This window comes from Lissotriton vulgaris, chromosome 2_1, assembly GCF_964263255.1.
Source record: "Lissotriton vulgaris chromosome 2_1, aLisVul1.2, whole genome shotgun sequence".
Classification (NCBI taxonomy): Eukaryota; Metazoa; Chordata; class Amphibia; order Caudata; family Salamandridae; genus Lissotriton; species Lissotriton vulgaris.
The window spans coordinates 595,012,007-595,300,364 of record NC_141687.1 but is presented as its reverse complement, the minus strand read 5'-3'; the positions used below and the strand labels follow the sequence as shown (position 1 = coordinate 595,300,364).

Below are 288,358 nucleotides of genomic sequence, written 5' to 3'. Positions count from 1 at the left end.
TTTGCAGCGTCCAGCCTAACTGTACAATAGAACGCAATTGTGACTGGCCATGCTGTAACATTAGCAAGTCTTTGTCTATTATATCTATGGCAGATGATACAATACTGTCCAGTGAATATATTCTGGAGGACAGAGTCATTAACCCATTGTCCACAACAGAAAGTGATTTTTCCAAATTAATACGATCAATTTCTCGTATTTTTTTCGGCTGTTTCAATTTGTGTTACTTTCCAAGCCTCGTTGTAAGCCGCATATATACTGGTCGCTATGAAACGTTTTTGACGCTGTTTGCGAGGTCCCAGAATGAAATCGCGCAAATCAGCACCATCTTTAAGTAAAGATAAGTGTTGCTTAATTTTTGCCAGTTTGGATGATTCTAGTCATTCAAGGCACAGCTTCCCTACACTGTATGTTGTTACTATCCCTGGATGTTGTCTCTGGGAGTATCTAGGGTCTGGTCTGGACATTGTTAACCCCTGTGTTTTGTTCAGGAATCTATCTTGACAGTTATTCGTGTCAATAGGCCAGATTAACCATTTTTTCCAATCAGGATGTGTTCTGTTTAGATGTAAAATTTGAGATACGCCTATTTCAGCTTCTGTTGTTGTATTATCAGGAAATGGCTTTGGAATAGACGGTTTGTTGAGGTCTTTAATCTTAGCTAGGCCAAGACAGGTTGTTTGGTGAATTGTGTCATTTTAGAACATTATTTGTTCTGGGATCATGCAAACTCGAAATAATGCTTCTATGCCTTGTACCTGCCATTCTTTTGTACCCCAGATGTTTTTTGTTTCAATGTTATTTTTCCAAAAATCAAAACCAAATGTCATAATTTTTTCATAAAATGCTTCAGAATATATCAATTTAGTATTTGTCAGCATAGTTTTCAACCCTGTTTTATCTAACAGTTTATAATAAAACGTTTCTGCATTACTTGTGTTAAACCCTGAGAAGTACTGGAATTTCTCATAGAATGTTTTAGAACTGCTTTTAGGTGTAGTAGCACAATGTTCCCATTGGTTAAATTTAAAAAAATGTCTAGGTTGTGCAGATTTATGTAAGTAATGGGCTCCCTAATGTGAGAAGCAATACATCTGTTCATAACTAGACGAACCTTGTAAATATTCATATTCTGTAAATCTTGCTGACCACACTAAGGGGTCGATTAGGATCGCGGACGGACTTGCGTCCGTCCGCGACCCCAGAGCAGGAGGGAACCACCGCATGGCATGCGGAGAACATTGCAGCGGGTGCAGCTTCAAGCTGCACCCGCGGCAATGTTAAAAATGCACGCATTGCATTTGCATGCAGAAAGAGGCAGGCACCACACGGTGCCTGCCGCTTTCTGCATGCAAATGCAAGGGGGTACCATAGGTACCCCCCATGTGCACCCCCCCACCCCCCCTTCACCTAGGGGGCCCGCAACGGCCCCCGCAGTGAAGATCCGTATGCTTTTCCACGGCAGAAAACCCACCGCGGAAAAGCACTTTTCAAAGCCCATCCTGATATGGCGGACGGTGTCTGAGAGACACCGTCACCATATCAGAGCTTTTCCGCCGCGGTTGTAAGCCGACCGCGGCGGAAAAGCTGCGGACGGAAACCAGGACCCACCAGCCATCCTAATGTGGTGGTGGGTCCTTGGTCAGTCCGCTGAGGTTTTTCCGCATCCTCGGGGCCGGCGGTGGCTTCCGCCGGCCCCGAGGATGCAGAAAAACCGCAATCATAATTGGCCCCTTAGTCAGACATCATATTATTATTACTTTCAAAATCCCAATCATCAGAAAATGTACTTGGTTTTACAAAGTCACTTAAGGAAACCTTGAATTGGTGAGGATATTTAAGGATTTCAACCGGACCATATACTTCATAGTCAGTTTTGTCCCATACTATCCCGCCGGGTATTGGAATGGCTGTGACATTTACTGTTGATAGTTCTCTTTTCATCACGTGGGATGATCTGTGTGGTTTTAGGACTAAGTTGATGTTCTGACTTGCTGTGTCCATTGAACTGTAATAAACTTTCCTAAAATTAAAACCAATATTAGGCCTAATAGGAGTATAAATACCCCTGATATAATCCAATGCTCAATCAATGGTGCATCTAGATATACTTGTTTGATTTGATGAAAGAGTTCTGTTGCTTTTTCTTTAAAAGTTTTTGTTTCTGGCGTTACTTCAGGGTCGTTTTGATCTTCAGAAAAGTTATCGAAATTGATGAAGTAGCCAGAGGCAGTTCTGTCAATTTTTGGAATTGTTTTCTCCATTTGTCTTTCGGTAGCACATTCTGATGCCACATCATTGTAGACTGGTGTTTCATGACAAACTGTTTCAATCTGTGTTTCAAGAGGCACGAGTTCCATGTCATTATTGCATAGTCCCTCTCTGTGCACTGCAGGTTTATCAAATGTGATTAGTCTTTCAGTTTGAACCTCTTGAATTGTTGCAAATTTGGGTATTCTGTTGTTTCTCGGGAGTCCACTGGGCCTACTGTTGATTATAGGCCACATTCTTGTGATTTTACCAGGTGGATTGATACAACTCGGTTCTCCTTTTTACCAGCAAGGGGCGGTAGTACTACTGATCTTGTTCCGTTGATTGCCAAGACAGGTACTGCTTTTCTGTAAGAAGGCCCAAATTCCTTCTTCACCGCTATTTTTTCTCTGACTAGATCCCCAATCTTTGGAATCCAGATAGGCCTTGCTGGGGCTGGTGGTGCCTCTTTAGTGGTAGTTTGCTGTTGCTTTAACTGTATGTTTCTTATGGATTTTCTTGTTTCATTCAAGTCCTGTAAAACAGCCAAACGATCTTTGATGTCAAAGTCTTTATTCTTATCTTCTACCACTGATACCTGAATATCTAAGTCCTGAATGTACATTCTAGTTCCGAACAATAGTTCGTATGGGCTGAAACCTTTTAGAGAATTTCTTGGCAAATTGTTTAGACTAAGCTGGAGACTTATTAAATGTTTGACCCACCCATCACCCAAACCTAATAACTTCGCTGTTATAGATGGCTTTATGTCCCGGTTTTTTCTTTCCACTACACTGTTCCCTTCGGGGTGTGATGGACAAGAGTATCGCAACCCAACGCCCATACTGGCCATGGCCTCCTTATAAGCTCGAGAGCTGAAAGCAGGACCCTAGTCAGAATGGAACATGGCAATTGCGTATGTGCCGATAAAGACTTGCAGATCTTTTATAACAGTTTTGGTGTCAGCCGAGCTCTGGGGCCACATCCATATGAATCTCGTACAGGAATCCACTGCGACCATGATATATTTATAGTTGCCGTCCCTTTGTATGGGACCACAGTGGTCCAGGTAAACACATGCTAATGGTTTATCTGAGATGAGAAGGGGTGTCTGCGCTGGTCGTTTTACTGTTGATACTTTCATTCTTTGGCATATTTCGCATTCCAATACATACTTCTTAGTTTGTATTCTCATGCGAGGCCACCAATAGCTCTGTTTTAATAGTGATATTCTTGCGGAAACGCCAGCGTGTGCAGAAGCAAGCCCTTCGTGTGCCGCTTTAATTAGTCCTAACCTGTGTTCCATGTTTGGAATCACTCTATCCCCCACTCCAGGGATTCGAGCAAAAGGAACATTATTCGTATCTGTTAAATATAAGTACTTTTCTAGAAAGCCTTTTGGGAGTGTTTTTTTATCATCTTTTTCTGACGCAGTGACAGCTAGAATGTTGCTGTCTATTTTTGTTTGTGACCGAGTAATCGCAGCTACGGAAGCCGTTTGCACAGCTGCCTTCGCGGCTTCATCAGCCAATGAATTCCCTACAATGTGAACGCCATCACGTTGATGACTCAGGATGTGTATCGCGTGAGTCTTTTGTAGTTCGTTCTGTAAAAGAACTACTTGTTCCCAAAGCATTTTATGCTTAATTGTGCCACCTTTTGCATATTTGAAACCATTTTCCACCCAATTCTGCAAGTATTCATTATAAGATTGCACGCAATATTAAGAATTGCACTCTATAAGTGTGGGGAATTCGCGATCGGTATTTTCTAGCGCCATCTTAAATGCTACCAGTTCAGCTCGCTGAGCTGAACAATCTCCTAGAGATTGTGTTTTAGTGACCAGTGGTCTAAATTTACCTTTGTGCCAACGACCTTTAACAATCGCGCACGTAGCACTGTAAGCTTGTTTACCCCAAACTGCAGGTTGTGCTGATCCGTCCGTATATATGATACTTCGTATTCTTCCAGAGGCAGGATTTCAATTGGCAGAGGACATTCATATTCATATTGTAGAAATTCCTGTGTCTTTAGGTTAGGATCAAATTCGTATACTACGTCTGTTGCAGCAAGAGAATTAACCCTTTGTATCCATCTCGGATGCAAAGCATTAGCATTAGGAACGCTTGCTTTAGTTACAGCTTCTAAAGCCGGTATGGGTGTAACGATTATTATTCGTTTACCTTGTGCTAGGGCCCTTTCTTTTGCTACAGCAGTCTGAACCGCAGTTAGAATTTTCTCTGTTGAACTGAATTTTATTTCAGCTTTCGTGTACAAATGTGATTTGTAAGCTATTGGTACCGTTTCTCCCTCATTAGATGTCAGGTACGTGAATCCGCATCTTCCTGGGATGACTCGGATTACAAGGTTGCGTGTGTTATCGTGTGTGTCTAATTTTGTTTTTGCTAACATGTCTGTTTGCAATGATCTCAAAATTTCTGTGTGTTTTTGAGTCCAGTTGATTGGTTTAAAATCAGGTTTAATTAGTTCATAGAGAGGTTTAACCCTCTCCGCATAATTTAGGATGTAAGTTCTTCCGAAATTCAGGAAACCTAGAATCGATTGTAAGTTCTTCAGCGTTTTTGGTGCTTGGAGTACAGCGCACTTCTCTAAGAAGTTGTCCGCTAGGCTTTTTCCTTCACTTGATAATTCGTATCCTAAAAATAATACTGTCAGATGGGCAATTCGAGACTTTTTAAAGTTGAATTTGTAACACTCTGCTGCGAACCCAAATATTATGGTGTTCACTCTTTTCAAGTGAGTCTCCAAGTCGTCATCTGTTAGATAGATGTCATCAATCAATCAATCAATCAATCAGTGAAACTTGTAAAGCGCGCTACATACCCGTAGGGTCTCAAGGCGCTTGGGGGGGGGGGGGGGGGGGGTGCCGCTACTGCTCGAACAGCCAGGTCTTCAGCTTCTTCCTGAAGGAGAGGTGGTCTTGGGTCAGGCGCAGGTCGGACGGGAGGGAGTTCCAGGTTTTGGCGGCCAGGTAGGAGAAGGACCTTCCTCCTGTGGTCGCTCTTCGGATGCGGGGGACGGCGGCGAGGGCGTGGTTGGCTGATCGGAGGTGGCGTTTGGGAGCGTAGAAGTTGACTCGGCTGTTGAGGTAGCTCGGGCCTTGGTCGTGTAGGGCTTTGTGTGCGTGGGTGAGGAGGCGGAAGGTGATTCTCTTGTTGATGGGGAGCCAGTGAAGGTCTCTCAGGTGTCCGGAGATGTGGCTGGATCGTGGGATGTCGAGGATGAGTCTGGCTGAGGCGTTTTGGATCCGCTGGAGTCTCTTCTGGAGCTTGGCGGTGGTCCCGGCGTAGAGGGCGTTGCCGTAGTCCAGTCGGCTGGTGACGAGGGCCTGGGTGACGGTCTTCCTGGTCTCTGTGGGGATCCACCAGAAGATCTTTCGTAGCATGCGTAGGATGTTGAAGCACGCCGAGGAGACGCTGTTGACTTGCCTGGTCATGGAGAGGGAGGAGTCCAGGATGAAGCCCAGGTTTCGTGCATGGTCTGTCGGTTTGCGTGCGGTGCCCCGGGCGGGAGGCCACCAGGAGTCGTCCCAGGCGGAATGGTGATGTCTCATCGACATAAGATAATGCCTCATCATCATACATTTGTAGTAACTCTGTTACTCTGGCTGAGAATAGTCCTGGGCTGTTCTTGAATCCCTGTGGGAGCCTACAGAAATTTTTCTGAGACCCCATTACTGAGAAAGCGGTCAAGTATCTGCTTTCCGGTGCAATATTTTGACAAAAGAAACCATTTGATATGTCTAATGTCGTTTTATATTTTTTACGAACTATGTTATTCATTAGTGTAGCACTATGCGAATTCTGTACTGCAAATGTTTTGCAACATGAGTTAAGGTGTCTGTAGTCCAAGACTAGATGATATGAATCGTCTGGTTTGGAGACAGGAAACAAAGGATTGTTCATTTGAGAGGTGCATGTTTCAATCACCCCCTGGTATTCAAGTTGATCTAAAATCTCCCTGACCTGTTTTTTAGCTTCTTGCTTAATAGGGTACTGCCTTTGTGCAGTCGGCTGACTTTTTAACTGGATTTTGTGAGGAGAGTCCTCATCCCATCCTACATGATTTTTATATAATGATGGTGCCTGGGCTACTGCCCATTTCCTTGCATATATATATTAAGTGTGAATCGGAATGTGATTCGAGAAGGCAGGCATAATCATGTCTTCGCCACGTGGGCACTCCCTGACAAACTCTGGGGGCCAATCTTTTTCAGCTAACAGAATGTCATAGCCTTTTGAGAGTTTATCCCAAAATAGACCCCTTATTTTTCTAGTCTTATCACCCTCTATACGCAGTGTTATTTCGTATATCTTATGAGGTTCGCTAAGTCTGGTGTCGGCAGTTTCTACTTGAATGTATTCATTCGTGTCCTCTGTCTCCAGATGACTCATCAGGGTCTTGCAAGCTATGGTGATTTCTGCTGCACTGTCTAGCATTGTCTGTGCCCACTCCCCGTTTTTCAGCTGTGTCCTCAGTATTCTCGGCATGTTCGATTACTCTAATACTGGCTACCTTCTTTCTTGGAAATTGAGATTTTTTACTTTGAGCAGGTTCCTTGTCTTTGGACTTGGTGTGCTCTCCTGGGTATGACCGTCCTCTTCTTTCCGATTTCTGCAAAAAAGATCGAGAGGGACGTGTATCATTACTTTGATATCTATCAGGTTTCTTCAAATTATCCCTATTTCTAAGGTTATATCTTTTCTCAGAGGGCTCCCTCTGGGGAGACTGGTGTTCTCGAGTCGGAGTTCTTTCTCTCCGTCGAGGAGACCTTTCCCTGGGCTGGAAAACTTTTTCCTTGGGAGGGGATTGTTTATTCTCCATTGCCAATTGAACTAACTCTCTATATGCCTCTGTTAATTCTCTTATTTTAACTAAGAGTTCTTCACTTGACATTTTATCAATGTCTGGAAGTGGTGTGTAGCTGGCTAGAACCGGCCACGTTGCTCCTGGTCTACCTAGTGGACCGAGCCTGGTAATATGATCATTGTGTTTTAGGGCGCCTTTAAACCAGAGCAGGTGCTCTTGGTATTTTAATGGTATTTCAATCTCCTCGAAAGGAGCGTACTCATCCGGTGGTTCCCCTATTTTGTAATAGTGGAACTCGTGTGTTGCGGTGTTTGCCGCTGGAAATTTTATCCATGAATAGAATACCTCTGTCTGCCGATATTTGTGTGCCTCTATCACGAAGACGACTGTGCCACCTTGTGTGGTCAGTCCATTTTCTATAAGTTTTGACGTTATAGTTTTTCTTATGTTGACCGGGATGATTATTGCACCCGGTTCAGTAGTCCCTGTACCATCGGGACCCTGCTGAGTCGCATTTACTGCGGCATCAACGGTTCCGTTTTCAGTGTCTGACATTGTATTGTCAGAAAGGTTTTGCAGAGCAGGTCTCCAAGGAGACAAAGATTAGGTGCACAATATTTTGGAACACTGTATCCTTCAACGTTGAATAAACCAGAGCTTTACATAGGAATCTCTTCCTACTAAGTTTGGGCGGATTTTAACCTTTCACCCACTCCAGACGTCTATTGGAGTATTTACGGTAGAAAGGGTCTGTGTGAAAAATGCACGACTGAGTTACTCTAACGTCTTGTGTTAGTTTTATCGCCTTACCAAACGTTGGGCGCCATGTAGTGTAGTTCCTATTTTCCCTATAGGCCCTGCGCATTGGAATAACATAAACAGAAGTTTGGACGTAGAAGTGCGGTCTTCCAGGTCTCTACTGACTATGCTAAACTTAATTGGGTTTGTACCAACTAGCTCAGAGGTCACTGGAAACTTTCTTGACTGAATAGGAAGTGATCAGCTTCCCTGGTACAGACAAGAAGGGATTCAGTTTTCCAACAACCGCATAAACATGACAACTTTGCTCCTTAGAATAAGAGTCAATCTCTAGAGTCGTGTGAAACAATAGACAGTTATTTTACTCAGTCAGTTGTGCAGATTACTTTCACCAAGATGCAGAGAATAGAGGGACGGGCGTTTTCAATAAAAGGTATTATTTATTCAACAGTCTTTCTTCTCATGCAAGAGAAATGAATTGCCACAATTGCAAGACTAGTTATTATAAAAAGTGCGTACAGTAAAATGAGGATTGCGAAATAGTACTGTAAAAGCATTGATATGGTTTCTTAGCCATACAGTGGTTAAAATGAATAAAATATATACATTCATATATACATTTGACTAACGTACTCAACTGGTGCTTCTAACTACGCCTACCCCAGTGTACCTGACCTAAGCCTAATACTTGGGAGGGAGTAAGTAAGTAGCAGTTTTAGTTAAGTTGGTTTTGCCAAGGTTTGCTTCAAGAATTCTCTCTACGGGTTTAGTCAACACCATACCTCTGAAATAGAATGTTGGAGGTCTTGTATCTATTTCCAGGACTCGATATCCCAGTCACTCGCAAGAGTAGGCTGGAAACGCCGGAGCTGGATTTTCTCAGCAAGAGAAAAGACAGCGTCTCTCTTAGCGTGTCAAGGAGGAGGAGGGGCAGCGTCCGTGGGCTGCTTGCATCTGCTGGGCTCTGCAAGGGACAGCTGTTCTGCTCCTGTATTCACCACATCATCGCTATCATCGATGTCGCGCTTGCTTAAGGCAACGTTGGTAATATTTATACCTGAAAGGTGCCTTGTTTGACGTAAGTTTTTGGACATAAGACGTCAATAAGGATGTCACTAGGAAGTGATCATCCGTTCAGTGCTCATTAGAGTTCTATTACTAATCAAAACATAGCAAGCGGGGCTTTACCAGGTTGCTGGGTTTTATCTTGTTGAAGAACTCGGAGTGTAATCTAGGAATCTAAGATTGTGGCTTCTGCTGTGTCATCTACTGTAATGAGCTGCAGAGGAAGAGATTCTGAAATGTGGCTCTGATCGTTTTAGGCCAGAGACGAGTTTCTGAAATATGGCTCTTGATCGTTTATGCCATTATAGGGGTATGAATGGATTATAGCCGTATAGGGGCATAAGGTCACAGTATTGATCGAGGTCTTAGATTAGAACACGACAAAGCTGCTACAGAGAATCAAGGTGATATTACCTTTATGGTATTTAATTCCTCTATAGTCTATGTCTCTGGTTAGCTATCAGTGCCACTCAGTAGCATACATATCAACCATTTGGCTCTCAAGTGACGGTGAGGCCAGCTGTTCAAGAGAGTGATCCCATTCAAGTGAATTGACAAAAACATTTTTGAATGGTGTTGCAGGTTTGCAAAGGGGGTGACCTACTAGAAGTGTGTGTTTGCATGCTGCTTTTTAAGATGGCTTATTTTATCGAAAAGAGCGTGACACCAGCCAAATGAAGAAGGGTTGATAAGTATGTTTAAGCAGGACTGGGACCACTTCTGAGTCTGTTGGAATAAGTTTGTGTCAGTGCTTGAATGGCAGGGAGAGCTACAGGTCAGAACTGATGCTCATACGCAGAGGAGTGTGCACCTTATTGTTAATGTACATTAGCAGAGCTTTTTGTAGCTCTCTGTTCTGTGAGGTAGGGTTCGTATATGAAAGGGGAGTTGGCTATGCTTCTCCAGGAAATTATAGTCTTCTTTTCAGACAGTGCTGTGAGTGGAACCAGTTTTGGCACCCTCTCTAAGGCAACAGGGGGTCTTTTTTGCTCACCGGTCAGTTAATGGCTGATTGTATCAAAAAATTGACTAGCCTCTAAACACAAACACCTCTCCAACCATCACCACCCACCTTAACCCGAATCACTCACAGGTTAGCTCTTTCACACCGACGTCAAGTTGTTGGTGAGTGGTGGGAGAGAAGAGAAATGCTGCCAGGAGTGAGAGGGAGATGAGAGGGGAAGGAAGAAGGCATTAAACACAAATTTGCATATGTCTGATTCCAGACTGGGATGGCAGGGTAAGTAAACGAATGATGGGTTGGAAGGCAGCCCCAAGTGATTGCCAGTGGTTAGACAAATTGCAGGCATTCCTACTCCCATCACCTTTTGTGTGTTAATGTAATGCCCTGAGTGACAAGGATATGCCCATACTTGAGTCTTGTGCTCGCTGCACGACTGAACCCAAGCTACACCTGACTGATGCCTTCTAATCAAGGCAAAACTGGTCTTGGGCTACTTGTTTTCCAGTTCAGGGAAGACCCGACTGGCACTTTGAGCTGGACTGTTCCTATTGGAGCAGGGTCAAGACTGATTTGCATTTTGGCAAGGCCAAAACTAAGGTAGCATGGTAAGCAACACATTGATGAGTTGTAATGGTAACCTGAGCAAGTGCCAGTGGTTAGATAAATTGCACGCATGCATCCCATCACCACTTGCGTGTTTGGTTAAAAACAGATGCCAGCGGCCGATCCTAAAATGTAATTAAAAGCAGTTTAAGATTAATTAAGCTTGGAGTGACTCAGTGCTTAATGTGTAGAAGTATACCATGGCCAGAAATAATTCTCAAGAGGCCATCGTGGTTGGCACTATCCATTGCCCTTGCCAGTACTGTCAACTACTAAGCATCACACAATGCAGGTGTAATATGTTGGACTTATCCAGGTCACCTTTTTTTACGTACGTTAAACAGTTTAGTAATCAGCACTACTCAAACTTAAGCAGACAGCGCCATCGTGTGGTAGACTGTCTTAAATAAGTGCTTGTGTTTATGAGTAAGTGCTGGTGGTGCCAGGCACCTTAAGCAGTTGTGACTACTGATTTACTTGTAATATTGACAACTCCTGCTCGCCTCTGAGTGTTGGCATCCTGGGAGTGGGCCTAGCACACCCATGTCAAGGGATGGTTGTGTTTATAGCTAGAACTGCAGGAGGTGCTGCGACTCTCGGTTTATGCAGAGCTGGCGTGCCTTACCGCTTGAACAGCAGGGAGTGCACAGGTGCTTTCCTAAAATACTGGCTGTTTGTTTGTTTTGCTTTTTTGGAATAGAAGATCTGGTAGGTGAAAAATAATTATTTTAAAAAGGTCAGGATTATTTTGTAGCATTGCGATTATCCCTTTGTTTGCTGTGATAATCACCATGAAACATTTTGAACATGCCTAACATACTTTCTATGTTTGCTGTTTCACTTCTATGTTTCAGAGGAGAAAAATGCCGTCTTTCACGGATTTTCCCAATATTTTTACCGGCTTGGACTTAAAAAGTAAGACCAGGCTGGTAAAAAAACATTCAGGTGGCAACTCTGACAGTTAATGCAGAGCTACTTGTCTCTCGGTGCGGTGCAAGGAGCTGGCGATGCAGCTCACTGTTGAAGGGCACTCGAAGGCGGGCTTGGGGGGGCAGCCGACCCCTGGGAGGTCCCCCCCCGGGCTGTATGGGAGGGGTTGGTGGGTCCATTTTGTAGCAGCCTGGCGTTTTGGGCTGTTTTGGGCTTTTTTTGGTTGTATATGGAGCCCAACCTATAAGTGGGTTGGGCTCCTCCTCCCAGCCACCATTATAGGCTTAGGTGACCTGGTGGCCGGGTGGTATTTGCAGTTAGTTTTTGTCAGTTAGTTTTTGTCGTCAATTTGTGGTAGGTTTCCTTGGTTTCTTAGCTTTTTGACATGGCTGAGGAAGATTATCGCGTTCTTGAAGCGATACGCCTGCTTAGTGAAGCGGGCCGTTTGGATTTGGTTATTGGTGACCGGGAGCAGGCCGGGCCTCATCGTCCCCAACGTTTGGCGTCTGCGGGAGTGTCGGCGGTCGTGGCGGCGTGTGTCTCTCCAAAACGCCGTCGTCAGGAGGCGGTAAGTGAACGAGGCCGCTCTAGAACTAGGAGAGCGGCCCCGGGTGTGAAGGCTCGGCGGGGGAGTGGTTCGGGGCTCTCCGAGCCGGTGTGTGTGAGGGATTTTGCTGCGGGCGGGTTGGCGAGTGTTGGGGGAATACAGGCTGCGCCGGTTGAAGTACCGGTGGCAGCTTTACACGAAAGAGCCGCTTCGGCTCCCCTTCATAGAGGTCGTCGTGCCTCCAAACAGCGTGGGAGTAATCGGCGCTCTGCCTCGGCCTCCGCGGTGACGGTTAGTGACGTCACTGGCGGGGGAGGGGTGGAGGCCTTGCTGGAGCGCGAGGCATTTGTTTTCATGCCGGTTCAAGGCGGGCAAGTTGAACCTGTGTCTGACGTGTTGTTTTCTCCTCAGGGCAGGCATACGCAGGCTGCTTTTCCAGCGCCTAGGGAGGCACAGGGAGAGTTGTTATTTACTCCTTCTCGCCCACATAGAGTTTCTTTTCCTGTAGGTCAGGAGGATGCTTTTTTGTCAAAGGGGGTTGAGGAAATTGGTGCAGCCATGGTTCCTGTTAGCCCTTGTTGTTTTCTCCTCCGGTATCTTTTAGGGGTGAGGTGGTTACTGTGTGCAGTGGTTCTGTGGAGGAGGGCGAGTGGGCACAGATGGGGGGTCATGAGGGATCTTCTCTTTTAAATTCAGGTCTCAGGGAGGAGGCTTTGGTATTTTCTCAGGTTCCTTCTTTTTCTGGGCCAGTGGACAAGGGTGTGGAGGGGTCTTCTCCTGTGGTGGGGCATTTGAGTGGGTCTCACTCGGGGGTTAGGGTTCGGTCTTGGGGGGGCTTAGATATCTTTCCATCTTGGGCGGAAGGGCTGAGTGAGGCCACCAAGTTACAAAAGAGTGAGGGTCATGTGGGTACGGTTTCAATGTCTGGTGCGGTGACTTTTCCAGGTTTACAGGTTGGTGGGCGGAATAGGGTTTCAGGTGCTTTGGAGGAGGCCGTGGGTCAGGGTTCCCAGGTGCAGGGTCTGGCGTCTGCGGTGTTTCAAGCTATGTTGGACTGGAGTAGTGATGAGGAGGTGTGTGGGCCTTCCCACCCCCCCGCCCCCCCTCAGTTGAGTGCTTTTGTTAAGGGGAGGGATCCTGTTTGTTCGGTTGATTTTCAGGAGGGTGGTCAGAGTGTTGGTAGGGCAGCAGTAGAAGTGTCTTCAGTTTCTGGTTATTTATGTAGTAAGGGACCCTGCACATCAGTCCGGCCTTTTTCTTTTCAGGATAGGGAGCGGTCTGGAGCAACGGACTTGGTAGGGCGGAATGCAGCCCATTCGCGCCAAGGTGAAGGGAGAGTGGAGTCTTGCGCGGCACGTCCCGTACCATCGAGGGATCCCATCGTGTCCAGCAAAAGCAGGTTCAGTGCGACCTCGGTGGCCCCAATGAGGGAAGTCAGCACAGTCAGCGTAAGTGGGTCAAGCGCGACCTTGCTGGCCCCATCGAGGGATTACAGCGCAGTTCTCAAGAGCAGGTCAGGCGCGACCTCTCTTGTTCCGCAGGCTCTTCAATTTCAACAGGTGGTTTTGCCAGTGGAGAAAGGTTTTGTGAGTAGTAAAAGTGAAGGTGTGTACCGGCGAGTTCAGTCGGCTTCCCCGCCACGCTCACAGTTAAGGGTTGGTAAGGCCTGTGATCGTTCTCATACCTTTGAAAAGGTCCAAAAGGATGTGGTGTTGCCTGCCCCTCCCCAGTTGGATGAGTCGGTAATTCTTGATTATGATGAGGATAGCCCAGAGGAGGGTGAAGTGCGTGATATGGTGTCTGGGGGGGGGGGCATTTTCATGTCTCTCATAGTTCTTTACAGGCACCGGTGGTGCACACTTGAGCGGCGTTGTCAAGACCACAAGAGCTCGACCCCTCAGTGAGGGCTCCTCGGCGGGCAGATGATGTTCCACATGTGGCATGGAGAGCGGAGCCAAGTCAGCCTCCTTTGTTGCGTCCAGGTGAGAATGTTGGTCCTCGGGTGAAGCCTAAAATGGTATCTGTTGGGATTGGGGAGGATTTAGTACATTGGGGGACTGATGGTAAGTTATATAAGGGTCGCGTTGTGAAGGACCAGAGTGTAGGTACTACCGAGGATGATAAAGGTGTAGGTGACAAGGTAGACAGTGGGACTTCCACAGTTGGGATGGATACGGCGAAAGATGCCTTACATAGTAAAGAGTTAAAAATTAAAAAGTTGCCCTATATGGGTGTCACTAAGCCTTTGGGGGCTCATTTAATGTTGAGCACTAAGGAGAGGATATGGAAAGGTGAGTATGTTGAGCTTTTAAAGTTACTACATAGGGAGGTCCGTCCTAAAGAGGGTTCCAAAGAAGAGGAATACAAACTAGCCAAGCGCCCCAAGGTCCCATTGAACATTGAAAATTGGACTGCAGCCTTTATGATTTATTCCAGCGTTTATTGTGAGAAGTTCCCTGAGCACTGTGTCTCACTGTTTAAGTACATGGATGTGATTAGAAAGGTGCAAATAACAAGGAATGACTTTGCGTGGGCGCAATATAATGAGGAGTTTAGGGCGCGCATGGCTTGGGACCCGGAGGCAAAATGGGGGGAATTGGACACGGACCTTTGGCAACACACTATGGGTGCTTCAACTAGTGGTAAAACAATATTTACGGCTAGTGGTTTACCTTTAGTTTATCGTCCCTTTCAGGCGCGACCCACCCGGGGAGGGGTGGGGGCCATTCCATCAGCGCAGTCTAGTTTCGGGACCTGCTGGGATTTCAATAAAGGGGCATGCAATAGAGAGTTTTGTAAGTTCCGACATGAATGTTCCCAATGTGGGAGAAAAAATCACCCCTTGTCAAGATGCTGGGGGCCTAGGCCTTCAGGTGGGCAACAGTGGTCACAACAGGGTTCGGGACCTCACGCCACGCGGCAGCCACCTCAAGCTCCCAGGGGAGGGAAATCTGCGACAGGGGTTGGGCCCAAAGGCTCATCCGCCGGTTAATGTCATTCATTTGGCTGATGCTTTGCATGGCTATGGGTCTGCTGAGTTGCGGAATTTTTTGTTGTCAGGTTTTCAAGAAGGTTTTCATCTGGGTTATGATGGGCCTCGTTTAAGGCGTTGGTTTAAGAATCTAAAATCGGCAAGTGAGCATAAGGCTGTAGTCCAGGAGAAATTAAATAAAGAGGTGTGTGAGGGCAGAATGGCAGGTCCTTTTGATGATTGGCCTTTGGAGAATTTAATAATTTCACCCATTGGTGTGGTCCCCAAAAAAGAACTGGGGCAGTTCAGGCTCATCCAACATTTGTCATGGCCAGAGGGTGGGTCGGTAAATGATTTTATTGACGATGAAGCTGCTTCTGTGTCATATTCTTCTGTTGATGGGGCCATGGCATTGGTTGTGGCAGCGGGCCCTTCTGCTCTAATGGCAAAATGCGATATCAAATCTGCATTTCGACTGCTTCCAGTCCATCCTGAAGATTGGAATCTTCTGGGTATCCATTTCCTTGGGTAGTGGTACGTGGACAAGGCATTGCCAATGGGCTGCTGCATGTCGTGTGCATTGTTTGAAACTTTCAGTACGTTTTTACAATGGTTTTTCACACAACAATCAGGACATACGTTGGTCACACATTACTTGGATGATTTCTTTTTTGTGGGTGCTGCAGATTCTTCAGACTGCCAGAATGCTCTGTTTACATTTCAAAAACTTATGGATCATTTGGGTGTGCCATTGGCTCCTGAGAAGACCATGGGTCCTTGCGCAACCATGTCTTTTTTGGGAATAGAAATTGACTCACAGTCCATGCAGGCTCGTTTACCACTTGACAAGAAACTGAAAATGTTGGAATTAGTGGAAATGATGTTACCTAAGGAAAAAGTTATGGTGAGGGAGGTTCAAGTTTTGCTGGGTCAACTTATTTTTGCATGTAGGGTGGTTAGGGCGGGCAGAACCTTCTGTAGGCATCTGGGCAGGGCTCTGTCTGGCCATTACTTGCCACATCACCGAGTTCGATTGACAGCCGGAGTAAAGGAGGATTTGCGTATGTGGGTCACTTTTTTGCATTCCTTCAATGGTGTTCCTTTATGCAGAGAGGTTGATTGGTTGCGGGATGTTCAGATTTTTTCTGATGCGGCTGGGAGCGATGGTTTTGGCTTGTACTGGCAAGGAAAGTGGTGTGCGCAACAGTGGCCGGAGAGTTGGAAGAATGGAGGCAGGAGCATTGCCTTTTTGGAATTGTTCCCAGTTGTTGTGGCAGTTACTTTGTGGGGCCAGGATTTGGCTCACAAGAAGGTTCTTTTCAGAATTGATAATATGGCTGTGGTGCAGGTAATCAGCAGACAATCTGCTAGGGATGTGCAAGTCCTGAAATTGCTCAGGGTCTTTGTGTTGGGTTGCCTCAAGTTTGACATTTGCTTTAGGGCCCTGCACGTTCCTGGTGTGGACAATGACATTGCGGATGCTTTGTCTCGGTCACAGTGGGAGAGATTCCGTGGGCTAGCTTTGGAGGCAGACGAGACGCCGACTCCCATGCCGGAGCATCTGTGGACGGTAGGCAACACAGGGTTTTTCAGCTGGTGGTAGGTTCTTTGGCTCCTTCTACTAGAATAGCCTATGAGTTAGCATGGAAAGAGTTTTTGTCTTCTGGAGCTAGTAAGAGAGAACTGCATTGGCAGAGGCCAGAGGATGCGGTTCAGTTTATTTTGTGGTTAATGGATAAAGGTTTATCTAGAGTTACTATTGCTGGGAAGTTAGCGGGCGTTTCCTTTATGGGGAAGTTGTTCTGGGGTTACTCGCCGTCTGCTGGGGAGTTGGGTAGGAGAATGTTGGAAGGGTGGGCTCGGGAGCGGGGAGGTGTTCGGGCGGTGAGGTCTCCTTTGTCGTGGCAGAAGTTGGCAAGTATCGTGGCAGTTTTGCCTGTGGTTTGCAAGGATAGGTCGGAAGCTTGTCTTTTTGCCACTTTGATGGTTTGGATGTTTTTTGGAGCGTTTAGGGTGTCAGAGTTGTTGGGCAACAAGTTTAAAAAAGGTGTTTTGTGGGGGGATGTTCATTTGTCAGTTAGAGGAGTGCATATTTGGCTTTCTCATTCAAAGACGGATCAGAGGAATAAAGGCAAAGGTATTTGGTTGGAAGCTGTTTCCTCCCTGGAGACTTGCCCTTTGCGTTGGGCGCGATGCTGGTGGGAGTTTTCGGGTGGGGTTTTGGAGCATAATGTTTTTTAACACCTGGATGGTTCTGTGGTTACTAATTATCAATTGCGCATGGTGTTGCGGAAAGCGCTGCGTCAGCTTGGCCTTGATGAGTCCTTATATGGCACGCATTCTTTTAGAATTGGAGCTGCAACAGAGGCTTTTAATAGGGGTTGGTCGAGGGAGGACATTATGCGTCTGGGGCGCTGGACTTCAAATTGCTTTCAGCGCTATGTCAGACGGGAGGTTGGGGAAGCGCCTGCGTCTTCTTCTGTTTTGCCTATCTGATACTTCTTTTTCTTTCAGGTTCCGTGGCTGGTCCTCTTTCTGAATTCTTGACTATTTGGATCGTGGGGCACTCCTTCATAAAAAGAGCTCAACTTCAAGCTCGTTTGAGTTATTTTGGCACTATGCTTGGTTTCAATGACCGTTTATTCAATGTTGTTTGGAAGGGTAGGGTGGGTATGTTATGGAAGGATCTAATCCCAGCTCTTGATTCTTGGTTGGTAGGTGGGGTTTGTCCGGATGTTTTGGTTATACATCTTGGGGAGAATGATTTGTGTGCGGTAAAAGGTGTTGTGCTTCTTAGAGCCATGAAGAAAGACCTTTCTTTGTTGCATCAGCAATGGGCTGGGTGTCACGTCCTCTGGACAGAACTGATTCCTAGGAGGCTTTGGAGGAATGCGGTTAAACCTAAGGCTATTGACAAGTCTCGCAGGAAGGTTAATCTTGAAGTTTCTAGGTTCTGTAGAGATTTGGGTTTTGGTCGTGTTGTTCATAGTGACATTCGTTATGATGCTGTAGAATTTTTTAAAAGTGACGGGGTCCATTTGTCACAAATGGGGATGGATTTATATCTCTTGGAGCTGCGGGAGGTGCTGTCCCGCTGTTTGAAAGTTCAAAGTTTCTTAGGTTAGTGGTTTTCTACCTTCAGCCTTGTTTCTGCTTTGTGTGCAACCCCCCCCCCCCCCCCCCCCACCCCCATTGCCTATTTTCTTTGTCAGGGCAGAAAGGTGGGGTTCTGTGTTCCTTCCCCCACTGCTTTCTGGGTGGCGGATTATTTTGGTTTGCCAGTTTTGGGCATGATGGGAGTTGATAGTTTTGAATTGGGATTTTGTCGGGGGAAGTTGTGCAGGTTGAATTTGGGTTTGGAGACATAGGTTGGGGGATCTGGACTGGCTTGGGTTGTAATTGGGGTTTTGAGATATGGTTTTGGGGCCTGTTGAAGTTATAATGTTTTAATGGGTCTGTTGTATGGTTTTAATATGTGATGGGGTATGTACGGGTGGGGTCGGGTTTGATGAGGGGTGAGGGGCGGGGGCGGGTGTTTTGGGGGTTGGAAAACAATACAATCAGGTCTCTTGGTCTGCTCACCTTCCCCCACCCCTCCCTCCCAAGGGCTGTTCCATTTTGGAGCAGCCTGGCGTTTTGGGCTGTTTTGGGCTACTTTTGGTTGTATATGGAGCCCGACCTATAAGTGGGTTGGGCTCCTCCTCCCGGCCACCATTTTAGGCTTCGGTCCCTTTATGGATTTTTATGCCTTTTTTATTATCCTCTTTCTTTTTGTCATTTATTATTTATTTAGGCGTAGCTGGTTGCAACAGGTGGACATGGGGTTTTTATATTGTTATCCTTTGTCGCTTGGAATAGGTGCGGTGCGGATTATTTTGGTTTGCCAGTATTGGGCATGATGGGAGTTGATAGTTTTTAATTGGGATTTTGTCGGGGGAAGTTGTGCAGGTTGAATTTGGGTTTGGAGACATAGGTTGGGGGATCTGGACTGGCTTGGGCTGTAATTGGGGTTTTGAGATATGGTTTTGGGGCCTGTTGAAGTTATAATGTTTTAATGGGGCTGTTGTATGGTTTTAATATATGATGGGGTATGTACGGGTGGGGCGGGTTTGATGAGGGGTGAGGGGCGGGGGCGGGTGTTTTGGGGGTTGGAAAACAATACAATCATTTGGTAAAGGTTTAGATTGTTAGGCATTTGCCGAGATTATTGTTGTGTAAATGTGCACCTGTTTCAATAAAGCGGCCTTTTTCACACTCTATCTGGTCTCTTGGTCTGCTCACCTTCCCCCACCCCTCCCTCCCAAGACAGCCCAAGTGCTGAAGGGCCGGGCTGACCTGTATTAATTAGTACAGGGGTGCATGCATCAGGGTACGGCTGAAGCACTGGCAGGGATTGTATGATAGTCTCAGTATTGGATCAGTGGTAGCGGCAAGTCGCACTTCGGGTGTACTGACCAAGCTCTGCTGCAGTGCCAGACAGTACTAGAACTTTATGAATGACAGGGGGAACCCATTAACCCAAAAGGTACCTGGGTAAAGAAGACTCAATTTATAAGGAACTGGTACCCTGGTTCTATGGTTTATATTCTTAGTTGTAGCAATAGGAAATAAGGACAAAGTATCCCCTATTTAGTATTCATATTACTATGACCACAATTTATATATTTTTCATACAATCTCATGTCTCGTCATGAACCGCACCACGCCTTTAGAATTTCACTAAATGATTTTTTATTTTATCAAATGAAAAGATTTTTTACTTTATATATTTCATTTTCAATTTCAAACACATTTGTATATACATATATTCTTTATATATACACAAGAAAAGCCCTTCGTTTCAAAATTAGGATGTCTCACTAAAAAAATAAACAAGACATTCCTATAGAGATCTAACAGACTTATGTGAGGGAACAACAGGTATATATTATTCAAACCCAGTATCTTTTTAAATCCCCCAACAAATTATTTAAATTAATCAAGTTTTTTTCAATCTGGTGTCTCTTTAAAGTCGACGCGTTTCAGCCAATCGATTCTGGCCTCTTCAGGACTAGGGCTATTCGTAATCCATCTCTACAAGTAAGAATTAAAAAGGGGGACAGACATCACTTATAGATCCCACAAATTAATAAAACAGGTACCTATCTACATATCTACATATCAACATTTTGTATGTACACACACGCTAAGGCGCGTCCTGCCCTAGTCCAAATAAGAGACCGCAAATTGTGGTCTCGTGTAAAAGTAGGTTTTCCGCTTGATGAACAGAAGTTGCAAGAGACGGACCCTTGCCATCTTGGAAACGCTGGTGCCCTTGAAGCGGTAGTGCCGCATCCAAGCGTTTTTTCCCGATTAAGGAAAAACGCACCCTTTTACACGAGACCACAATTTGCGGTCTCTTATTTGGACTAGGGCAGGAAGCGCCTTAGTGTGTGCGGACCACCCAGTTCAAAATCTCATGGTCCTGACGAAAACCTTTGAATGTATATAATGGTTGAAACATGTAGACCTTTTTAATCATTAGTATTTTGTATATTTCACTTGTCACATAGCACACTTCGCTATTTTTAAAACACTTCTTATGACACCAAAGCCTTCCTAATTAGGCACAGGTGCCACATCTTTTTAACAAGGTTCAAGCACTCAAGAATAAACACTTGGAGTGAGTAGTTTTGAACCTTTTTTAATACATGTCTTGATAGTTATGCACACATAAAAGAAAAATACTTACCAGCTCCACTGTAGTCAGGTGTCGCAGCACACCCTATAGGCACTCGGCCTATGGGGTGGGACCCCGATGATGAAGCATGTCACCAACCAGGTTGGTGAGTGAGGGGTCTTCTATAAGGATATGCATTATCCGATAACAGGTTGGGGCATACTGTGCTGACTAGAGCACACAAGCCTAGATCCAGAGAAACATTTCTCTTCCTCTGAGGGGTTACTCCTCTTTTGTTTTTTCAACTATCTGTCACTTCCTTGTAAACCCTCCTGAAATTAGTATTTCGGTGGTATACCCAGACCCTGAAACTAGATTCCACGCACACAAGAAGACGAACGAAGAAACGCTGTTGGACCGAGAACTGCAGACCTCGTGGTGGACTTGAGGCGCAAGCTCCCGCCTGCCACCACTGAACTCGATAGTTGCCATCCTCCAGCTCGTCTCATCACTGTGTGGCCTCCACAAACCCCAGTGAGTCACCAGCTCTACGCAAATTGCCAAAGAACTCCCTTGAGATAGAGGTACTATCTCCCTGCAGCCGCAGGCACCAAAAACAGCAAAGTCTGGTCCAGCGTTGTCCAACTCCCCAGCCTAACTGACGAGTACCAGCGAAAGGTACACCAGCTCTAGAGTGTCATCTTGGCCTCTGCACCAAGTCTTGAGGCCTCTTGGTCCACCGGAGCTGAAAGGCACAAAGTTCCTGGCTACCGGACCCCCTGCTTCAAAAACCTACAAAGCTAAGTTCAGGCAGACTCCGACTTCACAGCAAGCCAATACCTGATGAGAGACAGCAGGACTCCAGAGACCCACCTCAGCAGTAGCCTTGCACTTCCAGAATTGTCGATCCAAGGTGCCACAGCTGCTGACTACGAGTCTCATCCTTGCACTCCTTTGCCCGGCTGCACATCTTCAATGAACCCAGCCTACCCAGCCGGGGCATTTCAGACCAGCTGTTTAACTGAGGCCCCAGAGTCCTTACAACCTACATTCTCCATTGATAGCCTTCAAACTTGCCTGGAAGTCCCCCTTTGCTTTTTTCAGTGGCCCCCTTCCTTCATAGCGCTCTATCTACAAAGTCTCTTTGTTCCTTTTTGCCTGAGTAATCCAGGAAGCTTCAGAGAACTAAGCCTTGACACTTTGGACCTTGGCCTTGAACCTTCCGATTTCCAAAAAGTTAACCACAACAATACCTGTACCGCATTGCATTTTACAGCTGCTTTTTTCCTTTCATACGAAATGTGTTGTGCATAATTGCCCACAGCTGTAGATATTGCTTTTACTGCGATTTTCTCATATTGCAAAAACTGTTTATCTTGTACCCGAAGCTCTTACTCTAAATATTTATATAAAATGAGGTGTTATTTTTCTTATCCGTCTCTGCTTCATTCCTTGAGTGTGTGTATCATTTATTGCCTGGGTGTTTACAACAAATGCTTAGCCTAACTGCTCACCAACACTACCACAACATAGATCATTAGTATTATATACTTCTGTGTCTGTAAACCAATAAGGACCTCTTCGACCTCTCTGCACAATATACTCCATTGAGGTGCCCTATAGGGAGTGGACGTTCGAAAGATGATGAATATCGGGGCCATATTAAGAAGTGGATAGCACAGTTCCTAGAGATAAATATTGGGTCGGCATCTGATCAAATAGTATGGGACACACTAAAGGCTGGACTACGGGGGGAGACTAAAAGCTTCACCTCATATAGATGGAAGTCTGAGCAAGAGCAGATGCGTAGGCGTGTCGAGGAGTTAAGAGAGGCAGAGATTCAATTAACTCTGAACATCAAGAATGGATATGAGACCCAGCTGAGTCAACAAAAAGTAGCAATTTTGAAAGCCCAAGTATTAGAGTCATTTGGAAAAGATCTAGCTTTGAAGTACTTACAATATCGTACAGAGATGTTTGAGTTTGGGGAGAATTCTGGTAGGGTCTTAGCCAAGAGACTCCGACAGCGTACTATACAGAGTCAGGTAGTAAAAATCCAGGATCAACATGGAATAATATATGATACCCAAGAGGAAGTTAATAGAGTCTTCCTGGATTTTTATTCCTCCCTGTATACGGATGATAGGGAGGATATCCCTGGTTTGGTTGCTGAGAGGGCTATGGAGGAATTCTTTAATGGTGTTGAGACAGTTAAAATTTCTCAAGAACAGGCTGAAGTTTTTGGTTCCCCTATCCAAATGGAAGAATTGGAGTTAGCAGTTAAATCTTTAGCTAATGGTAAGGCCTGTGGCCCAGATGCGGTCCCATTGGAATTTTACAAAACTTATTTTGATGATATTAAACTGTTTTTTCTTGAGGTCCTTAGAGCAGCGCAGACGGGCATAGTGCCGGAATCATGGCGAAATACAACTATAGTTCTGTTCAAGAAAAAAGGGAAACCAGAGCTGCTCCCGGCATCATTTAGGCCGATATCATTAATCAATGGCGATTCAAAAGTTTATTCTAAAATCCTGGCTTGTCGACTGGCGCAAGTGATCACTCCATTGGTTTCCATGTATCAGCATGGATTCATTCCAGGCAGAGATACAGCGGACCATGTTAGGCGTTCTATTGCATTGTTAGACTGGGCTCATGTTACAAAATCGCCCCTCGGGTTGATCCTGTTGGACGCCGAGAAGGCGTTCGACAGGGTCTCCTGGAGGTTTTTATGGGCAGTACTTAGATGGAAGGGGTTTCCAGATGGATTTATACATGCAGTTTCTGCTATGTATCTTTCCCCAAGGGCCCAACTTCGCATCTCAGGGCAACAGACTAGCTTCTTTTCCATCGCTAGGGGCACACGGCAGGGGTGTCCTTGTTCACCCCTGTTGTTTGCCCTATATATAGATCCGTTTCTCTCTAAGATCCTGGTTAATCAGGCTATAGTCCCAATTAGGGCTGGGGACATCTCTTATAACCTGTTAGCTTATGCTGACGACATAGTTGTGATAACATCTGACGTCCAATCTGCATTTCTGGCATTGAAGGAATTAGCCAAACAGTTTGGAGCAGTGTCGGGTTACAAGCTCAATGTTTCAAAAACGCAGGTGGTTCAGACTCCCGATATGCCTATATCCGATGCCCCAGTGGTTTCTGAAGCTATGTACTTAGGGGTGTGGATAAGTGCCACAGTTGATAGTATTCCGGAACTAAATATCCTCCCAATGATAGAAGCAGTTAACACCAAATTGGAGAGACTTGACAACCTACATCTATCGTTATATGGCCGCTGTAGTGTCCTGAAAATGATAGTCCTCCCGAAATTTTTATATTTTATTTATTTATTTATTTATTAGAAAGTTTTGTATAGCGCGAACAAGACCCGTAGGTATCAGAGCGCTTCACATAAAGAGCATATTAAAGGATTAATACATACAGTCAACAATGATCACAAAGCAAAAATATGAGGTAGATGCTTATAGATAGATAACCCCCCGACATACCATTCTGCATTAAGAGGTCGGTTAGGCACACTTATATAACATAATTTATCTACGCAGACCTGTACGAGGTAGCGAATTATACCTATGGAAGATAAATGTATAAAGGCTGATTTAAATCATAATCTAACTACTTAAACATGTCTGAGGTAGAAAATTATATGGCTTTAAGGAGTGATGTAAATATGAAAGATAAATGTATCGAGGCTAACTTATATCATATCCTATCTACGTGAACATGTATGAGGTAGAAAATTAGATGGCTATAGGATGGGAGGTAGTATATGGGTTCACATTGATATGAGGTAGCATTTAGTGTATAGCTTAGTTCCAGTAGTGACGCCAGCCTCAATAGTACCACCCGTCTCATATCATTGAATATCTTACAGCTTCTACCTGTTGAAGCTTCCCTTCTGGAGGCGTGAGTGTTCTGAAGTAGAGCTGCACTTGGTCGTAACCATGTTCATTAAACCTGTGTAAGGTATTTACTCATCAAGAAGCTCTTCACTTCCCGCTTAAATGTTACAGTATTCAGAATCTTCCTAATGCTTGGTGGGAGAGAGTTCCATATTCTGGGGGCGGCTCCTGAGAACGCTCTGTCATAAGTTTTTTTCTTTCTAAAAATGGCTGGTCTCAGTAGCAACTCCTTGGCGCTCCTAGCTGGTCTGTTACCTCCTGATAGCTCAATTTTCTTGGCTAGGTATCTTGGCGTGTTGTAGTGAAGCGCTTTATGGGTAATACATGCTATTTTTAGTTGAATTCTGGCTTCAAAGGGTAGCCAGTTTAGTGCTTTTAAGTGAGGGGATATATGATCAAATTTCCTCGATCCCGTGATGAGTCTTGTCGCTGCATTAAGGCAAGCTTTTAGTGGCCCTGTGGACGTTTTTGGTAAGCCAGCTAATGTGGTGCAGCCATATTCAATCCTAGATATAACAAGGGATTGTATTGCAAGTTTAAGATCCGCCTCTGAGATGAAGGGTTTCAATTTTCTCAGGTAGTTCAGGTGGAATCGTGCACTTTTAGCCATTGAGTTAATGTGTGCTTTCATGTCAAGGTTTTCGTCTAAAGTGATTCCTAGCGATTTAGCTGAGTTGATTAGGGTTGGGGTGCAGTTGAGCGCCGTCACCAGCTTAGTCCATTCCTTTATTTCTGCCTGGCTCCTTGTTGGTGAGATTAGTAGAAACTCTGTTTTTTGGGCGTTTAGCTTTAGATGATTGGAAGTTAGCCATTGCACCGCTTTTTTTAGCGTCTCATTCATTCGCTCAATGTCTTCAAGGGAGGCGATCTTTATATATATCTGTGTGTCATATTTGTTTAGAACCGTTCCTTTGTTATTTTCTCAAAACAGCTTGGTTTAGGCAGAGAGGTTTTGCAGTAGGTTTTTGTGGGGATATAGACGACCACGACGAGCAGCTAAGTGGATGTATCTTCCTCGAGATCGGGGGGGCTGGGCGGTTCCCAGCCTAGTTATCTATTATTGGGCAGCTATGTTACAAACTATGGGAGTGTTGATATGTGGCGATAGGGCGCATGTGCCTATGTCCAATCAACCTACTATATATGAGATAGGGCTAGGTGAAGCGGCTAAGGGTATACTGTTGGAAATTTTGGAACCTAGCTACTACAAAAGGACACGTTTCAAAGTACTGATTGCTGCGTGCTCTATCTGGCGGAAGATTAGGAGGAAATTAGATATTCCGAACTTGAATTTCTATACGCCATTTAAAAGTAGTAGAGTGTTTCCTAGTATATTTCAAGACCATGAATGCTTGGTTGGCGAAGGAAGGGTGTCTATATGTTGGGCGACTTGGTGGAAGATGGGCTAATCTTAGTATATAGTGATATTAGGAATAAGTATAAACTACCCACGTGCAATTTTTTAAAAATATTTACAAATAAAAAGCTTTGTGCATAAACAACTGAAGACCTCATCAATTATTCTTGATAAGATACCAATTATTGAGATGATTCTGAAAAGAAGTAGAATAGGGGCACTTTATCAATGTATAGTGTCAACTTTTCCGGACGACTTATTAGCACAAAGTGCCAAGTGGGAAGCCAAATTAGGTCGGACAGGTATTGACTTAGCCCTGGTATTGGAACTTGCTAGTAAGGTCATCGCATCAGGTTCATTAAAGTCACAAAGCTATATGGCCATGTTAGACCTGTATTATACACCAATGAAGATCGCAAAATGGGGGGCTATTAAGGGCATCACTTGTGCTCGTTGCCATTCATCGACCGCAGACATAATACATATGTTTTATGCCTGCCCAGTACTTGTAGGGTTTTTTGATGATATTGAGCATTTTATCAATTCCATACTTAAGATAAGCTGCTCAGTGACTCCTGCATTAGTAATATTCGGAGTTGATGTGGGCAATAGCTTAGCTGGTACCCATTCATTCTATAAATTAGCTCTGCTATTCATTGCTATGTCCCAGGCACGTCTATGTATCACCTCTCAGTGGTTATCTGCTGAAGCCCCGACTTTTGCACAATGGCGAGCAAGACTGTTAGCCCTTCATCGGCTAGAATTTTCTGTGTTTTCGGGCAAAGGGGGGAGGAGCCGGTTATTGGCAACTAGAATCTGGGCACCGGTGGCTGAATGGGTTGGCTAAAGATTTATTGCGTCACTGGGTATTGGTTGATGTATGTTTTTTTCCTTTAGGAATATTGTCTTTTATCCCCTTGTCGATACCGATTTTTTATGTTTTAAAACTGCCACTTTAGTATTTATCATCTGATCATTTATATGGATGTGCTAAGCTATTTTTTTTAATAATGCTTTTTTTTTTATTTTATGTTTAAAACCTACTCTACAATGTGTATTGTAACGTGTTTCTTTTTTCGTTCAATAAAAAAAAAAAATGAGGTGCCCTATATAGAGAGGTGAGTTGCCTACATTGGTCTGCTTTAGTCTGATTTGAGTTTGACAAGTTCAGCGGTGGTACAAGTTTTGTAGCTATTGTTTGAAAAATTATTTGTATTTTACCTTGCTCATTTTCTCCTATTTAGGTTAAGCAGACAAGACGTATTTTGTTTATTTGTGCTTGTTAATTTTGAAAGGCTGTTCAATTGTTTTCCCATCACAAAAAGCCATGCAGAGATTGGGTAGTCAACTGAGGGCTCCTGGGATTGGTGAGATGTCACCAGCAGAGTCGCGTTTTCATTGGTTGGTTATTGTCAAGGCCGCATTGTAATAAGTTAACCTTTAGCATAGCAACACTGGGATTGGTTGTTTTCTGTTAGCTTGTTTTGGTCGATTTTTTGATTATTTTGATTGAGAATAATGAATGCAGATTTGACAAAGCATATAGGGCCTAGCATACCTGCTATTGAGAGACGGCAAATACCTGTTCACTTGCAAATTATATGTTGACAAATATTGGGATATATACATGTATCTGGATTTTAATTGGCATGAATACACCTCTGGTGACAAGGACTTGCAACTTCATTTAGAGGTTTACTTTAACATTAGAAATATAGATGTATTAGTCGAGACAGACCATGTAAGAGAGACAGCCAATAACCAGACCTGTACAGTTTGAGGCATTAAATAGTACAGGTACTGAAAAGGAGAGAACGAAAATGAAGATGCAGGTAAAGGGTTCATTTAGACAGTAGTTGCAAGGCAAGTATGATCATCAACAGAGGTGTTGGATGGAGGATATGGTAGAAGTAATGAGCATTTTCCCTGCAATAGTCATTCTAACAACAGGCAAAAAAAAGATGTGTGAGGGAGAAGCAGAGTCCAGAACAGGATTCAGATGAGACGCATAACTTTGTAAATGATGTTTTGAATTCCTGTACTCGGTGGGAATTCAGAGACAGGTGCAGAGTTCTACGTTACCTGAAATGGGTGCAGTCAGTGAGGTTATGAGTGTACAGGCACATGGATTGACTGAGAGTACAGTTACAGGTACATCATTGTGTATCCCAACTGAGAATACATTGACAATTTTTGACAAATATTAGCAGAAATTCTACAGTTATCTCTCCAGTTTCAGATGACGTCTGCTACTGTTTCAGCTGAGTCTCTGAGAGAGAGATATTAAAATTGGGCTTTTGAAGATGAATTTGGAGAAACTTTCAATAGGACGATAGATATGAACAGACTAATGTTATACAATGTGGATGAAATGAGATATTTGATCAGAGAAGCAGCGAAGTGTGCAAATGACGCACATGATAAGCTTGAGGAACTAGCTGAGGAATGCAAGGTTGACAACAACAGTACAGAGAATTTATAACATTGATTTGACCTAGGAGGAAATGAAAGAATTGGACTTGGCGACTTCTTGATCTTTCAATAAGGATTCAGTTGAAAAGACAAAGGACTGGTGGGAGTTGAAGAAGTACAGATAAAGCTAGGAGAAGAAAGTTACTATGAAGAAGAAAGCTTCAGAAGCAGGAAAGAAAATTTAAGGGCCTAAGTTTGATTCCGAGTTAGAAGTAGTTGCAGAATTTCCCTTGACATGGAGGGGCTTACTTACATGGAGGGAATTATGTGCATATGCCTTGATCTTCATGCCTTTATGAATTTTCCAAAATTGTGAGAGAAACCTGAGAAATGGTATAAAGAAGTTCATAGATTGATGACAAGTTTAGCAATGCTTTGGACTGATTTGGACACACTGTTTGAGATCGTTGTTCCTAGTGATTTATGAAGTGTACGGTTGTTGCTGCTTGGCAGACTGTGGAATCAGCTAGTTTTGTGACTAATAATAGTCCATTATAGGTAGTTGCTGACAAGTGTAGAGCAATGACAGTATTTGAAAAAGAATGTGGCAAAGAAGAAAATTATCTGAGCAAAGATCTCGAGAACTACACGTGGGCCAAAGGAGTACATGCTTATTATGATAGGCTTATGCAGATTGTTAAGAAATACAGCAGAGTTGAAGATCCAGAGATAGAAGGTGTTAGTAATTTCAGATCTGCCTTTCTTATGATTTTGCGTCCTAAGCTTAGTTTGCATATAAGCAGCAGAGTCTAATGCGTTGGCAGACTAAGCATATAGATGAGACCCTGAAGTACAGTGGTGATTGCTTTGATGAGAAGAGGAAAAGGATCAAGGAGATTCTTAGAACCGGCTGTCTCTAGTTGGCAGAGGTATGCACTTCTGACAAATAGGGACACACCTTTTCTAGTCAGGGCAAGGGGATCACACCCTTTGATAACCCCTGCTCACCCCCTTGGTAGCTTGGCAGAGCAGACAGGCTTATCTCAGATATAAGGCTTAGCACAAGGCCAAATAACGACAAAAATATACCACAATTTCAATAAATACTCTTGGAAGGAAAAATAATAGTTCAAGTGTAGTTTCTTCTTAGCACAAAGTCTTTAGTATCAAAAGCAACTCTTCTTCTCGGAAACACAGTTCTTAGCAACAATGTAACCCACACGGGAGTTTACACGACGTCGAGGCAAAGTTAATCCAAAGGTTCGGCATCGACCACGAGGAGCGCTACGTCGAGCCCGGAGTCGCACAGACCCCCACAACACAGTACCTTGGAAAAGCAAAGCACACGATGATCAGCGGCGTCGAGATGTCCGGCGTCGCGTCTTCGGTGTCGATCCGGCCTCGGAGTCGGGGCGACCTGCAGCGGCGTCGACAGATGTCAGGCAGGAGCAGCGCTCACGAGGTGAAGCAGGATACGGCGTCGTCGTCGATGATGAAGTTGCAAAGAGTGAGCAGCGCTCACGGCGTCGAGAGGGCTCGAAGTCGATGCGTTCAGCAGCGGTGCAGACACAAGGTCACTTGGAGCTGGAGCCGAACTCACTACTCACTGGCGTTGCTGCTGGCGTCGATCGGGCCCGGCGGCCGGCGTCAAGGAAGCGGGACACTGGAGCCGTTACTCACGATGTCGAGCTGGATTCAACGACGTCCGTCGGCGTCGAGGTTGCTGGTTTCTTTCAGAGGTGCTGGATTCTCAATTTCCAGCAACAAGCACTTTTAGCAGATGAAGTCCTTTAGCCCTGTGACTTCAACAGGAGACTGGCACTCTTCCAGCCCTTGGAGATTTTCTTAGCAAAGTGTGAGAGTACACACACAGTTCCTCTCTCCTGGTTCCTTGGCAAAAATAGAGAAGCAATGCAGGATTCCCCCCAGCAAACAGCACACTGGCAGAAGGGGTAGGCAAGTCCTTGGATCAGCAGGCTTCTTGTCCTTGGTTTCAGGGTTCCTTGTCAGAAGTGATCTAAATTCTTGGTTCAGGGGTCCTTCTCTTATACCCCTTTTTGGCTTTGATCCCTTTGTCCATGCAGGGGAATTTCCCAACATCCTGGGTCTGTTGTGGGTGGAGCCAGGCAGAGGCACCTGGCCTATTCACTGAGCAGGGCTGGGTCCTCAGACGCCCAGCAGGAGGTGGAGCCAGCATTGTCACTGGCTGGAGCAGAGCTATCGGCCTCCTGGTAGGAGGTGGGGCCAGGATCGTCCATGGCAGGCACAGAGCCATCAGTCGCCTGGCAGGAGGTGGAGCCAGCATTGTATCAGGCAGGGCAGGCTATCAGCAACTACTCTCCCCCTACTCTCAACGCAAATGTCCCACTCATCCCACACTGACTCATTCAGACCTCTGGAGCCACCCAGCTCCTGTCACACACACACCAAACCAGCAGAAACCAGAAATAGTTAGACAAGAAAATAGCCACTTTCTAAAAGTGCTATTTTCAAACCCAGAGTCCAAAAACCATCCACACCAATGGATGCGTGATTAAACCCCGAGTTCAGGGATACCAAACTCGACATTGCACCATGCTCCCCGACCCAGCTAGGATCATAGCATTAATAATCCTGGTAGCCCATTCTAACTATTGGAGAGCAGGTTACCTCGCAATAGTGAAAAACGAATATGGCTGTAATTCACTATTAGGACATGCCAACTTGGTCAGGCCTGTCCTACCTTATACTTACAATGCACCCTGCCCGTGGGCCTACCACAGGGGTGACTAACATGAAGTTAAGGGAAGGTTTAGGGACTGGCAAGTAGGTGTACTTGCGCAGTCAGCGTGACAGTCCCAGACTGCACGTAGGTCTAGCAATGGCAGACCTTCAGACATACTTTTACGAGGCCGCTCTTGTGGGTGGCACAACATGTGCTGCAAGCCCACGAGCAGCATTTGTATTTACAAGCCCTGGCACTCCGGGTGCACTAGACTAGGGACTGACAGTAAACCAAATAAGCCAAACATGGAATTCAATCAATACAGCAATTTTACATAGGGAGCACTTGCACTGTGTCACTGATCAGCAGTGGCACAGGGCCCAAAGCATTATACCAGCAAAAACATCGTAAACAGAGGAGGCAATCAGAAAAAATGGAGGAGAGACTCAAGCCAATGATGCCAGGTCTAACACGTGTCCCCTCCAGCTGAAATGTGGGGAGAACTACCCTTGACCTAGGGAGTCCTCATCACTAAGGCGGAAAAATCTGGACAGACCATCAGCATTGGCGTGATCTGTACCAGGGCGGTGTTCCACCGTAAAGTCCATCCCCTGTAGGGAAATGGACCACCTCAACAGCTTTGGATTCTCACCCCTCATTTGCATCAACCATCTGAGGGGCCTGTGGTCTGTCTGAACCCGGAAGTGAGTCCCAAACCGGTAGGGTCTTAGCTTCTTCAGCGCCCAGACCACAGCAAATGCTTCTCGCTCTATCGCACTCCACCTCGTTTCCCTGGAAAGTAACCTCCGGCTGATGAAGGCTACAGGCAAGTCTCGGCCCTCTTCATTCACCTGAGCTAGAACAGCCCCCACGCCATGCTCTGAAGCGTCCGTCTGGACAATAAATTCTTTAGAAAAGTCGGGTGCCTGGAGTATAGGTGCTGTGCACATTGCAGTTTTCAGGGTGTCAAAGGCCGTTTGACAAGCATCAGTCCAGATCACATTTCGCGGCTGCTTCCTGGAAGTCAGTGAAGTCAAGGGGTGCACAATGTTACCATAATCCTTGACAAACATCCTGTAGTAACCCGTGAGACCTAAGAAGGCTCTCACCTGAGTTTGGGTTTTGGGCGGCACCCAAGCCAGGATGGTATCAATCTTGGGTTGCAGGGGGGCAACCTTGCCGCTCCCTACTTGGTGCCCCAAGTACACCACAGAACCCTGCCCAATCTGGCACTTACTGGCTTTGATTGTGAGGCCTGCTCTGCGCAGGGCCAACAACACTTCCTGGAGGTGGCGCAAGTGTTCCTCCCAGCTGGCGCTGAACACTGCGATGTCGTCCAGGTAGGCGGCACTGAAATCCTTCAGTCCAGCCAAGACCTGGTTGACCAACCTTTGGAAGGTGGCAGGGGCATTCTTCATCCCAAAGGGCATCACCCGGGACTGGTAGAGCCCATCTGGTGTGGAGAATGCTGACCTCTCTTTTGCCCTATCAGTTAAGGCGATCTGCCAGTACCCAGCCGTTAGATCAAACGTACTAAGGTACCGGGCAGCCCCCAACCGATCTATGAGCTCATCAGCTCTGGGGATGGGGTGCGCGTCAGTCTTGGTGACTGAATTGAGTTCTCGGTAATCCACACAGAACCGAAGTTCCGGTGAAGCACCAGGCGCTGCAGCCTTCGGGACCAAGACCCCTGGGCTGGCCCAAGGACTGCTAGAGGACTCAACCACCCCTAAGGCAAACATTTTGGAGACCTCCTCCTTAATGTATGCTCTGACCTTGTCAGTCACCCTGTAAGCCTTGTGCTTCACAGGAGTGCTGTCTCTGGTGTCAACATCATGGACACTCCAATGAGTGACACCAGGAACCAAGGAAAACAGATCAGGGAATTGTCCCAACAATTGGCGACATCCTGCTTCTGTTCAAGGGTCAGTGTGTCAGAGAGGACAACACCATCCCCTGACCCATCTTGCTCTTTAGCACACAGGAGGTCAGGAAGAGGCTCACTCTCCTCCTCTATTCCAGCATCTGTAGCTAGGAGCATGCCCACTTCGGACCTTTCTAAGTGGGGCTTCAAACGGTTGACATGCAGGACCCTCAAGGGGTTCCTGGGAGATTTCAAGTCCACCACGTAGGTGACATCGCTCTTCTTCTCCACAACCTTAAACGGTCCAGTCCACCTGTCCTTGAGCGCACAAGGTTCCACTGGGGACATGACCCAAACTTCCTGACCAGGCTGAAGCTCTACCAGAGTGGCATTCCGGTCGTACCACCGCTTCATCTCCTCCTGGTTGGCCTCCAGATTTGCCTGAGCAAGATCTCTGAAGCGCCGAGTCTTGTTCCTAAAGGCCAGCATGTAACTGTATACATCCTGGGGAGGTTTCCTGGGAGATTGCTCCCAGCCTTCTTTGACCAGACTCAAAGGTCCTCTTACCGGGTGACCATACAAAAGCTCAAAGGGGCTGAACCCTAGAGACTTCTGCGGCACCTCACGGTAAGGAAACAACAGGCATGGCAAGAGGACGTCCCATTTCTGCCTCATTGGTTCTTCAAGACCCATGATCATGCCTTTAAGGGTCCGGTTGAATCTCTCAACCAGCCCATTACCTTGAGGGTGGTAAGGAGTGGTGAACTTGTAGGTTACCCCACAGTCCTTCCACAGAGACTTCATATAGTTGGAAATGAAGTTGGTGCCCCGGTCTGACACCACCTCTCTGGGGAACCCCATTCGGGAGAAAACACCCATCAGTGCCCGTCCCACCACGGGGGCCGTCACTGTTCGGAGAGGGATGGCTTCCGGGTACCGGGTGGCATGGTCCACCGAGACCAGGATGGACCTGTTGCCCAGGGCTGTCTTGGGGTCCAGGGGCCCAACAATGTCAATCCCCACCCGGTCAAAGGGGGTACTGACCACTGGAAAAGGTTGGAGGGGAGCCTTCTGCTTCCTTCCGCTTTTCCCACTTGTCTGGCAAGTGTGACAAGTCTTACAATGGATGTCTATATCCCTTCGCATCTGAGACCAATAAAAATGGGTGACAAGCCTGTCATAGGTCTTGTCCTGCCCCAGATGTCCAGCTAAAGGAACGAAATGAGCCAAACCCAGTAAGAAGGCTCTGAAGCGCTGGGGTACCACCAGCACACGGGCTGACCCAGGCTCAGCAGCCTTAGGCTCGCTATACAGGAGGTCTTTCTCCCAGTAGACAAAATGTGACCCTGACTGATCACCTGAGGATTGGGCTGAGGCCTGCTGCCTCATACCCACAAGAGAAGGGCACACTCTTTGTTCTGCACAAAAGTCTTTCCTGGAGGGACCACCATCCTGCTGCCAATGGGTCAGCTCGGGCAGGTCTCCAAGGTCAGCAATTTGTTCCCCTGTGGGTTCCAGGGTATCCCCCTCAGGGTCTACCTCCTCCTGGACCACGGGAACTACGGGGCCGGTTTCCCGCGCCTCCTGCCTCTTCTCTTCACAGCTGGGTCCTGGGCCATATTTTCAGGCTCCGGGACCCCATCAACACCCTTACTTGCTGTCATGGAACGAGTGGTTGCACACACCCACTCTGGCACACCCAACATTTTCAAATGTGTCTCTCTCTCCACCTTAGCCCAAGGGGAGTCTTCTAAATCATTGCCCAGGAGACAATCAACAGGCATGGCGGGCCTCACAGCAACCCGAAGAGTACCTGAAACTCCCCCCCATTCAAAGGAAACTTGAGCTACCTCACACTCTTTCTGGGAGTTGTCAGTAGCTATCACGGGGTAGAATGCGTGGGGAACCACCTGCTCTCTGGTCACCAAGTGACACTTGACAGCTGTCACACTCGCTCCGGTGTCTCTGAGGGCTTCCACTCTATGGCCATTAATGGTCACCCACTGCCTATATTTATTAATGTTACTAGGCAGAGGGGGTGGAGGGACCATTTCCATGTCTCCTAGCGAGACCAGGGACATTTCTGCGGGACCCCTCCCACCAGGGACAACCATCTCCTCCCCTCCCAGGGCTACACTCGCCAACTGCGGGGGTGCACGCGGTGGTGCATTAGAATTCTTCATGGGACACTGGGGATCATAATACCGGTGTCCCACCTGCCCACAAACGTAGCAGGTCATTGGGCCCCTATGAACAGGTTTACCTGTCGGGGCCCCTGGCTTATTCTCAGGGGGAGGCTGGGAACCCTTCCCTTGGTTCCCTTGGGGATTACTTTGGGGCCCTTTCTGGGACTCCTTCTGTTTGCCCTTGTCCCCCCCACTCTTCTGCTGGGGACCCTGCCCACCTTTGGCTGAGTCTCCCACTGGACCCTTGTGGACCCTGGTATTGACCCAGCGGTCCGCCTCCTCAGCAAGTTTTCTAGGGTTAGATATCTTGCTATCAATAAGGTGCTGGCGCAGCTCTGGAAAACAGTTATTAGACAAATGCTCCCAAGCAAACAAATCATAAAGAGCTTCATAACTTTCCACTTTTCTGCCTTTTACCCAACCATCCATGGCTCTGCAAAAAAAAGACACATATTCAACCCACGTCGTACCAGGCAACTTCTTACATTCTCTAAAGGCTTGTCTGTACTTTTCTGGGGTTAAGCCATACCTCAACATTAAAGCATCTTTCATATGAGCATAAGACATCCTATCCTCAACAGGCATGTCTAACAGGGTATCTCTTCCCTCATTCACAAAGCGACCCCACAACCCCGCTCCCCAATCCTTCTCGGGGACCGGTGGGCCAACAATGCTAACTCATATGCTTTAAACCATTGACCAATATCTTCATTCCTATGATAATCTTTGATCACATCTTTGGGAAAATAAAACCTACTTTCTGCAGGCACAGATGGGATGCTGCCACAAGAGGGATTCAACTCTAACTTCTTAGCTTGGATCTCCAACTCCCTCAACTTGGTATCACGCTCCAAAGCTAACTTTTCTCTTTCAAAATCCATCCTTTTGGTCTCCAAATCAGCTTCTCTTCTACCTCTTGCATTTTCTAACTCCAACTGCCCATTTATCTTAAGCCTTGCCATTTCCATGTTGTATGCACGCTCCTTCGCCCTTTCTTCTCTTTCTTCAGGGGAAAGACCCTTGGAGGAAACACTGCTACCGGGAGAGGACACAGGCCCATTCACTGGCGCCTCCTCGTCCCCTTCCCCTGGCGGTACCACCAACGCATCAGAGGGATCTCTGGACTCCAACCAGGCCTCCAGTGCTTTGAAATATCCATCCTTTCTTGAGAGGCCTGTGGTAGGAACTTTAAACTGCTTGCAAAAGTATTGCAGCTGCTTTTTCCCGTATTCCTTCATCTTCTCCCTATCAAATTCCTCCACAACAACAACAGGGGCAGTGACTCCGGTGTCACTCATGGTCAAAGCTGTCAGTGTTCAAAAAATCAAGCTTCAGAAAAGCAGAGAACCAAAAATAGAATCCTACCAAGTAGATTGTGGCTGTGCTATGGTCTGCTTTCACTATGTAGCGCACACTAATCACTGCACATGGGTCATAAATGCAAGGTTCAAATCCTCACCGCTGCGTCCAATGTTAGAACCGGCTGTCTCTAGTTGGCAGAGGTATGCACTTCTGACAAATAGGGACACACCTTTTCTAGTCAGGGCAAGGGGATCACACCCTTTGATAACCCCTGCTCACCCCCTTGGCAGCTTGGCAGAGCAGACAGGCTTATCTCAGAGGCTGTGTGTTAAGCATTTATGACCACATACAGTAATAAAGTGAATACACTACAAATGGACACGACACAGTAGTATTATAAAAATAAGGATTTTTATATAAGGCTTAGCACAAGACCAAATAACGACAAAAATATACCACAATTTCAATAAATACTCTTGGAAGGAAAAATAATAGTTCAAGTGTAGTTTCTTCTTAGCGCAGTCTTTAGTATCAAAAGCAACTCTTCTTCTTGGAAACACAGTTCTTAGCAACAATGTAACCCACACGGGAGTTTACACGACGTCGAGGCAAAGTTAATCCAAAGGTTCGGCGTCGACCGCGAGGAGCGCTACGTCGAGCCCGGAGTCGCACAGACCCCCACAACACAGTACCTTGGAAAAGCAAAGCACACGATGATCAGCGGCGTCGAGATGTCGATCCAGCCTCGGAGTCGGGGCGACCTGCAGCGGCGTCGACAGATGTCAGGCAGGAGCAGCGCTCACGAGGTGAAGTAGGATACGGCGTCGTCATCGATGTCGATGATGAAGTTGCAAAGAGTGAGCAGCGCTCACGGCGTCGAGAGGGCTCGAAGTCGATGCGTTCAGCAGCGGTGCAGACACGAGGTCACTTGGAGCTGGAGCCAAACTCACTACTCACTGGCGTTGCTGCTGGCGTCGATCGGGCCCGGCGGCCGGCGTCAAGGAAGCGGGACACTGGAGCTGTTACTCACGATGTCGAGCTGGATTCGGCGACGTCCGTCTGCGTCGAGGTTGCTGGTTTCTTTCAGAGGTGCTGGATTCTCAAGTTCCAGCAACAAGCACTTTTAGCAGATGAAGTCCTTTAGCCCTGTGACTTCAACAGGAGACTGGCACTCTTCCAGCCCTTGGAGATTTTCTTAGCAAAGTGTGAGAGTACACACACAGTTCCTCTCTCCTGGTTCCTTGGCAAAAATAAAGAAGCAATGCAGGATTCCCCCCAGCAAACAGCACACTGGCAGAAGGGGTAGGCAAGTCCTTGGATCAGCAGGCTTCTTGTCCTTGGTTTCAGGGTTCCTTGTCAGAAGTGATCTAAATTCTTGGTTCAGGGGTCCTTCTCTTATACCCCTTTTTGGCTTTGATCCCTTTGTCCATGCAGGGGAATTTCCCAACATCCTGGGTCTGTTGTGGGTGGAGCCAGGCAGAGGCACCTGGCCTATTCACTGAGCAGGGCTGGGTCCTCAGACCACCAGCAGGAGGTGGAGCCAGCATTGTCACTGGCAGGAGCAGAGCTATCGGCCTCCTGGTAGGAGGTGGGGCCAGGATCGTCCATGGCAGGCACAGAGCCATCAGTCGCCTGGCAGGAGGTGGAGCCAGCATTGTATCAGGCAGGGCAGGCTATCAGCAACTACTCTCCCCCTACTCTCAACGCAAATGTCCCACTCATCCCACACTGACTCATTCAGACCTCTGGAGCCACCCAGCTCCTGTCACACACACACCAAACCAGCAGAAACCAGGTATAGTTAGACAAGAAAATAGCCACTTTCTAAAAGTGCTATTTTCAAACCCAGAGTCCAAAAACCATCCACACCAATGGATGCGTGATTAAACCCCGAGTTCAGGGATACTAAACTCGACATTGCACCATGCTTCCCGAGCCAGCTAGGATCATAGCATTAATAATCCTGGTAGCCCATTCTAACTAATGGAGAGCAGGTTACCTCGCAATAGTTAAAAACGAATATGGCTGTAATTTACTATTAGGACATGCCAACTTGGTCAGGCCTGTCCTACCTTATACTTACAATGCACCCTGCCCGTGGGCCTACCATGGGGTGACTAACATGAAGTTAAGGGAAGGTTTAGGGACTGGCAAGTAGGTGTACTTGCGCAGTCAGCGTGACAGTCCCAGACTGCACGTAGGTCTAGCAATGGCAGACCTTCAGACATACTTTTACGAGGCCACTCTTGTGGGTGGCACAACATGTGCTGCAAGCCCACGAGCAGCATTTGTATTTACAAGCCCTGGCACTCCGGGTGCACTAGACTAGGGACTGACAGTAAACCAAATAAGCCAAACATGGAATTCAATCAATACAGCAATTTTACATAGGCAGCACTTGCACTGTGGCACTGATCAGCAGTGGCACAGGGCCCAAAGCATTATACCAGCAAAAACATCGTAAACAGAGGAGGCAATCAGAAAAAATGGAGGAGAGACTCAAGCCAATGATGCCAGGTCTAACAGAGATGGTGATGGTTTCTCAGATGAAACAGTTTCGGGAAATGGTAAGAATCAAATAATATGTTCGGAAATAGTTTTTTTGTCGTCTGACTGTTCCAGAATTAGTGGAACGCATTGGATGCAAGGTGTGAGAATGGGAAATGAGATGACACAGATCCAAGGTCGTGAAAGAGGAGTTGTGACTAATTCTGTAGTTAATGCAAATATTGATTTGCTGAGAAAGAGCACTGCTTGTCATTTCTGTGTAAAATAGGACACTGCAAAAGTGAGTGCAGACAGAATTCAGAATGATTTTGTACCTCAGATGCAATGAAAATTGAATCAGATGCAGACTAGTCGGTAACACCCCGGCCCAATCACCTTCAATCTTTCCGTGCAGAATGTGCAAAAGCAAGGGCAGTACCATAGGAATATGCCAGTAGCTCTGGTGATGTAGCAAAACATGAGAAATAAAACGCATTAAAGTCCAGGGTACCTGCAGAATTCATTGATTGTGAATAATGATTTCCGTCAGAGTATAATTACCAATGACAGTGCCTGCGGAGGATTGCTTGCTTGGTGAAGTCCTTGAGGTAAACTAAGTGACTCAAATGTAGATGGTGAGATGAATGGCCACTCCATGTAATTTTTCATGGACTGGAGAGCTACACATTCTACAGTTTGTTCTATGGAAGTTCCAAACCTACCCCCCTCAGGAACAGAATTCCAAATTGTAGGCATTAACAATAAACAGATCTCTAACCAGGTGATGGTGTTGCAGGGATTCCGCTCAGGAACAGAACTATGCTTGGGATCATAGAACATCGGCATGTAGGGACTGAGTTACCAAACCACTTCAGTACTTATGATCCGGGTCCGACTAGCTATAGTGCCTCACTTGCCCACCTAACCTTACCAGAGAAACAAGCGAGTTGGCACCCCAGAAAACAACATTCTCGACCCTCTCACGGATCCTGGTAACAGGATACACTCTTTCTCTTTCTCACTCATCCACATTAATATAAACAAGAGACTTAAAGGAAGTTTAGACTATTTATTTAAACTATCATGCTCTAAAATGCAGGGTACATGCCACAATTACAAAAAGATTGTATATAAAAAATACCACTGGGATGGCTAATGAACCATGTACTATAAAAAGCCCTGCCATGTTATAAGACAGATTTAGCCTAACCCTCTATCTCTACTGAAGCTAAATGGTTATATATCAAATATCTCTGGGATTAGTGGCAGACCCCTTACCTTAGCATACACATATGGATGTTCTCCCTCTCAGCTGATGTAGCAATCTCGTTTCAGCACCCTCGATCTGTGCATTTTTTTTCACACTTGTGCTCATGTATATGACAAAACGTGTGTGCTCACAAACAGCAGCTGCGTTCTCATGTTATGTCTAGGTGCTAGTGTCTGACCAGAGAGAATAACAAGGGGCATTGTTGTATTGTTGTTTGACCTTGTCTACGATGTTCAGACTAAATCCCAAGAAAAGAACAGAACGCGAAAACATATGCAGATTCTGTGTGAAAGTACTGCGTAGAATAAAGCAAGTATATTTATATAGTAATGTGTGCAAATGAAATTGAGACCTACAACATGCACAATTAGGCTAACAAAGGGAAACTACAATGGGCCGCGCCTGAATATGTGTCAATGGCAGATGTACCTGTTAAAGTAGGATCAATGGAGAATAATAATCAGTTAACATTATATGATTCAAGTCCTATTAATTTATTGGGCAGAGACTTGCTTTGCAAAATGGACTCTGAAATATACTGCACACCGGATGGAGTTAAAATTTAAATTGAAGAGGAATATTCAGAGTTTAAAATTAAATGACAAGATTTCAGAGTTCAGTTGTTCCCAGTTCCTACCAAAAATTATGTAGCTCTGGATTTAAGGCATACAGTCAAGGAAGAGGTAAGGGATTTTTCAGGAAAAGAGATAGGATTAATAAAAAGTAAAATCGGATGCGGTTTTCATAATGTGCCAGCTTGCCGGCCTTCCACCTCCTCTGCACCTCTGCACTATCCCTTACAGATATTCTCCTACGGAATCCTTAGCCTCCCTTAACTTGTTTAGTAGCTCCAGGACATTAACCAGGTTTGTAGCAGCGTTTAACATTTCCTGGATTTCCTTAATACTCGTTTCAAGATTTAGCAGTTTATCCCTAGCTAACTTTTTTTATGTGCTACTTAGCTTATTATCCTGCCACATATAAAGGCTTTATAGGCATCCCACACAATGTGTCCCTGGGCTGAGTGTTCATTGAAACTAAAAAATTCAACCCTATTGGCCCTCAAAGTGTCTATAACATCCATATCTCCCAGGAGAGTTCTATCAAGGGTCCATATAGCCTGGGCTGAGGAAATGCCAACTGAGATCTCTACCTTTATGGATGCATGGTCGGATAAGTGTATTGGCAGGTGCGTTATTTTGCTGATGCTTTTTTAAAATTTGCAATCAATCAGAAATAAATCAGTTCTAGGGGCATGTGAGTATTTTTTGTTCTTGAAAGTATATTCTTTTTTCCGTCCCTCTTTTAATTTCCGGGCGTCTACTAAATCCAAATTCTTAATAAGTTGATGTAGACTTTCCCTCATTTTTGGGGAATGCAGTATAGATTTAACAGTGGATTTATCCAGAGCTGGGTCTAGTAGAGTGTTAAAATCCCCACCCATTATTATTAGATAACTTGTTTCCAAAAGTTGCTTATATACCTCCTCAAGCGGGGTTGGGTTATCTATATTGGGGCCATAATATCCTATGAAGGAGTACCCTACACTGTGTATTTAGTATTGCAGATCAACCACCGACCCCCTGGGTCAGCAAGAATGTTTTCCACCCTTTCTTGTGGCGAGGTCTTGAAAACAATTGCTATCCCCTTAACATGCATGTTTGGTTGGTGCATGCAAATTGTGTAATCCATTTATTCCCCTCAAGTATACTGTCCCATTCCTCTTGACGCAGATGTGTCTCTTGCAATATTATAACGTAATATTCTGACTCTTTAAGTAATTCCAATATTTTTGTTCTACTATTCTTGATCCATAGCCCATTCACATTCCAGGTTTATACCCTCAAATCATGAGCCTTTCTACCGTCTTTTAGCATTGGCATATATAATTGGCTTACTACCCCTTCAAACTTTTAGTCTTCTTGTGCACATGAGGACTCTAAAAAATGTTATTGATGTTTTCCCTATTTTGCTCCCACAAATGTGTTCAATTAAGTTAAAGAGTGAAATAAAACTCTTGCCACCCACCTAACCCACCCAGGGGAACTCCTTCCCTTTCACCAAGTTGGGTAATACATTATACCCTCTGAGCTCCTTTGTTCTGATCATGTTTTATGAGCCTTTCTGAGCCTTTCTGTATCTGTGCAACCAAAACCCATGCCTCAGACACCTCTTTAATGTTATACATCTCATTATTCCACATTACTTTCAGCAATGCTAGAAATTTTAACTGCACATTTGCCCCAAAGATCTCAGTTCCTAACTGTGTCTGCCTAGTTCCCATTGGTGAGTTTGTGTATATTTTGCTATGTCAGATCTTATGGTGAAAAACCAATCATCCTTTTTGCATTGCTTTGCTACAAGCGCTGCTGTCAAGATCATTTCTTTAATTATAAAAGAGCGAAAATGTATCAGTATTTTTCTTGGTTTTTCTCTACCTGGGTTTCTCTTAAAAGGGTCCCGGTGTACTCTTTGTATACCCATTTTACGTCCTGACCTACAGTTTCAGGGATAAATTCCTTTATTAGATTGATAACAAAAGCTTTTATGTCCCCTCCTTCTATGCCCTCTGGGATATTTAGGAGTCTTCTGTTTTTTCGCCTTGAATTGTTTACCATCGCTTCTAACTTGTCTCTGATTTCCTTATCTCGGTTTTTTAAAATTTGAATCTCTTTATAGTTGGATTTTACTTCCTCTTGTAGTCTTCCCAGGGACTCTTTTCCTCTAAATTCTCACATACCTCATGTATCTTTTCTTGATTTTTCTCTGAGATCGCAAATTTTTTCTTTATTGTCTTTTGAGAGAGAAAGTAATATTTGACTTACATCTACTCAGGCCAATTCCGCATTTTGCTTTGCATTTGTGCTATCCTTTTCTGGGAGAGATTGCAAACCTATCCCTGATATATCGTCCATCTGTGATCAATCTGTTAGTATTTTGAACTGATTTAGGGATCGGCTGAGAAGTATTTTCAGGAGACTCTAAACTATCCGTGTTCAGAGTGCTCTCGGAGCTATACATTCCATTCATTGCGGTACGGGTCAAGCTGGAACTGGGCCGGGATTAATGTTTTTAGTTAGTTTTTCCATTACCTTAATCTTAAAAAAAACATCTCAATGAGTGGATAATCTTAACTTTTCCATCTAAGTTGTCCCCAAACGCCCTGGATGTTTTTGACCCTTTCCGTGAAGAAACTGTTTTTTGTGTATTTATTTGTAGTATGGGATAATGGGGGAGGAGAAGGGCATATCTCCATGAAGTAAGACTACAGGAATGGTTTTGGGAATCTGAGACCTGTACCGCATCGCCCAGGAAGTTAGCTTCAGTTGGTACGATGGGTCAGACCAACCTCCAGAGAACCTGTCATTAATTACCAGGATTTGGGTGGCCAGATAATAGTAGTAGAGGTTGGAAATTCCTAGACCGCCATCTTCGGGAACACGCTGACAGTGTGGGAGGGTCATGATGGGCCTGGATCCACCCCAAAGGAACTAAGTGACCGGCCTGTCCATGGTCAAAAAACAATGATGAGGCAGGCAAAGCAAGAGGTTCTGTAAGATATAAAGGTGGTGGGGAAAAATCATCATTTTATATAAGGCTATTCTACCCATTGGGTTTCATGGCAGCGTGTTCCATCTGCTTAGGTCTTCTTTAGCCCTGTTAGTCAACGGGGTAAGGTTCAAGGCCCAGGTAAGCGCTGGGAGGAGTTACCCAGATTCCTAAGTATTGGAAACTGATGCATCGAATTAGGATGGTGGATTGCCATGTTGAACATTCCTGGGAGTCAGTTAGGGGTACTAAAATAGATTCGGCCAAGTTAACCCATAGTCCAGAAGCTTCACCAAACACAGTCTGCCATGAAGAGCAGGACAAAATCTGCTTAGAATGCAATGTGGTCCTCCTGGGGCTCCACCCACCACCACACACTGATCTGGGTGTCACATCTGACGAGGCAAGCCAAACGTTCAATTGCCAAGATACTGAGGAGGGGAGACAGAAGGCAGCCTTGGTGTGTCCCTCTGCAGATGAGAAAGGGGACTGAAAGAACACCATTTTGCTGGATTTGTGCCGTGTGGTTGGAATAGAGCACACAAATGAGTCTGTGAAAGCACGGTTCTACACCAGTTCTTGCCAGCACTTCCTCTAAATATCTCCAATACACAGTATTGAATGACTTCTCAAAATCTATCAGGGTTGAGGCCAAGTTGGACGGCAGGAGATGTTGATGGGCTAATTAAGCATGGGCGAATTTTGCGAATCTCGCGTTCGCGAATTTTGCGGATTTGCGAACTCGCAATCTGCAAAATCCGCGAATTCTCGCGAATTTGCGGATTTTTTTTTTGTGTGTTCGCGCGGGTTTCTGCCAGTTCGCGAGGGTTTTGTACAATTTCGCAAACGCGAACTTACCTGTCGGGTCGCAAGTTTTGCGAACTTGTTGTTTCTACGTGTCCAGCCTGTTTGGGACACTCTTCTTCATCACTGCCACTCTCTGTCACCACTGCCACTCTCTGACTACTCATGCCACCCTCTGGCCCACCCATGCCACCCTCTGTTTCATCACAGCACCCTCTGGTTGTCCAGTGTACATTATTGTGGCAAAGCAAAGCACACCTTCCCTGCCTCAAGTGACCTGAATTAATTTGGGGCTGATTAATGTGTCACAGAATATTTTTTTAGCTGGCACCTGCTTCCTTAGTGCTTCCTGATTAGTGATCTTTTGCACTTGCTAAGTGCTTTCATTGTTGCAAAATTAGTTACAACACCTGCCCTGCCCCAACTGACAATAATGAATTAGGGGCTGATTAATGTGTCACTGGATTTGAACTTCCAGCCTGGCTCCTGCTTGTCTCCCTTAGCTGTAATTCAGGACCTTTGTGGCATATGTGTAACTATTCTGAGGGTCAGAGCAGGGTCACATAATAGTTGCAAGTAGGCAACTGAACTCTGGAGGGGCCCCTCAGGAAGCACTACAGGAAATGGCTACTAATGATGAGCTTGAACTTTTGAACCTGGTAAGTAGTTTCAGTTTTGCTAAGATCGTATTTCTGCAATTTAGCGCTTATTCGTGGGGCGCGAAGTTGAACTGGGAAGCCGCGAACTCACGCGAACAGTGCGAGCAAGCCATAAAATCCGCTGCTCGCGGATTTGCGGATTTTGCGGGAAATTCGCGAATCTCGCGGATTGCGAATTTACCGAAAATCCGCAAAATCCGCGAGCGGAACGGATTTTCCGCCCATGCTTAGGGCTAATGCCACGTGAAGGCGTCGGAGACAGTGCCTGGTGCTTTTATGGGGCATGAGGCTGCATTGCCGCCCACAACATTCCCAGTGACTGAACTGTGCCGTCATTTAGTTGGAAGTACGCCTTGATATCTGCTACAAGCACCCATTTGCTGACCTCGTCTAGAAGAAACCATGCGTTCAAACGCCATATGGGTCGCAGTTCCTTGGTGGGGGTACCCAGGCGAACCAGCAGTGGGGCATGGTCCGAAATACTGCAAGAGAGGATTTTAAATATGAGTGACATTTCGGCAATCTGGGGCAGGCAAAAATATGTGGTCTATGCTGGGGGGTTCCATATCCTCAGACATCACATAACCCGAGAGTGGAGGGCCAGTCTGATAGACGCCTAGCGTCTGAATGGCAACACACTAAGGAAACCCCAGTGGCTTCCTGATGAGGAGCCATCACTGCATTGAAGTCACCTCCAACCACCGTTAGGCCCTCTGGAAGTTTCGATAGTACATTGAAGAGGTCCTGAAGGAATGTGTCCAGGGCCGCTGGGGTTGCATAAGCAGAAATTAGATTAACTATCCTTCTTCATAAAGTCCCCGTTAGGGCTAGAAGGTGTCCCTGGGGCTTCCTAATTACCTTTGCAACCTTCTGGGCAAAGAAGCGGTGAAGGTGTAGTACCACTCTTTGGATGCCATGTGACAAGCCTGCGTGAAAGACTCCATTGTATCCCTGTTATGCTAAGAATGGACGATGGTTCCCCATCAAGTGAGTCTCTTGTAGCATCAGGGGCACCAAAAGAAATTGGTGGGAATATTTTAGGACTGCAGTATGCTTTATGCAATCCAAAAGCCCATTGACATTACAGGAAAGCACCTGGAAAGGTACTCGGTCAAGGTACAGTGAGGCCATGGAGGTGTGGTGCAATGAGTGTTCTGACTAAGGTGGAATGCGGGTGGTGGCACTGTGTCATGCAAGAAGAGGGGTGGTGTATCTCCAGCATGGTGTACATTGTGCAGAAACAAGGTATTGCTAAGAGACGTGGTGTGTGGTGTCAGCAGAAATTAAATAACAACAATAAAATGCATTCCCTAACTCCACCCAATGAACCCCCTCCCCATACTTCGATCCCTGAAGCATCTGTCATCCTATCAGTGAAAACGAAACTAAAACACAGTCTGAACTTGGGAACGGAGTGGTGTGCCCCTCCATTATGTAGGATCGTGCTTGGTAAATCAGGGCCCCAGGTCATTCAATAAGCATCAACAGTGCTACGCAGCCAGCGGCAGCAAGCAGGAACGTTGTTTCATAATATTGTGGGGCTCCTTGAGAGGTCAGTGTTGTCCACCTAAGCAGTCAGCAGGTTGGTGGGTCCTTCACGAGGATCATCTTGATTCATGGCACCGTCCATAGGCATGAGAGACGAAGCAGCCGGTGTTGGAGACCCAGTCCAGTTCCCTGCTGTTGATGTGGGTGACAATGACACTGCCCTATTGGTGTTGCAACCCCTGCGTTAATGAGTACGGTGTCTCTGTGGCTTGGGGGGGGGTTGCACTTACCCTGGTGAAGCCGCTTGACCGCAGGCCTTATGGTGGGGCCCTCCTGATCCTGCAGTGGTCGCTCCTCTGTAAGCCACACCCAGGCAGTAACTGTAGTGTCAAAGAAGTGGGATTTGCCGTTGAATACCAGCCTGAGGTGAGCTGGGAACAACAGTCGGTACGGAAAGTTTAGGGCTTGGAGCTTCTGCTTAACTGCTGCATAAGACCATCGCCGAGATTGTACCTCTTTTCTATAGTCTGGTAATATAAGAATCTTGCTGCCGTGGCAGGATAAACCCAAGAAGGGCGTAGGCTTCTTGAAGAACAGCAGCCCAGTCACTAAAATTAAAGATACAGGCAATTATTGAGCCTGAGGGGGGTAACCGGTGGTAGCTTTAGCACCAAGGTCCTATGTGCCCATTCAACAGCGAACCATGGAGACATGCGCTCTGGGAACATCCAGGATCTGATAAAGACGGCTATTTGTGTCGGCTCTGCCCCTTCAGCGATACCTATGAATCGCAGATTGTTATGGTGGGAGTAGTGTTCTGCATCTTCAGCTCACCGATGGAGTTTGGCTGTGTCTGAGAGCAATCAGGAGACTTCTGTTTTCAAGGTGGTGATATCATCTTCCATTGTGGATATGTGGAATTCTGCTTCGGTGATCCTTGCTATTGCATTGCACAAGTCCTGTCACATGAGTGCCATGTAAATCCTTACCTCCCCTATTTTGACTTAAACTGAAGTCTGAAATGTATGAATGGCTTGGCGGATGGTGGCGAGGTCACCCTCCAGCAGCGGGCCTTGTCCGATAAGGTACTTTTGATATTGCCATAACTGGTGGCATATTAGTCTATGCAGGTCTAGGAGTCAGCTGGGTTTGTCCTTGCCCATAGCTCTAGTAAGATAAGGTGATGTCCAAGGGTGTGGAAGGGGTCAGTACCAGAGCACGAGCTGTGTGCCCCTGACATTTTAGTGCAAACCAGACAAGGGGGCCAAGCTGTGTGCCGGAGATGGCTACTGCCGTCAGATGTCCCGTGTGTCTCAAAGTGACATGGAGCTCACAGCCCAGTGTGCTGGAAGTAGGGGCCCAGGAGCACAGAGCATAGAGAAGCAACGCCTCTGTTAAGTTCTTGGCCCGGATTGTGCACTCACCAGGATACAGATGGAAACGTGCATACTCAGGGGGTGTTTACAGACCGGTCCCAGGGGCACCCCAGAATCCTGGACTTCACGAAATTGAGGTGTGGTGCTCAGTAGCAAGTAGGTTCATGTGGGACAGGAGACAGTCGTTTGCCTGCCAAGGTAGGAGGGAGTCCCTGCCCATGTTACCCCGATTCCAGTGGGGGGTGGAGGGAATGCGGTGCTTAAGAAGTCGCAATGGATTGGGGAGATCCGTCTCCAGGCCGCTGCCCGTGCAGTACCAATGGACAGAGGTGGTAGGAAATCCAACAGTCAGTCCGTGATTACCCTCCTCAATGCTCAGGGCTTCAGTAGGTCTAAGATAAAGGATCCAGGGCCCCTACACAGGTTATGTCCACACCTTGACACTCCTTTCATCACGCAGGTCCCGCTGCAGTCTACAACCAAGTGGGCTCACCCCTCGCTGTTCTTTGTGTTGCAATTCAGTGCCCAGCTCAAACCACAGCAGACTAAATATTCTCCCAGATACTTGGCAACCCCCAAAGTCGCACTCTACCTAAGGTTCAACACTGCCACCGATTCATCAACTTGTGGGTGTTTGTTTGAAGTAAAACTTTGGGGTGTACATTTTTCAGGGACCCGTGACCACACCATTGAGTGATCTTCTGGTGGAACACTCTAAGGGTGTCAATGGATGTCTGGATCCCAACTCCTTCAAAGTCCAGCATGTGCTTTATTTTTTGACAGCAGGGATGCCGTTGGCAGCTATGATTTATTTTTTCAGTTTTTTTTCATCCTCGAAAGAATGTCAAGGTCACATATTTGTACAGCTATACATTGCATGCATACATTGATCAGAACTAACAGGTATCCCCCTTCTTGTAGCATGTCGAGGTCAGTGCTGATGTCCATCCATTGTGTCTCAAACACATATCAGTTGTCACTGGGCCAGCTGATCACCAACTTGGCACCATCAACTTTAATTCATCATTTGCTCTACCATGATGTGGTTGTTGGTCAACCAGACCTCCTATTGAATTATCTCTCCCATTTTTTTGATATCCCTGGATGGTCCTGGTGTGCTTGCTAGATTAGTCAGAATCTAAGTGAGTGAGGATTTATAATCCTGAACCCTCGAAGTGCTAGACCCTCATTCATACAAAAGGGGATGATGGACGGAGCGTTTGCGCAAATCAAACACTCACCCCCAGTCAACAGATCTGGGTTTAATCCATCACCATTCTTTAGCTCTCTCAGCCACCCCAGTTCAGACATGGCCATATGCAAATCAGTCTGACCCTGTGCCTCATGGGAACAGTCCAGCCCGAACTACCAAGCCATGTCTTCCCTGGACCGGAAACAAGCATCCTGGGACCGGTTTCGGATTCATAATCCTCATCAGCCAGGCTATCTTGAATCCAGTGGCCAAGTGAGCAAGGCACTCACATCTGAACATACCCTGCCAACTTAAGGCGAACAAAGCGATACAAAAGGGGATGATGGACGGAGCGTTTGAGCAATTCAAACACTCACCCCCAGTCAACAGATCTGGGTTTAATCCATCACCATTCTTTAGCTCACTCAGCCACCCCAGTTCAGACATGGCCATATGCAAATCAGTCTGACCCTGCGCCTCATGGGAACAGTCCAGCCTGAACTGGGGTGGCAGAGTGGGCTAAAGAACGGTGATGGATCAAACCCAGATCTGTTGACTGGGTGTGAGTGTTTGATTGGTTCAGATGCTCCGTCCATCACCACCCCCTTTTGTACTGCTTTGTTCGCCATAAGTTGGTAGGGTATGCTCAGACGTGAGTCCCTTGCTCACTTTGCCACTGGATTCAAGCAAGCCGGGCTGAAGACAGCTGTAATGCCAGAAACCGGTCCTTGGAAGCTTTTTTCCGGTCTAGGGAAGGCATGGCTTGGCAGTTCGGGCTGGACTGTTCCCATGAGGCACAGGGTCCGACTGATTTGCATATGGCCATGTCTGAACTGGGGTGGCAGAGTGGGCTAAAGAACGGTGATGGATCAAACCCAGATCTGTTGACTGGGGGTGAGTGTTTGATTGGTTCAGATGCTCCGTCCATCACCACCCCCTTTTGTACCGCAGACCCTCATTCATAGCACACAGCTTGTGGCATTCCTTCTAGAGTGCAGAGCGTTGTGTTTCAACTTTCGTGGTGTGTACTTTGCAAGCATTATAGGAAGTTTTTTCATATGTTATTTATAGCTACCTCAGGTGCTAGTTGCAGACATTCATCCTTTCCTTACTCTACAGAGACTTCCTTCATTGACAACTTTTTTGGGGCAGTTCATGAACTAGCAATAGTAGATTCTCTTGTTCTTCATATGTCTGGGATGAAGTAGTGTGAGAATTACTGGCTGGGTGCTGTGATAGGTAGTCAGTCTGATTGTTACATCCAGGGCAGCAAACCAACATGAATCCCTTGTTTTGTGATGGGAGAGTGCACTTTTCCATTCCTTTCACTTTCAGATCTGTTAATATAGGTATTTTCTTCTTTTATTTCCTTCCTTTATGTATGATATGTATTTCTTGTACATAGGAGTTCCTCATTTTCTTCTGACAAGGTTTTGAAGAGAGAAGAGTTCCTGTACTGTCACAGATGGGGTGCGATGAGCCATAATCTGCTGGGACTCAAGGTGCTGTGGGGTAATGCCTAGTGTTGAGTGTCCTTTAGCAAGGGTGGTTGTGCAGCAGGTTCATCCTTCTCACCAGTGATGTTGTCACCAGTGATGACAACTTAGGCTTTCAGCCAGAACACATGGAGGACAATCTAGCTATATGAGGTGCAGAGGTCCTTTGTAATCATTTATTCCTGGTGTTTCACTTGGCTTCCCGCGTGCATGGATGTGTGATACGCAATGTGTGGTGTTAAACACTACAGAACACCTCCCCAACACAGGATTGTACATGTATAGAACAGCACAACTAACACAGTCACACAGCCCCGCCTCATGGCTCCAGAACAGTCGTGAAGCCATCCTCCTCTATCTCCAATCTCTCCAGCGAATCAAACAACCCTACCTCTGTGCCATTTAATGCAAGAACATCACACAACCATCCCTCAATGTCCATGTTGCTGGTATACATCTTCAACCCAACCTCTCATTATGGCTCCAGTGCATTACACAACCCTCCGTCCGGGTCCCATCTCTTCAGTCCATCACATAGACTTCCATCCCATTCTATGTCTCCAGTCCATCACCGTGTCCTCCCTCCGCATCCCGTACATTTATTGTTTGATTTAGCCCTCGAGCTCCGTCCTGCGCTCCATGGCATGACACAACCTTTCCTCCCCCTTCTCTCGTGCATCAGACTGTCCTTTCTCCCCATCCCATATCTCCATGGCATCACATAGCCTGAGCTCCACTAGCCACATGTCTTTAGTGCAAGCAATAGTGGCCCCGAGTGGAGGGAACGGATGGTAATATTTCCCAGGCCCTGCACTTTTTCAGGACATATGTTTATTCTGAAAAAGGTAATTACACATTTGGAAGCAAGCCTTCCCTCGTTATCTATGATCTTATACATGTATACCACTACATGGCATTTGAAACAGGTGCTGCAAGGTTTGCTCTTTCCTTGGAGCATTGTTTTCAACTTAAAACAGTTGCTCGTGCCATTTGGGTGCCCACATAAAATGTTAACCTGTGCCCAGTAAAAACCTCTAACATTCATGGGAAAAGGCACGATGCTTACTGCTCAGGTACAATCGAGCGGTAGCCTGCAGGTGCTTAGTCTGTGGCGCGGGAGCTTAGCCATTGCATGGACCTGAAGGATTAAACAATCCTCTCATGTGACACAAAATGAAGAGGTCATGAAGCACAGGAGCTCTTTCAACGTGCACAGTAACGGAGTTGGGCTGGTTCTGATGGCCCTCCCCTGGCACAGGAGACGCCACATAGTCCAAGAAGGGTTGCATCTGTAGAAGTATTATTGAGTTCAGAGGAGAATGGACTCCAGTTGCATAGCAATCCAACAAAAGGGGATAGAAACAAGGAGGCAATGAAGGAGTGAGTTGCAGGGCATGAAGGGTTGCCGGAATTCAGCGGGTTTAGATGGAGGCTGGACTGACCATGGATGCTGGCATGAGAGAGTCATGATGGTCTACGCCCCTCACCCCTCTCTTTGCCAAATTAAAGGTTGGGTGCGGCATGAGAGGTGCGGCATGAGAGAGAGAGTGGCAGGGATGGAGTGGAATCGGATAGTAGCCAATGCATTGACCCCTAATGATATGGATCGCGGCAATGGGCTCGATGCAGGTGGTTGAAGATGTGAAGATGGAAAAAAGGGGGTAAGGGTGCCACTTTGTCAGGACAGAAAAAGAGCCCTTCCAAGTACCACACATGAGGAGTTAGACATTTTAATGCTGGTGTCCACATCACTGCATTAAAATGCATAGGTCACGAATATATAGCTCTCTGACATGCTTTCGAGGGTCATGAGGCACTCTAAAATTACCTTGTGTGCAGCACTGAATCTCTGTACTACAGCTCTGCCTGGGAAGCAGTGTTTAATTAGAGCGAGTGTTTTCCGGTGCTCGGCACCAGCACTTAATTGTCAGTCCCGGGTCTGTGACAATCTGACAAAAGCAACATGTATTCGCCCAAAGTATTTTTTAATTCCCACGTACGTTAACACACCAGCATCTTAAAAGCAGTTCCCTGGCATTCAGCTACTCCTTAACTGCTTCCTTTGGAAGGTCTACAGCCGTGGCTGCTGCAGGTAAGAGTAGTGAGGCCAAGTGGGGGGGTTCGAGAAATGACATGAAGGAAATTAATTATTTATTGAATTTTCCCTCGTGAGCGTCTCTCGAAATATCCCCGGCCCCACCCCCACAAGGCTCGTACCTGCAGCGGCAGCTAACAACATCTGTGTACATTTATAAGAACTACTAACAAGGAGTAAAATGAAGAGTATCAGACATCATATAATGTGCAGCCTAGAACAGAGACATATACTCATGTTATCTCTCTCTTGCACCACTTTTGCGTCACTTTTCCCATGTTAAAAGGGGCGCAAGGGGCTTGTAAATCTGCCCCTCTGTTCCCTCCTTGGCCTCTGCTGCCCGACTCAGCAAGGAGTAGCCTGAGGTGAGAGCCTCATGAGCCCAGTGCATCTGGGAGAATAAGAGAAATGACACATGAGTTCAGTGGCAGAACTCAGAGGGTACAACAGCGCATTGGGGCCAGTATGAAGGACAGACTAGTTAGAAGCTCCAGGTCGGGAGCTGTATTAGTCTGCTTTGACAGGTGAGGCAATAGTTTCACATATCTCATTTTTATTTTTATGACAATTAGTTTTGTTTTCAGTATGTAAAAGCTAAGCAACACTACATATAGCAATGTAAAAGAAAAACACAGGCAACCTACCTACACACAGTATGATAACTTAAGAGCTTCACCTTTAACTGAGGTATTACTACGGTGGACACTTGTATTTTATGACATAAACATTCCAGATGGATACAGGTGATCTTACGTTTCACACGTGTGGACCAGAGGTCATGTTTCAGACAAAGAGTGTGTGCGTATATGTTAGAGTTTCAGACGGCAGGTGCAGATGTGCTTCTCTGCATGTCAATGGGGCAACACACACTGTGAAGAGTGGAAGGATGAAAGGGAGCTAGTTGACCATTTCGCAAACTGTGACATGAGAGAGTGTATTTTTTTTAACAAATACCTAGAACAAAGGGAAAAGGGGCAGTGGACGTGGGGAAAGAAGGGCGCGGAAAAGGAGAAAGAAACTGAGTGCACTTAGGGCAGTACCCAAACAGTGTGTTGACAATGCTGTGACTCATCCACTGAAGGATGTTTATGATGTGAAGGCCTAGTGGTAGGAAAGAATACAAAAGGAGAGGGAATAGGGAGTATGGCAGTGGACAGAAAGAGGTAAAATGTAAGAAGTGTTCTTATAGAGCCATAGAGCCATAGAGCTCATTTGCTAGAGAGTACCAAGGAAAGGTTTTGGGTGGTATAGTTCAGGAATGTTTTAAAACTTCTGCATAAGGAGATGAATTGCATTGCGGAGTTCAAGAGGAAAGAATGGAAGTTAACTCTGATAAATAGAGACATTGTACATGAACTATAACAGCTGCCTCAACGAATGTCATTCCAGAGGCCGGGTTTAAAGGGAGGAAATAGTGTGCATTGGTGTGAGCAGACAGGAGTATACAGGGAGGGCTGTGTGAATGTGCCAGCGGGGGTGTCAGTGGAAAGTCGCACGAGAACAAAAGTGATGAGTGGTATTTACAATTTATGATTAGATGAGAAATGTGGGTAGAAGAAATTGAAGGTACCAAGAGAGGTTCAGCCGTGGTCCACGTGTGGGCAGGCTGGCTGTGAGACCGATAATCCTGGATTGTAGAAGACCAGTAGAGTGGATCGGTATTGCCTGTACTGGACCTCTTATGGCCTCTTGGAAGATATTAAATGCACTGATTAAGAAAGTTGTGGAATTGGTAGAAGGGTCAGGAGTTAGTCAAATGTGGGGTGGATTGATAAGTTTGGAGGGAGAGTTCTAGTAATTTCATGTATTTGTTTGACAGCAAGGACATATTAGTGTGTAAGGACAGTGTGGCTGGCAATGCCTATTGTTACTTCTACCCTCTCTGTATGCAACTTTAAGAGTGTGTCTGCATCTCATTTACCCTGTCCCAAAGCCTCTCTCACTGTCCCATGGGTCCATTGCATCAGTTAACCCCTCCACTCCCTGCCCCCGACTGCCCTTATGGTAATCATCTATTTATCCTTCAGATCGAATTCATACATGAATCTTTCCTCTGAGGTCTGCAGTGTTAGCCCACGAGGACCGGGTCTATTCCAAGTTTAAAGAATATCTACAAGGATAAACGTTTGCATAGTGTGTGTTCGCCCTGACAATCTGGCCCAGATTCCTCCGTGTTGGTTCAGCGGTGGTCACTAGTGTGTAATTTCATCGTCTCGTCAGATGGAAGCTTAAAGAAATGCGCAGGGAGACGAGCAGGTTTGGCCATGACCCGTGTTGGTTTAAGCTGTTTGGTGACAAGGGCTTCTGTAACGCCTCAAAGTTGCCTGATTACCATGTACAGCTTCATTTATGAACAATGTTCTGGGTGGTTCCTACATCTCTTACTCCACAGCCAGTTTACCGTGTATTGTGGGTGGCTTTCGTTTCTCTGGTGACAGCGCCTAGAGGTTACTTACTAGTAGCAGCATGAAGCATTGCCACTCAAGAGACACTTGCAGAGGAACTCTGCCTGTAGAACTTGCACGTTCTCATTGTATATGTTTAGTTAACATTTTGTTTGTTTGTGCCTGTCAGATCGAGACTGGTGGTTGTCCACTGAAGCTTGCAATGTGGTACTCTCCAAACCCTTCTTGGCATGAGGGCCTCTCGCTCCTAGCTGCGTCCCCTTCTCTTGACGTCGCTGATACTGCTGCTAGGACATCCGGTTGTGCTTGACATGACCTTCCTGATAAGGTGATCTTGGTACTTGGCAGCCCAAGGATTGAGGAGAACAGACAAGAGTCCCAAATGCCTTGCAGTGCCAAGAGTACTTTGCCTGAACGAGGGTCCTGGCTGGAGGATCTCAGCTGGCTCCGCTGCAGCCACCCAAGATGATGCATGATCTGCCATCCTTATGTCAGGCCAGTGGTGATGCTGGTTAACACCACCTGCTCAGAGGCTTTGGAGGTGCTGTGCCTCTTGCAGTGTGTAGTGAGACTCTTTTGGCTGGCGGATTGCCTACTCATGACCGCAAAGTAGCTGAAGCAGCAGGAGAAGGCAGCTTTGAACTGTTCCCGGAACTTCCCTGGCAAAGGAAGGAAAAAAAATATAAGTGAGGCTTAAAGGAGGGTTGGCATCAAAAGAAATAATTAAGTGCAAGGGGTTACGACTATTTCACACAGTAAATCACACAATCACATAACACGTGTTTTTGTAGAGCAAACCATTAAGTGCCTCATGGCACTTTCTTTCAACTGCAGATTCTTTATCCTTGAAGTGACCTTGCTACAGCAACTTTTTTAAACTCAGTGCCACATTTGTCCAAGGATATCACACTTATGCTGCATAACCTGGAACAGACCCATTGTTCATAAATGGCCCTGCAACTTCTTTGCCAGTTTCCTATCGGCCACTCAGGTGTTGGGACCACAGACATGCTAGAAGCCCTGTCCACTAGCACTAAAGGTCAGTCGATTTCAAAGCCCATTTCGCTTTTTCTTATTTATTAATTGTACTTTGGCTCCTCACCCTGAGTAAATGTTGTTCATGCTTCAAGAGTTGCTGCAAAAGATGAGGTTTAAGATTGACGCCCATTACCCATCTACCTGGTATATGGCTGCTCGGCGTGACAGTCCGAAATGCAATGTAATGCTCGTCTTCGCAACCCTAATATCCGGAGGAGAAAACAGATTATTTGTTAAATTTTGGCTTCAGATAGTAAAGGCAATGAGAATGAAGAATGGCTTGTTCATGCCTCTTTTGACACTTCCATCTGAGTCCCTTTGTAGAGGAGGAGGTGGATATTAGAGGGGATCAACTACAAAGAAACATAGAAAGAAGAAATCGAGATCCCAGAGTGAAGATTCATCTTCCAAATATAAGTATTCCAATCAAAACAGGGAAAACAAGTATTCTATCACCAGACCATGAGGATGAACCAGCAAGATATTTGGAGTCGCTTACTGATTAAGTCCTGGAGCTGGTGTTGAGCCTGGCCTCCAGCGAGGAGGAGGCAGTGTTGTCTTTAGTGAAAGCTGTTCCTAAAAAGGGAAAGATTCTTGGCATGGGAAGGGAAATATTGTAGCGATCCGTATCCACCGTAGAGCTTGATTGTCCTTCGTACCCATGAGCCTGGTCCATAGTGCAAATTCAAGGTAATGGCACCACAGATGCCAGGGAGATCATTGACCTAAAATAGGTTCACTATGGAGGGGCGTACAGAGAATTTGCCTAAGGCTGAACTCAAGACGAAGGGTGGCTACCGCTGAAGCTGCCAGTCTACAGGGACTGTGTGAATGTATTTGTTACATTGTGCCTTATGGTGGTTCCTTCAATGCCTCAGACGGCACACATAGCCCTCTCTTTAGTGCCAAGGCAGAAGTCAGGGCCAGAAATCTAGCCTGCTCCTAAAACTGATGTCATATTTTGATAAGAGCTGCAATTTGGGCAGTCTGGTGAATAGACTGTAACTACCACACTACACTTTTGAGAAGGACTAAGTCCCCTCTCGGCTTGTAATTGCTGTTTATGCTGGAAGTGGATATGCATGCCAAAGTGACTGATGTTTTGCTCAAGCCTTATGATATTTGTCCTTCCCAGTTACTTGGTTTTCTGGAGTTCCACGCAGATAAACTGGAGATGTGGTGCGGGCACCCATGCGTACTCTTTGCATAACTGTACTGCTGAAGTTTAGATCAACTGTGAGGAATCCCTTACCTTGCTAATCACCCAAAAGTAGACTTCGCTTTGGGTCATGTAGCTAATGCACGAATAAGGCCTAATGCTTTTCCAACATAGTCTAAGAATAGAGAGTCCATGAGGCTGGTCCTGTTGCAAAGAATACTCTGGACTCTGTGAGCACTCCAGGTGATACCAGAAGATACCAGTAGTCGCTGCAGCAGATAATTCTTTATGTCTTTAGACTTCGCAGGTTCCTTAGTAACTGTCTCTGGATGCTACAAAATGAGACTGGGTAACTTGACACGAGTAGCCGTAAGTTTGATTTGGCTGCCCCCTTGATGAGACCGCGCCATAGGTTTCCAGTCTCAGCAAGGGATCAAATCAAAACGCTCCATATTGGTCATCAAGGAAGGAATAAAAGGTATGGAAATAAGCAAATAGAAAGCTCCCCTTCTCATAGGAGCACTCTCCCATGGCGAGGAGAGTATTTAGCAGTTTTCACTGCCCCTTACCACCAGGGATTCCCTGGCGGTGACGGGCAGTGGAAGGTGACTGTCATTCCGCCCATCTAAATTAGGTGGGTTGGTGGGCGGAATGACAGGTCAGCCTCCACCAGCCTTTACTCCGCAGGCCGTTAGAGCGGATAAACCAGCGCGGAGATGGAGTAGTCTCTGCCGTGATTAACCCTAAGGTCCACCCGCATTTAAATTTGCCAGGCGGACCGCATTCTTGGTGGTAAGAATACTTCATCACTAGTGTGACGGAGCATCCTTATTGGTAAGAAATAGATCGCCCCTTAGATTTGATCATTTCATGGAATTTCTTTCTAAAAGTAAATGTCTGCATCTAGCCTCATTCTTCATGCACTGAATAAAATCTGTTTAAATCCATTCTAAACATTTGTGTGGGATTTTATGGCATAACAATGCTGGACGCTTAAAACCACGGAACTTCGGGGCTTATTAAGAAGCCCTGTGCACCGCCCATGCGTCACTTTTAGTATGGGGAAAAGTGACGTACATGTGACGCAAGGGGCTTGCAAATAAATCCGTTCTTTTCCAGAGATTAATGCGGCCTGGATGACGCATTATCCAGCCAGATCCAGAGCAGATGATTTAGTGTCTCCACAGAGAACTCAGCAGGTCATTCACATTTGACTCACCGAGAACATGTTTGACAGAGTGTTAGGGATTTATACTGGGTGCGCAGGTTTATCGTTTTTAGGTTTGGCTCGATCAATTGTTGCCAACTCTTTGAAATATACACATAGTGGGCTTTGAATGTTCCCAGAGGAGTACTTCTATTTCAACTAATGCTATTAGTTTTGTGGTGTATCATCCTGCTTCCGATGGAGTACACTGCGTTGCATGCACAGTCATTTTGCAATTTAAAGGCAATCGGAATTATCACACATTAAAGGGCTAGATGTAGGTAATTTGGATGTACCGATTCACAAATACCGAATTTTACCGATTCGGTATTTATGAATCGGTAAATCCAATGTAGGTAATAATTCTGTAAAAAATACCGAATCGGTAGGATTTGGCTTTTACCGAATCGGTATTTACCGATTTGGTATTTGCCATTGATTCCTATGGGCCTGGAGGCCCATAGGAATGAATGTCAATTACCGAATCGGACACCCTGTTGCACCCCTGATCAGTGCTTGTGTGCCATGTGGCACACATACATGCCCTTAGGTCATGTATGTGTGCCACATGGCGCAGGTGTAAATGCACATATTTTCATTTACATAGGAATTCGTTATTTACCACCAACTAATAGTTGGTGGTAAATAATGAATCCTTAAAGCCCTGTAGCACTGTTTACAGTGCCACCTACATTACAAAATACAGATTTGGTAATTTTACCGAATCGGTAAAATTACCGATTCGGTAAAATTACCGAATCTGTATTTTGAGATGCCCTACATCTCAGTATCCAAATACCGGTCGGTAACGGCCGAAAATCGGTATTTTCGGCCGTTACCGACCAGTATTTGGATACCTACATCTAGCCCTAAATTACTTATTTTGTAGATGCATTGTATGTAGAAAGCAATCTATTTTTAGTTTTGATTCTCACTGCAGCAGGCTTTTGAAAAGATATTTTTGGCCGGACGTAAAATGCAAGCCAACCAGTAGTTTGCCAATGCTTGTAAGTTTATTTTTTTTCAGTAGTAAAGGTTGACACAGTTGTCATTCTACGATGTAGAAGTCTCCAGAAGTTGCCAGTTAAGACAGCATGTCCACTGCCCTCCTTTAAAGCCATTAAATTAAGGCTGAGATAGTGTGTATTTTTATGAGAAAAATGCCATTGCTAACCCTGCACCCAGTGCACATGTGCGAGAAAGGTGCAGCTGCTATCTGGTAAGTGTGGAAATACTTAGAAGTACTTTGGGCCTTATTTATGAGGCCCTTACGCTGCCGTTGCGTCACTTTTTGTGACGCTGCAGAGGCATATCAAATATGCCACACTGCGCCATATTTGGTACAAAGTGGCGCATCTAGGCAGATGCGTCACTTTGCAAATCCCTGCGCTACTTTATACCTGCAACAGGTATAATGTATGCAGGGTGGTTGCTCTGGCACAGAAAAGACTTGTAGAAGTGTTGCAGTGAAATCTATGAGATTTCACTGAGACACTTCTACCGCCTCACTGCGTCAAATCCTTACGCCTGCCTGAAGCAGGCGTAACTTTTCACATGGGGCTTGCCCCATGTGAAATTACACATCTCCGGAGTTGCATCTGTTTCCAGACAAACTCCAGCAATGCGCCATTTTTCGCAGACAGATAGGTCAGGATTCCTGACATCTGTCAATCCTTGTGATATGGTGCGCTGTACAGTAAATATGGCGCATCCATGGTGTCACAAGGAGGGGGGACTGAAAAGTGTTGCAGCGCTGTTTTACCGCAGTGATGTGTATTTTTTCATAAATGAGGGCTTTGATATTTTGCCATTATTACTCACTATATCCCGAATAATGGAGATGGATTTCTGGGGTAAGCATCAGGTAATCTCTGTCGCCATGTCCCACCACACAGTTCTTTATATTCTATGAACTGCACAGCTCACTCTGCAAGTTTCATTCCAGCTTGAACAAACAAGGTTGGTGGGTGGTGCCCAAGAGCAGCCTGAGTGTTCTTTTACAACAGCAAGGCCAGTTATTATGGATAGGAAAGCGGCGCTCCGGATTGTATTTTGTTTGATTTACTGAAAGTACTTGATAGTCAATTTACCCCATTTTTGATCAACTTATTTAATTACGTCTTTTTGGTAGGGAAGAGACCAAAGGCCATATGTATTAAAAAGTCATTTTGCGATTCTCAAATAGCGATTTTTTGCGAATCGATATTTGAGAATCTCAAAATGCTATGTATGTAGGATTTCAATAAATTTTGCAAATCCTACATATTCCTTAAATGCGAATCGCAAATCGCGATTCACAATAAGGAATACCTCCCCATTCATTCCTATGGGCCTAGAGTCCCATGGGAATGAATGGGAAGACATTCTCAATTTGCGATTAGCAATTAGCGAATCGGAAACTGAGAATGCAATTTCAAGGGTGCAAGAGTGTCAAAATGACACCCGGTTGCACCCCTGAAATAAGCATGGGTACACATGTGGCGTCACATTGCACTTTGAAAAATGTAAATAAGTGCATTTTTCAAAGAAATCGCAAATTACCACCAACTTGAAGTTGGTGGTAATTTGCGATTCCCTAAGGTCAATTTGCACTTTTTTGTTTTTTCTTACATTGCATTTAAGGAATCGCAAAATTTGCGATTCCTTAAATGCTATTGCAAAATAAGGAATTGCAAATTTTGCGATTCCTTATTTTGCCTTAATATATACCATTTGGCAAAATTGCATTCGCAAACGCCGAAACTCTGCGAATTTCGGCTTTTGCGAATGCAATTTTGCTTGATACATATGGCCCATAGTGATTGACCCACAAATTATTACAAACGCAGATCCCAAAAAGAAAACATTATTTTATCTAAATTTGTTGATAACAAAACAGGTATTTAACTATTGGAATAAGAACTCCTCACCCAAACTAACCGATTGGGACTGAGCAGGGAAACATACATATACTTTAGATATAAACACAGTTAGCAGTGCAAAGGGGTCTTTTTAGTCACTTTACAAAGTCAGGCTAAGAAATTTTAAACCTCGAGGTGGTTGATTATGCCCAAATATAACACTGATCTCAGGGAGTAAAAACCTAGCGAAGTGTCTGTAACAACCAGGGCCAAGTAAATTACCTATTTATGGTCCTCCAAGTTGACTTCGCAGACATGACAGGAGCAGTCTCTGGGTTTACTGACCACCTGCAAGAGGATCTTCAACGCCTAGGGAGTGCGGCATGTTTTGATTCCATTATTAAAAACCATGGCCGTCTTTAGGGCAGTGCGACTGGTGCGGCCGCACTGGGCACTGACCTGCAGAGGGGGGCGCTGTGACCTCACAGGGGCACTGTGCTTAGCAATATCTTATGATAGGAGATATGAGGGGCACTTTTGCAGGTGGTAGTGAGAGAATCGAGGAGGCGGTCAAGGGAGAGGGCGCCAAAAGTGATTGTGGCACCTGGTGCCACCAGCGCTAAAGCCAGCCCTGTAAATAACGGCATGAGCGTGTTGTTTCCATTGTGACATCACCTCGTGAGGCTGCGAACATTGAACTGAGCTACTGCGCCTCATTTCTGAATTGTTGTTATGTGTGACTGTGTGTGTTTACGGTGTTTCAATGTGGGCTTATAGGTCTCTGGCATTTGACTTCCAATTAAATTTGTCTACTTTTGTATGTTTGGAATATAGACATAGCAAATTATTATAGGATGTTGTTTTAAAGTATCCTGATCGGAGTTTTCTTCTTTAAGGTTTAGCTTTACCAAACTCTTTTTGTGCTTGGATGCTTATTGCCTGGCTGTTGTGTTTTATCTCTTTGTTGTGTTTGTTGCATCACAAATGCATTGGAAGTGAGAGCAAGATTTCCTTCTCAGAGCCATTGTTTATTTCATGTGCCTGCCTCACTCACCCCTGTTTAGTGGGATCTGTGCCTTTCCATGTCTCGACCAACCTTATGTTATAGCAAATTGCTGGTGGTTTGGTTACATGTTATCCAGTACCTTTGGCAACACTAGCGTAACTCGTCATGCCAATACAGATCACTTTATCTAGAGTAATAATACATTCAGGTGATTCTTTACATATCTTGCCAAATGATGCACACTAAGGGGTGCAGCACACTTAAAGATCTCAGCCCGTCTCAAACCGGCTACATCCAGGACTCCAGCTGTGAAGCCTCCATAATTCCAAGAAAGGCCACCAGGTACTCAGGCTCACAGGTTTTCCCAGAAGTACTGATTACAAAAAACAGGTTCTCTTTGATATCCTGGCAGTAAGGTGAGTTACCCCATATCTTGCTGGCACCAATGACATCCACTCCCTCCTCGACACCGATGACATCCGCTCCTTCCTAAAAAGGGGCGAAACAGCAGCCCTCATCCTCCTGGACCTCAGACTCCTTCGACACCATCTCCCACCGCACCCTGAGCGTGTGATGCCAGCATCCGCGACAAAGCCCTGGACTGGATATGCTCCTTCCTCACTGGTAGAACATTGAGTCAGACCACCACCGTTCCTCTCAGAACCCACAGAGATCGACTGTGGAGACCCCCAGGGCTCCTCCCTGAACCCAACTCTCTTCAATGTCTACATGCCCCTCTCGCAGACCTCATCAGGAACCATTAAATCAAAGTGGTCTCCTACGCCGATGACACCCAGCTGATCCTCTCCCTCACCAACCAGCCCACAATTGCCAGAAAGAACTCCCACCGCGGAATGAAGGACATCGCCACCTGGATGAGAGACAGCTGCCTCAAGCTCAACTCAGACAAGACTGAAGTCCTCATCCTGGGGCCCATCACCTTTGCTTGGGATGACTTTTGGTAGCCTGCCGCTATAGGAACCCTCCCGGTCCACACCCACGGACCATGAACGAAACCTCTGCATAATACTCGACTCCTCGCTCACTATCAGCAGCCGGATAAACGCTGTCTCCTCATCATGCTTCCAAACTCTTCACCTGCTTCGAAAGACCTTCAGATGAATCCCCAACGAGTCCAGAAAGACGTTCACTCATGCAGTCATCAGCATCAGACTCGACTACAGCAACACACTCTACGTAGGCATCACCCAGAAACTTCTCAGGAAACTACAGAACTTTCAACACGCCGCAGCCAGACTGGTTCTCAAAGTCACTCACCACAGCCACATCACAGAACACCTGCAAGAACTCCACTGCCTCCCAGTCAACAACAAAAGAGGCACTTTGAAACTCTTCACAGACACCTACAAAGCCCTCCACAACACCGGACCAGCATACCTAAACCACGCCTCTCATTCCATGTACCCACCAGACACCTCCACTCCACCCATCTGGCCCTTGCCACCGTACAATATATCCACAAGACCAGGACTGGAGGAAGATCCTTCTCCCACCTCGCTGCTAAGACCTGGAACACCCTTCCTCTCCACCTCAGGCAATCCCCGTTGCTGACCCATTTCAGACAGGATCTCAAGACCTGGCTCTTTGACTAACCTCGGCGCCTAGACAGACCTGCAGTGCCCCCTTACGCCACAGCGCCTTGAGACCCTCATGAATGAGTAGCCAGGCTCTACAAATACTGATTGATTGATATCTAGGATAGATCTACTTACCGCTCAGAAAATTGTAGATGATGGGGTTGGCAGCACTGTTGGCGTAAACAAGCCAATGGGAGAAGGTGAACCAGGCGTAAATGGCTTCTCTGTCGTTGGTGTTTCTGAACATCCCAAACACCCTGGTAAACACGAGAGTAAAATGTTATCATAGGTGCTCTGTTGGAGGCGCTGAAAAGAAGGAGCTTGTAATACAATTATCATAGTCTGTGTTGAAGATTTCAGGCAGAGTTTAGAGGGAGCTGAACAGGACAACAGAACACAGAGCATACAGCTTACAAGGAGTTAATAGAAAATGTAAAAACAGGGGAGAAACACGTCAGAGTAAAATCTAGATTATAAGAGTTGAGGGTACAACATGGGTCCGACATTGTACTTACAGACGATAGTAAGTTGTTTCTGTGGAGGAAGGGCGATGGCTTAGATGGTTACAAGTCTGGGCTGTTTACACTGAGACGTCCCTTTATGGTTAATGTATGACTGTGATGGTAAGCGGTCTCGGAATGATCTTTTGAACACTGAGGACCCGATTCACAAAGGTAAACTTACACTTTTGTGTAAGATCACTCATTTTCACTATTCACAAATAAATGCTTTAGTGGTACAGGTGATTTAATAGTAGGTGTATGAGTGCGGAGACTCCACAGTCCAGGTGGAGAACTCTGCATGTAAAAAGATCTTTTTATGTGTGGAGTTCTACATCCCAGCTGCGGAGTCTCCACCCTCGTAAACTTACTACTAAATCATTTGTTGGTGACTAGTGAAAAAGAGTATACTTATATAAAAGTGCGAGTTTACGTTTGTGAATCGGCCCTGAGTCGTCATCAGCACAGAAGGAGCCATTAATCGATCAGCAGGTTTGACCACGTAGAGTTGAGCTGAGCACAGAATTTAGAAGTTGCTGCACATCCTGGCAGATCCAAATGACCAGGAAGTCACATATTTAGTAGACCACAGGGGAACTGGGTAGATTTTTCTACCTTTTTAATAGGAGCGCCTGCTGGTTAGATTTTAAGGTTATGTTGACACACTGCCCTACCAAGTCAAGACCGCAAAAATCCAGAAGTGCTTGGAGACACCAACCTTTAATTTCTCTTGCAATGAAAGTCCCTCACTGCAGCTCCTGACTGCACAAAGGGAGATGACACACCCTCCTGCCCCACCGGCACAAACTTATTCCCCTTGCAATCAAACCCCCTTACAGCAGCTCCTGACTGTATAAAGGGAGATGCTACACCCTCTTGTACCACCTAAACAAACGTATTCTCGTTGCAATCAAAACCCCTTACAGCAGGTCCTGACTGCACACAGGGAGATGCTACACTGTCTTGTCTCACTCAAACAAACTGAACATATCTGCAATAGTTCAATCTCAATGGAGTACTGCAGCACGTCATACACTGAGGATGCAAAGAAAGGCTCGGAAATACTGATGGAATTTCCAGGTCTCACTGTTAGACTTATATAGGGCTGAAGGAAAGAGATGGCGCCCATGAGCCCTGGATGCCGCCTCTAGCTACAGGAAGAAAAGAGAGTAGCATTTAGATCTTAGATCCTTTTTCTTCCTACAGACCTTTTTGAAGGCCGGGTTCTAAGCACAACCTCTTTAATCACTGTACAACGACTAGTTTCTGTGCTCCGGTAGCATAGGTCTACTCAACCACCACCTTCTCACCACCAAACCAGAGGGATACAAGACAATGAACTCTACAGGCAGAGAGATGCTTCAATTAAGAGACGCCATGATGGCGACTGGAGCAAGAGTCTGTAATCCAGAAAGAAACAGAGAAGCGTAATTTTAAAAGACCGCACAGACAAGCTAGCATTCCCAGAGCAAATGCCAATTTGGGTTGTTATTGCCACAGGTCTGAAGGGTTTTCTCTACTCTGAATGTAGTAGACCCAAATGAAAGATTTGAATTTTCACCATCACAAAGTTCATTTACCCGGACGGTGTGGGAAGGAAGGAGCCTGTTAAAATCTGTGCTGAGGTGCAAGCTAGTCTGAACTCTTGAATGTGGGAGTAGAGTGACCCATGCTAAGTAAAGGCATGGCAAGAGGTATGGGATGCAGAAGATCTATGGTCATGTTTACTTTATGAGTTTCCAGACAGTCTTTATGTGGTGCTAGTGTAAAGTCTTCCATGACACTTTCAGCAATGTCCTCTGGCTTCTCCTCAGTTATTTCAGATACCCTTTATACCTTCTCCTACTTCTTTAAAATATTTTCTCCTGATCATTGCCGTCTGTTAAATTGTCTCAATTCATGTGTCTGGCCTGGCACTGCACTCACATCTCTCTGCGTGGAAGTGGCCTTAGGGGGACATGTCGGTGTTACATAAAACACTGAAAAAGGCTCTTTTCACATATTTACTGTTTAAAAACCCTTCACACAACCAGCGACTGCAGTACTACTTGGTGCAAAAGAGGGGGCTCTGGGTGGCGTAGACAGGGCTAAAACGGTGTTAGATATGGGTCACCATCAAAAGATTGTGTGCTGAATATACTAGGACCATAGTAACTGTAAGAAGAAGGTTAGCAGAACCCTCCTACCACCGGCTGTCTTACCTTTTTAGCATGTTCAGGACGCTGATGGGCAGGTAGCACAGAGCGAAAACTGTTAGCACCACCATCAACATCTTGGCCGTCTTTCTGCGCGCCTGCATCTGCTTGATCTCTGCCAGGAAGGCACTGGCTCGCGGCACAGCTTGTTCATATACCTGCTTGACTGAGAGCTGCCCTGAGCCTGCCTTCCACTTCCTGCTGAGGGCAGAAGAAGATCCAGGAATCTGACCGGGATAGAGATAGGACATTTGTAAACAATCAAAACTCACAAATTAACGAGCACGAGAGAGAATGTAAACTGGGAAAGACCCGAGCTATTAGTCTTCCCTGGGAAAGACTCTGGCATCTGACCTTTCCTGGTGGAGATAGGAGGATTGCGGCAAATGACTCAAGCATCTTAGCATGACTGGTGGAGGCTGAACCACCTCGACATTGTTGGGCAGACAGGAGCATCTCTGTTTTGCTGGCACATGATGCTGGTATTCTGAAATTACTGTTGGGGTGGGAATCACTTTAGCATTGCTGGGATAGTTGGAGGGCTGGAGCATTGGTGGGAAAAATTTCAGTATCAGGGCATTACTTGTGGAGGCAAGAGTTTCTGGGCAGGATTGCTCTAAAAGCTGAAGCATTTGGGCATTGCTTGGAAAACAAGCTTCCGAGTCCTGTATTGAGGATAGGGGCACCCAGTCACTGCCGGTGAGAAAAAGGAGCCTAGGCGCTGGTTCCTGCAGGGGGTATTTAGCAGAAGGGATATTTTAGGCGTATTTAAAGGATCTGAGTAGAGTGATTGGAGGCAAACAGTTATTTGTTACCTTCAGTCACAGTGCAATGAATCTCCAATTCATAACTTCTGGGTAACTGGTGCTAAGAATGGAAAATGCTCGTCATTGCGGTTAAATCTGGGACCTGTTCATGGCATACAGATATATACACAACAGAGATGTAGGTAAACATAATACCGCAGAGTAGAAGGAAAACCAACGCAGTCTTTGTGGGCAAACAAGCCAAGCAATGTACAATCAATGAACCATAGGGGATAACACAAGATGAAAAATAAGTGCCGCTTAAAGGGCGGTCTGAGTGCCGTTCAAAGAAAGTGGAAAAAAACCAATCATAGGGGTATAGGGGCTATCACCCCTGCAGCATCAAGCAGCTGGACTAGGTGGGTTAAGGCACCACTGTCATGTTCGGGTCTGATATCTGAGTGCCTACGGAGGCAGACTCATATTTACTCACACTGCTGGGAAGCATACCAGCTAAGTAAGGGGGCTGATGTACCGGGGGAGATCAGGACAGGGCACTGACACATCAATCCCCTAGGAAGGGGCCATGCATCACGACCAGTACTTAAGGGTGCCAAAGGAAGGGTTCCCACACAGCCTCAAGCACTCCCACTTGGTCACTAAGCTTGTAATTCAGGTGTTCACAGCCCACCACCCTGGCCAGCTCCAAGGGGGTAGGGAGAGAAGGCTGCCTCCAGTGCCACAGAATGCACCTTTGCTGATGTGAGGGGCGTCACCAGCCTTCTCTGGGTGCGTATGTGGGAGTCCGCCAAGTCATGCAAGAGGGTCAAGTGCATTGATGGGCAGATGGGCAGTCTTTGTGATCTCAGAGTCGACCACACAGCAATCAGGTATGATTGGAACGCATTGCCACAGGATTCGCGGTAAGTAGCAGCCTCCGGCTCCACAGCTCCAACATAAAGCATGTGACAAAAGGCTGCCTCTGTGCAATTTCTTGGGAGTCCAATATCAATGTGGAATGACTCTACATTGATAATACACATCAGTCCTAACTGCAATTCCCCTGGCCCTCAGGTAATATTAATTAATAAATATTAATATTACTAATATTACTAATAAGTCTCCCAAAGACTCCATGATTTATCACTCAAATATCAACTTTAAATATATTTTGGATATGCACCCATTTTTCTTAAAACATCAGACTATCAGTCTGAAAATAAATACATTTTTGTCTCAAAACTGCTTTTCGATTTTGCTACACATATATAAATTCAGCCAAGCAAAAACCTTCTAACTAGGTATGCTTGGCTACACAAAGAAAAGCTACTTACAGGTAGCTGGGGAGCTCCAGCAGCTCACAAGCTACTTGTTGGAGAAGCCTGGTAAAACCGTCTATTAAGAGTCATGCACAGTGTTACTTTTTGTCTCTTTTCCTGGTGCATGTATGTTGTATTCTTATCTGTCTTATGCTGGCTTATGGATGATGAATTCTTCCTATCTACCTTAAACACTCATTATTCTTGGTGTCATGTGGCTATCAAATAGTCACAATTGTGAACATCAACATATACCTATTAAACACTGCATTTGAACCAGACTCTGCATTACAGTTTCACCTCTACGTCTAGGGTGTATTTGTTCATTTATTATGGATGGCTTCTATAAGAAGCATCTTTAATTTGCACCAGAATCTAAATTTGGTGACTCGCTGCTATGATGTAGCAAAAGTTGATCATACTCGTTATTCGCTGTTGCTAAAGGCCTTCTAGGCCAGGCTATCTGGGAGTCTCTCTCTGAGCCAGTCAGTGCAGCACTGCATGTCTGCTTTGCCTGAAAGCAGAGTTACAGGAGGAAGAGGAGAGGTAGGTAAGGTGGTGGGGGTTGGTTAAGGATGGCAGGTAAGGTTTTTTCACATTGGGGACAGGGAGGAAACGCTTTATTATGTATGGCACCCCCACTACTTCTTTGCCTGAGCCTAGTGGTTATTAGCAGGGGAAGATGATTTTGGGGGCTATACATAACATAACATTCTAGAGGGGTAACTGTGGGTTCTGGGGATGTTTTTCAGCTTGGGTTTATAGAGTGCAAACCGTGCTAAGGGAGAGCGACAGGTGCATTATTAATAGAATAGGAGCGAATTATTGGTAGTTATGGCTTCCCTAGGAAGAAACTTATCTTGTAATATACAGATTCCATTGGAAGCCTTTAGTGTGACTGACTGAGGTGGAATGTGGTTATTTACTGTGACGCCCCCAAAGTGGGTAACTACTGACGTGAAGTCACTCAAGGGAAGCGATGGGGCTGGAGGATGTGGGCTCTGCTGTGCCTATGCCAACTGCCTTCTCCCCTTTCAGTGCGGGTCTCTACTGCCCTCTGCAGAGAGGGGGTGGGGGGGTGAAGTCGTGTTGGCAAGAGATTCTCAAAGAGCGCTGCCAGTGCTTTGCTAGCTCTCTGTTCTCAGTGTAAGAGTGGGGAGCAATGCTGTGGACTGGGAGGTGGCCGAAATGTACATAAAATGGTGGGGAAAGGTGGTATTTTTAGTTTAGTTCGGGTGTAGTGGTGGAGAGGGTTGTGGGAAGGATGGTGGGGCTGGGTGGCAGGCCAGGAGTTCCATTTTTTATTTCGAGGCAGGAGAAGATATCTCAAGGGTGGACCGGGTGGGTTGTAGGAAGCCAGGTTTCTAATGGGTTGTTTTTAAACACATGTTGTACGTGGTGCACCCATACCCCTTTGCTCCTCCATTCATGTTGTAGGCTGGGGCAGATTTAGGGGGCGATATACAACATAACATTACGGATAGGTAAAATGTGAATAATGGGCGTGTTAGTCACCTTGGATTTGTGAGTGATATCATAGTTAACTCGAGCTTAGCTCTCATTCTGTATTTGATGCCGCTCAGAACCCCTCCATGAAAAACATTGCCATTATGAGGTTACCCAGCTATTATTCTACGTATGGTGTTTTGAATGGATTTTTTAAAGGACGTGAGCTGGCGTCGCTGAATGAGAAGCGAGTATAAATGAGAACAGAGAGTGTTCTCTGTTTCTTAAAGCCAGGAGTTTCAAGGTGTAGGAAATATTTTTGGGGTGGTTTGAGGGTAGGTGAATTCAGACCTGCTCTCTTTACCCCATCAACTCGGAAATGCTGAGTTTATTGGTTGTGTATGTGGGTAACACCATCTCACACACTGGCCTGCTCTGGGTTGTCTCTTCCCCACCCTTAAAAGACTCCACAACAGGGCCGTATGTATGTTTGCCATCTCCTCCCTTGTTTGTAATCGACATCTCTGTAAAAAGCTACCATTGATCACCAACTAGAAAAGCTCCACACTTGGAAGCAGCATACTTTCTCTAATTATTGCTCAACTGCGGGGTTGGGGGGAGTTGGTGTGTCTGTGTGGGTGTGTCTGTCAGCCCTCCTCTGATCTGCCCTCCCCGACCATTGAAAGCCTCCTTACCTGCCGGCACCAGAGCTTGCGGAAGATCTGAAAGTAGGCCACAAACATGAGGCAGAGCGGGGCCAGGTAGGTGACCAGAAAGAAGCAGGTGTGATAGATCTTCGGATAAACGTCATCTGGAAAATTCCAAAAGAGAGGGCTGCATCAGGAGGAGGCTGGGTGAGACCGGTTAGGGCATTGAAGCAAGACCAGAACGACTCTGAGAGTTTATTACACTAATGTGGGGTAGGCCTACAACCATCAGTGTAATCTAAGGCAGTGGTTCCCAAACTTTTGACTCCTGGGGACCCCCATTGAGTGACCACTGGAAGCCGGGGACCCTCAAGCAATCTGTATGATTTCAATTTCAAACATTAAAACAGTAATTCCAAATAAATAAACACAGGTGTGCACACAAAACAAAGGATTTTAGTATTTTATATTGAATGAATGTGTAAAAAAAAACTTTATTGGGAAGGTGGTGCTGCATCTCCGTGACTAACTTTTAAATGGTTGTTTTTTTTTCGCAGGATGAGGCTACTGTTCCTGCCAGAGCCAGACTGGAAACCCAAAGCAGTCCTTGCAAATGTTTTCAGACCAGTCCCCATACGCTGCACACAAGGACCTAATTTATGAAAAGTTACGAATCACTGCGTGAAAACAGCGATGCGTCACTTTTCATTACATCCTCCTTGCGACACCAATGATGCTTCATATTTACAGTATGCCGCATCATGTCGCAAGGAGTTAGATACGTCAGTATTGCTGACGTATCTGTAGGCGCAAAAATGACGCCTTTCTGGAGTGTCTCACAAAAGTGACACAACTCCATCAATGTGTCATTTAACATGGGCAAGTCCCATTTCAAATGTGTCTGTGTCAGTCTTACACCTGCTGTGAGGCATGCGTAAGATATTGACACATTTGCGTCTTAGAAGTGACGCAGTGAAATCTCATAGATTTCACTGCGTCACTTTTACGAGGCTTACATGCGTCAGAACACCCACCCTGCATATATTATACCTGGTGCAGGTATAATGTGGCGCAGGGCTTTACAAAATGACGCATCTACCTAGATGCGTTACTTTGTAAATACGATGCAATATGGCACATTTTTTACGCTACTGGTGCTATACAAAAAGTGACACATCAGCGGCATAAAAGTGACGCAAGGGCTCATAAATAAGCCCCCAAGTGCAGTGGGTGAGCCTAACCACTACAAAGGGGGCTTTGGGAGGCTCCCCCCCAAGAAAATGTAGGAAACAATAGTGCATTCTACAACACATTCATCATTATATATTGAATTGTATTAACTTTTAAAGATAGTAAATGATGACCTTACAATGCACCAGGATACGAAAATCTTTTTTGGAGTTCTTCAATGATTCCCTTATTATCACCCTCCCACAGGGCGGCTCATCTCTCCATAGTCCCTCTGTTACATGCATTTCATTTGTTTCATTTATAGCATCTCTCATACCATTATAGGATATCAGAGCACTTTACAATACACACATATAGGGGCAAATTTACAAGCCCCTTGCGCAACCAGTGCGTCACAAAAAGTGACGCTCTGGCGGCGCATTTTATTGCCCATTATTTACAAGGACAGGAAAAGCTACCCTGCGTGACTTTTCCTGTTCTTGCAAATATGGCCCCTTCGCATGCAACACTTTGCGTGAAAGTTGGGTTCCATGGGTTTTGCTGTGAGTGTTCCCAGGCAACACCCATGAAACCAGACACATTTCCAGATTTACAAGAAATCGCAAATCTGGAAATGCGTCTGAATGCTATGCCTCTCCAGGGAAGGCATAGTGAGGCGCAAGGAGGAGAAATTTATTAATTTCTCCTCGTTTTTTTCCTCTTTCTATGCGTGCTGGATTCTGTAGCACGCGTAGGAAGATGAAATCCCCTCTGGTGATTGTTTATGTGCACAAAGGGAACCTTTACTGCACATAAAAAATCTCCCCACAACGTAGGCATCCTTGCACCATGGTGCATGGTAGCAATTCTTTGCACCAGCGCAGGTGGAGCACAGAGATGCAACATATTGTTTTAAATATGTTGCATCACTGTGCTTTGAAAGTGACTAAGTGTGGTGCAGCCAAATGGCTTGCAGCACTCACTGAGTCACTTTCCTTGTAAATCTGCACCATAGAGAAAATTAATCATACATGTAAATCCGTGTAAAGAAAATGTTACATATGGCAAGGGTGACTACAAGTTGTAGGAATCCCATGTCATTCATACTGGTAGGTATTTTTAAAGAGTGCTTGGTCTGGAGTAGCACAAACTCAGGATTTAGGATATAACACAGTGGTTAGCATTGACTTTACCAATAAAAATGTATTTCCACCCAAGTAAACCTTTTTAGCAGCATCAGGATGATGAAAGACTGGGAAAAAACATAAGTTACTAACTTGTACCATGCAGTTTGCAAGCATCTTTTTGATGCCAGTTTATAGGTCACTGTGCTAGATCACGATTGCCACTTATAAACTGCAAAGTAACAAAAGAATCTCTGTGACAATAGCAGTAACCCACTGATCTATGTAGATAAAACACAGTTTTTAAAAATAAAAGAGGCATATTAACCCTCTGTGCTACATTAGATAAGTCAAAGCTGGCCAAGACTCTCATCTCTCTCCAGCAGGAACATTAATCACTGGAGTTATCTTGACACTTTTATTGTTGCTCGAAAACTGCTAAGTATACAAGGAACTTATCAGTGCTTTTAAAACTGCTGCCTGAGGACCCCCTGGGAATGTGTCAAGGACCCCTGGGGGTCCGCGGACCACAGTTTGGGAAACACTGATCTAAGGCACTGTGAATTTAAAGATTCTGTAATCGGAGAATCCTTATCAAGCTATGTTATAGTCATCAGTCTGTGCATAAAGGAATTTTTCACTTGTTAAGGTACAAATATAATCGGACTACTTGTTGCGCTTCTGGACCAATGTTTCAAATTTCATTTTTCAAGTTAAAGTATGTTTATTTGGACACATTTGCCCTTAAAACGTTATCTTACACATGTAAATACAGATAACAGATAAATTCACTTATATCAGATCTATCCCATTCATTTGTTTCATGTTATTTATAATTGCAATCTGAACGCAATTAACACATCTTAAAAGTGCCTATTGACCATTATTCAATCACCGATTTGCACACCATGATACAATATTTTTTTTAAAAGGTTTTAAAAACGTTTTGCATATATTCATAAACAAAAGACAATCTCTTAAGAGGGATGTGCATTTTCTGTTTAGTAGAAAATATAATTTGCCGTTATTCATCTGTATCAGCATTCCAGCACCAGAAGCATGGGATTAGAGCTTATTCTAAATTTTAAAACCATTAAACGTAAATTATGGTCCATTCAATTATATAGATAGGAAAATCATTCCTTGTCACCTAGCAGCTCTAGTGTTAGCTCCACTGATAACTTATCCTTGATATATTAAAAATCCTGCTTCTGCAATATTGTTTTGGCTGATTTTTTCAGGGCTTTTTTTAGAGGGGAACGATTCCTATGATTCTATATTTCCAAGTGATTCATGTTTTTTTTTCTCATCTGTCAACCATTTTGATTAGATTGATCGGCAATTATCTCCCATTATTAAGAGCTTCTGGCCAGCAAAGATAAAATACCACATGTGGATTATATACCTTAGACAATTTATCAATGAAACTTAACAGACGTGTTCGTAGGAGTCTTGTCCATGATGTAAGGGCAAGTTCTCGCCTAACTGCCTGAATCATAGCACATTTTGGTATGTTTAGTACTCTCTTTTGGAAGCACTTTCAAGGGAATTTCCCACTCAGATATGCAATTTCAGCTTCATATACCACAGGCGGAAGTTTGGGTAGGTATGCAGTCATGAGAGGGAACAATGAATCTGACATATTTCCTGTTGAATTTTAGCAGCGCCCCTGCCAATATTGTTGCTCATATTTTTTGGAGCTGATAGTGATCAGTCCAGTTTGGAGTGTTTGTGCATAACAGACTGAGCGATTTATATCTATTTACTTCCTCAATGTATTTCCTTATATAGCAACCATATATAATGTTATTGTTTTTTCCAAAAGATCATTATCCATGTTTTCCCCCAATATTTATAAATAAAAAACAGTTATGCAATAATTTGTAGGGCACCCATCTTCCTCTGCAGACTCATCACTTTATAACCCATGAGTATTAGATTGTTAGTATTCAGCAAACAAAGGAAGTGTATACTTCCCATGTTTGTTGGAAGGAGGAATTTGCATTTTTTTAGAATGGACTGGATATCTGCTACATAGAAACTAAACAATGCTGGTGCTGAAACAGATGCCTAGTGCAAGCCCTTTTGTACTGGGATTTCATAGGTTGTAAAGAAGTCGAAAAAGCATTTGCAGAGTCTTTTATTTACTTCTTTCGGCTTTCGACCTATTGTCCACTAAGCAAAGAAGTGGCCCACTGTCGAGTGCCCTTTTCTAAGGCCCACCCCTGCTCTAAATGAGTAAGAATTTTTATGAGGATCCATTCGTGTAAGTGTATCAAAATAATGTGTGTGAAGATCCTATATCCGAGGTCCGTCAATTTTATTAATCTATAATTTTGAGGTAGACTCCCATCATCCTTTTTATATAGGAGTTTTATTTTTGCTCCCTTCAAGGACACAAGCACATGGACATCATTTAGGAGTTGCCAATGTTCGGTGCTGTGGCCCATGGCATGCCCCTAGTGGCCCCTGGTACTGCCTTTGAGACTCCTTGCGTCAGAAGTGGCAAAATCAGTGGCAGGAACAGAAGCGCCTCGTCCTTATGGACCTCGGTGGGGGCTTTACTCACCTTGTCTTATGTCAATTTTTTTTTATAATTATAGCGAATAATATTACATTATTCACCATTAGTTTAATAAAAAAAATGGAGTATAAATAGCTGAAATATGACTTTCCCTGACAGCTAAGGTAAGTAAAACACTATGCTTGCAAATGTATGTATGTTGTGTGTGTGTTTGCAGTTTTGAGTATGTTTATGTAAGAGAGAGTGTGTGTATGTGTGACTGTTTGTTCATGTGAGGGCAGAGTGTGTGTGTATGTGTGAATGCATGTGTGTGTATAAGCATAAGCATGTGTGAGTGAAAGAGAAGGTCCAGGGGCATGTGAGGTCACTTCCGCTACCCCAGGCATTTTGATGAATTGACATCCATGCTGAAGCATAATTCCATTCACTGATGTCTATTGAATTTGAAGGGAATACAATGTTGCCTACCATTCTACGTTGTTGTTTAACCCCAAAGCGGTAAGACTGTTGGGTCCTTCTGCTCATATAGATAATTTCAGTGGCCAAATAATGTTTGGAATATTAACCACATTAAAAGAATCCTGTATTCCATGATCAAGGTCATGTTGTATTTGCTGGTTTTTTTTTTTTTTTTATCCTCATTTGTGCGCATAGCTCCAATCTACCAAAACAAAAGAGAAAACCACCACAGAGCAATAGGCCGACCAGTCGTGTATTGTGCCACTCAGCTTGTAGCTGGTAAGGGAAATTATGGAGAGCGAAGTAAGGCCAATTCCACTCAGCACTATATACAGTGACCAATCTTAAACCAGCTTAGAATGGTATCTCAGTTGATAGTGACCGAATTATCGAGACCCCATTGGTGCCAAGATTGTTAATCTTGTTAACCGGGATGGGCAGTGCACACGTTAATCATTGGACCTGGGGGAAAAAAAAACAAAAAAAAAAAAACCCAGGATTAGTCACGACTAAACCAGCATTGCCCAAAACGCTCTACTATTTGAACTCCCTGCCCTAGCTAGGTCAAGTTTGGAAATTTGAAATAGTGATGTTCGCCATTCATGCACTGTAGGGGGTTGAGCGTCTTTCCAATGCCTGCATATCTCCCTGCGTGCAGCAAGTATGGAGTAAAATATCAATTTGGATGCTGAGTTGCAGATTTTATTTCTCACACCAAAAATAACAAGAACCAAATCTATATTGACCTGTTCACCCAAGGATTCTGACAGCTTATTTTTGATGGCTTCCCAAAATTCTGTTAGCTCTGGGCATTCTAGAAACATGTGAGTGTCCGTAGCTTCAATTAACCCACATCTCGGACATTTAACTGGGCCTGTTAATGAAAATTTAGTTAACCTGTATGGAGAATAATATGCCCTATGTATGGTAAAAAGGTGGTTTCTACGAAGCCACGAAGGTTTAACTAACTTCCATAACAATGAGCATGAAGCGGTCCAGAGCTCTTCTACATCAAATCCTGGCATTAATTCTGCCCACAGCGTGGTTGGTAACTGGAAACTGACATCCATTTCATCTATTATTTTGTTATACCAGCTTGAGATTTCTTTTTTTGCCACCGGACTTTCTACCAAACAGTTGATCAGGTCGCTAAGGCCACCTATATGTTGCTTGTTACGTCTTGCTGGCAGATCTTTATATGACTGAGCCCAGCTGGAAATCTGAATATATTTAAATCTTGACAACCCTGGACCAACTTTGTTGCTAAGATGATCCCATGGAAGTAAAGACCCGTCCAAAAACAGGTCTTCCCAGCAATGGATATCAGCTTCTAATAGTGATTTGTTAAGAGCATCTGTTGTCCATATGGGTGGGTTGGGTAGGTTCCATATTGGAGCCTTTGCAGAATAATAGCCAATCTTTATCGCTTGCCTAATTTTATACCACGTGGATATAGACCCTTTTAGAACTTTCAGTTTTATCTTTTTAAAGAATTTGGGATCACCAAACTTAAACAAAAAACTGGCATGATCAACTCCTTCACAATCCAATAAAGTGGAAAAAAGCGGGCCCTTCCCTGTAGATGTGGGGATTTTAAACAGCATACGCATATGCGATAATTGGAACGCCCATGCGTATATTTGAAGGTCAGGGCCAACCAAGCCCCCTTTCTCCCTACGACGCCTAATTTTTTTCCAGGAGATTCTAGCACTTTTATTATTCCAAATGAAACTAGTAATCGAGCTCTGCAGTTTAAAAATTAACTTAGGATCGAAATAAAGTGGTATAGTGTTAAATAAAAAAGAAACTTTCGGTAAAATACTCATCTTCACCAAATTAAGTTTACCCAAAATGGAAAGTGGGAGATGAGACCAGCCTCTCATAAGTTTCCGGCACTCTGCAGCTACTTTATTAAAGTTTAGAGAGGCAATAGCGTTGATATCATTAACTATATTTACCCCCAGATACCGAATTAGACTTTTTGATGTCCCATTATTATTCGCTCTATTGCAATTCCAGGACATTGATTCTGTTTTGAGGGCATTAATTTCGTACCCAGACACTTTCCCAAATGTAAGGGCCTGTTCAACTACCTCAGGGTATGCCTCTTCATAGCTAGTGGAAAAAATCATGATGTCGTCAGCATAGAGTGCCACCTTCTTATCCCAACCACCAAAGCTAAAGGAGTTAATTAGACTGATTATTCCTAAGCTTTTGAGCAAAGGGTTCTATGTAAACGTCAAAAAGAAGAGGGGACAGGGGGCAACCCTGTCTGGTTCCTCTCATGACCTTGAAGGGTTCTGTCAAACCACCATTAATTAACAATGAGGCGGATGGGTTACGGTACAGGAGCTCAATGGTCCTCCGAAATCTGTCACCAACATTAAACCTCTTCAAAGCCTCCGATAGGTATAACCAGTTCACTCTATCGAAGGCCTTGGTGGCGTCAAGGGTAAGCACAACCAGTGGAATCTGCTCCTTTATAGCAATGTCTATTGTACCAATCAATTCATACGTAAGATCGCCAAGCTGTCTCCCTTTAATAAACCCCTTTTGTGTCGGATCTATAATATCTGGGGTCACCTGACCTAGCCGATTTGCTAATATAGAAGTAAAAAATTTGTAATCGGCATTTAATATGGAGATGGGTCTGTATGAGCCACATTCAGAAGCGGGTTTGCCAGGTTTCAGGATGAGAGTAATAGAGGCATTATTCCATGATTCAGGTGGTAATTCGCCTTCTCTAAGAATTTGATTGAACAAAGTGGCCAGCACTGGAGCGACCTCCGAGACAAGTTTTTTATATATCTCGCAAGGCATACCATCAGTACCTACCGCCTTTCCGCTCTTGGTTTTTTTAATGGCCTCCTCAACCTCTATTATAGTTATTTCTTTATCTAATGAGCGGGACTGCTCAGTAGTTAGGGACGGAAGAGATATACCTTCAAGCCAATTAATTATGTCACTCTGTTGGGGCTTAAGATCATCTTGGTATATAGACTCAAAAAAATCCCTAAAGACTGCTCTAATTTCATCATCCCTGGAAACAGTGCCCTGAGGAGTAGTGATAGAACAGATATTGTTACGGACCCGGTCAGATTTTGTTTTCCAGGCGAGTAATTTTCCTGCCCCCTCCCCATATTGGAAATGTGAGAGTTTGCTTGCCTCCCATCGCTGAATGACCCTCTTCTCCAGAACTGTGGACAGTAAAAGCTTCAACTCATTCAATTCCGCTTGTTTGATATTAATGGCTGAATTATCCATAGGGGTAGTATTGTCTAATTCCCTTTGTACATTCAAAATATTTCTTTCAATAGAGGTTACTTCGTCTGTATATTGTCTAGCTCGATAAACTACTTTATTTTTAATAAGACCTCTTAAAGTACTTTTGAACGCGTCCCAAATAATTCCTATCGGGGCTGTTCCCTCATTAGTACTAAAGAAGTATCTTGTCTCTGATAGTAAGAATGTAATATCTTCCGTTGATGAGAGAAAAGATCTGTCAAAAGACCATATTCTAGTAAGAGGTGTCATCGCCAGTTTTAGATCTAACACTAATGCAGAATGGTCAGAGAGATGTAATGGATTATGCTTTATTCTGGTGACGTTATCAGCTAAAGCTCTACTTGTAAGGATAAAATCAATTCTGGATCTATGTCTGTATTTCCAGTTTCTAAACGAAAATTCTTGCTTTGGACCCTCTTTGAATCGCCAAATATTTATGTAATCATATTGATTCATTAAACCTAGTAGACAGTTTCTAGATTTAGAGATGGTTTTCTGCCTACTATTTGGTGATTTATCCAAAAGTGGATTCAAAGTTATGTTGAAATCCCCTGCTATAATAACAGGGTCAGGAAAATTAAGCAGATGGCTAAAGAGGGTTTCTAATACTGAGGGGTCGTCTATGTTGGGACCGTAATATCCTACAAGAGTTAGCTTGGTGTCACCTAATTCTACTGCTACAATAGCCCATCTCCCTCCGGAGTCTACTTTTTGGTGTCTTAATTTAAATACCACTGATTTTTTGAATATAATCGAAACCCCCCTTGTGTTGGAGCCTTGTGTTGTTGAAATAGCTGATTCTATCCATCTATTTCTATGAACCAGATCAAGCATTTCAGTCTCGGTTAGATGCGTTTCCTGGAGGATAATGATCCCCGCATCACAGTCACGGAGATACTGCATAATTTTGTTAGCCCGCGGTCTGGTGCGAAGACCATTAACATTCCAGGATAATATTTTTAGATTAGCCATAGGTCACTTATTAAGGCTGACTGTAAGAAAGAGAAGCTGGAAAATTCAGAAAAATTATTGCTATATAGCTTAGGATGAGAAAAAACCATAATGTTAAGGAAAATATTTACAAAAAACGATTGGAGCTTAATTCCAGAAATATAATTGTGTCCCTTTACCTCCCCATTCACCCCCCTAAACCCACCCTGGGAAAACCCCGTACTCACCAACCGGAAAACTTCCGGAAGTAAGTGCCCCTAGCTCTTCCCCATCTCGTCGCTATGTGCCTTTAGTTTCTACAAAGTGGCTCACCGTTTACTTCATAGTTGACTTAATTGCTAATAATGTAAGTGAAGTTATGTGATTTTTTTTTTTTTTTTTTTTTTTTAACTTTCTTACCCCACCCAGATTCTTTTTTTTTAACTTTCTTACCCCACCCAGATTTTTTTTTTTTTTTTAATTATTTATTTTTTTTTTGTATGTTTTGATATGGTTTTTTTTTTTTTTTTCCTTTTTTTTTTTTTGTCAATGCTTTATTCCCCCATACGTTTAATGTTTTTATATATATATATATTTATTTTTGGGGATAAGCTTTATGAGCTTTGTTAGACTTTACATTATGAAACCACATGACAGCTACCCAACAATTGTGGGGTGTTACTCACGAAGATATTAATTAGTGTTATCTCCTCCGAACTTGGTATTACTCTCTTTGTTTCTTATTGCCGAGAGACAGTAAGAGGTCATCAGCAGCTTGCACTGATCTGATGTTGTGCATCTTGTTATCGATCATGATTTTAAGGGATGCAGGGAAGCCCATCTGTACTGTCGCGCCTAGTTTGCGGAAAGCGTCCATCCTTTGTCCAAGCCCCCATTGTTTGTCCAGGGTGAAGCGAGACAGATCAGAGCGGATCTGAAAATTATAGCCTTTGTAAGCCTGTGACTTAAGCTTAAGAGCCTGGTTCAAAATTTGTTCTTTTACGGAGTAAGTATGGAAATTAACGAGAATCTTTCTAGGCTTGGTCCTCTGAGGGTTGCGTCTGAAAGGATCTCGGTGTATGCGCTGAATTTCCGCTGCTAGCTCTTCAGTAGTTTGAGAAAGATTTAGAGTTTCTTTTAATAAGGTAATAATATAACTCTTAATATCCTCCCCTTCGCTTCCTTCCGGGATATTCAAAATGCGTATATTACACCTTCTTGCATTGTTTTCTAAAGTCTCCAATCTTTCAGAGAGTGCCTGGTCTTCTTTCCTAAGCTTTACAATATCCTCCACAGTGCCTTCTGCTCTCATTGATATTTGGCCCACTGTCTCCTCCAAAGCTTGAGTTCTTAACGTCAGGTTGCCTAATCTCTCATCGAGAGACTCGCAAAAACTTCTTATCTCCCTCTGATTAGAGGCTGACTCTGCAAATCCTTGTTTGATCTCTGCAGATAACGCCGCAAACATTGCGTGTATAGATGCAACAGACACTGTCTCTACGCCTGAACCCACCTCTTCACTTAACTCTTTTGACGTGCCCGAGGAGGTTTCAGAGAATATCTCAGCCTCGAAATTTTCTTCGATATTGATATTGTCGATAGGGTTCCTGACTGCATCGCCTCTATCAGCTACAGTATGCTTAGGTAATAGCAATTCGTCCACTGCCACTGCCACTGCTACTAAATTTTCATCATCTATTGTGGCTTGACCCGTAGTATTTTTAAATTCTGAGCTTACCAAGTCAATCTCTGCCGATGAAGTCTCCTCTGCTTGCGCAGCGTGAGGCAGACCGATGCTGGTAGCATGGTTTTCAACTAGAATAGATGGTGTCTTGGGTGGCTGCGCGGCCTCTAGATTTTCCATCATCTCGAAACCAAAATTAGAAGTGCTGCTGCTTGGCTGAAATTGCTCTCTCTCAAGGTTCAAAATCTGAGGAACCACTTTAAAATATGAACGCAAGGAGGGGGTCACTCTGGGAATAGGAGCTGCAGAGGGTTTAACCTTGGTACGTTTTCTTCCCCTTTTTGTTTTCACCTCAACTGAGAGATATGAGGAAGACTCTTGATCTGACTGCGGGCTTTTCACTGTCTCAGGTACCTTCTTATCAGTTTCCTCTGCAATGTCTTGAAGTACGCTCTTCCCTCTCTTCCTGCGAGATAGAACAGCCCCCACTAATACCTTGGTTGCTCCTTTCCCTCTTAGTTTCCTAACTGACTCCGCAGCACTCATGTGTGCCTGAGTTTGGCAAAAAGAAGCGCAGCAAGCACTGCTTTCAAATCGTACATTCACACTTATACAAGCTCCACTTACTGTGATTAACTTGGAGGATCCATCTATTGAGGCAATGCCCTTGCATCGAAAAGCAAAGTTTTCCTGCGGATCAGCAGCTGGCAAAACGAGAAATCCAATGCCAAAAAAACGGGGAGCTCCGCTTGTGTGTGCAATTCCGTAGAGACTTCGAGCGCGTTTCAATTTGTGTAACTCAGCGGCGGCTCGCCTCCATGGATGCAGCGCAGGTGGGGGCTTGCAGTGTGATGGGCGTTCACTGCCTCGTACGCCGTGATTGCTGGCGCTACCGTGTCCTGCCTCCAGACCGCTGGTCCTCGCAAGAACAACTCGACACATCGACACAGCAATGAGTTTAACGAAGTGCACTTACAGAATGACATGGAACCAAGTGAAAGCCATGAAAACCGAAGAATCGGTAAATCGGTATATAGGAGTTTTCAAAAGGCAAATTTGGGAAGTTAACGAGCCAGCAAGTCACGCTCTAATTATTAGCCAGCACGGCATCGGTATATTGATATATCGGTATATCGGAGTTTCAAAAGCCAGATTTGGGGAGTTAAAGAGCTGGCGAGTCACGCTCTAAGTATTAGTCAGCACGGCATCCAAGGACGAGAAGGAGCGGAGCACTGCTGCAGTCAGCCGACTGCCGCCATGTTTTCCCTCGGAAGACTGTTGGGTCCTTCTGCTCATATAGATAATTTCAGTGGCCAAATAATGTTTGGAATATTAACCACATTAAAAGAATCCTGTATTCCATGATCAAGGTCATGTTGTATTTGCTGGGTTTTTATATACTTTTATATTCGGCTATCCAAATTGATTCTGGAGATGGTTTTCCCACTTGTCTTATGATATTACATTTTTTTGGAAAGTAAAATTAGTCTCAAATATTCCATTTACCAATCTCAGGAACTGTTTTTGGTCTCCCGATGTCATTATCTCCTTCATTTCTTGCTATTTCATATTAAATAAGCTATTTGTGTTATCTCTTGTCAATGTCTTATAACTCATTTGTGTTGATTTTATTTTCCTAACCATAACCTTGGATTCTAGCCCTTTTCTTTTTAGGTTTTGCATTTTATGTAGTTTCTTTTTTTATTCTAAACATCTTGTGTCAAACCACTTTCCTCTTTCATGTGTCGTTTTTTTTTTTTACATCAAAATTTGTTTTGGGTTGGTAATCTGTTGGCACAAAATTATCACATATAAAATGGATCTATACCATACCATCTTATTTGGGGTTTTAGGTATGGATGATATATATATATATATATATATATATATATATATATATATATATATATATATATATATATATATATATATATATATATATATATATATATATATATATATATATATATATACACAACAAGTAGAAAGACCACACGCTGACGAGACCATGTACCAGACAAATTAAGTTTTATTTGTCAAAACCCTGGACGCGTTTCGCCTGACCAGCAGGCTTGTTCACCTAAGGTACAATGTAAACCATCGCCATTTAAAGTGCAAAAACAAGTTGTGTAAGGTCACGTGCACGGAAACAGAAAGTCAGGTAAGGAAATGGAAAAAAGACTTGTAGTTCATTCCATTACGTAAATTAAAAGTTAATAATCATGACAAAGCACAACTTAATAGACAAATTGTTAGGCAGCAAATGACATATATATACACATTACAATCTAAAATAGCGATTTAAATGCAGCATATCGGGCTACATCACAATATTATTATATTATTAATAGTCCATAAAATTACGCCCTAGTGGGCTTATGTCATTGAAGAATTTTGGCCATTTTTTGTCATAGTGCTAAGTAATCCGCAGGGAATACCGCCCAAGTGGGCAAATATGACATACCAGTTTCCAACGTGTACCCACTAGAGATTGTGCCACCCTTGAAAAAATGTTCAAAATAAGATAAAAACCTTCTTCATTGTGGGAGCGGGGATCCTGGGCCATCCTCCTTCCTCTTATGAACATAATACTAGTACAGCAGCCTATAAGCAAAATTACAAGTCTAGACTAGATCATACTGTCTAAACATCCTTATCTAAAGATGTGTTTTTAAATCTTCTTCCAGATTGAGACCCCCGGGGGCCTTGGCATTGAGTTCCAGTATATACCTGGACTCAAGCCGTCTCAACTTATGCAAACGATCCCCGCCCCGTGTGCTGTTAGGGATAGAGTCAATAACAAAGTAACAGAGCCCTGTTACATCCTGATTGTGACATGTCTCAAAATGCCGGGCTACCGGATAGGCTGGATCGGCATGCTTAATGGCTCTCATATGTTGCAGGATACGCACATGAACTGGATGGATTGTGCTGCCCACGTACCTATCAAATGCCTTAAGTGCAAAGCCTGCACTGCAGGAGTTAATACCCGCACGTATCAAACTGGAATATCTAAGAGACTCAAATCTATTAGAGGTTTCTTTAGCTGTAAAACGGACTATGCTGTCTACGTGCTCCAGTGCCCATGTGGGCTGAGGTACGTGGGCAGCACAATCCATCCAGTTCATGTGCTATCCCTAACAGCACACGGGGCGGGGATCGTTTGCATAAGTCTAGGATTCTTTTTTTGGCAGGGTGTTTGGTACTGCCAACATAAATTTTCAGGCAAGGACAAATTAGGCAGTAGACACAGAAAGGTGTGGTGCAGGTTAAGAAGAATTTTATCTTTTTAATCACTCTTGTGCCTGGCAGTTGAAATGTTTGGACCTTAGTACTATTCTTACAGGCCTTGCACTTGGAGCATGGAAAGAAGCCTGTCATAGTGTCTAATCGTGGAACAAAGGGAACAGCTTGGTAATGACTTTTAACCAAATGATCTTTCAACGATCTACTTCGCCGGAAAGTTATTTGTGGTTGCTCTGGCAAGTCTTTTTCGATCACCAGATCTGACTTAAGAATATGCCAGTTCTGGTTAAGTATCTGTCTGAATCTCCCTGATTCTCCAGAAAATGTAGTTATAAATCTACTAGATTCTGTGTCTTTTGGTGTAAGTTGTCTACGTTCTTTAAACAGGCTACTGCGTTTAATTTTTTGTACTTTTTCCAAGGTCTGATTTAGTAGACCACTTTTGTATCCCCTGGCCTTAAAGCGATCAATAGCATCTTTTGCTGATTGTTCAAAGTCTTTATCGTCAGAACAATTTCTTTTGATGCGAAGTAACTCACCATATGGGATACTTTTTGTGAGAGATGTCTGATGACAGCTACTTGCCTCAAGTGTAGAGTTACCGGCTGCTGATTTTCTAAACAGCTTAGTGCAAATTCTATTGTCTTTGATAAAGACCTGAAGGTCCAGAAAGGATACAGTGGATTGTCTCATATGCCCACTAAAGTGGAGGTTCAATGAATTGTTAATAAGTGAGTCAAGGTATGATTCTGCTAGAAGTTTGGGACCCTTCCATAGGATGAACAAATCATCGATATATCGATGCCAGGCTACAGTACAATTTACATGTTCAGTAAAGGGCTCTGCCCAGGCCACCTGCTTCTCCCACCAGCCCACGAATAAATTTGTGTAGCTGGGGGCGAAGCAGGTTCCCATCGCGGTCCCCCATATTTGTCGGTAATGTTGCTTGTCAAAAAGGAAAATGTTATTGTGAAGGACAAATTCAGCAAATTCCAACAACATTTCATTATGTTCAGAGTATTCTAAGGATCTTCCCTTTAGAAAATACTGCACAGCCTGTAAGCCCTTTCTGTGATCAATAACCGTATATAAACTGGTTATGTCTAATGTGATCATCCACATGTCAGTTCCCCAAGGTATGTCCATGATACTCTTAATGAAATCAGTAGAGTCTTGAATGTATGAAGGCAATGTTTTGACAAAGTCTGCACGAAAAAAATCAATATATATATATATTTCTTGGATTCTTCTCACCTCAATTCTCGGCAATTGAAGTCACGGCACAGCAACAGGTAGTTTGAACAAACAGTATATTTATTTACACACCATGTGCAAAATAATCGTATATATATTCACTTAAAAAACCATAGGTTTCAGGCCTTATATAGTTAGGAATTAGCATTTAAAAAACCATTGAAATTGCTCCTATATAGTTAGTTGTACTAACTATATTTCGCGGACAGCATACAATTGGATGATCTGACAAAATTGGAAGCCCTAGAGGAGATTAGAACTGAAACTTGTATGGGAAGACAAGTTCTCGAGACCTGGACACAGAGAAGTAGGAATCTGGGAATAGGAGAGGAGGCACCAAAAACCAACTTTAAACCCATTTGCCAATTCCTCCCACAGACACCATCGATACCTTCAGTGACGCTATGCTAAAAGATCTTAGTGAATTCCGATGCAAAGACACACGTAAATGGACCAGGAGCCCACTCACTAAAGGGCAATCCCTAGCCTTAAAGAAATTACAGGAAGAACCGAACATAATCTTTAAACCCTCCGACAAGGGCGGCAACGTTGTGCTGCTAACTAGGGAACAATATGTAGGAGAAGCTATGAAACAACTAAATAACAACAACCACTATGAACATACGACCTACAAAAAATATCAAGGAAGCATCAAGGAATATGACAAATTGATCCTTAAATGGCACAATAAAAAGATGTTGGACACTGACGAATATCTATTTTTTAGATCGAATCATCCCGTCATACCAACGTTCTATCAATTGCCCAAGATCCACAAGGATGCAAAGATGCCACCGGGTCGACCTATAGTATCTTTTTGTCAGTTTTCTGCCGCTAAAACAGCGATAATTTTATCTCCTGTCTTGATAATATGTCCCCAGGTTCTTTAGCACTGGAATATATCCTGACATCTGGAAGAAAGCTTCTATTCTCCCACTTGTAAAAAAGCCCTCTGTGGACCCTAGGTCAGTGGATAGCTACAGACCGATCTCCTTTCTCCCCTAGGCTAAGGTCCTAGAGAAGACCATGAATGCAGAGCTACAGACTTTTCTGGATGCCCATCAATTGTTGGACCCTGCCGAGCATGGGTCCCGTGCCCAGCACTGCACTGAGCATAATAAATTGCTAGGCTAACAAACCATTTGTGTTTAGTCACTTATTTTTTATGAAAGATTATAAACCAATGTTTTTTTTGGCATCAAGGGATACACCACTACATTTACAGAAGTTCACAAATGCATTGAATAAACCATAAACAATACATTCAATCAAATAATACACACATAGACAATTGTGATGACAATAAATATAGACAACTGTGCAATGCCTCAAAAAATTGCGTCATTGAGGCACCAATCCTGAATAAACATTGAACAAGTGGACTGGCAAGATAAAAAACTAGCCTACTTGTTTCAACCACCACAAGATACGCATTACATTTGTCACGTGGTGCGGAAAATAGGAAGACACATAAACCATACAACAGTGTAGAAATGTGTAAATTCTATTCCTATTACGCCCTGGTAGTTCAGTATCTGGGTGGAGCAGGACGCCGACGCGTTTCGAACCCGATCAATAATTTAAGGGTTCTCCTCAGGACATGGATTGGGGGGGTCGTTGTCGCTGTGAATTAAGTTAAAAAGAATGGTATCAATGACAAGCTGGGTAGCGACTCACTGCGACTCAAACATCAAAAAGAAACGTGCGGGTACCTTATACTTGGGATGTCAGGATACTCCCTGTGAATAAGATTGTATAACCCCAGTTATTATCGATTTTATACAGATCCCTATGAGCCACCATGTTAAAGAAATAAATAAATATCGACACATACCTCGGTGTGCGAGACACTGGGAAGTGGTTGGGGTGCCGGTGCACTTAGGGTGGTTTTTTATTTCGAAGTGCCTGCAAGAAGCAGACAACACTTCTTATTAAGGTCCCGACTATTGCCACAATAAAAGGGATATGAATGAGCGAGTATGAAAAAAAATATATGTATTTTTACAATCCTACCTTTGTATGTAGGCTTGTGATTCTCTACGCGAACGCAGGCGGCGGCGGCCGCAGCAGTTCGGCAACTGTAAAATCAAAGGAGGGGCGTTTTTAGAGAGGAGCCCGACTCGCGCTCACTCGACAAAAACATTTGATATTTATGTAACAGGACTTACGTTAGGGACGATCGGTTGAAGTTCTCCAACCGGCACCCAGGCGGCAATGAAATGACCAAACGAGGCTTGCGGGGGCGTGTCCCAATGTATTTAGCACGGACAGAATCCCGATGCATGTTAGGATATGTAGTTCGAAAACGCGTCATCGCGCAAACCCCAATGACAGTATTAGGAAAGGGGAGGGGGGGGGGGCTCACAAAGGGGATTTTGACAATTGGAGACCCTTGTAAAAAGGTGTGAAAGGCACATATATGTTTAGAAACCGGCAATAAAAAGTATAGCGGACACATGAGCGGCAACAAGCACAGACAAGCAATCGCCGCAGACAAGATGTCTATAGGCTACTGAATTCGTTAAGATCATTGAGTCCCGCCATGGCAGTATTGAATCGCAAGATGAGGTAGGCCTCTTTCTGAGCAAGGCGTACATCAGGATCCCCGCCTGCGCCTGGAGTGTTCTTAATGTTAGCCAAGATTGTCCATTTTAGATCATTGGATGAATGTTCTTTTTTCAGAAAATGGGATACCAACGGTGCTGTCAACACTTTGTTGTTAATCCTGGATCGATGCTGGATAATGCGTTGACGCACTTCCTGGGTTGTTTTGCCAATGTAAGCTTTTGCACAAGGGCACGTGATGGCATATACTGCATATCTGGTCTTGCAATTTGTGAAGTTGTCGTGTCGCCAATGTTTTTGACCATCTGTGAAGAGGGTTCCTTCTGTTGTCAAATTGCACTGACAAGACAATGCGCTACATTACGCAAGTTTCCACCCCAAAAGTCTAGAAGAACAATCTGCCCTATGGTCAATACCTCAGGGTAAGACGGAACTGTTCGAGAACCGAAGATTTCATCACCCACGGAGATGCACTGACCAACAAATTGAGGGCGCAAGGTTATCCAGCCAAACTCTTGAAACAATCCATGAAGCGGGCAAGATGGACACCTCGAGAACATCTATTGCAAAAACGAGAGAAACCCAAGGTTGAAAGGATGGTCTGTGTTTCTACTTTCGGACCCCACACCAACCCGGTACAAAAAATCATCCGGAGTAATTGGCATCTGGTGGAAGAAATTCTACCTGACATTGGCAAACCGCTGTTCGCACTCAAAAAAAACAGAAGTATTGGACAGCAGATCTCATCTACACGAGGCGCCACAAAAAGAGAAACACAAGGAACCCTCTTCAACATGGGCCCTGTAAAGGGTCATCATAAGTGTGGGACATGTTCTGTGTGCAATTTGACAACAGAAGGAACCCTCTTCACAGATGGTCAAAAACATTGGCGACACGACAACTTCACAAATTGCCAGACCAGATATGCAGTATATGCCATCACGTGCCCTTGTGCAAAAGTTTACATTGGCAAAACAACCCAGGAAGTGCGTCAACGCATTATCCAGCATCGATCCAGGATTAACAACAAAGTGTTGACAGCACCGTTGGTATCCCATTTTCTGAAAAAAGAACATTCATCCAATGATCTAAAATGGACAATCTTGGCTAACATTAAGAACACTCCAGGCGCAGGCGGGGATCCTGATGTATGCCTTGCTCAGAAAGAGGCCTACCTCATCTTGCGATTCAATACTGCCATGGCGGGACTCAATGATCTTAACGTATTCAGTAGCCTATAGACATCTTGTCTGCGGCGATTGCTTGTCTGTGCTTGTTGCCGCTCATGTGTCCGCTATACTTTTTATTGCCGGTTTCTAAACGTATATGTGCCTTTCACACCTTTTTACAAGGGTCTCCAATTGTCAAATCCCCTTTGTGAGCCCCCCCCCTCCCCTTTCCTAATACTGTCATTGGGGTTTGCGCAATGACGCGTTTTCGAACTACATATCCTAACATGCATCGGGATTCTGTCCGTGCTAAATACATTGGAACACGCCCCCGCAAGCCTCGTTTGGTCATTTCATTGCCGCCTGGGTGCCGGTTGCAGAGCTTCAATCGATCGTCCCTAACGTAAGTCCTGTTACATAAATATCAAATGTTTTTGTCGAGTGAGCACGAGTCGGGCTCCTCTCTAAAAACGCCCCTCCTTTGATTTTACAGTTGCCGAACTGCTGCGGCGGCCGCCGCCTGCGTTCGCGTAGAGAATCACAAGCCTACATACAAAGGTAGGATTGTAAAAATACATATATTTTTTCATACTCGCTCATTCATATCCCTTTTATTGTGGCAATAGTCGGGACCTTAATAAGAAGTGTTGTCTGCTTCTTGCAGGCACTTCGAAATAAAAAACCACCCTAGGTGCACCGGCACCCCAACCACTTCCCAGTGTCTCGCACACCGAGGTATGTGTCGATATTTATTTATTTCTTTAACATGGTGGCTCATAGGGATCTGTATAAAATCGATAATAACTGGGGTTATACAATCTTATTCACAGGGAGTATCCTGACATCCCAAGTATAAGGTACCCGCACGTTTCTTTTTGATGTTTGAGTCGCAGTGAGTCGCTACCCAGCTTGTCATTGATACCATTCTTTTTAACTTAATTCACAGCGACAACGACCCCCCCAATCCATGTTCTGAGGAGAACCCTTAAATTATTGATCGGGTTCGAAACGCGTCGGCGTCCTGCTCCACCCAGATACTGAACTACCAGGGCGTAATAGGAATAGAATTTACACATTTCTACACTGTTGTATGGTTTATGTGTCTTCCTATTTTCCGCACCACGTGACAAATGTAATGCGTATCTTGTGGTGGTTGAAACAAGTAGGCTAGTTTTTTATCTTGCCAGTCCACTTGTTCAATGTTTATTCAGGATTGGTGCCTCAATGACGCAATTTTTTGAGGCATTGCACAGTTGTCTATATTTATTGTCATCACAATTGTCTATGTGTGTATTATTTGATTGAATGTATTGTTTATGGTTTATTCAATGCATTTGTGAACTTCTGTAAATGTGGTGGTGTATCCCTTGATGCCAAAAAAAACATTGGTTTATAATCTTTCATAAAAAATAAGTGACTAAACACAAATGGTTTGTTAGCCTTGCAATTTATTATACTAGGTGTGAATTTGTCTCTAATAAGTTACACTGTCCGGCTTTTTTGTTTGTTTATTCTATAAGAGTGGTCCAGGCCGGCCAGGGATAGGACCCAGCCTTTCCCCTTTTTCCAGCACTGCACTGAGTCGGCACTGGTGGCGGCATCAGAGGAAATTAGAGGGAGAGTGGATAAGGGCGGCAGTGCGGCACTGATCCTACTCGATCTCTCTGCCTTCTTGATACGGTCCAGCATGCGCTTCTGGGTAGGCACCTGTACACAGTGGGCATTAGGAGTACTGCACTGTCGTTGCTGACCTCCTTCTTAGAAAACAGGCAACAATGGGTTGAGGCGGGGGGCTAATTCCAGCCCTTTCTCCCTCCCTTGTGGGGTCCCACAGGGATCAGCACTCAGCCCAACGCTTTTTAATGTTTATGTTACTCCCCTGGTTCAGCTTATTGTGAGTTTTGGTCTGTCCATACTTTCCTAGGCGGACAGAACTTAGATTATGGTGTCAGTAACATCTCATGCTGAGAAGGACGCTCATAATTTTCCGCAGATGCATGTCCGCCGTGGATGACTGGATGGAGGAAAAGTGCTTAAAACTGAACTCTGGCAACATGGAGGTACTGCTTTTTGGGAATGAACCCTCCTTCTGGAATGCGTCATGGTGGCCCCAGGAGTTGGGGGATTTACCGAAGCCAGTTATGAAGGCTAAAAATCTTGGAGTTATTTTCGATGCCAATCTCTGCTTCAGTGCCCAGATCAATGCAGTGACATCCGGGGGCTATTATTTACTACGGGTCCTGAAAAAAATACTCCGGTTCATCCCAGCTGATCTTCAGAAGACCATAATGTTGGCCGTAGTGTGGTCGAAGCTGGATTGTTGTAGTACACTTTATCTTGGCATACCAAAATACTCAATACAAAAATTGCAGTCGCTTCAAAATACCGTGGCAAAAACGCTCATGAACATTCTTAAGTTCAAACCTGTGGTGCAGCTTCTACATGGCCATCACTGGCTCCTCATGGAGAGGAGAATCAAGTTCACAGCCTTGTGCCTGGTACATAAGGCACTACATGGTACGGGCCCCCTCTACTTTCAGGAACTATTTACCTGGTACACTCCCAGTAGAACACTGAGGTCCAGCACAGAACAGAAGGTTCGGATCCCAAGATTTAAGTGAGTAAAATGGGGCGGGGGAACACTGAGATTTCAAGGGGGAAGGTTATGGAATGCTTTCCCTTTGGCCCGCTGCTCCCAACAAAATCTGCAGCTGTTTAGAAATCAGTTGAAGACCTGGCTGTTCCCTCCAGCTCAGCCTTAACGCTGGATGTTTCACCTCCCAGGTTACTGTTTGTGCTGTCGTCAATTTGGTCCACACAACGCTAAGACACCTTCGGGTATTGCGCGCTTTACAAAAAGCAATTCATTCATTCATTCATTCACAATCCCCAGCCTGTGCAGCGGCATAGCTCATGAAGTAGGCGGGCTGCCCCTTCAACAATGTGTTAAAAGCACGCCTCGGCTCTCCTGCAGTGCAAGATGCGCGCAAGACACGCTCGGGTGAAGACTGGGCCAAGGGCGGGTCCATCTGCAGTGGGACAAACTGGGCTGTGTTACCCCCCTTGTCTTTGCATCCCCACAGGTACTGTCATCTTAAAACTATTCTCTTTTTTATGCTTGAGGGGATTTCTGTGTAACATGAAAAAGCACAAGACCACGGTGGTCCACTCTGTAGCAACGGGGACCACCTTGGATCGATTCTTAAAAAGGCGATGGTCGAAGGAGATTGAGCTGGCGGAGCGCCACCTGTCACTCTCCTCTACATCCAGAATTACTTTAAGTCCTGCCATGATGGGTGCCCAAAACTGTTGTATTAGCAGCGAGATTATCACCCAAGTTTTCGAGTTAAGCTCTGAGGCAGCAGAGCCAGTAACAGTTAGTGCCTCTTTACCTGTACTGTCCCCAGGGGAAGCGTATTAACCTCAATCCAACGGCATAGCTACCAGGTGTCAGACAGGTAAAAGGAAGAGAGTGGCTGTAAGCTCCAAGTCAAGGTGGCCCTGTGTATCTAATCTCACACCAAAGCTCGTTAGGGGCCAGCAGAAGAGGACACTCTCTGTGGGAAAATAAATGCCCCTATAGTGCTATTAAGGACTCCTTTTTAAGTAGGCTTGAACCCATTTGTCCCTGTTTTGGAGCTATCAAAGCCAAATTAAGCAGTTTGACTCCCCTCCTGTTGCCTACCAACCAATTGGGGTGCCTTCAAGCGTAGAGGGCGAAGGGTGGCCAGTGCACAATCATATCACTACTGGAGCCATAGTCCCACATGTTGCGGTCGATCATCATACTCCTATACATGCATCTGCATCTGTACCAGTGAACTGGGCCCACAGGTTGGGGGTCATAACTCTTTGAGTTTCTTCCACTGCCACACTAAAGTGGACTCCATATATAAACATGCTTTCCATTGTGATTTCCCGCCTGCAGCATGTCCGTATGTGATCATCTTGGCTGATGTCCCAGTGATACGCCCTGAAGCAAATGGGTACTCTTATGCTGATGATTCTCAGCTGTTTTTTTCAGTCTCCTCAGAAAATAATGACAACCCCTCTATACTTAAACGTGGGCTCATGAAAATTGCAGGATGGATGCAAGAAAATGTTCTCAAATTAAATGGAGAGAAAACCGAAGTGATGGTTCTGGGAAAAAACTAGGAGTTATGGGGCCCTCAACACTGGCCACAGGAAATGGGCCTGCTCCCGGTACCAGTGATGCAAGCACGCAATCTGGGCATCATTATTGATGACTCTCTTAATATGCATCAGCAAGCAGTAAAAACATCTGCTACATGCTTTGCCATGGCTAAAGAAGATCTGCTGGATGCTGCCAGAATCGACCAAGAAAACTGTAATCAATGCTTTGATCACTTCGAGGCTTGAATATGGAAATGTACTGTATCTAGGGGCGAAAAAAGCCACGATTCGTAGGATGCAGACAGTTCAAAATGCAGCAATCAGATTGTTATGTAAAATCCCTAGCACTACTCCTACTTCCAAATACATCCGGGATCTCCATTGGCTAAAAAACTGAAAACCGAATCAAATTCAAATCGCTCTGCTTTATGCATAAAATCACTACAAAAAAAGCCCCAAAATATCTCCAAACTTTGGTACTTCCATACTGCCCTTCACGTGCTCTTCGGTCTGCCACGGCGAAGAACCTTGTGATCCCCAAAACCAAGCTGTCGCGCATGTGCGGCAAATCCATCTCTTTCTTGGAACCCACGCTGTGGAATTCCATGCCAATCACAGCAAAAAATGAGACCAACTGTATGAGCTTTAGGAAAGCCTTAAAGACCTGGCTCTTTAACATCTAAGCTGCTCTCTGACTGTAGCATTGCAGAATCATCTCAAGAATGCGCCGGGAAACCCTTTGTGGTTAGCTGTTGCGCTCAAAAAATGCAATAGATAAATAAAATAAAAATAAACTAAATACCAAGTCTGCACATTGGGTTATTGGGAACATTAGTTGCAGAGGTGAAACTTTTTCAGAGATTCTCATGGCGAGTAGAGGTGACTGAGTGGGGAAGAAGTGTAAAGAATTTGACAGAGACTGTGTTATCATAACATTCAGGAATCCCGCGGCTGCTGGGGACCTCATTTGGGCCTCAAGACAAGGGCACACTAAGACACTAACCCAGGGCTACTTCTACAGGGATTTGGCTATGAGCCCCGCTGGGAGGGAGAGCCCCCTCCTTTGCCACCTCTATTCAGAATTCCGGTCCAAAATTGATTCTCTCTTTTAGGTGATTTGTCAGAGAACGATTGACAGATTACTCACTTTGTGGCCAATCAGTGGTCTGCTGAGGTATTTAGCAGAAATGAGACCTTACCAGGGCACTGTACTAGTCATCTCCAAGAGCCATTGCACAGTGGGAGCCAGACAATGGATAACACGATGCCAGTTATACATGCTTATGTGATTATGGCTCGTTTTTGGAACAGTGCCAGGCTAGTCAGCAACATGGGGTGTGTCAATTTTATTCGCAGCTATGATATCTTATTTTTCCTGGAGACGTGGACGACCGAAATTCTCTGCCTATATGGGTATTGCCCCTGCCCTAGTCCTGCGACTCCATCACCGTTGAGCAGACCTGGGGCAGGGCTAGTGACATGAGCTAAAGTCAACCTAGACTGTAAAATCAATATGGTTCTTTTTCCCTTCTGTGATTCCAAGCACTCCTTTTTTGTGGCCTAATGATATAAAAAAAATTAGTAATTTTAAAATGAGTTCCCGCAGTATGATAACTAATTTTACCTAACTATATGATTTTATTGTTGACTTAGAAGTTAAACTTGCTTATTTGCACAAAGGTTATGACATTATTTTAGGTGGGGATTTGAAAGTTAAACTGGGGCTGACTCGGAAGGGAAAGGATCATAACATGGGTGTTGACACTGGATTAGGGCAAAACTCCCTTCACAGGGACTGGAGAGGCCTAGCACTTCTGCAACTGGTTAAGGGCCATATGTATCATCAAACTATTTTGCATTTCCTAAATAGCGAATTTTAAGGAATCGCTATTTAGGAAATGCAAAATGGTATGTATGAACAAAATCGCTTTTTATTTGCGATTCCTTAAGCTTCCTTATTTGCGAATTTGCATTTTGCGAATTCGCAATTAAGGAATAATTTCCAATGCATTCCTATGGGCCAGGAGGCCCATAGGAATGAATGCAAAATAATTCTCAAATTGCGAATTCGCAATTTGCTAATCGCAATTTGAGAATTATTGCAAGGGTGCAGGGGTGTCTCAAAGACACCCTGCTGCACCCCTGAAAAGAACATGTGTGTGCATATGGCGCACATACATGCCCTATGGGCATGTGTGTGCATCATATGCCACCTTTAAAAATGCCAATTTGTGCATTTCTGGAAGAATTCGCAAGTCACCATCAACTGAAAGTTGGTGGTAATTTGCGAATTCTTAAACAAAATTCGCAAGCTAAAATTGCTACATACATAGCATTTAAGGAATCACAAATTTGCGATTCCCTAAATGCTATGAAAAAATAAGGAATCGCACAAGTTTGCAATTCCTTATTTTGGGAATGTTTCATACATTCCAAAATGTGCAAAACGGCCGTTTGCGAGTCGCAAAGGCCGAAATTCTGCGAATTTCGGCCTTTGCGATTCAAAAACGGCTTGATACATATGGTCCTATGTAATTTAATTTGGTCAATGTGAACAAAGCCTGGACCCTAATTATTCCAACAAACACACCTTTGAGAGGGGCAAGTACTTGTCTGTCATTGATTATATTTGTGTTACTCAGGAACTGTTGGCAAGAGTAGCATTTTCTCCAGAGTCTATACTGACCATAATCCCTTAAGTATAGGCCTCTGCTTACCAGGGAGGGTGGGGGAGGAGTTAAGAGTATGGCATCAGAATCATTAAAAGTTCAATCCCAGGGCCTGCATCTGGCCTGAGGAAATATGGATATGAATAACCTTCTAATCAAATTGTGTTGAAACCATCTACCCCTGGTGACCAACTGCCTTACTGCCTCTGCTGCATATAGTGAGAGGGCCAGCTAATGTGTCCAGTTTGCTACTGAAGCCCAGCATACCGGGGCTCTTAGAAGCCAAATGGTTTGATCAGCCCTGTAGGAAGGCATCGACTTCGCTTCATGAGGTCCTGAAGGAGTTGTCCAAAGACCTACGTAAAGTACAAAGATCTAAAGTGGAATATAAGGTTGCATTACAGCACAGGAACAAGGAATTGCATAATGATTCCTCAGGTAAATTGATAATGGTATGTAGGCCGAAGGACACTTGGGGGTTTATTAGGATGATGGGCGGAACGCCACCACCCATATGGCGGTGGTGATCCGCCCGCCATTACAGTCCGTCTGCCTAACATTTCCCCCTGCCATATTACGATGGTGGTGGGGACCCAGGCGGACGAAAATACTGTCCGCGAGTTTTCCGCCAGTAGGCAATCCGCCCAATTGCCTACCAGGCGGAAAAGGCACATCAGGCACCCCCATCCATATTATGGTGACGGTCCCATACCTTTCCAAGGCGGAAACTCCGCCATGGAAAGGCATGTAGGGTTTTCTTTGGGGGCCCATTTAGGGCCCCTAGGAGGGTAAGGAGGTGGGGGGTCTGCATTTGAGGGGTGCCCATGTTACCCTCCAACATTGGCATGCACAAGGAGGCAGGCACCCCGCGGTGCCTGTCACGTTGTGCATTCCAATGCACACCATGCATATATTGCATTGTGGCGGGTGCTGCTTTCAGCACCGCCCGCAACAATATAATGTATGCGGGATGCCACCACCACTGTGGTGGTGGCATCCTGTTTGGTGGTGTGGGACTGCCGCACCACTGGCGGGCGATCCCAGCACCGCCACAGTGGCGAGCGCACTAGAGTCCACCCACCATCCTAATAAACCCCTTGGACTTTCTGAATGAAGGCATATAAGATCAGATCTGTGAGTTCCAAGCCTAATTTTCTTGTTACTACCATTATCCCGGACGTTTGGGTAGACCATTTTAAAGAGTTTTACAGCCTGAGGGCCCCCACCACTATGAAGAGGAGGAGGTGGTCTTCCCATTAGCCTTGGAATTTAAACATGATGAAATCCTGGAGGTAATTAACAAAAGAGCACCCAGTAAATCTGCGGGCCCGGATGGTGTCCCTATGGACCTATATAAATTGTCACAGGATCTTTGGCCCTCCCTCTTTTGTAACTGCTTTAATGCTGCCTGTAAAGTGGGTCTCCTGCAGACTTGGCACACTGCTGTAATAATGCCAATTCTTAAGAAAGTAAAACCACAATCTCTTGCATGCTATCAGACAGTATCCCTGCTGGATTTAGCAGTGAAGCTGGTGGGGAGAGCTGCTCTAGAGCACCTGCTTTCATGGGTCAAGGCGACAGACACGATGTTGGAGGTGCAGTATGGGTTTCTCGAGGGGCTCAGCACAACAAAGCAATGCCAAAGTCTGCATCTGATGATCAGTAAATGTACTGTCACAAGGTAGGGCACTGTCTGCCTGGCCTTCATGAATCTTTCATGCATATTCAACAGCATGGTCAGGTCGAAATGATGGGTGAGTTTATCTGATTTAGGGGTAGAGGATGATCTGGCTCTGTTCTTGAGAGCACTTCATTATGACTTGTCAGTGAGGTTGGCACGTCAGGCATACAGAGAGATAGCTTTAAGCTTGGGAGAAGGGTGCGACAGGGCTGCATCCTGGCTCCCATATTGTTCCTTTTGTATATTAATGACCTTGATGCCGCCCTTTTGAAAACAGTATCAGACTTTTTTTAATTTGGACATTTTTAATTTGGCCAAATGCATTGGTAAAAGAACCTGCAGCCCACCTTCTGGAAGTTTATAACAGGAAGTGTCTTCTAGCACTTACTCATGGCTCAGGAATTTGGGTATACTCTAACGCAAGCCCCCTCCAAGTGAAGAAAATTTACTTTTAAGGGACCCTCTGGCATTCTCTACCTTTATTCTACATCAAGAGCTTGGGCTAGAGTATGCAAAGGATACCATTAAGTTGGCTTTTGTTTTGTGGTGTTTTATCTGTGCAAACCCACATGCTTCATTGAATAGAGAGATCATTAAAGAATGCCTCGCATGTGAGAGAGGCATAAAAATTCCCTGGTTTGACTATATGAAATCTGTATTAACGAAGTTGTGTCAAATCCATATTTAAGGAAAGGTCGAGAGCCCTTAGGGAGGTGGACAACAGCACTGTTGAAGAGTATGTGAAGATTCATCCTTCTCTATCCCTGGAACGGTGCGGAGACAGAATATCGAGTAAAAAATATCCAGTTGCACAAATATCGAGTCATTAATATAGTGGTTCAGAAATATCGACAGCAAGCAGGGCCGGACTGACTACCGGGCTTTTTTGGAATTCTGCCGAGCTGGGGGCTGATTTCACTGCGGTGGGGGCTGATTTCATTCACGAGACCTCCGTGTACTTTGAAATAATTAAAGGAAAACAAATTTCGTTCAGTACACGCAGGTCCCCATCAATGAAATCAGCCCCCAGCTCAGCAGCATTCCAAAAGGCCCGGTAGCCAGTCCGGTCCTGACAGCAAAAATATCGTGATCAAGAATATCGACTTAAGCTAAGTAATATCGATTTGAAAAATACGGAAAGTGTTTAATATCGTTTGCAAATATATAGTTGTTAAAAATATAGTTTTTAATAAATGTTCAGAATTTTAGTATATAATTTATAGGTATGTGATGCATGTTTTTTGTATATGAATTGTTTGAATTCTTGATATATTTGTTACATTTTTAGTAGTTATTTATTTATTTTTATTTGAATTTTGCGTTTTTAGTTCTGTAGCTGGTTGTGGGTTTATAGGGAATAGGGTAGGAAGTAATTTAATTATATTAAATTCATTGATTATTTTGAGGAGTTTTCACATTTTTTTTTTATTTGAATTTTTATCCGTGGTGGGTTGTGGGTTTATAGGGGAATACTATGGGCAGTAATTTAATTATATTAAATGTATTGATTATTTTGTATTCATTAATATTTGTTTAATTGAGATGTTATACTGTTAAATGTATGGTAATTTCTTACTACATATTTAATAATTGGTGGATAATTGATATTAATTAATTCATTGGCTGACCTACACAGGGATCTCACTGCAAGGGTGAGGGTCAACCAAGATGGTAAATGCACCAGGTACTTCACATCTGGCAGAGGCATTCGCCAATGATGCATTTTATCACCACTGCTTTTTTCCCTTTATATTAATAATTTAGGCAAGTTTTTAGATTTGGCTAGCCTGGATGTTCCGCGGGAAGGGGACAGGTCTATTCCTGTGCTCCTACACGCGGACAATGCGGTTCTATTAGCTCCCACAGCTGTAGGGCTCCAGAGGCTTTTAGACTCCTTTGGGGCCTTTAAGAAATCTCTGGACCTAGTGGTTAACATAGCCAAATCACATATAATGACCATGGGCCGGAAACATAAAAAATCTAAAACAATCCTTTGTGAAGGTGCTGAACTGAGCTCCTTTACCTGTCTAGGTATACTTTTTGATGAGAGGGGCTTCTGGGTTCCTCAACAGAAAGTAAAAATATATGCAATGGCTAGGTCGATGGGCGCAGTGAATGGTTTAGCACAGCGAATAGCCAAACCAATAGAGGCCATGCTTTATATCTACAAGTCCAAATGTTTAGCCATTCCATTATATGACTCGGCCATCTGGGGCTATAAGCCAATGGAGAGGATTCAGATAGTAAAAAATAAATGTCTTCGTTCCCTCTTGTCTGTCCCTCAATCGACTTTGCAATCCATCAAGAATTAGGTGTTGGTTATGTGGCAGACAGGCTGTGGCTGGCCCGGCCCCTGGTGCTTTGTTAGCTTAAAACATGTCTCAACCCGCATTTAACACTGAACCATATGATTATAAGGGAATGTGTCACCCTGGACCGAGCTAGTAACATTCCATGGCTTAATTACGTTAAGAAAATGTTAACTCAGCTTGGACGTTCAGATCTATTTCATTTCCCTGATAAAATAAGAAAAGAGGATTTGGCGTGGATAAAATTACTCTTTTTAAACCTGAAGTCAACTGAGTGGGAGGATACTGAGTTAATGAGACCATCAGTTAAAACCCATTTTCTGTTAAAAACTAACCCAGAGATCGAACCTTACTTGAGGGTTGTTACAAACCCACCGCCTGCTTCTAACCAGATTTTGTTTTAACTTGATTCACTTTTTTCTGGGTAACTTGCAAGTTTGGAGTAGGACGAGTGACCTAGGTACTTGTGACAATTTCTCGACACTGGACACAATGCTTTTTACTAGGCTCTGTGATTACTATCATGATATCTGTAGGAGGTTCCTCATTCCAATACTTAATGGGAAAGGCTTTACTCCGGTCAAACCTGCTTTAATGTACTTGCAAATACTTAATGACCCATGGGAGATTTTTAACATTGCTAGCTTCTTCGTCGCAGCAGTTAGACTAAGGAACAAATGGCTCCCTATGCTATCCAATGTGCATTTGTAAAGGCTAGCTTATTATTAATTTTTAAATACTTGCCTTTTTATACTGATATATGTATAGTATGATGCCCTGTTTTAACTCTTTTATTTACAGTCAAGATCTTTAACCTTACGAATTCTGACTTATAGCCTCCAGCGCTGTATTTTGTCGCCATCATCCTTGACGATTTGGATATGATATTTTATTGTGTGTTATATGTGACTTATGTATAATTTTTTATGGTACTTTTATGGTTTTTAATAACCAAATAAAGTGGTTTGATGATGATGATGATGATGGTATTGATTATTTTTTATTGACTAATATTTGTTTAATTGAGATGTTATATTGTTAAATGTGTGGTCATTTATTAGTAATTAATTATTATTTGGTGGATAATTAATAATAATTAATTCATTGGTAATTAATTATGGTAATTGTGTAATGCATTTTAGGTGTGTGTCGTGGTGGTTATAGATGTAAAGGGTGGGAAGTAATTTATTTGTAATTTATGAATTCATAATTTGTTGGTAATTAATTTTAATTAATTGAACTAATTATGGTAGTTGTGTAATTCATTTTAGGTGTGTGTTGTGGTGTTTATAGGAGTAAAGGGTGGGAAGTAATGTTTGTTTAATTAATTAATATAAAGTTATTAATTAATGTTAATTATTTGATGTTTATTTTGTGTAATTAATTACTTTTTGTGTGTTTTACTTTTAAAGGGGAAAGGGGGGGTACCTTTTAATTATTTAATTATTAGTTGTTAATATTAATAGTTTTTAATTTAAAAATAAGCTTTAATTGTGTTTCGTTATTTTATAGTTTAATTTAGGTGTGTGTTGTGGATATTATAGTGTTAAAGTGTGTGTGGTCAATTAATGTTTATTCGTTTTTTTATTAATAATATTTTTTATTTGATTATTAATTACGTTAATTATGGAAGTACATTTAATTAAGTCTTTTGCTGTTGGTGTGGTGTTATAAGGTAGGAAATAAAATAAATACATTTATGTTTTAATACTTTTTTGTTTATAAATATTTTCTAGTTTAAAATAATTATTTTTATATATGTATTTTATTTTATATAATATTCATAGGTTTTTGTTATATGTAATTAATATTATAATATGTGTTCTTTTTATGTGTTTAATATATTTTATGCTTTAATTTTTAAATATTGTTTATTTATTTTTATGAATTTTTTTAACTTTAATATACTTTTTTCAATTGTTTGATTGTGAATAGTACTTTTTGTTTCTCCGCTATCCAACACTTTCCCTAATGTTGCACTCACTGGAGTGGGAATAGTAATTTTTACCTCCCTGCTGTCCAGCATTTTCCCTACTGTTTCACTCACTGGAGTGGGAATAGTAATTTTTACCTCTCCGCTATCCAACACTTTTCCTACTGTTGCACTCTCTGGAGTGGGAATAGTAATTTTTACACCTCCGCTATCCAGCACTTTCCCTACTGTTGCACTCACTGGAGTGAGAATAAAAAAATGTACCCCTCCGCTACCCAGCACTTATCCTAATGTTGCATTCAGTGCAGTGGGAATTGTCATTTTTTACCCCTCCGCTGTCCAAATCTTTCTCTACTATTGCATTCTTTTGAGTAGGAATAATCCTTTTTGCCCCTCCGCTATCCAACACTTTCCCTACTGTTGCATTCACTGGAGTTGGAATAGTAAATTTTACCCCTCCGCTATCCAATACTTTCCATACTATTGCACTCACTGGAGTGGGAATAGTATTTTTTACCCGTCCACTATTCAGCCCTTTCACTACTGTTGCACTCACTGGAGTAGGAATAGTAATTTTTACCCCTCCGCCATTCAGCACTTTCACTACTAATACATTCTTTGGTGTGGGAATAATAACTTTTGCCCCCCATCCAACACTTCCACTACTGTTGCATTCACTGGAGTTGGAATAATACATTTTACCCCTTCACTATCCAATACTTTCCATACTGTTGCACTTACTGGAGTGGAAATAGTAATTTTTACCCCTTTACTATTCAGCACTTTCACTACTGTTGCACTCACTGGAGTTGGAATAGTAATATTTACATCACCGCTATTCAACACTTTCCCTACTGTTGCATTTTCTGGAGTGGGAATAATAATTTGTACCCCTCGTTTTTACTCCTCTGCTATCCAACACTTTCCCTACTGTTGCACTCACCGGAGTGGGGATACACATTTTTACCCCTCTGCTATCCAACACTTATCCTACTGTTGCATTCAGTGGATTGCGAATAGTAATTTTTACCCCTCCACTATCCAACACTTTCCTTATTGTTGCACTCACTGGAGTGGAAATAGTAATTTTTGCCCCTCCGCTATCCAACACTTTCCCTACTGTTGATCTCGCTGGAGTGGGAATAGTTAATTTTACCCCTCCGCTATCCAACAATTTCCTTACTCTTGCACTCACCGGAGTCGTAATAGTAATGTTTACTCCTCTGCTATCCTGCACTTTCCCTACTGTTGCACTCACTGGAGTGGAAATAGTAATTTTTACCCCTTCCCTATCCAACACTTTCCCTACTGTTGCACTCACTGGAGTTGGAATTGTAAATGTAATTCCTCCCCTATCCAACACTTACCCTACTTTTGCACTCCCTGGAGTGGGAATAGTTAATTTTACTCCTTTGCTATTCAAGACTTTCCCTATTGTTGCACTGATTGTATTGTGAAATGTATGTTGAAATATTTTCTAATAGTTTAATGTTTTAGTTTATTATAGATAATAGTTTTTTTATATTTTAAATCGGTAATATATATTTTTATTTTTTATAATATTTCAAACTTCTAACATACATTAAATATAATACTTTATTAAATGTTTTAAAGTAATTAAATATGTATAAATTATTATGTTTGTTTGTTTATTTTTTTATTACATTTGTTATATTTTATTTAAATGTATATTAAATGTATATTATTTTATATTTATATAAAAGTCAATATTTTATTCGTCTATATTTTTTACATCTATATTTTTTTACTTAACTGTTTAAGTATAGGAGTTGATATATTTTGTATTCAATATATTTAACCTGAATATTTTTTAGATCGATGTTGTGTCAGTGAACCCCTGGAACCATACCTAGAGTGGATTGATGACTCTTGGGATAGGTTATTGCTCACTAGGTTTAGGCTAGGATTTGTGAGGGGGCACCTTGGTTTCCACTTGGCCAGTTCAATTTATTGAAACAGTTTTCGATCATGACACTATCCTTTGCACTTTTTATAGGTACATGCCTCCGATGTAAGATAGCAGCTACTGTGTAATTTATTGTTTTTGCCATGTTTACAACTATTGGTATTGCGGGGACTCTCTAGCTGATGGTTTTTATCAGAACTGTATTATTAACACCTTCCCCGCGGGGCTAATTCCCCCGCGGCACTGGGGGGAGGTGGGGTGGCGTGCGCAGTGCCACGGTGCTCGTAACTAGCTCGGCTCGTCACGCTGCAAGGTGGCTCTGTGCTCATGACGAGCTGAGCTCGTCATGACCACGCCCGTTTCTTAGAACGCTCAGCACCGCGGGGGAATTAGTCCCGCATGTGAGTGCCGCGCGTGTCCATGAGCACACGACCACCGTGCCTCATGACGAGCTGAGCTCGTCATGAGCATGAAAGAGGTTACTCTCTCATCTATTTTTTTTTAATGATGGATTGTTGCATCTTTTTATGTGTGCTTTTATGGCCACATTTTTGGCTGAAATAAAGTGAATTAAAAGGTAGGCAAGTTATAATAGCAACAGTTTTTAGACAACAGTGTACGAATTCCGATCCCTCTGTCAAAAGGACACAGGTTTCTAGTTGTGTTAAGAAATTGGCATCAAGGTTACACATTTATTATATTTCGTCTTCCAAAAGGCGTGATGAGGCCAGAGGAAAGAGGGTTTGCCACTTGAGACTGTTCAGTACAGACATGTCCACGGCTGAGCCAGTGAGGAATGGGATGACATGCTGATTGAACCTGACAGCCCTGGAACAGTCCTTCCGTTATCCTGGTCCGGAAACAACATAGAGCCAAATACCGCTGGCAAAGAGGCAGTTCCTGAAAAGCACCTCTCTTATCTTTGAGGATTAGGTTCACAGATGTATCAAACATTGGACATTAAGGGAGTTTTATTCTCGTCTGAGTTATATCAAGGGTTTTTGTTTTGCATCTTACTAGGAACTGCCTGCTAGGCTTGGGGTCGGCAGGGAGCTTAGTGTGAAAGGACCGGCATCATTCTGTCCTCTCCTATCCCATAGTTTATGCCTACCGAGCTAGGTGTCCTGATAGGGTGTGAAAAGTTTAGGCCCCATTCCCTTATCTCCACACTCAAACCACAATTTATGCCTACTGGACTTGGGTTCCTAAGAAGATGGTTTGATTGTCTCTTGCTGTGCCACTCTCACCAAACTTAAATCACAGTTAATTCCTTTTATCTTGAGGTGTTAGAGGGATCCTGCTGGGATAGTTTGTGGGTTAGATCTCAAGTATTTGTCTCATCACTCAAGCCAAAGTTAATGCCTGCCTGACTTGGTGTCCTAGCAGGATGGTTTGAGGGTTCGATTCACACCATCCACTTTTCAGCTAGATCACAGGTAATGCCAAGCAGGCACAGGGTCCTTGCAGCCTGCATAAAGTTTAAAGGTGGGGCCCTGGCTAGGTCTCTCTTTTGACGTGGTCACCTAAATGCCCAAATTAAGGTAAACAAAGCAATACCAAAGGGGATGATGGACAGAGCGTTAGAGCAAATCAAACACTCACCCCCAGTCAACTGATCTGGGTTTAATCCATCATTTTTCTTTAGCTCACTCCGCCACCCCAGTTCAGACATGGCCATATTGTTGTATTCCTATTTGATGTCATGCTCAGAATGTATTATGCCTTCTAGAATTCTGGGTGTGAGGCATTCACTTTGCTGTGACTCTCACTGGTGACTACTGCTCTTCGCTCCCTGTGGATGTTAAGTTGTCATTTCTGGAAATAAAGCTGTAACTACTTAACCAACGTACTTTGCTGTGACTCTCACTGGTGACTACTGCTCTTCGCTCCCTGTGGATGTTAAGTTGTCATTTCTGGAAATAAAGCTGTAGTGTGTGGTTGTTGTTAGTGATGACGCGCGTGTGCTCATGCGCGTCACTCACAACAACAAATATCGTGTTGTGATTTGAATGTGTATTGTCGCGTGCATGCGTGCCGGCTGGCATGTTATTTCTTGAATGTTGATGTATGCATGCGAGTCTGTGTCGCGTGTGAGAGTCGCGCGTGTGTGTTGATGTTTGAATGGAGATGCGCTGTGTATGTAGAGTCGCCGGGCAGTTGACTGGCATTCAAGAACCTACCCTGAACCTGTGAGCTTCATGAATAAACGCTCTTCCTTTTCTTTCAACTCTGCCTGCCTCCTGAGAGTCATTTCATCTTTTATTACACTGGCGACGAACGGGAACACGTATTTACGCGTGCAACAAATATATTTTTCAAGGATTTCATTTTTTTTTTCACATAAAACCGTTTTCATTGGCTGCAACTCTTGGGAGATTTTGCACCTGCATTTCTCATTGGATGGTTTTCAGCGCTTCTGATTGGATTACAAGACATGGATTACTAAGAGCTCGTTTCATTGGTTATTACCCGGATTCTTTCAAAAAAAAAAAGGAAAAACGAATACTTTATTATTCACCTCATCGTGGATCAGTAACAACTGGATTTTACAAGGAGAGAGGCATTTACAAAGTGATATTGACAGTAAGTGACATCTGTGACTCGCACACACTGTTGTGAGTTACAAATTATTATAAATAATTATTCTTTTGAACTTCTAAATTCCTTGTTTAAATAACCATGACTGGAATTCAACCTCCTCCCTTATTTTTAGCTAGCAAGGGTGATCCTCCTATTGAATGGGACATTTGGGAACCTATGTTTTTAGCGTATGTTGAAGTTTTAGAGGAAGGTGAGTGTGAAGCAGAAAGGAAACTAGCCTTATTGAAGCATTGTCTTGGTGGAATAGCTCTCAAAGAATTCAAAAGTCTTCCTCCATTAAGTGACACCTCTAATTTAGATGTATACCAAATTGCTACCAAACAATTAGCCATTAGGTATGGAAAAAAAATTAATATGGTTATGGAAAGATTTAAATTTTACTCAAGGAAACAACAAGCAGATGAATCTATAGACAATTATGTATCTGCATTGAGAGCATTGGCAGTAACTTGTGATTTTGAACACATTAACTATGACCAAGTTTTAAGAGATCAAATTCTCATGTGCACAAACAACAAGAAAATACAACAAAGGCTATGGACAACTTCAGACATGACTCTAAATGCAGCAATTGAAATTGCGAAATCATTAGAGCACTCAGAAAAATTTGTAGATGAGATACGTTCACAGAATAGTAGTAAATCTGATGTTTCAATTGTAAACAAGGAGAGTGAGAGATTTAAAGATTCAGGGAAATATGGAAAATACAATAATACAAGGAATGATAACCAGTATAAAAATGAATACAGGAATAGATGGCAAAAGCCTGATCAGAGATTGAATACATGGCAAAGATCTGATCAGAGAATGAATATGTGGCAAAAACCAGATACAAGAACTTATAACATGTACTGTTTCAGATGTGGAAGTAATCTCCATTTAGGAAATTCAAGATTGTGCCCAGCTTTAGATAAAGTGTGTTCAAGATGTGAAAAAAAGGGGCATTTTTCAAAAGTTTGCAGATCAGCACCAAGGAAAGTTAGTTTAGTGCAAGAACAGGAACAAGAGAATTCAAGTGATTGTGAATTTGATGTGAATACCATAATGTGTATAACTAAAGAACAAAAAGTAAAGAAATTTCCTTCATGTTTAATCACCATTAATGGAATCACTACCAAAGTATTTGTTGACTCCTGCTCATGGTACACAGTTTTACCTAATATCTTGTTCAAATCTAATTGGCCTGATATCAAACTATTGCCACCGGATGTCACACCAAGTGGATATACAGGACATAAATTGCAACTCATTGGTTATTTTGTTGCTGAACTGAAATTTAAAAACTACTCTGCACATGGGAAGGTGTATATAACAGAATCTGGTGATTCATTATTGAGTTGGCCACATGCTGATCAGCTCGGTATGAAACTTGATCCTAGTTCTGATCCACCTGTTTATGCAATTGACTCTGGATTAAGTGAACCTGTACATAATGAAACTGAAGAAGATTTGATCCTAAAAATTAAAAAAGCATTTCCCAATTTATTTTGTGATGTTCTAGGTAAATATAAGGGGTTTGAACATCGAGTAAAAGTACATGCAAATGCTATACCTGTCCGCCATAAAGTGAGGAATGTACCTCTTTCTTACAGAGAAAAGTTGAAAGAAATTCTCGATGACATGTGCAAAAAGAACATCATAGAACCCATTGAATCGTCTCCATGGGTTTCTCCCATTGTAATTTCGATCAAATCTGGGGGAGATCTTCGTGTATGTATAGATTTACGCAGTTTAAATAATGCAATTTGTGTAGACTCACATCCTTTGCCCAACCTACACGAAATGGTATCTACACTTAACAATGCAAAATATTTTTCGTGCTTAGATCTAGCAAGTGCGTATCATCAAGTTGTCTTACATGAAGACTCAAAGGACTTAACTGCTTTTATAACTCCTGAAGGATTATATAGATTTTGCAGGATGCCTTTTGGATTAGCAAGTGCAGCTGCAGTTTTTCAGCGGCTAATGAAAGAGACACTGGAAGGTTTAACTGGGGCGATCGCATTCCAAGATGACATTTTAGTTTTTGGGAAGGACATAATTGAACATGACAACCATCTATTTGAAGTATTAAATGCCTTGGCCAAGAAGGGGCTAACATTACGTGCATCCAAATGTAAATTTAGGAGAAATGAAGTAGAATACCTTGGACATCGTATTAGTGCTAATGGTATCAGACCTAAAAACTCACATTTGGAAAACATCAGCAAAGCCCCTATTCCTCAGAACAAGGAACAGTTAGTTGCATTTTTAGGTCTTGTTGAATTCTATTCAAAATTTATCCAGAACTATGCGAATGTAATTGAACCTTTCAGGATGCTTTTAAAGAAAAATGCAAAATTCGAGTGGACAGAAACTATGACGGGAACTTTCAATGCTGTGAAGTCAATGATCACCAAAGCACCTTGTCTTAAACCATTTGTAAATGGCAAGAAATGTATAGTGACAGTTGATGCAAGTAGTTGTGGGTTGGGTGCTGTGTTGATTCAAGAGGAATGGGGTAAAGAATGGATTGTTTCATATGCCTCAAGAACATTGAGAGAGACTGAACGTCATTATTCGGTGATTGAAAGAGAACTTCTGGCATGTGTTTGGGGTGCTGAACATTTCAGACCTTTCTTATGGGGAACAAAATTCACTATAAAAACTGATCACAAACCTTTAGTACATATATTGTCACCGGGTGGAGGGCGCACCCTTTCTTCAAGGTTGGCCAGATTGTCATCAAGGTTGCAAAATTTCCAATATTCCTTAGAATATATTCCTGGGAAATCGAATGTTCATGCAGATTGCATGTCAAGGCTTCCATTACCATGCAGTGACACTGATGTGATTGATAAAGATGAATGTGAAGTGGCATGTGTTTACAATGACATTAATTTAGTGTTTGGTGAAAGTTCAATAGTTGAAGAGGAAACATGGAATGAAGAAATGAACAAAGATTTAGAACTCACAAAAGTGAAGGAATATGTGTTGAATGGTTGGCCTGAAGGGAGAAATTTTACAGGTGGTTTAATGAGTTATCACATGATCAAGGATGAATTAGCCATAGAAAATGGTATACTGTTGAGGAACGATAAATTTATTCCACCTTTTGGTCTCAGGAAAAGGTTTTTGGATTTAGCTCATGTTGGGCACTTTGGGATATCAGTTACTAGAAGACGGTTGAAAAATAATTTCTGGTGGCCGGGTATAGATTATTTTGTTGAACAACAAGTGAAATTGTGTGATTTGTGTACTAACAGTGACAAAACGGCCAAAGCTTTGCCCAGTATACCACAACCTGTCAGTTTACCGACATCACCATGGAATAAGATTGGGATTGACATAATTGGCCCATTCAGTGTTTTACCACAACAACATTCATATGGCATAGTACTCATAGATTACTTTTCTAAATGGCCAGAGATAAAAACAGTCAAAGAAGTGACTAGTGATACTATAATACAGTTTATGGATGAAATATTCTGCAGGGAAGGCATTCCCCAAGAAGTTGTGACGGATAATGGTCCACAATTTGTTAGTAGAGAAATGGAGAGGTATTTTAGTAGATGTGGCATTTTCCACAGAAGGATAGCAGTATTTCATCCTGAGGCCAATGGTCAAATAGAAAGATTCAATAGGGTTATCAAGGAAGCCATCCAACTAGCTGTCAAAGGTGGTTTGTGCTGGAACAAGGCTTTACAGTCCATGTTACTATCTTATAGAACTACCCCCAATGCTATTACCTTGCTGTCTCCTTTTGAAATGTTAAGAGGGCGTAAACCTAGCACTAATTTAGTCCCTTGGTGGTTAAAGAATAAGGATAGTAACCGTATTGATTTTGCTGAGGTGGATTTTGAGGAGATTCGCAGGAAAGTTGATGTTTATAAGGAGAAGATGAAGGAAGAATTATCAAGGGAGAGAACACGGAGTTGTGTACCTGTACATGTTGGTGATTTAGTGAGGTTGAAGAAAGGCAGTTATGTGCATAAAGGGTTGGCAAAGTGGTCTGATCCTGTTAAAGTTGTTGAAGTGTTCAGGAACGCTGTGAGAGTAACTGATGGTAGCGTATGGCATTTCAGCAGAGTCTCAAGATATAATAGTAGAAAGGAGTTTCACGGAAATGTTTCATCAAATACAGTTTTGGATGAGGATGATTCATTCAATGAATATTTGGATATTGATGTTAATGACTCAAAGTCATCTGAGTCTTCTACCGCTACTACTGACAATGAATTACCTACTGTTACCACTGAAAGTGATTCACAAGAATTATTGAGGAGTTCAAGATGTCGGAGAATTCCTTCAAAATTCAATGATTTTGTTTTGTCTTAAAAAAAAAAAAAAAAGGGAGGGAGGTGTGTAGTGTGTGGTTGTTGTTAGTGATGACGCGCGTGTGCTCATGCGCGTCACTCACAACAACAAATATCGTGTTGTGATTTGAATGTGTATTGTCGCGTGCATGCGTGCCGGCTGGCATGTTATTTCTTGAATGTTGATGTATGCATGCGAGTCTGTGTCGCGTGTGAGAGTCGCGTGTGTGTGTTGATGTTTGAATGGAGATGCGCTGTGTATGTAGAGTCGCCGGGCAGTTGACTGGCATTCAAGAACCTACCCTGAACCTGTGAGCTTCATGAATAAACGCTCTTCCTTTTCTTTCAACTCTGCCTGCCTCCTGAGAGTCATTTCATCTTTTATTACAAAAGCTGTAACTACTTAACCAACGTTTGGACCTCGTTTCTACACATATGCAAATCAGTCTGACCCTGTGCCTCATGGGAACAGTCCAGCCCGAACTCCCAAGCCATGTCTTCCCTGCACTGGAAACAAGCATCCTGGGACTGGTTTCGGGTTCATAACCCTCATCAGCCAGGCTATCTTGAATCCAGTGGCAAAGTGAGCAATGGACCTACGTCTGGGCATACTCTACCAACTTAGGGTGAAAAAGCGATACCAAAGGGGATGATGGACAGAGCGCTAGAGCAAATCAAACACTCAACCCCAGTCAACTGATCTGGGTTTAATCCATCATCATTCTTCAGCTCACTCCACCACCCCAGTTCAGATATGGCCATATGCAAAACAGTCTGACCCTGTGCCTCATGGGAACAGTCCAGCCCGCACTGCCAAGCCATGTCTTCCCTGGACCGGAAACAAGCATCCTGGGACCGGTTTTGGGTTCATAACCCTCATCAGCCATGGCTTGGCAGTTTGGGCTGGACTGTTCCCATGAGGCACAGGTTCAGACTGATTTGCATATGGCCATGTCTGAACTGGGGTGGTGGAGTGAGCTAAAGAATGGTGATGGATTAAACCCAGATCAGTTGACTGGGGTTGAGTGTTTGATTTGCTCAAACGCTCCGTCCATCATCCTATTTGGTATCGCTTTGTTTGCCCTAAGTTGGCAGGGTATGCCCAGATGTGGGTCCCTTGCTCACTCTACCACTGGATTCAAGATAGCCTGGCTGATGAGGATTATGAATCTAAAACCGGTCCCAGGATGCTTGTTTCCAGCCCAGGGAAGACATGGCTTGGCAGTTCGGGCTGGACTGTTCCCATGAGGCACAGGGTCAGACTGATTTGCATTAGGCCTGGGCAGTAAATTCCGTTCCGCTCATGGAATTTGGGTAATTTTGCGTTCCGCGGAGAACGTGAAATTGCCCAAAATTCTGCGGTCCGCGTCTTTGCAAATTTTTTTGCTTGTTTGTGTGCTCAAAATGTGTGTTTGCGAGATGTTTGCCCCCGAGCACGCAAACAGCAATTGCGAACAGGAAAAAATGCATAGCGAACAAGCAATTCCGCGTGTTCACGGAATTTCTGCGTGTTTGCGGAGCTTTTTTACAGTTTCGCAGAGATTTGCGTAACTCAATTCCGCAAATTCCGCCCACCCCTAATTTGCATATGGCCATGTCTGAACTGGGGTAGTGGAGTGAGCTAAAGAATGGTGATGGATTAAACCCAGTGCAGTTGACCTGGGGTGAGTGTTTGATTTGCTCAAAAGCTCAGTCCATCATCCCCTTTGTTATCGCTTTGTTCGCCCTAAGTTGGCAGGGTATGCCCAGACGTGGGTCGCTTACACACTCTACCACTGGATTCAAGATAGCCTGGCTGATAAGGATTATGAATCCAAAACTGGACCCAGGATGCTTGTTTCCAGTCCAGGGAAGACATGGCTTGGCAGTTCGGGCTGGACTGTTCCCATGAGGCACATGGTCAGACTGATTTGCATATAGCCATGTCTGAACTGGGGTGTTGAAGTGAGCTAAAGAATGGTGATGGATTAAACCCAGATCAGTTGACTGGGGGTGAGTGTTTGATTTGCTCAACGCTCCGTCCATCATCCCCTTTGGTATCAAATTAAGGTAAACAACTCATAATTTTGAACAGCTAGTCGAAATATCAAAAACGATATCCAAATTACAAATTCCATTAACTTATAGTTGTACTTGCCATGAAAGAACTACAGCCTTCTTTCCTCTCCTGGCTCAAAATGTTTACAGCACGGTATATGACCACAAAAGAGAAAAGGTGCAATCATAACTTTCCTCATCTTAAAAACAACTTGATAAGCTTTCTTTCGGAAAAATCTACTTCAATACGACCTACCATATTCAAACTTACCTGCAGAACTAACTTCACACCACCTTCCTTCAACCAAACTCGGGAAACACTTACAGCAAATTCATTATCAATAGAAGACTCTTTAGGTAGAACCCCCACAAGCACTTTCACACTCCTTTTGCATAGGCCACATTCCTATCCAGAAACTGGTGCTCCATGATCCTTTCAGTGAAATCATATAGATTGTCCTTCTGTTAAGCCTCAGGAGAAAAAAAGACCTAATCTCTATCATCCTCTTTTTCAACACTGTCCCCTCACATTCACATTCACATTCAGTTGTTACTGTGTTCTCCTGTAGGTAAAATGTTCCCTGTAAGAATCCCGCTGTTTGTGTTTTACTGTAAATAGCTGTAATGTCATTGAGCCTTATCCCTTCTAGATATAACTGGTGTATCCATGAATTGGAATGCTGTGCAGATTATGCCAGGGTATAGCTGGAAGCCTTCTCTGCAATTGTAAGCTTGAAGGTTCCTCCGTGTGCGCCTTTGCACGTACGGGAAGATGTAGTTGTGCAGGGATTAATACTGAGAGGTTGTCCTGGCTGTGTGGGTGTGGGGGACCTGCAAGATATACCATTGTACTGTGTGAAGATCTGGAGGTTTTCCATTATAGATGTGGCCTAGAGAGGTCCCTGCATTCTTTGCCAGTGTAAAGCACCTTGAGATATGTACACCTCCCAGGCATGGATCTTGCATTTTTGCTAATGTAAATCATCTTCAGATAGTCTCACCTCCCCAGTGCTCATCACATACAGACAGGAGGCGGGTCTTGTTCTCCAGTTCCGGGATAATGCTGCTGCACTCCATCACCACAGCCTGAGGAACCATCATGGTGCAGGACATGGTCCAGATGATCACAATATTGGTTCTTGCCCGTCTGGCTGTGCTCTTAAACATTAGGGGGTGGCAAATGGCGTACCACCGGTCCAGCGCGATGAAGCTGAGGGTCAGCACGGAGACAGAAACAGACACAGTCTGAAGGGAGAAAACAAGGAGTTAGCGAGGCTGAATGTGGTGTGGCTTCATCAGACACGTTAGGGTAAAATTGTGTTTAAGAGATTGAATGTTTAGTTGTGAGGGTTCAAGAGGATGCCTCTGGATAAGATATTACAAATTTCCCTGCACAAGAAATAAGAGACTGAACATTTTCATGCATAGGTAGGATTCTAAGCAGAGGGAAAGGTGGATTTTTTAAATCCTTGAGTGTGAGCTCTACTGTTTGATGATGAGACGGTCCTGGGTTCCAGGAGTAGACAACACTAGGGAAGAAGACTGAAGGTATTTAATTAGACAATATGAAGAAGAATGCATAAGGGATATGGTGGCCTTTCTGTGGCAGATATCAGGAAGGAGGAGGAAAATATTAAGAGTCATTGTTGGAAGAAACCAGTGGGAGAAGTGAAGTGAAATATGTCCTTGGCGTGGGTAGCTCCATGGAGAAGAGCGAAGGAATATTTGAAATATTGGGAATATCACTTTTGTGAGAGACACCAAGTGATTTGGGAGCCGTGTGTGAGATATCACAGGAGGAAATGGGTGCAATGTCTAAAAGTGGGGATTTTAGGAAGGATGACTTACAAACAGGAAGAAATTCAATTCTTTCTGTCTATAGAATATGAAGCCTAGAAAAGGAAAAAAGGAAGGCATTTTCTGAGTTGGGTGTTGGAAATGTCAGAATTAAGGAGGAATGGCTATGGCATGGGCATGGATGAGACGGTACTGGTATGGGAGTCCTAAGGCTATGGGATATTGGAACGATGGTATTAGATGTAGCAGCAGGGAGGAGGATCGAAGGGATGTAACAGTCTTGGTTTGGGAGATGCACTGGAGGGTGAACGAAGGACGATGATGGCCTTATTGGGGAAAATACCATGGAGGAGGACAAGACTAAAGAGTACAGGGCACACCAGGTGGAGGAAGTGTAAGCAATATAGGGCCGGTGTTTCTGAAGGAGTTTGCACAGTACCTGGGAAACTTGGTGTGAGAGATAGCCAGAGGCTGGAAGGTAAGAGACATAGCAGTCTTGGTATGGGAGATACTATGGTGGTGGACTTGCAGGATTACAAAGAGGAGTAGTGGAAGAATAAAATGTTCTTGGTTTGGGGTCACTAGGGATGAAGGAAGGGATATGAGGGTCTTGGTGTATACAGTTCATGGGTTATTGAAGTATTGGTGGGCAGAAATGGTGAACACATTATTGTAGTTCCAGGTAAAATACAACTTTGCTTCCTGATGCTCTCCTCAAGAACTAAAAAAGGTTCTTTCAGACCAGTTGTGTACACTTTCCACCATCACTTGGTGGCGTGCTAAGGCTGCTTCGTGACTTTGTCTTATCAATGTACCAGAACTGTTTGATCAGGGATACTCAAAGAACTGCCCGGGGGCTGCATGTGGCCCTCCTGACCTTTAATTGCTGGCCCCTGTTGATTGCATCACTGGGCTGTTGTTCACTTGACAAAGCAGGAACATTCAGGAAGCTGTGAAATGGGAGTACTTTGTTTGCAGGTTAACTAAACTTAAGGTAAAGAATCTAAGAATGTTTTCTAGATAACTTATTTTTAGCATGCATCTGCTTTGCATCCCACTACGCCCATATTTCAACACCCGACCATCCCCTGCTGGCATTGGTGCAGCCCTCAGGAAGCCACAGACAGTACTTTGTGGCCCCTGTAGAAATGTTTGTGAGTACCCATGATCTAGGGGGAACAGGAAGGAAAGGATATGAACATTTCTTTGTCATAGATATGAGAAGGCAAACATGTGAGGTAGAGAAACTCATGGAGGAGGTAAATGGGGCTGGGAAAGATGTGCTGTTCCAGGGGTTAGGGATAGTGGGGAAGCGGGAATCCTTACCCTTGGTAATCCCCTCTTACCCAGAGTGCTTAGGAAAAGAAGGGACATTTGGGATCGTTACTGTTGACAGCTCCTGACTATGTTGGCCAGAGTTGGTCTTAGTGAGCCAAGAGCGCCTCCATGGGCAATAAGCAATGCTGCATCTGAAGCAGGTACTCTGGGCCCGATTCACAGAACTAACGTAAGACAAATTCCTAAACTGACTACCATTTTGGTATTTACAGAAGGCACTTACTCATTTCGGTTTTCCCAGAAGTTAGTTGCCTTCTATGAATACAGAAAGTCTTAAAGTTAGGATTTTTCTCAGCTTAGGAGTAGTAAAGTTAGGAGTCCTAACTTTAGGACTCCTAAATGCCTTCGGTGAATACCGAAAGTCTTAAAGTTAGTATTTTTCTCAGTTTAGGAGTCCTAAAGTTAGGACTCCTAACTTCTGTGAATACCGAAATGAGTAAGTGCCTTCTGTGAATACCAAAATGATTAAGTGCCTTCTGTGAATACCAATATGGTAGTAAGTTTAGGATTTTGTCTTAAATTAGTTCTGTGAATCGGGCCTTCTGAGTGTATACATCTAGCACCTGAAATGTTAAATATTGTTCATCATCCGTTTCGGTTTAAACAATGAAAGACTTCAGAAGACCATGTACTAATTATAAATCGAAACAATTTCAGTTTAATGTGAATCTTTATATCCCCTCCGATACAGGAGTATGAAAATATTTATAAAACGTTGTTTATGTTTGCCTATTTGTAATCAGAAGAGTAATATAGTTATTGTGTTGAAGTATGCAGTTTGGTCTTAAGAAACCTTTTGATGAAGTTGTTCTTTGAGAGAGCCCGGGAACATGTTAAAGATGTTTCTTTCTAATCTGCAGATGAACCAGATACTGTAGGGAGCTAAAACCAGGCTCGTGAAAGTCCTGATGCGGCTTCCCTTTGAAAAACTTATAAAAGTGTATTGAAACTACAATTTCTTTTCAACTGTTCCTTTACTTGCTATTGCTTGTCGCTGATTATATCTCTTGGACTTGTTCTCACCAGGGTAGAGTGGTCTTTGGAACCTTCACACTTTTTTTTCGAGATTCTGTTAGTTGTGCGAAGGCCCTTGCAGCTTCAGGTATGATACATCATGTTCTGCCTTTGGCCCAGGGAGCAAGATAGTTGGACTGCAGTGGTTTATGGGACTGCTTATTTTACTTTACTGCACTCTCCAGTGGCATCTGAGCTCAAGCTGTCAAGGTCTATCTCAGGGGAAGATGTGTGAAGTTTTGTATCCGGTGAAATAAAACACAATTGTTAATACAGCCATGAAGGTCAATGGCCAGTCAAAGTTGTTACTTTGGAAAATGCTATTTCTGCACGTCTCTGCTATTCACGTAGAAAAACAGAGCAGGTAAAAGGATTAGTAACTACGAAGACGAGTAGTTTCTAGCATAACTTGTTAAAAACTATAGGGGAAACCATTCTACAAACAAGGGGTACCGTCTGAGGCATTCATTCGTTCCTAAGTTCTTTCCTCAGTTGCTAAGTTAAATTTCACCACCAGAGGGCAGTGCTTTCAAGCGAACTTGTATGTAACGCCTAGTGTTACTTTCACAAAGCCGTTGTGTTTGTGAGACTCGAGGCTTGCTTGGACAGTTGTCAAACTGTGGCGCTTTCAGCACCATTGAGAACTCCCAAGGTGTCCTTCACTGCCGAAGCCGGTTATTGAAGTAGTTTAGTGGGAGGTGTCGTGGGTGCTGTAAATGTTTCCTGTTCTGCCTGTTACTTTCCTAAGAAAATCGCTTTTCTTGGTCCTCTGGGTCACATCACCGTTGAGCGAGGTTGTTGAACTAACACTAAGGGAGTAAATTAGATCCGGGCTGGTGGCCCAAAGAGGCCGCGGGGGCATCACGCTGCGGAGACTGCTCCCAGTAATTAAATTTGAGGTTACAGTTTCGTGTCAGACTAGGTTAACACAAGCACTTTCGTCTTAAAATAATGTCGTTTTTTTCCATTTGTGAAAAAAGTAAACAGCGCCAGTCTTCAAGCCCCGAGGGAGCAGACACATGTTTACTACAAATTGCTTTCAGGAGCAACATGTGAGCCCCCGAAATGCAAAGAGAATAGATGCCTCAGTTCTCTCGTCTCAAAACTGGAAGACAAAAACATGGCCTCTTGCCCAGTATAAAACGTGACTAAAACACTGCGCACTACTTCGGTCGCAGTTTTTTGTTTTCATAATGACAGCCTGTAAGTGCCTCATTCTGTGTTTGGGGAGCAGTAGCCAGACGTCAAATCAGCGGACCTGTCCTTCTAACATCTCATTTCCCCGCCTCCTTTAGGTGGGGGCGTTTCTGATAGGCTGCCAGTGAAGCTGGACGTCTGAGAGGTTTTCCCTATTTAGGGCTCGTCCTGTTGCATATGCTCCCTGCCTTGGTCTGCAACGCAAGACAAGATGCACACGGGCAGGGATAACCTACAAAGAACCCTACGTGGCGGGAGAAGCATATCCGCACGTCAGGTCCATTGTTTTTTATTTCTGAAAAACAAACCTGCTCTTTGGGGATTTGTTTCTGTCCATCAACTGTTGTTTTTGCATTTGTCACCCCGAGTGTGCTGGGTATGCTCAGACGTGAGTCCCATGCTCTCCACACCACTGGAGTCAAGCTATCCAGGCTGATGAAGGCTGATAGCCAGAAACCGGTCCTCGGAAGCTTGTTTCCGGTCCAGGGAAGACATGGCTTGGCAGTTTGGGCTGGACTGTTCCCATGAGGCACAGGGTCAAGGCTGATTTGCAGTTGGCGATGTCTGAACTGGGGTGGTGTGGAGTGCAAAAAAACGATGGATTTAGGCCCAGATCTCTGTACTGGGGTGAATGTATGACATTGTTCTGCATTCTGTCCATCAACTGTTGTTTTTGCTTCTGTGAGACTCCGACAGAAAAACAAACAGATTATTAATTTCTTACAAAGGTGGTGCCAGGGTAACTCGTCATGCACTTAACATTGATTTCAATGGAAATCATATGGTATGAGTAGTTTTCCCATAGCAGCGAAGTGGTTAATAAATGAGATTTCTTCTGCAGCAGAAACCTTGCCAGCTTCAGGAGTGGTCAGCTTCAGGGTGAGCATAGTAGGAGGAACCTTATTCGCAGCTGCAGCCTCAGCATGCCGGAGCCTTTCCAGATCTACATGTGCACCAGGCTTGTATAACTAGGTTGGGTTTTGACTAACTCAATTTCTTTAATTAGTTTTGAACTGTGTCTGGGACGCCCCAGGCATAATTCTGCGCGAGCGAGCAGCAAGCGAATGGAGCCTCTTTGTAGTTGAATAATCACTGATGTTGGTGCCTGATAACGTTGGGTCCAGGGTTTTGTCGCAGAGGGTCACTGGCCTCAGGACTTGGGGCATGAACTACTGGAGACCTCATTCTGCTAATAATAGAGGAACTTTCTGGAATATTAGAAGAACTGGCCAAAGAGATAACTGAAGTTTCAGAGGAACTATCGAAACTATTAACGGAAGAGGAATTATCAAAAACACTGGGAGATATCAAAGAACAGATAGAAAAACACACCAAGGATATCAATGAGAGAAAAATCAGAAAGTTCAAAAGGGACACCTTGGATTATAAGTTGGGAGAAGTGTATACATGGGCAGACATTTATGCCCAGAAAAGGCGAAATAGACCATATTCACCCAATACGGACACATCTTCCACTGGTAGTGATAATTCACAGAGAACCCAAAGGCAACAACCAAAACAACGTGAACAAGGTCAACCTGATTCTAGAGTACAAACAGAAAGGAGAACACAAGAGGATTTATTAGTAGAACAACCAACTACAAGTATGCCAATTTCTGCAAGTCCTTTTTTAGAACAGGGTCAAGCGCAAAAGGGCGACCCCGGAGAGGAAAGAAGAGAAAAGGAGAAAGAAAAAGAACACCCTCAGACGAGAAGCACCACGATTCCGAAAAAGGACAAAGACAAGAAGAAAACACAGAACTGAACCAATTAGTCATCAACATAAGTGACTATCAACCGAGTGAGCACGAACTAAAACTGTTACAAAGAGGCACGTCATTCGTTCCTACTACAAACACCAATGCATTGGAAACTGAGGTCAGTTTTTTCAAACTCATGAGAAAACTTAGACTGAGGTATTTTTTTGACCATGTGCTTCCACATGTTGACAAAGAAACTGAGGATCAACTACGTGGATTACGTACAACCAGCACTTTTCAAGCTCCCACAAGCCACAAAACATTGGATTTGTTTGAAAAAATGGTTAAACAGGAACTGGCTCAACTGAAATGGGATAAAAAGACAAAAAGAAATATGACGCAAAAAGACTTGGGTACCCTAAGAAAATTAGCAATGAACACCCACATCAGATTCACCAAAGCGGATAAAGGGGGAGCATTAGTCATTATGAATAATGACATGTATGAAAAGAAAGTCCAGGAACATATTTCGGATACCAACACTTACTTTCCACTCGAAGGGAATCCCACTAATGAATTCATCAAGATATTGACTAACATAGTCAATAAGGCGTATGAGATGGGAACTATTAACATCAAAACCAAAAACTTTCTGATCAAGACTAATCCTAAAAGTCCGGTATTCTATATGATACCAAAGGTTCACAAAGATCTAATGGACCCACCACTACGACCGATAGTATCAACCAGGGGAAGTTTACATGAGCCAATAGGTCAACTGATTGACAAATACCTTCAGCCCACAGTTAGAAAAATGAGAACGTATGTAAAAGACACGACTGACTTCCTTTTGAAATTAGAGGAAATACAAATGGAGCCAAATGAGTCTGTCGTAATGTGCACAGCAGACGTAAAATCTTTGTATACAGTGATACCACATCAGTTGGGAATGGAGGCTATTGAAAAAGCCTTGTTGAACACAGATATGAGTTTGGAGTTTCAGGTATTCCTAATGGAGCTTATGACTTTCACTCTGTACCAAAGTTACTTCAAGTATGACAACAAGTGGTATCAGCAACTCACGGGAACTGCCATGGGAAATTCGGCGGCCCCGGTATACGCGAACATTTTTATGGAAGACTTTGAAGAATCTAACATGTTGTCGAAACCTATCTGGAAGGAAAATCTCAAATTCATAGTTCGTTATATTGACGACATTTTTATCATGTGGAAATCCTCAAAAACTTTACTAGAAACTGCGCTAGAGGAATTCAACAGGCAGGACAGCCGAATACAAATAACGTGGGATATTTCAGAATCCACGGTAACCTTTCTTGATGTCAGAATTACCCACACTGAAAAAGGTTTTGAAACTAATGTATATCGTAAAGACACTGACAAGAACAATCTGCTACACTATACTAGTTTTCACCAGCCAAGTTTGAAATTACATCTACCCTATTCCCAAATGACAAGGGTCAAAAGGATAACATCAAATAACGAAATGGTAAAACACACCTTGGATGAGATGGGCTCAAGATTCACAGACAGAGGTTATCCCAAAGAGGTGATTACCAAAGCAAGAGAAAAAGTGGACAATATTGACAGGAGAAATTTGCTAAAAACAACTCAGAAACGTGAAGAAACACGCATAGTTGCGGTATCCAAATATTCGACACAAAGCAACAACTTTAAAAGAATCATCAAAAAACATTGGAGCATGCTAAAATCTGAACCTGATTTTTTAAACACGTTTACACAGTACCCAATATTCGCTCACACCAGGGCACAGAACCTAGGAGAAATCCTGAAACAACGGAAACCAATAACTGAAACATACAAAGGAACAAAACCCTGTTTAAACTGTGGTTGTTGTAACAACATAATTAAAGGCAATTCCATTAGTCACCCAATGAAAGGGAATAAAATAAAGATCAGAGTGAACGCTACGTGTAATTCCAAGAATGTAATTTACGCACTGAAATGCCCCTGTGGTAAACTATACATTGGCAAAACGGAGAGAAGCATCAAGATAAGGCTGACCGAACACAAATCCAACATCAGACTGAAGAACCTCAAATCATCAGTAGCCACGCACTTTATAGAGGCAAAACACAACATCTCTCAACTACAGTATATCATCCTAGAAGTTGTAGAGAAAGCAGAAGGAAGAGATAACACTAAACACATGCTACAACGGGAGAACTTTTGGATTCACAAACTGTCTACCCAAAATCCCAATGGATTAAATGAAAGGAGCGAACTATCATGCTATCTTTAAATAGCAACTGGTAATGTATAACAGTGAGGGAACTCATTGGGTTCTCCTTACTCTGGACTGAACAACCTGCGATATTGTATGTACAATTTTGTATTTCTGTTGATTTTTTGGTATTTTTTACTATGAGTGTAATTTTCTAATGTTCAGCCAAATATAGGTAAACATACCCACTCACAATACACCCAATGGAGGTATAGCACTATCGTTTAAGTTTTGGCCCTTGGTTGCAGCTGTAACCCAGGGTTCGATTCCTATACCATCGATTTTCATTTCTTTGAGTTTACACTTGTATAATTTTCTTGATTGAACATCAGGTTATCTTCATGACTCTGATGTATTTTTTGTCACAGTACGATTGAGATAATACAGACTAACCCGGCGGGTTCTAACCGCCGTCTTGCCTTCCGTCTCACGATCACGTGAGCGGAACGATAGCGTATAGGCAGTGTTGTTGTTAGTCACCTTGACTACCATCCTATTCGGAAGGGCAGTGAACGTCGACCGAGACGCCGAACCATCTGAAACGAGGTCAGTTTTCAGAAAGCTCCAAACTAAACTCTAGTTTAGAATAGAATTACATACACGCGAACAGATTATTTATCCCAGCGTTTGTATTTATCTTCGTTTCTACAGATTCCGAATTTCTTTTAGAAAACAGTGACACGTAAGTGAACCAATTTACTAACAAATGCACATCGACGAATGTTGAGTAATGTGTCAATTACCATGTTTTGAACAAAACGCTAATGGTTTGAACAGATGTAAACATTACACGTTTTTTATATTTTTTATATTTTAATTTGGCATTATATGTTCTTTATTTTAGAGTATGTATTCCCTGATGAAGGGCGCTTCGGTACGCCCGAAATGCATTGGATAATGAATCTACCTATGTCACTGATGTGAATATACACTACGAAATGTTGTGAATAATTCAAACAACAGAGTTAAAGTATACAAATAAATGCAAAGACTAAGTCAATAAACCTTTTTTCAAAAGGATAAAACGTGTGTGGAATCCTCTGATTCTAAGGGAGGAAGTAAAAGGTGTGCTCCAAGGGGATGTCCCTAATGGCTCATTAGTGACACTATTCCAGTATCTACTGGAGAACAAACCATGGGCCCGATTCACAGAACTAACTTAAGACAAAATCCTAAACTTACTACTTTTGGTATTCACAGAAGTTAGGATTTTGTCTTAAGTTTGTCTTAAGACAGACTTAAGACAGACTTAAGTTAGGATTTTGTCTTAAGTCTGTCTTAAGTCAGTCTTAAGACAAACTTAAGACAAAATCCTAACTTCTGTGAATACCAAAAGTAGTAAGTTTAGGATTTTGTCTTAAGTTAGTTCTGTGAATCGGGCCCTTCCATTCCTATCTCTGTTTGTACTTGATTCCTCAGAGATAGCTGCCCCTTGGCCAGTTTGCAGTTAGGGTTACCTACGTCTGCCTCACTTCCCACTTTGCTCGTGTTCCAGTTTGGACTTTTTAGTTAAAATTGTGCACGCTCGTCCCGGTGCAAAAGGGCAGGAGCACTACTCTTCAGGAGCTGTCCAGCAAAGGTGTCTACAGAACCCCCAGAACACGCTCCGTGCACACTTCTATCTGGGGTATTTGACCCCACTTGAACGCCAGGCTGATCAGAGCTGTTGTGCTGTTGAAGGGAGGCACCCTTTCAGATGACGGCCATGCAGGCCACCAGCTCCCTCCGGTGCTGAAATGCGCGCCAAGGGTCCGTTCTGCAAAAGATGTGCCCACCAGGAGAATTCACACCTTAAAAACTCATCTGAGCATTGTGCCTTTTAGATTTTGCGCAGGTTAGTTAGCCAGTCTCAACTAAGACTTGGTTGTTTACGCATCAGGTGTTCTTGGAAGCTCTGATACACTTTCCTCACCAGAAGCTACTTCACAGCTCACCAGTCACATATGGCAGACATGCCAGTTGACTTGGGAAGAGCTTCAACTTGATTCCAGCTAGGAAATGGAAAATACACCATGCAGAAGGCACATTCCGTTCAGTATCTATACTGTCCTGGGTATCTGGACACCAGTTCACCTTACAATTGAAAGTGATAATTGTTCAAGGTCTGAAATTCTCTGGCCACACTCAATTAGCATTTTTCCAGGCTTCGTCTATGGCTGTTTGGAAGGAACTTAATTGGCTTGTAGGTTTCCGTCTGCCAGCCACCTCACACGCATCTGAAAAGCGACCCAATATTTGGTCTACAGATGCGTCCATTAGTCATTCAGGTGGGAAAGGGTCACATGCACAGGGCTGGCCACTGGTGGTGCACTAATCCCACCGTGGGCCTGACTACCACTAACAGGGATCATACATATAAATACAAGTATTTTAACACCCACCACAACTGCCCGTGTGGCATAGGGGAACGCCCCACTCTTCAGGGGGCCTCAACCCTTCAGGGGGTTCCCTATTTATCTGAAGGCTAATGAATCTTCATTTGAGATATGAGAAACTCTGGGGCTCCACACTACAATCTGCTGGGGGACTTCGCATTGCACCACCGTCAACGTTGGAGAAACAAAAGCCTTGATACTGGGGAATGCTTGGAAGTTATACATAAACTTCTTCCTTGCTTATGAAGTGATTGGTTGGTAGAAGTCTTTCAGAGTTTTGGAGTAAACATTTTTTACATTTTATCTATCACTTCATAAGCAATCAGGAGGCGATTACTCTCTACAGGACAAAGCATGGGGTACTTTCTGTACCCCTCTAGCCAGCTGCAGCCACAGTCTCTACTGGTGAGCAATGTGTTGCTACTTTGAGTTCTCCAGGGGGAAGGGCCACAGAGGGACAAGACAGCCAGGAGCACAGGAGCACAGGTAGAGAAAAACAAAACAACACAAGGAGGGACAACTGGTGCCTGAAATCCCAGACTTTCAACCTTACAAGGACCAATCACAAGTTGCTTCTTAAATTAGTCACGTGCTTGCATTTAAATCAAACTGTATCAAGCCATCATCATGACTCTGCCTTGTGATCGAACCACCTGAAGCTCCTCACCACTCCCCACTTTCGCAAGGCGAGGATAGGCAGTAGAGCTTATGCGTTTAGGACCGCAAAACTGTGTAATGCCGCGCCGCTCCCACTCTGCCAACCAGAACCTGCCTTCAGGCGAGCTCTGAAATCCTGTCTCTTTAACCATCTCTAAGCTTGAGTGTGACCTGCGTCAGTCGACTGCCTTAGCGCCGGGACACCTCAGTTGGAGGTAGCTGCACGCTTTAGAAATAAAAAACAAACAAAAAAAAAACGGATGTCATTTGTGCATTTCCAGGTGGCTAATCCAGTGCATCTCTGATGTAATATTTCTAAGGTCCGCCTTTGTTATACAAAGGTTAGGGGCAGGCAGTACTCGATCCAGGGCAGCAGATAACACTCGAGTAAGAGACGGAGAAGCGGTGAAGGCCTTCAGTCCAAGACATTTTGGCATCTGGAAACACAAGCCCAGGGCCGGACTGGGAACCAGAACCGGCCCTGGCAAAGTGCTCGGCCGGCCCCCCTACTCCACCCCCGGCCCCCCCCCCCCCACCCAGGGAGGGAGGGGGGGGCGCAACGTCGCTCTGTGCCAGGGCCGGTTTTCGGCCGTTTTTGTTACAGGGCCGTCTATGCAGCAAAAACGGCCCTGTAACAAAAACGGCCCCAGGGGCCCAAAACCGGCCCCCAACCATGCGGCCCACCGGGGGATTGCCCGGTGCCCGCAACGGCCAGTCCGGGCCTGCACAAGCCCGGTTTGATCCTTCTTCCAAACCTTATGTAAAGTCTCGTCTGGGCCCTGACACAAGAGCTGATTGTAGGCACAAGAGTAGGTGACAGTCCCGTCTGTAGGGAACGCCTCTCATGTTCATCTCATCCCCCTCTGTCCTCGGCATTGCTACGGCACAGTATTTGTCAAGATTGTGATGGAAGGGATGGCCAGGCCACGGTACCTCTCCTCGCCCTCCTGTTGGCATTCAACCCACATGCCCATCTGAAGTCACACAAGTTTGCCAGTCTCACCGATTCTACCGGCTCAAGGTGAAATGCTTGGAAAAACCAGCAAATGGAAATCCGTGGCTTAGGTAAGATTCTTGAGAATAGTTATAGGGCGTAGGAAGTAGGTTATAGTAGGGGAACACTGCCTCAAACGGATCCCCATCTAAAATCATATTTATTGCTCCCTCGATCTTATGGACTTAATTCTAGCGAAATGTAAAAGAATATGTGCGCCGATTCAGGTCAAGAAGCTTTAGCAACAGCCTAGGATCAGGGCAGTGTGTGCAGGAACTATTTAAACAGGGAACTCGCCTCCAAAGTTGGAGTGGCAAACTGTGTGAAGCCAGTCCAGGACACACACACCACTTTAGCATGCACCGGATTATCACAACATAACCAGTTATTTGGGAACCAGTGTTATATACGACCTGTTGTAAACACAATTCATTTCAACACCCCTAATATACACGCATATGATGTAAGAACAATTTGAAATTATATCCCTATAACCTGCATGGTGATGTGAATTATTTAAAGAAACACTTAAGTATTTGCGTACTTGAAAAGTTGAGCTATTCTATAGTGTCTTCAGGAGTAGTGTCCTTGGAGGTGAAAGGAACTCAATATGTTTTAGACACTCTTAGTAAATGTTTTGTGTACACCGACTGAGCAGCAAAGATGTCAGTCGTACAGCCAGGACACATATTGCTTCCGTGTGTTCGTGTTCATTTAAAGTTTACTAGGAAGAAACGCTTCAGTTTCCTAGGTTTTCCGTCTTGGTGTAGAGCGGGAAACCATTTTCGACCTGAGTTGTATTCTCAGTGACCCTTGGCTGAGAGAGGACTCACAATACACATGCACAGACCCTGCCCTAATGACCCTGCCCTTCTTGACGTGCTCGGACTCCACAGGAAGTCAACACTGCCCTACACACTCATCCCATCATGGCGCCTCTCCGGCGCGCTGCTCACCTGCAGGTAGGGGATCACTTTGCAGAGGGTGTGGCCGAAGAGCCAGCTCTCGGTGATGTCCACCATCAGGCTGGCCGGCAGGCAGATGGCCGTCACCAGCACATCCGCCAGGGACAGGTTCACAATGAAGTAGTTGGTGACTGTCCTCATGTGATGGTTCCTCCAGACGGCCACGCAGACTGCAGAGAGAGTGAGAGGGCGGATGAACGAAGACCAAAGACGAGCAGGGGAGGTAGGGTGGGACAAGCGATTCAAGGAGGACATGGGGAAAGGGAGAGGGAACAGAATATGTGCGAGTAAAATCACAAAAACTTTAAGAACACAGCACAAATGAAAAATATACATGCCAGAAAGAGAGGGGATTCTCACCCTTCTAGCATGTTGATGGAGGTGTCATTTACAAAGAAGAACTTCTTCATTCTAGAATTATGGCAATTAATAGCCCTTTTAGTCGGAGCTAGGGTTTGTTGGACAGTTTCATTAGTCTGTGGTGATGTCAGTGTCGGTGAGGTGGTCTCTTGGGTCTGTGGTGGGGTCCAGTAGTACGTCTTCATCTTGTGTGCTGTGTTGGGGCGGATTCGAAAGTCAACTTTGATGTCAGAGAGGTGGTCCCTATAGTCTGTTGCGGTGTCACCAAGACGCTTCCTCCAGTCTGTACAGTACACTGAGGTACCTACAGTCTGTGCTGGTGGCAGGAAAAATGTCCTTCTTGGTCTTTGCTGGGGCCTTTGAAATAGTACGTAATAGCTTCTTAGAGCTTTGACTCCAGAGATAATGTGCTGGGTGTTGGAATGGGAATGTTCGCTGCATGATAAACGAGAATGTACCCCTGTCCCGAATGATTTGACTGCATGTGAAAGTGGGATCGTGACTTTTTGTAGGCCAAGCTGACATGCTAAGCCAGCATGAGTGCTGAGGCATAGGACTGTGCAAAGTGAATCCGAGGCCTAGAACCTGTTATGTGACTTGGACAGATGTATCAAGCATTCCCTCTTTATTGACTTGGGGCTACTATCCATGTAAGAGGTGTGCATATGAAGAGGTGGTGGCAGAATACCAATTTCTGTGGATTTATGATACTGAATAGACTAACTTGATGGTCCAGGAAGACTGCGGTCTATCTATTCGTCTCATGTAAAGTTCTACTTAGATGTGGCATCCGGACCCTTGAGCTGACATTAAGGGGTCGATTAGGATCGCGGACGGACTTGAGTCCGTCCGCGACCCCAGAGTATGAGGGAACGTCCGCATGGGCTGCGGCGTTCCCTCATGTGCGATTAGGATGTGACCGCCACCCTGGCGGTCACATCCTGGATATTTAACATTGCGGCGGGTGCTGCTTGAAGCAGCACCCGCCGCAATGTTAAAAGTGCATGTGTAACATTTACATGCACAAAGCGGCAGGCACCGCGCGGTGCCTGCCGCATTGTGCATGTAAATGCTGGGGGGTACCATAGGTACCCCCCATGTGCACCCCCCACCCACCAACACCCTGGGGGCCCGCAACGGGCCCCCAAAATCAAAAGTACACATGCTTTTCCACGGCGGAAAAACCGCCGCGGAAAAGCATGTTTTCAAATGCTTCCTAATTTGGCCGGCGGTGTCTGATAGACACTGCCAGCCAAATGAGAGCTTTTCCGCCGCGGTTGTAATCCGACCGCGGCGGAAAAGCAGCGGACAGAAACCAAGACCCACCAGCCATCGTAATGTGGCGGTGGGTCTTTGGTGAGCCCGCAATGGATTTTCCGCCTCCTCCGGGCCGGAGGTGGCTTCCGCCGGCCCGGAGGAGGCGGAAAATCCTCCATCCTAATCGGCCCCCTAGTGTGTATGGCAAGTGTGTGCATGTAAAGTATGGATGGTAGCAAGACTACTTGTTATGGTCTGAGGCTGGTTGCTGACACTAGGGGGATCAACTTTGGATAGCTCATTGTTTGACATGACACAAGATATAGGTGGAATACATCCGCCAGACAGGGGCAGTGTATTGCTTGCATTTCTGGAAGTGAAGGGGAGAGGCTGAGGCACAGAAGTGTGGGAGAATGGAAAAAGGTCTACGCTTAGAAATTCTCTGAAAACCTCCTAACAGGGGATTGCTGATTAATCCTTCTTGAGCACGGCCATTTGGTTGATAGTGGGGGAGTGGAGGTGAATCGGCAGATTCTGTTGTTAATGGTGACAACATGTTTAAGCAGGACCTGCTCCTTTGTCTTTCCTTCATTGCCATTCATTTTTGCTTGTGACAAAAAAATCTGCACGTTCAACTGTGCTCATTTTTGGGATACTCTGTCTTAGAGCCAGCATCATCCCTATCTGCTTTCAGAGCCAATAACTTGCAATATGGCTGTGATGCATTGCAGCCAGAAAATTGTATCTGCAACTGAACCACCCCAAACCGGCTCCTGGAATTTAGATATTGGATCAAATACCTTGTCTGGATAATGAGCTCAAAGATGGGACTCCAAATACCCTGCTTCGCCCCAGTTCCTCTTAACTAAGAAACGGAGTGTTCTGCAGGCTACTGGAATAACTGCTGTAATCCAGAGGTGGTGGTTGCATAACAGCCAGTCGTCCAGCGGTGCAGGAAATAATCTGAAGCCTGGACAACTTGCTAGAGAATCTGTGGATCTGCCTAGTGGCTAGAAGTGTCCTCTCTGCTCAGAGAGGAAAGTAGAGACCCAGGTCCTGCAGGAAGGGAACTGTCCGGGAGAAGAGGCTTAGTCATGTTCCTGATGTGTGGAGCACCTACAAGAACTGGCTAGCACCAGCAGCGTTATCAGTGGCAACCGCAGCTCTGAGGGGTCAGCAGCCACCCTCCCTGCGCCGATCAAATGGTACATTGCTTAGGGAATTTATTCAACAGGCAAACCACCATGTTTGGCACTACCTGTAGGCGCTAGGTTAGATATTCTGAAATTCCAGGGTGAAGAACATTGGCATAACCCAGCCGTGATAATATCAGAGCCCTAACCACTGTGACCTGTGCCACCCGTAGGATCGTTACATGGATATTGAACTGTCGTTCGATAACTGTGGGGTCAGAACGAAATTTCAGCTTCGCTTATGAAGCTGATTTGGGGGGGGGACAATGCTGACACCTGGATCACTGTTTTCCTGCAACGCAGAATGAGGTCCTTATTCTTTGAGGTTTCGCGACATCCTGAGCATGGAGGGTCAGATGGACAAACCTGAGTGGACATTGAGGGCTGTGCTCAACTTACCCAGCATGTTCCCCACAATAGCAATGAGGAAGACCACGATATACCCCACGATGAGCGCCCACTCGTACTGCTTGGGGTACAGATAGTCCTTCCAGAGATACTGCAGAAATTCGTCATCATAGTCCACGGTAAATGCTGGCCCATGTGACCCATTTAGAGGAGATCCTCCCTCAGCTCTTGTCAGCCAGGTGGGGGTGCTGTTTGCCTCGGGTAGATCCATTTGCGCATTGGCAGGCAGGGGGCTCCCTGGCACGGGAGGTCTTCGGATACTTGTGGAGATCCACCCGTGATCTGGCTCAGATCTTTTCCTGTTCACATGGTGCTTAAAGAAAGAGTAAAGATCAGTGCATTGACAGTACTGTACAGCAACAATAACAAACATTGGCTAATAAATAACGTGCCAAACTTTTGTTCATTCCAACATATCTGCAAAGTCTGAATTAAATGTGAAGTTTCTGTGAAGCACTTAGGGCCAGATGTACGAAATACCGGTTGCAAATCACTAGTCAGAAACTGCGAGTAATATTTTTGTGACCCAAGTGGAATTATGCAAACCGACCTATGTACAAATAGGTTAATTCGCAAAATTCCAAATCGTAGTGGGTTGCAAACTGACTGACATCATCACTATTCACGAGGATGCTTCCAAATTACAACTTGCTACAATTAATGGCCTTCAGAGCGATGGTGGCCTGCTGGGGTCAGCTGATCACCATGTCTGTGATCCCTTTTAAAATATTTTTAGGTCTCGCTTGCGCATTGAGCAGAACGAGACTATAGCGTCTTAAACAGACTTTACCTAACTGGGCGATTTGGTGCTGTGCCCGTGGCTTTTAGGTCAATGCACAAGCGCATGGACCTAAAATGCGCGTGCACATCATCAAATCGCCGTCTGTTCCCTCAGCCGCACTCCTCCCACAGCTTTGAAGTGAAGCTTAGCTTCACTTCAAAGGCCCCTGCTGCTTCACACTTTCTCCCCGCTCCGCCCCCTCCCCTGCCCGCCATGTCGCATTTCTCCTCCCCCCTCCCCACAGCAATGCCCTCAAGTGTCCGGGAGCCCCGCGTCTGTCATCGTCTTCTTTTAAAGCAAAGGGGCTATTGTTGGGAGATGTCTGCAGACTGTGTCCAGAAAACGGCCTTTTCCCAAATTACACCCGAATAGCGGGCTTTATTTGGACAAACGGGACGGATATTTGCGAAGAGTGTACACATATTTATTTTACACTCCAGGGGAACACTTGTTCTAGTGTGTACCGTGTGCACAGCAAGCCGTTACCTGCGATTTATAGTAAAAAACAAAGCAAGGCTGCAACATTATAACTCAGGACAATGCGCTTTTCATCTCGGCCCGGCCTTTTTTTAAAAGGTTCCAGCTGGAATATTTTTTGCGCCCGAGCCATGAATTCCTCGGCTCCGCGGTGTTTCAAAGCTTTGTGCTGAATTAGAAAGTTTTTTTTTAGTTTGATCACTGTGAATTGTCATGTGTACAATTACACAAGACGCACACATGATGCGAGGTCCGGTTTTTGTGTTTGCTCTGGCAGGTATCGGGGATTTATAAATCGAGGGTGGTAAAATTACATAACACGCTGCCTTTTCGCAAAGTGAACTGGCCTTCGAATGCTTTGCTACAGTGTGCTTTGAATGTGAACGCCTCGGGGTTCACTGAAGCCAGTCGAATCTCGGCCATTTTTAAATAAATTGAGACTGGAAACCGTTTTTTAGCTCAACACACACACGCCCACGGACACGCACACAATGGTGCAAACGCGCGCGCACAGACACATACAGAGAAACACACTCTCACGCATATAGACACACACACTACACACAATAGCACGCACATTCACATTAACACAGGCACGTGCGAGCACACATACACACGAACATACATGTCGTTTTGCAAAGAGACTCCAACAGATGATGATAAACACCCGCAGGCACGCATTCACACGGAAACAGTCGCAAACACACAAACACTTCTACAACAGATGTCCCTTCAACCATTTTCTAACAAAGACTGACAGAGACACACAGACCTTCCCAGAATAAATGCACGTGAAAACGGACAGACACGCACCAGGACACACCACACAGACGCACACTGTAGGGGTGTAACAATGTCCTACCACTCACGCCTCCAGGGTCACCAGGTCATGTGCATGTTACCCACCTGTGTGCCACTGCTGTTATGTCAATAATGCCCAGCTCTGCTGATACAAGGCTTCTAGACAATATACACAACCACCCCATCCACCACCACCACCGCATCCACCACCACCACCGCATCCACCATCAGTACATCCACCGCATCTGACACCACAGCATCCACCACCACATCCACCATCACCACCACATCCACCATCACATCCACCACCACCACATCCACCATCACCTCCACATCCACCATGACATCCACCACCACCACATCCACCGCATCCACCACCACCGCATCCACCACCACCACCACCACACCCACCACCACTACATCCACCACCACATCCACTACAACCACCACCCCATCCACCACCGCATCCACCACATCCACCGCATCCACCACCACATCCACCATCACATCCACCACCACCACCACATCCACCACCACATCCACCACCACATCCACCATGACATCCACCGCCAAATCCACCACCACATCCACCACCGCCACATCCACCACCACCACCACATCCACCACCACTTCCACTGCATCCACCACCACCACATCCACCACCACTTCCACCACCACTGCATCCACCACCACCACCACTACATCCACCACCACATCCACCACAACCACCACCCCATCCACCACCACCACCACCGCATCCACCATCACCACATCCACCGCATCCACCACCACCGCATCCACCACCACATCCACCATCACCACCACATCCACCACCACTTTCACCACCACCGCATCCACCACCACCAGCGCATCCACCACCACCACCATCCCCACCACCACTACATCCACCACCACATCCACCACAACCACCACCCCATCCACCACCACCACCGCATCCACCACCACATCCACCGCATCCACCACCACCGCATCCACCATCACATCCACCACTACCACCACATCCAACAACACCTCCAACAACACCACCACCACCACATCCACCATCACATCCACATCCACCATGACATCCACCAAGACCACATCCACCACCACCGCATCTACCACCACCACCACACCCACCACCACTACATCCACCACCACATCCACCACAACCACCACCCCATCCACCACCACCACCGCATCCACCACCACCACCGCATCCATTATCAGCACATCCACCGCATCTGACACCACGGCATCCACCACCACATCCACCATCACCACCACATCCACCATCACATCCACCACCACCATATCCACCATCACCTCCACATCCACCATGACATCCACCACCACCACATCCACCACATCCACCACCACCGCATCCACCACCACCACCACCACACCCACCACCACTACATCCACCACCACATCCACTACAACCACCACCCCATCCACCACCGCATCCACCACATCCACCGCATCCACCACCAAATCCACCATCACATCCACCATCACCACCACATCCACCACCACATCCACCATTACCTCCACATCCACCATGACATCCACCGCCAAATCCACCACCACATCCACCACCGCCACATCCACCACCACCACCACATCCACCACCACTTCCACCGCATCCACCACCACCACATCCACCACCACTTCCACCACCACTGCATCCACCACCACCACCACTACATCCACCACCACATCCACCACAACCACCACCCCATCCACCACCACCGCATCCACCACCACCGCATCCACCATCACCACATCCACTGCATCCACCACCACCGCATCCACCACCACATCCACCATCACCACCACATCCACCACCACCACATCCACCACCACTTTCACCACCACCGCATCCACCACCACCACCGCATCCACCACCACCACCACCCCCACCACCACTACATCCACCACCACATCCACCACAACCACCACCCCATCCACCACCACCGCATCCACCACCACCACCGCATCCACCACCACATCCACCGCATCCACCACCACATCCACCGCATCCACCACCACCGCATCCACCATCACATCCACCACTACCACCACATCCACCAACACCTCCAACAACACCACCACCACCACATCCACCATCACATCCACATCCACCATGACATCCACCAAGACCACATCCACCACCACCGCATCTACCACCACCACCACACCCACCACCACTACATCCACCACCACATCCACCACAACCACCACCCCATCCACCACCACCACCGCATCCACCACAACCACCGCATCCACCATCACCACATCCACCGCATTCACCACCACCGCATCCACCACCACCGCATCCACCACCACATCCACCATCACCACCACATCCACCATCACATCCACCACCACCACATCCACCATCACCTCCACATCCACCATGACATCCACCACCACCACATCCACCACAACCACCACCACCGCATCCACCACCACCGCATCCACCACTGCATCCACCACCACACCCACCACCACTACATCCACCACCACATCCACTACAACCACCACCCCATCCACCACTACCACCACCACCGCATCCACCACATCCACCGCATCCACCACATCCACCGCATCCACCACCACATCCACCACATCCACCACCACATCCACCATCACCACCACATCCACCATCACATCCACCACCACTACCACATCCACCACCACATCCACCATCACCTCCACATCCACCATGACATTCACCGCCACATCCACCACCACATCCACCACCATCACATCCACCACCGCCACATCCACCACCACTTCCACCACCACATCCACTTCCACCACCAACGCATGGTATTTGGTAGGCGACCGGAACTGTGGGGAGAGAGATGGTGGCCGGAGGAGTTGGGTTCCGCTCCCATCCCAGTCGCCGAGCTTAAAAACCTCGGGGTCTGGTTGGACCCTTCCCTTACGTTTGCATGCCACACTAAACGCACGGCTGCTTGCTGCTTCGGCATCTTGCGTGGGCTCCGTCCGGTGCTAAAGTTCTTTGATGCCCCCACCCGGCAACTCATGATCCAAGCTACCGTCATATCTAGATTGGATTATGCTAGCTCTTTGTTGGCCGGACTGAATGTAGCTGAGATAGGGCGCCTGCAGCGGATCCAGAATGCTGCTGCGAGAGCGGTGGTGGGTCTTCCTAGATTCTGTCCCACCTCCAGCACCATTCGAGCATTGCACTGGCTCCCTGTGGCGCAGCGGATTCAGTTTAAGGTCCTCTGCGTCGCCCATAAGATCTTGAAGGGGTCCCCTGCAATGATCCTCACGACACTCATGGCCAATTACATTCCGGCACGACCCTTAAGATCGTCAGATCTCGATTTGGCTGTGGTCCCGCGCTTTAAGCGAAGCAGGGCCGGTGGTCGCTCATTCCGAGTGCGGGCCGCTGCTCTGTGGAACTCCTTGCCCCCGGCAATTCGCGCCATGAGCGATGTGCTCTCTTTTCGTCGCGCCTTAAAAACATTTTTATTTCCTTAGTTTGTGTGTTCTGTGCTGTTTTATTTAGTTGTGTTGTGTAGCTGCCTTGTCTGGCGCCAAGACGCTCCTTAGCTGGAGCATTTGCGCGCCTAATAAAAACCACATAACATAACATAACATAACATAACATCCACCACCACCACACCCACCACCACCACCACTACATCCACCACCACATCCACCACAACCACCACCCCATCCACCACCACATCCATCACCACCACCGCATCCACCATCACCACATCCACCGCATCCACCACCACCGCATCCAGCATCACCACCACATCCACCACCACCACCACATCCACCATCACCTCCACATCCACCATGACATCCACTGCCACATCCACCACCACCACATCCAACACCACCGCATCCACCACCGCATCCACCACCACCACCACACCCACCACCACTACATCCACCACCACATCCACCACAACCACCACCCCATCCACCACCACCACCACATCCACCATCACCTCCACATCCACCATGACATCCACTGCCACATCCACCACCACATCCACCACATCCACCACCATCACATCCACCACCGCCACATCCAACACCACCACCACATCCACCACCACCACCGCATCCACCACCACCACCGCATCCACCACCACCACCACCACCACTACATCCACCACCACATCCACCACAACCACCACCACATCCACCACAACCACCACCGCATCCACCACCACCACCGCATCCACCACCACATCCACCGCATCCACCACCACTGCATCCACCACCACATCCACCATCACCACCACATCCACCATCACATCCACCACCACCACCACCACCACCACCACCACATCCACCATCACCTCCACATCCACCATGACATCCACCACCACCGCACCCACCACCACTACATCCACCACCACATCCACTACAACCACCACCCCATCCACCACTACCACCACCACCGCATCCACCACCACCTCCACCACCACCGCATCCACCACCGCATCCACCACCACATCCACCACATCCACCATCACATCCACCACCACATCCACCATCACCTCCACATCCACCATGACATCGACCACCACATCCACCACCACCACATCCACCACCGCCACATCCACCACCGCCACATCCACCACCACCACATCCACCACCACCACCGCATCCGCCACATCCACCACCTCATCCACTACCTCATCCACCACCTCATTCACCACCTCATCCACCACCTCATCCACCACCGCATCCACCACCACCACATCCACCATACCCATCACCATCAATTCCACCACCACATCCACCACTTTCACCACATCCACAACCACCATATTCACCACTACCACCACCACCGCATCCACCACCACCACCACATCCACCGCATCCACCACAGCATCCACCACCACATCCACCATCACATCCACCACCACATCCACCATCACCTCCACATCCACCATGACATCCACCACCACATCCACCACCGCCACATCCACCACCGCCACATCCACCACATCCACCACCACCACATCCACCACCACTTCCACCACCACCACATCCACTACCACCACATCCACCACCACTTCCACCACCACCGCATCCACCACCACCACATCCACCACATCCACCGCATCCACCACCACATCCACCACTTCCACCGCATCCACCACTTCCACCGCATCCACCTCTTCCACCGCATCCACCACCACCACATCCAGCACCACCACCGCATCCACCACCACCACCACCACCACATCCACCACCACATCCACCACCTCATCCAGCACTTCATCCACCACCTCATCCAGCACTTCATCCACCACCTCATCCACCACCTCATCCACCACTGCATCCACCACCACCACCACATCCACCATACCCACCACCATCACTTCAAACACCACATCCACCACCACTTTCACCACATCCACAACCACCACATCCACCACCATCACATCCACCACATCCACCACCACCACACCCACCACATCACCACCACATCCACCACCTCCACCACCACCACATCCACCACCACATCCACCCCCACATCCACCACCACATCCACCATCACCCCCACCACCACATCCACCACCACCATATCCCCCAGATCCACCACCACCACCACCACATCTATAGGTGTGTGGCTATGTGTGTGTGTAGGTGCAAATGCAATGTTCTTGGATTTTCGTCACAATAAAATACACTGAACATAATCTTCACAAAAGTTATTTACAAACGTTTAAGCTATTGCCATTATAAATTACAATAACTTTTATTTAAGTATTAATTATTTACAAAATTAAAAGCCATTGTTATTTGTAATATCAATACATCTAAGTCACGTAAATACAACACACATTGCATAACAAATGCTATAGGTGTCACATTTGCAAAAGTTAAAACTATTGACATTGTAACTGACAAAGCTATTAATTTTGCTACTTTCAAAACCAACACATAAATAAAAAAAGTGTAATTTACAATACAATACCAATAGCTCAAACTTTCCTAATGCGAGACCTATTGCATTTCCAATGCTTGTTTTTAATGCAGTCCAAGTTCCTTAAAGGAAACAGAGCTGCATTTAAAAATAGTCAGAAACTTTTCATAAGCTTCCTGCAGGGGCAGCATTAGGCATGTGCAAGCTGTGCACCTGCACAGTGCCACCAAACCCCAGGGGCCACCACGCCAATATATATCCTTAATATAATAATCCTCTGAGGATGGATACATATTTGCGTGGTGGCCCCTGGCAGGGATTTGGCAGCCTCCGGCTCTGTTCCACTTCCAAACACCTTCCTGAGCTTTGGGGGGGGGGGGGCTCCGCTCCGCCCAGACCCCCTCTTCCGGAGCCCCCTACCTACACTCCCTGCCCAGGGCCACCATGAGCCTACAGCCGCCCCTGCTCCCTGGACCACTGCCAACTCCCCAACAAACTTTTTGTACATTCCCTAAATGAAAGGTGTAACAATCCCATTAGCAAATGACGAACCATTCCTTTTTGGGAGTCGGTAAATCTTCAGTGTTCCATGTCTGAATTTCAGTTGCAAAAACTGATACTTGCCATAACAAATCACTATTTGAAAGAGATGCCCTAAAGAAGCCCTTTTAAACTAGTGATTCGTTGGGCCATTCTAATCCTATTTTGTGCTTAGGTAGCCTTTGATAGAATTACACAATCGGTTTATCGCATTGCAGAATCATTTTTGCAGACGCTTGGACAATGAAGGTTGGGTGGGAGGGGCTGGGGCAAGCACACGAGTAATAGAGGGGGGGCAGGGGGTTAGTGCAAGCAAGCACACGGAAAACGGAGGGAGAAAGATTGAAGGGGTGGGGAGAGAATCACATGACGGAGACAGCTGAAAAACACACACACTCTCGTAGAATGCTTAACCAAAAGAAAACTGATCCGTTCGAAAAGTGAGCAGTAGAAGAGCACAATTAACGCATCCAGGCTCCAGGGGACAAACAACATACAAAGAGGACGGAAGCCTACAGAAGGTGATGAATCGGAAGCAAGCAGATGAGAGTGACAATGAAGCCAACCAGTTTTAAGCAGTGGGCAGCCTGTAAGTTATACAAGGGCTCACAATGCACTGCCTTAGGCAAGATCTACGTGCTTTTCACATCTGCCTCAATATTCCTTGATCATATCAAAAACAGCAGGTACAGCACTCCGAGTCTCTTTCAGGCAACGTTTGGGTTTGAAATGAAAGTCACCCACCTCAAATCAATCATGTGAGATTTATTAATATTTCTAAACAATGACTATCTACACCCATGAGCAGGATGATAAAACACTGCCTATCTGTAAGCACCACGGGGCATATTATCAAGAATGGCGTTAAAAATTATCGCTGGTGTAGCGGCAGAAAACTGCTGCTAAATCGGTGATAATGGGCTTGATAATATGCCCTTGAGGATTCCAATAGAAGTCCATGTTCTGGTGTGAACATGGGATTCTATTGGAATTCTCCAGTGTATATTATCAAGCCCATTGTCGCTGCTTTAGCGGTAGTTTTCTGCAGCTAAACCAGCGATAATTTTAAGACAGTTCTTGATAATATGCTCCCTCATTCCTACAATGAAAAGTTAAAGATGGAATTAACAGCACATGGAGTAGCATTGCTGACTGAAACCTTCTTATTTCCCTCTTATTATAAGAGATGCAATGAAAGGAAGCAGTTTGCAGGGTCATCAAGCCTTTGGTAGAAGACATACTACACTGTCATTTTAAGCCAGTTTTGTTTAGGTCTGACTACAGACAGCTTCACCTGTCTGCTTGCACTCCTGTCAATGACAACAAAAACGTATAAAGAAGCAGGGCTTAATTTCAAAAGAAGGGCCGGGGCCCAAAGGTTTTCTCAGCTGTCTTTTGCCTCTGCTGAATCTCGCGGTAGCCAATTGGCTAGGAAGCATAGTCTCGATTCCACGTCATGCCTCCTTCAACCATCAGACACACCCTGCCACTTGCAGGCCCTTTTGCATCCCTGGTTCCTTACCTTGTCACTGGTTTCCTAGCTTCCTTTTTCTTTTCCCTCTTTCTGCCTCCTTTCTAGATCTAAGTTTGCTGATGGAAAAAAACTGAGTGCCTGTCCTTAAAAGTCAGTGCTGGTGGCCCTCTCTGAAACCACCAGCTCAAATTAAGTACTTTGGAATTATGGGTCAAACCGTTTCAAATATTGCTGCATTTGGGTTCGCCCCATTCAGTCGTTACATGACGTCAGTCTCATTCACATTTTGCATCAGACCAAACAAGAAGTTCAGTCTGGACATCCACTAGTTGATGTTCAGGCCCCAATTACAAGTTAGGACGAATTCCATGTGGAGATTCCCAGCAGCCGTAATTTCAATGTCTATGCATGGAATTCCGCCTATTACAAGTTAACTTCCCCAGCCCCGGAATAGGGAATAACTGTTTGGACGTGAAATTACTATGTGGAATTCAGCACATTCTGTGTGGTTTAACACACACATTTACCACCTACTCGTAGCAGGTGGTAAATGTGAGGCGGTCAGGTGAAGGATAGTTCTTGCGGGGTAACGCACTGTACGCTCCCCCCTTGCAAGAGAAAAAGGTAGATGGGTCTTGGCTTCTGATGCAGGCAAAACCTTATGTGATTTCAAAAGCCAGAAATACCAGCTGGCAACACTTGGTCTAGTCAGTGTTTCCTCACCCTAGAAACCTGGGTGTGGGAGCACCAAGCCAGGCATGATCAGACAGAGCTGTAACTAGGGTGACCAACCGCCTGCAAATTTCACAGACTGTCCATAATTTGGATCGCACTTCAGTTGCCCGTGATGATCCCTTTTACAGACGCCTTTTTTCCGTAATTTAGGGCTTTGGGGAACAGCACTGTTCCCCTGTGAGATTTCTCAACTCCCTGATGGGGCTGCCTCACACTCCTCCTCTGAGTACAATAGCAACCCCACCCCGCCCATTGTCATTCTGTATATGGCCGATTGCCACATACAGAATGACACTGAGACAGACGGGGCTAGTAAAGCATGAGGTGGTCCTCCTTCAGTCTCGGTCTCAGTCTAGGGCAGGGTATCCTGTCAGATGGAAGAAATATACAAAAACACCAATGCTGCTACGTGAGAATCCAGTTCATCAAAAGAAGGCGGTGAAAGAAGTTAAAAAGAAGGGGTTATAGTTATAGTTCTGTCACAGTATCATCATTTTAGAACTGATGCCTTTTCAATATTACATTCAACAAAGCGATGGTTGCTGCTGTTTTATTTTATGCAATAACAACCATTGACAAAGCCAATAGTTCTGGCTTCTTGTAGGTGTAACGTTACTTGTTATATTATATATCTGGATGCAATGACAGAGGCAGCAAAATACCAGTCAGGCAGCACACTTAATTTAATTTAATTGTGGGTTTATAATAGAATCGACTCCCGAAGGAGTATCTCTGCGCAATAGACCGCTGGGGAACCCGTCCTGGCTTTCCCTGTGAGATGGTCCCTACTGGGTATCTCCAAGGTGAAACCAGGCATCCCCGGCGTATGTGGGGGGCCGATGTGGAGATGAGGCAAGCTAATGCCCAGAGTTGCCGAGTGTGATCCCTGGTTAGAGTAGGCATCAAGGTGAGAATTATCGAGTCCGCTGACCCTGGTCCACGACCCTGCCGCGTCGGGAATTGAACCCTGGTCCCGGGCCGTCCTCTGCCGCCTCTAACCAGTGAGCCACACCACTCCACACTATGCTAAGCACAGATTTTTAGCTTACATGTTTTAAGTTACGCCTTTGATTACATCAAAAACCCTCTTTAGAGAGACCCCCCAGTTTTGTCAACCCACATAAAGACCTGGAAACAACACCATGTCAAGGTCACTTCACGTCCTGGCACTGTGCATCATGCATGACTCATGACTTCCAAGTTTTCAGATTTCCTATATAGTGGGGCATCTTGAACCCCTCCCTTTGCTGTAGGAACTACGTCAAGGGTGGAATTCATGATGGGTCTCTTCTGTCTGCAACTCTGCAGATGTAGGCTCAGCTCATAATTATTGTGAAAACGTGGGTGAGGGAGTAGGTGAAGGGATGGGTGGATGGCTGGATGGATTAGTGAAAGGATGAATGGATGAATGAAAGGGTGAATGAATGGATAATGAGAGAAAGGATGGATGGATGCATGAGTGAGCAGAAGGATGGATGAGAGAAAAGGTAAATAGATGATGTATGGGTGGAAGGGTAGATGGATGGGTAAAATGGTGGATGGATGGGTAAAATGGTGGATGGATGAATAAAAAGGATGGATGGATGAGTGAAAGGGTGGATGATGGGCAAGTGAATGGGTGGATGGGTGAGTGAAGTGATGGATGGATTGATGAATTGATAAGTGAAAGCGTGAAGGGAAGATGGATGAGTGAAAGGGTGGATGTAAGGATGGATGAGTAAGTGAAAGGGAGGGTAGATAGACAAAAGGATGAAAAGATGAGTGAAGGAGTGAAAGGGTGGATGGATGACTGAATGGATGGATTGGTGAAAGGGTCAATGGATGGATTCATGAGTGGATGAGTAGATGGATGGGGTGGATGGAAGGAAGGATGGATGGCTAAGTGAAAGGGTCGATGGAGAGAGAAATGGAGGATGGATGGATGACTAAAGGGTGAATGGGTGGAAGGATGAGTGACTGGGTGGAGGGATGAGTAAGTGAAAGGATCGCTGGATGGGTGAAAGGATAAATGGCTGGATGGATGAGTGAATGCATGTATGGGTGGAAGAGTGGAGGGATGAGTGTAGGGATGGATAGGGTGAAAGGGTGGATGGATGGATAATGGATGATGAGTGACCTAGTGGATGGAGGGGTAAATGAGTGAAATGAAGGATGGAAGGACACTTGATGGATAAGTTTGCAAATGGTTGAATATGTTTGGATATGGATGGGCACACATATAGAAGGACAGAATGAATGGTGAAAGACTGAATTATGGATCAAAGAATGAATAAAGCTTGTAGCCCCTATTAACTTAAGTAACATTTCCTATACACTGACTTTCACATTTAGGAGTCATTGTCTCTATATAATGTGTGTGTGATATAACACTCTGACGCCCTGTCCTACATACTTGGGATAAGTAGCACTATAAAAGAAATTAACTACACATGAGAGAGGGTCTATGTGAAGATGAGGGGCACCATTGGAGGTGGTAGCAAGGCCGAACTGGCCGTACTGGGCATCAGACGTTTTCCTGGAAGGCTGGAAAGGTGTGGGGGGAATTGTTACTGGGGGCTGGCACTGCAAGGTTCCTTGTATATCCAGCAGTTTTCAGGCAACAATAAAAGTGCCCTCACTTCTATTCAGGTGTGGTTCACTAGTGTCTGGTGACTAATGTACCTGCTGGAGCGAGATGGGAGTTTTGATTCATTTAAGGTAGCACTTAGGGTTATATGCCTGTTGCAAATAATGTGTATCATACATGTCAAAGAACAGTATTTTATGTGCAGAGCTCAGTGGGTTATTGCTTTTGTCATTGAGATTCTTTCGTTACTGTGCAGTTCATACGTTACATTAGTAGTCTAGCACAGTGAACTATAAACTGCCATCAAAGGGCTGCATGCAAGCTGCATCCTGATGTTGCTAAAAATGGTTTGTTACATTAAATTCTTCTTATTAAAGTTAACCCTAACCACGGTGTTATGTTCTGAATCCTGAGTTTGTGCTTCTTCAGACCATGCACACTTTGCCTTATGTAACATGTTCCATACACTGATTTACACACGGATGATTCATTGTCACTGTATGTGTGTGTGATGTAAAGTGTCCCGACATCTTACACTGGTACAAGAAGGGCTATACAATAAATGAAATACATGTGATAGAGGGGCTGTGGAGAGATGAGAGGCACTGTTGGAGGGTGAGAGTGAGGGAAACATCGAAGAGCCTCATCAAAGATTGTCTTATCCTGGTGCACTGTAAGGTCATCATTTACTGTGCTTTAGAAGCTAATACAATTGATATATAATGATAAATGTGTTGTAGAATGCACCATGTTTTCCCAAATGTTCTTGGGTGTGCAAAAACAAAGGCTGAAAGCTGTCAGTTTGTTTGTAACACAAAACAACATTTAAATATCTGTAAATAAACTGTGCAAATGTTCTAAAACATATACGCAATTAGGAAACGACAAACCGACCACTTGTTTGTAATTCAGAAGTGTGCTGGAAACAGAGTTTTAATAAGATCAAAGCAATCAAGCCTCTTTACTTGGTGATGTTTAAATGATACATACCGTATTTTCTGGCATATAAGACGACTCGGCGTATAAGATGACCCCCTACTTTTCCTTTTAAAATATAGGGTTTGGGCTATATTCGCTTGCATATTAAATGGCGTATAAGACGACCCCCAACTTTTGAAAAGATTTTCAAGGATTAAAAAGTCATCTTATATGCCAGAAAATACGGTATTTGCTGGAACTACATTTCCAACCATTAGTATGTGTGTGCTATATAGATCTATCAGTAAAACTGCATGATGGCATTTTTCTTCCATTTCAATAGAAAATGTTCTGTATGTAAAAGACAGTGCCTAATTCTGCCCTACAATACTGCCTCAACAGTGTATACAGTTTCTAGTCTGTAGCACACTTCTGTGCATCAATAAGAATCTGCAGTTTACAGCTCACAGAAATGAAACAGCCCAATAAGGGCCAGATGCATCAACATAACATTCTGCATGTCTATTATAGCGAATGCTACCGTTTCGCTATTATAGACTCATAAAATACAATGTATGTAGGAATCTGCTAATATTTTGTGATTCCTACTGATTCCTTATTTGCGACTCGCAAATTGCGAGTCACAAATAAGGAATGACTTCCAATTCATTTTTATGGGCCAGGAGGCCCATAGGAATGAATATGCACATGCAATTTCAAGGATTCAAGGGATCCAAAAGTACACCCGGTTGCACCCCTGAAATGTGCATGTGTGCACATGTGGCGCACATACATGCCCTAAGGGCAAGTATGTGAGCCACATGGCAATTTGAAAAATGTAAAAAACGTGCATTTCTCTAGGAAATTGCAAATTACCACCAACTTGAAGTTGGTAGTAATTTGCGTTTCCTTAAAGCATATCGCAATTTGCGATGGCTACTGGAATAGCATTTAGGGAATTGCAAATTGTGATCCTCTAAATGTGTGCTCAAAATAGAGAATCACAAATTTTGCAAGTGGGTTTTTTCTTCCCTACATTGCACACTATCATTTTGCGATCGCAAAAAAGTGAAATTCTGCAAATTTCAACGTTTGCGATCGCAATTTTGCTTCATACATCTGGCCCTTATTATACTAATTCCAATATACAGCTAAAATAGGGAGGGCTGATATAGGTTCGATCGAACCTCTCTGACCCACAATAATAAAATAACACTCTGCAGATAATTATAGTTCATGCAGGCTGGTTAATAACTCCCTTTACCTGCAAAATGCTCTTATCCTCATACAAGACCTTTCTGCTATGGGTCTTATCCATCACTCAGTACTATACCCGCCTCTATACCCGTCATCACCAGCTGAACAGAAATGGAATGCTTGAAGCGATCTGACACATTAAGCTGGTCACTCGAGGGACTGCACTCTAGTCCAGCACTGCAGGTTCCAATTAGCTGCGTGCTATGCATGCCGTTTTACATCTCACAAAGTATATCAGAGCAGATCTTCCCGACCATTTCTCTCACCAAACATGCCTGCTCAGAAGCATGAATTGTAAACAAAATATCAGACTGGACAACCCAGTGTAGTAACCATATAAATAGGTTATTGTCATATGAAATACCACAAAAAGTCCTGCGCAGTTGCTCAAAGCTGCATGCATATTGAAAAACATGGCGTGCACGATTGTTTCAACCTAATATAAACTTATTTTGACTTGTACTTAAGTGATTGTCTATTTACGTACTTATATACTATTGCGCAACTTCCTCTGATATGTCTATAAAACTTACATTTTGTCCCGAAGTTTTGTCCTGAATTTTGACTTCCTGTCCTGAATTCTTTTCCTGAATTTTGACACTTTGTTCAGAATTTTTACATTCACCGTCCTGAATTTGCACCCATGCCAGGTGGTCACCCTAGCTATAACCCATGCAGAGACACTGTTCCGCCTGACTTGTATTCAGGCCGTACGTGCAGTACTTTGCCTACCTGAAGAGGGTTTCTCATTTCAGTGCATTCATGGTGTGGAGAAGTGTTTCTTGTCTGCAATGGAGACACACTTGTGCTGCTAAAAGTGTTTCCATACTCCTCTTGATGCTGCATCAATAGTTATTATGCACCTAAATGTGGTATTGCCTCTAAATGTTAATTATGCTTCTGAAAGTGTTCTGAGGTTCCAGCTGAAGGTACACTAAAAGGTGATTTTACATATTAGATTTTGCTCCAAAATGTGATTTTCCTTCTACATATGATACAGCAATGCTGCTTACATTGCGCCAACTGTGATTTTACACCTAAATTGATGTTAGATTTAAACGTGAATTTACATAAAACATGATTTGTACTCCTTTATTCATACTTAAGTTGCACAAAGTCATTTTGCACTTTATTCTGTTGTAACTAAATATGATGTCATTCTGATGCACACCTATTACACCTAAAGTGATATATATTCTCTCTGTACTCTGTGATTTTGCACCTAAAGGTGGTTACATAATCCTACTAACTTTGCACCAAGGGAGATTTTGCACCTAAATGTGCATCTAAATGAGATTTTTTTTCTCCTAAATGTATCTTTGCCCGCAAAAGTGTCCGCACATTCTTCTCAATGTTGCATTATGGAATTTTAGACCTATCTGAGTTTTTGCAGCTAAATGTGCTTCCACACTCCTGCTAATATCGCACCAAGGATGATTTTACACCTGATTGTGTTCCTAAATGTGAATTTCATCTTAAAAAAACAGATTAGTGCACTTAAAAGTGTTTTGTCACGCTTGATGACGTTGCACCCACATATAAATTTGCATCTCCATGTGATTACACAATTGTGCTAATTTTGCACCAAGGAAGATTTTGCACATCTGTATACTGTAAATCAAATATGTAGTCACCATGATGCATACCTTTTACATTTAATCTCCCTATGTACTGAGTGATAATCCAAGGTTGAAAGTTACAGTTTGGCCATACAGAATTTAATTCAGAATATCAATATCCCACAAGTTTTTCATGTGATCTTGTTATGGTAACCAAATCCAAAATAAAGAGAGCTTCATATCGGATCTATCTCATGTACCATCACCTTAGAGATCCTATTCCCCAAACCTGTCAAAGACTATCCTAAATACCACAAACATGAGCCATGACGACATGCCCAGAACCCTTAATCGGTGACAACTACAGGGCCGGCTTTAGCACTAGTGACGCCCTGTGCGGCAACATTTGTTGGCACCCCCCCAATGAGCACATCTACCACGGATTCCCTCTCTACCAATATTTAGCAGTTCTTGTAAAGTCTCTATAAGCACTCTCTCTTTCTTTGACTGATTTTGTTTTATAGTGCCACTCATACCAATGTAGGGTGTTAGAGCACTTTAAATCACACACACATTCGCACAGAGACTATCATGCATGTGTAAATCAGTGTATAGGAAATGTTACATAAGACAGAGGACTACAAGGTGTGGAAAATTGATACAGTTTGGTGAACATTATCTACGCCATCTTGCCTTTTTCCGATGCCACACTTTTCGTCATGCTCATCCGCCATATTTTAGCTGTTACGATCAGAATCACCCTCACGAAAGACCCCCACGCACGGGTCATTCCCACTCTCACATGCCTTGCGCATAAGCAGCAGCCATTTTGAGCACCATGGCCTCCCTGCCCCTCGCTGATAGCCAGCGCGTCTCTCTCTCTCCTAACCTCGCAAGCATCCCCCGCACGCTGACAACCCCCGCTCTCTCATGCCTTGGGTCATAAACCCCTCTTCAGCGCAGCTCCGCCACAGAATCCCATCCTGTTCCCAGCGCGACACCTCCCTTCATTCCTTTCATGGTCTCAGATCCTTTTGATGCAAACCCCCTTTCCCTGTATCCCCGTTTGTCTTCCTTGTTCCCAGGCCGCCACCTGGCCCTGCGGATACTGTTTATTACCCCGTACAGTAGGAAGCTTCCCCTCCCCATCAAAAGACCCTCGAGCTGATCAAAGCCCCCACCCTATGAGATCCGATCAGCTCCACGCATTCCGTGAACCGGCGGAATGCCCTGCTGCGCGACAATCATCACCTGTTGTGACCAGGGTGGGGAATTCAACTGTAAATGTATGTGGGAACGGGCCTGAAGGGGAGATTCCGAGGATGTTCTTTCAAATATCAAAGTGTTGCGAGAATGTGTTACGTGCAATAAAGGTCATAAACCCTAGTATAAGAGGCCAGGCCTCAGAGATGTGGTTAGAGCACCTCGTGACGATACTTGCTGTCTGAATTGATGTGTTCTCCTCCGGAGAGAATAAAATCCTCGTTTCCTGCCTTCCAGTCTCCAGCGCCTGCTTCTTCATTTGATTAATATTGGTGGGTCATAGAGGCGGCACCGCCGGGCAACATAAAGGGGTCTTTGGTTACTGGTTGTCTTTGAACCCCTTTTAACAAAGGTGTAGGAGTCATATGTCATCTATACTGATAGGCAGAATAGTTTGAGTCCTTGGTCTGGAAAAGCACACATTCATAATTTAAAACATAACATCACTGTTAGGAGTTTTCTTTAATAATAAATATTTACTGCCTCTACCCAAATGAACCCTTTTGCAAGTTTAGTTTGATGAAAGACAGGGCAAAAAGACATATAGCGCTAATACATATCTTGTAGGTTTGCATGCTGCTCTTTGATGACAGTTAATAGCTCACTATGCTATATTAGAATTGTAACTTATAAACTGTAAAAAAAAGTAACAAAGTATCCCTGGGACGGGGAACATCACTTACAACGCATTTTTTACAACGCACTACCATTACATCGCAACCATTACAACGCATACCATTACAACGCATTGCGCTGGGGGGCGCTCTAGGATAGGGAATATATTTAATTTACTATCCAACACCTTCCCTGCTATCCACGGGGACTGGAGTTGGAATAGTAAATTAAATAATTCACTATCCAGCGCCTAAAAGCATTATGCGTTGTAATGGACTGCGTGGTAAAAAACGCGTTGTAAAGGCATGCGATGTAAAAGCATGCGTTGTAGTGACACCAATCCCCCTGGGACACAAGCAGTAACCCACTGACCTATTTACATTATATGTACTTTTTGATGTGCATGGTACACATTCTTTGCAATAGGCACATTAACCCACTGCACTATCTTAGGATGAGTTAAAACTTCCACTAGACAAACCTACGATCTCACTCCAGCAGGAACAATAATCACTGGAGTGATCTTGACGTTTTTATTGTCCACTGAAAATTGCTGGAAACAAGGAACACTGCAGCAGGTGCTTTTAAAACAAAAATATGCTTGCAAACAGGGCGCTCCCACCACAAGTCAGTGCCCAGCGCCCGGTGCGGTGGCACCGATCACACCGCCTGAGAGCCGGTCCTGGACAAATACCATAGTCTCAGATGTGGGTTCATTAAGACATTCAAACCTTTCTTTTTTACTAAGCGCAAATCCTCCAATGGTCTATGTTTGAGGCCCCACACACTATGGGCCTCATTTATGAGGCCTCTAGCGTCAGTTTTGCATCACCGGAGCGTCACTTTTTTGATGCTTCGGTGGCGCAATGTGCCGCAGCATATTTTCTAGGGCAGCGCAAAGTCACTTTGCATGGCTTTTCATGGCCTTGCAAATATGTGCCTCTTTCATGCAGAACACTGCGCGACAGGGGCATTCAACAGGCCTCATTTACGAGGTGTTGGCGCATGGCAGTGCTGCAAGGAATCTTGCTGTGGTGCCCTGCATCGAAAGAAAAGGGAAGGAATGTGCAGTATCTAAGAGATACAGCGCATTCCTGTCCTTTTCCCCTGCGCTGGCTCACCATGGGCTGCCATGCACCAACCCAGGCACCTTTGTGCCAAGGTGCAAGGGTGTCCTGCATTGTAGGGGTGATTGTGTTTGCGAAGGAAGGGACATACTCCTGCACAACAACAATCACAAGAGGTGTTTTTCTCTTAATATGTGTGCTGCAGAATGCAGCACACATAGAAAAAGGAAAAAGAAGGAGAAGTAAGGATATTTCTCCTTGTGCCTCCCTAACACCACCCTTTGGATGGCCTTGGAATCTGACGTATTCCAAGATTTACTATTCCTCATAATTCTGGGAATGCTTGAGATTCCACAGGTACTACGTGGGAATGCCCATAGCAACACGTGTGGAACTCCCCTTTCATGCAGTGTTCTGTGTGAAAGGGGCACATATTTGCAAGGCCATGAAAAGTGGTTTTGTGTGGCCTTGTAAATATGTTGCGGCACATTGCGCCACAGGAGCGTAAAAAAAGTGGCACTCCGGCGGCGTAAAAGTTCCTGCTAGGGAACACATAAATGAGGCCTCCTTGGGTGTTGCTGTTGGTGTTCCCACGCAACACCCAAGGAATCTGAAGCTTTCCCAGATTTAGGAGGAATCATACACCTGGGCATGCATCATATTCTAACGCCTCCATATCTCATAAATATGGCGCTTTCCTGACATTTCGTTTGATGCAGGGCACTCCCTGTGCCAAAAATACCTCCTAAACGAGGCCCTAGATGCTAGATCCAATACCAGAATGGTCAAAACTAAAAATGCACCCTCGTTCAATCAGATTCAACTAATTTTAAAACTTTTCAACCCATTTATCAGTGTTTGCCAATAATTTGTGAATCAACAGCCAAAGTGTGCAAAATATTGTCGCTTTAAATACTACCAGGCACCCGTTCACGATAGGCCCGCATGTAGAGCCACGGATTCCACAGCATTTTTTTATGTTGAGCATACTATGCACTTCTTTTTTCCCTCTCTTCCTTCTTGCAGTCAGACGGTGCCTTCCCAGCCACGTTTCTTTTTTCATGCATCACCAGATTTGCAGATACATTTCCATCTCAACGCATCACCAAATGACATCAATGGACGTGATGCCTCGTGTGATGCGGTGGTTACCATAGCAAAATCAATGTTCATGTTCAGATGGGGTGGGGTTTGCCGCTTTGTAATCCCGTAACACTTAAAACTGAGGTGAAGCAAAATTAGCGGATTGTACACTCTCAAAACTCTACACAAATGAACAAAAGAGTCCAGATTTGAAACGACATTAGACGGGCGTTGCAGAACGCAGATCATCCACCATGCATTTCTTGCAGCATAAGAATGTTGCTGGTAGGCAGTCACTTCCTGTCCAGCTGTAGGAAGTTCCTATCACTTCCTGAAGTTACACCGGAAGCATTCTTAAACTCCTGACCTCAGTGAGTCTGAAACCTCTAGAAACTGAGTAGAGCAGAATATCACTAAATGCCCATTACCCAAATGTTTTGTCTTTGGGCATGTAACCTCTTCAGTCGGACTTGAGGAAGGTCTCTTGTTATGCAGCCTGTTTGTGCACAACAGCACATGACACCCTTTTCTCAACTCTCCTGATGCATCGTATTTAGTGAGATGAGTGATGCTGGTGGGTCTCCTAAACGAGCTCCCACATCATTCACTCCATGGTCTTTATCCTCACAAACGAAACAAACAAATAGAGCGGAACAGGAATGTGTAAATTGGATTTTCCAAAAGAGTTGTAAAAATTAAAATTGTTTCGGGAATAGAAAAAAAGATTTTGATGTTCTATTGTCCCGTTCCGGAAGAAGATTGAAAGCTGGCCGAACATGCATTCGAACCCAGCTACTGGTCTGGAAACTTCTGCTGAAAGGAGGTCACTTAGAACCAGGGCATTCTTCAGAACCAAAAACACCTCAGTGGTACTTTTCGTATCAACCCATTCAAAGGATAGGATGTCCTGCGGGCGGGCACTGTTCAAGTCTGCAGGCTCTTCTACTCCTCAGCTGTACGCTCGCTACTGGACCCCTGACTGTGTGTACAGACACCTTTTGTAAAATGTGTTGCACAGTCCTTAGGATGAACTGTAAGGCTTCCTAGTGCTACTTGAAATGGTGATTGGCTTCTATTATCCTCCATAGTCCCTTTGGGTTTGATGGATGCTGCTCCTGCCCTTTACATTTGTTTATTTTTGGGGGGAGGGAGACGTCGGATCAGCGACTAGCCACATATTTATTGCAATGACACTACGTAATGACAGCAGCAACACAGTTTTTCCTATCCCTGCTAGCCAATCAAATGCTAGATCTAATACTGTCTGAAACCTGAAATTACACACTAGTCTAATCAGATTCAAATAATTTTCAACTGTTTCAGTCTTAAATCATTTTTTGCCAATGTTTTCTGAATTGACACTCAAAGCATACAAAATATTGTTCTTCAAATTTAATCAGGCATCTGGTGAAGTTAGCATACATTACACACCAGGTAACGGTACCGTCTAATGATGTTTCTTACCGATAAAGGGTTATAGGAAGTGTATATGGTCTAGCCATTTATGCTTGTCTTGTCTGTTTTACCTTTTAAGCCCCTAAGCACTATTTCCTTGCTCCACTGGCAGCTACAAAGGTCTACACCTACCAGCATATTTACAAGGGAAGTGGGGGAGTGAGGCGTTAGCCTTCCTGGCTTAACGCCTAGAAACGCAGGGCTGCACCATATTTACAAGAATATGGTGCAGCTCTGCATTTTCCCCTGCACTGGCGCTACATTTAGCAGCCTAGCGCCAACGCAGGCACCCTTGCACCATAGTGCAAGGGTGTCTGCGTGCAGGAGAAGATTGTTTATGTGCAGGAAGGGGGACCATCCAGCACATAAACAATCTTTAAATCCTGTTTTGTAAGCACACATAGATGTTGCAAAAAGGCATTGAAAAAATTGATTATTTATGTGCAAGAAGGAGGAAATTCCTGTACATAAGCAATCATTGGCCTTTTGCTGTTTTCAAGTGTGCTGTACAATGCAGCACACACGCAAAAACGAGGAGAGATGAAACATTTCTCCTCATTGTGCCAGGGTAAGACCAGGTTTTCCCTGGTCTTAATTCTGATGCTGCCTCCAATTAACACCCCCCTTGTAAATAGGGGGCAGCATCATAATCAATGGGTGTTGCGGTGGAACGCCCACAGCAACGCTCATTGCCCTCCCCTCTCATGCTAAGCATAGCTTGAAAGGGGGCCTTATATAAAATACAGTGTTAAGCCACGTTAAGTGGCTTAACTCTGCCTTGTAAATAAGGAGAAGCCCTTATCGCCAGAGGAACATCGTAAAAAGTGACGATTCCGTGGCGATCAGGGCTTGTTCTATGCGCCCCAGTGTCAGCTGGAGATGGCACAGAGAAGATAGAGTACTAACTGAATCTTAGAGTTGTGCTTACTTCACGTTTATAGACTTTGACTCAGTGCCATGCATGTCAGAAATGTCTGCCTTCCATAGGACGAATGCCTGCTTATATATTGTAAAAAACACCTGCAGGGAAAGAGAAGAGGGAGCAGATACAGCATCTATCACCTCTAGTGGTACACGTTGCTGTGCCATTAATAAAAATGCACACAACCAGACAGCCCTATATTTTCATTCAAAAGGGGATCTAATAAGTAAGGGTAGCCCTACCAAAGCCCTCTACACCCACACTTGCATCATAACGGGGTTTACCTCCCCTGACGAAAAATTTCAAACGTGGGAACTGCATGGCCTGCAAGTATTGCAAGGACACCAGAGAATGGTGATTTCCAATTAACATGCAGAGATAAACTTAATTTTATTAAAGACAATGGAAGCTAACATTATGCAATAGCCTTTTATTGCTGTTCCAACAAGAATAGTAATACATCATAAAGCACTTAGAATGTTCATGAAAACATAAAAATATGCAATGCACATAGACATTCTCCTCGTTAGGCTGCGACAAAACAGGTAATGAGCCATTTCATGGAATGCCATTTAATTTTATGAAGCATTATCTAAAACAATGGAAAAAAGCTCACAATAAATCTAATCCATATTGTAAACTCCTGAGCTGCAAACTAAATGATTTAGAGAGATACTTTCCTAGAACCACCTCCACAGAGATAACAATGAAATATAATAATTCTGGATACTCACCATCTTAATACCTCTCCTGTAGGGTTAGGAGGGTGGGATAATATTTGCCCATTGTCTTTATAATGACATTAATGTTCTCTCTCCATGTTAATTGGAGAATCTCCATTTATTACAAGACCAGAGGCTCCCATGCATGTTAAAAGCCATACAAAGCTTCATTACTTACATGCTCCACTAGTCTCAAATAAAATTTTGCAAAAATGTTTGTATTTGACCAGTCTGCAGTTTTAAGTGTTTCAGGTAGGGATCCACTTGCCCAAAAAACCTTACTAGTCATAACTCCTCTAGAAGAATGTGCTCCAAACCTGGAAAGATCCACACCAACTTCACTCACAATCATATGTATCCACAGGCCAATGTGGCTGCAGAAACAGGTTTACAATGTTTTACATAGGATAAAAGCAGTTGATCAACACCAGACGCTCTGAAATCCAGGACCTTGCTCTCATACAGTCTCATACAACAAACATCACATAATCTGTCACAATCATGATAAAAAGGATAGAAAACAGAATATGACATTGTTTTTGTTCTTTTCTAAACATCAAAATGAACAACCTCTGGTGAATAGAATCTATTAGACAACTCTAGAACTTTGATGCCTGAGACTCTCCTAAATTAAATCAAACATAGCAAGGTTGCTAACTTCATGGATATTTGTTTAGGAGAGAGGTAAACATTGGCTGGCCAAGAAGTAAAGAGTTTGAAAATCAAATTAACATCCCAGAGGGACCAATAACGAGCCCTATGGGGTCTTCTGAACCTCACACCCTTCAGCACTCTTTTTTTAAATGATTACTCCCAATTGCCAAATTATTAATCAGTGAATGACCAGAAGAAATAGCAGATCTATAACAATGAATTATCCTATAAGAAAGTCCTGAGTCAAAATGCTTCGCTAGACAATTGGCTACCTGTTGGGCAGGAGCTTCAACGAGATCCAGACCCCTTTCCATGCACCAACTACACCATTTCTTCAAAACACCCTTGTACCTTTTCCTTGTTCCTGGGGCTCATGACTCATCCTATAAACCCTTAGTTCCTCCTGAAAGGCTGAATATCTGCTTGAACCCCTGAAATCTTCCAAACAAGAAGGTTCATCTTCCCATCTGAAAACAAAGGATGTTCCCCTCCATCTAAACATTGTAGAAGACCGAAGGGTACCTGGTCCATTCATGAAATGGCTACTGCGAGTTCCATCACTTCTGGGAACCAAACCATAGAACTCCAAATGGAGTCACTTTGATAATGCTGGAGGACTCCAACCTCGCTTTCCACAATACTCACTTAATCATGGAGAAGGGGGGAAATACATATCCCTTGTTCCTGCCACAGAGCAGTAGGAGAGTGTCCACAGCCGCTGCCCCTGGGGCTAGCCTCCAATTGAAATTCCTTGGTACTTGGACTGTTAACCTGCTTACAAATAAAACTACCAGAATCGGCCCCCACAAACCTTGTTTTAAACTGAAAATCTCTCAGTATAACTTTCAATCGCTGGAGTCCTTGAGAAATCTGGATTTCCAGTCTGCTCTTGCATTCTGAAAGCCTAGAATACACTCCACGTTTAGCACACTCTTGTCTTCCCAATAAAAATATCTAATTTGTTACCCGAAATCTGCCATGGTTTTCACCTTGCACTTTTAAATCAGTTTATATAAGAGACAGCTGTGAAATTGCCTAAATTAATCGGTGTGCTTCAATTTGTCAATCATTTCCTGAAAGTCATTAAGGCATTAAGACCAGCTAACATTCCTGAACAATTTATGTGAAGTGTCTGTTCCTCCTTTAACCATATTCTACCTGTCTCTAATCTGTTCAGCCGAGCTCCCCAGCCCATTCGCTTGCTTCTGATTCCACAGCAATGTCAGGAACATTCCTGAAGATGGCCTTGCCTTTTCATGCTTCAAGATTCCTCAACTACCATTCCTGATCCTCCAAAGGGTCTTTTAATAGGGGAACCGAATCCCCATACCATAAGCCTTTCCTTAACTCCAAAGCTTTCAATCTCTGTAGGCCCCTGTAATGTAGTAGGCCAGGACAAATTGCCTAAATTGAGCACGATAGAAGACCCAGAATTTTCTCCAAATTTCTTTTGGAAAATTAATTCTTGGGACAAAGCTGATCTCACATCCTGCTTTATATTTGACACTTTCTTCTGAGGGAGAATCATTTGAGATAGTATCATATCTACCTGGAAATCCCAAAACTCTATGTTTTGTGTAGGGACCATGACAGATTTCTCTGTATTCACTATGAAACCCATGTTTTCCAGAAGTTCTATCTATAAATGATTCTGAAGTTCCATTCTGTCCTGAGTCAAAATAAGGATATCGTCTAGATATATAATGAGGCAAACTCCTCTCTGCCTGAGGAAGCTTACCACAGGATGTAGCACCTTGGTAAAACTCCACAGAGCCGAGGACAGCCCAAAAGAAAGGCAAAGGAACTGATAAAGAACGCCTCTATAGAGAAGGGCAAATACTGCTGGCTGTCCCCATCCATGGGTATTGTGTAGCAAGCATCGTTGAGGTCTAATTTTACTGACAAATCCTTGGCCTGCAAGATGTCTCATAAAAGATAGATACCCTCCATCTTGAAATATCTATAGATTAGAAATCTGTTCAAATCTCGTAAATGTATAACAGGGCGCCATCCTTTGTCCTTCTTTTTTTACAAGAAAAAAAAATGCCCCCTGATGCTCCCTGTTCTGGAAAAGAAACAATTGATAGACGGAATGCTGACCAATACAAATATTCACCCCCAGTCACAAGGATCTGGGGTTAATCCATCATTCTTTTGCTCACTGGACCAGTTTGGACCCAGCCATATGCAAATCAGTCTTGACCCCGTTCCTTGTGGGAACAGTCCAGCCCGAACTGCCAAGCCAGGTCCTCCCTGGACCGTAAACAAGCATACTGGGACCGGTTTCAGAGCATCACCCTTAACCAGCCAGGCTGTCTTGAATCCAGTGGTGTAGTGAGCAAGGAACCACATCTGGGCATGCCCTTCCTACTTAGAAAGAAACAATTGATGGACGGAATGCTGAACAATACAAACATTCACCCACCGTGTCAAAAGGATCTGGGTTTAATCCATCATTCTTTTGCTCACCACACCACCCAGTTTGGACCCAGCCAGATGCAAATCAGTCTTGACCCTGTTCCTTGTGGGAACAGCCCAGCCCGAACTGCCAAGCCAGATCCTCCCTGGACTGGAAACAAGCATCCTTGGACTAGTTTCAGGGCATCACCCTTCATCAGCCAGACTAGCTTGAATTCAGTGGTGTAGTGAGCAAACGGTCCTAGGTTGCTTGTTTTCAGTCCAGGGAGGACCTGGCCTGGCAGTTTGGGCTGGACTGTTCTCATAGGGCGCAGGGTTAAGACTAATTTGCCTATGGCTGGGTCCAAACTGGAATGGCATGGTGAGCAAAAAAACGATGGATTTAGGCCCAGTTCTCTGTACTGGGGTGAATGTATGACATTGTTCTGCATTCTGTCCATTAGTTGGTCTTTTTGCTCCCTGTTCTGGGACACAAATTCATGCCCCTTTGGACAACATCTGGGATACCTCCACATCTATGAAAGTCATCTTCTCTGCGCATCCAACAACAACTTTTTGGGTTTTACCATTTAAGCTGGAAACTCCAAAAACTCTATTCCGAAGCCACTGACAGTTTCTAACACCCAGTTGTCTTCTGTGATCTTCTCCCAATTTTGAACAAAGAATTTTAACCTTCTCCATATTGCGCTCCTTGATATCCTGAACCTGAAGTCCTAGACCTTCCTCCACGGTTTCTTGAGATTCTTCGTATGTGGGGATAGAAGTTTGAATTGGGGCTGTAACCCCAACCATAGCTACCAAAGTTTACCTGCTCTTGTGGATAAAACTGAGACCTGAATGTACCGTGGCTGACAGCCTTCCCCTCCTGTCGGCATGTTGAAAAATAGCTCAAGAGCCAAAGACCCTGCACATGCTAGTTTGAGCCTTACTAAAGGCTGTAAAGCTGGAAACATATTTCCCCTAAGGATTTCACAAAGCTTTCCACAAAAAGGAGACATTTGGAATCTCCCATGTCGTCTCAAGAGGACAGATTAGCCAATTTAGCATTAATCCTCATTAACACTGCCTTCCATCATTCTGCTATCAGGCCAGCATTGGCATTGCCTAGCATACAAATGGCATGCTGTGCCCAACCCCATAAAAGGTCAATGTTTACCCTACTGTTCTTGCCTCTGGCTTCTTCTGCCTTATCAAGGATATGTGTAAGTGGGCCCAGAATATCGAGGACTTACTCCTGACATTGCTTTAAACATTTCTCAATACCCTTTCCAAAGGCTGTTGCAAGATTTAAACAGTAAAGTAATACGTTCTGCATCCTGACTTGGCGTATTACACACCATCCTCTGCAGGGGGCCTAGGGCATTCTGTCCGAAGCAAATTACATGTTTCCTTATCAAGAGACTTCCAGACCCAATGTTTAAGGTGCTTTGCAACGTTGTCCATTGGCCACCATTTCGCGCTGTGTGGGTGTTTAATCATATTGGAGTTAAATATCTCGACCCCGAAGAGGTCCTTAACCTCTTGGCAGGAAGAGCCTTGATCCAGATCCTTCTCTATTCCCCCCAAAAACTCATAGTTGTCCGAAGGATCAAAAACAAATTCATCCATCTCCAAATCATCATTCTCCGCAAAGGAGTATAGGCTGCTAAGTAAATCCTTTGTGCCATGAAGGTCACTTCTTTCAATCATGCTGCTATGGAATACTTTTCTTTATGCCCTACCAAATTTGCCCCTTTCCTTTGTGCTGCGAAGAGCACCACTTTCTATTGTAGGGCAAAGGCTATCTGCGCCACAGGGGCGGCTAAATGCCTTTTCAGTAAGTTTCCTCTTGTGGGAATCCTTGCCCCCCCTCTGGGGTTCCGAGGTAGAAGGGGAGTCCCCATCAGAGTGGGGGGGGGAAAAGAATCACTGCAGGGTCTCCCACTTCCTCTTAACCAATGCCGCATCCACCGCCTCCCTCACAGAGGTCCTTAGTTCCTCCTCTAAATATCTTTTAATAGATTATTCCATGAATTCTTTGATTGTCCGGGTTTCGGGGCTAGTGCCCTGCTTTCCAGGAATGATACAATCAAGGATTAAATTAATGGTTAAACCTTGACTCAAGTGGTTCCCCAAATATATCACTCACAGTGGTATTATGATTCTAAATTATAGGGTAAACCCAGATTCAAGAGCTGTTCAAAAACAATATTCATGATATGATACAGTATGCATGATAAAGAAAGGCCACCTTTCACCAGAAGGTGGGAGCATGATTGCAACTTATGAGGGACTGCCAGTGCCTTCAACTGTTGTGGATGTACCCACTGTGGCTTTCAAGTTGACCTTTGTTTTTTCAGGCAACACAGCTACATTATATAAACAGAAATAAAGGACCCCTGTTGCGACTGTCATTCTTGGCTTGCAGGCGTCCCTTTGCTACAAAAGATGCAATACCGCCAGGCTATGAGCCTTCGTATCTAAGCTGTTTATAGGCAACACAATCATTCCTGGGAAATTCGTAAAGATGCGAAAAGTACCTTCATGGCTACGAAGGCTGTTTTGGAAATCCCTTTAATAGAAGGGCAGTGCTTAATTTGTAAAATATGAAGTGCAGGTGCTGAAATGTTTGTCGGAGGCCACACCTACTTTTTGCTGGCTCCACCCATTCCCTCCACTGGCTCCACCCACTTACTCACAATGCATCATCAAAAAGTCCACAACCTTGAATTTTTCTTCAAAGGACTCAAAATCAGCCTCAGAACCTTGCCACCCAAAAGAACATACATCATAATCATCTAACATTCTCCAAGAAAACAGAGTTGATTTCTTAAAGCACTTCATTTAATATTTCATGGACAGCCAAATGTTCTCTACAGAAAATAACATCCAGGGTGACTTCACATTAAGAGGGAAAAGAGAAACAAGAAGTGTTCCTTCAACATCAATATTGATGTCAACTCCCATGTAAAAGAATATATCACAAAAATCTAACCACACAAATAAAAGCACCCCATTAGCCCTCAAAAAACATCTTTGAATGGCAAGCAATGCATTCTTTTGAGTCAAATCAAACAAACAAATTACATCCTAGGAAAAAGAAGCATCAGCGGTGCACCGAAAGAACAAATTAATATGGACACTCTTTCTGGTGGATACTCTAACTGCAGAATCCTCACTTTAAAATATACCCCGGGCACCACAGTATGTCCAGAGAAATTCGCAGCATTGCGGAGGCACACTGTTATGTTGCCATGTGGCGCCACTTTGTCCCTCTACCGCCCCGTAAATGATATAGTGGAGTCACGGTTGCCTTCCACCCAACTGCACTCTCATATGCGAAGTGTGAACAACAGTTGGTAACAGTGTGCTGATCCCTAACTTGGGAACTGTTAAGTTGTTAAAAGAAAAGAGAAAGCTGAGATGGGAGGGCAGCGAGGCATCTGAGGTTAAAAAATGCACCAGAAAGAGCGTCACTCTAGGTAACTATGTGGATAATGTATCCTGGCAGTCATGGATCGTCGTATTTTGGGATTTTCTTTTTGGAAAAAAAAAAAAACCTGTTCAAACAATGAAATGTGGTAGCAGGAACTGCCTTGACAGTAGTTACTGCAAATGCATTCTAAATGACCGCCAGCTTGGCAGTCATTTATAAATGTGGCGAGTGGGCCCTCGACCAGGAGGACATGGTAATTTACTCCATCCCCCAGACAGAACAATGGCCTGTCCATCCATTTATGACTAAACCCCTGAGTAATATATGTTATTGCTCTACACATTTCTTCAATAATAACAGCCTGTAAAGTGTATCTTTTTGTGACAATACTAATGTGATAACCAGAGGTTTCCATCTCATTACACAAGGTGAGGAACATATTTGATAACTGGAAGCATGACTGTCTACAACTGCTGTGTCTTTGTAGACCATCTACTCTGGCTTTTTCTGCCTCAAATGAGTTCAGCACTGTGCCTTATTGGGGACTACGTCAAGAAACGTCCACAATTTGAGTAAAAATATTTGTAATTTCCCTTAGAGAGTTCAATTTCTGTCTTCTTGTAACGCCTCACATTTATACTTCATTTTGCAGGGCTATAAAAAACAAACACAAATCATAGATGAGCCTACCCATATTTCGCACAGCACAACACATTAGCAGGCAGGGGTTTAGTGATGCATTCCCAGGTCTGCACACACTCCCTATGTTTTCCCCTTGCCCTGCATCTCTTATCTGGGTGGGAGGGGAGGGGGTTGGGGCAGCATGCCCATGGGTATGCCCCCCAAAGTTACTTCCGGGTTGGGGTGGGCTTTCTGGAGGGCATTTATTAGCCTAACCCCAATTGGCTTCCTCCTCTTTGGAGCTTTGGGGGTCTCTGGTTCAAGTATGTTAACATGCCTCCACCCAAATATAAATTTGGGAGACAAAAGACTCAGGCCCCGGCGGGATCTGCCATACAGGACCGTAATACAAAGATCAAAACATGTTTACTATTGAGCTGTCTGTGCATGAAAGTCAGGAAATCCATTTGCTAACGCTTGAATATTTACATTGAAGGTATTAAGTGCCAACCCCAAGAAAGGACCCCATGCGCTTCGATTTCATGGTGTTGTGGAGAATATACTTACTTTGAACACGGTTTTCCAGCTGGACATGTTTCCTTGCTAGTGGGCTGTTAATGCTTCTGCGGTGGAAGCAGTTTCAGTATCTTTCCTACGTTTTGTACGGCAATCTCAGTGCACGTTACCCTATGAGAGTCTTTAATTAAGTGAGTATTCAAGATGTGATTCATGAACGTAAATCTTGTAGAATTATCTGTAAACTTCCTGTAGCTAATAGTGCAACAGTAAATCAACTTCAGAGTTCAAACCCACATATCACATACTACTCCAAAGTATAATCAATGGTTCAGACCTTGCTGCAGTGCACTGGCAACCACTGTCCAGGTAGTCAGGAATCAGTTTGCCTTGGCTACATCTACCATTGCCTACAGTGGTTTAACTCCTTCCTTACCAGTACACAATATGTAAATTTAAGAACACCAGGTTCCTGTTTTTTCCATCCCAAGAGGCTCTCTCCTCCCCCAGGCTCCTTCGGGTCCTGAGTTGGCTAAATTATCTCTTGCAGCCTGCTTACAAAGTAAGAGAATGAAACAATCTAATTCTAATAATACTCATCATTGTTGTCAGCAAGCAATACCAATCATCTAGAATCTTTCCTGCTTTTATACAGTCTTGAAAGTCAGATGCAGACTTTAAATTTACTCTGACAGAGTGTGTCCTGCTCATTAATGCCATCAGCTGTAATAAGTTAGACTGATTTATACTGGAAACGTCTTGGCGGCGCAACTAAAGCCAAATTTCGGGGGTTAGGCTCCAAAATTTTTTGGGGGAGTGGGGGAGCCTCGTTAGCGAGTAAATGGTCTTTTAAAAACCTGTGAAGTACTCAGTGCGGCTGTGTGTGTGCCCGGGAAGCTGTCTCAGCCGGACTAACATACACGACGGGGGAGGAGCGGGGGGCAATGGCCGTTGCGCACGTGACATGAAGTAATCAAGAGAAATGCAACTGCAGGCAGGCATTTGCCCTGCATGCACCCCCGCCCCATAAGATTAAGCGTCTGTGTATTTTGTCTGATGGATTCCGAGGAGTGGAGGGTGGAACACATGCAATGCCAGACCACCCAACAGAGTCTCTTTGTGTCGGCCAGGCCAGCCACAGTAACTCATGCTCACCCCTTACTACGTCACAGTCCAAGATGGAGCACACCGACATTGAGCCCCAGGCCAATGGAAGTACTTAGTAGATAGATTTATTTGAGTTGGGCATGGCAGCCGGCAGGGGAGGGCCCCCCACTTTTTGTGTTCGGAATGGATAGTACAGTAAGTCATTTTTACTAGGCCTTGCTCAAGAGACCGGTTGCTTCAGTTCTGGACAGTTTGGGTGCGCGGGATAAACTACCAGTGAAAGTGTCTCCCAAACAGAGATGCCTTTACTGCAGGAGCAGGAAAGCTGGACCTTGTGGGACACCGTAGGACTTTGCAAAGTTTGGCCACAATAAAACCACGGTGCTGTCAGGCCTGGGCAGTCCGGAGCAATAGTGGCACGTCAGAGAAAGATGCGTGCACGTACCACACTGGATCCTAAAGGCACCTCCAGCAATGGCACCCACCCAAACAAAAAGCAGCGTCGGTTGGTTTGGCATGGGCCCAACGCCACCCACGGGGCAGCATATTCATGATCATGGTGGCATGGCGGCTACGCTATCGCAACAAGGCCTGGCTGCCAGGGCACACCACCCTCCAGAAACAGTACAAAAAGATCTTCCATCTGGCACCGTACTTCTAGCTGCTTAGCGCTCTGAAGTCGCAGCAAGCAACACCGCAGCGCATTACAAAACACGCAAATGCACTGCAAACACTAACAAGCACTAGTGTTGCCAATAGATTTCGCATTTGGAAAGTTGGAGCTATTGGTTTTGTAAATGACATTTTATATTTATATATTGTTATTGGCATTGTCTCTGCACAATATATGGAGCGCAGGCCACCATAGTGTTTTGTTTAAAATTTTGCATGCGCATTTTATGAGGTTTGAGCTAAAGATCCAAGCATATGGAGATAACCTTTTTAATATACATGTTTTAATCTGGAGGTCTTACTACGGAATACCCGAACATATGTTTGCACCTTATAAAACATCGATGTACACTGTGTGGATATTTATTAGATTCTGAAAAACAAAACATGTTCAATATACAATGTGAAAGAGATGGCGGGTACATAGACGTGAACGTGTTCATAGACTCAAATTATAGAGTTTAAAAGGTTTGAGAAGCTTACGGAGTGAAACAGATGTTTTGTTGCATATGAAATTATTATATATACTTAAACACTAAAAGAGAACTGAGATACTGCGATTATGTAATTCGGTATGGCGTGGAACTGTGACGAATTGTAAAACTGTAGGATGCGGTCTAGATGAAATAAACAGGAAATGAGAGAGGTTCATGTCATGTCTATCCTTTGCTTTTAAATTTCACGTTGGTTGTGGTAACGGGGTTGCCCAGTTGAAGGCGGTAGCCAAAACGCGTAGGCGTCCTGTGTGGGGTGTTGCGGCACATGGGTTAAGCACAGAAATACAAAATGCTCGATTGAAGAATGGGCTTACTAGATTTTGTGAGGTTTGAGCTCAAAATCCTAGCATATGGAGATAACCTTTTTAATATACATGTTTTAATCTGGAGGTCTTACTACGGAATACCCGAACATATGTTTGCACCTTATAAAACATCGATGTACACTGTGTGGATATTTATTAGATTCTGAAAAACAAAACATGTGCAATGTACAATGTGAAAGAGATGGCGGGTACATAGACGTGAACGTGTTCATAGACTCAAATTATAGGGTTCAAAAGGTTTGAGAAGCTTAAGGAGTGAAACAGATGTTTTGTTGCATATGAAATTATTATATATACTTAAACACTAAAAGAGAACTGAGATACTGCGATTATGTAATTCAATATGGCGTGGAACTGTGACGAATTGTAAAACTGTAGGATGCGGTCTAAATGAAATAAATAGGAAATGAGAGAGGTTCATGTCATGTCTATCCTTTGTTTTTAAATTTCACGTTGGTTGTGGTAACGGGGTTGCCCAGTTGAAGGCGGTAGCCAATACGTGTAGGCGTCCTGTGTGGGGTGTTGTGGCACATGGATTTAGCACAGAAATACAAAATGCTTGATTGTAGAATGGGCTTACTAGATTTTCCATTCAAATGAAAGTATGCTGGCAAATGGCCGGAGAGAAGCCGGATGGGGGCGGGAGAGCCTGGTGGGGGGCGGGAATGCGAGCGAGGGGAGGAGAAGTGTGGCAGGCGGATTAGGGAGATGCGCGGAGGGAAGCCGGATGAGGGCGGGAGGGCCTGGTGGGGGGCGGGAATGCGAGCGAGGGGAGGAGAAGTGTGGCAGGCGGATTAGGGAGATGCGCGTGCTTGTGTGGTCACGTGACCCGCTTTTGTGGTCACGTGACTCACATGCACTGTGAAAAAACCGCAGTGGTTTGACGAGTCGATGGAGCACTTGAATTCTCACCTATTACATTCGCAAGCGAATGATAATAGGCGAAACCTAAAAAACAAACCTGCATTAAACGCAGGAATGCAACAGGAGCAGCATTAAAGTTGTTTCAGTCTGTGGGAGTCAGTACTAGAAGAGCATGTCTCGCGTCAGTGAAGTCCTCGTTTAGGAAGGAAAATGGACATTGGATGTCACTTGTCCGCCTCTAATTCCGAGTGAAAGGCTTCTCAGAAGTCCTGCTCGGCCGCTGTATGTGCGCTGGTAATTAGCCCGCTATCAGCAGATAATTGGCCCTCGTGATGTGTGCTACTTCAAGTACCCAAGGCAGAGTCAATATGTCTAATAGAATAACGCACACACCCCCTTCAGAGTCAATCAGTGAAACACAGCGCTGTTACTGGCCAGTAGCAGTACTCACTGGTGGCAACGGCTATTCCAGGCCTCAACAACGTTTTCGTTCCGCACTTGCTGCTAGCGGCTGTTGAACCACAATGACTCAGCACTCGGTAGTGGGTGAGGTGCGGCTGTGCGGGTATGCTGGGGCGTGGCAATGCAGCTAATGTGCGCGCCTTCTAAAAAATGTGCACCTGCTACATTGCACAGCCCCAACCCCGCAGAAGCCCAAATCCAGCCCTGCCCAGTGTCCCGAGCGCCCCACACCCACTGGGCAGCCGGCAACACTGAGCCGCGGCCGCTGGGCCACCACCGCCAGACAATGCCACTGCAATGTGCCACTGCCAAGTGCTGTATTGAAGTAAATTACTTTAAAATTAATTACGTGCACTAAATGCGTGTAGACTCAGCCCTGCTAATTAAGTGCCGGTGCTAAGCATCAGAAAGCTCTGGCACAAATTAAGCACTGGAGAAGGGCAAAAGATTGCCTTTAATATAGACAGAGGGCATGATCAGGACAAAGCACTATCAAATATGTTGTTTGTAGTCAGGTGGGAGCAGAAAAGCATATTAAGACAGCGAACACTAAGGGGCAGATTTATGTTAACTGGCGCATCCCAGGGATGCACCAGTTAATGTGCGCCACAGCTCCGCCACCCATGGTGCGCCGCATTTATAATGCGGCGCACCATGGTGCAAAAACGGCACAGATGCGTGACGCATCTGTGCCGGAAAGGTGGCGCATTGCTGGAGTTGTGTCGCAAGCGCGACGCAGCTCCGGCATGGCTCGGGGGTGCCCCATCTTCACAATGCTGCGTCAAGACCTATGCCTGCTTCAAGCAGGAGCAGGGTTTTGACTCAGCATTGGCCTGAAAGTGACTAGGTGAAATCTCATAGATTTCACTCAGCCACTTTCAGGAGGCGTTCCTGCACAGGAACCCCCCCCCCCTGCGCAGGAACGCCTCCTTATGGCGCAGGGCTTTACAACGTGACACATCTCCTAGATGCGTCACGTTGTAAATAGGGCGCATTGTTTGCGCCGCCGTTGCGTCAAATAAAGTGACGCAATTGCGGCACAAAGAGGCGCAAGGGCATCATAAATCTGCCCCAAAATTTCCCCACACTTTTTAGTAAGGAACTACGAATTCCCCTTCTCTATATATACATATTGTTTTTAATTAAGCAGTTACGATGGTAATAATGCACTTTCAAATTAAAGGAAAGAGTTGCCTAGCCCTATCACACGATGGATGGGCACTTCCGAAACGGATGTGGGTACAAAGAGCTTTGAATAGCAACAAAATACAACAAATGTTAATACAGCAGTTTCAGCTGTTAAGAATAACAGCGAATAAAAGAGGAGGATATCGAAGTGCACCCCATAAGTATATGTGTTCCCAAACATTCTACTGCTTTTTGATGTATTGCTAGTCTTTAAAGAGCTACATTTTTGGGCAGCTATAAAAGGTTATTGAATAATGACAGCCTCCAGTCTTGTAATGAAATGTGTACATTGTGGCACCAAGGGGTATATCTACAAAGAAATGGCGCAGCATGGCACTGCAAGCAATTTAGCAGCACTGCAGGATGCAGCATGCATAGAAAGTGCAAAAACAAAGAAAAATAAAAGTATTTCTACTTGTTGCACCAATCTAACACCTGCTTTTCAGTGGAGTTAGTTTTTGGTGCTGCTTCAGATTTACACGTACTTGTAAATCTGGACCAGCATCAAAAAGCAACGGGTGTTGCGGTGTAACACCCACAGCAACACCCATTGCACACCCCGTTCACTCAGATACATGTGTTAAGGTGTAAGATATTTACAAAGCAGCATTAATTTACACAAACTGGCTTAACAGCGCTTTATAAATGTGGAGCAGGGCATTGCGCCACCAGCGCATCCTAAAAAGTGACGCCCTGGTGGCGCAATGTCCTTGTAAATATGCCCTCCAGTTTATTTTGAGATATCTAAGTAACTGTAATTCCCATTAATGTGGTTTACGCTATTTGGTGTTATTGTGAAATGATTTATATTGGGCATACAACCCAAAAAGTGAAAAGTCAGAGTCAGCAAAATTGTCACATTTGGTGTAATGTGGTTGGAGCACCAATAGTTGAACACTTCCAAGAACTATAGCATACCACAGATTTAAAGTGATCGAACAGAAAATACGTGACCCCAGAGGGGGCAACACTACACAGATTCTGATGAAAAATTAACTGAGGGGGATTGATCGTTTGGACTTTATATGGAGGGGACAGAATAGCCTTGAGTATTGGAAACAGGTGACTCTTTTCTGATAACCAAACTACTTTCGCAAATTTATTTCATGTGTATATGTAACATGTATTTATAATGGTAAATACTTATATCTTGACATAACACAATGTACAGTGTACTCTTGTTGTTACATCCCACACCTTGTAAGTTTTACAGTGTAATCAGGTGTCAGAATACAAGCTCTCCTTGGAATTTACTCCTGTCTGAATGAATCCTTTCCCGTCCGTTATCTCAATGTAAGATATTCCACTAAACCTTAAAATGCACTGAGATTCACACCACAATTTTCTGAACATTTCGTTTAAATGATTTGCAAATTGGGTTCTCCATTGTCTGCACCTCGTATTTTGGTTTTGACCAGGATACACATTTTTTCAGCCAGTCCATAACTTTTGCCCCACCCCTTTTTTTTAGATGGTCTGTGTTGGTTGACTTTGTCTTACCCTTGGGCACAGTATAGTCTTCCTTTAAGCCTCATAGTTTTCTTTCACATTGAAATTACTTCTTTCTCATAATTTTTCCATTTGCAGAAGCAACAGCTTGGTAATTCTCAGCCTTTTGGATTCAGTAGAGCGCACACCCTCACCCCGACCCCGACCCCGTTCCCTTTTTTAGGTCAAGTCTGAGCCAGCACGCAAGTGCTACTAAGGGGATGATCTGTGGTAGTTCAGTATGGGAAAGAAGCCCCGCCCACTCCCCACCCATATTTTTCATTGGCTTGTGTCTTTGTCCTTCGTAAATGCTGGCTTCTGATTCCTTAATAAGCTTTAGTCCCTCCTTAGTATGGCTGTGTTGTCATTTGTATCCTCCCTTGGCTGCTGGCCCCTTTACTTCAGTTGTTACACGGTTCACCTTCTTGTAAGCTCTATTTTCTTCATTGAGTTTCTCTTCGTTTACATTCAGCACCCCATTGTTTTCAATTAAATGCTCATGCGCTGTTACTTGCATTCCTAGTGGAAGCTCACAGCTTCAGCTTTACCATCACACACGGCACCTTTGTTTCCTGCTAATCCAATGCCATCCCAGTGTGATGTCTGTTCGGTGCACGTCCCCCCTTCCCTTTGTTTTCTTTTCCTCCCCGAACGTTTGTTTACACAATAATATTGGGTATGCTTTGGGTGAGTGTTGGGAGGGCGGTCCTGCACAACCTTAGCCTCTCTTTTGGTAGGAGTTGGCGGCGCAGATGAGCAGCCGCAGGAACTTATGGTGGAAGTTCACCTGGAAAGCCGTGGCAGGCCCCCACACCTCCTGACCTGCGGGCCACTGTGGGGCTCTTGTCTACTGTGCAGTGGCCCCAGATGTGCGATAATGTCTTGGAAACTCAGCCAGGAGGAGGTGCTGGACTTCCTGTGCCGGGCCGGGGGTAGGCTACCAACGCGGCGCTGCTCGCCATTTCATGCGCTTCCTGGGGGACTCCCAGTTTCTCCACGGAGCTACGGCCCTTGCACAGCACACGCAGGGTGTGTGAATTGGCTGAGTCCGGGGCAGGGCCGGAGAATAGGGTCTAGTGTGCAATGGGCTCGATCCAGCTGCCCTCACCGCCGAGGAGCTGGCACGTCTCAGAGAGCGGGTCTGGGTCTACTGTGCCTTTTGTCAGAGGACAGTGAACTTCGGGCAGACGGGTTATGGAGAATGCTACCCAAAAGTAAGATAGAGCATCAGCGTCCGTCGGTGAGTGACCACATTGATATACAGATACATATATGCTGCCATGTGCATGCCCCTTCCTCTCCCCGACTGCTGCATACATCAGTGTACACTCCTGCCAGACTATTGCGTCAGCCCCAAGTAGTCACTCACACGTCCTGTACCATGAGGTATTTGAAGACCCTCTTCTCCCCTGTCGGGGCTGAGCTCCTTCGCCTCCCCATAAACAAGCTGTCACTCCTTTTTACAGCCGTATTGTGGGCTTTCCTGCTGTGACCCTTCGGAACAATCATCCTGTCCAATGCTTTAAAGTTCAGCAGGAGGTAAGGGCTGAGACAAGACTGGAGTTCACTCTATGCCAGTATTTTCTTTCTAACCTGCATTTTGTTTGCAAGCCCTTAAGAGCACCAATAGTACACAAAGCCTGATGGTCTGTTTATGTGCACTTCTCGCCAGAGTTTTCTCCAAAAGTGTTCAGTTTCCTGCTTAGACTCTCCGCCTCTGTTATTCAGTCAAGCAAACTTTTCTCAGTTGAAAGTTTTTGTTGTCATGTGTTAAATATGCCTCGCTATTATAGTTTTGACAAGTTGCAATCAATGATTCTACATCCATATGCACTAGTGTATGTGTTCAGCATGAGCTGAACACAGCTCAGGGTGTGTTCGTGAAAGGAGGAGACCGTAACACGTTAGGGCATTTTTTCAAATAAGAAAAGTCAATAAACAGGTTATTAATTTTTAATCAAGAAACAGTTGCATGTGTGATCGCTTCCCCACACCCCATTCTTAAATCTTATAACAGCCACACTGTGCCCATTCCAGGAACGTACCATACTTGTGTATCTACATTACCACACACAGCCAACAGTCATTGTATTTTTGTGGCGGTTGTTGGCCGCAGTTTTATTACTCATTACATATGTCATATTTGTACAACTCCCCTGGACACCTTTCTGGGCCCGGGTCATAAATCATTATCATGCATTGTCACAAATTGGGAATCACTCAGTCATTTGGACATCATAAATCATGGGTCATAAATCATCGGGTATCATAAATCATTCTGCCTCAATCGGCCATTATTTTGTTGTCATAAATCACTCTGCCTGATCATCATAAATCAGCAGCTATAAATCACGATCATAAATAATTCTGTCACAAATCTGTCATCCTTTTGTTGTCATAAATCATTCTGCATGGGCATCATAAATCATCAGCTATAAATTATCAGCTGCCCATAAATCAATGGTTTGTCTTTTGCACATTTGCATCTCCTAGGGTCGTAAATCACCCAGCCGTGAGGCATCCCAGAGTGAGTGGCCCTCCTTCTACACACCGCCCTGTCGGTGTGTTTCCATAACCAAACCAATACACTGTTTGTTTCGGCTCCATTTTGGTTGGATTTGCGCTCTCTTTGTTCTATCTTCGTGTGAAACGCTGATACAGTGAGGAATTGCCTGCTGATTTTTTCGGCTCACACAGTGCATTTCTTGATCCTGTGGACTTTGTCATTGACATGGGATATGGCATGAAAGAATGCGAGTAGCGGGCGTACCTACCGATTGAGAGGGAGATACTGCACCCGGGTCGCTGTGATATCTTCCAGTGCCAGAGAGATCATCGCATCTGATCGATCTCAAGATTATTGTATAAAACCCAGCCCTGAAGAGACCCAAGAAGAAAAGGCTGAAACGTGGTCACACTACACTTTTTTGGAGGAGTCTTGGATTAACAGTGATTTTTTTGTAACTGTGTTGTGTCACACTAGAGTCAGGCTAACCAGGGGAATAGCCATTTAGTGTTGCACTTTTTAGACTACCTCTGAGTGGTTCACCTAGAAGTATAGGGGGGACACTTGTGTGAATAATTTCTGTAGGGTTATTGTCATTTGTTTCATTATCTGTTTCATGTTTGTTGTGTATTGTAAAGTAAAAACACATTGTGATTGATGTCAACTGTTTCGCCTTTTATAGGCGTTAATGCCCTGTGTGTGTGATATACTGATTTTGAGATATTTGCTATGAACACTGATTATTGCTGAGAGGCTAATTAAAAGTGCTCTACTCGGAAAAATGTTTAGTATTGTTTCCTTTATACCAAGTTTTTATTGCATGAAACTATCTTCGTGTAGGAGTAGCTTCTTCCCGGAGTTAGGCTCCAGCTCGCTACCTTGTTAGACTCTTTTGTGCCCTGCCGTCTGGAGGGGGTTGGGGTGCGAGTGCCGTCTCCGTTTGCTGCCCCCTTTTGTTAGACCACTTCACTTAGCAGTGAGGCATTCCAAAGTGAGTGACCTTACTCCTACACACCGCTCGGTGTGTTTTCATAGCCAACCAATGTACCAAAAGTTCCTTTCGTCCCATTCAGCACTGCAATGCTGCTGTTTTAGGTGTGGGTGGGTGGGACTTGAAATTCGCTGGTGCCGCTTCCCCAGCTCCCTGAGGTAAAGGTGAGCTGCCCAGGGGGAGCGTTACCTTATATCCCCTTCCCCCTTCCTCTCCTCCCTTTGTTCTTTGAAGGGGGAGAGGGCCTCGGGCGAGTTTCGCCAGGCGGCATAAACCAGCGCAAACTGGATTGATTCCTTGTGGGCTCTGGTGGCATTTATGGCGCCAGCCATCGAGGCCGGTGCCATAACGTGGCTATAACAGCCACACTGTGCCCATTCCAGGAACCGTACCATACTTGTGTATTTGCATTTCCACACACCGCTAACAGTCGTATTTTTGTGGTGGTTGCTGGACGCAGTTTTATTACTCATTACATATGTCATATTTGGTCAACTCCCCTGGACACCTTCCTGGGGCCGGGGTCATAATTCATTATCATGCATTATCACAAATTGGGTGACACTCAGTGTCATTTGGACACCATAAATCATGGGTCATAAATCACCGGGTATCATAAATCATTCTGCCACAATCAGCCAATATTTTGTTGTCATAAATAACTCTGCCTGATCATCATAAATCAGCAGCCATAAATCATGGTCATGAATCATCAGGGTGTCATAAATAATTCTGTCACAAATCTGTCATCCTTTTGTTGTCATAAATCCTTCTGCTTTGGCGTCATAAATCCTCAGCCATAACTCATTAGCTGGCCATAAATCAGTGGTTTGTCTTTTGCTCATTTGCATCTCCTAGGGTCGTAAATCACCCAGACAGCTCGTATATTGTTCTTTATTGTTTTCCACTCCCCTTGCATGTGGGGGGTAGCCTTTCCCCGGAGTTAGGCCCAACTCGCTACCTTGCTAGTCTCTTTTGTGCCCTGCCATCTGGTGGGGGCTGGGCTGCGAGTGCCCTCTCCGTTTGCTACATGATTTAAACACACATTTAAACATTGGGGTATAGCTTTTTTTACATGCATATTAATTTGACTAAAATATTCACCTAGAAATGCCTCTAACAATGGAAGAAGAAAGTCAGTTGGCTGTGTTTTTTGCATAGAAAATGAGAAAGAACAGTGTGATGCTGTATATTCGAAATTAACTGGCAATAGTTTAATTGAGTGTAAATAAACACACCCTAAAACATATTTGTAAAACACATGCCTGTTGTTCTGTTCCCAAACTTTAAAAACCAGATTATGCCTGTTTTGCTGTGAAAACTGTTTGGACGATCTAGATAGAAACCAAAAAGGTGGTATTTCAAGTAAGTTTAGGTGACCCGCGAAAAGAAAGCTATCTTTTCCGAGTTTGTGGTGCATTCCTGGGGGCTTTCTAACTATTAGTTCTGACTTAATAAAATCCTGTGCTCTGCGCAGTTTTTCCATTACTCGTATTGTAAATACTGAGTGAAGGTAGAGATGTTTTTGCCAGGCCAACGCCAGCTGTACTGTGTCTAAGTGCTTCTTCACTGAGCAGGAAATGGTAGGATGGTTGGAAGAGGTTTGGATTTTTTTTCTTTCTAAAGGCTGTTGACTTGCCTCTGTGAGGATTTATTTAACGGTTTCAGCACAAGGATACCCTCGGCATCTGAATACCCTCGCAACTGACAGCACGTTTTACAAATACACATAACATTACATGAGTTTCTCCTACTCCTATAGCTGGTGGGAGCTTTGATCAGTTAGATGCAGCCAGAGGTAACATTCTGAACAAAAGGAAGTACAGCTAAAAAGAACTGTAGATCTTACATGGTACTTGTAGAGAACATCATGGTTTGTCATAACATATTGATAGGTCAGGTAGTAGGTTTTGGGGGGGCGGGTGACCTACTAGCTTAAGAGATAGAAAGCATGTGTTTTATGGGAGAGTGGGAGGGTTATTTTTTTATGTTGTGTAGCACATGTTCCTGGCAGTAGATGTGACTCAGGCGAAGGAGTTCTGAACACATCTTGTTGCTTGTGGAGAGTTTTGACTTCTGAGGCCTTTGACTGATAGATATAGGAAGCAGATCAAATTACTTTTGGGAATTGTTCATTACTGAGTGTGTTGTCGGCAAGTTGTGAATTAGTTTTGGAAAATAATCCAAAAATGTTATTGTTTACAGACAAAGCTGCACACACACCTTCACATGTGTAGACCATTTTCCAAAATAAAATTGAATAGAAACATGCGTGGCTAACTGTGTACTACTTTCACCTGTATTTAGTTTTAGAGTGCAAGCATTCTTCCGAGGCAATCATGATGCCAGGACAAGCACATGTCAGATGAAGACAATATAAAAGGCTCCATAAAGGGGTAAGTTAAGAGAAGAGATGAGGTTTAATGCTATCATAAATTAGGAGTGATCAGGGAACTGTGGGAGGTATTCGGAAGGATCATTCCACACCTCGGGGCAGAGCAGTTTGGAGATTCTGCCACAGCTTTTTTGTAACGTGGGATTGTAAATACAAAGAGAGCCAGGCAGACCCAGGCTTTGGAGAAGATTTAGTGGCGATCAACTCAGAGAGGAACTGCGGCCGGTCAGATGATAGGCCTGATGGACGAAACTGGGTACTTTGTCTTGATCAAGAGTCAGTGCCGAAAGTGGTGCGACTTGAAAACAAGGTCATATTGCAGAGCCTGTGAATAAACCTGATCTTTATCTTTGTATTTCTTAAGAGCTTCCTCACATGAATTTTCAGAATTTCAAATATCTGCTATTTTCATGGTGCCTTGCAGAGTAAAAGGAAGTATCTTTGTGAGTGCCTGGATAGGCAAAAGACATGGGTCTGGTAGTCAAAGGACAATTTGTGGTTGAACCAAAGGGTAAGAACATGTCCTTAATCTGTTTTCTTTGCCCACAGAACACCTACCCACAGTTTTGCTGTTTCTAGGACCGCTTCCCAGGACCGTTGTACAGACATTATGCTCATTGTCTGCCAGTTCAATATCCTAAGTGCGCCCTGATGAAGGAAGCCTTTTGGCACTTGTCCGAAACGCGCGTCAGCGCTTTTCTTGTCTTTGTGTGTAGAGATATGGATGTGAATGTCTGTGTATGAATTGGACTGTATAAAAGGGATGTTTGAATGTATGAGTGGATCTATTTGGTACCCCCTTTCTTTGTAGTATCACTGCGTGTCCTAGGTTTTAGAATGTTTTTGCACGTTCTTGATTATGTAAATTCCCTCTAAATGTTTTTTACTGCTTAAATGGAATTATCTAAAAATCATGTCAATATTTATATTTATATGCAAAAAATAAAAATTAAAAACCTTTTTGAATAAATGTATTCTCGTTGTGGTGAGTGGGTTAAACTGTTTATGTGAATTGAATTCTATTTCCTAAGGGAACACCCCTTCATGTTCTTTCCTCTTGTTCTCGCCCTGGCGGGTTGTTCCCTAATTGTAGCTTTGTCTTAGACTCAGGGTCCCTCTTCTGTTTTACAATTAAGAACATGTCTCCTGCCATTGCTTTATCATACTGGGAGACTTCAGCATGTAGCTGATCATTTCAACCTATCTAGCTCTTGAATCTTCATCCACAACATTGAAGGTTGCCACCCAAGAAAAACCATCTCTGGCTACATCCACACAACATTTTACACTCAGGACATGTTTTTCATCGTCAGTGACAACTCGTTGAACTGTTTGCTGTCCTGTTCCAATTCTCTGGTCTGTCAAAATGTTCTTCATGGCCGGTGCTAACTGGTTCTCTACAGTGAATAACCCATCAAAGTCCTCAATGGAATTTCAGGAACTCCATCACAAGCATATTGCTGAGTTAGGAAGTAGCAATAATCTTACACTATCACATACTCCTCGTCAATGTCTTCACCATCTCCATCTTCACCTAAAGGTTTTGCTATCTTCTTCCATCACTTACTTCTAAGCTTCAATAACTATCTTATATTGCAATAGGAATGTTATGTCTTCTGCCTTTAAGTTACTTCTTTGATGCCCCCTTGACTATTGCCCATCTCCTGTGTTCAGGGATTTCCTTTCCTCCAATGACTGAGCTAATGCCTCATCTCCTCCCTCACATCAGAGGTGTCCATGGATCTGAAGAAAGATTAAATTTTAAATGACTGAATGCTTTTGTACCGTCAAGCGCTGTAGTAAGCTGTGCCTCTTTTTCATCATTGGTTCTGTGCAAAAAAAGTTGTAAAAGTATTGGTCTTGGAAGAAGAAAGTTTGTCTTTAAACCAAACCTGCTTGCTTTTATCTGTGTAGGGAACAGAGGTTGTGTTCAAGTCTATTGGCTTTATTCTTTGTATTTATCTTACATTGAACAGTAATAAGATATTTGATGTTGTAGTTTTTGGTCCGTGTTTTATGAAGATCAGAATTATTGGGGCACTAATAATCATTATTCTGACTAATGTGTGAAGATGATATATACTTGCATCCATCTTTACTAAATATTTATGGGTTTTGGAGCAGCTTGCTACTCGTAGAAAAAGTTCTTGGATACCTCATCATGGGTAGTACGTGCTATATAAATGCGAACCGTTTTACCTCTTCTATCCCTCCACTATCCTTCTCAATCCAGAAAACTAACATTTCAACCACTCAAATTACTTTCATATTTCACTATACTAATTCACCACTAATCCTTTATGGGTTCTGGAGAAGCGTGCTACTCCCAGAAAAAGCGATTTGATGCCTTGTCCGAGGTAGTAAGCGCTATATAAATTCAATTACAACACAAAACAATGCAATACAGTGAGTGCTTCAAGCGCTATGTCAACTCTGTGGCTGTGGTGAGGGAGGAGGTGCCTACCGGGTGTGCTCCTACCAAGGGGATGGTCCTGCTGGCCAGGTACCGTGACCTACTTGGGGAGGAGAAGCTGCCCACTGCTGAAGCGAGTCCTCCGCACCTCAAGGAGGGTTGGTGACACGAGCCAGGCCCCACCATATACCGAGAGTCAATAGCAGCACCCCGCACCTTCAACGCCATCTACGGTTCTCAGGGCAGCAGGAGCCACATCTGTTTCAAAGGGCAGCAGCGGGAGTCACACCCTGGGGGCCTGACGAAGGCAGCGGTCGAGGGGCACAACAGTGGGCCACCAAGAAGAGCGGAGGAGCAGCTCCAGGGGGAGCGTGTGACTTCTCAAGCACCGCCAGTCTCTCTTGCAGTGAACAACTGTCTTCCATGGCCTCCTAATTGAAAAGACACATTACCACCATGTACTCTGCATTCAGAGAGCACCAGCCAAAAGCACCCCTCATCTGCAGCAATCGTCTCTCTATTGAGCTCCCCACCCCACCCCCGCCCCGCCCGCCCAAAGCCCGCTCTTGCAAAATGTATTAACCCCCCTCATATTCAAGGTATAGGGAGCACTTTGACTCAATATTCATCATCACAGGGCACCGCTTTGCCATGTCCTCCTTCGTTATGGGGCACGCTTCCACCATGTAACCTCCCATGCTTTATTATTATCCAGCGCTGATTTTTTTAAGGCACTTATCGTGGGTCCTCAGACCGTAGCTTTATAACAACAGTCATTATTGTTCCCGATGTTTACAGCAGTGATGGACTTTATTGTTCCCGCCATTATCAGACATTGTTTTTTTAAATTACACAGACGGGGCTAGTGGACAGCGCCGTAGTCTCACCATGTCCTCTTCCTCAGCTCTCGTTGGGTCTGGCGGACCCCGTCATCTCCCCCCTCGTCCTCGTCTGCGCCCCCTAGTCCCAGTCTGGGGTGGCCTGGCAGGGCCCGTGGCCCCTTTAGGAAGAGGCGGCTCCTAAGCCCCCTGTGCAGTGGCGACAGCGGCTTCCTAGAGGTGCCGGGGGCTACCAGGACAAGAGCAGCGACTTCCCACAGTTAAGAGCAAGTGGCAAAAGGGCATAGAAGGAGGGAGGGAGAGGATGCTGCCTGTGCAATGGTAGTGTCTTTACTAAAGTGAGGGAAAGGAAGGTGGCAACAGAGCCTAAAGTGGAGGCACAGTTATGGTCCCTAAGTTACTCTAAGAACAACTGATACCTATTATCCAGCTCCTGTCTTAACTCATTTTGTATCCTTGAAGTTGTAGTCTTCGTGTTCTTCAGGTCAAACAGTTGAACTTAACCCCTGATGATATGTATTAAAAAGAAATCTCTGGATTGGTTTCACGGTGTTCAGTGTTGTGCCTACTCTTATACTTGCCAGGTGGCAACATGCCTAATCAAAGGTTTTTGCTTTTTCAAAACAACACTGCCTGGTCGTACTGACTTTTTAGCCATCATCACTTTGGATGATAAGTTTCAGTCCCTACTTTACACCTTAAAGCACAAAAGGGACTCAAAAGGCAACACACAGTTGGCTAAAATGCCAGGTCAGGCTTAATATGTCATGGGTTGGCTAATTAGCTGCTGTAGAAAGAGCTGAATACAAGCAACAATGTAGGAAAAAGACATAGCTGCTAGGTTACCCAGTTTCTTGTGTGACATCCTCAACCAGTCTTGACTTTTTAAACTGTTGCATTCTGGGACTTATAGCTAAGTTCACATTGTTTTTATGGACTCAAAAACACATCGTGTAACTTGCTGAAGCCTACAAAGCCAGTACTACTGACTGCAAGTATTACTCATGGAGTGAAGTCGCTGGTCAGTCATACCTGTGGTTGAGGAACAGGAAAAAAATAGAGGGTATGATGGCTATTAGTACTAAAGCATGTACTTATTGTTTTGTGGATATAAATACACATAGAGCATTGCTATATCCTGTCTTGTATGCTGTGTATTTAGTGTCTGCTGTCTGTGTGATAGTGTAGAACCCTGATGTGCAGTAGATTTCACCAGTCAGTAGGAAGAGCCTAGTAGGGCTAAGGCTGATTTTGTATCAACATGCACCTGGTGGGGAGCTATTTAATGTCACATACCTTAAGAAACCTACCTTAAGTCACATCTCATCCAAGTTACATTTACAACATTTACATACATGAAAGTGGAAGATTTTGAAAAAATAAACGGGGGAAAGTGTTTGTTACCTATTGTCTTGCATTGAAAGGGAGGCAAATATAAATTCACTTTGGCTTTAAAGATCCGGAGTCTCCCACCTGAATCAGGTCTGTTGTTATGTATGACATCTACTTGTGAACTTCTTTACTTCTTAACAGGGATATGAGTACAAGGTATGGTCAGGACAAGGCCAGCAATTACTGAGGTATGAATAAGAAAGTAGGTGGGGCAGCAAGAGGGTTTTGGGTCGTGGGGCACAGTAAAGAGAGCTGTGACTATTTAGTATTTTTAATTGGGGTAGTCTTTGGAAGTGCCCACTTTTGTCACTTGAGGGAATCATGTTCTGCTCCAGTGTGTGCAGTATTGCTAGCTGTGCATTGTAGGTTACTGGTCACATATATTTTCATAATTAAAAGCCTTCTCTTGCATAGATACCACTCTAGGGCGTCAAACCAGTTCTGTATCATCAAAGTTTATAGAAAGTTATCTATGTCATGTGCGATTTTGTTATTTAGAGTATCTAGGAATGGAGCCCAGTACAGTGATAATGGGAAGATTTATAGTCTGGTGATCAATTATGTGCTTCATTCCTGTTTTTATGGCATACTTTTTCTGGGAGTGAGAAGTTTTGAATAGTTGTATGCCGTAGTATTGTATTCTTTAAAGAGATTGTGCCACATAAGTTAGATGATATGCATATTGTGTAGCTCCTGAAGGCCAGGAAATTTGCCTGGACCAGATGTAGGTGGGGTGAAAGTTGTAAAGGTTGAGTTTCTGAATTGTAAAGCACTGGTCGCCTTTTGAGCTAAAATGTTTTGTAAGCAGGTAACTCAGAATAGTTATAATTTGCTTGTAACTGTCGCCGCATCATGTTATAATGCCTTTCTGAATTTAACATGGACTTAGTGTAGGGCACAAGTGTCCTCTGATGATCCCAAAAAATACTAAATATTTTAATGAGAACTTCTAAGCCTAATAGTTTCATATTAGATTTAGTGGTAAGTCTTTATTTTTGGATCAGTTTATTGTTGACATTTCAGGTCATCAGTCTGGTTCTATCTACGTGATATGCAGTCAGTGACAGGATGCTCAGACTTGACTCGATTGGACTGTGATGCAGCTAGGGATCACTAGTGCTCTGCGTAGGATTTTATTTTCGGAAGGCGTGGGGAGGCGGGCCTTTAATCTTTCTCTGAATAGGCTTTGAGGACTAATTGTGCTTATTTACCATTTCAGGCTTGGAGTGCAACAGTTTTCATCAGAACGACAATGCAAAGTTCCCTGTTCTGGCATTGTCTTTGATTGTGGTACCCACGTATTACCTTCAAAGAAAGAGTAAGCCTTAAAGTGGCCAAACCTAGGTTTAATGAATAACTTGGAGTGGATCAAACAATGTAGCTGCCGTTTTACCACCACTACCACAACCTCCACCAATACCACCACTACCACCACCAATACCACCACCACCAGTACCACCACCAATACCAATGCACCGCCAATATCAATACTACCACCACCAATACCAACACCAATAGTACCAATAACACAAATACCAATACCACTGCCACCAATACCACGAATACCACCACCACCAATACCATCACCACCAATACCACCACCACCAATAGCACCGCCACCACCAATAGCACCACCACCAATACCACCAGCAAAAGGTGCTGGAGCACTTTGTTAGTGTTTAGAGCTAGAATCATATGTTACTCTCACGTTTCACTTCGTGTCTGTGTAATTTGCAACACTTACACATCTTCACTGCACTATTTATCACTACTTTGAAGATGTCGCATGCTGGGCCACTGATATTTGCAATCTAACAAGCGGTCGAGAAGGCCCTTAATAGGTCTCGCATTTGCAAGAGTTTAAGCTACTAATATTGTAAATGACAATGTCTTTTTTTTATGTTGTAAAACAAACCTAAAACATAAGTAAAGGCATTGTCCTTTACAATGCTAATAGCTCATACTTGTGAGAATGCGAGACCTATTGCATTGCAAATGCTTGTTGTGTTTGCCATTGGTTCTGTCAATTTTTTTCCTATCGGACACCATGTTCACCCAGCAACACAGCTTAGGCTGGAGAGAGCTTTATTGCGCATATGATGTTTGTCCGACCTGTGACAGAGGGCCAAGCACTTCATGTGCAGTGAAGGGAGTACACACCACCCCCCCACCAGCCGTGTCATCCCCTGGTCTGGCCCCCAAGACTCGTCAGAGTCCTGGGGGCTGGTGCAGGGTATTAAAATAAAATGATAATAAAGCAGGTTAAATACCCGTTTTATTTTCTGCTGGTGGCAGGTGGGGGGGGGGGGGGCGGCGCTCTTCCTCTCTAATGGAACGGCTGTCCTCGGCTGCCATGGCGATGTAAGTAGTTTTGGTCACTTGATGGCAATACTTTTCCATTGTATTTATTTAGTGCTTTTAGGCACTTAAAGCCTTGATGGTCCTCAATGCTACAGCTTTTATTCCCATACAGATTTGAAGACATATTATACATTCTTTAGTTGCAAAACAGAGAGTGAGATTATTTTGCTTCATTTATGTGAGCACATGACTCTCTTGTTTATGTATCTATTTTTTCAGATCTCGATTATATTCTGGTATTTTCAGGATATCTCTACTACATATAAGTAACCTCACAGAAGAGGTAAGATTACCTCAGGTTATGGTTTTGAATGATTGACAAATGAGTTTTAAGAAAGCTTTGAACATTCTATATTAGCTCCAATATTCTTTATCATCTTTTGTTTACAATTTGATATTTGTAGGTGTCTACCATTCTTGTCCTGATGAAGACTCTGTCACAAGATGTTGTTTAAGTGTCAAAATGTTGATGTACATGGTTTTGACTTTAATTAATATTTACCAAGGGTATAACTTATACCGTCATTTGGGACCTTGGGCTCCCCATTACTTAAGTTCATGCGATTTAAGTCAACAACTGCTTTGTTTATTTATCACTGCTTACTATTGTTCACCATTTTGAACTATTCACTAACACTGTGCCATCAACAAGGAGCACCTACTTCTATTTTGTTTGTTTCCCAAAACTTGTTCGCAAAATACTATTATTGTGTACATGCAATGAATATACCTAATGCTTGTACAAGCTTGTGCATTTAAATGAACGGGTACCTATTAGATGGAGGGACTTTTACCAACTTATATTTTGCTTGAGACTGTTTAGTTAGAATTGCCTGAGAAATAAAGGCTGTTAGCTTCCCCGAGGAAACCTTTTTTTTGTTAATATATTCCTACCCAGGTTGCTAAGGATACCGGGTTAATCTGTTTGTTGTCCAAGAATTATTATCAATGCAGGCACTATGTAAAATCTATAAATAAAATACATGGCCCTGAAAAAGCAAGGGTCCTTGAGAATAATGTCTCTTCTGCCCCGCCCTTCTGATGACCTTGGTCAGTGCAATATACTCTTGAAGGCTATTGGTCATTTAATCATGCAATTGGAAGGTTGGGTCTGACTAAAACTCAAAACAATGTACGCTATAAATCAAGCAGTTGGGAGGTTGGGTCTGACCACAACTCACAACGATGTACACTGTCAATGTTATAAACATACTTTGTACATCTGGTAGTACTTGGGGGTAAAGTGAAAAGATAAAAGCTCTCAATCTGTGCTTTGGAAAGATTGTTTGACATGAATGAACTTATATTATCATGGTGCCATTTCGTAAAGTCATACATGATGTCATTGATAATGTCATTTGTGATGTCATAAATGGTCTTATCAGTGATGTCATTAATGATATCATTTGATATATTATTAGTGATGTCATGATCAGTGCAGAGTTGGAGCTGAGTAACATTTCATGTTATGGTTGAGTTCCGAATGTGGGGGTGGAGCAATTGGTTGTGAATTTTATGTCATTGTAGGTTTTGTGGAGTAGCCACAAACTAAGTTAAGCTTAATCCCTTTTGACTTCAGGTTTTGTGGGGAAATTCAATGGGTTATTAAAGTTTTTTTGGGTTTTCCATATTGTCTTATTATGGTTGGTGTGCAGTATCTAATGGTGGGTGTGTTGGCATGTGATAGTCAATATGTGATTGTGTGTGTTTGGCTGTATGATTATGGTTGTGTGGGTATTGACGGTGGGTGTATTGCCATTTAATAGTTGTTATGTGGATGTCTGGTACGTATGTAGTCAACTGATGGTGCGTGTGTTTCCTTATGATGGTGAGTGTAGGCATATAATGGTGTATGTGTGAATGTGTAGGTGCAACTATATGGCTGTATTATGATGAGGTGTGGACAATTGATAATGGATATATTAGTACATGATAGTAAATGTGATGGCATATTACGTGACTGTTTAGTATTATGATGGTGGTTGTGTTAGTGTAAGATGGTTACCTTGTAGGAGCTTGGTGCTAAATGAGTAGGCATATGATTTAGGAGGTTTTGCTGTATGATTGTTGGGGTCTAATGATGGGTGTATAGGCATCTGTTGGTGGGTATGTGACTATATGATGATGGGTATGTAGTCCTCTGATTACCTGATGGGTGTAGTTCTCTGAAGGGAAATGTATGGATGTATGATGGTGGGGGTGTTATTGTCTGATGGTGGGGGTGTTTTAAAGTGGTGGTCGTTATTTGGGGGGATGGGTGTATGATGGATGTGTAACTGCATGATAGTGGTTGTGCAGCTGTATGATGGTGTTTGTTTATATGATGGTGGAAGTATCATTTTGTAATGATGGGTATGTGGGTGTCAGATGGAATATGAGAGGGTTATTTTGATTGCAGTCTTGATGTACAATGGTGAACGAGCAAGTGTATGAGTAACCGGGTTAATTTGCACATTTTCGTAAGAGTAACCGGATTAATTTGCACATTAAACGAAATACACTAAGACTTCGTAAGAGTAACCGGATTAATTTGCACATTTTTTTAACCTACTGGCACAAGGATTGCAGCAGAATCACAGCTCTTACCTGGAGACTGGCTGACCATCAGCGGAGCAGATCGTCATGAGGAGTGTCTCCAACGCATATCTCCACCTTGCTAAGTCCACACCAGCTCAGGATTTAACATTCAGCCGAGGTCGAGGTGCCGAGATGGACAGGACGCTACTTGACGAGATGGAGAAGCTGTTTTGACCCAGATGGTAGGATCGGAACCTCAGCAATACCGAAGACTGCAGCGGCAAGCTCCGGAGATCGTCGGGTGAGGCTGCTGCGACGTTCCACAAGTTGATCCAGGGGACACCCAAACCGGGCGGCAGGCTGCCTCTGTGAGTGCAGGAGCAGGTTTCGATAGCCCCAGGACAGTGCTGTCGAAGGTCCTCGACAAGTAGGAGCTAACTCATTCGGATCATCTGAATGTGCACATAAGATGGCTCCAGGAGGCTCATGTCCCCGTAGAAGCCGCCGCACTCCATCGTGGCTGCTTGCGGAGGCTACGGACGTGACAGGAGCCCTTTACAGCAGCAGCAGAGACAGTTCGCTGAGGGACTTCGGTGATTGCCAAGCTGTCCCTTTTCTCTGTCTGGTTCTTTCATAGGATTTCTTCCTATTATTGCCCAGCTCGGTTCGGCCACACAATGGCGGTTCACGGATTGAGGTTGCGGTTCAGCCCCGCCCCCGCAGGAGAATCAGCCTCCGACCCACAACAACAATGCCGATAGCGCGTTCACCTCACTGCCCACATTGCCTTTATAGGCTTCAGTTTTTCAACCTCCTCACGAATCTTCTAGCTTCCACATGGTGAACTCTCCGCTCAACGCTCCACCGAGGCACTATTGTTCTGAACCCACAACACAGAAGGCAGCAACCATAGCGAAGGCAAGTTATTTTTACCTCTTCCTTCGGCTGCCTTACATTTTTAACCCCTGACTCTACTTAACATTTGCTGTTTTCTGAAGTTCTGCGCTTGACTTTTATTTTTATTTTTCACAGAGACTTTTTGTTTGATTGCAATATGGCTGAAGAAGATGTCTTGTGTTACTGCGTAAAATGGCTGTGAGTGTACTTAAGGGCTAAAGGCTCCTTAACCTATTTATATAATGCAAAATGGCTGCTTGTTTTAAATTTGGGGCACAGGGCCTCCTCCACCCCTTGGCCACTCTGTAGGGGGTCTCAACAGCACTGCTGTTTACCCACTACCCCATGGCAATGGAAAGAGGACCATAGTCTCTAAGGATATTAAACATGGTAATAGGACTTACTGGTTCGCCTCACTACTCCCCCTCAGCCGGTTGGTCAGATTACAGGACCACATGGGTGCTCACTCTGGTACCGGAATCAAACAGAGGACTATACACTTGTGCAACAAGTCCTGCTAAGGATTCGGCCATCTTGGACTGTCTTCATCACAATTCTATAGCCTGATTTACCGTAGGCCTAGCCAGCTCATGACGGTTCCTCGCTTCCTTCCACCCCATGTCTTTACTTCCCATCCTGTACCTACCATCCCTAGCCTGCACCCTCAGGATAATCTCCCAGGTCACCTGCCCTCCCACCCTTCCACCTCACTGCCCCCACCTCCATACACTTTTCTACATATCACTAAAGCCACAGGCCCACTCACAAACCTCAGACAAGTTTGATCTAGTCTTTGGCACAATTATTGTCATCTGCCCACTCGCACCCTCCTTCCCTTCACCCTACCTTACCTCATTACCATCCCATCTGAGTATCTTACCCCCTTATACAGCCACGGTGCCCACATCACCTTTCTCACTCTGCAAAAACGCATCATGGAACTCATAGGCACACATGCATTCAATATCATATATCCCCCACACCTCTCACAAAAAGCCTCCAAACGCTTCAAGCACAACTTTATAAAATTACACCCTGAAACCATCTTCTCTGACGCCTACTTCTCTATACACAATGGGTACATAACCACTGACATCATCTTCCACACCAAACGTAGAGCCCAATGGCAGAAAGCATTCCTAGCACTACACTCGATCTCCTCTACTAGAAAATCTCCACATGGCCTAGCAATCACAATTGCACCATCAAAGCACTTCCAAGCTACATCAACCATTACCATCTACAATAATGGTACTATCCTCATGCAATCCACGGATCATAATCTATATTTACTAGAGAACACCTTCTCCATCATTAAAAAACATGTATCCAATCCCCTTACTACTACCCAACCCACGTCTACAGCTAATCCACTTGTCGCCACATCAACATCCCCCTCTATCACCTTCCTGCCCCCTCATCCCCATGCACCACAGGCATCAGATCCATACGCCCCTGCCTCCCGGACTACCACCCCTCCAACACACCCCATCTCAACTCTCCCTACCAACTCACGTCTGTCCCACTTAGCCCAACTGAGACAACACACACCTCTTCCACCCTGCTTTACCCTGCCCACCAACACCCCATCTCACGCTAATTAACCCCCATATGTTTTCCCCACTTAGCATGACTGAGACTACACCCGCACCCCCAACAGAATTTGAACCCCCTCCTTGCACGAGCAGGTCTCTCCCCCCTACCACAACCACCTCCCACTTATTCCTCTCTCCCACCATGCCACCCATACATCTCAACGCCACCCCTAACATAGAAACCACACATCCCAGCCAACCCCTTGCACCTCACTCATCAACACATATGAATACACCCCACCAATACCACACAGATCAACTGCTGGCACATATGACAGCTCCCCTCAACTCCCATCCTGAACACGCTCCCCCTAACCCACACTCTGTCCCCATCTACACCTACCACTCCCACTCACCAGCAATCCACCCTAACACCTCAGCTACCCGCATTAACAGATCCCCCAACCACATATCCATCACCACCTACAACGTTATATTTGCCTGCAACAGATCGTACACTCATCCAGGCTTTGGCACAACCCCCTACAAGCATATTTCAGCCACCCTCCCCACTCACATCCACTCCTCATACCACGATAGATGAGTTATCACATCAACCCACCCCACTCATAATAGCACCAGATACCAGTCTGGATAGGACTCCACACTATCAAAGAGATGATATCTAGACAACCAATGCACATTAGATCTGCAGACATGTCTAGATCAAGCAACCCCCCAACTCGCCTTTCACGCACCCCCAATCATATTCTCCCCATCTGAAATTCCATTCCATCCCCCAATCTCCCTTCCCGCCCAATCCGAAGCACCAACCCATTTTCGAAGAGTGATATACGCTCCCTACTCCATTCCTACAAACCCCCTCTCATCACCCCCATCGCTTCCGCACACACGGCTACTCCGACTATTACCCCCAACCCACACAGGTCCTCCACACACAACAATAGAGGAATCATCGACAATAATCTTAGAAGAATCACACTCACTCTTGATCCCACCCCTTCCCTCGTAACACCCGGTCTTAGATGCACCCTTCTGAACTGTAGATAGGCCTCCAGATATGCAGTAGACGTCGCCGACCTCATCATCTCACATGAGCTTGACTTGCTTGTGTTAACAGAATCTTGGCTAACTGAATCCTCCTCGCCCCTCTTGGACATTATTGTACCACCAAACTACGACATCATCAGACTGGATAGAAGTGATAAGTCAGGGGGAGGATTCGCATGCATACATCGGAGCATCATCTCAGTAAACACAGCCTTATCCCCCACATTCTCCTCTTGTGAATACATGTGCATTGACATCACCAGCAATGGCACTCCAGTATGCTCACTACACATCATCTATCATCCACCTGGCGAAAACCTCACCTTCACTGAACACTTCATGGACATGGTCACAAAGACCACCGGATGTCATAACACTCAAATATTCCTAGGCGACTTCAATCTCCATTGGAATGACCTAAACGACTCAATGGTCAACAGTCTCAAAAACTTCATTGGCGCGCTCGACCTCACCCAAATTTGCAACAGCCCCACACACAACAAAGGTGCAACCCTGGATTTAATAATCTCCAAAAATAACTCCACTCAGCTTGACTCAATCCTACCCTGTGATTGGTCAGACCACCATATCATCACCTTCTTTATCAGGGAAACCGTGAAACTCAATGTAGCACAACCCACCAAGCCGAAGATATGGAAAAGAGACTTAAAAAAACTCAACCCCAACACTTTAACCGCCTACAGCCATAAACTACTCCAACCTCCAGCTGGCCTCTCTAACGTATATGACCTCACCAACCACTACCTTAACTCTATGACCTCAGTTATAAATGAGGTTGCTCCTCTGCAACTAAAGAGAGTTTCCTCAAAAGACTCTAAACCTTGGTACAATGACCTGCTGAACAATGATAGACGCGCTCTTAGAACTTCCGAACGCAATTGGAGATCAGTCCCATCCGCCAGGCACCTCAAAAGTCTAAGGAATAAGAGAAATGCTTACTATAGAAAGATCAAACGCCCTAAAGCAGACTTTTTCGCCCACCAACTAGACCAAGCAAGAAATCGTCCCCAAAACTTTTTGAATTAATCAAATCCCCATCTAAGGATGAGCTTCAACGACTACAAGACACTGCTCGTACTCAACCCACGTGTGATGAATTCTCTACCTTCTTTAATCTAAAGACTGAAAATATCAAGGAAGATCTCCTCAATGACCTGACAGTCTTACAGTCAATCTCTCACACCAAAACACCTCCAATTCTTCTAACATCGCTACAACAAGCCACCCCAAAACTTGAACTAAAAAACGACGCAGCCTGGTCTGTCTTCTATACCTACACTGAAAAAGCAATAGGTAAGATTCTTAGCACCCTCAAGCCGGACAATCACACCACCGATCCTCTCCCAGCTAACGCAGTTAAAGATCTAACCCCTTTAATTCTGCCACTCTGGACCAAGATCATCAATAGCTCACTTCATCAAGGCTGCATCCCGGACTTCCTCAAAGTTGGACAAGTTTCACCCATCCCCAAAAAACCCACAGCTGACCCCATGGACATTAACAACTATCGCCCTATTTCCAATAGCTCTACCCTAGCCAAACTCTTGGAAAAATGCGTACTCCACCAACTGAAAAAACACATTGACCACTTTGACCTTCTTGACAATCATCAATCTGGCTTCAGAGCAGGGCACAGCACCGAATCAGCTATGACACACATTATTGACGACGCTTTACAAATACTCGATCAGAATGGATCTTGCCTACTCATCCTATTAGACCTCTCCTCAGCCTTTGTTATGGTCAAACACGAGAATCTGATAGATCTGCTGAATCTCAGAATGGGCCTATCAGGGTCAGTGCTTAATTGGTTTACCTCCTTTCTTCAAAACCGGACTCAAAAATTCAAGGTCAACAACTCCTTGTCCAAATCTGTGCAAGTAACTTTGGGAGTCCCACAAGGGTCCGCATTTTCCCCGACACTGTTTAATTTATTTATGGAACCACTGACTGTCCTGTTGCATGCATCCAATGTCCAATTTAACATGTACGCAGATGATACACAACTTTACCTTAAGATTCGCAATTCAGAAGACATCAAACTGCTCCTCAAAACGCTTTCGAACACCCAGTCATGGTTAGCTGAGAACCATCTCAAGCTAAACGCACTAAAAGCAGAATTTCTCCTAATAGCTCCACCCGCCAAAATACCCCTCTTGCATGAAACATCTTACAGCATTCAACGTTCAACCAACCATCATTGACTCAGCACAATCATTGGGTATAACCCTTGACGGCAAACTCAACATGCATAAACATATTAGCAACGCAACAATTGGAGCACATTTCCAGATTAATATACTAAGGAAGCTGAAACCCTTCTTACTAATCAATGATTTCAAGATGGCAGTTCAAGCTCTAGTTATCCCCAGGGTGGATTATGGAAGTGTCTCTCTTTGTGGCCTCCCCAAAACGACAACAGCACCACTAAGAGCCTCCATCAATGCTGCAGCCAGACTCATCACAGGCTCGAAAAAAAGGTCCCAAATCTTCCCTGACTTAAAAGCCTTGAACTGGCTACCATGGGAAGTCAGAATGCACCTAACAATTGCTTGCCTGACTCACAAAGCCATTCGCGATAAGACACCCAGTTATCTCACTCAGAAACTGACTATCTCTGGGGGTAATAGATCCACAAGAAGTGCAGAAAACCTATTATTGAAGCCACACAGATTCAACAAGATGAAAACTTATAAACGTTCCTTCTCAAGGATGACTCCTAAGATCTAAAACGCACTACCCCCAGAAACCAGACTTATCACATCTACTGCATTTTTCAAAAAGCAAGTAAAAGCGATTCTCATGGAAAAATTCACATGATCATTACCTTAGGAAACCATGACCTCACAAGTACCTCTACTGGTAGTTCTTTTAGAACACGGTTACAAACAAACAATCTTGGTTCCACAGTTGCTTTCTCGTTCTTCACCCTTTTGTTTTGATTAACTTTGCACAAAATGTTACTTATATTTGATCTACCTCCTTTGTTTGATTTACTTTTCACATTATGTCATGTATACTTGGTCGATTTTTCTCTACTTTGTTGTATAATTTTTCATCACTGTTTGTAAAGCGCTCTGATATCCGCAAGGGTCTGGTTCGAAATATATAAAACTTTCAAAATAATTTCAATTTTAAATTTTGTGTTTGAAAATGCCACTTTTAGAAAGTGGGAATGAATGTTCTTGCCTCTGGCTGCCGCTGGAATCCACGTATGGTTTAGACTGACAGTTGACTGTGTGTGCATTAACTCTAGACAATCACACAAAGGGAGCTGAGGTGTGCCCTGCATATCCTGATGGCCAATCATCAGACTGATGGGTCTTCCTGAGCTAGAGTGGTGGGAGAAGTTGTCTCTACCCCTCTAGGGTGTCTGGAGCCAGGTCGGGGAAATGCAAAGTCTTGTGCACTACAAAGACTTTCCTTTGACGTCTGCCTAATTCAAAGGCAGAAACTAGTATAAGTATTGGAGGTGTGACATCCCAATGACAGAACACTTCTGGGCGGAGAGGAGATTCTGCCAAGAAGAAGAGCTGGAGAAGCTGCTGGAGGAGAACTGCCACTCTGCTTGTTGATGTGTTGTGCTGGCCTACCGCTTGCTGCTTCTGTCTTGGGCACTTAAAGGACTGTACTTTGCCACCAGTATTCTGCTTGCCAAGGTTCTCTAAGGACAGTATGTTTCGATAGGGTCAAGGTAGTCCCTGTAACTTTATATTAGTATCAACAATTCACCACATGAAGACATTCCCATAAATTCATTAACAGATTTATTTACAAAACATAAAAAACTATAGTTCAATGCTCTTGTGAATCAAAGCATAAAGCAAAAGATACATGGAATAACATGGATGCTTTGATTCACAAGAGCAATAAACTATTGATTTTTATGTTTTGTAAAGAAATCTGTTGATGAATTTATGGAAATGTCTTCATGTGGTGAATTGTTGATGCTAATATAAAGTTACAGGGAATACCTTGACCCTATCTAAACGTACTGCTATTATGACCCAGGTCGGGTAGTTTTATGGGTTTACCCCGTTAAAACTTAACAAGGTTCTCTAAAGGGCTGCGTGTTCTTGCCTCCTGTTAAGAAGTCTCAGAGCCATCCAAGACTTCACCAGCCGACCCTGAACTCGTCTTCTATGAGTTCTGACCTGTCAAATGGTGCCAATTCCAGTTTGGGGCCCATGAAGGTGGCTTTGCTGCAAAGAACAATAGAAATTCCATGCATTGACCTGTAGTGCCTGTTTTTCCTGCCACAGCAATGCTGTACAGTTGAAAAACCAACGCATCGCCACGATGCAGCCAAAGAATGGATACAGCACCTGTTGTGTGGCTGAAAGATTGCAGCAGCCCAAGTCCTGAGCACTGTGTCTTTGACGTCCGAGGCATCCAATTTGTGTCCGACGCAGACCCAGCAATGTGGCTTTGTGGCTGGAAAATCAATGCAGTGCCGGTTTCACCACAGCCGTATCAATCTGGCTCATCCAGATTTTCGGCGCATTAAACCTGTACGCCAAGTTTGTCATCCGCTTTGCCTATCAGCAAGGAACCAAGGCCACGTGTCCAGAATCCGACGCATCACCTCCCCTCAAAGTATGGAACTGACAAATCACCCCTCCTGACAGTAAGGAACCGATGCATCACCTCCCCTGTGCTGCAGTAAGGAAAAGATGCATCACCTCCCTTGGCAATAATCAATCAGTCAATCAATCAACGATTTGTAGATCACACTAAGCACCCTTGAGGTTCTCAATGCGCTGAGGGGGAAGGGGGGTGCACAGCTACTGCTTGAACAGCCGGGTTTTGAGATGTCTCCTGAAGGTCATCAGGTCCTGGGTCTGTCACATCTGGGTGGGGAGGGTGTTCCATGTCTTGGCAGCAAGATAGAAGAAGGATCTGCCGCCGGTGGAGGTCCTGTGGATGCTTGGGACGGTGGCGATGGCGTGGTCTGCGGAGAGAAGCTTGCGGTTCGGGGTGTAGAAGGTGAGACGTTTGTGGAGGTATGTTGGTCCGGTGTTGTGAGTGCTTTGTGAGCATGGGTGAGGAGCTTGAAGGTGATCCTCTTGCTGACTCGGAGCCAGTGCAGGTCTTTCAGCTGGGCGGTGATGTGGGAGTGGCGGGATATGTCAAGGATGAGGCGTGCGGAGGCATTCTGAATGCATTTGGCCATGGTTCCTGCATCGAGGGCATTGCCGTAGTCCAGTTTGCTGCTGACGAGCGCCTGGGGGACCGCCCTTCTGGTGGGGATCCATCTGTATATCTTGCAGAGTATGTGGAGGGTGTTGAAGCAGGAAGAGGAGACTGCGTTGACTTGCTGGGTCCTTGAGAGCGAGGAAGCCAGGATGAACCCCAGGTTGCGTGCGTGATTGGAGGGCATGGGTGCAGCTCCCAGTGCGGCTGGCCACCAAGAGTCATCCCAGGCGGAAGGGGTGGAGCCAAGGATGAGGACCTCTGTCTTGTCTGAGTTAAGATTCAGGCGGCTGTTCTGCATCCAATTGGCGACGGCCTTCATTCCTTTGTGGAGGTTGGTTTTGGCGGTGGCAGTGTTCTTGGTGAGTGAGAGGATCAGCTGTATGTCATCAGCATAGGAGATGATGTTGAGGTTGTGCGAGTGGACAATATTGGCGAGCTGTGCCATGTAGACGTTGAAGAGGGTAGGGCTGAGGGATGATCCTTGGGGCACGCCACAGATGACCTTGGTGGCTTCAGAACGTAAAGGGGGAGGCGGACCCTCTGGGTTCTGTCGGTGAGAAAGGAGGTGGTCCAGTCCAGGGCCTTGTCACGTATACCTGTGTCGAGTAGACATGTGCATAATGTGTGGTGGCAGACGGTGTCGAAGGCGGCCGAGAGTTCCAGGAGGATGATGGCTGCGGATTCGCCATCGTTCAGTAGGGTCCTGATGTCATCTGTGGCAGCGATGAGGGCAGTTTCGGTGCTGTAGTTGCTGCAGAATCCAGATTGGGACGGGTCCAGGATTTTGTTCTCCTTGAGGAAGTGGGTAAGTTGCCTGTTGACGATCTTTTCGATGACTTTCGCTGGGAACGGAAGCAGGGAGATGGGTTGGAAGTTCTTGGGGTCCTTTGGGTCTGCTACGTTTTTTTTAGTAGGGCGTTGATCTTGGCATGCTTCCAGCTTTCCAGGAAGGTGGCGGTCTCGAAGGAGCTCTTGATGATCTTCCGGAGTTGGGGAGCAATGATGTGGTTAGCTTTGTTGAAGATGTGGTGAGGGCAGGGGTCGGATGGTGTTCATGGTCTTGATGGTGTTGTCATCGTTGATGTGGATTCAGGAGATCAGGTGGTTGGTGAGGCCAGGGTGCGTCTGCGGTGTCAGCGGCTGTAGGGAGGGTCTAGGCGTTGAAGCTGTTGTGGTTGTCTGGGATCTTGCTGTGAAAGAAGGTGGCTAGGGAGTCACAAAGGTCTTGCGACAGTGGGATGTCGTTGGAGCTTGAGCTGGGGTTGGAGAGTTCCTTCACGATGTCGAAGAACTCCATGCTGTTGTGTGCTTTGTTGTCGATGCGTTCCTTGAAGGAGGTCCTTTTGGTGGCTCGGATGAGTTAGTGGTGCTTGCGGCTGGCGTTCTTTAGGGCTGCGTGGTTGTCAGATATCTGTTCGCCGTGCCTCTTTTTCTCGAGTCTTCGGCAAGTCCGCATGGATTCCTGGAGGTCAGTGGTTAACCAGCTGGCCTTTCTGTCAGTGCATCTGTTTGAGGGTTTTTTGATCGGGGAAAGAGTGTTGGCACAGTCGTCGATCCATTGCCTGAGGTTGAGGGCAGCTGTGTCGGTTGGTGGGTCTTGGGTAATGGTGGTGATGAGCTGGTCATTGGTTACCTTGTTCCAGCTGCGGTAGGGGATACATTGTAGGTGGTGGTGTGAGGTGTTTTTTTTAAGGTGAAGTGGACGCAGCGATGGTTAGTCCAGTGGAGTTTGGTGATGTGACTGAAGGAGACGTGGTTGCTGGCGGAGAGGATGGGGTCAAGTGTGTGTCAGGCGGTGTGGGTGGGGGTTGTGACAAGCTGTTTGAGTCTGAGGTTGGCGAGGTTATCGAGCAGAGCGACGGAGTTGCTGTTGTTGGCGTTCTCGAGGTGGAAGTTCAGGTCTCCGAGGAGGATGTAGTCTGTGGAAGCAAGAGCGTGCGTGCTGACTATGTCGGAGATGGCGTCAATGAACTGTGGCCGGGGCTCTGTAAACAAGTGTTCCTCTGAGGGTGGTATTGGGGTCCGTGTGAATCTGGAAGTGCAGGTGTCCGACAGTGCTGGAGGTGTCTGCTGTGCAGGTCGAGACTCTGAGGGTGTTTTATGTAGATGATGGCGATTCCTCCTCCTTTTCTGTTGGTGCAGTCCCTTCTGGCAATCTTGTAGCCATCAGGGATGTCTATGGTGCTGTCGGGTGCAGAGGACGGGTTCATCCAGGTCTCTGTTAGGAAGGGGACATCCGGGGATGCTGAGTCGAGTAGGTTCCAGAGTTCGATGGCGTGCTTGTGGGCGGAGCGGGTATTGAGTAGTAAGCATCTGAGGTGGCTGAGTTCTGCTCTGACGGGTGGGGTAGGACGTGCAGATGTTCGGCGGCTCGTGAAGCTGCAGCTACTGCAGGTGAAGGGTCCGTGGGTGAGTTTTGGGTTGGCCTGGAAGCAGTTTGATGATCGGCCAGTGTTGAGTTCGTGGAGGGTGTTGGCGTCATAGCGGCGGCGGGCGATGTGGCATTCGTGGGGGCCAGGGGGTCTGGCTCTGGGTGCGGTCCAGGCGCGGACGGGCGTGGACATGCGCAAACGGGCTTGCCATAGGCGCGCCTTTGGCGCACCAGCTGCACGACCGCACAGCGGTCGTCATTTAAGTAGGGGAGGGGCGTTGAGCTGGGAGGCGGGCGAGTTTGCTGCGGGAAAAACAGACGCAGTACCAGCGTCAGGGCCACTCGGGGAATGAGGGGAAAAAATTTGCGAATAAGCAAGTGAGCATGAGTACCAGAATTACAGGCGCAGGGCAATAATAGGCAGAGTAGCCAAAACCAAAAAAGAATTCCAGGTGCAGGACCCGGCAGAGAGAAGTCTTACACCCTGCCTGGGTGGGACTGGAGACTAAGCGCCAACAGACGGAGATGCTGGGGAAGAGCTGATCACTGACAGAAGAACAGGGGTCTAGCTCGCACTCCCCGCAGCGGTCGTCATTTAAGTAGGGGAGGGGGAGATGTGTTGAGCTGGGAGGCGGGAGCGGGCGGGTTTGAGGCGGAAAAAACAGACGCAGTACCAGCATAAGGGCCACTCGGGGAATGCGGGGAAAAAATAAGCGAATAAGCAAGTGAGCACGAGTACAAGAATTACAGGCGCAGGGCAATAAAAGGCAGAGAAGGCAAAACCAAAAAAGAATTCCAGGTGCAGGACCCGGCAGGAAGAGGTCGCAAACCCTGCCTGGGTGGGACCGGAGACTGAGCGCTGGCAGACAGAGCTGCTGGGGAACAGCTGATCACTGACCGAGCAATAAGGAACCGATGCATCACCTCCCCTGGGAGTAAGGAACCAATCCATCATTTCGCTTTTCTGGTGCCTCACCTTCCTTGTGTCTGTTTTTGTCCTTGATTTTGATGCATCCCAGGTATTTTGGAATAAAAGTGACACCTCCATAGTTTCCTAAGGGCGGAACTATTTTGAGTCTTTTAAGTCATATCTTTGCTTGTGCATGTTACATTTTTGTCATTTTGGACTTGTTTGGTTCAGATAAATATTGGGTTTTTTGTGAACTGGTGTGGTGTCTTTTTGTAGTCAACATTTTTAAAAAAGCAACAAAATAATATTGTTTTGGGAACAAATTATTGCTTATCTGATATTTTACAAAATTAGTTTTAAAACACTTTTCCTAGCAGAATAAGGTGAAGGGTTGTCTGTTCCCTGCCCATAATTTAATTTTTAGTTTACCCTTGCTCAAGGGTGAGGGGACTGAATGCACCACATGTTGCTCAAAGTTTGTGGGTGCTTGTTTTCACCCTCATTACCCCACCCGTATTAAACAGGAGCAAGGGGGATTGCTCTAGAGCCCCCACTTTGCATGAGGGTGACGGTGCTTCTTGACTGTCATACAATCTCCTCTCCATTTTGAAAGCATGGGGATATTTACCTCAGCACCCTGGCAAGGTGCACATATGCCCCAACACCATTCCCCTTCGCCCAAGAGTGAAGGGTCCTCAAGGTAGCAAGCACCTGCCTTGGGCGGGGGAGCACCTTTGTCCCTCCCCTGCCAAGGTACAAGATTTACCACCACATACTGCCAAGCGTAAAGGTGAATGTATGTACATTTGCGCCTCCACCTAACCAGCCCCTGGTGGCCAGCACCTCCCACTTTGGCTAACGGCAAGGGTGTCCGTTTGTCCCGACGCCTTGCCCAAGGGCTAGGAAGGCTTACTTTAGGTAGCCTCCCTGCACTACTTCACCATTAAAGAGGGGCTGAGGAAGCAGGCAGCTGCCCTGCAGCCCTTGACACAATTTTTCATGGGCCAGTTTGGACAGGGGGAGATCCGCAAGTGGCAGCGGCGGCCTGTCCCTTGTGCATCATGCAGCGCCGGATCTCTGCTCTGTGCTGTGTGTATGCTCTTCTCCCATGCACTCTTCACAAACATTGGGAGAGTGGGAGAATGTGACCACCCATTGTGCATAAGCACAAATTACAAACACATTTTTAGCATTTTCTGTTGTTAACAACTTATTTCCAGTAATTTCCCTGAGTTGGCGATCATAAGCATGCGCGCTGTGCAGTAAAATTTTGCTGATATTTCTAACATGGGTTAGAAGGGGATATATTTTTGCCCAAAACTGCCTCCCTTCCGACCCCGTTTCTATATCTTGACGATCTTTGAAGCACTGACCCAAGAAATACCACCCTACCTAAGGACGCCAAATAGCAGAAAACACTCTCTAGGCTGGAGCTAAACATGAGGTGCCCCAGCAAAAAATCATGAAACTCACCCTAGCTAGACCTAAACGCAAAGCAAAAAAACAGCAGATAGCAGTAAACATCAGACAGATGGAAAGTAGGATAGACTAGGTCAAAACATCTACCAGCAGGAACACTCAGACGGGGCGAGACTGAACGTGTGACAGCGGACTAATTACCTACGTGGCCCTTAAACACCACCCGTGCTAGCTGGATAATCCCCCTGGGCTAGCCTAAAGCTAAATATACAGCAGCAGAAAAATCCACCTAAGCCAGACATAGGAAACCCATGAATACTGCAACTAAATAATAAGTGCCGGAAAACCAACCTGGCAAGATCTAAACAAAATAAAAAAACTCTACTAGGCATGAACTGAACACCACATATCAGGAAAACTTATCAGAGTTATAAATACATCTGACACCATAAGAAGCCCAGCCAAGGTCGGAATAGACATTTACCGAAGAAGAAACCCCGACATATCCCTGTGACAGGTGCTCAAGCCAATGAACTGTCTTCCTTGTTACTTATAGTTTGAGTGCTCAGGCCAGTACATTTAGGTACGTAGCTGTCATTAGTGCAGCAGGGTCTGGTATTTGGGCCTGGTGGCTTCTGAGGGACCCCTGCAAAACAACTATTTATGTGTTTTACAACCTAACCTGGAGACACATTGCCAAGTTACTTGTGCACAATGGGGCCTAGGCATCCTTGCTAGTGACTACATTGCCTTGTTGTAATTTAAAGATGTGGTCTGCAGGTTGCCTACATACCTCTTCTGCAGAAGCTAAATGCAGCGAGCTGCGTTGCTGAAATGTACGTTTAAGGATGGACATGATACAAACAGATCTCTGCAGCTTTTCGACCCATTGAAGAAGCTGACTGTGTTAAAAGCAAAAACGACAATCATGAGCATTATCTGCGCCATCTTGTCTGATGGAAGTTCCTCCGCACACATAGACTGCAGTCATTCTGACCACCGCAGCCATTTTGATTCAGTTGGTCACCTTTGTTTCACCCTACCCATACTAGCATCCCTCTGACCAACCTGGTATATGAGCTGGGGGCTATAAACTATCGCCACGACAAACATCAACACCGCTTGCTGCCACAAACTCGTTTTTCCTCTTGTCTCTATTTACAGGCAAACCCATGGACACCCTTACACAAACAGGTTCCAAATACCAAACAGACTCTTGCAAACATAGTTTATTGCACTGCACACAGCAAGAATTGTTTTTGCAACAATGGGATCTGCTTTTATCAACAGAACGGACTCTTAGATCTGGCCGGTCTCACATGTTTTAGACCCTGAAGCAAGGTCCAGCTGCAAGAAAAAATTGTCTGTTTGGCCTGAGTGGGAGGAGAATAACTATTGGGCTTGTGCAACCATGTTGATGAAACAATGTTTGGCTTGTGTGACAATCTGTCTGGGGCAGGGATACCAAGCTTACATGACACTGATCATAAAGATTGCTTTGTCCTAATACTGTATAAAAGTAACCTGCAGGAGAGCTGTTGTTAGAACACCTCAGCAGATTACCACGGTGTTTGTTGAAAGGTTCTCCTCATGAGAATTTAACTTGTTTCTTGTCTTCCAGTTCCAGCGCCTGCCTCATTATTTTGATTGTAAATCCAGTGAATTAAAGGTGACCCTGCGCCGGGCAGCATTGGGGGGCTTAGGAGATTTGCTGCTTTTCACAGACTGCGATACTTGCAAGTCTAGTGTAGACCAGTGGAACAGGCACTTCGTCCACACAACTATTCTTCAAAGGTGATTGAAGCATTAAGAAGGGTCTGGCAGCTTAGTGGACTCAGGCATGCACTCTTGAGAAATGTGTTCGGCCCCATTGTCAAGTCACTCTGGACCGACTCAGACTTTCACTCTACAAAGGGTGATAAAATTAGTACTTTTGAGTTTGGTAACAATAAACATCTAAATTCTGTGAATAACGCCAAGCATTCTGGGATTAATATGCAATAAATAAATAGGCCCCTGATCCTATCTGGTTAGTTGGTCACGCACAGACATGTTGCAGGTGTCAAATCCTCATAGTCAGGTGGCTAGTTGAGAGGGCCATAGCAACATTTTCATATCAGACCCACATAATACAGTTGCAGGCTGATGGTAATAAACCTGCACCTCTACAGGCAGTTTGCTTTTCGGATGGTTTGTCATGAAGGGTCGTTAACAATGTGCTAGGTTTGACTAGTTTAAGAAGACGTGCGAGATAAAGAAAAAACAACCCTTAATGTGTTTATCGATCTATCATCTGTATTACTATCGATTCACTTCAGATCCAGTAGATAAGAAAATGCCTAAAGAATGCTTGTTAGAAAGCTGAATAGCGCACATTGTATCTCTCTAAGAAGACGGAAACCTCAGCCGGACCCTCCAAGATTGGAATCCTGTGACCTACAGAGGACACTGCAATAAGCCCCGGATACTCCGAGCTGCATTGTAGTCTGAAACGTCATACATGCACAGGTCAGGGCGACCTTCGTCTGAGTAATCTCCTTCGATGCTAGAAACGGAATACAAAGGATTGTTTTGGGTCATTTTAGGACAATGAGGAATTTCCCTCCATAGTAAGTCAGGTGCAGGGCAGTATTGTTTTTTGTAATTATTTCATTTTTCGTGTTTATTTTATTTGTATGTAGGCCCTGGGGCGACCTAGCACTGAAACGTCCATCTAGAAAAAAGAGAGGCTAGCCTTCGAGCTGAGAGTCAGTCCAATGCTGGAATCGCCGGGGATTCGGTGGCTTGTTGGCCCTGAGGCACTGAGGCGGATGTCAAGGGGCGCGCTGCGGCTCTCTCTGGGTCTGGGTGCGCTCGTGCACCACTGATATCCAGGAAGTGCCCGCTGCTTAGCTCCACACCATGCTGCTATAACCCACGGGAAGCAATGGGTGACTGAGGGCACGCTGGGGGCGGCGGTGCGCCACTCATATTCCACAGCACTGTGAGCCACGCATAGGGGTGCCGCCGACACCAACCCGTACTGAATGATTGATTGCATCACCAACAGCTGCCACGAGGCACTGGAAGCCAATGAGTGTTTAATCCCACATGCAGAGGTAGCGGTGCACCGCCTGTCTCAAGAAAGTACTGAATATTTAGTTCCACACTGGGGCGCCACAAGACCTTTGAGTGAGTGAGTGAGCTCGTGCCAGGGGTAGCGCCAAGGAAGCTATCGGAGGGTTTAGCTCGCAAACAACAGGGGTGCCACTGGCGGCAGGAAGGCATCGGGTTCACACCAGAGGGCCTCTAATGAGAAGCTACTGAGGGCTGTAACCCAAGTTATCAGTGCACCAGCTAACCAGTATGAAAAGCAAATTGTCCGCTCGAACGCGGGACACCAGTCCCCAGTGCTAGTTACTGAGTGGTTAATCTCACACTAAGGCTAACCCGTACCTGACCCAGTCCTATTCGCGCCGAATGAACCACACAAGAGGCAGTTAACCAGTTCTCTTCTGTGTGCGCACTCCCTCCTGCACAGAGGACTCTCCCCGGTGACGCTTCAGCTCTCACCGCTCGCCCCCCGCTGGCAGGTTCACTCTTAGACAGCTGAGCTTCCTACCGGCGTCTGTCCCCGCCTCCTGTACGCAGGACTCCGTTCTCCGCATGGGACAGCTAGCACCGCCCTCAGACATCCCCAAGGAGATGCTGTTCGACAGCTCCTGCCTGTATCAAAGCTCCGTCCTTTACGGGGACTCTCCGTGCCCGGACATACACTACTACGACCCTCTCCCGGATGACAGCTCTCAGCCCTCAGCCACTCCCACAGGTTGGTACCGTTCCACGGCTCCCACCTGTGTCAAAGCTAACTCCGGTACTGTCAGCACTCCGTCTCCAAATTATCTGCCCTCAGTCCCCAGTGGGGAGTCTCTCCCCTGTGTGACAGCTCTCGGCCCCCCAGCCACTCGCGCAAAGACCCAGTTAGACAGCTCCTATCTGCATCCAAGATCCATTCCCTTCCAAACGCAGGACTCTCCGTCACTGAAAACACTGCCCAAGCCACTCCCGGGTGACAGCTCTAGTCCTCAGTTACGCTCACACACACGGTTAGAGAGCTCCGACCCATCTCCAGGGGCGCAGATGGGTCAGTAACAGTGAGGGGCAACAATGTATTTATTTTTTTACTGCATTTGTATATAGCGCGAACATTACCGAAGGTGTCAGAGCGCTGTACAATAACAATCACGTTTGCATATTATTAAAATACGTTACAACTTACAAGACAAGCAGGGCGCATGAGGGAGGCTTATAGGGCAGTGGAAAGGGAGAGGAAAACGAACTGGTAGGGGTACTAAGAGAAAACACAATATTTTGCTTAATAACCAACACTTTTGAAGACCTTCAAAGCAGAAAGGTAGAGAGAGTGTGTGTTTGCGGATTTATCATGTGTGTATGTACAAATTCCTGCAGAATTCCGACAGACACCTCATCATGCCCGACTGAAAGCAGCTGCACCCAAGTAACTATTGACCATAACATACATTTATTGAGGGGGCGGGGAGGGTACCACCCGAAACACCCCCTGGAGCTGCGCTTGTGCTTCCGTGTTCCTCCTGTACAGTGTAAGCAATCTTGCTCCCCGGGCACGCGTCTCCCAATCCAGGCAGTGTCTCCCTTTCCCGTGCAAAAACGGTGTCTCTGAGAGAGTGACAGAGCAGGGCTCTCAGTCACTCTCTCAGAGACACCGTCCGGCAAATCCTACCTGTATCAGAGCTCATTCCTGCAGTGTAAGCACTCAGCCCCAGGACACGCAACTCCTACTAGCCCCAGCCAAGGAGTGTCTTCTCGTGTGACATCCCTCAGTCTTTCACACAGACAGCTAGACAGCTCCTACCTGTAGTGAAAGCTCCTCCCGGTCCTGTGCAGGCAGTAGGCACTCGGTCTCACGCCGCGGCTCCCAGTCCCGTTACAACCCTCAGCTCCTCGCGAAGCCCGTGACGCCCTCTGGTGCGTGAGTGCGCGTCAGCTCCGATATCTCTTGCTCCAGTGAAGTGTCTGCTGCTCCGGACCAGGCAGAGGGAGGCCATGTGCTCCCATCCCCCACTAGCGCGGGTTTACCTCCTCGACAGACTCGAGCCCAGGTGAAGAAGGGTTCTCAACACATCCCTGCATTATGTGCACAGAGCTCATTGCACGCGCTGGGGGAGGGGGCAAAAAGTGGAAGGGGTGGTAATACAGCCAATAGATGGAGCTCAGTGCATACCGTGGGAGGACAATACTTAGGGCCATATGTATGAAGGTACCGATTTGCGATTCTGAAATAGCGATTTTTAAGAAATCGTTATTTCAGAATGGTAAATTGGTATGTATGTACAAATGTGCTTTTTTAGTGAATTCTTAGTATTCCTTAATTGCGATTAGCAAATTGCGAATCGCAATTAAGGAATACTTTCCCATTCATTTCCCATTCATTTCTATGTGCCATGAGATATTCTCAATTTTGCGATTCACATTTTGAAAATCGCAAATTGAGAATAATTTCAAGGGTGCAGGGGTGTCCAAAGGACACCCTGTTGCACCCTTGAAATATGCATGGGTGCACATGTGGCGCACATACATGCCCTAGGGGCATGTATGTGCGTCACATGGCACTTTTAAAAATGCTGAAATGTGCATTTTTAAAGGAAATCGCAACTTACCACCAACTAGAAGTTGGTGGTAATTTGCGATTCCTTAAGGGCATTTTGGAATTTTTTTTGGCTTCATACATTGCATTTAAGGAATCGCAAAATTTGCGATTCCTTAAATGCGATTGCAAAATAAGGATTCCTTATTTTGCACCAGAATTTACTTCATACATATCATTTTCCTAATTCGCATTTGCAAAGGCTGAAATTCAGTGAATTTTGGCTCTTGCGAATGCGAATTTGCTTCATACATATGGCCCTTAAGTTGATGGAAATCGCTCAAGGGCCCTGCTAGAAAGAGAGCACTGAAGCCAATGGAAGGATCTCAGCACACACTGAGAGGGAAGTTCATCGTTCCATGCATGCATTCCAACTAAATGTACAGTGCAATATATGGCTAGAGGGCCATTCAGTGCAGAAACTAGGTGTGGGGAGCGGGGATACTACAACTGTGCATGTGGTGCACGCAATGGGTGGAGGAAATTGCAAACTGGAAAAATGTTTCTAATCCAGATGCATGAAAAGTACTGTTAGTACTGGGGTTTCTGGTTGTCAGAGTATGAACCCTGTACAAACAGGAACCACCCCTCTAGTTCGGGTAAGCTAGATACACACTAAAAGATAACCTGCGCTCACCCTTTGGTAGCTTGGCACAGAGCAGTCAGGCTTATCTTAAGAGGCAATGTGTAAAGTAATTGTGCAAGACACCCACACAGGAGCACAATGAAAACACTACAAAAAAAACCCACAATGGCGCCAAGGCAAAGAAATTAAAAATTGTGAAAAGGCGGATTTTCGACACCCCAGTGACTTGGACAGGGCACCGGGGGCTTTACAGCCGAAGTAATCCCGTGACGGCATACAGTCCCCTCCCTTACTCGAAGGATGCCAACGGATTAAGAAAAGATGGCACAGTAGCTGCCTTTGCGAGAGGCCTGGCCCACCCTGACGCAGAACGGACAGCGAAAGGGACACAATAGAAGGCATCAGAAAGGCTGGAAGATAGAGAGGCGAACAGTGGAGGATTCTGGTTGCCAAGCGGGATCCCCCTAAGAGCTGACTAACCAGGCTCCGGAGTTGTGTGACACCCCCAGAAATGAGGAGCAGCATGAAAAGGCAGAGCACATGGCCCAACCTAAAGAGTCGAGAGACATACCTCTTGTGATGACCCACAGGAGCTGAGGTGTGTAACAGGACCAGTGGGTGCGCAAATAGAGGCCGGTATGGCTCTGACCGATGAATCTACCCCAGCAATGGCCCAGGGTGGTAACAGCCAGTGCCTGACCCTAAAATGGCAGCGAAACAGGCACTGTGAACTTTCATAAGTCGGAGTCGGTAGTTGCGTCTGGCTGTATGCCTACTACACTTCCAAGTGCACATGGTGGACTTGACCAATCCCGGCAGCGGGACTCCTGGGGCTGGAGAAGGGACTGCGATTTCTGGCCCTCGCCCCGGCGGTTAGTGCAATAGCAATGCTCTGAGGTCCTGGCCGGAGTTGGGCGGCACCCCCAGAAACGAGGAATGTCGAGAAGCGACGGAGTGCATGGCCCAACCCAAAGGGCTTGACCAACACACCCACTGTGATGACCCACAGGAGCTGAGGTATGTGGCATTGCCGCTGGATGTGTGTGATTGGGGGCCGCTGAGGCTCTGACTGAGGAATTTACGCTGGCATGGGCCCATGACTGTAACAGCCAGCGCCTGATCCTAAGATGGCGGCGATGAAGGGCCAGTGAGCTCGTTGCAGAATCTCACACCACGACTAGCAGCATGCTTATTCTTCTCCCGGGCGCAGAGTGCGACTTGAGCTACCATGGAGGCTGATTCCTGGGGGAGAAGGAACTATGCCGCCGACCCCCGCCAAGACACCATGCATAGTATCAAATCTCTGAGGACTTGACTTGAGACAGAAGGGAGTCGCTCGGTTCAGGCATCAAGGCAAGGGTAAAAGGAGAATGCAGGGGGCAAATCGTTAAGATTCTTGAGTCCCACACAAGGTAATCAGAGGTTTGCACAAGAGGGACCACCAGCATGATATAAAGGTACTCCCGATAGAGATAAGAGTTAAAGACCAGATTGGGAAGAGACTCTCACTGCCATTAACTATAACAAGCCTGGGTGGTCAGGCCATAGAACTTAGCCGGTCCAGAGGTCCAGGCAACACTGTGACCCCTGATCACACACCTTTTGTCCACCAAAGAAGACCCAACAGAATAGAGTGCTCAGCTATTTCACCCGAGTAAAACAAGAAGTGACTACACAATTCACTGCACATAGGGCACACTGGCCCTAACTAAGGAGGACCTCCTGGCATCATTACAAGACTTTAAGAGGACTTTAAAAAGACTTTGAGAGTAACTGAGGGCAGACCTGAATACCTCCCTTGAGTCCCTAAAGACGGACATCAATAACTGCTTGGTGACAATCCAGAGTGATGTGGACTCAGTGGGCACTACGACACAAGACCTGGAATCCAAGGTGCCAGAGCTGGAACAGCGAGCACACAAAATAGAAGACGCAACACACCTCTTAAAAATGCAACTCCAAACCACCATCCTGAAGTGCAAAGTCCTTGAAAACAGGCCCCGAAGAGACAACATACAAATACGCAATTTGGCAGAGGGGGTGGAAGGCGCACGCATGGAGACTTTTGTAGAGGATCTGTTCTCGGAACTGCTCAGCAACATGACTCCAAAGGTGAAAATTGACCGGGTACATCTTGTGGGCCCACAGCAGGAGGAAACAGAAACCCGCCCCAGCGACGTTTTAGCCGAGCTCCACTCTTTCAAGGTGAAGGATGCTATAAGTAATGGCTCCTGGTGGGAGTGCTACTGGGCCATGATGTAGGGCGGGGAGGGGCATTGTGGGGGTTAGTAAACACCAGAATAGGGATGAATGCCGGTAACTTGATAATTAAATCAATAAAACAAATTCCGTTGCACGCTCTGCATCGCATTTGGCGATGCAGCGCGTGCAACGGAATTCGTTTTATTAATTTATTTGTAAACTTACCTGCATTCATCCGTATTGTGGTGTTTACTACCTCCCCACCCTGCCCCTCCCCACCCCACATCACCGCCAAGTAGCACTCCCACCAGGAGCCGCTACTGGATGCTATCCTCCAGGCAGCACGCAAAGTGGAAGAGGACTCCTGTTAGGTTTTAAATACCCTTTTATATTGTGCATTCATACATATTATATAAGTTAGCATTAGGTGGCTAAATAGATGCCATTTGGATGGAAACTATGAAACCCACTGTGTTATCCTTACGGCATGCAGTCTTCGTTGGCCTGTGTGCCTCCATCTTGAAAATGCATGACCACTAGAAGCATATTTAGGCTGCATCCAAACTAAGCCTCATTTGTTTTGTTGCTTGCTTCAGCAAAACTGTAAAACTGTGTACCATTATTATTTCTCCTTTGCTCTCAAAGGTTGAAGTCTGATTTTCTAAAAACTGGATGTTCTTTTCTTACATTCCTTTCTGTATGTGTAGTTCTGCTCCCATGTTAGGAGACGTTGAAGCCCAGCACATTGTCTTGGAGCACTGATAACGCACCCATCTGGCAGGTGTTAGCTCATCTCTATGTACCTTCTTTGTTCATGCTCGGCTCAGGCCAGTACTTTTCCATAGTAGGCGTGGCTGAGGTCTCGAGAAAGCTTTATCATGTATTAGCTTGCCTTGGGAGGCAGTCCCTCTCGGCAACCATCTTAGGGTGAAGGCCTGACCTAGGGCTCCTCTGCAGAGAATATTATCAATAAAGTAAGTTTGTATTCTCTACTGAATGACCGACTCTTCATTTGGGAAGGCACAGCAGGTGGTTGTGGAAATAACCCGCGGGCCCTTAGAGGGCCACGTCCTTCAGTTGGCGCCCGAAGAGGAACCCCGCGAAAGAGCCCGCTCACTCGTAACCGGGTCGCAGGGGCTGGGGTGGTGTCTGGTCGGTCGGGCAGATCGGGGCCCCTCACATACAAGACCGAGCTTGGTTCTTGCAGCTGCTCTGTCCTCCCGACTGGACGGATCCTCAGCTGGTGACACTTGGCTGGGGTCCTGAAGGCGAAACCCTGGAAATGACCATTTGGTCCGGAGAGTCGGCAGTGGAGAATAGTTTGATTGACCTGTGTGCACCAGGTGAGTGATTTAATTTTTAGAAAATTTGCACAACACGAGCCTGCGGACCGTGCCTGGTACAGTCTGTGGACTGGCTTGTCTTGTCTTGGACTTGACGGGTCTGAGGACCCTTGAGGGACACAGAGTGCTTGTGAGCGGTCTATCGGGCCAACTGGTAATTGGCCTCTTTGTGAAAAGGCCCTTAACTGTTCACAGGTAATCTGCCAAACCAACTGGTAATTGTCTTCGCTTTTGAAAAGGTCTGGGGCTGAAGGTCTGTCCTCTTGTATTGGTACAGTCTTTGAGCTGTCTCGGGTGCAGTTTGCGGACTGCATTGCTGGCAGGACACTGGCCTGCGGGCGGTACCTTGATACCGTCTACGGACTGTCTTGGAACACACCAGCTGACGAGCTGTGTCTTGGCACAGTCTTTTTGGGCCATCTTGGTATGTACTTGGTGGGTTTGCGGACCCTTGGAAAAGGCACAGATTGTTTGTGAACAATTTTCCAGGCCAAATGGTAATTCCGTATAATGGGGAAGGGATCCCGGGGAATGAGGAACACAGAATATAACTCAATACATAAAAGCAATCACATAGACGTTGAATCCATTCTCCATGTTTTAATCACACAGGAGATGTATGACAAATAATGACAATAATCACGTAATATAAATAGTGGTGGAGCAAGGCCCAAAAAGGGGGGGGGGTTTGCGTGATATTGTGAGGATGTAGTGATAAGGAAAGGGTAAGGTGAGCGAACAATCAATACTTTAAACCACAATAAAAAATGGTTACATATAATGTACAATAAAGAACTTAGGATATCAAGTTAAACTGTATTCTACTCCACATAGTACAACATATGAACAGTAAGGCCGTGGAGTTGACAAATTAGAAAGAACATTGGTTGTCGACGTTTCGACCCTATTAAATATGCAGGTCCTATTAAATCCTTGCAGCGGGGTCTTCTTCAGGACTGGGGAGTTAGGGCAGACCACCTTGCTTGGTGCAATATGAAATCTGAAAAAGATAATAGCGGGGACATCCTGTTTGATGTTCCCCGTCGGTTTGACACAATCGTTCAGAATTCGATGCGTTCGTCAAGTATATCGAGGGCCGAATGAATCAGGCACACAGTCCGCTCGAAACGTCGACAACCAATGTTCTTTCTAATTTGTCAACTCCACGGCCTTACTGTTCATATGTTGTACTATGTGGAGTATGATACAGTTTAACTTGATATCCTAAGTTCTTTATTGTACATTATATGTAACCATTTTTTATTGTGGTTTAAAGTATTGATTGTTCGCTCACCTTACCCTTTCCTTATCACTACATCCTCACAATATCACGCAAACCCCCCCCCCCCTTTTTGGGCCTTGCTCCACCACTATTTATATTACGTGATTATTGTCATTATTTGTCATACATCTCCTGTGTGATTAAAACATGGAGAATGGATTCAACGTCTATGTGATTGCTTTTATGTATTGAGTTATATTCTGTGTTCCTCATTCCCCGGGATCCCTTCCCCATTATACGTAACTAACCCAGGTCCCCGGGACTTCCTTTGGGTACAACCCCCCCTAGTATACCCCAAATGGTAATTCGGCACATGTTTTAAAAGGTCTGGGGTTGGTGTCATATTTGTCAGTTGAGGACAGTGTATGTGTCTTATGTTAAGATGCCGTATTTAACCAAGTTTGGGTGCTTTGGATGTCGATGTTGTTCTACTGATGCTTGATTGGAAGAGAGCCAGCCTGTACCTACGGGGGTTTCCCCAAATTTTAACATATACATGAGGCACACTATTGGCCTTATTATGTTTAAAACGTTGTGGCATAAGTATACGAGGCACAATGCTGAATTGCAATGGCCACTTGCTGGCTCGTTTGATGAAAATAAATTACATTTCTTACAGGACAAATGGTTTGCCAGAAAAAGTAGGCAATCAATGTTTGATTCTTTAAGGGTGTGGCAGAGAGAAGCGAAGCAGCGGCGACATGAGAGCAGAGAAAGAGGCCAGGAAAAGACAGACACAGACAATAACAAAGAAAGCTGTGGCCTATGAAAGGGAAAAGGTAGAGAAAGGTATAGAGCGTGCAGACAGGAAGTTTTGCTTCCAGACTGATAAATGTTATTTTGCGAGGGAAGAAGGTGAGGATTTTGTTGAAGAGCTCTTGGACTCTCGTCCCCCATCTCCTTATGCCCCTGAATGGATATACCCAACAGTCCAGACATCTCAGTGTCCGGCTCCTAGTGCCACCCTCCCGTATGCATCTACAACTATTTCTACTGCCTCCGCCAGACCCCTCTTGCCTCCCTTTCCTACACCATTAGTTATAATAGGGTGGCCCTGTGACCCTCAGAACGCGCAAAACTACACACACCTGTAAACAATATAGGCGGTCTGGGCACGCTACAAATAGAGCGGAAGAAACAGCCCGCTATTACAGCACGAGGACGAGGTAGACGCGCGGATCATCTAATACTCCGGTGAGTGTTCTTAAAAATGCCCCAGGATTAGTAGGACTTGTAACTCTTGGGAACTAGGACTAAAAAATAAATGTGTTTTCGCGGTAAATCTTGAAACAGCAGGGTTTAAATAACTACCGTTATGTATAGGGATCAACGCATCAGGCGTGACCTCTACTATTATCAATGCTTAAGGGACTTGCGCAATGGGTAGCGGAAAAAAGTTTTCTTAGAAAAAGTTCGAACAGCTTAATAGTCTTCCCCGTCTGATAGACTAAAAATCAGATTGACCAATTTAAAAGATTTAACCTCGGGTGACATGTAAATAATGGAGCCCTTTTAACGGGTCTAGAGGGATGCGAATACCATCGAATGTGTTCCCCAATGTCTATACTAAATATTACATACCCTTGGGTCTAGCGCCTAAGTAGGCACTTGGAAAAGCTAGAGGGTCTAGAGGGATGGAAATATCACCGAATGGTGTCCCCAAAGCCCATATTAAATAATAGCTAGCGCCCCAGGAGGCACATCTAGGAGCTATAAATGGAATATATACATATCCCTTGTGCATAGCAATAGAAACACAGATAAATAACGGAGGATACTATCGATATTTCTCAACAGAACATATCTGGTTCGCTGCCACGCAGAAAGAAAAACGTCATACCTCGTTGCGATGGTTTTTAATCGAAATAAGGTAGGAGTGCACTCTATGAAAAAACAGTTAGCTATGCAAGAAAGGTGAGGGACACTCCAATAACATACTTTCTTACACTATCCACAGAAATAATTTTACCACTACCAAGATCAGGAGACTGCACGAACTAAGCATCCACAAGAAGATTACAAAGCACTCCTTCACATAGGAAAGGTAAATAATAAATGAGTGTGTTTAACAGCATGAAATGAAAGAAAGGTTGAAGGAAAGACATGATTCCCCTTCTCCTTTATTTCTCTTCTTCTCTATTTAGCTATGTTTCAAAACATATAGGAGCATCATAAATATAGGATACCAGAGAGAGGAGCAAAATAGGACTCTCACTCTTGGTCCAGAATTGAGCATATACTGCCCTGAACAGAAAAAGGTAACAACAAAAAAAGTTGTCATAAGAGTAATCCTAGGGATCTAGAAATTCATTCATTCAAGAAAATATAATTTGATCCTACAGGAATATCTACCTGTACCATCATTACGGGATAGACTGACTAAGAAAAAGAACTAGGAAGGAACCAAATACTGTTACCCTTCCCTCAAATGTGATTCAAGCGTGCTAATGAATGAGAATGAATGGGTAGAATATATGTGTGAAGAGACACGAGTCCAACACCGAAATATAACGGAGGGATCCCCTGTCGCCTTTTTTCAAATGTGGTGCACTGGAGCAATTATGCTGTAATCGAGGCACAATAATACTTCCTCACGCAAGAAAATGTTTTCCTTAAATAAACAGGTAGCGGCTAAATAGAAAACAGAAATGTCTCTTAAAAATAAGATTGGTTTAGTAAAGTGCATTAGGGTTAAAATGATAAGGAGTAGTGAAGAATAGAGAGAGAGCCCCTTTCTAATTGTATCTTATTGTTTTACATATACAGAAAGGATATGTACTAATGATGAACCCCATGAATATTGCTGTCCTGAAGAAGGTCTTTACATATCAGTGAGACAACACCGAAACGCGTCGACGCACAGACAAATAGAACACAGCCAGATCCCAATTAGATAACAGATATACCTGGACTTTGGATACTGTGATCTTTATTTTTATCTTGTGTTTCATAAGTGTATGAGGATACTGGGTCATGACAAAACAATAGTAGGGAATACTTCTCACCTACAGTTTATAGGGGTTGTTTTTGTGAGTTATTATGCTTTTTTGAAACTGTGGAAACTAATTGACTGTAATTTGTACAATCTGTGTGGTCCTTTTTTATTATTGTATATTTATTTGTACTACTGTATATTCGTATGTATTATTGTATTTGATTTGTTAAAATTTGATAAAATTGTATAATTTTTTATTGATGCATTGCTGACAGTGATCTGAATTTTAACCCAAGAAACAAGATTTTAATAAAATACAAAGACTGTAAACGTCATATTTTTGTGTTGGCCTGACATACAATAACAACTGTGTCATTTGAATGATCGATGTGTATGAGATATTGCTTGTGGAGAAAAACGTATATAGTCCAGGGATTTCCCTTTGACTCAACCTGTGACCCTCAGAACCTGGGTTCCAAGTGTATTTATGCAACAATGGTTCTGTTGGGAAGAAAAATTGCTTTGATTGTCCTTAAGACAGAATGTATTTGCAATATTACTACAAAATTACAAATATCCAATGAAAAAATAAACAAACACACCATTCTTTGGATTTAATCCTATATATTTCATTATTTTATAAATCATTAGTTGTACAAATATCTCTGATATACATATACTTAGAAGGCTGTCCTAAACAAAACTTCCTAAAACAAAAAACAAACAATTGACTTACACGTGATTAAAGTGCATGAAAGTGAAAAAAGGGAAGTGACATTTGCTGTGATTCAACAACTAAACATACATTACAACAATTAAAAACCAATCCAAAATTCACTGTACATTGGTTACAACCCTATTATAATTTTCTAATTGTGGTTGAAACTAAGTAGGGACTGATGGATGTTGTTACATCGACGTTTCAACCCTGTGTTACGGTGCTTGTTTTTAGCAACCAGCTCGGGTCTTCATCAGGACTACAGAACGACTGGACAACCTGTCGCGATCAACAACCTGCGTCTATTTCTAAGACGGGGAAAGGAGGATCTGTCAGCCGACAATATTCACTCCTCAAAGGTATTCACTCTTCCGAGGTATTTCTCTTCACCAAATCTTATGCAATTTATGCATATGATTCATCCACCAGGCGGTGGAGAATCTAAAAATTATTCATATAAGTGCCGCTTTCCGATCACTAGTTTGGAGTCAGAGGAACGTCTCTCTCTCCTTCGAGAATTCAAATCGAAGATACTTGAATATTTCCAAAGAATGGTGTGTTCGTTTAGTTTTTAATTGGATATTTGTAATTTTGAAGTAATATTGCAAATACCTTCTCCCTTTCCTACACGCCAGTACCCGGAGTGGGTGCTGCTAGCCCCCACCCTGTCCGACCATTCCGCTTCGGCTACCACGGCTCTTTCAACCCCTACAGTACCTTCCCCTTACATGATGATTCCTGTCTCTGCATCCAATCTTTACCTCCCGGTTGTGACACCTGTAAAGCTACCAACTATGCGAGGGATGTTTGAAGGAAATTGGGCAGTGGCGCGAGATCACAAGGGGAAAGTATTGGTATGTTCTGCAGTGGGCGATGAGGAAAAGATGATGGTGGAGAATCAGGCAGCCCCAATGCAATTTATACTGTGGAAGATGTGTGGAGTATGATGAAAGACTATGAACTATTTTTACAGAAGCTTGCTATTAAGCATATGTCAGCTACATTAATGAGATTGTAGGAGCAGTGCTTTCAGGGTGTTGCACTGCAGATTATATACGATATACAAGACAGGGTCTATGCTATGGGCATGGCCCCATATGAAGTTTTTGCCAATCTCATGACATTAGTGGGGTACCGAGGTAGATTGCTCCAGAAGATCCCGACCATTGGGGCGCAGCACCCTATGAGGGAAGTCCATCCCATTTATCATCCAGAAGTACCAGAACTGCATGACTCGAGGAACACAGTAAGTCGTCAACGAGTTGATGCCCGGTTTCAGGAACAGTGGATCTACACTCCCCGGAAGAGGAGTGAGGTCCTGTCTTTAAAGAGCCAGAAGCGGTCCCTCGGAAAAACCCCACTGCATATTACAAAGAATTGACAGAGGCGACCTCCTCCACAGTGATAACACTAGCTGATATAGAATTGTTTTTCGGCTTAATGGTACCAGTTGATACATGGAGGCAGGTTCATACACAAGACCATTCACTGGAATTAGGAAGTACCTGGGATGAGATTAAGGCATGGGATTGAGAGCGTAAGCCTGGTGACAAGCCGAAAGCAGAGCTGTTAGCCTTACCAGGTCGTATTATAACTTACATGCACTCCCTTATACCCCCAAAGAAAGTAGATTGGGATAAATTGACTGCATGCCGCCAGAAGAAGGATGAAAGTGTGTCAGATTTCTTAACTGGATTTGAGGGGGTGTTCTTGGATTTCAGTGGTCAGGATTTATTGCTGGAAGGTGGGGTTTGTTGGTTCGTTAATGGATTTGTTACTAACTTGCTTCCTGAGATTGCAGCTAGACTGCAGGCTTCTGAAAGCACTTGGACTATGTCCTCACTGTCAGAGATTTTGAGTATGGTTCAGTATTATGAGCATAGAGAGAATGAGGATAAAGAAAAGGTGGAGAAAAAGGCAAAGGATTTAAAGATGAGGGTTTTGTTGCAGCAAATTGCCAGGGGCAAAGGAAGGGGTTCAGGATCAGCCCAGCAGGTACCTCCGTCCAATAGAGGTGGTGCTTCCAATGCGCCCCTTGGGCTTAACCAATGTGCTTATTGTAGAAAGGAGGGTCATTGGTGAAATGAGTGCCCAGAGCTGTCGCACAAAGGCAAGGCTCCAAGAGCTCGAGGATATAGAGGATGTGGGAAAAGGAGAGGTGGAAGAGAGGGGACGCAGTCAGAGGATGCATCATTCAATAGACAGAGTGGGAAATCTTTTTCTGACCCCAGGAGCCGACAGTATTATCATGAAGACTATGACATGGATGAGGTGACTGGGTTGTACCACTGCTAGGACAGTCAGGGACAGAGCAAGGGACCAGTTCCAGTGCCTATAGATCAACGCAGACCCTACGTCACCGCTTTTTGCAGGGCATCACAGAGAAATTTCTGGTTGCCACAGGGGCTATGATTAGCTTGTTTCCCGTTCACTGGTCGTGGTGGCAGCTCTGTCTGGCCAAAATAATGTTTCAGTTGGTTTCTCAGATGTGCCGGTTGTTAGCCCATTTCCAAACCTCTTGAATTGACTACTGGTCCCATTACGGTTGATCCCCCATTTTCATTAACATCCAACTGTGGGGAAATTTCTTTGGGATTAGATTTGTTAAAAAGACTACATGCGACGATCTTCTGCTCTCCTGATGGTGTGTATATGATCATTGGCCCACGGGTGGCCCGTGCTAAACAATGTTTTGCCAAAGTACTCCACTTCCTGCAGAATTTGAGACAGTACCCCGCACACTGTGGGCCACAGATGTGGGATTGCTTCAGATCCCTCCGATGTCCATTCAGCTCAAGGATAACGTCAAATTGCCACGTATCCCTCAGTACAAGATTTTACAGGCAGGAGAAAAATCTCTTCTACAAATAATACATGATTTGATTAAAAGGGGGTGGTTGAAGAATCAGTGGCAAATGTGTGTTGTGGCCCTATCCTTCCTATCTTTAAAAAGATGCTTTTAGATTCTCCTGTTGTTCACCCAGATGTCTACTGTTTCGTTATTGACCTGCGAGAAGTTAATAAGACTGTAGTTCCTTAATACCCAGTGGTCCAGGACATTACTACTATTTTGACAATGATTCCCCCGTCTGCAAAATTCTTTTCTGTAATAGATTTAAAGAACACCTTTTTCAGTATACCAATACACACAGATAGCCAACATTTGTTCGGTTTTACAAATTCTGGTCAAAGTTTTAGATTCTGTTGTGTTCCTCAAGGCTATACAGAAAGCCCTAGTATATATAGCCAAGCATTAAAAACACAATTGGATTCTCTGGAACTCCCTACTGGTAATGTGCTGTAACAATATGTTGATGACCTTCTTGTTGCCTCAGATACTGAGGATGGCTTCAGGGAAGCCACAGTTAAATTACTCTTACATTTGGCACACCATGGCCACAAGGTGTCACTTTCGAAATTTCAATATTAGCGACAGGAGGTCACCTGCTTAGGTCACCTACTGTCGAAGGAGGGACGCAGAGTAACCCCAGGGCACATAGCTGCCATCACTAATATGCCTGTTCCCAAGACCCAACGAGAGGTACGCATGTTTATTGGGATAAAATCATATTGTCGGCATTGGATCCCTAACTATTCCCTACCAACAAAACCCGTTCTTTACCTGACCACCAAAGAAGTGCATGTACCCCTGCATTGGACACCTGCATGCCAGCAAGCTTTCGAACAGCTAAATTGCGCTTTGCTCTGCTCCTGTGCTTGTTACACCTGATTACCAGAAGCCTTTTGTGTTCTACGTGCATTAGGCAGATGATTTCTGTTCTAACACAGGGTTTTGGTGGTAAGCAGAGACTCTGCGCCTATTTCTCTGCCATGCTTGATAACGTCGCCAGAGCACTCCCGACCTGCCTGAGAGCTGCCACAGCTGTGGCAGTTTCTATCAGACAATTGGCAGGGCTCATTCTTGATACTGACCTCACAGTAATGGTCCCTCATGCTGTGGATACGATTTTGAACAAGACAAACATACAGCACCTAGTGGACATCTAACAGGATATGAGTTGACTTTGTTCGCTTAACACATTACCATTAAACAATGTGCTACTTTGAACCCAGCCATGTTACTACTATTCCTTCCTTTCAGAAGAAAAAGATGAGGATGTTCATGTTTGCCTGTTTCAGACTGAAGAAGAGACGAAGGGACGGGTAGACTTGACTGATTTTCCCTTATCTGACCCCCAAGGGGAACTATATGTCGATGGCTCTTGTTTCAAAGTGCCGGATGGCACTACTACTACAGCCTACGCAATCACAACCTTACATACTGTATACTGAGACGTCTCGCATTCCATACCAGTCGGCCCAGGCATCAGAGTTGGTGGCACTTGTGAGTTGAGTGAAGGTTTGACTGTAAATATTTACACTGACAGCCAGTATGCATTCGGGGTGGCCCATAATTTTGGGTGCCTCTGGGCAGAGAGAGGGTTCCTGACATCAAACGGCCAGAGAATACAACATGGCCCACTGATACTTAGACTGTTAACAGCCCTGACCCTTTGTTCTAAATTGGCTATATTAACCCGTTGCGTGCTTCTGTCGGCCGTTGGCCGACGGCAGCACTACCTCACTAGTGCTGCCATCGGCCAACGGCCGACGCGGCCCCGCCCACCTTTTAGAACGCCTGCACTGCCCCGAAATAACGGCCGCAGTTAAGGCGTTAAAGTGTAGGACCCATAAGTCTGTCACGGATGATGTTGGATGGGGCAATGCGTTCGCAGACAGAACAGCCAAGGAGACAGCCAGATTGTTAGAACCGGCTGTCTCTAGTTGGCAAAGGTATAAACTTCTGACAAATAGGGACACACCTTTTCTAGTCAGGGCAAGGGGATCACACCCTTCGATAACCCCTGCTCACCCCCTTGGTAGCTTGGCAGAGCAGACAGGCTTATCTCAGAGGCTGTGTGTTAAGCATTTATGACCACATACAGTAATAAAGTGAATACACTACAAATGGACACGACACAGTAGTATTATAAAAATAAGTATTTTTATATAAGGCTTAGCACAAGACCAAATAACGACAAAAATGTACACAATCTTAATAAATACTTTGGGAAAGGAAAACTGATAGTTCAAAGGTAGTTTCTTCTTTAGCACAAAAGTCTTTAGTATCAAAGCAAATCTTCTTCTTGGCAATACAGTTCTTAGCAACAGGGTAACCCACACGGGGGCTACACGACGTCGAGGCAAAGTTAACCCAAAGGTTCGGCGTCAACCGCGAGGAGCGCTACGTCGAGCCCGGAGTCACACGGACCCCCAACAACACAGTACCTTTGGAAAATGAAGCACACGATGATCAGCGGCGTCGAGCAATCCGGCGTCGCGTCTTCGGTGTCGATCAGGCCTCAGCAGGCGTCGTCGGTGATGCGGTTGCACAGAGTGAGCAGCGCTCACGGCGTCGAGAGGGCACGAGGGCGATGCGATCAGCAGCGGTGCAGACACGAGGTCCCTTGGAGCTGGAGCCGTACTCCCACTCACTGGCGTTGCTGCTGGCATCGGTCGGGCCCGGCGGCCGGTCGTCGAGGAAGTGGGACACTGGGGCCGTTACCCACTACGTCGAGCTGGATTCAGCGACGTCCGTCGGCGTCGAGGTTGCTGGCTCTTTCAGAGGTGCTGGATCCACAGGTTCCAGCAAATAGCACTTTAAGCAGATGAAGTCTTTTAGCCCTGTGACTTCAGCAGGAGACTGGCACTCTTCCAGTCCTTGGAGATTTTCTTAGCAAGCGTGAGAGTACACACACAGTTCCTCTCTCCTGGTTCCTTGGCAAAAATAAAGAAGCACTGCAGGATTACCCCCAGCAAACAGCACACTGGCAGAAGGGGTAGGCAAGCCCTCAGATCAGCAGGCCTCTTGTCCTTGGTTACAGGGTTCCTTGTCAGAAGTGATCTAAATTCTTGGTTCAGGGGTCCTTCTCTTATACCCCTTTTCGGCTTTGATCCCTTTGTCCATGCCGGGGGATTTCCCAACATCCTGGGTCAGTTGTGGGTGGAGTCAGGCAGACGCACCTGGCCTATTCATTGCGCAGGGCTGGGTCCTCAGACGCCCAGCAGGAGGTGGAGCCAGCATTGACACTGGCAGGAGCAGAGCTATCGGCTTCCTGGCAGGAGGTGGGGCTAGGATCGTCCATGGCAGGCACAGAGCCATCAGCCGCTTGGCAGGAGGTGGAGCCAGCATTGTATCAGGCAGGGCAGGCTATCAGCAACTACTCTCAATGCAAATGTCCCACTCATCCCACACTGACTCATCCAGACCTGTGGAGCCACCCAGCTCCTGTCACACACACGCAAGACCAGCAGAAACCAGATATGGTTAGACAAGAAAATAGACACTTTCTAAAAGTGCTATTTTCAAACCCAGAGTCCAAAAACCATCTACACCAACGGATGCGTAAATAAACCCCGAGTTCAGGGATACCAAACTCGACATTGCACCATGCTCCCCGAGCCAGCTAGGATCATAGCATTAATAATCCCGGCGGCCCATTCTAACCAGTGGAGAGTAGGCTACCTCGCAATAGTGAAGAACGAAGATGGCGGTAATTCACTATTAGGACATGCCAACTTAGTCAGGCGTGTCCTACCTTACACTTACAATGCACCCTGCCCGTGGGCCTACCATAGGGGTGACTAGCATGAAGTCAAGGGAAGGTTTGAGGGGCTGGCAAGTAGGTATACTTGCGCAGCCTGCGTGACAGCACTAGGCTGCACGTGGGTCTCGCAATGACCGACCCGTAGACATTCTTTTACGAGGCCGCTCCTGTGGGTGGCACAACACGTGCTGCAAGCCCACGAGCGGCATTTGTATTTACAAGCCCCGGCACTCCTGGTGCACTAGACTAGGGTCTGACAGTAAACCAAATAAGCCAAACATGGATACAATAGATACATCAATTTAACCTAGGGAGCACTTGCGCTATGGCACTGATCAGCAGTGGCACGGCGCCCAAAGCATATACCAGCAAAACATCGTAAAACAGTGGAGGCAAACAGAAAAAATGGAGGAGAGACTCAAGCCAATGATGTCAGGTCTAACACGTGTCCCCTCCAGCTGAAATGTGGGGAGAACTACCCTTGACCTAGGGAGTCCTCATCACTAAGGCGGAAAATCTGGACAGGCCATCAGCATTGGCGTGATCTGTGCCAGGGCGGTGTTCCACCGTAAAGTCCATCCCCTGTAGGGAAATGGACCACCTCAACAGTTTCGGATTCTCACCCCTCATCTGCATCAACCATCTGAGGGGCCTGTGGTCTGTCTGAACCCGGAAGTGAGTCCCAAACAGGTAGGGTCTTAGCTTCTTCAGCGCCCAGACCACAGCAAATGCTTCTCTTTCTATTGCACTCCACCTCGTTTCCCTGGGAAGTAACCTCCTACTGATGAAGGCTACAGGCAAGTCTCGGCCCTCTTCATTCACCTGAGCTAGAACAGCCCCCACGCCATGCTCTGAAGCGTCCGTCTGGACAATAAATTCTTTCGAGAAGTCGGGTGCCTGGAGTACAGGTGCTGTGCACATTGCAGTTTTCAGGGTGTCGAAGGCCGTTTGACAGGCATCAGTCCAGATCACGTTTCGTGGCTGCTTCCTGGAAGTCAGCGAAGTCAAGGGGTGCACAATGTTACCGTAATCCTTGACAAACCTCCTGTAGTAACCCGTGAGTCCTAAGAAGGCTCTCACCTGAGTTTGGGTTTTGGGCGGCGCCCAAGCCAGGATGGTTTCGATCTTGGGTTGCAGGGGGGCAACCTTGCCGCTCCCTACTTGGTGCCTCAAGTACACCACCGAACCCTGCCCAATCTGGCACTTACTGGCTTTGATTGTGAGGCCTGCTCCGCGCAGGGCCAACAACACTTCCTGGAGGTGGCGCAAGTGTTCCTCCCAGCTGGCGCTGAACACTGCGATGTCGTCCAGGTAGGCGGCACTGAAATCCTCCCGTCCAGCCAAGACCTGGTTGACCAACCTCTGGAAGGTGGCAGGGGCACTCTTCATCCCAAAGGGCATCACCCGGAACTGGTATAGCCCATCTGGTGTGGAGAATGCAGACCTCTCCTTTGCCCCATCAGTCAAGGCGATCTGCCAGTACCCAGATGTTAGATCAAACGTACTAAGGTACCAGGCAGCCCCCAACTGATCGATGAGCGCATCAGCTCTGGGGATGGGGTGCGCGTCAGTCTTCGTGACCGAATTGAGTCCTCGGTAATTCACGCAGAACCAGAGTTCTGGTGAAGCACCAGGCGCTGCAGCCTTCGGGACCAAGACCACTGGGCTGGCCCAAGGACTGCTAGAGGACTCAACCACCCCTAACGCAAACATCTTGGAGACCTCCTCCTTAATGTATGCTCGAACCTTGTCAGTCACCCTGTAAGCCTTGTGCTTCACAGGAGGGCTGTCTCCGGTGTCAACGTCATGGACACACCAATGAGTGACACCCGGAACCAAGGAAAACAGATCCGGGAATTGTCCCAACAGGTGGCGACAATCCTGTTTCTGCTCAAGGGTCAGTGTGTCAGAGAGGATCACACTATCCACTGACCCGTCTTGCTCTTTAGCACACAGGAGGTCAGGAAGAGGCTCACTCTCCTCCTCCGTTCCAGCATCTGTAGCTAGGAGCATGCCCACTTCGGACCTCTCTAAGTGGGGCTTCAAACGGTTGATATGCAGGACCCGCAAGGGGTTCCTGGGAGATTTCAAGTCCACCAGGTAGGTGACATCGCTCTTCTTCTCCACAACCTTAAACGGTCCAGTCCACCTGTCCTTGAGCGCACAAGGTTCCACAGGGGACATGACCTACACTTCTTGACCAGGCTGAAGCTCTACCAGAGTGGCATTCCGGTCGTACCAACGCTTCATCTCCTCCTGGCTGGCCTCCAGATTTGCCTGAGCAAGTTCTCTGAAGCGCCGAGTCTGGTTCAGAAAGGCCAGCATGTAGCTGTATACATCCTGGGGAGGTTTCCTGGGAGATTGCTCCCAGCCTTCCTTGACCAGACTCAAAGGCCTTCTTACCGGGTGACCGTACAAAAGCTCAAAGGGGCTGAACCCTAGAGACTTCTGCAGCACCTCTCGGTAAGCAAACAACAGGCATGGCAAGAGGACGTCCCATTTCCGCCTCATTGGTTCTTCAAGACCCATGATCATGCCTTTAAGGGTCCGGTTGAATCTCTCAACCAGCCCATTTCCTTGAGGGTGGTAAGGAGTGATGAACTTGTAGGTTACCCCACACTCCTTCCACAGAGACTTCATATAGTTCGAAATGAAGTTGGTGCCTCGGTCTGACACCACCTCTCTGGGGAACCCCATCCGGGAGAAAACACCCATCAGTGCCCGTCCCACCACGGGGGCCGTCACTGTTCTGAGCGGGATGGCTTCCGGGTACCGTGTGGCATGGTCCACCAAGACCTGGAGGAACCTGTTGCCCAGGGCTGTCTTGGGGTCCAGGGGCCCAACAATGTCAATACCCACCCGGTAAAAAGGGGGTACTGACCACCGGAAAAGGTTGGAGGGGAGCCTTCTGCTTCCTTCCGCTTTTCCCACTTGCCTAGCAAGTGTGACAAGTCTTGCAATGGATGTCTACATCCCTTCGCATCTGAGGCCAATAAAAATGGGTGACAAGCCTGTCATAGGTCTTGTCCTGCCCCAGATGTCCAGCTAACGGAATGTCATGAGCCAAACCCAGTAGGAAGGCTCTGAAGCGCTGGGGTACCACCAGCACACGGGCTGACCCAGGCTCAGCAGCCTTAGGCTCGCTATACAGGAGGTCGTTCTCCCAGTACACGAAATGTGACCCTGACTGATCACCTGAGGATTGGGCTGAGGCCTGCTGCCTCATGCCCACAAGAGAAGGGCACACTTTCGGTTCCGCACAGAATTCCTCCCTGGAGGGACCACCATCCTGCTGCCAATGGGTCAGCTCGGGCAAGTCTCCCAGTTCAGCAATTTGTTCCCCTGTGGGTTCCAGGGCATCCCCCTCAGGGTCTACCTCCTCCTGGACCACGGGAACTACGGGAACTACGGGGGACGGTTTCCCACGCCCTCTGCCTCTTCTCTTCACAGCTGGGTCCTCGGCCGTACTTTCAGGCTCCGGGACCCCATCAACACCCTTACTCGCTGTCATCGAACGAGTGGTTGCACACACCCACTCTGGCACACCCAACATTTTCAAGTGCGCCTCTCTCTCCACCTTAGCCCAAGGGGAGTCTTCTAAATCATTGCCCAGGAGACAATCGACAGGCATGGCGGGCCTCACAGCAACCTGAAGAGTACCTGAAACTCCCCCCTATTCAAAGGAAACCTGAGCCACCTCACACTCTCTCTGGGAGTTGTCAGCAGCTATCACAGGGTAGAATGCGTGGGGAACCACCTGCTCTCTGGACACCAAGTGACACTTGACAGCTGTCACACTCGCTCCGGTGTCTCTGAGAGCTTCCACTCTATGGCCATTAATGGTCACCCACTGCCTATATTTACTAGTGTTACTAGGCAGAGGGGGTGGAGGGACCATTTGCATGTCTCCTAGTGAGACCAGGGACATCTCTGCGGGACCCCTCCCACCATGGACAACCATCTCCTCCCCTCCCAGGGCTACACTCGCCAACTGACGGGGGGGTGCACTCGGCGGTGCATTCGATTTCTTCATGGGACACTGGGGATCGTAATACCGGTGTCCCACCTGCCCACAAGTGTAGCAGGTTAGGGGGCCCCTATGAACAGGTTTACCCGTTGGGGCCCCTGGCTTCTTCTCAGGGGGAGGCTGGGAACCTTTCCCTTGGTTCCCTTGGGGATTACTTTGGGGCCCTTTCTGGGACTCCTTCTGTTTACCCTTGTCCCCCCCACTCTTCTGCTGGGGACCCTGCCCACCTTTGGCTGAGTCTCCCACTGGACCCTTGTGGACCCTGGTACTGACCCAGCGGTCCGCCTCCTCAGCAAGTTTTCTAGGGTTAGATATCTTGCTATCAATCAGGTGCTGGCGCAGCTCTGGAAAACAGTTATTACACAAGTGCTCCCAAGCAAACAAATCATAAAGAGCTTCATAACTTTCCACTTTGCTGCCCTTTACCCAACCATCCATGGCTCTGCAAAAATAAGACACATATTCAACCCACGTCGTACCAGGCAACTTCTTACATTCTCTAAAAGCTTGTCTGTACTTCTCGGGGGTTAGGCCATACCGCAACATTAAAGCATCCTTCATATGAGCATACGACATCCTATCTGCAACAGGCATGTCTAACAGGGTATCTCTCCCCTCATTCACAAAGCGACCCCACAACCCTGCTTCCCAATTCTTCTCAGGGACCTGGTGGGCCAACAATGCTAGCTCATATGCTTTAAACCACTGACCAATATCTTCGTTCCTATGATAATCTTTTATCACATCCTTGGGAAAGTAGAACTTACTTTCTGCAGGCCCAGATGGGATGCTGCCACCAGAGGGATTCAATTCTAACTTCTTAGCTTGGATGTCCAACTCCCTCAACTTGGTATCACGCTCCAAAGCTAACTTCTCTCTTTCAAAATCTAACCTTTTGGTCTCCAAATCAGCTTCTCTTCTACCTCTTGCATTTTCTAACTCCAACTGCCCATTTATCTTTAGCCTTGCCATTTCCATGTTGTATGCACGCTCCTTTGCTCTTTCTTCTCGTTCTTCAGGGGAAAGACCTTTGGAGGAAACACTGCTTCCGGGAGAGGACTCGGGCCCATTCGCTGGCGCCTCCTCATCCCCTTCCACTGGCGGTACCACCACCGGATCAGTGGGGTCTCTGGCCTCTAACCAGGCTTGCAATGCTTTGAGATATTCCTACTTAATCTTGAGGCCCTTGGTAGGAACTTTAAATTTCTTGCAGAAGGATTTCAGCTCCTCCAGTTTGTAGACGTTTATCTTCGCTCTGTCGAATTCCTCCACGACAACAACAGGGGTAGTGACTCCGGTGTCACTCATGGTCAAAACTGGCAGTGTTCAAAAAATCAAGCTTCAGAAAAGCGGAGAACCAAAAATAGGATCCTTCCCAATTAGATTGTGATTGCGCTATGGTCTGCTTTCACTATGTAGCGCACACTAATCACTGCACATGGGTCATAAATGCAAGGTCCAAATCCTCACCGCTGCATCCAATGTTAGAACCGGCTGTCTCTAGTTGGCAGAGGTATACACTTCTGACAAATAGGGACACACCTTTTCTAGTCAGGGCAAGGGGATCACACCCTTCGATAACCCCTGCTCACCCCCTTGGTAGCTTGGCAGAGCAGACAGGCTTATCTCAGAGGCTGTGTGTTAAGCATTTATGACCACATACAGTAATAAAGTGAATACACTACAAATGGACACGACACAGTAGTATTATAAAAATAAGTATTTTTATATAAGGCTTAGCACAAGACCAAATAACGACAAAAATGTACACAATCTTAATAAATACTTTGGGAAAGGAAAACTGATAGTTCAAAGGTAGTTTCTTCTTTAGCACAAAAGTCTTTAGTATCAAAGCAAATCTTCTTCTTGGCAATACAGTTCTTAGCAACAGGGTAACCCACACGGGGGCTACACGACGTCGAGGCAAAGTTAACCCAAAGGTTCGGCGTCAACCGCGAGGAGCGCTACGTCGAGCCCGGAGTCACACGGACCCCCAACAACACAGTACCTTTGGAAAATGAAGCACACGATGATCAGCGGCGTCGAGCAATCCGGCATCGCGTCTTCGGTGTCGATCAGGCCTCAGCAGGAGTCGTCGGTGATGCAGTTGCACAGAGTGAGCAGCGCTCACGACGTTGAGAGGGGACGAGGGCGATGCAATCAGCAGCGGTGCAGACACGAGGTCCCTTGGAGCTGGAGCCGTACTCCCACTCACTGGCGTTGCTGCTGGCGTCGGTCGGGCCCTGCGGCCGGTCGTCGAGGAAGCGGGACACTGGGGCCGTTACCCACTACGTCGAGCTGGATTCGGCGACGTCCGTCGGCGTCGAGGTTGCTGGCTCTTTCAGAGGTGCTGGATCCACAGGTTCCAGCAAATAGCACTTTAAGCAGATGAAGTCTTTTAGCCCTGTGACTTCAGCAGGAGACTGGCACTCTTCCAGTCCTTGGAGATTTTCTTAGCAAGCGTGAGGGTACACACACAGTTCCTCTCTCCTGGTTCCTTGGCAAAAATAAAGAAGCACTGCAGGATTACCCCCAGCAAACAGCACACTGGCAGAAGGGGTAGGCAAGTCCTCAGATCAGCAGGCCTCTTGTCCTTGGTTACAGGGTTCCTTGTCAGAAGTGATCTAAATTCTTGGTTCAGGGGTCCTTCTCTTATACCCCTTTTCGGCTTTGATCCCTTTGTCCATGCCGGGGGATTTCCCAACATCCTGGGTCTGTTGTGGGTGGAGTCAGGCAGAAGCACCTGACCTATTCATTGCGCAGGGCTGGGTCCTCAGACGCCCAGCAGGAGGTGGAGCCAGCATTGACACTGGCAGGAGCAGAGCTATCGGCCTCCTGGCAGGAGGTGGGGCTAGGATCGTCCATGGCAGGCACAGAGCCATCAGCCGCTTGGCAGGAGGTGGAGCCAGCATTGTATCAGGCAGGGCAGGCTATCAGCAACTACTCTCCCCCTACTCTCAACGCAAATGTCCCACTCATCCCACACTGACTCATCCAGACCTGTGGAGCCACCCAGCTCCTGTCACACACACGCAAGACCAGCAGAAACCAGATATGGTTAGACAAGAAAATAGACACTTTCTAAAAGTGCTATTTTCAAACCCAGAGTCCAAAAACCATCCACACCAACGGATGCGTAATTAAACCCCGAGTTCAGGGATACCAAACTCGACATTGCACCATGCTCCCCGAGCCAGCTAGGATCATAGCATTAATAATCCCGGCAGCCCATTCTAACCAGTGGAGAGCAGGCTACCTCGCAATAGTGAAGAACGAAGATGGCGGTAATTCACTATTAGGACATGCCAACTTAGTCAGGCGTGTCCTACCTTACACTTACAATGCACCCTGCCCGTGGGCCTACCATAGGGGTGACTAGCATGAAGTCAAGGGAAGGTTTGAGGGGCTGGCAAGTAGGTATACTTGCGCAGCCTGCGTGACAGCACTAGGCTGCACGTGGGTCTCGCTATGACCGACCCGTAGACATTCTTTTACGAGGCCGCTCCTGTGGGTGGCACAACACGTGCTGCAAGCCCACGAGCGGCATTTGTATTTACAAGCCCCGGCACTCCTGGTGCACTAGACTAGGGTCTGACAGTAAACCAAATAAGCCAAACATGGATACAATAGATACATCAATTTAATCTAGGGAGCACTTGCGCTATGGCACTGATCAGCAGTGGCACGGCGCCCAAAGCATATACCAGCAAAACATCGTAAAACAGTGGAGGCAAACAGAAAAAATGGAGGAGAGACTCAAGCCAATGATGTCAGGTCTAACACAGATCAAAGTTGACTAAGATGTGTGTGGCAGGCCCTACTTGATAGGTCCCAGATAATGGGATGTTCGAGAATACTGTGGAAAGTGTAAGGGAAATACAGAGTGAGGATATTGTAGACGAACTAGACATATGGGAGGAGAGGATAGGACGCTTGGACGAGTATGGATGTTGGTCTGATTTGTCAGGAAAACAGAGATGTCTGTTACACAATGCCTTTGTTCTCTCTGTGGTCACTATGGCTCATGGTCCGGTGCACATTAGTGCGAAGGGTATTTGTAAATTGCTAGACCCAGTATGGCAGAATGAGAATATCTCTAAAGTTGCAACACACTTGGTAAGAAATTTTATTGTCTGTTTGAAGCACAACCCCTGAAAAGTCACTCCTACACCTGCTTTCGAGGTCACCAAATGGATTTCATTGAGATGGAACGAGTCAACAATCTAAAATACGTACTAGTGGTAGTCTGTGCATTTAGCAATTGGTAGGGGCCTACCCAACTAAAGAGAACACAGCTATAGCAACAGCAAAGGCACTTCAAAAAGAGTAATTCCCGCGCTACGGATTGCCACTTGTGATCTGGAGTGACAACAGGAGCCACTTCAATGCTAAAGTCATTGAACTGGTGTGTAAAGGCTTTTAAATTGTAAAACAATTCCATGCAGCAAACCATCCACAATCAGCCGGCCTTGTTTAGAAATATAACAGAATTCTCAAGTTGAAACTAGCAAAGATTCATGAAAGCGCAGGATTGGAATGGCCAGTCACATTACCCCTAGCACTCATGTCAGCAAGGGTGACTGCACATTCCAGGACTGGATTGTCGCCCTATAAAGTGGTCTTCGGGCGCCCTGCTAATGTTTGGGGCGTTCCCAGACCTAAAAGATTTTCAGAGATAGAATATCCTCTCTTGATTGATTATTTGTATGCCTTGTCTAAAGATCTCCGTTCTGTTCACCAACAGATATCTCCCGCCCTACAACCATTGCCAGAGGGTCCCGGACATCAGATCCAGCCTGGAGATTATATGCTCATTCACCAGTTTCAGTGCAAGTCCTGCTTGGAGCCGCGGTGGAGGGGCCCTACCCAGGTGATTTTGGCCACTAGGACAGCTGGTAAGGTGGACGGCTAGTAGCACTGGGTGCACACCTCTCACATAAAGAGGGTGCCTCTGCCACTCCCACATGATTCCTGGGTGAAAGACTGGATCACCGACCAGGAAGGAGAGATGGTTCCTCATTTTGTTCCCTTTTCTGATGCCCGGTTGAGAGAGGCAAAGACTGACAAAGAGAGTGATGAGATCTTGCTTGAGGTGTTCCCCCCTGAGATAAGAGCTGCCTCAAATACTCCAGCTGCTGCAGTGCAACTACCTGAACCCCGATCCCCAGCAGAGTATGAGTTCTTACCTTTGTTTGTTGACGATTAAGTGCCATGGCTCACTAGGTACAATCTGTGGCCCTGACGGAAAGATAGAGCATCAGAAGGCCAATACAGGAGCTAAGGAAAGACTTGAGTTTAGGGTGCAGGTGATGCTCCAGGTATCTGCTTTAGCTCAGAGTAAAGAATACAGGTGCACTGTCTAGACCACTGGACAGGATCGTTGAGGGTATTTACCCCGAGGGAGGTTACCCTACCTGAACTAAGGATTTTCTACAGCATGGGCCGCAATTGTGTTGCTGAGTTGCAAGTGTGCAGCTCAATCGTGGGAGCGACAACGTTGATGAACGATAGAAGCCTGCCTGTGAGGCTTTGACGGACACAGGGAAGAAGAATACCCCCCTGGCTGGTTGTACAGCGGATTTGACTTTTCCTAAATACGTTATAGCTATGTACCTGTTTGGTCTTTGAAATAACAGGAGAGGAGCGTCCTTTAATGGCTTCTCCAATACAGCAGAATGGGCCCGTATGGTCTAATTGGCCCACTGGAAGCAGGGTGGTGGTGCTGGTGTTCATTCTGATGCTGAAGATAACACTGTTTGGAATAGTGTTGTGCCTGGAGGACAAGCATCCTGTACATACTCTGATGGGGACTAACCCAATGCCAGCGGAGCATTCATTTATTAAATTGGCCCTGCATAAGGAGACTACTCAGGTGAGCCATTAAATAGGAGCCAATTGTACCAAATTTGACGGTGCCATATCTTGTAGTTCCCCACTTCCCACAAGGAACTGTCCATTTGTTGGGCAACACAAACGTAGAGATGGTGCCAGACTGATTCTGTACAGCCCACAGGATATGTCATCCTCGAGACCAGCTATCTCACAGTGCCTCCAGATTTGCTCCTAAATATAGACAGGTATCACATGGTTTTTGCAAAAACAGAACATGAAAATCCTGAACCCCTCTCCAGGCCCATGAAAACAGATCTAGAGCCTTTTCACTCAGTCACTCATGCTCGCTTACTCTCAGAGAAATATACAAGGGATACACAATGGGACGTTTTCAATATTTATTGAACTAGCATGATTCTTAAATAGAATATAAATGATACTGTGATCAATTGACAGAAGCAGATAAAAGTAATTAGCCATATAGCTACAGTGAACAGAACAAAAATCTCCACCATATTGCTAAAACAATGTATATATGCAGGCACATAAACCAGTATATAGATACACGTATATATCATACTCCTATTTTGTGTTCCCTAACCTAGATGCCTAGGGAGTGTGTGCCAAGAACCCCTCAATCTGGATGATCCAAACCCATTACCTGAAGGGAAAGAATGTAAGTCCCTGTGTTGATCACAAATTGTAAACAAGCATTTACAATGCAACGGTTTCGCCTTTGCAAAAGTTAGAGCTATTTGCATTGTAAATGACAACATTTGTATTTATGTGTTGGTTTGGAAAACAGATAAATAAATGGCATTGTCATTTATATTGCCATTAGCTTTATCTCTCCCAAATGAGACCTATTGTACCCTACGGACGAGCTCAGCAGACAGCAATTACTACCACACACACACACCCAGAGCCACACACACCCAGAGCCAGCCACACACACACACCCAGAGCCACACACACACACCCAGAGCCACACACACACACACCCAGAGCCACACACACACACACCCAGAGCCACACACACACACACCCAGAGCCACACGCACACACACCCAGAGCCACACACAAACACACACACCCAGAGCCACACACACACACACACCCAGAGCCACACACCCAGAGCCACACATACACACACACCCAGAGCCACACATACACACACACACCCAGAGCCACACATACACACACACACCCAGAGCCACACATACACACACACACCCAGAGCCACACACACACACACCCAGAGCCACACACACACCCAGAGCCACACACACCCACCCAGAGCCACACACACCCAGAGCCACACAGACACACACCCAGAGCCACACACACACCCACCCAGAGCCACACACACACACACACCCACCCAGAGCCACACACACACACACACACACACCCAGAGCCACACACACACACACACCCAGAGCCACACAAACACCCAGAGCCACACACACACACACACACACCCAGAGCCACACACACACACCCAGAGCCACACATACCCACCCAGAGCCACACACCCCCCCCCAGAGCCACACACATCCACCCAGAGCCACACACATCCACCCAGAGCCACACACACACTCAGGGGGCAGGGAAGCAAGCACAGCGAGAGGGCAGGGAAGCAAGCACAGCGAGGGGGCAGGGAAGCAAGCACAGCGAGGGGGCAGGGAAGCAAGCACAGCGAGGGGGCAGGAAAGCAAGCACAGCCAGGTGGCAGGGAAGCAAGCACAGCCAGGTGGCAGGGAAGCAAGCACAGCCAGGTTGCAGGGGAGCAAGCACAGCCAGGTTGCAGGGGAGCAAGCACAGCCAGGGAAGGGGAACCAGGGGGCGGGGGAGCAAGCACAGCCAGGGGCGGGGAAGCAAGCACAGCCAGTGGGCAGGGAAGCGAGCACGGGCAGGGGGCAGGGAAGCAAGCACAGCCAGGGGGGGAGGAAGCAAGCACAGCCATGTTTCCAGTGTTTGGCTATTCTGAACAAACCATTGGTGGACTCCCAACCGGCAACCATCCTCAGCTATATTTCCAGCGGTCGATAAGGTGGGAGTTAAATTAGCTCCCCTGCACCATGTGACTCCAGGCATCAACCCACCCAATCTCCTTGCTGGCCCTGGTACCTTGAAACACTAAGAGATGCTATGTCTGTGCTCTACAAATAGGAATTAATAATAAATTACGGTTGTTTTGTGTGCATACCTATAATCGACGAGTGATAGAAGGGGGGGCAGAGCTTAGTGTATTTCCAACTGTCTATGCATAGGTTACCTCTGTGTCTCTGCCCTATACACCTGGTACCAACGAGCAGTGTCTATGCCAACCAGCGGTGCTCCAGGCACGGTCAGCTGTCCCACTAGAGGAAACATTCTGAAACACATCACCATTACAGATTATGGAAATAAAACTGAACAAAGAGTCTGGGGAAGTGGCAGCTGAGGAGTGTGGGGTGGGGGGGGGTGTGGGGGTATCTGAAGGCTGTTCAGCCCAATGGGTGTTGGCCCCTGCCTAACAGAGAGGCTTCAGAGGAAAATGGTGAATGGTAGAATGAGGACAATCAAGGCGCCAAAAAGCCGTAGGAATGTTTAATTCGCAGCATCACATTTTCGGACTTGAAACATTATCACTTCCTTCCCTTTTATTTCACTCGCTCGGCTTCTTTCTTATCCCTGGGATTTTCTGTCACTGTTTTTAGTCTTTCGCACCCCCCTTCTTTCGCCCTTTTGCGTTTTTTGTCTCTTGTTCTACGTCAAAGTCTGATAAGGGAAAAATAAGAGAACAGGTCCCCAAATCTGAGCACCAGGGGAACCTCACTGTTAAACACGGGCTCAAATTAGGTCCGGATGACAAGGTACTACGAGAAACTCACACTGCCTTCCTCAACCCCAGATGTCTCATTCGTGCCCCTCACAACCACCCTCAACGGGAACTCACCCTGTGACTGAGTTCAGAGCATGTACGAGGCTCATGCTGCGTGAAAGAAATGCAGAAAAACACAGCTTGAAAAAAGTAAATATTCCTAGGAAATGCAACGTAAGATAAAACGTGAAATGCAGCAGGGATTGCATCAGACAGGATTACCTTTCCGCAATAAAGTTCACGACATGACTATAAGCCCGACTTGTAAATAGACTTTTAATCACGGAGTTGAGACCCAGCGTCCCCCCTCCCTCCCCGTGTGAATCAGTGGAGGGGCAGGCACTGCGAAAGCGCAGACACACCGTGTGCCCCTCCTCACACAAGCTGGACGGACTCCCTGCCTGGAGCTGGTTCCCTCCCTCCCTGGGCAAAGGTAACGGTGCTCCGCCCTTACAGACAGCTCTGAGTGCCAGCCAATGAGGAGAGGGGCCCCCTCCCTGGTGCCTCTATGACCTGCCGAGCCCACTCCGAGCACAGGAGCTGTGCCTCGTACCCTCGCCCGCCGCCATGCGCGCTGCACTCACCTGTAAGTATCAGCCCGCCCAGAGGGGGTTAATACTGTATAATACTGTGGCTCCCAACATGTGTATGTGTAGGTGTGTTTGCACGCGGGATTTGCATCACTTTAGGATGGTTCATGGTTTTAACGACATCTGCCTCTGGCCAAAAGAGGCAAAGATGTGATCCTGGCTCAGCGGAATCCGCTGTTCATCCTTCCGAGGAGGACACCGGCGCATAGGAAGACAGTGACAAAGGGAAAAGAGAAGGATAGAAAGCAGTATCCAGGGAAGAAAGAAGGATGAAGAAAAGGAAAGGAAAACAGTTAACATTGAGAAGCAGGGATGAATAGAAGGCTAGGAATATAATGACAAGGGGGTAGAGAAAGATAAAACAACAGTGAGAAAGATAACAACGAGAAAGAGAAGGACAGGAAGGAAGGAGGAAGGGGGAGCAAATGAAAAAAAAATAAAGGTAGAAAAGGGAGGTAGAGAAGGATAGAGAAATTGGGACCAAGAGAGAAAGCAGGGATGAAGAAGCACCTGTAAGAATGGGATAAAAAGACAGGAATTTTGGGTGATGGAAGAACTAGGCACAAGGTGCGCTCAGGATCACACGGCGTTGGTATTTAGCAACTATGGCATTTGTCAGGGCCACCCCTGAGTTGTGTAACCAAGACCTTTTTATATTACTAAAATGATTTGTCTAACATGTTTACTGTTAGGGGTATGCAGCCAGCCCCCTACATGCATTGACCTGCTGTTGTGTCATCCACTTGTTCACACCCACTGCAGCACACGGACAGGAGCATCGGCTCAGCCGATACAGCCATTGGCAAAATTCACTGTGTGACCCGCTCTGCTCTGTCACAAAAATGCTCCTTATGCTGAGCCAGTGATGGCAAACACCGCGTGGGCAATGTCTGAACACCGCACCGCCCATCCCTCGAGAGATGCCTGTGAGCCATGAAGACAAAAAAAACAGGTGGTGATCTAACTTGTGAGGCACACAGGGGCATCTGAGCCACGAAACCCAGGAACAAACGAAAACGAAATATTGCACTGAGGGTTTTCATTGGCACCCTCCCATCAACCTAATATCAGCATCCAGCGCCATAAAACCTCTGTGAGCGCAGGCGCTATAATAAAAGCAACGGTAGATAGTTTACACGGATAAAGACGGATGGATACACAGAATAGACAGAAAGTCTAGAGGTCTTACTGCTATACTGGGCCGCTCGTCTCTTCTCACAAAACCACCACCGAAATCGCCATTGTCGATGATAGTTTCAGCAGAGAGGCCAAGCACTGAATGAGCAGAGTGTAGGTGATTGCACAGATCTCAGCTGAGGCAGTGATACTAGCTGGACATAGCGGGCACTGACATAGGGCTTCTGTTTCCAACAGGGCCGAAGGGTGTGCTTTCTCACATTCAGACACATTTTATAGTTGTGCGGTAATGGTGCAAATGCGTGGCACCCTGCTGCCATATATTTTGTTAACAGATTTTGAGCGATGCGGTATGTCTGATTGCAAGGCTGACTTGTAAATCACAGAAATACTCTGACAATTCACCAGTAGCAAATGGCAGATGGTACAAATGTGATCCTGTAGGTGCCACACAGGTGTACCTCAACAAATGCGACCCACCACACCCTTAAAGGAGACCTCAGATCCTTGGTACACTAAGTTTAAACCAGACAACTCGTACTCAAAAGACAGATGTGTTCAGTGCAGGTGCCTAGAAGCACCAGCGGCATCTTGCTGAACGCAGAGCCCAACGTGAGAAAATGACATTTCTCGACGTCCACCGGGATGGTCCCCGCTGCTCACGGGGTCCGTATGTGGCAGTTTCTACTTCCTGGTTGGCAGAAACCACCATTTGCAAAAAAAAAAACAGCATGCCTTCAGCGATTTGTAAACACACCTCCGGTCTGTAGTTTATGACAGATTTTGTCGGACTTTGATTTGTAAAGTGCTCGTCAGTGTCTCCTGCTGCTTCACAGAGGAGCCATGGGCGTTCTTCCTCTGGGGTGCCTCAGGAAACACCACCACCCGTCTATACTTTCCACGAATCCTTCAGAGGAGCTGACAGTGCTGGGCTTTTCCCATGCTAAAAGAGACGCAAGGGGGCGGCGCCACTATTGTTATTTCTGCAAAAAGGCCGCAGGCCATGCCCAGCGCTGTACCTCACTAGTCCCACTGCTCAAGCTTCACCTCCATGGTACCAATGGACTGAGTAAGCTTCACCCGCCGAAGCTTGCATGGTTTCACTGTACCATATCGTGAATACCATGGTTCTTCATGTGAGGCCTCTCAAGGTCTGGTACCGGTGACAATTGTTTTAATTATTCATGAGCCTTGGGTACCTACCACCAGTACCAGGGGGAAATGGTGTTCATACCCTACCCCCTTATATATAATATATATATAACTTCAGAACACAGGGACTAAATACCAGAGTCTTTTAATTACGGCTAAAATATGTTTCCTCCAAGTTGCAACCAGCCAATGAGCTTTCTCCATACTGTTGGACCAGTACCTCTATCGAGATACCAAAAAGACAGATGGAAGAAAAAGCTCTGTTGAACAATCTGAGGATCCATTTAAAAAACATTTATGGTACCACCAGAGTACAGCTGGAACAACAGTCCAGATATACCTATTGTTTAACCTATTCAAGACCACCCCAAGCACCTTTTGACATTTTAGCTCACTCGAAAATAGCTGAATGGATATACACCAAAGTACGAAAAGAACGCTTTCTGACTAAAGTTCTAACTTTCAGACAAATTATTTACATTTAGTGTTGTTCCGTTCAGCTTTTTTTTCTGTACTTGAGAGAACATTTTCCCTTGGGAGTTAAGATAGAAAAACACTTTTTCTTGGCCCCGAATGGTGGGTCGGCACAAACCTTTCCAGGAAGGAGCTAATATGAATGAACTTTGTTTGGACAGTTTTGTGCGGATTCACAAAAGACTCTGCCCTAACTATAATAACTATGGTGGCGGCTACCACTGTGTATTGGCTGCTATTCACCTTCAAGACCCCCAAGAATAGCCTAAGCAGGAGCAGCGCCAGGGAGCTAGGTACTACAGTGGTGCCCGAATTGACATCCACGCTGGTACTTCTGCAAGTACAAGGCAGGTATGGTGAGCCTTCAGGGTAAGCATTGCTAAATGTATTCGCTGATAATTCTGCATGTACAAGGCAGGACTACTTCCGGTGCGGTGAGTCTGCACGGGAAGTAGTGCAAAATGTATTTGTCAGTGACGTGTAGTTATTCGGGCTGTTGTTCCAAGACCACTATCCTTCTAAATTCAAAAGGAGGGGGGGGGGGGGGGGTTGTGGCATTACAGCAAAAGCTACCGACTTTGGAGCTTGGTAATCAGGTTCGAGCGTCGGTTCAACATCCTGTGATTCTGAGCAAAACACTTACGGGCCTATTTACAAACCCCTTGTGCAACCGGAACTACTCCTGCCTTCCAAAAATGAAGATGTCTTTGCGTAACGTAACTAGTGCTCATGTAAATAAAGCGCTCCAAAACATTCAGGACGAGTTAGCGCTAAAACTGAAACAAAAAAAACAACAAAAAATACGGCTTGCGCTTTCCCCTCGCCCCTGCGCCCCCATCCGCCCCCTATTTGCTGCAGCATTTTCAGGTAAACACGAGCCCACGAGACCTGCTTTCCCATCCCATTCCATACAACCCTGTCAACTCTAACGCGTCTGGAAAATACAAACCGAACTTAAATCCTAAACCAAACACATCTGGGATATTGGGTCAAGAGGTTACGAAGAAACGAAAGAAAGGCGGGAAAGGGAGGCGGTGACTCACGCGCGCTTCTGTCACTGCTCACATATGTGGCTGCACCTGCACGCTGACTCACTGGGCTCAGACGTCTGGGAAGCCCAAACACTTGTTTGCACAGCGGCCGAAACTTATACCGAGGCACACAGTAGGCTTTATGAAGGCATCTATAATAATGTGTACACTAACACAAAACAGGTCAGCGCCAGCGAGCCACGAGCCACCGCCACACATGGAGCGTGCCTGCACGGCCATCCCGCCTGCACGGCCATCGGCTCGGACGAGGCGAGCAAAACTACGGGAGGTTTCATTCGAGTTTATCAACAACAACAATAGTTCACCGGGTCCGAAAAGAAATGTTAAAAAGAATAAATGCACTATTGACGGAAGCTGTTTGACTGTAACATGTCCGCCAAAAAAGCATCCCCACTGAAAAAGGAAATCTACCCTCTTACGTGAGCGGTGCAGCTTTCAAAACTACAGAGGAGTCGCTCTTGAAGCTATGGCGAGAGGGTCTCCAACTCGGACCCAATGCTTACGGGGGGCTGCGCGATGCACAATGCTATCCAGGGCTCTGAGTGGACCGGGTCTCGAACCCGTAGTAATTAAAAACGGACTATTATCATTATGTCTTTAACAGCAATGTAAACAAGAAACAGGGGGGCAGAGGCTCCGGTAGACGCTGCTTGGAAAGCACAGCGTCCTGTAGGGATTCGGGGGCGTGCTCTCCCCTTCCCATTGGCTGGAAGGTAAAATTCCAGCCAATGGGAAGAGGAGAGGGCTTGACTTAAAAAAAAGACACGGAAACGCCCCCGAATCGCGTCAAGGCGGGCCCTGAACTCAGTGACGCTCCTCTCCTCCAATGGCTGGCCAGCATTTACGAGGCCAGCCAATTGAGAAGAGGGGCGTGTTCAGGCACCATACTACTAACAAAAGATTTCGGCTCCGCCCACCCACTGCTTACGCAGTGGGACGGTAGCCGAAACCTAAAAAGGAGAGACGTGGCTCAACTATCCTAGGGGACTGAGCACTCAAATACAGTGGAAAACCAAAAGACTCCCCTAGAATGTGACACACATCTGCCGCTTCTCATGCATACATATAGTGAACCTCTCACTTACACTTACTCATCATACCATAGGAGCATTGAAGAAAGTTCTTTTAGAATTGAACACCCCCTAAAATAAAAATACCTAGGGTTCAGATATAGCGCTTACAAATATATAATTTTATTAAAGAAAGACGGTTGTCAATGTTTAAAAAGCAGAAGGAGCCATTCTAAGGGCAAAATAATTTAGCACCAATGTTGACCCTTATCATACAATGATTGACAATACATAACAAGTGTACAGTAGTATTATTACAGCTATTTCCTAAACAAACATGTACAGTGTATTTCATAGAAAAAAAACATACATAAGAATCAATTTACAAAAGGAAACCCTATAGACACAGAAATGGGTTCTGTTGTCTGAATGGATCCAACACTATTATATTGGAGGGAAACCTGGTATGAGCCCTGCTCTTATCCTCAGGTTCCTCCCAGTTGGATTCCTTGTAAATATAAATTGTGTTGACGAGTTTCAGTGGTGACAAAGAGGATAACCGACCACCTTCTTCAGGACTCAACAAATATGGGAATTTACTCTTCCATCACTTTCTCTTTACAACCAGCAAAATCTTCTCCAATGGTACACTTATGTTCACTTGCTAAAAATTTAAGTAAGAACTCCTTATTCCAACTCTGTGGCTTATGTAAAGAGCACCAACTCAGATAATTTCACCTTCACCCTTGTTCCAAAGCCTTTAAATTTTTCTTGGCTGCCGGATAGGCTTACTCACTGACACTCTTAATTGGCTTTATTTGACCCTGCGCCTCAAGGAGCGTGGTTTCCAGGAGATCCTATTGTGCTAGATCTTCCTGTCAAAAGTTTGTCCGCCTCATCTGTCAAGGGTCCCCCTCGAGAGAGGAGGATGTTCGTCCACAGGAGCAAAGATGAATGTCCCACACACTTCCAGACAACAACTACCAAAGCGAGAAGGTATAACTTCGCTATAAGGCAGCTGCTACCAAAAAGTGTGGGGGGAATTTTCCCAGGGAGTATACCACTCTCCCCCAGCCAGGTGACGTAGCTGCAGTCTTGATGGCAGGAGACTGGAAAATAAATATACAACAATACTAACCTCACCAGTACTTTACAGGGCTGATATACAAGTGTTCAACATACCATTCCACTTACCTCACAGGCGAGTGACAGGGCTTTAAGCTAGAAGTCCAGGCAAGAACCAGGAGATACAGCAGAGAACCTGAGGGGCAACTAGCAAGGAAATCTCCAAAGTAGAATGCACCAATTCCCTTCCTACTCATAAACTGAAGACAGAGCAGGACTGGGGTCCACAAGTGCAGCTGATAACACTAGTATCACTTATAGAGCTAAAGACAAAGTGATACAGAAATTCTCACTTCCAGCGCATAAACTAAAGACAGCGTGGAGCGAGTAACAAACATATAACACAGACAATCCCCTCTTCCAGCTCATAAGCTTAAGACAGAACGGAGGAAGGGAGCAAACAACATAAAACACGGACAATAGACACACCCCGTCTGACTAGAAACTGAAGAGCAGAACGGAGTGGGCGTACCTACAACAAGACGCGTTAGACCAGACACACTCCACTCGTAAACTCAAGACGGAGTAGAGCGCAAACACAAACATACACAAAAACTCCTTCGATCACAAGAATGACCGCGGAGTCTAAACACTGTGATAAATTGCCAGTTCGGAACTGACACCAAAGAGGAGAGAAAGGCAGGTGGGGAATCCAGGCGGAAGGGGACGCTAGGCACCGGGGAAGGGCGTGCCGAGAAGAGAAAAGGTAACGGAGCAGGGCGGGAGGAAAAACAGCAGGCAGGACACAGAACAGGAACAGAAAATACCGTGACCCAAAGGCATAAATCTCAGGAGCTGGAAAAGAGCACAAACGGGATCAATAGGAATCAGCAGGATCTCAGAACACTACGGGAACCTCACGGAGCAGGACGCTGAGTAGAGGGGGCGTGGTCACTAACCAAACAGTAAGCCAAGCAATGATTCGCGGGTGAGCTTCCCTTTTCAGCTACCTAGGGAGCGTCTCAAAATACCATGACTACTCAGTAAGAGGTTTTAGGGAAAGGTACAAAAGTCTCACAGGGACACAAGAAGGTTTGTATAACTGAGCATTCTACACAGCCCTGTGGAATCCATATTGAACACTTATGAATGAGGTCAAATCCGACCACCCCTAACATCATCGAGGTCAAATAAAAACATGTACTTAAAAAAACAGCTATACGTCTCTGCGGGTCAGGGGTGTGTTCAATTCTAAAAAAACTTTCTTCAATGCTCCTTTGATCACAAATTGAACTTCCTCTGCCAAGGGATCATTGAACAGCTGGGCTGAAGATTCTGTGTGTAGTGACCTTGCAATGACAGCAAAGTGCTCCTGAGCCTAAACCTCGAAATGCTTGTTTATTTATAATGAAAAGCATCCGTGTCCTTGAGCCGAGACCTTAGGTGGCCCATAATGTTGTGATTATATTGATAGCAGTGTCGCCTTGTGGATGAACATAAATAACAACCTTTGCACAATTTGTGTTGAGGTCTTGTATGTGATGTTCAAGGAGTCGTGATAATGTTCTCACTACGTGGAATCTGTGAGCGGGGTGGGTTAAGAGAAACTTATCTGCCATTGTCAAGCTATCACATGTGTGTCAAATGTCCTAGTCTGAAAGAGAAGGAAACTTAGGTAATGTGTAAATGGCGAAAAATGGCAGCTCTTATACCCGGGCCTGACTAGGACACATGACAGTCTGTCCAAGTCCCAGTTTAAGTTCCAGATGAAGTTTTTCAAGGTACTTCATCCAGTGCATGTCTACTTAGTTTTGCAACTGCTTCTGACATGGGACTAATATCTATCAACTATCACCAGCATACTCAATATGAAATTGTGAGTCTGTTCCCATCCTTATTTCATGGCCTAGGAAAGCTGAAGACAATGAAGGTGCAACTTCACATCAACAAAGAAATCCAGCCTGTGGCACAGCGGCACCGAAGAATAACATTTCACTTGCAAGAAGAGGTTGAATAATACCTGGAAACACTGTTGAAGCACGACATTATGGAGTGCTCACCTGGTCCCACACCATGGGTGTCTCCCACAGTGGTAGTACCAAAAAAGGACAGTAAAGGAGCAGTGCGCATTTGTGTGTATATGCGCCAGGCTAACAAAGCAATCAAGAGAGAAAGACATCCGGGTCCCACATGGCAAACATGATTATGCAGATAAATGGAGCCAAATTCTTCTCCTTTCTTTACCTGAACAAGGGATACCATCAACTCAAATTAGAAGATAACTGTATGTACATTACCACTTTCTCAACCTATATCTGTTTGTTAAGATACAAAAGGTAGAGATTTGGAGTGGCATTTGCTGCAGGAATATTTTGAGATGTTATACATAGAATAGCTCAACCTATGACACATGCTATTAATTATAGTGATGACATACTGGTACTTAGGACATCACAGAAAGTGCATGATAAAGGTCATAAACAAGTTTGCTAGTTACTTTCAAATGCAGATCTCACTCTAAATGTGGAAAACTGTGAATTTCACAAAACCAAACTCAAGTTGTTGGGGCTCATATAATCTGATGGGAGAATGACTCCAGAGCAGCAGCAGCCTGTGGAGGTAAGAGTGGTTGGGCATTAGGGCCGGATATGGTGGGGGGATTTCAACAGACGACCACGAGGGAAAATTTTAAAAATAATTAATGTTCCCCCATTGTCGTCTAATGAAATCCCCACCGCTCATACATGCATGGGCCGTGGCTGCTCCTTGCTCCCTATGCAGATAACGTACAATCCCTGTCACCCACCAAACCCAACAAGATATCACTGTGCTATGATCCTTCTTGGGCATTGCCAGCTGTTGTTAAAGGTACATCTGTGACTTTGCTACAGAGAGTGCTCAATGAGGGACCTGACTAAATGAAATGCCCAGTTCTTATGTTCCTCTGAATGTGACCAAATCTTCATCAGGATAAAGCGTGCAATTGGAAATGAAACTGAGATGGCTTACTTTGATTGTAAATTACATCTTCAGTTAACTGTTAATGCAAGCCTGGTGGGGCTGATAGCAATCCTTGCTCAGCATATTGGACATCCACATGCTCAGAGACAGATTGGGCGTACGCTAGTCTAAGTCTATTTTCCTCAGAACGTGCCTATTCTCAGCCAGAGAAGGAAAGTCTGGCCGTGGCGAGGGCCTGTAAACACTTTCATGTATTTCTTTACAGCAAGCATTTCACAATTGTTACAGACCACCAAGCACTGCTCACTATATTCACAAACCCAAAAGTCAAGATGCCCCCTCACATCGAGAGGTGAGGGTTGCATTTACAAGAGTACTACTATACAATTGTGCATAAGCCAGGCAAGAATCAACCTTTTACAGATTACTTCTCATGAGTACCATTACATCAGCCTGGCTCACCAACAAAAACAGCTGAAAAGAACATCAACTTCATTGTAAGTTCCTGCAAGCCAGCGGTTTTATCGATTGAAGAGATCATTGCTGCTACAAATGCAGATAAGGAAATGCTTGCTCTTAAGGACATAATTTCAGTGCAGTCATGGAGACAATTTGTTCAACCTCTGAGTAATGATGTTGAATTTCAAAGTGTGCAGGATGAACTCTGTCACTAAAGAAGGAATGGTGTTAAAAGGCTCAAGGATCATCATACCCGATCTCTCCTACAGCAAGCCATTGAATTCACTTACTAAGCACATCGTGGCATTGCTGCCACCAAAAGAGCCCAGAGTATTCAAGTGTGGTTCCCACACCTGGATGAGAGAGTTGAGAGGTAACTAAAGGCGTGCTAATGATCTAATTGCCTTTCCTCAAAAGTGAACCAGCATCCATTAACCATGTCTGATCTTCCTGCACATGCGTGAGATAAAGTGCCCATTGACTTTTATGGGCCTCTGTTGAAAAGTCATCGTCTCATGGTAGTCATTGAAAAGTATTCTGGTGGAGGAAATGTCATCAACAACACATGACATGGTCATTGAGTGGCTGGATGACATTTGTGCAGCATGGGGCAATCCAGACATTCTTAAATCTCACCGTTCGATAGTGAGGAGTTTAAGGAGTTTCTAACTAGACTCAAGCATCCAAAAAGTGCCCCCTTGTGGCACCAAGCTAACAGTGCTGTGGACCGATTTATAAGCACACTAAAGGGAGTGATGTAATGTGCATCAATGGAGGGAATTGAGCTGAGTCAGACCTTATTTCAAGCCCTCCATGCCCATCGTTACACTCCTCACTCCACCACCAGATTGAATCCTGCCACCCTGCTGTTTGGAAGAGTTATAAGAAACAAACTACCACAGTGGAGCACTGACCAAACTCTGAATGTTGACGAGGTTTGTGCTACTGACACTTTTTGAAAACGTCATTAGACGACGTATGCTGATCAGTGTCGGCAAACTCAGGAGATCATCTTAGACGAAGGTGACTAGGTTATTGCAAAACAAAAACAGACACGGAAAAAAGATCCTCTGTTTGCTGCTGAGCCTATGAGAGTTGTGATGCACAAGGACCAAATGATAAAGGTGCAATGTCCTGGGAAATCTGTCTCAAGGGATTTGCCACATTTCCGACATCTTTCTCGACATTCATCATCCCCAATTATCACAGATGAGGCTGTCCCACCTAGCTGTCTAGATCAAACATTAGCTCCTGTACCCTCAGTGCCCACTCAGTGTTCTGCTCAACTGCCTCATACCACACTATCTGGCCGAGCAGTGCAAGCACCTAGATGAATTATCAAAGAACTATAATGCTGCTGTTGTTTATAACTTTTTATTGAACAAGGTGGGAGATATAGTGTCTTATGACTATAAGCGCTAGCACCCTACCGCTCTGGTGCGGAGTAATTAAAAGAATTACGTAACTATTTGGGAGGTGTTAAGGTGTGGTTATTAATGGTCATGAAATAATGAGAGGTACAGTTGAACGCTGTATGCTGATAAATAAAGATGTCGGCTACTAGCTCCATGTATCACATGTTCATTTTGCATGCTCCAGGACTGGCGAGGACTTGACAAGGGTGAAGGAGGATATATTTGCAACTGTACATTCAATGCATAGTTGCACTGGTTGGAATTGGTGGTCAAATGAGGAGTGAGGTGGGACTTTCTCAAAGACAAACACAAATCCAGCTCTGACCTGTGTCCTGTGCTGTAAGCAATGCTAAGTTTTTTTGTTTAGAGTGTGCATAAACTTCTCAGTCTCCACACCAGCCTGAGGCCATCTATGTGTGACTTGACTGTGTCAATCAATCAATCAATATTTGTTAAGCCCTACTAATCACCCACAAGGATATCCAGGTTCCAGGTTGCTGGGCTCAGCCGTAAAGCCAGGTCTTGAGTATCTTCCTGAATTCCACCAGTGAGTATGATGTCCAGTGATGGAATGGAAGGCTGTTCCAGGACTTTGGGGCATGGTAAGAGAAGAATGGCCGCTGCTGTTACTTCGGTAGATGTGTGGTGTCTGTGTGAAGGAGGCGGGTCTCTGGAGAGTTGGTGGAACTTCCGGCGGTGGTAGATGTATGCTGGTCCTAGGTCATGACCAGTATACATGTACAGAGCCCCTAGGTCATGAAGGGCTCTGTAGACTTGTATCAATATCTTGAATTGGCATGTTTTCTGGACCGGGAGCCATTGGATGTTCCTAAGGTATGGGGTACTGTGGGTCTGTTTGGGCAGGTTGAGGATGAGTCTTGCTGCTGTGTTCTGTATCATCTGAAGTCCCCTCATGAGTTCGGTTGTGGTTCCGGCTTACAGTGCGTTGCTGTAGTCCAGCTGGCTGGTGACTAGGGCTTGAGTGACTGTTTCCCTCAGACCGATGGGGAGTAATTTGAAGATTCTTCAGATCATACATAGAGTGTGGAAGCAGGTGGACGAAACTACGTTAATCTTTTATTTCATGGTGAGTTTGCTGTCAGGGTTGATGCAGAGGCTGCGGTCATGGTCTGTTGGTGTGGGAGTGGGTCTGAGTTTAGCGGGCTACCATGTGTCGCTTCAAAGGGAGACGCTGTTGCCAAAGATCTGGAGTTTTGTCTTGTCGGTGTTAAGCTTTAGACAGTTGGCCTTCATCCAGCCAGTGACATTCTTCAAGCAGTTGTGGAACTTGGACTTTGTGGTGAAGGGGTCTGTTGAGAGCGAGCGGATGAGTTGGGTGTGGTCGGAATAGGATATGATGTTGAGATTGTGCTTTCTGATCACTTTGGCTAAGGGTGTCATGTAGGTGTTGAAGAGGTTGGGGCTGAAGGATGAACCATTAAGGATGCCGCAATTGGTGCTCTTAGGTTTAGAGGTGAAGGAAGTAAGGCAGATTCTCTGAGTTCATTCTGTGAGGAGCAATGTGATCCATCTGAAGGCGTCTCCCTGAATCCTGATGTGGTGCAGTCTCTTGATGAGTGTCTGGTGGGATACAGTGTTGAATGCTGCGGAGAGGTCAAGGAGGATTAGGGCTGCCAAATCTCTCCTTTCAAGGAGGGTGCATATATTGACACTGGCGACAAAATAGGCAGTCTTGGTGCTGTGGTTGGCATGGAACCTGGATTGAGTAGCATAGAACAGGATGTTTCTCTGTAGGTGTTCAGTGAGCTGATAGTTAATGGCCTTCTTGAGGATTTTGGCTGTGGTAGGGAGCAGGAAAACAGGGCAGTAGTTTTGGAGTTTGCTGGGGTTTGCAGATGGTTTTTTGAGGCGTGGTCTAACTTCTGTGTGTTTTCATGCATTGGGAAAGGTGACTTTGGTGATGGATGCACTGAGGATGGTGGTGAGTTGGTGGCTGATATCCTTGCCTCTGAGGTTGAAAAGGCAGTGGAGGCAGGGATCCATGGGTGCTCCAGATTGGATGGAGTTCATGATGGCTGTGGTGTTCTGTATGGTGAGCTGTTCCAATGTGGTGAGCGGCTGGTATGGGTAGCCTCCCTTCGGAGTGAGGAGGCTGTGAAGGTCAGTGTGTTTGGGCTCAAAGTTCCTGTTGATTGTGGATATCTTGTTGTGGAAATGGTTCACAAGAGCGTCGCAGAGTTCCTGTGAAGGATGGATCATGTTCTCTATGGCTGTTGATTTACAAAAGGGGGTGGTGATGAACAGAGTGTCTGAATTGAGCAGACCACTCTTACCCAGTCCAAAGATCAGGGCTTGATCCATCACCGTTATTTATCTCACTGCCCCATCCCAGCTCAGAACCTGGCTATATGCAAATCAGTCTGTCCCTGGCCCCGTGCATCATGGGAACAGGGCAGACTAAACTACCAAGCCAATTCTTTACCAGAAAGGAGCCAAGCTACCGGGGACCGGTTTCTGGCATTTCAGCCTCTTCGGCCCGGCTTGCTTGAATCCTGATGGAGCAGTGAGAAAGGGACTCATGTCTGAGTATACCCTGCCACACCTATAGTGGCCAAAATCGATTTACAAAAGGGGGTGGTGATGAACAGAGTGTCTGAATTGAGCAGACCACTCTTACCCAGTCCAAAGATCAGGGCTTGATCCATCACCGTTATTTATCTCACTGCCCCATCCCAGCTCAGAACCTGGCTATATGCAAATCAGTCTGTCCCTGGCCCAGTGCATCATGGGAACAGGGCAGACTAAACTACCAAGCCAATTCTTTACCAGAAAGGAGCCAAGCTACCGGGGACCGGTTTCTGGCATTTCAGCCTCTTCGGCCCGGCTTGCTTGAATCCTGATGGAGCAGTGAGAAAGGGACTCATGTCTGAGTATACCCTGCCACACCTATAGTGGCCAAAATCGATTTACAAAAGGGGGTGGTGATGAACAGAGTGTCTGAATTGAGCAGACCACTCTTACCCAGTCCAAAGATCAGGGCTTGATCCATCACCGTTATTTATCTCACTGCCCCATCCCAGCTCAGAACCTGGCTATATGCAAATCAGTCTGTCCCTGGCCCAGTGCATCATGGGAACAGGGCAGACTAAACTACCAAGCCAATTCTTTACCAGAAAGGAGCCAAGCTACCGGGGACCGGTTTCTGGCATTTCAGCCTCTTCGGCCCGGCTTGCTTGAATCCTGATGGAGCAGTGAGAAAGGGACTCATGTCTGAGTATACCCTGCCACACCTATAGTGGCCAAAATCGATTTACAAAAGGGGGTGGTGCAGTGAGCTAAAAAACGGTGTTGGATCTAGCCCTGATCTCTTGACTGGGTGAGAGTATTCTGTTTAATTCAGAGACTCTGTCCCTCACCACCCCTTGTTGTAAATATTTTTGTCCACCCTAAGCGTGGAAGGGTATGCTCAGATGTGAGTCCCTTGCTCATTGCACCATCAGGATTCAAGCAAGCCGGGCCGAAGAGGCTGAAATGCCAGAAACCGGTCCCCGGTAGCTTGTTTCCTTCCCAGTGTAAGAATTGGCTTTTGTAGTTTGGTTTGCCCTGTTCCCATCATGCACTGGGACAGGAACAGACTAATTTGCATACAGCCAGGTTCTGAAACTGGGATGGTGCAGTGAGCTAAAAAACGGTGTTGGATCTAGCCCTGATCTCTTGACTGGGTGAGAGTATTCTGTTTAATTCAGAGACTCTGTCCCTCACCACCCCTTGTTGTAAATATTTTTGTCCACCCTAAGCGTGGAAGGGTATGCTCAGATGTGAGTCCCTTGCTCATTGCACCATCAGGATTCAAGCAAGCCGGGCCGAAGAGGCTGAAATGCCAGAAACCGGTCCCCGGTAGCTTGTTTCCTTCCCAGTGTAAGAATTGGCTTTTGTAGTTTGGTTTGCCCTGTTCCCATCATGCACTGGGACAGGAACAGACTAATTTGCATACAGCCAGGTTCTGAAACTGGGATGGTGCAGTGAGCTAAAAAACGGTGTTGGATCTAGCCCTGATCTCTTGACTGGGTGACAGTATTCTGTTTAATTCAGAGACTCTGTCCCTCACCACCCCTTGTTGTAAATATTTTTGTCCACCCTAAGCGTGGAAGGGTATGCTCAGATGTGAGTCCCTTGCTCATTGCACCATCAGGATTCAAGCAAGCCGGGCCGAAGAGGCTGAAATGCCAGAAACCGGTCCCCGGTAGCTTGTTTCCTTCCCAGTGTAAGAATTGGCTTTTGTAGTTTGGTTTGCCCTGTTCCCATCATGCACTGGGACAGGAACAGACTAATTTGCATACAGCCAGGTTCTGAAACTGGGATGGTGCAGTGAGCTAAAAAACGGTGTTGGATCTAGCCCTGATCTCTTGACTGGGTGAGAGTATTCTGTTTAATTCAGAGACTCTGTCCCTCACCACCCCTTGTTGTAAATATTTTTGTCCACCCTAAGCGTGGAAGGGTATGCTCAGATGTGAGTCCCTTGCTCATTGCACCATCAGGATTCAAGCAAGCCGGGCCGAAGAGGCTGAAATGCCAGAAACCGGTCCCCGGTAGCTTGTTTCCTTCCCAGTGTAAGAATTGGCTTTTGTAGTTTGGTTTGCCCTGTTCCCATCATGCACTGGGACAGGAACAGACTAATTTGCATACAGCCAGGTTCTGAAACTGGGATGGTGCAGTGAGCTAAAAAACGGTGTTGGATCTAGCCCTGATCTCTTGACTGGGTGAGAGTATTCTGTTTAATTCAGAGACTCTGTCCCTCACCACCCCTTGTTGTAAATATCTCTATGGCTGTTGAGCAGGAGAACTCTCTGATGATGCTGAAGAGTCCCTTGGTGAGGTTGGCGCTTGCTTTGATGTGGTTGTTAGGGTGTCTTTTTTCACATCTTTGAGTCATTGGTGGTAGTTGTTGAGTGCTAACTTGAAGGTGTCTCAGACTGTCATGTCTCTGCTGGTGTGTTATCTTCTCTTCAGTTGTTTGCAGCTGCGTTTCAATGTCCTGAGTTGGTGTGTACCTGCTGACTTGTTATGTTATGTTATGTTATGTTATTTTGTGCCTTTTATAGCGCTCGGCTACTCAAAAGAGTGTCCCGGCGCTTTATTGACAACCTAAAAAAGACAAACACAACACTTAGATTAAAAGAAACAGAGTTAACAGAATACAAAGCTCTAGGAAGCAAAAAGCCAAGTTTTCAGGCCCTTCCTGAAAGCCAACAAATTTGGGGTGCAATGTAGTGCCAGGAGCAAGGAGTTCCAGAGCTGTGGGGCCCGAAGCATAAAAGAACGACCTCCCATACGAGCCTTCCTCACACGAGGAACGATGGCAAGGGACAGCAACTCTGACCTCAGAGATCGGGAAGGACGATAGGAGACGAGCCTCTTCTGAAGGTATTTAGCCCCTGTGGCATAGAAGGCCTTGTGTGCAAGAGCTAAGGCTTTGAAAACTATCCGCTGTCGGATAGGCAGCCAATGGAGCGACCGCAACAACTTGTCCAGGTAAGTTCAGTGCCATGGCTGTATTTGATCCCGTCACTGGCCGTGAAGATTGGGTCAGGTGTGCATTCTGCTCTGTGTGGGGTCTGGACAAGCTGGGTGAGGCTGATATTGCTTATACATTCCAGGAGGTTGGCGGGGTTTGTGTATTTGTGGTCATCCTGGTGGAAGTTGAGGTCTCTGAGGAAGATGTAGGACTTGGACTTAATGGCCAGAGGGACGATAAAGTCAGTAATGGTGTCGCAGAAGCCTGTGTGTGGTCCTGGGATCTATAGGCGAGGGTGCCTCTGATGGTTTTTCTGTCACCGGTGTGGGGTTGGAAGATGAGGGGTTCCATGATCTATATGGTGTTTTCTACGGTGGTGCCACAGCAGATTGTTTCCTGGTGGATAATGGCAATGCCCCCTCCTTTGTTTTTGTTATGTTATGTTATGTTATCTTTTTGATTAAGCGCAACAGCTGCCCCAGCAACGAGGCGTCCCGGCGCTGAAGAACCACAGAAGCTATACTAAAGAAGGAAAGGGAAGGAAGAGAGGGAATCTTAAGAAGAGGGGAACAGATGGGTCTTAATAGCCTTCCGGAAGGCAGACAGATTTTCCAAGGAAAAAATGTTTAGTGGCAAGGAGTTCCAGAGCTTAGCTCTCGGTGTGGTCTCAGTGTGTCATTTTGTAGCCACTGGGCATTGCGGTTGCGATGTCTAGGTGGCGGAGGGGTTGAGTCATGTCTCTGTGATGAAAATCACGTTGGGGGGCGAAGGTGGAGATGGCGTTCCAGACTTCGGTGGCATGTTTGCAGAGGGATTGGGCATTGAGCAGGAGGCATCGGAGTGGTACTGAGGTGGTCGTGGTTGGTGAAGTGGGAGTGGCATGGGTTTCTGTGAGGGTGGGAGGCCCTGCTTTGCAGGTGAAATGACAAACTTCAGCCCGTGCAGGTAAGAGCGGTGGGGCCGGGTTGGAAGAGATTCGACAGACAACCACGAGAACAAATATGTTTTCCTTCGCCATCGTCTGTCAAAATCCCCCCAAAATGACTACTGAAGAATCAGACAGAGTAACAGGCTATACCGCAGCAAAAATGCACAGGTGCAAAGGAAGCAGTCGGGTGGCAGGGGGAGCAAAAGAGTAAAACAAAAGATCAGGCACCAATGCGAGTGGACAAAACTGGAAGCAAATGGAGGTAGCAAGAGGAAGGAGACACAAGGTCCTGTGTCTGATCTTTAGTGACGTGAGGTTGTCAGATACCTCTTGGCTTTGAATCAGAGGGCTTTTGCCCATTCAAGTTTTTATAATGTATGCTTGTTTGTAGTGTTTCAGCTGGAGAACATGCGGTATATGAGAGAGAAGAGGATCACCAGGTGACAGAGTCTTGGGAGGAGACCCTGTGAAGTTAAAGCCAGCTCATGGCTCACTTAGTTTAAAGTCATTAGAGACTTTCTGGCTTACAGAGTGTGGCGCGATTGTTATTACATGGCGGATTTCTGTGAACCCAGGCGAGTTGCCTGAAGCACACAACGCAGGCAGTCATCTTTTTCAGGAGCTACCTGTATATTGCATAAGGACAGTAGAGACCGTTGAAACATTCTTCTGTTTCTTCGGGAGCCTCGGACCCTGAATCGATTGCAAGACTTGGTGATAGGACTTGTAAGGGGAGATTTACTATATTTCATGTAGCACGCTGCAGCAGCCACAAATGCTGCACTGCGTGAAAAGGAGAAAAGATGAGAGCACCCAATTTACTAAAATAATGCACTCTCCTCCCCTCTCCCTTGCGCCGGCGCTGAAACCTGTGTTTCATGGTGCGAGGGTGTCTGCGCGAGTCTATCATTCATTTTGTACTGGAAGGGAACCCCTTCCAGTACAAAATACTATTCTTAGACTAACCAGCATTTTTTTCCCACATTGTATGTGTGCTGTACAGTGCAGCACACATGCAAAGTCGGAAAAGGAAGGAGAAATTAAAGCATTTCTCCTTCCCTGCGCCTACTTTAAAAGGGTGCAGTTTTCTCATGCTAAACCCTGACTACTTTGTTTAGTAAATTGAGAATCCTTGGGTGGTGCATGGGAACGCCCAAGCTCCACCCATGGTATGCCCCCTCGGCAGTAAGTAATGAAAAGCAATATTATTTAGATGGGCTAACATATAGATGTTTTTTACCCTGGTGGTAAGGGGCAGAAAAAACTGCAAATGCCCACCCCTCCATGGGAGATGACTTTTTTGTTTTTTATATTGGAGAGGTGGGAGGGATAATGTTAGCCTCTGTGTCTTCAATGAAATCCTATTCTCTTATCATGTTAATCTGAGACTGCAATTTCATCACAAGACCGGAGGCTGCCATTATGCATGTTGAAAGCCCTTCAACACTGCCTCTGACATTTACTCAATCAGTCCAAAATAATGTTTTGCAAACGTACCCACATGTGACTGATCAGCCACTTTCAAAAAGCTTTATAGTTTCTCACTAGACCAACAATCTTTACTTGTCATTGCAGCTCCTAAAGCATGAGCTTTAAACCTTTCCACATTTACTCCTGCTTGTTCCATTGCAATTTTCACCCATCTCAAAATTGTGACAGTACTTACCTCCTTTAACGGTCTCACGAAAGAGATCTACAATTGATGTTCACTATTCCATCTGTTCATCAGTACTGTACACTCATGGTCCTTCAAACAATCCATCCACACACAATTTTACACATTCTTCAAATTTTCAATGAAACCCTGAGGTGGACATAGTTATCAATTCAATTCAATTCACTTTATTCGATTGCTTTTTAAGACAATCATAAAAATGCATTAAAAAGACAATTCAGACAAAAGATATGATAGAAATATCATATACTGGGCCTATATACAATAAAATTTAACAATGCAAGCAATCATAATATTGAGTTCCATAATTAAAATATGATACTTTTCCTGTGGCTACATACTTTTTTTTATCATTCTCTCCCAGATTAAAAAAATAACACTCCATCTGTGTAATTGTCCTGTTACTTACTTCCAGACATTAAGTATCTGACACCCTTTTACATGACATTAAACATAAAAGCGTGGCCAACTTGTCGGAAAGATCCTGAATAATCAAATTCTTGTTCACTGGCCATGCCAGAAATAACTTCAAAACCAAATTCACATCCCAAAAAATGTTGTACCTTTCTTTCGGAGGCCTATTAGGTCTCATGATCTTCAAAATTCTACAAGCTAAAACATTACTTCCTACTGAACTTCCTCCAACTGACACATAACTTGCAGGGATTGCTGATCTATAACAATTTACTGTCCGATAACTTAAACCCTTTTCAAACTGTTCACCTAAAAGATGTACAACCTCTACCACAGATCCTTCCATGGAATCCAGACTCCTTTCCAAGCAGTGTCCTGTACCACGCGCTTGGCCGACCAAGGCAGCCGGCGGAACCCCCGTGAACGACAGCAACCGACCCATAGACGGGACTTGTGGAAACGGCAGCCCGCTATGTTTTTGAAAACTGTCGGTGGAACCCCTAACCAGAAACCCGGCTTTTTCTAATCACGAGCTACAAGAACACTTTATGCATTAATTTTGGACCGACCTGTGACGCAAGGAGTAAAAAAACCAGGAAGTGCAGGATCGCTTACAAACCTACGTCCCATCGGATGCCCAGCGGTCTCATTTCAAGAAGTGACAAGATAACTGACAGTATAACCGAAAGGAAGATTTTTACTTCTTATCTCTGCCCAACATACTACCCTGGCCCTGACGAAGGTGTAGCCTTACTGGCTTTCCACCGAAACGCGCGTCGGCATGTTGTCCCAGGAATACGGCAACCCTCTCCAAGTACATCAGGACCCGTATTAAGACCATCTTCCTGGAAGAAAAAGAAAAAAAACCCCGCGTTAGACAACTAAATTAAGATCCACTGTTGTCTGCACCAGGACTAGAGAAATGGATAAATGAGAGTTGAATGTTTCCCCCATAGTTAGGATAATCCCTGTGTGAATGAGTGTGGTAGTTTGTATGAAGTGTGGGCAGATCTTAATCTGAAAAAAACATTTTGTTTTTGTTTTTGTGTTTTTTGAACAATCAGTGAATATATAAATTTTTACATGTATGTCATTTGGATATATCTAGAAAGAGAAAAATAATAAAAAAATATGTATTTTTTCACAACATGTTGTTGAATCTGTTTGGAATGACCTAATTTTGTCCTGTGCAGCCTCAGCCGCTGGGCTAATCACCCCCTTTCTTTATCAAAATAGGATCCTCTAGCTGGGACCTCTATAAATAAGTGGCAGGGTACCTTCTATTGTTCTCTATACAGTGGTTTTCTCCCCCCTTGGCCTGCCTATATATCTCTAAGAAACCCTACGGGGAGCCCCCTTCTATTGTTGTTGTCCTTTCCAAGCACCAACAAACCTAAATGTTCCACATTCCTCTGTATTTTCACCTGGTACCTGGGGCCCAAGAGTCCTCAAGCAATTCAGCAGTCTCATGTGAAATCCTTTGGAACGCTCTAGGATATTCTCTCTTTCATTTGACAACAGATCCCCTCTTCTATAATCAGCAAGGGAATCTTGCACGCCAACTTCAAAACAACTCAAAACTGCTGGGAACCATGCCTGTGATACCCAAAAAGGAGTCACCAGTACTATCTGATACCTCTCTTTCCTTACCTTCAGAAGAACCCGCTGAATCATCGTAAAAGGAGGGAATGCATACCTCCTGATACCTGTCCACTTCTGCTGAAAAGCTTCTATCTCTGTTGCACCTGGATCTGGTAACCAACTGAAATAATTTTGAATCTGAAATGTCAGCCTGGATGCAAAAAGAACCACCTCCAAAGGACCGAAAATCTGATCTTTTCTCTTGAAGAACACTTTTTCCAATCTCTGTAAACTTTCACATGTCTTGGATTCCAATCTGCTACCAAATTGTTTTCCCCAGGAAGATATTCCAACATACTCCTATTTTGGGCTCTAGATAAAACAGCCACAATTTACTTCTCAGTGTCCAACAGACCCCAGGATCTTCTTATTCCCAAGTGGTTTATGTAAGAATGTAAGACATTGCCAAAGTATTGTCAATTTTCGTCAATACCTTCTGTCCCTGTTATACATTCCTGAAACTCCTCAAGGTGAACAGTCCTGCTGTGAACTCTAACCAGTTTGTATGAAGGGTCTTCTTAAAACCTGACCAAGCACCACCTGTCTCCTGCCCTCCCACCTGAGCTCCACATCCAGCTAAACTGGGATACGTCTGCAGAACAAATTCTGACAGACAGCCAAAAATTGCTCCCCATTCCATGCTTCCGGATTGTTCATCCACCAACTCCAATCCTCTTTCACCTCTTGATTGAAAACAATATTGTTGCCACAGTACAGACCTTTACTAAATGCCTCTACCCTCACGCTCTGCAAAGCTCTGTAATGCAAAGGTCCTGGGAAATTTGCTTGGATTGATGAAGAAAACAACCTCATTATCCTTGCCAAAGCTCTCAAATTCAAACTGTCCCTTCTTAGTACACGTGAAACCTCTTTCTTTATTCATTTTCTTTTTTGGAAACAACAGCCTTTCACAATTGTGCCTATTTTGAAACCTAAGAACTCCATACTCGACGGAGACGGAATCATAACGGATTTTTCCTCATTTATTAAAAACTAAGAGGCCTATTGTCCACTTCAATTGCGTTACCAGCTCCTCCATATTCTGTGACATCAAAGTAGGTTGTCTTAATAAACAATCATATGATAAACCAATTTATCTCAAATATGCTACCACAGCATGCATTACCTTTGTAAAGTGCTGTGGAGCCGAAGACAGTCTAAAAGGAAGGCTTAAAAACTAGTATATCTTAGTCCTCAATCTTAACCTAAGGAATCTATGACTTTTCTTCTCCATTGGCACAGTAAATTAGGAGTCCCTCAGATCCACTCTTGATAACCAATCTTTTGTTTGACGCATATCCCTTAAACAGATAGATCCCTTCCATCTTAAAATGCCTGTAAACTAAAGACTGATTCAACGTTATTAATTTATTGCCGGCCTCCGTACTTTCTCCTTCTTCTCTACTAGACATAATGTGCTCACAATACCCTTTAAATACTCCTCTACTAGTCGTATTGAACCCTTCTGTACAATGCCTCTGCCTCCAAATCTGCTACCTTCATTTTTTCCTAACATAAACTTAATTCTTTTGTTTTTTCCCAGAAATGTTGCCTTGAAAAACTCTATCTCGAACTCTTGGACATTTTCAAATCCCACGGGTCTTTTGTTATATGCCTCCATTCATTTAAAAACATTCTCAAATGATACCCTACTGTTCTTTGGGAAAAACCGATAATAATCGCAATACTCACTGCAGGACCCTAAATAAATAAATAACACTACCCCCAGACATCAGAGCCCAACCCAACCTTCTATCATTCCGCAGAGCACTTAAAACTTGGCTGTTCCCCTGAGGTCCACCTACATCTGGTTTTATGTCATTAGCGCTGGGACGCTCACGGGCAGCCATGCGCTCCACAAATCAGTAAAATAAAAGAAATAATTAAAATAAAATAAATAAATAAAAGGACCCTGAAGTCAACTGACCGCTTCTCTAGTTACTCCTGGCTCTTCCAGGCCAGCCTCTTTGTGGAATTGACCTGTTGAACCCTGGAAGCCTCTTCGAGCTCCTCTGTAGATGGAATTTTATTGGGACCTTTGTTATCCACAGCCAACATAAAATCCCAGTTTTCTGGCCTGTCCAAATACACTACCATAAACGTTTCTCATACTATTCTGTGCTTTGCCTGATGCTGTAAATGTTGCTTAATGCTTCCTCAAACTCTTCACATGCCCTCTCAAAAGAGCAATCCATTGGCATCCTCACTAGCTTCTTTACTAGCCATCTTCCCCAACATGGGATTAATCGTCATTAGAATAGTTTTCCTCTGCTCGGCCAACAGGCCTTCATTGGCATTTCCTGAAAATGCCATGGTTCTTTGGCTCCAAACTCATAATAGCGCCACATCAACCGGCTCATCATTCAAATGTGCTTCCTCAGCCATATCCATAATTTTTGCTAATGGACCCAAAACATCCAGAAGCCGATCTTGGCATTGCTTCAATGATCGTTGAAGACCCTTGCGTGGATCTCTCCCCATCTTAAACAGATAGGTAATAATGTCCGGGTCTAGGTTACGTGTATAACACATTTTATTCTCTATCTGTGGCCTAGAGCACTATGCTTTTATAATATTCCTTTCCTCCCTCTCCAGGAGCTTTCTTATCCACTCCTTTATGAACTTGCTGACATGGTCCAATGACTACCAAACAGCACTCCTTGGATGACGTATATTGTAGGGACTGAACATCACTTCCCACAAAAGATATTTTAACACTGCTTTAGAGAATGAACTAACATCACCGATAATGTCATCATTTAAATATTCATCTTGATTAATATCCAAAATGTATTCATCATACATTTTCTCTTTTCCTTGCATGATGTTATCATCATTCTCCATCATAAGTTCTTCATCAGACAAACCCTGCGTGCTGCTAAGAACACCTTTTCTATGCATGCTGCGATGGGCACCCACCTTTGCCATGGAGTTCAATCCATATTTCTTGTTTTTTTCCAAATGCTTAGTTTTCCTATGCTTCTTACCTTGTTTGTTTACTTTTTTTTTACCTTCGTCCTCAGACACAGACCAAAAATCCTCTTCTGACCTTTCATCCTTTCTTTTCCTGACCATCACCAGCTCCACAACTTCCTTCACAGAAACCTTAACCTCAATATGAATCAACCTTCTCAAACTCTCCTCGCTAACCCTACCTTCCACCACATTCTGGTGCATACTATTTCCTTCTGAGGACATATTCTTGATAGGAAATGCTGGCCAAAATCCGCAACTAAATAACAAAAAACTGACAAACAGCTGATGACTGACACCAAATTCCTACTTAATAAACGTTTTCCCCTGCTTTCTCTAAGGATTACGCAGTACTCTCCTCAGCTGACTGAGAATGTTCCTTCTGTAATGTAAAAACAGTATTAGCTGATTCCCGGCATCATATGGCCCTATGTTACTGTGTAATAGAGCTCAAACCAAGATGGCTGCCGTGATTACTCAACACCACAGTGAGCAATCATAGGGCACTCTCAGTCCAGACAGTGAGTGTGTGTACGAACTTCTAAACCGTCACTCCACATATCAGTTATAATAAGAAATGCAGGTACTTTAGCACCTACCGACCACAGCTCCCCTTATAGAAGTCCTCTTAAGCTCACGCAGCAACTTGCGCTATCAGCCGACCTATCCACTAATCATCATGCTGCCTACCTGTTTTTAGACGTGAAATAGCCTACCTCCAATGGCCTAACGGAGTGTGGCTACATGGGTCTACACACAAAAAAAAAACTATATGCCTTGCTCAAAAAGACAGCGATGTTTCTTAACAAATACCTTTACCAGACTAAATATTTATTTATTTTTAAAAGACCTCGTAATGCAATGATAAAATCAAAGCCTAACTACATGCTCTGCTTCTGTAAATTAGAAACATTTAGTACTACAAATATGTCCCCCACAATCTTACATTCCTGTTAAACTTAATCCAATTAACTATAGAGTCATAAGACAATAGGTCTGAACAGGAGCAGCAATTAAAAGAGGTGGAGAGTTCTGCACCAGTGACATTTATTGATTGTTAAGTTTTCAGTTCTGGATTGTTCTTTGTTGGGAAAGTTCTTTAAAGGTGCTGCAGGGAATAACAAATAAAACGTTATGCATAATGGTAACCTCCGGTCTTGTAATGAAATCTTCTGACTGATCTTCCTGTTGCTATGATTATTCCTAAAAAGCTCACCCTTCCTTCTGCTATATCTCCCTGTTACACGTACTTCCTGAAAATGTGGCAGCACCACCAACCGTTAAGGACTTCTTTGAATTTTCTAAATCCTTTTTTATTTGTTTTTAGACCCCGAATCTCGTCATTATGTCTCACCTACGCAGCGCGCATGCACTGATTAGGAGAGACCTTTAGTAATCGGTTTGCTTTTTCGCCCAAAAACCTGCATGCGTTGCATTGATTTGAATGGCAACGGGTGCTCGTTTGGCGATTCCCTTGCGGGAGCGAGCGGCACCATGTGTTGGCAATTATCAAGCTCGCTCCTGCAAGGTAAACACTGTGTATTCCTGCTGCAGATCTTCGTACAGTGACTGTTGCCTTTATGATGACGAGCACCCACTTGACCAGTCGCCGGGGCTTGCTTCATCCTACCTTTTATTATTTTCGAAGTTCAGTAGCCAGCTTGCTGCTGCAACCCTTCACAACCTTCACATGGCTCTCAAGTTACCATCTTTTGCATACTTGTTTTTTTTTTTACTTTTAGTGCGAGGCGCGCATGCTTGTTTTACTTTATTTTCATTTTCGGGGCTGATTTTCTTTTGTTTTTGAAGTTACAGGAGTATCCGGGGGTTCCCCCTGAAAATCCTTTGTGTCCGATTTGGCAGCAGACTCTTGGCGCCAAGGTGCCGTGTTTTTTTGCAGAGGGCACTTGCCTTTGTGACTGGTTTGGTTGGGCTATATGTCGCTTCGTAGACTTGGAGTCACAGCGGTCCTGAGGGTATTGTGGGGGATCTGAAGCGGACGCTTGGCAGAGAAGACCGAGGAGCAGCCTCGCTGCTTGAGGAACGACCCACCTGTGCCTTCGATGCTCTCATTTCTCCTGGTCCTTGCCGGATATGATTCTCTGCCTCCAAGGGTAAGTAAGGTTCGGCCGTCATTGCGTGCTTTTTACTGCACCTGCTGCTGGTGAACCTTTGCTTTCAGTGTCTGCATGCTTCACGTGTGATCTTCCGCAGCCGGCACCCATCCCTCACACTACCTCTGGTTCCATGCCCCTGATTTATCTATCATACTGCCCTAGGTATGTCCCCACATGTGCAGTGCTTCCTCGGTCTCCATGTTTCATTTGTCTCCATGCTTCACTTGTAACTCTTCCACACGTCTAACCCTCCTCCACATGTCCCGTGCTTCCCGTATGTGTGCTTCCCTTGTTATGCTGCCCTGCGTTTACCTCTTTTCCATTTGTAACCTGTTTCTCGTACCTGCTGCTTTACTTGGGGTTCTGCTTCAAAAGTGTAACCATCCTCCACATGTGCCGTGCTTCCTGTGTCTCCGTGCGTCGCTTGTAATTCTGCCCTCATGTACCCCGTTTTCCGTGATGGATGCTTTTCCATGGAGTTCTGCCTCAGGTGTAGCCCTCCTCCACATGTTCCCTGCTTCCCGTGTGTCCGTACTTCACTTATAATTCTGCCCTGCTTTTACCTCTTTCCCACAAGTACCACATTTCCTGTGCCTAATGCTTTACTTTGAGTTCTGCTTCAAGTGTAACCTTCCTCAACATGTGCCATGCTTCCTTTGTGCCCGTGCTTCACTTGTTATTCTGCCCCGCGTGTACTCCGTATGCCCACAAGTACCCATTCCCCGTGACGGATGTGGAGTTCTGCCTCCGGTATTACCCTCCTCCACATGTGCCATGCATCCTGTTTGTCCGTGCTTCACTTGCTATTCTGTCTCGTGTTTACCCCTTCTCCCAAAGTACCCATCCCTGTGACGGATGCTTTAGGTGGAGTTCTGCCTCAGATGTAACCCACCTCCACATGTGCCCTGCTTCCCATGTGTCTGTGCGTCACTTGTAATTCTGCACTGCCGGTACTCCTTCTTCACAAGTACCCCAATTCCCATAGCTGATGCATTTTTAGTGGAGCTCTGCCTCAGGTGTTGCCCTCCTTCACATGTGCCATGCCTCGCTTGTAAATCTGCCCCATCTGTACCACTGCTCCAGTTACCCTGCATCCCGTGCCACATGCACGTGGAGAAGTGTGGCTCACTGGTTAGAGGAGGCAGACCTGGAAGCAGAGGTCAGCCCGGGACCAGGGTTCAATTCCCAGCTCGGCGGGGTCTTGAGTCCTAAAAATGTCCATGACTCGACAATTCTCGCTCTGGTGCCTACTCGATTCACGGGTTCACCCTCTGCGACTCTGGGCAATAGCTTGCTTAATCTCCACAACGGCCCCTCGCGGCGGAATGCCTGGCTTTCACTTTGCGGATACCCTTCCGGGGTTATCACACAGGGGAATACCAGGACGGGTTCCCTAAGCAAGCGCTTAGAAACCGCTCGGTGATTTGCGCTATATAAATTCCTGTACTGTACTGCTTCATGTGTAATGTTGCCCCAGCCCTGTGCTTCCCGTCTCTCAGTGTTGCTGACAGGCAGTTGTGCTTTCGCTGTAGCACTGCCCTACGTGCACCCTTGCTTCCTTTGCTCCCGTGTTTCATGTATAACATGACCCCAGGTAATCTCTCACTTCTGTGTATCCAGGTGTGTGCGGGGCTCCTTCAGGGTAACCTCGTATTCCTTGCTCCACGCAGATCATTGCCTCCTATGTCCCCATCCCCTGCTCGGTCCTCACATTCCCATGTACTCCTGTTTTATATACAGCTTTCCCGTTTAAGCCGTCTCGGCTGTTACCCCTGATTTTGTGTTCCCTGGCATCCCTGCTTCATGTTCATCCCATCCTTCACATGTAAACACGGGTCACCAACACCCAGCTTTAGGTGCATCTCGTTATATGCATCATGGTGTCCCCGGGATGTTCCCGAAAGCAGGATGTGTGGGTACCCCAGATTTCCTGTATCCCTATTTCACATGTCATTCTATTTTATTAGCATCCCACTTCATGTGTATTCCTGCTTCCTGGGAATACTGTTAGCATGTTCACCCCGGTGCCATGTGGAACCTCGCTTCCCCTGTAACTCCCTTTCCCTATGTAACCTGATTCTATATGTCGATAATTTTATCGAATGGCAAGAGGGGTACTTTGCGCTTGTAGTGTTATTATTAATACGGATAGTCAATCAGGCTTAGTATTGCTCAAAGGTTGAGATACAGTCCCTGCCACACTGTAAAGATAGACAAATAAATCTGTCTATATAATGAACATTATACAATTCTCTTCCTGAGCAGTTACCAAAGCATTATTTTAGAATTAATCAGCAAGAAACGATCAAATTATATCTAAGCAAATCAGAAGAGATGAGTCCAATATGTATCAAAAACTTCTTCTTTATTTTCTTCTTTCCAGTCACTCAGTACTTTTCCTTTCTTTTTTCTTTGCCAACACGTGTTTCGTCCTAACTATATACAGTTAATGGACTTCGTCAGGGCTAAAGAAAAACTAAACAATTATAAAATTACTAAAATTCATAAAAGTTTATATATTACAGTATCATACACATAATTCTGTACAATTTATAAAATATAATAATTTTTGCGTTGTGATTAGAAATCTATCTTGGTGGGACATGTTCCTATCAGCCGCAAAAAAAGAAAGTCAATAGTTCATACATATGTAAATACTCACATAAGGAGCCTTTACTATTGAAACATATATCTCTGCAATAAGTGTATTTATAAAAGGACCTTATTAGTAATTTCCATCATTATAGATCCTTATTCTCATGTTTACAGATTAAAAGGTCATGGTTTTCAAGATTTCACTGGAAGATCATTTAAACAAAGTTCTTAAAAGAGAGGAAATAATATCAGCAGCTGCATAACATCCTGTGTTTCCCAAATTACACATGACTATAGATCTAGCAATCTCAGAATCCATTCACCATAAAAATACATATATGTGATGCCAGACTCACCGAATGGGTGTCTGTTTATCTATGTTGATTTTCCTAAAGAATACATATTATGTTTCAATATCAAGCATATACATCCTTTAATTATTATTTCTGTGACCTTCTCTTATAGATTTATAATATCTCTATTTCGCAGAATATATCGAAAATAACTCCATACTATCATCAATATAACTATCGCTTGGTCGGCGTTAATAATATAAACCAGCTTATCATTGTATTAGCCTGAAATATTACTTTATAATACGACGCTATTCTGGATTATTTCAAATGGCTCACTTATATTAAACGGATTTAAAGGACAAAGAGACCAAATATTCTAAAAGTAAACTATCATTCAGATAGTTATCTTAAAATATATTTATAGACCCGGTTACCTCAGTGTTGACATCGGACCACTCTTATTAGAACAGGGGACCCCTTTAGAATGCTAATGCTAATATGCTCGTGTTAAGTAGATTTCAATACAAATAAACGAGTCTTTAACAATGGATCACTCCCCTCCAAAGGGGGGGGGGCAAAGCTGCTCATATGGATTTCAAATAGTATAAGTTGACATGCCCGAAGTAACCAGATATTGACACATTTAGCTGGACAGTCAACTCCCCATTGAACCGGGTTCCAAAATATTCCAAATTATTCTATTTCTCCTATCCCTTGCACAAAGCATAAGAGTTATAGCTTCAAAAACCATTTAAAAATTAAGTAATACCTTCGTTATTTTATAGAAGCCACAAAGTTCCACATACTTTCATATTTTCGGATATCACGATCGAAGAGTATATTATCTACAAAGGAAACTTTCATTAAAGTTAAAGTAGTATTAACTAACTAATAACTGACTAGTAACATTATCCTATTATATCTTACCGGATGAAGCGTGAAAGAACCTCAGTGTAAGGGGATCCTGGCGTACTCGGCGTCTAGCATCGGCGCCATCTTTATTAGGGATATTTATACTATAGTGCTATTACGAAAGAGAAAAGGGGGAGTAACTATTATCAACTACAACTTAGGTGAACCATACAGCACAGTTGCACTATTATTCTCACCTAATAATTTATATTTATTTTATATAGCACCAAACGTCGTCCTAATTAATTACGATGTTTATACGCGGTGTCAAATATATAATATCTTTTATTGGTTTTTCATTCCAAATATATATAATATTATTATAAAAGATCAGGATAACGTTAAATTCAAAGTATAGAGTTTATCTCAGTCGATAGCAACGTATATTAAATTCTGTGTAGAACTATTATCATAACGTATCCTTCGAGGCTTCAGTTATATCATATCTAATACGGGCGCCATCTTGACATGGCTATGTATTTCGATAGAACGATATTGTGTGTCATAAAGAATTATCGAAAGCAAATGGGGCTATTGGTCAAACCTTTATATTAAAAGTATTATCGAAAGGTAACCAATTTAAATGATCAATTATATTTATTATTTATTCAGTTTTGTACATCTTATATTTTTATATGTTATCGATCTATTCCCTATTTAAACTCTTAAATTATTAATTATAGAAAATCGATCTATTCAATAATTATGCCATTTATATGCCCTGTTGAATTAATCACACTAAGTGATATTAAATGTATTTCATGATTAACATACCTCAATATTCCATAACGAAAATTATACAATCCAGGTTTGCTATACTCTACATAAATGTTCCCACTATTTACAAAGAGATTGATTTATCTTCTCCCCCCATTCGATATTCCGGAAAACATACATATATTTAAGCCCTCTAGTTCAAAGCTAGTTACAGTCTATTGTTAATATTGTTCCGAGATTGCAGATTATGTATCCAGGGGTAAGACTAGTATAATAATTCTCAGTACATGAGTTGAGGTAAAGGCATATTAGCTCTAAGTTCTGTTAGCTCTTCATTAGTGCATCTCTTATCAGTCTGTACATTACACATGATAGAATCACATTACCCCAAAAAATATTGCATTTCATCATCAATGTTAATCCCGTGAGTGACCGCCCGCAGCCTGATGATCCAACGTACTTCAGCCTGTCTCACTTTGAGCTCTCTATTCCCTCCTCTTATATTGGGTGGGATACTCTCTATTCCATGAAATGAAAAGCTTTTATTTGGTCAATTTAGGGCATGCAGTCCTATGGGGTATTTCTGGTCCATATTTTTAAAGGCTCTATAATGTTCCGCTATGCGTTCTTTCATACTTCTTATAGTGCTCCCTACATAGATCTGCTGGCATTTGCATATTATTATATATACAACATATTTTGTTGTACAATCCATATGTTGTCTTATATAATACTTCTTAGAACCATTATATGCAAATTCCTTTTTATCTGTAAGTGCCATTCTGCACAAGCTACAATTATTACATTTAAAAGAGCCAATATTATGTTTATACAGCCATGTTGGTTTTGATACCTTATATCTTAGGTAACTAGGACTAGTAATGTTGCCTAAAGTTCCGCCTTTTCTATATGTTATACCAGGATTTTTAGGTATATACTTCTGTAATGACATATTAGAGGTTAAGAGATGCCAGTGCCGTTTTAGGATACCATATATTTTGTTAGACCATGGGTGATACGCCGTAATGAGTTTAACAGGAATTATTTTATTCGGATCCTTGATCCTGGTCTGTAAAGTATCTAACCTCCTCAACTTCTTTACTCGATTCTTTGCTTTCCCAAGTACTTCTGGATCATAACCCCTGAATAAAAATCTTTGTTCCATATCCTTCAAAGTATCCATAAAGTCAGTATCTTTAGCACAATTCCTCCTTGCTCTATAGAATTCTCCGTAGGGGATTGCATTTATTTGTGTTCTGGGGTGAGCACTTTCCGCATGTAACAAGGAGTTGCATGAGGTCTCCTTTCTATGCATTTTGCTTAATAACTTATCACCCTCTACAAATAGTTCCACATCCAAAAAAACCAAAGATTTTGCATTGTAATCCATGGTGAATTTGATATTAAAGGTATTATTATTGAGGAAATCAAAAAACTCTTTAAGTTTATCCACTCCTCCTGTCCATATCAATAGACAATCGTCTATATATCTACCATAATACATGATATATTCCTGCCAAATCGCTCCTGGTTGGCCCCAGATATGCACCGCCTCAAACCGTCCCATAAAGAGACAGGCCAAGGACGGCGCAAACCTGGAGCCCATTGCTGAGCCACATATTTGTTGATACCAGTCCTTTTTAAACATGAACACATTTTGTTCAAGAATAATCCTTGCCAAATCTACCAACATATTGGAATGATCTAATAATTCTACAGGTCTTTTGTAGAGGTAATATCTCAAGGCTTCTAATCCTAATTCATGCGGTATATTTGTATATAAAGCGACCACGTCTATTGTAACCAATAACATGGTATCTTCCCAGCATATATCCTCAATAATATTTAGTATATGTTTGGTGTCTAATATGGTAGATGGCAGGTTGGCTACATAAGGTTGGAGATAAGTGTCCACAAATTCTGATATTTTTTCTGTTGGTCCTCCCACCCCAGATACTATAGGTCTTCCCGGTGGTCTAGTGGCATTTTTATGAATTTTAGGTAGACAATAGAGGGAGGGAAAATTAGGTTTATCAACTGTCAGGTATTTAAATTCATCTTCATTAAGTAGTCCAGCCGAGTGCCAGAGTTTCAAGTTGTCATTAATAAGTTTAGTTATTTTGAAAATGGGGTTGTTGGGGAGTTTATTATAAAACTCTACCTTACCTAATTGTCCTAGTATTTCCTCCTCATAATATTTCCTATCCAGGATTATTATGTTTCCCCCTTTATCAGCTCTCTTAATTATTATTTCTTCATTAGATGTTAGTATTTTCAATGCTTTGCGTTCGCCAATGGTTAAATTATCCATGTGTCTCATAGTTCTTACATCATTAACCTTGCCTTCCACTTTATCCAGATCATTAAGGACCACTCTGTAAAATGCATCAATGCTATTCCCATTACCCAATTGTGGTGTCCATTTGGATTTTGATCTCAGACCACTATCTATTGTTTCATTAGTATTGTATTCCAAATCTTGCAATACCTTATGCATTGTGACAGGGTCTTCCTCATTCTCGGTAATGGATAATAATAAAGCTGTATCTCTAATTTCCTGTATACAAAGATCGCCAACAACAATATCTGGTGTACATTTTTTATTTGGGTTTTCATCAAAGGCAAAAAATTGTTTAAGTTTTAAATTCCTTATGAATTTATACAGATCAATCTTGACATCTGTTAAGTCACATAATTCCATTGGACAAAAGCTCATACCTTTACGTAAGACTCTGGTCATATCGTCAGTCAAGGAATAGCTAGATAAATTAACAATTTGAATAGAATTGACATTATCATCTATTGTTTGGATTTGTTCCAAGATCGGGTATTTACTCTGTCTCTGGGACTTGCATTTCCCTTTACCTCTACATCCTCTCTTAGTCTTCCTCTTGCTCCATTCCCCTCTTTGTTCCCTATCCGAATTCTTTGGACCTCGCGCAAAAAATTACTGCTAGTTGAAGTATTTGCTGCAGTCTCTGTGTTTACTTCTTCTGTTACCAAAGAGACATTACTAGAAGAGGCAGAACTAATACCACTAGCTAGAGAGATCTTGCTACCACTCCGTTGCATATCATTTTTGACTAAAATGTCAAATTTTTTGGCAAAAGTAAAAACTCTCCCATTTCGGTAGTCATTCTCATCCCTCTTCAACTTCCTTGCCTTTTTATCCTTAATCTCTTCCTCAAACTTACTCAAAATCTCTTCTAAAATAGAGTAATTTTTCTTAGTGGTATCTACAAGTTTTAAATCATCTATTTCTTTTTCTAGTAGATCTACCTGTTCTACTGCTTGCATTACTTTACGATCACAGTTTTCAATCAGTATATTCATTAGTCTCATTGAATTCCCTGTCAACTCCTTTTCCCATATTTGTAACAGTTCTTCCTCCAGATCATCATATGTGGGAAACAGGTTAGAACGAAGTCCCCTAGGTATTCTTTCCAACCTGATATATTCTTTAAGAGTCGCTCCGTCCCACCACTTAGTGATTTCTGTTTTCTTTAACCGCTCCAGTCTTTCAAATTTCTTTTTCAGTCCTTCATTTACCCTTAATGTACTTTGAGTGACTGCTCTATTAACCGAAATTCCTGCATCTAGATTTTTAAACATATCTTCTGCAACTTTACTCCGTTCTGATCTAGAACACATTGTCACTTATTTGTCTTTATATATATTACACTAATAGCTGCAGACCCCACAAAATACAGATAATTTTATTGAATGGCAAGAGGGGTACTTTGCGCTTGTAGTGTTATTATTAATACGGATAGTCAATCAGGCTTAGTATTGCTCAAAGGTTGAGATACAGTCCCTGCCACACTGTAAAGATAGACAAATAAATCTGTCTATATAATGAACATTATACAATTCTCTTCCTGAGCAGTTACCAAAGCATTATTTTAGAATTAATCAGCAAGAAACGATCAAATTATATCTAAGCAAATCAGAAGAGATGAGTCCAATATGTATCAAAAACTTCTTCTTTATTTTCTTCTTTCCAGTCACTCAGTACTTTTCCTTTCTTTTTTCTTTGCCAACACGTGTTTCGTCCTAACTATATACAGTTAATGGACTTCGTCAGGGCTAAAGAAAAATTAAACAATTATAAAATTACTAAAATTCATAAAAGTTTATATATTACAGTATCATACACATAATTCTGTACAATTTATAAAATATAATCATTTTTGCGTTGTGATTAGAAATCTATCTTGGTGGGACATGTTCCTATCAGCCGCAAAAAAAGAAAGTCAATAGTTCATACATATGTAAATACTCACATTAGGAGCCTTTACTATTGAAACATATATCTCTGCAATAAGTGTATTTATAAAAGGACCTTATTAGTAATTTCCATCATTATAGATCCTTATTCTCATGTTTACAGATTAAAAGGTCATGGTTTTCAAGATTTCACTGGAAGATCATTTAAACAAAGTTCTTAAAAGAGAGGAAATAATATCAGCAGCTGCATAACATCCTGTGTTTCCCAAATTACACATGACTATAGATCTAGCAATCTCAGAATCCATTCACCATAAAAATACATATATGTGATGCCAGACTCACCGAATGGGTGTCTGTTTATCTATGTTGGTTGATGAAACTTCGGGCAATCAAAACCTTAGATTTTCCTAAAGAATACATATTATGTTTCAATATCAAGCATATACATCCTTTAATTATTATTTCTGTGACCTTCTCTTATAGATTTATAAGATCTCTATTTCGCAGAATATATCGAAAATAACTCCATACTATCATCAATATAACTATCGCTTGGTCGGCGTTAATAATATAAACCAGCTTATCATTGTATTAGCCTGAAATATTACTTTATAATACGACGCTATTCTGGATTATTTCAAATGGCTCACTTATATTAAACGGATTTAAAGGACAAAGAGACCAAATATTCTAAAAGTAAACTATCATTCAGATAGTTATCTTAAAATATATTTATAGACCCGGTTACCTCAGTGTTGACATCGGACCACTCTTATTAGAACAGGGGACCCCTTTAGAATGCTAATGCTAATATGCTCGTGTTAAGTAGATTTCAATACAAATAAACGAGTCTTTAACAATGGATCACTCCCCTCCAAAGGGGGGGGGGCCAAAGCTGCTCATATGGATTTCAAATAGTATAAGTTGACATGCCCGAAGTAACCAGATAATGACACATTTAGCTGGACAGTCAACTCCCCATTGAACCGGGTTCCAAAATATTCCAAATTATTCTATTTCTCCTATCCCTTGCACAAAGCATAAGAGTTATAGCTTCAAAAACCATTTAAAAATTAAGTAATACCTTCGCTATTTTATAGAAGCCACAAAGTTCCACATACTTTCATATTTTCGGATATCACGATCGAAGAGTATATTATCTACAAAGGAAACTTTCATTAAAGTTAAAGTAGTATTAACTAACTAATAACTGACTAGTAACATTATCCTATTATATCTTACCGGATGAAGCGTGAAAGAACCTCGGTGTAAGGGGATCCTGGCGTACTCGGCGTCTAGCATCGGCGCCATCTTTATTAGGGATATTTATACTATAGTGCTATTACGAAAGAGAAAAGGGGGAGTAACTATTATCAACTACAACTTAGGTGAACCATACAGCACAGTTCTATATGTCCCCCTGCTTCACATCTATGTTCGCTGCATGGGCTAAACATATTTCTTCGCAACTTTACTTCACGTGTAACACTTTTGTGTGGGTAACTTTTCTTTCAAGTGTAACATGTTTATGGGAAGCCTTCCTTTGTGTGATCTGATCATTACAACCTTTTTAACACACCCTCCTTGTTTCAAGTTTTACATTTCTTTATGGGTAAATCTTTCAAATTTTACATTTCTTTATGGTTAAATCTCTTTCGCATGTTACCTTTCTCTAAAGCTACCTTTCTTTCAATATTAATATTTATTTATTGGTGATATCACTTCATGTGCACCTCTGTGAGCATCCCTCCTCTGTGTGTACAGCTTTCTTTAGGGGTAACTTTCCTTCATGTAGAACATTTCTCAAGTGGTAACTTTGCTTCATGAGTAACGTTCCTTCATGTGTAACTTTTCTTTAAGGTTACCTTTCCTATATGTGAACATTTCTCCATGTGTAGCCTTTCTTTAAGGTTACCTTTCCTTCATGTGTAATATTTATGGGTAACTTTCCTTTCTGTGAACATTTCTCCATGAGTAACCTTTCTTTATGGGCAACACCTTCCCTCATGTGTAACCTTTATGAGTAAATTACCTTCAGCTGTGACCTTTCTTATGGGTTACTTTCCTTCCTGTGTAATATTTCCCTGTGAGCAACTTTCCTTCGTGTGTAACGTTTCTTTGAGGTTACCTTTCCTACCTGAGTAATATGGCTCTGAGAGCAACTCCTTTCTGTGTAACATTCTTCTATGGGTAACCGTTCTTTCTGTGTAACATTTCTCAATGGGTAACCCTTTGTTGTGGGCGTCTCTTCTTAATGAGTGTTCTTTCCCTGTAACCTTTCTGTATGAGCAACACATTCCTTCATTTGTAACTTTAATGAGAAACCTTTCTTATGGGTAACTTTCCTTCAGGTGTGATATTTCTTTGTGTGTGACTTTCCTCTAAGTGTACCCTTTTTAGTTCTTGCCTGAGCCAGCAGACGGGCACAGAAACTCAGCCCACGCCTCCAGCATACATTAGAAGTCAACACAGTGAGTAAAGATATGCTTTCTGTGGTTCTAGACTTCAGGGCCTCATTCATCACATCCTTATCAAGTCATTACGACCTTGACATGTTGACCTGTGTGCAGTGTCCTGGTTGTAATGCCCTACTGTTAGAGGCCCCTAAATTCTTGATTGAGCGCCTTCAAAGAGTCCAAAATGTGGCGGCCAAATTGTCACTGATGAAACCACGACGCTCGTCAGGTTCACTGGCCCTTGCAGAGCTTCACTGCTTGCCTATAATGCAGAGAGTACTGTTTAAGTCTCTGTGTCTGGTCTTCAAGGCCCTCCATGGCCTTGGACCCACACCTCTTCAAGAGACTTTTGCATGGTACACTCCAACAAGGTGTCTCTACCTTCTTCTACCACCTCTCTGGTGAAAGTTCCAACGATCCGAAGAGCTAAGTCAGGAGGCAGGGCATTCAGTTCGGCCGCTGCCAAGCTCTGGAACAAACTACCTCTGGAACTTAGACAGCTACAGGATCTTCTACAGTTTAGGAAGAAGATCAAAACATGGCTGTTTCCCAGAGCCTGATAGGTTGGAACTGCCATGTTAGTCTACTCCTGTTTCTCCCTCCACTGCTTGATGAGGACTCATGTACTACAGCGCCAAGATACCCCAGGGGTGATAGTTGCGCTCTACAAATACTGTGTACAATACAATACAATACACAGGCATTTACTGAGCAATACATTATAATAACACACGTTACACTAGGTGGCATGGCTACATCACAAACAGGTAGGTGCCTATTCATGCACAGTTACATCTTTACATTGTGTAAGGTAGCTGTGTGCACAGAACAATTTTGTAAAAGAGGCTGTGCGATTAACACCGAGAGGATAGGAGATGTTGTTTGGAAAGAGTTGTAAAAAGGGACTTTTTTAAGAGAGAGAAGCATGTTTAGTGGAAGAGCAAAAACAAAACGCAGTGGCATAGGTAATAGGTTTCGCCTTTGGGACCTTATAAGTGTTTAGCCATGCAACAGTTAATGTTATTGCTCCAAGGATATTGTGCTGCATAAATTATAAAGTCCCAAAGGTGAGACCTATTTGCTATGCCAATGCTTTTTTTTTTGTTTCTTGTGGGATAACTCCCCAAGTCCAATGAAAGGGTCTTTCAGAGCTGCCTGTTAAATATGCTTCTCTCTTGAATGTATGTCAGAAGCAGTTTCTGGATTTCGACTGGCCCGTCATTTAGCAGCTTAGTTTTATACTTCTTCTGAACACTCTTGCGTTTGCGGAAGAGTGTCCCTCCCAACGCTCCCCAACAAGATCGAGGATTTATTTGACCTTATTTGATCTCATTGACGTGGAGTGCAAGAAATGGGGGAGGTGGTTAGACAGTGTCTGCTCTCATGGTCTAGACACCAAAATGTTATACCGTGATAAATGAATACCTTTTAAAACTAGCAGTTCTGCATTACGATCTTGGCTCTCCTTATTGAACTGTTTCATCTTGGGCAAATCATCCTCTTGCAGTGCCTCTGTCCCAAGTCCTGACAATATGTGAGCAGCTTGAAGGAGGCTTAATGGAAGAAATAAACACCACAGGCATATTCCCAGAACAGCCCTTCGTTATGGTTTTCATTTACACCTTCACAGTTGTTTAACTGCATGTGTCCACATTCCCTATTAGCACCTTTGGAGGCCACGCTGTCCTTGTGCGGGGTCCCTCCTGTTCTGCAGCTCCTCCATTCCAGCCACAGGCACCACTTTCACAGCTCACATGTAGCTGACACAGTAAAATGCGGACAAATTGTCAAGCTGTTCCAGATGTCCTGGTGGGCAGCCAGCTATGAGCTGCAAAAAGTGTGACATTTGGCATCTGAGTTCGAACAGTGGGACAGACCAGCCAAATGTGGGACTCACCAGGAAAAAGCGGGATGGCTGGTAAGCCTCGAAAAGGCTGCAAATACACAGACATTTCCGAAGTATAGTAGTATGCTGTTGAATCGAACGACCTGCCTGAAACCTGAGGCAGGTGTTTGTAAAGGGAGTGCGGCCTGTCACCTCTCACAGAAGCGAGGCCTAAAACTATCCCGCCCTGCCTGGGAGCGAGGCCTTCCTCTGTGCTACAGTGAGGATCTCTTCTACAAGGAATGTGTCTTGCTCATGATGAAGTGAGGGTAAAAACAAAAATGTTTGTATACCCCTTGCAAAGTCCCTTTCCCATAACAGTAATATGTATGAATTGTGTGGTTTTAAAATTAATCAACATAGAATAGAAAGCACATACACAAATACATGTGGGATACTAATTTGCTTGTGTTGCGAACTATAATATACAAATTGAGTGAAATCGTCTTTCTAATATAGTACGCAAATGTCATAATCTAATGAAAAACTGTGCGTGTATGCTTCTAAAATGTATTATTGTGGCAGAAATGATGGAGAATGGTAAGAAAACAATGCATAATTGTCACTTAAAAGGTGGGAGGTAAACAGAAGGGCTATATGTTTAATTGTGTTTATTTCTATAATAGTTCCCGTTATGGTCCATGTGACCTAAAATAAAATGGAGGGTTTGTGGAACTCAGAGAGAATGATTCTCTATGCATGCGCGACTATGCTCGAGAGATGTGCAAGCAGTCTGTGCCTGTCGGCGTGGGTCAAGGTCAGCGTGGCCTGAAAAGCAGAATGGTGCTTAGATTGAGATGTCTGAGTCATGAGTCTGGGAAAATTTGGTGAAGTGACAAGTTAAAGGACAAAAATGAAAAAATGTAGTAATAAACAATCGAAACCTTATTGAGATTGGAACTATGACTTGGCGGAAATATGAACAATGAGGGGTTGAGGTGATTCTCATCCACGCCTTGGATGGACCAATGGAAATTGAGAGTGGACCCTAAAAGTTTCAAATTTTAGTTAGATAGTTAGGGTAAAAGGGTATAAAAGAGGTTGTTTGGAAGAGAGAAGTGAGCTCGCTTTTGAATTATTTTTCGCACCACGACATGCTGTCGGACTGATCAATTTTTCCTATGGTGCAAAGACTGAAATTTTCTTGACTATAACTTTTGATGGGTCGGAGTCCTGATGGGAGGTGAACGTCGAGAAAGAATAGAGAGGCTGTTGTGGGGAATTTGGCTGTCATAATACTGATTTCCAGTAACGAAAGGATTGGTAATATGTCTTTGACTTATTTTTCTGAACTATTCTGCTAGTAAATGTAAACTGTTTGAATTAATTTTCTCTTTCCTTAGAGGGTAAATAGAATGTTTATTTGAATTAGAACCAAAGTTAATAAAATAATGTCATACTAGGAGATCTAAATCATAAATACTACAAATTAAATAATTTGAGAATTAAGCTGGTCTTGTTGTATATGAGTTCACTAGCTGATCCATTGACTAAACTTTGGGGTGTCTTAAATGTTTTCATTTGTCTTGAGAATTAAAACCATGGTAAATCAAATAAATGCAAATGTATATAATGTATAGACTATAGATTAAATAGATGAAGTAGGACACTCCACTAAAATCCAACAGCTCATCCTCTGGTTTTCACTGATCTTGGGAGCAAGGTGATTTGTGTGAATGAGTGACTCACGGTGTTATGGGCCCCACTGACGTGTAAAGTGAGATAGCTCCTGGGAAACATGGTGATGGTTTAGAGGTTTGTTTTTGAGCAGCGCTGGATCACTCACATGTACTTCCGGGTATGTAGCACACCGCATGGGCCCCTGTCAGGATCCCAAGGTCAAGGTTTGTCTGATAATAAGTGTACCCTTTGCTCTGTGGTACTGCTGGCTTGTGGTCCCTTGTGTAAAGTAATGTAAAGTAATTTTTGCATAGCATATAGCCGCCAGTTACTGGCTCTCTTACCACTTTGGAACAGTGCTTCTCTGCTGTTGTGTGTTTGCTATGGGGAGGGGATCCATAGAGGGATGTTTTTAGAAATGCCAGCCGAATAAGTAGCATAGAGTAAGGTCCTCCCTACAGGTACAGTGCATGGGTAAGTCTCGCGATCTGCTGCAAAACCTAGCAGAGGTGATATATTTAGGTTGTCTCTTTGGGGGGTAGCACTATCAGAAAGCAGGTATCATGACCCTCTACCTACTTAACCAGAGTCCTCTGTGGAACTGGATCCCACCAAATAGGACCTCACAGGACCCAGTCTTGCTGGGATTGGATTAATACTTTCCTTTGTGTGTACTGCTGAAGGAAGGGTGCTGTTTTATTGTTTTTTGGCTGGGCCTAGAGCTGGTACGGTATGTTGTCTTTACTGGGCTCTGAACTATATTCTAACTCACCCTTTGTCCCCATTTCCTGTGATTCCCTGTACCTTTTTTCCCTCTGTGCTTCCAAAAGCCTAGTCCTACTAGTAACATACTCAGAGATGAGGTGTGCATTGAGAGTCTCATGGGATGTTGACTGGTGAGTCAAGGGATGCAGGTAGGGGTCAAACGGGTGTGGGGAATGTGAGTAGCCTGTCCTGTAGGAGAGAAACTGGATAAGCATTGCTTGCAAACACAATCCTGCATTAGGATTAACAAACCCTAGCCAAAAGATATAAAGAAATTGGCCATATAGAGCACTACTGACCCTGTCTGTCTAATGATTACTCTTGGGGTAAGTCTAAACAAAGCTCACACTGCCGCTGCACACATGCAACTACACAGGTGGCAGCCATCTTACCAGTCTTACTACATTAATAAATAATGAGGCTGGGACTAGAGTGTTGGGTAGTAGTGCCCGAGACCCCTCTATTCAGGAACTGCTGAAGCTCTAAAGCTCCTAACTCAGATGTAGGTGTCTAGGGAGGTTGTATGCCCCACCGCTGCCCAAAAAACAAGTGTGCACAGAGTTCTGGCACCAGGTCTCTGGATATGTTCGTGTCCCAACAGGGCCAATCAGGAGCACATACACAATTCACTTGTTCCTTTAGTTCTCATTCACCCTTCTTTTTTTATTCCTTACTCACATTCACTGGTTTCTCTCTCCTGTCACTAACCTTTTGCACACTTTCCCCTTTATTCTCTTGACCAGCCCTCTCATACTCCTTTCAGCTCATTTCTTATACACTTACCCTCTAGGATACTCACTCTCAACCTCACAATCCACCCACCCATAACCTTACCCACCATTCATACACATACTCATCCTCCCTTTCCACACACACTAACCCTCAACCTTACCAAGCACACTAATTCTCTACCTAAATTTAATCATCCACTCACCTAGCCTCAACCTACACACACTATCCCACAATCTGAACTTCAATTCAACTGCACTCTCCACTTACTAATCATCATCTCCCCGCCTTCCACACTCTGATCCCTTTGACATTCAGATCCCTCTTACATACCCACCCCTTTCACCTCACAGTGGCGGCTGGTGACCTTTAAAAGTGGTTAGGAGAAATACTTGGTTCTAATTCCAATGAGCTTCTTCTTGAAGGGTTCTCTCACATTTTTTTTTAACTAAGGCCCTAATTTACAAAGATTTGGTATCAGCAGCAGTGCAAGTCCTTTTAGATGTGCTGCCCTATGCTACATTGAAAAAAAGGGATGCACCGTATCTCTGAGATACGGCACATTCCTGTCCTTTTAGCCAGCACTGGTGCACAACTTGGTGCATAGTGCCAACACAGGCACAATTGTTCTACAATGTTGGGAGGATTGCTTTTGTGCAGGAAACGATGCCTTCTTGCACATAAACAATCCGAGGCATGGCCCATGTTCTATGTGTGCTGCAAAATTCAGCACACACGAAAAGAGGAAACAACCTGGAAAAATGAAAACATTTTTTCCTCGTTACACCTGATCTGGGGAAGTGTACAGTTTTGGTGCTGCCCCAGGTTTACATGACTTTGTAAATTTGGGCAACGTCAACATCCATGGATGTTATATGGGAGCACCCACTGCAACACCCATGGAATGCCTCCTTGACATAGAGTAAGGCATGCAGGGCTTTGTACTGCCTTACCTTACTCCATATCTAGGAGGCCGTGCAAAGCCATGCAGGGTGGCTTTGCGTCACCTCCTAGGTATGATTAGGAGACCTATGCCACCAGAGCATCTAAAAAAGTGACGCTGCAGCAGCGCAGGCCTCTTGTAAATAACACCCTAGTTTACTGTCTCACTTTGACTCACTCAGTCTCACTAATTCACACACTAACTCGTTCTACTCTTACCCACTCTGTCTCACTCAGGCCCACTCATTCTCACTCATTCTGAATTACTGTCTACTCTGCCTATCACACAGCAACACTCAGTTACACTCACCATCATTCTCCCTCCCTAACAATCGTTCTCACACATACTCGTCATTACTGTCACTCACTCTAACTTGCTCCTTTGCCGACTCTCTTTCACTTTAACTCACACACACAGTCATACATAGTCACACAGACATGCTCTGGAATGTTGCAGACACCTTCCTGCAACTGTGTCAGCAATCAAACAATGTCACTAGCTGCCTCAATTTGTTGCTCGACCCAAAGCGAGTCTGCATTTTATTTTTATTATGCCAAGAGTGAATAATTACTCCCTCTTGATAGAATCAAAATGGACCAAATAGCAAGGAGAGTGTAATTTAGCTGTGGAGCCCATAAAGGAGAGCCACCACTGGGCCAGGAACACCCATCCATTAATCCAATCCATCCATTCAATCATCCATCCTTTCACTCATCCACCCCCATTTCAGCTGTCCATCCTTTCAATCATCCATCCATCCTTTTACTTATCTATCCACCCTTTTGCTCCATCTATCCATCCTTTCACTCCATCCATCCATCATCCATCCATCATCCTCCCTGTGGCTCAACCATCTATCCACCCTCTTACTCAGCCACCCATCCTTACGCCCATCCATCCACACTTCCTCCCATCCATCCATCCATCACTCAGCCATCGATCCTTTCACTCACTCACTCACTCACTCACTCACTCACTCACTCACTCACTCACTCACTCACTCACTCACTCACTCACTCACTCACTCACTCACTCACTCATCCATCTATTCATCTCTTCAGCCATCCACCAATTCGCCCTTTCACTCATCCATCCATCTACCTTTTTATCCAGATAGCCATCTACCCAGTCTTTCACTCATCAATCCATTGTGTTTATCATTTATCTTTACATACATCCTTTCACTCATCCATCCTTTCGCTCATCCATCCATATTTTCACTTCATCCACTCATTCTTCCATCCATCCATCCTTTCTTTAGTCATTCATCAATCCATCCTTTCACTCCTCCATCCATTCACCCATCCATCCATCATCCATCCACCCTCCCTTTCAATCATACACACTCTCACCCCTTTCACTCCTCCATTTTTCCATTCATCCTTCCACTAATTTATCCATGCATCTATCCATCTACCATTCAATCCATCCATCCATCCGTCCATCCATCCATCCATCCATCCATCCACCCATCCTTCCTTTCACTCGCTCACCTTCCTAAGTTTATTATGAGCCTCTGCTGACAAAAGAGGGCCATAAAGAACCCCACTCCCTCTTTAGCTGCTAAAGCAAGGGTGGGATGGGGTGGAAGTGGGTGTGATGATGCCTCTGATGCAGAGGCTTAACTGCCCACCTACCTCTTAGTCCACTAGTCCAATTGTTGTCCACAGTGGGTTGCTTTCCTCTCTTGGGCCTCTACGATCAAGATAAGGAGCACAATGTGTGCTCAGCCCCTTAATGTTTTTTTCAAAGTGAAACCTAATGCAGTACCAAACACTGCCAAGAGAGCAGCCCCTTGCACCTCACCTACAGCCAGCCCCTCTGTGACAATCAATAAATTGTTGCCACCGACTCCCTCTTTGTGCTAGTCGGCCTTCCCCACCTCCAGCCATTGAAGTGCATGGAGTTTTGCAACTCCTCCCAGGGCCACTGTTCATGTGCTCCAAAAGTAACCAGACCCATGCCATTCTAATTCAGCACTCCCTCTCATGTGATGTCATTGCTGCTGCAGGTTGAAGAAAACCTCACCTAGCTGGCTCTTGCACAGTAGGACATCTGAAAGGTTCACTAGAGTTCAACTAAGAGATTCAGCACACCATCCCAGAGCAGTAATTTCTTTTCAGCTGCTGTGTATTTATATTCATTGTTCTTGCCTTTTCCCCTAGGGTGCCAGGGCAACACCCATTTCACCCATAAACATCAGTCACCCATGTACAGTACACAGACACTTCTTCAGCAGTGGATCTAAGGGTCTTGCAGTAGTGGATCAAAGGACCAAGTCTTATACCCATCAAGAAGGACAGATCACCACAACCAGCAGTCTCCATTAGCGCCACTGAGGGTACAAGGCCAGTGCTTAATTTGAGCCTGTGATTTCTTGTCCACGGAAGAGGCACTTAATTGTTAAAACAGGCACTTAAACCAATCTGCCACATGGCTGTGCTGCTTGTATAATTTTGAGAAGATGACCACCACAATAACAGTTGTTTAATAATTCAATATACATTAAAATGATATCTGTCCCAAAGCCATTCTTATAGCTTTGGGTGGTCTTGAATAGACTGCATTGTCACACTTGTACGGGTGTGATGTTTAGTAGTTGTGTTGGTACTGTCATTGGCAGTGCTTGCAGTGGCAATGGGTGGTGCAAGCTGTAGTGCCTCCTGACGAGGGCTCTGGTACTTATTTCTTTTTTTCACAAATGATGCACTTACAAGGCCAGTGCCAGAGTGCAGAATCACTTCTGGCCACCACAGGACAGCACCTGCAGCATGTGCTGCACTAGTCTAAGCAAGGCAATCCATAGTGGTCTTGTAAGTGCCCTACATAAATACCGCTATGTTCTCTGCCAAGGATGTATTCAGGAATAGCAGTGACATTACATTATTTTTGCATTCTGGTAAATTATGCCTTTTGCAGGCTTTCAAAAGAGTGTGTATTTGTTAGTCCATTAGCAGTGAGATGTTCTCAATTGCATCTGAAAGGCTATCTCGGCTCTCTCACCCACTGGTTTGTTAAACATGTGTTTGTCAGCAAGAAAAAGATAGAAAGCTAGGAGGTGAATTTTAGTTTGTATTTTACAACTCTATGTTTTGGCATTATAACAAAGGATACCTATTTTTGTTTTTTTACAAACCAATAGCATGTTGCATTGTTGCGCTTGTGGTTTTACTTTTAACCCTTTTAGCCTAGGCTCCAAATCCCAGCATACAAAATACTGTTGGCTAAAATAGCAGAATTGGCCACTTGCCAACTACATTAAAAAAATGTACAAAGTCATCAGGTCAGCTATGTTTTACAATTTTGGAATGTCAACAACCCCATTCAAAAAAATTCTTGTTTCATGTCTAGATCCAAAAATAAACTTTCCTCATATGTTGTGCGAAAGTTCACTCTTTTACTCACATCATGCATTAAAACGAACATTGGCAATTTGAATTGTCCTTTTCTTATATGTAGTGGAAAGTTTTATGAAAATCTTCACAACACAATACAGGTAGATCAGGGATAGCAGCAGAACTACCTTCCCTGGCACAAATAAGTGAATGACCGGTGGCAGTAGCAGAAGGGATATAACACGATTCTCTCACCCATACAGGGCAGGTACAACACAGATAGCTGACACACAAAAGAGGGGGTGCGAGGTGCTAGGCAACTATCATACAATTATCATAAACATACAAAAAGCACAAAGCTCCTGGAAGAAATAATAAAACCTCTACTGGAATTAACATACATTCATGTACTCGTATATGATAATGAATACTCACCTGCCTGGTGTGGTATACTTCATCAGTTGTTTCCATATTTTGCACTGGGAAGAATTCAACAATAATACTGTTCTCTGGTTGTACAGTATCCTAGTTATGGGATTCCCAGTGTGGGTGATTTTTTGTCACATAAGTCAACATTTATATTCTCCATTAGTTAAACTGTCAGATTTATATTAAAATAGTACGTGGGTCAGCTAAAAATATTGTTTACCTGTTTTTCCATTGTACAAGATTTAAAACAGGAGGGATGAGCAAGAGACCCTACTTATCTTTTCCATCAGCATGTTTTGGGGTGCGAATATTGCCCCTAGTTTCAGTTATCTTCCCCTGGAATCATAGGCATCTCCCATCAAATAGTTTGAAACAGTCCCTGCTTCCTCGTGCATGCTTCGCAGCCTCAGAAGTTAGGTGGGGGTGGGGGTGAAGGGGCAAATGTCCTCAGGTCTCACTCCTTGAAGAGGTCTCACAATGGGCCATATGTATCAAGGCCAAATGGGTTCGCAAAACCGAAATTCGCAGAATTTCGGCGTTTGCGAACACATTTTCGCAAAATGGTATGTATCATACAATTTCGGTGCAAAATAAGGAATCACAAAATTTGCCATTCCTTATTTTGCGATTGCATTTAAGGAATCGCAAATTTTGCGATTCCTTAAATGCAATGTATCAAGGAAAAAAAAAATCCAAAATGCCCTTAAGGAATCGCAAATTACCACCAACTTCTAGTTGGTGGTAAGTTGCGAATTCTTTTAAAAAAGCATTTTTTTGAATATCCAATGGTGCCATGTGACGCTCATACATGCCCTTAGGGCATGTATGTGCGCCATATGCGCACATATGTCATTTTCAGGGGTGCAGCAGGGTGTTCTTGAGACACCCCTGCACCCTTGAAATTATTCTCACTTTGCGATTAGCAAATTGGGAATCGCAAATTGAGAATAATTTCCCATTCATTCCTATGGGCCTCCTGGGCCATAGAAATGAATGGGAAATTATTCCTTAATTGCGATTAGCAATTTGCTAATCGCAATTAAGGAATTTTAAGGAATCGCTTAAAAATAGCAAATTTCTTCATACATACCATTTTGCGATTTCTAAATAGCGATTCCTTAAAAATCGCTATTAAGGAATCGCAAAAGGGTATGTTGATACATATGGCCCAATGTGATGTTAAGGAAGCTATCGCAAATTAGACTTATTTCACAGGGCGAATCACTAGTTGTAGTCTGTGCTATCAAATAGGCCAGGTCCATGCAGCCAAGTTGACTGAGAGTTTGGGGAGCGGGAGTGCATAGGTCTTAAGATAATGAACCACATGTGCCCCACACCAGAGCATTACCTGCTTCGCCACATGCGTCAGTAAGGCAGTGGAAGTATGGCGGTGACGGCCATGTCCCATAATTCTCCAGAGCGCCGGCTGTATTTGCATCCTGTCTGGAAACGCAGCGCCGTAGAGGCTGAGAATAACATTTCTTAGCTCATCCTGAACCTCATGCCCTGCTGAAAGTGTTGCTCATCGCCACTTTATTTATGAGGGACAAACGTCCACATCAAAAGTACATTTTGCAGTTTTTCACTGTAGTACCTTAGATGGCCTCACTGCACTGAGTGGCCTTTATTAGAATTAGTGAAACACACCTTTTCTACTGGGACAGTTTAATTCATCAAGAGGCAAGTCAGTCGGTTTGATTCTCCTATATAAGTCTTTCTCTTTATAGAGGAGGCACATTATGGTCTATTCAGCCATACATTAAAGCTCGCGGTACAGAGTGCATCCTGAGCTGAATTTATTACTATTATTAATATTAGGATTTGTACAGCGCTGCGAATCATCCCCGGGAGGATCTCTCGGTGCCTGGTTAGCAGACAACATAATGAGGAGTTCTGTTTAATTTGAATTATTTGAAGGTGACCTTAGATGTGGTGATCGTGGAAAAGGAGGCGCAGGGAAGAAAAGAAAAGTAATTGCCTAGAGTCCCACTGTTTGGTCAAGGTTGGAAGCCCGGGTTGATACCACGTTTCCTATTTAGACATTGTGCAGTTCTGATTCTTGATATGTATTACATTATTTCCTGATGGGAATTTTATTAGTGACCCAGGAGGCAGCTCAGTTGTCTTGTGCCACCTATACTAGGCATTCATTGTTGTTAGAGATGAAGTAACACTATGATATGTTGCCCCGTATAAGAGAGAGGTTAATGCACAGTGCAGATCATGAACTGAATTATTTAAAGTGCTTTCAAATGTGATGATCATAGAAAAGGAGGCAGAGGGAAGAAACGCAATTGCCAGTGTCACACAGTTTGTCCCAATATGGGAAACTGTGACTGAAACCAGGGTCTTTAAGAAACAGCTCCACAACCTGTTCTTGCCCTGGGTCCAACAAAACTTTGAGACTGGCTTGGGCATCTTAGGCTAATAAATTCAACATACCCTTTGCATTTTTATAATATGGTGAAAAAGCACTGGAAACAACCCTCTTCAACGAACAGGGGCGTCGTAGTCGGAAACAGTGAAAGCTTCACAACTTCAGAGGATAGGCACAGCAAGCGTAGCTTCCGCACAACAGGACAGGTTTTGATTGGCCAGCAGCATTGCAAACTTTACTTCCTCACAGAACTGGGACAGTATGACAGAAGCAAAGTGAGTTTCTCTCTGTCATAGAAGACAAAACGTGCAATCTTCAATTTCCCCTAGACTCAAGATTTCATCTCTCACGGTGCATATATAGTCAGTTAAGGCATGAGTGACATAGATGTTGCAGACAGATTTCTGGAGTGGGTGCATAAGACGTATAGGTGAATAAGTGAGTGAATAGGCAAGTTTTGACAGCATTCTTGCTTTGGTGATATTCTAGGTCAGCATCCTGAATCTCCTGCTGCTTAGAGACCTGCTGTTTATTTTGATTGTTTGTTGTTCAAAGTATTGAGAAGTAGACATTACTTAATAGGTCATGTGGAGAAGTGTGGCTCAATGGTTAGAGCGGCAGACGCTGATGCAGAGGTCTAGCTCGGGACCAGGGTTCAATTCCTGCCTCGCCGGCTCTTGCACCCAATCTCCCTGGACCTGATAATTCTCGCCTTGGTGCCAAGTCTAATCATGGGTCCCACTCTGTGACTCTGGGCAATAGCTTGCTTAATCTCCGTAGAGGCCCCAGCAATGCTTGGATGCCTGGCTTCACCTTGGGGGTGCCCAAGAGTGGACACCTCACAGGAAGCCAGAAAGGGTTCCACAGCTGTGTGAATACAGCGTTATGAGACCTCGGGGTAGAAGGCGCTATATGAACACATTTACATTGGTAGTGGGAGAAGCTGTTGGGGGTCTGTTTTAGGGCTCAGGGCAGGGAGGCGGATAGTTTTTGTGGAATGGGGCAGGGTTTTCGGGCTCAGGGCAGGGGTGTAATTTTAAGGGCTGTGTTGTAGGGTTCAGGGCATGTGGGAAAGGGCAGTTTTCAGGGGAAGTGACAGTTTGAGGGCACAGGGTGGGGGGCAGTTGTCGGGGTCGTTTTTAGCAGAGTGCTGGTATTTAGGGATCAGGATGGGGGAGTGACAATTGTAGTTTCAAGGGCAGGGCGGGTCAGTTTTAGGGCTCAGGGTGGGGGGGTTGGGTAGTTTTGGGTGGGGCAGGCTTTTAGACCTCAGGGTGGGGAAGTGGTAGTGTTAAGGGAAGGGTGGGGTCAGTTTTCGGTCTTAGGGCGGGGGCTGGGATCAGAGTAGTTATTGGTAGGGGCAGTATTTTAGGCATCAGGCCAGGGGGTTTTGGGGGGAAGGGTTAGTTTTTAGGGGATGACGGGTCGGTTTTTGGGCTCAGGACAAGAAGGGCGGAAGTAGGGAGGCAGGATTTTAGGGTAGGGTGGGGAGGGGGTCGGGTAGTGGTAATATACCATACCTATCCCTTTAGCAATCATACCATTAAAATTAAATTAGTTGTAAAGGCACACGTGGTAAAGGCACAAGTGGTAAAGGAATGCGTGGTTAAGGCGCCTTTGTTGTTGTGACCACGTTGCCGAGGCACGCGTGGTTTAGCCGTGTGTGCTTCTGTCACGCTATCCTCGCAGAGGACTTACTCTCTCTGCTTCTTGTCCTATGTGGGGATTGGGGACTCCACTGAAGTCCTCTGCCGTGTAGATCTATTAACTTATATTACATTCAATGAATTGCTAAAAAAGAGAAAACCAACACAACAGCTTCATCTAGTTACAGAATCGGGTGTTGGGGGCTTTCTGCTGAAATCGGGAGTGCAAGTATGTGCACATATCTGTGGATCTCTCTTGTCACCACCTGGAGAAACACCTCCCCGGCATACCGCACCACTCATGTGCGTCCTTTCCACGCTGTTGACCCACAAACCACAGCACTACAGACCCCAACACAAACCTTCAAACAGGGATGACCATTTATGAAAAACAGAACCCCTTGGCTGCCATAATGCGTCAATGGAACTACCTTCCCCTTATCCTTATCCTCCCCACAACTGCACCCTGACAAGTGTTATCTGTGCTCCTGTTTGAGTCTAACTGGGCATCTACCCACAACTGGCTTTCCCCAACAATTTGGAGAGCCACCAAAGGCTCCCGTCAGATGTCTCTGGCTCAGCTCGAGGTAGCATTGGCTCACAAGTCAAAAACGAGCTGAACTTTCATGTGCTTTTTGCCTTGAGCCTACGTTCTCATCTCATTCCCCAATCCCGTGCCCCCTTGCATCCGAGGAGGTGCAGGTTGGCACTGAGGGGCAGTCTTTTTGCATTTTGATTACAACCAGGAGCTACACATAGGATCATTGTGAAGGCGCCATGGAGTGATGTGGTAGTGCTCAGTAATTGACGATATGCTAGTGATGTTCAATCACTGTCTTTGGCGTGATTGGAGATTTGGAACAATCACTAGCATTACACACCTCTCTCCCAGCACTTTGACAGCACTCAAAGGGCTCTCGTCATAGTGTCCCGCCCATGGAGTTACCAATACTGCAGACACCGTAAGTCAGAGGGTGGGAAAAATCCCGCCCATTGAGAATTGGACCCTGAGGGTCAGGGCTGGCTTGAGGGTAGTGCGACTGGTGCATCCACACTGGGCGCTGACCTGTGGCTGGGGTGCTGACCTGTGGAGGGGGCACTGACCTGTGGAAGGGACGCTGACCTGTGGAGGGGGCACTGACCTGTTGAGGGGATGCTGACCTGTTGAGGGGATGCTGACCTGTGAAGTTGAGAGAGCTGCAGGGTTTCCACAGATTCATAATTCCAATGGGGCTGATAAATGCTGGCGCTGACCCCATCAGAATTAAGAGGCCACTCCTAAGGAAGGCCATGGAGTATTTGTTCTCAGCTCCTGGAAATAACTAAAATGCAAAACATCTGCAGTCACATGTGTGACAGTGTCAGCTTTATGTAAAAGTTTATGTGAATCCGAGATCTGCAGGATAATACTGTATATACAGCATTATAGTTGCTGCAAAATGAGTAACTGGGTTGTCTACAGGGATTAAGCTTTCAAGACAAAGATTTACCTGGATCTTGATGAAGCAGACTGTGATCTCCTCTTTCCCTTGCTAAATATGTGAACAGGCACGTCAGGAAGTGTAGTCTTCAAGTACACACATTTTTCCTCGATCTATTAATCTATCGTATTTCACACCACCTCTAGCTCACAACTCTCATTAGTGTGTTTGTGGTTCCCAAGTGAATGGTTTTGTAAGAACGGCGCCTGTATGAAGAGCCACGTTCTTGCCTCTGACTGTCGCTAATTATTGTAATAGGGTGATGCTGGATGAAATTTGACACTTTGAGCACAACTGAGACTCACTAGAACTTCTACTCAAGTGGCAGAAAAAAGCTGTACCTTCTCACCTTGCACGTGATGCCATCTGCGCTGATTTTACAGCGTGGGACAAACACCCGGTGCTACAAATTACAGTGAACGCTGCGCGGTAATGCACTCTGCTGCTCGCAGAACTCCACATAGCTTGGTGGAGTCTTGATGTCACTTTGCAGAGTTCCACTTAGTGCAAACTCCCCCAAGACCTGATCAAAATTGAGTGCCTTGCCTTCCTATAACTTTGTGCTGTGTCTAGAAAGTTATTTTGTATCAACTTGATTTATATACTACACTATTTTAGCTTCTCAAAGAATTATACATAAAACATTGGAGCATATTATCAAGACAGGCGAAAAAATTATCTCCGTTTTAGCGGCAAAAAACTGCCGCTAAAACGGCGATAATGGGCTTTATAATATGCTCTATGGAATTCCAATTGAAGCCCAGGTTAAATGTGAAAGACATCTAACATGGGCTTCACTTGGAATTCCGTAGAGCATATTATCAAGCCCATTATCGCCGTTTTAGCGGCAGTTTTTTGCCGCTAAAACGGCGATAATTTTATCGCCTCTCTTGGTAATATGCCCCATTATTGTTTGGTGTTAGAAGAGAGATGGAGTTGTCCATCCCATGACTGAACTCCACAGTGTGTAACCTCAAGTCCTGACTTCATTGTTTGACCAAACTGTGGGAATTTCGACATTTATTTTGCTTCGCTGGGCCTCTTTTTTCTTGCTTTTCACATCTGAGATCAGCTTGAAATATTTCAGCTCATGATGTACTCTGTAAAAGACCTCTCATGTATATAGATTACTTGACTATCAACTCCCTCTGTATTACGATTCCAAATGTTAAACAATTGCACTTGTTTGACTTTTAATGCGTCTTTATCACATGGACAGCTTAAGAATTTTGGAGGCCCTGGGCCAAATGTATTTTGGGGTCCCATTTTTGGAACAGCTTTGAATTTATGATCCAATGTCCGCTTTTTCATGACTTCTAAGACCAGATCTCTGACACTGCACAGGCACGTGGTTCCAAATTCCAAACGTGTTTCCATCTCATATTCAGGGACAGTTTTTCAATAGTCTAATATAACAGCAGCTCACAAATATTACTGCGATTAATCTTTGTGACCCTCTTCCATTTCTCAAGTATGAAGTCCTGTTTTGATCTAAAATGAGCTTTCTTTTGCTTGGATTTTGCATGGCACTGAAAAAACAAAAAACAACATTTCTCTGCAAAATGTCTGTTATAGACTGTCATACATCACCTGTATTAAAATACATGTGAAGCCTTTCTCAGCTCCTGGAAAAAACTAAACTGCAAAACATCTGCAGCCACCTGCGTGACAGTGTCTGCTTTGTGCAAAAATTTTATGTGAATCCGAGATCTGCACGGCGGTCAGGATAATACTGTATATACAGCACCAAAATGAGTTAAACTGGGTTGTCTACAGGGATTAAGCTTTCATGACAAAGATTTACCTGGATCTTGATGAAGCAGACTGTGATCTCCTCTTTCCCTTGCTAAATATGTGAACAGGCACGCCAGGAAGAGTAGTCTTCAAGTACACACTTTACCTCGATCTATTAATGTATCGTATTTCATCCCACCTCTAGCTCACAACTCACATTAGTGTGTTTGTGGTTCCCAAGTGAATGGTTTTGTAAGAAAGGCGCCTGTATGAAGAGCCACGTTCTTGCCTCTGACTGTCGCTGATTATTGTGATAGTGTGATGCTGGATGAAATTTGCAACTTTGAGCAAGGCAAGAAATACTGGTACAGCTGACTGACAGAATACAGTGCATTGCCTGCTCAAGTTGCAGAATGTCCAAACATCCTAAACGGAGACAGGTTATCCAAAATGTATGCTTTCGCCTCAAGACACCTTTAGATATGGTTTTCCCAAAGCCAGTGCATTTTGCTGTGACTCATCATGCCAGATTGGCTTACAGTAAAGGACTCCTATGCCTGTCAAAAGACACATTGGCAAGACCTGCTTTGTCAACCTAGTGATTCTTCTGACAACTAGGATAGCTTAGCAGGACTTGCAGGAGCATGTGGTTGTAGTGCAGGAGAGCCCCAGCAAACCAGCCCCACTCCTCCTGAAGACCACCCAACTGAAAAGATCCCATGGAGCTGACTCCTAACAAAAGCCGCTCACTTAGGGCGAGTAGTAGGCCCAATGATCAAACGTGCCATCTTACAAGGTTTTTCGCCTGTCTTCCATTTATTTAAAAGGTTCTCTTGAGTAAGACCGAATACATTACACAAGATCTCTCCTGGTCTCTCGAGTCCTTCACACTACCTGTGGTAGTAAATCCTTTATGGTTGTTCATTTATCATAGCTAATAACATATCCACTTTCAAATTACTTTCATATTTCACTATACTAATTCAACACCAATCCCTTATGGGTTCCTGAGTA

The 288,358-nt window shown here is 44.8% G+C and overlaps 1 protein-coding gene across 1 annotated transcript; it reads right to left on the bottom strand.

The window, feature by feature from the left end:
* Positions 1 to 55,627: 55,627 nt before the first annotated feature.
* On the bottom strand, positions 55,628 to 257,302 carry HCRTR1 (hypocretin receptor 1). Its single transcript, XM_086954116.1, has 8 exons — positions 256,844 to 257,302; positions 131,348 to 131,669; positions 128,130 to 128,308; positions 114,840 to 115,083; positions 70,891 to 71,006; positions 66,691 to 66,911; positions 64,125 to 64,246; positions 55,628 to 55,800 (listed from the first exon to the last, which is right to left on the bottom strand). Exons 1-8 carry the CDS (start codon positions 257,300 to 257,302, stop codon positions 55,628 to 55,630), a joined length of 1,836 nt encoding a protein of 611 aa, XP_086810242.1.
* Between the last annotated feature and the right edge of the window lie 31,056 nt (positions 257,303 to 288,358).

Bases quoted from the DNA above. Each gene is read 5' to 3' on its own strand.
- HCRTR1 (XM_086954116.1), bottom strand. From the start codon at position 257,302: ATGTCCTCAGAAGGAAATAGTATGCACCAGAATGTGGTGGAAGGTAGG. The intron at 64,247-66,690 runs GTAAGACAGCCG...CGTGTTTACCAG, and splicing joins GTCCTGAACATGCTAAAAAG to GGTGTTTGGGATGTTCAGAA. The intron at 55,801-64,124 runs GTAAGTAGATCT...TTCCTTTGCCAG, and splicing joins CATCTACAATTTTCTGAGCG to GGAAGTTCCGGGAACAGTTC.